This window comes from Ranitomeya variabilis, chromosome 1, assembly GCF_051348905.1.
Source record: "Ranitomeya variabilis isolate aRanVar5 chromosome 1, aRanVar5.hap1, whole genome shotgun sequence".
Classification (NCBI taxonomy): domain Eukaryota; kingdom Metazoa; phylum Chordata; class Amphibia; order Anura; family Dendrobatidae; genus Ranitomeya; species Ranitomeya variabilis.
In genome coordinates this window covers 318,341,335-318,629,692 of record NC_135232.1, presented here as the reverse complement: position 1 = coordinate 318,629,692, position 288,358 = coordinate 318,341,335, and the positions used below count along the sequence as shown (strand labels likewise).

The 288,358-nt window shown below is 44.6% G+C and overlaps 2 protein-coding genes across 6 annotated transcripts; both read left to right on the top strand.

The window, feature by feature from the left end:
- The first annotated feature begins 42,899 nt into the window (after positions 1–42,899).
- LOC143794718 (olfactory receptor 6N1-like) lies at positions 42,900–44,042 on the top strand. The gene has a single exon (XM_077280970.1). It carries the CDS (start codon positions 42,900–42,902, stop codon positions 44,040–44,042), a length of 1,143 nt encoding a protein of 380 aa, XP_077137085.1.
- Positions 44,043–101,891: 57,849 nt separating this feature from the next.
- PLA2G4C (phospholipase A2 group IVC) lies at positions 101,892–279,671 on the top strand. 5 transcript variants are annotated; one of them, XM_077297860.1, is made up of 16 exons: positions 101,892–101,975; positions 149,396–149,611; positions 151,404–151,480; positions 152,509–152,549; positions 199,061–199,175; positions 218,834–218,979; positions 220,795–220,993; positions 223,601–223,709; positions 224,998–225,138; positions 228,665–228,718; positions 231,483–231,521; positions 232,423–232,539; positions 236,017–236,112; positions 246,667–246,818; positions 255,742–255,916; positions 278,919–279,671. In XM_077297860.1, the coding sequence occupies exons 3-16, from the start codon at positions 151,466–151,468 to the stop codon at positions 279,080–279,082; spliced, it is 1,563 nt and encodes a 520-aa protein (XP_077153975.1). In that variant the 5' UTR covers positions 101,892–101,975; positions 149,396–149,611; positions 151,404–151,465; the 3' UTR covers positions 279,083–279,671. The 5 variants fall into 5 exon arrangements, with proteins under 5 accessions (XP_077153975.1, XP_077153965.1, XP_077153984.1 ...); XM_077297850.1 differs by lacking the exon at positions 149,396–149,611; XM_077297869.1 differs by lacking the exons at positions 101,892–101,975; positions 149,396–149,611 and adding an exon at positions 130,002–130,132.
- Positions 279,672–288,358: the final 8,687 nt, after the last annotated feature.

Genomic DNA, 288,358 nt, shown 5'->3' with positions numbered 1-288,358 from the left:
CAAACAGTTCCAGTTTGGTTTCATCAGACCATAGGACATTCTCCCCAAACTCCTCTGGATCATCCAAATGCTCTCTAGCAAACTTCAGACGGGCCCGGACATGTACTGGCTTAAGTAGTGGGACACGTCTGGCACTGCAGGATCTGAGTCCATGGTGGCGTAGTGTGTTACTTATGGTAGGCCTTGTTACATTGGTCCCAGCTCTCTGCAGTTCATTCACTAGGTCCCCCCGCGTGGTTCTGGGATTTTTGCTCACCGTTCTTGCGATCATTCTGACCCCACGGGGTGCGATTTTGCGTGGAGCCCCACATCGAGGGAGATTATCAGTGGTCTTGAATGTCTTCCATTTTCTAATTATTGCTCCCACTGTTGATTTCTTCACTCCAAGCTGGTTGGCTATTGCAGATTCAGTCTTCCCAGCCTGGTGCAGGGCTACAATTTTGTTTCTGGTGTCCTTTGACAGCTCTTTGGTCTTCACCATAGTGGAGTTTGGAGTCAGACTGTTTGAGGGTGTGCACAGGTGTCTTTTTATACTGATAACAAGTTTAAACAGGTGCCATTACTACAGGTAATGAGTGGAGGAAAGAGGAGACTCTTAAAGAAGAAGTTACAGGTCTGTGAGAGCCAGAAATCTTGATGGTTTGTTTCTGACCAAATACTTATTTTCCACCATAATATGCAAATAAAATGATAAAAAAACAGACAATGTGATTTTCTGGATTTTTGTTTCTCAGTTTGTCTCCCATAGTTGAGGTCTACCTATGATGTAAATTACAGACGCCTCTCATCTTTTTAAGTGGTGGAACTTGCACTATTGCTGACTGACTAAATACTTTTTTGCCCCACTGTATGTGAACAGTGACCAGGGGAGAGGAGGCACGTGAGGGTCCCTGCCACCTCCTTACACTCCTCCCTCCTAGAATATGGTCGTTCTCAACCATAGTGGCACCTGTCAATGTAAAGCAGTTAGAAATTGTTTTTTTTAAAAAAACATATATACAATTTAAAACAGTTTTTATTCGATACTTGTGGTGGGACAACCGTGACCCTGGCTCCACTTGGATGGAGCCCCAGAACAAAAGAGTTCAAGTTCTCTTAGTGTGGGTCTGACTGACCCTGGTCCCTTGGCTCCTAGGACCCGTACACCTACGATGTCAAACAACAACAGACTAGGCCCATGGGCCAGTCCTTTCCTGGTCCAGGTAGCCAAACACAGGAAGTCACTTTCAGCACATGGCCCAGTGGCCAACTCAGCATCAGTCCCTTTAGTCCTAACCAGACTCGGGAAGACCTAACTGTTGGACTGGCAACTTCCATCATGTTGGTGTTATGGGGAACGGTTGCCCGCCTCCTATCTGCGGCCACCACACTGCTTCTTCCTGCCTGTTGGGGTGCTACGCCTCCCTCCCCCTGTGTGCTGCTGTCCTCGCTCTGCATGTCCTCCTGCCAGGTTTGGTCAGTTACTATATCATCCACCACCTCATCTTCTACTTCCGCACTCTGGTCCTCCCCCTGACTTTCTGGGAACTGTGTTTCATCATCGTCCACCTCTTGTGACACTTTCTCCCCATCACCTTCATATGACCGTGGTTGCACAAATATTTGGGCATCGCTACATGCGATCTCGTCTTACCCTGCTTAAAGTGGACCGGGCGAGACAGCTGAATCTATAAATGGGAAAATGAACAGCTTCTCGGAGTGTCCAAGTGTGGGATCAGTTGTTTCCGGGCACTCGGCGAAGTCAGAGGAAGGAGGAAAAGGGTGAGAAATATACGGTCCAGAATCACGGCTACTGAGACTTGACTGTGTGGAAGACAGGGTTGTTGTGGTGGCAAAGTGACTAGAAGCATTATCAGCTATCCAACCAACAACCTCTTGACACTGCTCTGGGTTCAATAGTGGTGTGCTGCAGTCCCCTAGTAATTGGGAAAGGAAGGTCGGGCAAGAAGATGTGGGTGTTTGTTGAGGCACAATTTCAGCTTGCCCACGGCCTCGGCCACTGTATGCACCATCACATCACCATCACGTTCAGTTCCCCATCTCTTGCCATAGGCCTTGTCTATTTTAAATGGAGGACAATATTTTCCACTTTCACTACAAATGGCTGAAATTTTTAACACACTTACATGTGATCCATGTGACGGACAAACCACAGTTTTAAATAGCTGGCCTGTAGGTAACTAATTTTAACAGCAAACTGGTGTCAATAACTTCGCTAACATACTGCAAAAAAATTTAAATGGAGGCCAGAAATGGCAGAATTTTGAGCGTACTTATATGTGATCCGTGTGACGGACAAACCACAGTTTTAAATAGCTGGCCTGTAGGTAACTATTTTTAACAGTAAACTGGTGTCAAATAACTTCCCTAAGCAAATAATCAAGATTAAGACCCCCAAAAAATTATTCCTGGCCCTTGATACGTGGGGCTATGTCTAGAAATATCTGTAATAGCAGCAGCTCAAAAAGCTACCCACAAATTGCTGAATTTAAGGTACCCTTCATGCCCTGTTTTAGATGGGCCAAAAACCTTAAGGATAGATTGGTCAAAGCAGATGTGGGTTCGGGCACGATTCTTCCAAGGCAGTCCTTTCTGCAGACCCAAAGACGGGATACTTTCCCCTGCCTCAATTGCCTCCAATGTAGTAATGTGCAAAAGGGCCCCTCAGTATTCCATCCTCACACAGGCAGGGCTGTACCTATTAAAGGCTTCTACACATGCGAGTCCTCATTCGTAGTGTACTTGATTAAATGCCCGTGTGGTCTGGCCTATGTGGATGAGACCACACAAACAATCCGGGACAGGGTGTCCCAACATAAGTCAACCATCCGTTGTAAGAAGACCCACCTCCCCCTCCCATTTCATTTTTCTGAAAAAAATCACAATATTTCCCAACTTAGGTTTCAGGTCTTAGAACAAATAGACCCCCTGAGGAGAGGCCAGAACCGCATCAAAATGCTTAAAAGAAGGGAGGCATTCTGGATTTTTACACTGCAGACCTTGGAACCCAAGGGATTAAACAGAGACTATGATGTCTCAGCTTTTCTATAATAATACCAGTTATGTTTATTGGAGCTCCTATGTGATTTACTGTTTTACTGTATTTATTTTGTAGATCATGCATTTATACCTAATGCTGTTCCCTTTTATTGTCTTTTAGAATCGCTAATGTCACGTCACACACTGGGCACTGGTGGCACCACATATGGTAGTGTATATATGTGCTATATTCTTTTGATTCAGGTGTAATCACACACACACTAAGTGGCCACCTTCTAGATGTTTAGTTGGTCTCTCTGGCATTTAACATCTTAAGCCATGTATGCCCTTTAATAGATCCCATGCTGTCAGCAATACTACAAGCGCCTTCTATCTGCTATATAGCGCTCACCCTTAGTATTCCGCTCCCTATGTCAATTCACGCATTCGCAGTCCCTGTAATACAGCGCTTAGTCCCGGCCTTTAGCATTCAACTAAACTCTGCGCAAGCGCAGTCCTTATGACCGCAATCACGTGTTCCATGACGAGGCGGGTCACATGACCCGCTCTCAGGGCGCATTTATACCCGGAAGTACCGCTGTCTCACAGCTGCTTCTGGCAACACCGGCCCCCCAGCACCTCGGCATCCCGTATCTGGACTTATTGGGTAAATATACTGGGCTCACTCACCGGAGCCTGCCATGCTTTGCACAATACTAAGGGATATTTTTCCCACTGTGCATTTGTCTTTTAGCGCAATTTCCTATAGCGAGTTCTCGCCCTCCCGGTGCGCCCTACCTTCTACCTCTTATACACCCTCCAGGACCCCCGAGGTAACTAGCAGCATATGGTATACAACCACAAGTAGAATGCATTATTTGTTTGCCCTGATTCGCTTGGATGGTAATTTTGTTCTTATCATACTCCTCAGGTGTTTTTGCCCGGTTTCTTGCATGTGTGCGCGGGCCCTTTAAGGCCTATGCGTTGCACTGTCTTGCCTCCAGGTACTATATACAGATTGTTTGGCTGGGGATTTTAGTGAATATTGCTATTATTACATTACTGGCATCCCAGTCCGGGATACCATACCCTTATTGGTTTTGTTCCATATACATGGTGGTTTCTGTAGACAGGGTGGGCGGATATATATTGCCTAAATCTCTTCACAGCAGTTCACCTGGGATCTACCCTGCCAATTCACGATGTCACATTTTCATTTTAGGTGGTCACTCTGCGCTCTTGGTCCTAGTGCCACAACCAGACACCCTGCAGTACTACTTACTCTGTATCCTTCGGGGCATTTTAGCTCAATATGTTTTTCTTCAATCTCAGTATTAAGGTTACATAATGCTTGTTATCCTTATCCACGCTCACAGCTTTTTATAGCCTAACCTGAGAATTCTACGACTCATGGAGCACCAGTCTGGATTAGTCCTGACCGTCACGGTTGTCACTGTTTATTTATTTATCATGTGATGTATTTTTTCTGCACAATATTCACTGTAATCTGATTTGTTCTCCTTCTGTGTATGTACTTGTTCTCTTTTGTGAAATCCAATTGTATATCATATGTTTTTTACAATCATGTAATTGTCGTTTGCATATTTTGCAGTTTCATGAGAGATGTTTCTGATGAAGGTCTTGTGACAGAAAACGTTTAACCCCTTAACGACCGCCGATACGCCTTTTAACGGCGGCCGCTAAGGGTACTTAAACCACAGCGCCGTTAATTAACGGCGCTGTGGAAAAAGTGTATAGCGCCCCCCACAGTCCGATTTTCTCCGGGGTCTCGGCTGCCGGGGGTAGCCGAGACCCCAGAGAACATGATTTGGGTCGGTTTTTACCGACCCCGCTTTTGCGATCGCCGGTAATTAACCGTTTACCGGCGATCGCAAAAAAAAATAAAAAATCCGGACTTGCGTTTTCTTTCTCTCCCCTCTAATGTGATCGCACATTAGAGGGGAGAGAAATAGGGTCCCCCGAGCCCCCCACGGTACCTTATGTACCGAAAAAGGTCCCCCCCCGGTCCCCGACCTTCCTCCTGCTTCCTAGTGCTCCAAGATGGCGGGCGCATGAGCAGATGCGCCCGCCACAACATAGCTCCGGCCGCCAGAATCCAGCCTCCCCGCAGTGTATTGGGGTTGGTTTTTACCGACCCCTGGAGCGATCGCAATCCCGGGGGTCTCTACAGACCCCCGGGGTTGCGATCGCTGCATATAGTTTGTAAAAAAAAAAAAAAAGTTTGCTTTTCATTTCTCTCCCCTCTGATGTGATCGTACATCAGAAGGGAGAGAAATAGAGTCCCCAGAGCCCCCCACCATACCTCCGGTGTGTCCCCCTGCCCCGGTCCCAGGTCCCCGGTCCAAGGTTCCCAGCCCACAGCTCCCGGCCCCCCTTCTTCTTCAATGCTGGAAGAAAATGGCGGGCGCATGCGCAGTGTGCCTGCCATGATCTGCCAGCAGAGACCCAGCAACCTGTGAGAATTTTTTCATAGGCTGCTGGGTTTTGATTACTGTGATATGTCCTATCACAGTGATCAAAACCCCAAATGTTTTATAAACATGGCAGCACTTGGGATGTACCTCTCTCTTCTCTCCTTGTAGTTGTTCTGGGAGAGAAGAGAGAGAGACTACATATCAAGCGCTGCCCTGTCAGTAATAAAAAAAGCCATTTCTATATCCGCCAGCATCGAATTTACCCACCCCCGTTCTCCGTAATCCCTGCATCATAAGCAGGGGATTATAAAAAAAAATATATATATATATATATAATTTTTTTAAATTTTTTTTGTTAGGGTTAGGGTTAGGGTTAGGGTTAGGGTTAGGGTTGGTTGGGGTTGGAAATAAATAAAATGGCCCGCAGAACGTTCAGCGCGGAGCAAGCTTACAGCCTGCTTTGCTCCGGCAGCTCCGGCAGTGAAACAGAATCTGCCTCTGAAGCTGAGCAGCTTTCAGACAGTGATGACGACTCTTCCTCCACGGGATCCCCCGGCCCGATGGTAGCGGAGTCGGTCGTCACTGCTGAAGCTTCAGAGGCAGGACCAAGTACCGCAGTCCCCCCACCGCTGTGGTATAATGACACCTCATTTTCCCCTCAAATTCCCCCTTTTTCTGCAGTCCCTGGAATAAAAGTAAATGTCGCCAATTTTACCCCCATTGATTTTTTTGAAATTTTCATTAGCCCCGAAGTCCTGCAATTAATCGTCCACCAAACCAACCTATATGCCCGCCAGTATATTTCCCAAAAACCCAATGCCTTTCATTCCCGTTCCTGGATCCCCACAAATGTCCCCGAAATAAAAAAATTCTTAGGCCTCACCCTGAATATGGGTATAGTCAAAAAACCCACTCTCCGCTCTTACTGGGCAACAAAAGCTGTCCACTGCACCCCTGTATTTGCAGCCGTCATGTCCCGAGTCCGTTACGAAGCCCTGATGAGATTCCTCCACTTTAGTGACAATTCCCAAGCCCTCCCAAGAACTGACCCCAACTACGATCGGCTAAATAAATTAAGACCCCTAATTTCCCTCCTAAAAACTTCCTTTCTAAATTCCTATACCCCAGAGCAAAATGTGGCAGTCGACGAGTCCTTGATGAGCTACAAGGGCCGTCTGTCATTCCGCCAATTTATTCCCTCCAAGAGAGCCAAATATGGCGTAAAATTATATAAAGCATGCGAGAGCTCATCAGGGTACACGTCCACCTTTTTAATTTATGAAGGTAGGGACCGCCAAATAAACCCCCCAAACTGCCCCCAGACAATTGGTATCCCAGGCAAAATTGTCTGGGAGCTAATGACGCCCTTTCTCAATCAAGGGTACCACGTGTATACGGACAACTATTACACGAGCATCCCCCTATACAAATCCCTCCATGCTGCAAATACAGGGGCCTGTGGGACAGTGAGGAAAAATAGAGTGGGGCTTCCGTCACAGTTGGTGTCCAGACGCTTGGAGAGGGGGGCGTCATTCTCACTTGCAAGCGACCAACTTCTTGCAGTGAAGTGGAAAGACAGGAAGGACGTCTACATGCTTTCCACACTGCATACGGACACCACTGTGACGGTCAGAGAGAGGGGTGCCACCAGGGACAAAGAAAAACCTGTCTGCGTCACTGACTACAACAAACACATGGGTGGCGTAGACTTGTCAGACCAGGTTCTGCAACCATACCTGGTCAAGAGGAAGACCAGGGCATGGTATAAAAAGGTGGCAATCTATCTAATCCAAACTGCCACTTATAACAGTTTTGTCCTATATAAAAAATCACAAGGACCACTTACGTTCCTGCACTTTCAGGAAAAAATTATAGAGAGCCTCATATTTGAGTCCATGGCACCGGGGGAAGCCTTCGACTCTGAGGATTCCCGGAGACTTTCAGAACGCCATTTTCCTCACCCTGTCCCTGTCACTCCCACCCAAAGGTATCCTCAAAAAAGGTGCAGAGTTTGCAGAAAGCATGGCAGATGGAGTGATTCCCGATTCTATTGCCCCACATGCCCATCCCAACCAGGCCTTTGTATCTCCCCCTGTTTTGAGACCTACCACACCACCTACAATTATTAGTTTCTTTTTTTTTTCAATAATTTTTATTTTCTGCTTAGTGGCCCAAGTAGTACAATTTGGAACAATTGATAAATATTATTTTAATTAGTAGATCCCATTTTACCCCATTTCATAATTAATTCCAGAACTTGATCAATCCCATACCAAACTACTATCCCAACAAATTCTCATCCACGTACCCACGTCTGTACGCTCTAGAGTGTGGACCCCACAAATGTTCTTGCAAAGTCAGGTCATCTGAAAATTCTAGAACTTGATCAATCCCATGCCAAACTACTATTCCAACAAATTCTCATCCACGTACCCATGTCAATAAGCGTTAGAATGTGGACCCCAGAAATGATCTTGAAAAGTGAGATCATCTGAAAATGAATTCTAGGACTTGATTACTCACAAACATTTTTGACCATTTATCTATTTTTGACCATTTTTTATGACTGTCTTGCTACACAAAACTTTGGCTTCCATTTATATTACTTATATTTATGCTGATGATACGGGCATGATCATTTTATTGTAGGATTTCTAAAAAAATTAGGAAGTTCCGTACTTATACACTATGGGCTTTACTTTATGGTTCTTGCCGAACCTCTGGTACCAGACAATACTTTCTATAGAGAACTGGTTGTTTTGTGCATATAGCGGTTCTGACCTTGGCGGGTGGGAGCTTGCTATGGTGTACCACGTCTATTGGCACATTTGTCCCCATATAGGGATTGATGGAGCTAAAAGGACGTTGTACGACCAGTCTCTGAAAGTGTCTGCCATTCTAGCCCTGATGGTGTTCTTTCATCTTTGGAACAAACTCCGCTTTGCCACATAGTTGGCTGCATTTTCCTACACATTTTGCCCTTCATTCCAGTACAGTTTATTCTTCCTGCTACAATATACGCAAATGCGGGACAACTGTTTTGTTAGCAAGACCAATTTTATAGTCAGCCAATGTGTTTTAGGAGCATGCATCCCTCTGTGAGTAATAATTCCTGGAAGGATTTTCTTTTTTGCTCAATGTCTCTAGAAGCTTTGAATGGGTCCTGGATCTTCAATTTCAAATAAAGCCAAATTTGTCACATTGTGCCCCTTTCTGTCCAAGCCCTGCCATTTGTCCAAACAGAACTTTTTGACTACATATGGGATATCGCTGCACTCATAATAAAGTGGGTAACGAATTGTGGGGTCCACTTTTTGATGTTATTTCTGAAAAAGTGAGACATTCAGGTCTAAAACAAGATTCTCGTGGAAAAAAATGAATTTTTTCAGTATGCCGACCTAATGTTATCAAACTCTGTGTCGTACATGTGGGTTCAAATTGCTCAATATACCCCTGATTAAATTCTTTGAGGGGTGTAGTTTCCAAAACAGGGTCAGTTGTGGGGGGTTTCTGCTGTTAGGCACATCTACAAACCCAAAATGGCGTCCGCTCTCACAATTAAGAGATTAAAAAGTCAAACGGCGCTCCTTCCCTTCCAAGCTCCGCAGTGCGCCCAAACAGAGGTTTACCCCCACATACGGGGTAACGACATACTCAGAACAAATTGCACAACAACTTTTGGGAACCAATTTCTCTTGCTACCCTTGGGAAAATAAAAAATTGGGAGTGAAAAGATCATTCTTGTGAAAAAAAAATGATTTTTATTTTTTTCGTCTCTACGTTATAAACTTGTGTGAAGCACTTGGGGGTTCAAAGTGTTGACCACATGCCTAGATAAGTTCCTTAGGGGGTCTAGTTTCCAAAATGGGGTCACTTGTGGGGGGTTTCCACTGTTTAGGCACATCAGCGCCTCTCCAAATGCAACATGGTGTCCGATCTCAATTCCAGGGAATTCTATGTTGAAAAAGCCAAATGGCGCTCCTTCCCTTCTGAGCTCTACTGTGCACCCAAACAGAAGTTTACCCCCACATACGGGGTATCGACATACTCAGGACAAATTGCACAACAACTTTTGGGAACCAATTTCTCTTGCTACCCTTGGGAAAATAAAAAATTGGGGGTGAAAAGATCATTCTTGTGAAAAAAAAATGATTTTTATTTTTTTCGTCTCTACGTTATAAACTTGTGTGAAGCACTTGGGGGTTCAAAGTGTTGACCACATGCCTAGATAAGTTCCTTAGGGGGTCTAGTTTCCAAAATGGGGTCACTTGTGGGGGGTTTCCACTGTTTAGGCACATCAGCGCCTCTCCAAACGCAACATGGTGTCCGATCTCAATTCCAGGGAATTCTATGTTGAAAAAGCCAAATGGCGCTCCTTCCCTTCTGAGCTCTACTGTGCACCCAAACAGAAGTTTACCCCCACATACGGGGTATCGACATACTCAGGACAAATTGCACAACAACTTTTGGGAACCAATTTCTCTTGCTACCCTTGGGAAAATAAAAAATTGGGGGTGAAAAGATCATTCTTCTGAAAAAAAAAATATTTTTATTTTTTTCGTCTCTACGTTATAAACTTGTGTGAAGCACTTGGGGGTTCAAAGTGTTGACCACATGCCTAGATAAGTTCCTTAGGGGGTCTAGTTTCCAAAATGGGGTCACTTGTGGGGGGTTTCCACTGTTTAGGCACATCAGCGCCTCTCCAAACGCAACATGGTGTCCGATCTCAATTCCAGGGAATTCTATGTTGAAAAAGCCAAATGGCGCTCCTTCCCTTCTGAGCTCTACTGTGCACCCAAACAGAAGTTTACCCCCACATACAGGGTATCGACATACTCAGGACAAATTGCACAACAACTTTTGGGAACCAATTTCTCTTGCTACCCTTGGGAAAATAAAAAATTGGGGGTGAAAAGATCATTCTTGTGAAAAAAAAATGATTTTTATTTTTTTCGTCTCTACGTTATAAACTTGTGTGAAGCACTTGGGGGTTCAAAGTGTTGACCACATGCCTAGATAAGTTCCTTAGGGGGTCTAGTTTCCAAAATGGGGTCACTTGTGGGGGGTTTCCACTGTTTAGGCACATCAGCGCCTCTCCAAACGCAACATGGTGTCCGATCTCAATTCCAGGGAATTCTATGTTGAAAAAGCCAAATGGCGCTCCTTCCCTTCTGAGCTCTACTGTGCACCCAAACAGATGGTTACCCCCACATACGGGGTATCGACATACTCAGGACAAATTGCACAACAAATTATGTGGTTCATTTTCTTTTTTTACACTTATGAAAATAAAAAAAATTGGTTCTGAAGTAAAATGTTTGTGAAAAAAAGTAAAATGTTCATTTTTTCCTTCCACATTGCTTTAGCTCTCGTGAAGCACCTGAAGGGTTAATAAACTTCTTGAATGTGGTTTTGCGCACCTTGAGGGGTGCAGTTTTTAGAATGGTGTCACTTTTGGGTATTTTCAGCCATATAGACCCCTCAAACTGACTTCAAATGTGAGGTGGTCCCTAAAAAAAATGGTTTAGTAAATTTTGCTGTAAAAATAAGAAATTGCTGGTCAAATTTTAACCCTTATAACTCCCTAATATTTATTTATTTTTTTCCAAAATTGTGCTGATGTAAAGTAGACATATGGGAAATGTTATTTATTGACCATTTTGTGTGACATATCTCTCTGATGTAAGGGAATAAAAATTCAAATTTTGAAAATTGCAAAATTTTCAAAATTTTCGCCATATTTCCATTTTTTTAATAAATAAACGCAAGTAATATCGAAGAAATGTTACCACTAACATGAAGTACAATATGTCACGAAAAAACAATCTCAGAATCAGCAGGGTCCGTTAAAGCGTTCCAGAGTTATAACCTCATAAAGTGACAGTGGTCAGAATTGTAAAAATTGGCTCGGTCATTAAGTACCAAATTGGCTCTGTCACTAAGGGGTTAAACACTCTTGAACTGGTCGCACAAATAAACAAAACTTTCACGTTTATCTTGCAAATGAATCTCTGAGTGCCAAGTGCTTCATTATTTACTGACGGGTTGGATACCTTACTTGTGCACCACCAAGGAACCTTGAGTGCCGTGTGCTACTTGTATATGTAATAGCAGCAGCAGCAGCAGCAGACAGAACTGGAGTGGACCCTCTTGCTATATGCATTGCAGTCTGCCACATACACTGCCTGCCTAGCACTGATATCTATGCAGCTGGATTAGTCCTCAGAAGGACTGTGAGTAGTGTTGAGCATTCCGATACTGCAAGTATCGGGTATCGGCCGATACTTGCTGTATCGGAATTCCGATACCGAGATCCGATATTTTTGTGATATCGGGTATCGGTATCGAAACAACATTAATGTAAAAATGTGTAAAAGAGAGAATTAAAATAAAAAATATTGCTATACTCACCTCTCCGACGCAGCCTGCACCTTACCGAGGGAAGCGGCAGCGTTCTTTGTTTAAAATTCGCGCTTTTCTTTCCTTTACGTGAGTCCCGGCTTGTGATTGGTTGCGTGCCGCCCATGTGACCGGGACGCAACCAATCACAGCAAGCCGTGACGTAATTTCAGGTCCTTCAGGATTTTAAAATTACGTTCTGGCGTTGTGATTGGTTGCGTCGCAGTCACATGGGCGACGCAACCAATCACAGCAAGCCGTGACGTAATTTCAGGTCCTTAAGGATTTTAAAATTACGTCCCGGCTTTGTGATTGGTTGCGTCGCAGTCACATGGGAGACGCAACCAATCACAAGCCGTGACGTCACGGGAGGCTGGACACGCGCGCATTTTATAATGGGCGCGTGTCCAGCCTCCCGTGACGTCCCGGCTTGTGATTGGTTGCGCCGCGATCAACCAATCACAAGCCGGGAGGCTGGACACGCGCCCATTTTAAAATTTTAAAATGCGCGCGTGTCCAGCCTCCCGGCTTGTGATTGGTTGACCGCGGCGCAACCAATCACAAGCCGGGACGTCACGGGAGGCTGGACACGCGCCCATTTTAAAAAGCGCGCGTGTCCAGCCTCCCGTGACGTCACGGCTTGTGATTGGTTAATGGCGGCCATGTTGCCGGGACGCGGACCAATCACAGCAAGCCGTGACGTAATTTCGTCACGGCTTGCTGTGATTGGTCCGCGTCCCGGCAACATGGCGCCGTGACCAATCATAAGCCGGGACGTCACTGGAGGCTGGACACGCGCGCTTTTTAAAATGGGCGCGTGTCCAGCCTCCCGTGACGTCCCGGCTTGTGATTGGTTAATGGCGGCCATGTTGCCGGGACGCGGACCAATCACAGCAAGCCGTGACGTAATTTCGTCACGGCTTGCTGTGATTGGTCCGCGTCCCGGCAACATGGCCGCCCTGACCAATCACAAGCCGGGACTTCACGTAACCAAGTAAAAGCGCGAATTTTAAACAAACAACGCTGCCGGTTCCCTCGCTGAGGTCCAGGCTGCGTCGGAGGGTGAGTATAGTGATATTTTTTATTTTAATTCTTTCTTTTACACATTTATATGGATCCCAGGGCCTGAAGGAGAGTTTCCTCTCCTTCAGACCCTGGGAACCATCAGGAATACCGTCCGATACTTGAGTCCCATTGACTTGTATTGGTATCGGGTATCGGTATCGGATTGGATCCGATACTTTGCCGGTATCGGCCGATACTTTCCGATACCGATACTTTCAAGTATCGGACGGTATCGCTCAACACTAACTGTGAGTTGAGATGGATATGTGCATAATATATAGTGGTATAGTTACACTAACTAAGAAACAAGCAAATCTCTCCCTAGCTCAGCAGCACCTCTCCCTACATTGCCTGATTCCGGAGCAAACTTTGACGAGCATGGCGGCGACAGGTCTGATATAGACCTGATGACGCTGTGTGGCCAGCCAATCACTGTAATGCCACAACCAACATGGCTGCAGCATTACAGTGTGTGGTAGACAATCCCTGCATGTTCATTGGCTCTCTAAAGAGCACCAAGCATGAAGGGAGGGGAATCAAGCTCTCGCTGAGCAACCCCAGAAATACTCGGCAAGCTCTGAACATCTCGGGCAGTGAGATGCTCGGGCGAGTACCGAGTAGTGGCAAGCATGCTCACTCATCACTACTCTCCTGCTTTAACACCTTAGTTATGGAGCTAATTTTGACCTTAATGATCAGGCCAAATTTTTTAAATCATTTGACCAGTCTCCAACTATGTATTTTTTACATATTGTTCCTCATTTTAGGGGTACTTTTTGGTCAACATGATTTGCATTTATTTATAAAAATATCGAAAATTTGACAAAAAATGTGAAAATGTCACAATTTTCAAACTTAACATTTTTATGCCTTCAAATCATATAGTTATACTGCACAAAATAAATAATAAATAATATTTAATATATGTCTACTTTACATCTGCATACATTTTTAAACATAAGGTTTTTTTATTAGGGTGTTAGAGGGGTTAAAAGTTTAGCAACAATTTCTCATTATTTAAAAAAAAAACAAAAAAACATGATTCTTTAGTAGAGATGAGCGGTGTTCGAACTGTTCGCCAATTTCAAATTCGAGCTGTTTTGGGCGGTGTTCGAGTCGTTCGACAAACCCGAACAATTTGCTTAAAATTCGGCTGTTCGAGTTTCTGTTCGATAACTGTTCGTTCATCAAAAGCCTAGCTTGATTTTCACATTAAAACTGTTTATCATTGTTAATAGACTGTTTCAGTGTATAGTGGGCGGGGGATAGATCTGTGCTGAAATAACACCGATCTCCTTTTTTTTTTTCTTTCCCGCATTTACAGAGGGGCGGTGCAGTCTCTCAGCCTATCAGCAGTGCACACACACACAGCAATGTGCATGTGATGCACACAAGCAAAGGCATGTGTCATTGGCTGTGTATGTCACATGTCCTTGCCCTATAAGAACCAGCCATTTGCCCCGTCGCCACCATTTCCTCACTGCTGCAGCTTAGTGTTAGACGGCACCGCTGCTGCTGTGGGCGCTATACAGCCTAAGGCCGGCCTCACACTTGGCGTAAGACAATACGCCACGTATTATACGTCCGTACTACGGCCGTAATACAGAGAAATGTTCCCAAAATATTGATCCGTAGTCAGGGTGTGTCAGCGTATTTTGCGCATGGCATCCTCCGTATGTAATCCGTATGGCATCCGTACTGCGAGATTTTCGCGCAGGCTTGCAAAACCGACATCTAATGGATTTATGTGCTCAAATGTTCGGGAAAACATATATACAGTATATATATATATATATATATATATATATATATATATGTCATTGAGACACATATATATATCTTCTGTATTTATATTTCATTCAGCGCGATATCTGTGAACAGCCGGTAATTCAATTGCCGGCTTTTCATTTCTCCTGCACAAACCCGACAGGATATGAGACATGATTACATACAGTAAACCATCTCATATCCCCCTTTTTTTTGCATATTCCACACTACTAATGTTAGTAGTGTGTATGTGCAAAATTTCAGCGCTGTAGCTGCTGAAATAAAGGGTTAAATGGCGGAAAAAAGTGGCGTGGGCTCCCGCGCAATTTTCTCCGCCAGAATGGTAAAGCCAGTGACTGGGGGCAGATATTAATAGCCAGGAGAGGGTCCATGGTTATTGGCCCCCCCGTGGCTAAAAACATCTGCCCCCAGCCACCCCAGAAAAGGCACATCTGGAAGATGCGCCTATTCTGGCACTTGGCCACTCTCTTCCCACTCCCTGTAGCGGTGGGATATGGGGTAATGAAGGGTTAATGCCACCTTGCTAATGTAAGGTGACATTAAGCCAGATTAATAATGGAGAGGCGTCAATTATGTCACCTATCCATTATTAATCCAATTGTTGGAAAGGGTTAAAAAACACACACACACATGATTTAAAAGTATTTTAATGAAATAAACACACAGGTTGTTGTAATAATTTATTGTTCTCTCAATCCATCAGGAACACCCTCGCTTGGAAAAATAATAAACGCACAAGATACATACCTTCTGGTGAACCGTCTCGTCCCACGAAGTAATCCATCTGAAGGGGTTAACTAATATTACAGGCACGAGCCCTGCTAAATGCAGCTGTGCTCCGTGCCTGTAATCCCCGGCGAATGAATGAAATGTAGGTCATTGACCTACATTTCCTTCAGTCGCGGTGATGCGCCCCCTGGTGGATGTCCTCATATGACCTGGAGCGTGGGAAAAAGTTCCCAGGCTGCAGTTCATGAGAACATCCACCAGAGGGCGCCTCACCGCGACTGAAGGAAATGTAGGTCAATGACCTACATTTCATTCATTCGCCGGGGATTACAGGCACGGAGCACAGCTGCATTTAGCAGGGCTCGTGCCTGTAATATTAGTTAACCCCTTCAGATGGATTACTTCGTGGGACGAGACGGTTCACCAGAAGGTATGTATCTTGTGCGTTTATTATTTTTCCAAGCGAGGGTGTTCCTGATGGATTGAGAGAACAATAAATTATTACAACAACCGCTGTGTTTATTGCATTAAAATACTTTTTAATCATGTGTGTGTGTGTTTTTTAACCCTTTCCAACAATTGGATTAATATTGGATAGGTGACATAATTGACGCCTCTCCATTATTAATCTGGCTTAATGTCACCTTCCAATAGCAAGGTGGCATTAACCCTTCATTACCCCATATCCCACCGCTACAGGGAGTGGGAAGAGAGTGGCCAAGTGCCAGAATAGGCGCATCTTCCAGATGTGCCTTTTCTGGGGTGGCTGGGGGCAGATGTTTTTAGCCACGGGGGGGCCAATAACCATGGACCCTCTCCTGGCTATTAATATCTGCCCTCAGTCACTGGCTTTACCACTCTGGCGGAGAAAATTGCGCGGGAGCCCACGCCAATTTTTTCCGCCATTTAACCCTTTATTTTAGCAGCTACAGCGCTGAAATTTTGCACATACACACTACTAACATTAGTAGTGTGGAATATGCAAAAAAAAAGGGGGATATGAGATGGTTTACTGTATGTAATCATGTCTCATATCCTGTCGGGTTTGTGCAGGAGAAATGAAAAGCCGGCAATTGAATTACCGACTATTCACTAACACTGCTGCGTATTTCTCGCAAGTCACACTGCTGGTCAGTGTGGAATCCATATTTTTCTCGCCCCCATAGACTTTCATTAGCGATTTTTTTGCGCAATACGCTGACAATCGCAGCATGCTGCGATTTTGTACGGCCGTAGAAAGCCGTATAATACTGAACCGTAATATACGGCTAATAGGAGCAGCCCCATTGAGAATAATTGTGCCGTATGTAATGCGAGTTTTACGGACGTAATTTCTGCGCTCTTACGTCCGTAAAACTCGCTAGTGTGAGGCTGGCCTAAGAGTGGTTTTTTGGAGCGAATTGTCAGAGAGATAGGTTTAGGGCGTCGGGAGGAGTCGAGACTAGTTGTAATATCAGCCCTTTTCAGGGTAGGTTACAGCAGTTCATAGCACTGTTTGCCAGGCAGGTCTGAGCCAGTGCTGTGCAAGTGTTGGTCACAGCATTTGGTGTAATCTAGCTCAGCCAATCCTTTTGGGCTAGTAGCATTGTCTGATAGTCATCTGAGTAGCCCGCCTGTGAAGCTAGCTACACCGCCTGTGTATCTCAATTTTTACTGCATCTAACCCAGTAAATCGTTTTGGGGTTTTGGGCTTAGTAGCAGTGTTTGCACGTCAGCAGAGTAGCCCGCCTGTGAAACTAACTACACCACCTGTGTATCTCTATTTTCACTGCATCTAATCCAGTTAATAGTTTTGGGCCTAGGAGCAGTGTCTACACGTCAGCAGAGTAGCCTGCCTGTGAAACAAACTACAACACCTGTGTATCTCAATTTTTACTGCATCTAATCCATTTAGTAGTTTTGGGCCTAGGAGCAGTGTCTGCACGTCAGCAGAGTAGCCTGCCTGTGAAACTAACTATACCTCCTGTGTATCTCTATTTTTACTGCATCTAATCCAGTTAATAGTTTCGGGCCTAGGAGCAGTGTCTGTTGTGAATTCTGCTCTTGGGCTCCCTCCGGTGGTTGTAAGTGGTACTGCTGCTGATCTCAGCAGTCATCAGGTGCTTTCACTTGCTACCAATTTTGACTGGGCTACTTATTCTGGCTAGATCCTTTAGTCAGTGCCAGTTGTCCATTGTTTTCTGGAGGATTCACATCTCTGCTTGGTTTCTCCTGCTGGATTGTCCAAATCATCAAAGATAAGTCCTGGCTTTGTTTTTGCAGTCCACATGGAGCGCCCCCACACCGCCGCAGGACCTAGGGGTACCCGGCACCGGGCCTCTGGGTCTCAGTCCTGGGGTTGTCACGGTGGCTAGACCCGGTCCGTGGCCCTGTCTGTCAGTGGGGGACGTCCGGTAGAATAAGTGGTGGTGTAGCGGTGCAGTTGTGGGGTGCAGGTCGCGGTAAATAACGAGGACACCAGGTTGCAGTCTCTTTACCTCTTTACTGGAGATCTCTGAGTCCTCAGTCCAGAATATGGTTCACCAGGCTGCGTAAGTCCGGCCGGTCCAATGGCACTTCCAAAGTTCACTTCACAGGTGGAAATCAGTGCCTTCCTTCTTAGCGCTATGTGTTGTAGTCCTTCCCTGCTGCGCTTACGGAAAGTACCCCACAACTGTTGTGTCTGTTTCTTAAGTTCCCTCACAACAACTCGATTAACTGATCTTCTGCTAATCCTCCGTCCCTCCCTGTTGTTACGGTTAGGACGGCACCCATTTGACGGGTAGGCTCGGAGCTCTTCCGGGACCCTAGAGACGCCCCTCTCCACAAGTTGCCCCCCAAGACTTCATAGGTGATTAAGGTGAGACAGCCCGCCTGTGACTGACTGTCCTGCCGCTGTTTAGAGTATTGCTTGAAGCTGTCTATTGAAATACTCCCTCGGCGTTCCGGCCACCGGTAATGCGCCTCAGTAGGATGTTGCCCCCTTCTCACAGCATCACCCCTACTGGTATTCTCCTTTTGCTTCGATCTCGTTTCTCACTCAGCACAACACATCTCTCTTCTAGTCCTTCCTTAGGGCACCGCCGCTTCTCAGTGCAGGCACGGTCCCGTTACTTTCTTTCCTGTAGCCAGGTCTCCATCAGGGTCCCAAACCTGCCAGAGGCCCTACCGAATGCTCCCCTGCAACACCCTCTGCCACAAGGTGTTGCCTGGTTCCTATCCAGTCAGCTTTCTCTCTAACTTCCTGCCTGACCCCCAGTTTTACCAGTATGTGAGGAGTGGCCTAATGAATAGAACCCTTAGCTCCCCCTGGAGGCCCGACTGTGAAATGTATTGGTGTCTGTGATACCTGGTCAGATGAACTCCTTCAGTGTCATCGGACGTACCATAGCTCCCCTTAGCGGCTGAGCCATAGTACTGCAACGACCAGGACTCTGGGGCGCTGCACTCCCCCCTGGTTAAACACAGTACTCCGGGACTGGGAAGAAAACAACAATACAGGTTAGCAAGAAGACATACAATTTTTGTTGAGTGCAAATAACAATAAGTATACTTGAACAGAGCTTCCCTTTATGGGAGGTGAGGACACTTGAACGTTACAAAACATGGTTAAATAACATAGCTACATGCTATAAATAACTTTTCTTACCCAACCGGGTATTCTACTGAGTACAAATTCTGGAACAATAATTTAACTCTGCCTTTAAGGATGCACACTCTAAATCCATTAAAGACCTTCTTATACACAATTATAAGGCTTAAGCAACTGTGCTACATTCTCCTTCTTTAAATCTGCAGGACCGCTTGTCCTAACGGCGCCAGACCTACTGCCTCTCCTTTCTTACAGGACCGCTCCTTTCAGCCCGAGCCTTCTGTCTTTTCCTCAACTATACACAGTATAGAACATAACATTCTTTCAGTTTTTGAAGCACTGAGCCATCTACATATGGCTCCTAAGAGGACTCACTACCTAACCCCTACGGGTTCACTTTCTGTCCTCTACAACACATTATCAACTCTCTTTTACAATGAACTGGTTTTCTACGGAGGACTCAGGGTTTACCTTCTTATCCCCATTTTCTATCAACATTATCAACTGTTTCCGTTAGAACATTAACTTCTTTCTTAACTTTCTTGCTACCGACTATGCAGGACTCTGCGCCTACCCCTACGGGCCTACTGCATCTTCCTTCTAACTCCCATTCTTTCTTCTAAAGGACATCATCAACATTTCTTTGCCTTACATCCAACTAGTTCAATACTAATAACTTCAACATACAAGCATTATCATTTTCTTCTAAGCATTATCATTACATTACTGTTCTGAAACAGTATCACTCATAAATACACAGTTGAGCATCCCCTTTAAGAGAGGATCAAGTCTTTCTGAGGTAGTACGTCTTCTCAGACTACCAGTCCATACTCAGCAAAGGCTCCGGTGCGGTATCTTCGCAAAGAGTCTCTTTTCAAGTAAAACCAGTAGGAAACACCCTTAAGAAGGTGTAAACTATATACAAGGAGTTTGTATCATGCACTGTTCATGATTGCGGCAGTTATTATAACATCGTAGAAAAATAGCAAAAAACAAACAAACAAAAACAGTAGGGATCCCGGGTCAACAAAGGGATCCGTTGAAGAATTAACCCTGGACGGGTTTAGCAGCAAACAGTCACCAAACAGTTAAACAAAGGGAGAACTATTTACATTTTCAGGTTTCCGAGGTTTATTCTTACTCAGGTGGCCTTGGCCCCTGGCCCCCGACTACTGTGGCACGGATACCAGCGGCAGGCCCCGCAGAGACCACCAGGTCACCCGGTGTCTGAATTTGAAGACTGACCCTGCTGGCAAGTTCGGGAGCTACTACAAAGCGTACAGTGGTGACAGTAACGAGATCTGGCAAACCTGGATCAACCATGATTTGGGCCACAGGTGACACTCCCTCAGGCTCGCATCGCTGAACATTCCGGGCACGCCATCCTTGTGCGTTCCGGCGACGGGTGTATGTCACCGGATCCCCCTCCCGTAATGGTTCGCCATCCCGATCACAGCAGGGAGTTTCCACGTCGTAACTAGCAACAAAGACGTCAGTCGATAGACCCGGTTCCTGTATAGAGCCCCATCCTTTCCTTGGGTGGAAGGCCGACACAGTTCCCCGCCTTACCACGTCCTTCCCACCATGTACAAACTTCGTGCGTTGCGTCTGCCGTTGTTCAACTTCACCTCGCTGTTTCCAGTGCTGGAGCACGCATTGATTGTACTGGTCCCAGGTAAGTATTGCGATGGTAAGACCATCCACCGGAACCCCATCCTGCTCAACCCAGGGGGTGTCCCACCAGAACATCACTCCGTCCGGGCCCACATCTATGGGCTCCCCCCACTTGGTTGGTAGTGGCGGTAACAACTTCCCCATCACACTGGGGGCGAGGGCCACCTGTTCGATTGTGAACGAAGGATTACTGTTGCGGGGAGGATCGGTCGCGGGAGCGGGATCGGGCGTGGAGGCAGGGGTGTCTTCCGTACCTGCACCTGACGTGATTCCACCGATGTCGATCCGGTCCGCCGACGAGGATGCTAGAGTCGGCTGCAGCTCGGACCGCGGCTCCTCCTCCTCTGGCTCCGAGGTCGGGATTGGTGGACGCAGCTCCGCTATCTGTTCCAGGGGCTTCGGATCCTCCGGCTGCAGGGGACACGGGTCTGCCTCCGATAAACGAGGGCAAACCGGGACTGCTCCTTCCCCGTTCCGGCACTCGCTGTTCTTCATCATGATCTGCTGATCGGTGGCAATGCATGCATCGGACTCCGCCATTTCTCCTGGGCCGAGCTTCTCCATCTCCTGCTTCCCGCCGTTGCAAATCAGGGGGTGGTCTTGTACTCCGAGGCAGGTCATCGCTTTGCAGCCAGTAACGCAGGGGGCGGTATCCATTTCTCGCGCCACTCTGATAGTCTCCTCCCATAGCACGCCCTCCTTCTTCTCTGGCGTAGCAATGGCGGCGGCTTTTGGCGGGAACTTCTCTTGGTCAATGGCAATACACAGTCTCTCAATAAAGTACAGTCTATGCACAACAAATCACAGTTCCAAGGCACACATGACCCGATTCTTCAGGCTTAAGTAGATCCTGTTCGTGACGCCAAGTTGGAGCGCCCCCACACCGCCGCAGGGCCTAGGGGTACCCGGCACCGGGCCTCTGGGTCTCAGTCCTGGGGTTGTCACGGTGGCTAGACCCGGTCCATGGCCCTGTCTGTCAGTGGGGGACGTCCGGTAGAATAAGTGGTGGTGTAGCGGTGCAGTTGTGGGGTGCAGGTCGCGGTAAATAACTAGGACACCAGGTTGCAGTCTCTTTACCTCTTTACTGGAGATCTCTGAGTCCTCAGTCCAGAATATGGTTCACCAGGCTGCGTAAGTCCGGCCGGTCCAATGGCACTTCCAAAGTTCACTTCACAGGTTGAAATCAGTGCCTTCCTTCTTAGCGCTATGTGTTGTAGTCCTTCCCTGCTGCGCTTACGGAAAGTACCCCACAACTGTTGTGTCTGTTTCTTAAGTTCCCTCACAACAACTCGATTAACTGATCTTCTGCTAATCCTCCGTCCCTCCCTGTTGTTACGGTTAGGACGGTGTTGTGAATTTGGATTCTGGGCTCCCCCGGTGGCTACTGGTGGAATTGAACTGGTGTCTTCATCTTCTCTGTTCACCTGTTCCCATCAAGATGTGGGAGTCGCTATATAACCTTGCTGCTCTGTTAGTTGCTTGCCGGTCAACAATGTTATCAGAAGCCTCTCTGTGCTTGTTCCTGCTCCTAGACAACTACTAGATAAGTTGGACTCTTGTCCATGTTTGTTTTTGCATTTTTGTTCCAGTTCACAGCTGTAGTTTCGTTACTGTGTCTGGAAAGCTCTTGTGAACAGGAATTGCCACTCTGGTGTTATGAGTTAATGCCAGAGTTTTAAAGTAATTTCTGGATGGTGTTTTTGATAGGGTATTCAGCTGACCATGAAAGTGTCCTTTCTGTCTTCTGCTATGTAGTAAGTGGACCTCAAATTTGCTAAACCTATTTTCATACTACGTTTGTTATTTCATCTCAACTCACCGCCAATACATGTGGGGGGCCTCTGTCTCCTTTCGGGGTATTTCTCTAGAGGTGAGCTAGGACTAATATTTTTCCTCTGCTAGCTTTATTTAGTCCTCCGGCTGGTGCTGGGCATCTAGAATCAACGTAGGCATGCTACCCGGCCACTGCTAGTTGTGCGTTAGGTTTAGTTCATGGTCAGCTCAGTTCCCATCTTCCAAGAGCTAGTTCCTATATATGCTTATGCTATGTTCTCTTGCCATTGAGATCATGACAGTTTGACCGGCCCTCAAAGTGTTAATTGTTTGGGCTGAAGCAGGAGAAAAAGTGTTGAAGGGAAATTTTTTTTTTTTTTTTTTCCCCTCAGAATTTTGCTGCCTAGCCCTTAATTGCTGTCTAGCTGCTTCTTACCTCCTCTTAACCCTTGAATGGCTCTGTGTCCACCTGTTTGTAATGGATCTTCAGAGTGTAACTGCAGGTTTGAATAATCTCGCCACGAAGGTACAAAATTTGCAAGATTTTGTTTGTCATGCACCTGTATCTGAGCCGAGAATTCCTTTGCCGGAATTTTTCTCGGGGAATAGATCCGGGTTTCAGAATTTTCGAAATAATTGCAAATTATTTTTGTCCCTGAAATCTCGCTCTGCCGGAGACCCTGCACAGCAGGTCAGGATTGTGATTTCCTTGCTCCGGGGCGACCCTCAAGACTGGGCTTTTTCATTGACACCAGGGGATCCTGCGTTGCTCAATGTGGATGCGTTTTTTCTGGCCTTGGGGTTGCTTTATGACGAACCTCATTTGGAGCTTCAGGCAGAAAAAACTTTGATGTCCCTATCTCAGGGGCAAGATGAAGCGGAAATTTACTGCCAAAGATTTCGTAAATGGTCTGTGCTTACTCAGTGGAATGAGTGCGCCCTGGCGGCGACTTTCAGAGAGGGTCTCTCTGATGCCATTAAGGATGTTATGGTGGGGTTCCCTGTGCCTGCGGGTCTGAATGAGTCCATGACAATGGCTATTCAGATCGATAGGCGTTTGCGGGAGCACAAACCAGTGCACCATCTGGCGGTGTCCACTGAGAAGTCGCCAGAGGGTATGCAGTGTGATAGAATTCTGTCCCGAAGCGAGCGGCAGAATTTTAGACGGAAAAATGGGTTGTGTTTCTATTGTGGTGATTCTACTCATGTTATATCAGCATGCTCTAAGCGCACTAAAAAGCTTGGTAAATCTGTTTCCATTTGCACCTTACCGTCTAAATTTATTCTATCTGTGACCCTGATTTGCTCTTTGTCATCTATTACCACGGACGCCTATGTCGACTCTGGCGCCGCTTTGAGTCTTATGGATTGGTCCTTTGCCAAACGCTGTGGGTATGATTTAGAGCCTTTGGAGACTCTTATTCCTCTGAAGGGGATTGACTCCACCCCATTGGCTAATAATAAACCACAATACTGGACACAAGTAACTATGCGTATTAATCCGGATCACCAGGAGATTATTCGCTTTCTGGTGCTGTATAATCTACATGATGATTTGGTGCTAGGATTGCCTTGGCTGCAATCTCACAACCCAGTCCTCGACTGGAGAGCTATGTCTGTGTTGAGCTGGGGATGTAAGGGGGATCATGGGGATGTACCTGTGGTTTCCATTTCATCATCCATTCCCTCTGAAATTCCTGAGTTCCTGTCTGACTATCGTGACGTCTTTGAAGAATCCAAGCTTGGTTCGTTACCTCCGCACCGAGAGTGCGATTGTGCCATAGATTTAATCCCGGGTAGTAAATACCCAAAGGGTCGTTTATTTAATCTGTCTGTGCCTGAACATGCTGCTATGCGAGAATATATAAAGGAGTCCTTGGAAAAGGGACATATTCGTCCATCGTCATCTCCCTTAGGAGCCGGTTTTTTCTTTGTGTCAAAAAAAGACGGCTCTTTGAGACCATGTATTGATTATCGGCTTTTGAATAAAATCACTGTTAAATATCAATACCCATTGCCGTTGCTGACTGATTTGTTTGCTCGCATAAAGGGGGCCAAGTGGTTCTCTAAGATTGACCTTCGTGGGGCGTATAATTTGGTGCGAATCAGGCAGGGGGATGAGTGGAAAACCGCATTTAATACGCCCGAGGGCCACTTTGAGTATTTAGTGATGCCTTTTGGTCTTTCTAATGCTCCGTCAGTTTTCCAGTCCTTTATGCATGATATTTTTCGCGATTATTTGGATAAATTTATGATTGTGTATCTGGATGATATTCTGATTTTTTCGGATGACTGGGACTCTCATGTCCAGCAAGTCAGGAGGGTTTTTCAGGTTTTGCGGTCTAATTCTTTGTGTGTGAAGGGTTCTAAGTGTGTTTTTGGGGTACAGAGGATTTCCTTTTTGGGATATATTTTTTCCCCCTCTTCCATTGAAATGGATCCTGTCAAGGTTCAAGCTATTTGTGATTGGACGCAGCCCTCTTCTCTTAAGAGTCTTCAGAAATTTTTGGGCTTTGCTAACTTTTATCGTCGATTTATTGCTGGTTTTTCGGATATTGCTAAGCCATTGACCGATTTGACTAAGAAGGGTGCTGATGTTGCTGATTGGTCCCCTGATGCTGTGGAGGCCTTTCGGGAGCTTAAGCGCCGTTTTTCCTCTGCCCCTGTGTTGCGTCAGCCTGATGTTGCTCTACCTTTTCAGGTTGAGGTCGACGCTTCTGAGATCGGAGCTGGGGCAGTGTTGTCGCAGAAAAGTTCTGACTGCTCCGTGATGAGGCCTTGTGCCTTCTTTTCCCGTAAATTTTCGCCCGCTGAGCGGAATTATGATGTTGGGAATCGGGAGCTTTTGGCCATGAAGTGGGCTTTTGAGGAGTGGCGCCATTGGCTTGAGGGGGCCAGACATCAGGTGGTGGTATTGACTGACCACAAAAATTTGATTTATCTTGAGACCGCCAGGCGCCTGAATCCTAGACAGGCGCGCTGGTCATTATTTTTCTCTCGGTTTAATTTTGTGGTGTCATACCTACCGGGTTCTAAGAATGTTAAGGCGGATGCCCTTTCTAGGAGTTTTGAGCCTGACTCGCCTGGTAACTCTGAGCCCACAGGTATCCTTAAGGATGGAGTGGTATTGTCAGCCGTTTCTCCAGACCTGCGGCGGGCCTTGCAGGAGTTTCAGGCGGATAGACCTGATCGTTGCCCACCTGATAAACTGTTTGTTCCTGATGATTGGACCAGTAGAGTCATCTCTGAGGTTCATTCTTCTGCGTTGGCAGGTCATCCTGGCATTTTTGGTACCAGGGATTTGGTGGCAAGGTCCTTCTGGTGGCCTTCCCTGTCACGAGATGTGCGAGGCTTTGTGCAGTCTTGTGACGTTTGTGCTCGGGCCAAGCCTTGTTGTTCTCGGGCTAGTGGATTATTGTTGCCCTTGCCTATTCCTAAGAGGCCTTGGACGCACATCTCGATGGATTTTATTTCAGATCTGCCTGTTTCTCAGAAGATGTCTGTCATCTGGGTGGTGTGTGACCGTTTTTCTAAGATGGTCCATTTGGTTCCTCTGCCCAAGTTACCTTCTTCTTCCGAGTTGGTTCCTCTGTTTTTTCAAAATGTTGTTCGTTTGCATGGTATTCCTGAGAATATCGTTTCTGACAGAGGGACCCAATTCGTGTCTAGATTTTGGCGGGCATTCTGTGCTAGGATGGGCATAGATTTATCTTTTTCGTCCGCTTTCCATCCTCAGACGAATGGCCAGACCGAGCGGATTAATCAGACCCTGGAGACATATCTGAGGTGTTTTGTGTCTGCTGACCAGGATGATTGGGTTGCTTTTTTGCCATTGGCGGAGTTTGCTCTCAATAATCGGGCCAGCTCTGCCACTTTGGTGTCCCCGTTTTTCTGTAATTCGGGGTTTCATCCTCGATTTTCCTCTGGTCAGGTGGAATCTTCGGATTGTCCTGGAGTGGATGCTGTGGTGGAGAGATTGCATCAGATCTGGGGGCAGGTGGTGGACAATTTGAGGTTGTCCCAGGAGAAGACTCAGCTTTTTGCCAACCGCCACCGTCGTGTTGGTCCTCGGCTTTCTGTTGGGGATTTGGTGTGGTTGTCTTCTCGTTTTGTCCCTATGAGGGTCTCTTCTCCTAAGTTTAAGCCTCGGTTTATCGGCCCGTATAAGATATTGGAGATTCTTAACCCTGTTTCCTTCCGTTTGGACCTCCCTGCATCCTTTTCTATTCATAACGTTTTTCATCGGTCATTATTGCGCAGGTATGAGGTACCGGTTGTGCCTTCCGTTGAGCCTCCTGCTCCGGTGTTGGTTGAGGGTGAGTTGGAGTACGTTGTGGAGAAAATCTTAGACTCTCGTGTTTCCAGACGGAGACTCCAGTATCTGGTCAAGTGGAAGGGATACGGCCAGGAGGATAATTCTTGGGTGAATGCATCTGATGTTCATGCCTCCGATCTGGTTCGTGCCTTTCATAGGGCCCATCCTGATCGCCCTGGTGGTTCTGGTGAGGGTTCGGTGCCCCCTCCTTGAGGGGGGGGTACTGTTGTGAATTTGGATTCTGGGCTCCCCCGGTGGCTACTGGTGGAATTGAACTGGTGTCTTCATCTTCTCTGTTCACCTGTTCCCATCAAGATGTGGGAGTCGCTATATAACCTTGCTGCTCTGTTAGTTGCTTGCCGGTCAACAATGTTATCAGAAGCCTCTCTGTGCTTGTTCCTGCTCCTAGACAACTACTAGATAAGTTGGACTCTTGTCCATGTTTGTTTTTGCATTTTTGTTCCAGTTCACAGCTGTAGTTTCGTTACTGTGTCTGGAAAGCTCTTGTGAACAGGAATTGCCACTCTGGTGTTATGAGTTAATGCCAGAGTTTTAAAGTAATTTCTGGATGGTGTTTTTGATAGGGTATTCAGCTGACCATGAAAGTGTCCTTTCTGTCTTCTGCTATGTAGTAAGTGGACCTCAAATTTGCTAAACCTATTTTCATACTACGTTTGTTATTTCATCTCAACTCACCGCCAATACATGTGGGGGGCCTCTGTCTCCTTTCGGGGTATTTCTCTAGAGGTGAGCTAGGACTAATATTTTTCCTCTGCTAGCTTTATTTAGTCCTCCGGCTGGTGCTGGGCATCTAGAATCAACGTAGGCATGCTACCCGGCCACTGCTAGTTGTGCGTTAGGTTTAGTTCATGGTCAGCTCAGTTCCCATCTTCCAAGAGCTAGTTCCTATATATGCTTATGCTATGTTCTCTTGCCATTGAGATCATGACAGGACGGCACCCGTTTGACGGGTAGGCTCGGAGCTCTTCCGGGACCCTAGAGACGCCCCTCTCCACAAGTTGCCCCCCAAGACTTCATAGGTGATTAAGGTGAGACAGCCCGCCTGTGACTGACTGTCCTGCCGCTGTTTAGAGTATTGCTTGAAGCTGTCTATTGAAATACTCCCTCGGCGTTCCGGCCACCGGTAATGCGCCTCAGTAGGATGTTGCCCGCTTCTCACAGCATCACCCCTACTGGTATTCTCCTTTTGCTTCGATCTCGTTTCTCACTCAGCACAACACATCTCTCTTCTAGTCCTTCCTTAGGGCACCGCCGCTTCTCAGTGCAGGCACGGTCCCGTTACTTTCTTTCCTGTAGCCAGGTCTCCATCAGGGTCCCAAACCTGCCAGAGGCCCTACCGAATGCTCCCCTGCAACACCCTCTGCCACAAGGTGTTGCCTGGTTCCTATCCAGTCAGCTTTCTCTCTAACTTCCTGCCTGACCCCCAGTTTTACCAGTATGTGAGGAGTGGCCTAATGAATAGAACCCTTAGCTCCCCCTGGAGGCCCGACTGTGAAATGTATTGGTGTCTGTGATACCTGGTCAGATGAACTCCTTCAGTGCCATCGGACGTACCATAGCTCCCCTTAGCGGCTGAGCCATAGTACTGCAACGACCAGGACTCTGGGGCGCTGCACACATGCGGTGGACTTTATAGCTCAGTGAATTGCTATGTTCTTTCTTGTCCAGCTTTGTCTGTGTAAGGATTTATTCAGCCAAGCTGGAAGCTCTGGAGTTGCAGAGTTACCCTCCATACCTTTAGTTAGGTGTGGAGATTTTTGTATTCTCTGTGGTGGATTTTTGTAGTATTTTAATACTGACCGCACAGTACTCTGTCCTGTCTTTTCTTTCTAGCTAAACGTGGCCTCCTTTGCTAAATTCTGTTTTCAGTCTGCGTATGTAATTTCCCTCTCCTCTCACAGTCAATATTTGTGGGGGGCTGTCTTTCCTTTGGGGATTTTCTCTGAGGCAAGATAGTTTTCCTATTTCTTTCTTTAGGGGTAATTAGTCCTCCGGCTGTGACGAGGTGTCTAGGGAGTGACAGGAACATCCCACGGCTACTTCTAGTTGCGGTGTTAAGTTCAGGGTCTGCGGTCAGTATAGAGGCCACCTTCTCCAGAGCTCGTCCATGCTGCTCCTAGGCCACCAGATCATAACAAGTGTCTGCAAGTCAGCAGAGTAGCCCGCCTGTGAAACTAACTATACCACCTGTGTATCTCTATTTTTACTGCATCTAATCCAGTTAATAGTTTCGGGCCTAGGAGCAGAGTCTGCATGTCAGCAGAGTAGCCCACCTGTGAAACAAACTATACCGCCTGTGTATCTCTATTTTTTACTGCATCTAATCCAGTTAATAGTTTCGGGCCTAGGAGCAGTGTCTGCACTGTCCGACGAACCCTGGTGCAATACGTTATGATGTATAGCCTGGGCTAACAAGCTCAAGAGGTGGGGAAAATCACGCTGCAGGAGTGGTCTCAGATCAGGGACCTATGCACCCTTCTGCACAGTTTTGAAATAGCAACGAAGATGTTTAGTGCTGATGATGCCATTATCAGCATGACCATTCCGGTGATTTACATGCTGGAGCACAACTTACACAGTATTTGGAGTCAGGTGGTAGAACAAGAGGAGGAGGAGGAACAGGAGGAGTCGTATGCGGAAGGGATCATATCTCCAAGGTCAAGAAGGTTGACAGCACCAAGGCAGCTGGCATTGGAGGCTGGGGAGAGTGATTACCGAGGGAGCATGGTAGCAGCCAAACTGTTGAGGAAGGTGCAGGAGGCGAGGAAAAAGTGGAGGACGAACTGGCACTGGGCATGGAAGACTCATCAGATGAGGGAGACATTGATCAAATTTCTGTTGTGCGAGGTTGGCGGGAGAGGGCAGATGAAGGAAGCATGATTCTCACCTCGCCACCACCAAGACAACAAGCACTTGGTCCTCCTGGATGCGCAAGACACATGAGTGCCTTCTTGCTGCACTACCTGCAACATGACCCTCGGATTGTCAGAATCCGAAGTAATGCCGACTACTGGATTGCCACACTCTTAGATCCCTGGTACAAAAGCAAATTTGGTGAAATAATTCCTGCCATAGAAAGGGATTCATGCATGCAGGAGTATCAGCAGAGACTGTTACAGAATCTAACAACTGCTTTTCCACAAAACACCAGTGGTGCACGTAGTCAATCTCTGAGTTCTAACTTGCCAACCGTGGGACTATCGAGTCATCACTCTAACTGTAACAGTAACATCGTATCTGGTGGTAACAGCAATTTTTTCCAATCGTTTCAAGATTTTTTTAGACCATCCTTTGCAAGGCCACAGGAGACAAGAAGTCTGACGCACAGCCAACGCCTAGAGAGGATGGTACAAGAGTATCTCCAAGTTAACATCAATGCCATGACTGTGGAACTGGACCCTTGCTCATTTTTCGGCTTCCAATCTTGAAAAATGGCCTGAGTTTGCCACTCACGCCTTGGAGATCTTGTCGTGCCCTGCAGCCAGCATTCTCTCTGATCGTGTGTTCAGCGCTGCTGGTGGTGTGCTGACAGATAAGCGCAAGCGGCTGTCCAGTGACAATGTAGACAGACTAATGTTCATCAAGATGAACAAATCCTGGATCCGCAAGGACTTTTCTACCCCTGTGTCATCTTGGGAAGACTAAAAGCTTGATGATTTTTTAAAATCACCTCACCAACCATTTTAAAAAACTCTGGCGAAATTGATGCCATTTAAATGGTGTCTGTGGCCGAATTTTTTGAAAAAATTGAGACTTTTATTTAGTCCCCTTGCTGAGTTTTACATGACGTTGCCATCATCAATTTTAGGTGGGTGGGGTCGTCTGCAGAGTTGTTTACTCATACTATGGCCTGGGATTCAGAGGTCTGCTCCAAAGCTTCAGTGTTTGCTAGTCAGCAGAGTAGCCCAGCCACCCACCGCCTGTTTACCTAAGTACTATTTTTAACGGCATCTAGTCCAGGAAATCCTTTTGAGCCTAGTAGAATTTGGTGCTACTCAGCAGCGTACCCCACCCATGAAGCAAGCTACACCGCCTTCTTTCTTTCTCAATCTAACCTCTCGGCTCTGGGGTGTCCACTCTCCCTCCAGCTCTCTCCTTCTCACAGGTGGACTACCGCGTGTTTTCACACTGTGGCGAATCTTTTGGGCCCAGGCATAAGAAGTCGTCGAGGTAATGGATAATATGTGCCGTCTTACAAACGTCCATGACGACACATTCGAGGAAGCAACTAAACGCCTCAAATAGTGATCAGGATATGGAGCACCCCATGGGCAAACAGCGATCTATGTAGTTTGCTCCTTCACAGAAGCAGGCACAGGTAGTAACCGGAACGCCCCCTCAATGTCTGTTTTGGCCATTAGGGTGCCCCTTCCCAACTTCTTGACCCGCCTGATTGCCTCGTCAAAGGAGGTACAGTACATAGTACTGTACTTGGTTCCGCGTCGATGTTGTCGTTTACTGACTTGCCCCTTGGATATGACAAATGGTGGATTAGTCTGAATGTATTGGGTTCATTTTTTGGCACAACTCCCAAGGAAATTGTTCTGAATGGACCCGCCGCCATTCTACCTAAAGATGTTTCTTTTTTATTTTTTTTTTTGTCAAGACGTCTGGGTGTTGGTAGAGGGAGTTTAGATTTTTACTCCAGCTTTTCTTGATTTTAGAAGGGCATGACATGCCTATATCTGTGTCTCCTCGTCCTTTTAGTCCTTCACCTCTTTTCTTTTCGCATGATTATATGTAGTTGTGACTTTTCCATGTGTTTGTTGTGTCTTCTGAGCAGTTTGTCAGCTTTTGGACACCTTTTGGACACCTGTTTTCTATGTGTTTTCCATGTGTTTGTATGTGTTTGTGTTTGCCTGCCATTGCTTTCAATGGGGTTCGACGGTGTTCATCGAATGTTCGATGAACAGTTCGTCAAACATGTCCCTGTGATTTTTTTTTTCAATATACAGGTGCTTCTCACAAAATTATCATCAAAAAGTTAATTTATTTCAGTTCTTCAATACAAAAAGTGAAACTCATATATTATGTAGAGTCATTACAAACAGAGTGATCTATTTCAAGTGTTTATTTCTGTTAATGTTGATGATTATGGCTTACAGAAAATGAAAAAGTCATTATCTCAGTAAATTAGAATAATTAACAAACACCTGCAATGGCTTCATAAGTCTTTAAAAAGGTCCCTTAATCTGTTTCAGTAGGCTCCACACTCATGGGGAAGACTGCTGACTTGACATATGTCCAGAAAGCAATCATTGACACACTCCACAAGGAGGGTAAGCCACAAAAGGTCATTGCAAAAGAAGCTGGCTGCTCACAGAGTGCTGTATCCAAGCATATTAATGGAAGTGGAAGGAAAAAGTGTGGTAGAAAAAGTTTCACAAACAACCTGAATAACTGCAGCATTGAAAGGTTTTTTAAGAAAAGGCCATTCAAAAATTTAGGGGAGATTCACAAGGAGTGGACTGATGTTGGAGTCATTGCTACAAGAGCCACCACACACAGACGTATCCAGGACATGGGCTACAAGGGTCGCATTCCTTGTGTCAAGGCACTCTTGACCAATAGACAATGCCATAAGCATCATACCTGGGCCAAGGAGAAAAAGAACTGAACTGTTGCTCAGTGGTCCAAGGTGCTATTTTCAGATGAAAATAAATTTTGCATTTCATTTGGAAATCAAGGTCCCAGAGTCTGAAGGAAGAGTGGAGATGCACATAATCCAAGCTGCTTGAGGTCTAGTGTGAAGTTTCCACATTCAGTGATGGTTTGGGGAGCTATGTCTTCTGCTGGTGTAGGTCCACTATGTTTTATCAAGACCAAAGTCAGCCCAGCCGTCTACCAGGAAATTTTAAAATTTTAGAGCACTTTATGCTTCTCTCTGCTGACTTTTTTGGAGATGGAAATTTCATTCTCCAGCAGGACTTGGCACCTGTCCACACTGCCAAAAGTACCAATACCTGGTTAAAAAACAACAGAATCACTGTGCTTGATTTGCCAGCAAACTCACCTGACCTAAACTCCATAGAGAATCTATGGGGTATTGTCAAGAGGAATATGAGAGGCACCAGACCCAACAATGCAGACGAGCTGAAGGCTGCTATCAAAGCAACCTGGGCTTCTATAACTCCACACCAGTGCCACAGGCTGGTCGCCTCCATGCCACGCCACATTGACACAGTAATTGATGTAAAAGGAGCCCCGACTGTTAGGGTTGGCAAATTATACTAAATAAATGTAATAGAAAAGTGCAATCGCAACCCAGGGTCAACCGTGCAGAGATGTTAAACTGCAGTTAGTGTGAACAATGATGGAACACACAGCGAGCGATTGCTAACATGCACTGAGTTGAACGTCACTCAATGAACTTCACACAAAGCTGTGTCACTCGCACACAGAAATGGAATAGATGCTCTGCAATAGAGCTGTGTCACTCTCACACAGTAACGGAATAGATGCTCTGCTATAGAGCTGTATCACTCGCACACAGTAATGGAATAGAAATTATGCTAGATACGATCCCTATTAACCTCACAGGGGATCGAAACCACCACATGGGGAAAATAGTAAACAGTGGTCCCACAGCCAGCAAAAACACTCAGCCAATTCCTCTCCGGAGGTGCTGGATGTCACGATATGGTATGAAATATCATAAGTTAGTTTTCTTGCTAGCATGCGGGGGCTAAACCCCCCCTCTCACTGGTTCTCTTTGCTTCCCTGTGAGTTTCTGAATCTAAGGCAGAAGGGGGTTTTATGGCCATGCCATAAATTCCCGGCTCTGAAGAAAGTTACTCGCCCCCTCCCAACTGCTCTAGCTGGAATTGTTAGAGAAGATTCTAGAACACATGGAAGTCCTTTGTTCCATTTTTGTAAGATATTAGGCAGACGATGTAAGATAGGAAAATGGTAGATATATCTTCTTATTCTCCCTCGGTGGATCTACGCATCACTCTAAACACGGGCGTCTAACTCCATCGGGTGAAGAAGTAGGGATTGCTCTGTAAATAATAGGACATATTTGATCTCATTAGAAAGCCCACGGTAATCTGAGATGAATGCTGGGTTTGCCAGGACTATGATATGTTCAGTAGCGGAATTACAAGTCTTAGAAAGATTTAGCTTATACTTAGTCAGAATGTAGAGAGAGGAGGGTCTGGGATAGCCAGCCTTTTTGGTGATGTCACCAAGCTAAGCTATAACTGTTTTGGCCGGACTCCAGCAGTCAGTCTGTTGCTGGAAGAACATGGGAGTCTGATCTGAAGAGGTGTACCTCATGCATTGGGATTTTTGGGAGCTCCGCCCAACAGCATGGTGTTTGCCTGAACTGATATGAACTAAGAATATGTGAGTGTTATCTTTTCTTCATTTAATCCTTTTATTTTCATAATTACCTTGTACATATTTGCAATTGTCTCATTTGTAACATCTTTGTATAATATTTTGATAAAGCACTGCCTAACCTTTCTGGAGTATAATATTTAATACTAGTTCGTTCTTTATGCTCTAAAAACATACCCTGTCTCTTGAAGGGAAATTACGCTACTGTTTTGGGTTTGCTTCGGACCCGTTTAATCGGAGCTGGTGGCAGCGACCGTGTGCAGGCTTTTGGGTGTTGTTTCAGCGACTGCGGCTTGATAATTATTGTTCCTGCCTGTGTGGGAGTAGTTATCGCATCGCTGCAGCGTGCCCAATAGCCAGTACATAGCAGGCAGCCTTTCTGGCGACTAATTACCCTAGGTGCAGTACCTAATCTGACCTGAGAGTAAGGGGGCGCCAGAGAGCTGCAAGTGTTCAGTGGAACTGTAAGCGGGATATACACAAATCCCTGCAGTTCATGATATATTGAAGAGCAGTGGGATACCTAAAATAAGCCCCTGCTGTAAACTAAGAGGTCAATAGCCTCGTGTGTGTTTTTTCATCACCTTGTGGCAGTGGAGGGATAACTAGGATAAGCCCCCTGCACAGCACATGTGATAGCCATCTGTTGGTCTAAAGTCACCCCAATCCGTGACATATTGGTGGCAGTGGTCAGGAATCCCTGTGGATTTCCATGACAAACTGCTGGCCACACCTAAGGGATCGTGACAATTGGTGACAGTCACGGTGTTAATCGTGACAATTGGTGGCAGCGGTGGGATGGGGAGGTAGAGCCCATAGCAGCGTCGGCTGATGGGTCTGTAGAAACCCCCGGGGAGACAGCCTACGTAGCTGCTGTCACCCGCAGTCAGAGTGCCCGGAACGCAGATAACTGTCTCCCTCCCGGACCCTCCTCAGTCATCATTATGACTGAACCAGAGGTGGACCCAGAGCAGGTCCCAGAGGGCTCCCGAGGGGAAGGGACCCTGACATCGCTTCTGGCTTCCCCTAGCCAGGAGTTTCAGGCCGCTCTGCACACAGATGCGAGCCTAGAGAGTTTGAGACAACTTGCCGGGACGTCATTCTCTGAGACTGATAAGGAGAAGGTGTTCTGTGAAGGAGGAAGGTTGTACCGGGAGACAGTGCCCGGAGAATCACAAAAGGAGTGGTTGAGGGAAAGACAGCTGGTCATCCCGCAGCAATTCCGGGGTGAGTTGTTGCGGATTGCCCATGAGATCCCGCTAGCTGGACACTTGGGGATCAGCAAAACTAAGGCCCGGCTGTCTCAACACTTCTATTGGCCTAAGATGGGGACAGATGTGTCAAACTACTGCTGCTCCTGTCTCACCTGTCAAAGAGTGGGGAAGGCGGGGCCTGCTCTTAAGGCTCCCCTGATCCCTTTGCCAGTGATAGAGGAGCCTTTCCAGAGGATTGCGGTGGACATTGTGGGCCCGCTGGCCGTCTCCAGCAGCTCTGGAAAGCGATATATTCTTACTGTGGTAGACTACGCTACCCGGTACCCAGAGGCAGTAGCTCTGTCGTCAACTAGGGCAGATAAGGTGGCGGATGCCCTGTTGGCCATCTTTTCACGTGTAGGATTTCCCAGGGAAATGCTTATGTCTCACCTAATGGAGGCTCTCTGTAAGAAAATGCAGGTGAAGCACCTGGTATCGAGTCCGTATTACCCACAGACCAATGGCTTGTATGAACGCTTCAATGGTACCCTCAAACAGATGCTACGCATGCTGGTTGAGACACAAGGGCGCGACTGGGAGCGGTACCTCCCAAACCTGCTATTCGCTTACCGAGAGGTTCCGCAGGCCTCGACGGGGTTCTCCCCCTTCGAGCTCCTGTACGGCAGGCGAGTCCGGGGACCCCTTGGGTTGGTAAGAGAATCCTGGGAAGAGGAGCCGAACCCTTCTGAAGTGTCCATAGTGGAGTATGTCATGCGCTTTCGTGACAAGATGCAGACCTTGACGCAGTTGGTGCATGACAACATGACGCAGGCTCAGGCTGACCAGAAGCACTGGTACGACCAGAACGCCCGGGAGCAGACCTACCACGTGGGTCAAAAGGTGTGGGTGCTGGTCCCCGTACCAACGGATAAGCTTCAGGCAGCCTGGGAGGGCCCGTACATCGTCCACCAACAGCTCAACCCGGTCACCTACGTGGTCACACTTGACCACACTCGGGGTAGGCGAAAGGCCTTTCACGTCAACATGATGAAGGCTCATCACGAACGTGAACCTTTCGTCCTACCGGTCTGCAGCGCACCCAAAGAAGGGGAGGAAGACACCCTCCTGGACATGCTGGCCCAAGCCAAGGCCCGTGGGTCCATTGAGGACGTGGAGGTAAGCGCCTCGCTAGATGAACCACAGCGGTTGCAGTTGCAAACCACACTGGAACCCTTCCGGGTCGTGTTCTCCAACCGGCCTGGAAGGACTGAATTAGCCGTCCACGAGGTGGACACCGGGAATCACGCCCCACTACGGCGAACACCCTATCGAATCTCTGACCAGGTGCAGCAGATTATGCGCCAGGAGATCGATGAGATGTTACAGCTGGGGGTGATTCGACGGTCAAAGAGCGCGTGGGCCTCACCTGTAGTTCTCGTGCCAAAGAAGGACCGGACCACCCGGTTCTGCATGGACTACAGGGGGCTCAACGCCATTACAGCCTCTGACGCGCACCCAATGCCGCACATCGAGGAGCTGCTTGAGAAGTTAGCTGGCGCAAAATACCTGACAATAATGGATCTGAGTTGCGGATACTGGCAGATTCCCCTGAGCCCCGAGGCGCAGGAGAAGTCCGCCTTTATCACACCCTTTGGACTGTACGAGTCCACGGTCATGCCCTTCGGCATGAAGAATGCCCCTGACACTTTCCAGCGGATGGTCAATCTCCTGGTTCAGGGACTGGAGAAGTACACCGTGGCGTACTTAGATGACATTGCCATCTTCAGTCCCTCCTGGGATGAACGCCTGCAGCATCTCGAGGAGGTGCTCAGGCGAATTCACCGAGCAGGACTGACTATCAAGCCGGGAAAGTGCCAGATGGGCATGAGGGAGGTCCACTACCTGGGGCACCGGGTAGGCGGAGGCACCCTGAAACCGGAGCCCGAGAAAGTGGGTGCGATCGTGAACTGGCCCACTCCTGGGACCAAGAAACAGGTGATGTCCTTCCTGGGCACTGCAGGGTACTATAGGCGCTTTGTGCAGAACTATAGTAGCCTGGCAAAACCTTTGACGGACCTCACCAGGAATAAGCTACCCCACATCGTCAACTGGACAGATGGCTGTGAGGGGGCCTTCCAGGCGTTGAAAACAGCACTGTGCAACGCCCCTGTGTTGAAAGCAGTCGACAGCAGTCGACCGTTCTTGGTACAGACCGACGCCAGCGAGTTTGGCCTTGGTGCTGTGCTCAGCCAGGTTGACTCGGAGGACCAAGAGCACCCCGTGTTGTACCTGAGCCAGAAACTTTTGCCGAGGGAAGTGGCCTACTCCACCATTGAGAAGGAGTGCCTGGCCATAGTCTGAGCCCTGCAGCGCTTGCAGCCCTACTTGTACGGTCGAACCTTCACTGTGGTGACCGACCACGACCCTCTGCGCTGGCTAAGCACCATGTGAGGAACCAATGGCAGGTTGCTACGCTGGAGCCTTGCCCTTCAGCAATTTGACTTGACCATTAAACACAAAGAGGGCAAAGAGCATAGGAATGCAGATGGACTCTCCCGCCAGGGTGAACCCACTGAGGTGTGCATTGAGGCATACCGAGAGGTTCTGCCGCCGTAGCGCACGCCAAAAGGGGGAGGTGTCACGATATGGTATGAAATATCATAAGTTAGTTTTCTTGCTAGCATGCGGGGACTAAACCCCCCCTCTCACTGGTTCTCTTTGCTTCCCTGTGAGTTTCTGAATCTAAGGCAGAAGAGGGTTTTATGGCCATGCCATAAATTCCCGGCTCTGAAGAAAATTACTCGCCCCCTCCCAACTGCTCTAGCTGGAATTGTTAGAGAAGATTCTAGAACACATGGAAGTCCTTTGTTCCATTTTTGTAAGATATTAGGCAGACGATGTAAGATAGGAAAATGGTAGATATATCTTCTTATTCTCCCTCGGTGGATCTACGCATCACTCTAAACACGGGCGTCTGTTGTGAACTATACTTCTTGGCTCCCTCTTGTGGTCACTAGTGGTATGGCACTGGGATTGTCTTTCCCCAGCTTGGTACCCACCTGGTTCGTTAGGCCAGGGGTGTTGCTATTTAAACTTCCTGGATTCTCAGTCTGGTGCCTGGCATCGTTGTAATCAGTTCATTTCTGTTTGCTCCTGTCTGCTGGTCCTGGTTCTTTGCAAGATAAGCTAAGTCCTGCTTCCTAATTTTTGGTTATTTGCATTGTTCTTATTTTTGTCCAGCTTGTACAAAATGTGATTCCTGATATTGCTGGAAGCTCTAGGGGGCTGATGTTCTCCCCCCACACTGTTAGTCGGTTTGGGGGTTCTTGAATATTCAGCGTGGATATTTTGATAGGGTTTTTTGCTGACCGTATAAGTCATCTTCCTATATTCTGCTATTAGTCAGTGGGCCTCTCTTTGCTAAAACCTAGTTCATTCTTACGTTTGTCTTTTCTTCTTACCTCACCGTTATTATTTGTTGGGGGCTTGTATCCAACTTTGGGGTCTTTTCTCTGGAGGCAAGAAAGGTCTTATTTTCCCTTATAGGGTTAGTTAGTTCTCCGGCTGGCGCAAGACGTCTAGAATCAACGTAGGTACATTCCCCGGCTACTGCTAGTTGTTGTGCAAGGATCAGGTATACAGTCAGCCTAGTTACCACTTCCCTATGAGCTGGTTTTTTGTGTTTGCAGACTTTGTTGTAACCTCTGAGATCCTCTGCCATTGGGGTCATAACAGGCATCTAACTCCATCGGGTGAAGAAGTAGGGATTGCTCTGTAAATAATAGGACATATTTGATCTCATTAAAAAGCCCACGTAATCTGAGATGAATGCTGGGTTTGTCAGGACTATGATATGTTCAGTAGCGGAATTACAAGTCTTAGAAAGATTTAGCTTATACTTAGTCAGAATGTAAAGAGAGGAGGGTCTGGGATAGCCAGCCTTTTTGGTGATGTCACCAAGCTAAGCTATAACTGTTTTGGCCAGACTCCAGCAGTCAGTCTGTTGCTGGAAGAACATGGGAGTCTGATCTGAAGAGGTGTACCTCATGCATTGGGATTTTTGGGAGCTCCGCCCACCAGCATGGTGTTTGCCTGAACTGATATGAACTAAGAATATGTGAGTGTTATCTTTTCTTCATTTCATCCTTTTATTTTCAGAATTACCTTGTACATATTTGCAATTGTCTCATTTGTAACATCTTTGTATAATATTTTGATAAAGCACTGCCTAACCTTTCTGGAGTATAATATTTAATACTAGTTCGTTCTTTATGCTCTAAAAACATACCCTGTCTCTTGAAGGGAAATTACGCTACTGTTTTGGGTTTGCTTCGGACCCGTTTAATCGGAGCTGGTGGCAGCGACCGTGTGCAGGCTTTTGGGTGTTGTTTCAGCGACTGCGGCTTGATAATTATTGTTCCTGCCTGCGTGGGAGTAGTTATCGCGTCGCTGCAGCGCGCCCAATAGCCAGTACATAGCAGGCAGCCTTTCTGGCGACTAATTACCCTAGGTGCAGTACCTAATCTGACCTGAGAGTAAGGGGGGCGCCAGAGAGCTGCAAGTGTTCAGTGGAACTGTAAGCGAGATATACACAAATCCCTGCAGTTCATGGTATATTGAAGAGCAGTGGGATACCTAAAATAAGCCCCTGCTGTAAACTAAGAGGTCAATAGCCTCGTGTGTGTTTTTTCATCACCTTGTGGCAGTGGAGGGATAACTAGGATAAGCCCCCTGCACATGTGATAGCCGTCTGTTGGTCTAAAGTCACCCCAATCTGTGACATATTGGTGGCAGTGGTCAGGAATCCCTGTGGATTTCCATGACTAACTGCTGGCCACGGCTAAGGGATCGTGACAATTGGTGACAGTCACGGTGTGAATCGTGACACCGGAATTCTAATGGCTAAACGCCCGCCCTGAATTCACTCAGTCAAACTCCTATCAGGAGGTGCCGGAATTCAAATGGCTTACAGCTGAAAAACTCATGCTGACACAGACCACACAGTAGCAATGTCTCATACACACATGTAAAATGGTTGATACTAGAGCACGCCGTGCGCCTCTGTGAGCCTTTTATATGTAAAGCTCAAGTCCAGTCAGACAGGACCTTGCCCATGGACCAATCCGGAGCTGCCACATCACCAGAGCAGCTGATGACCGACTGATGACCACCAAAAAGATGTCGCCACATCACGAGTGTGCTCAGTAGGGTGATTTCTGGACTTAATCTCCAGAGCATTTGCTTGTTGCTGCCTACCGCTTGTTACCATAAGCTTGGCTGAAGAGCCAGCAGTAACCAGACGAATAGAATGAACCTCGGCAAGATGCTGGGAACGACATCTATGCTCAGTTGCACCCACAGAGGCCAAAGCTGGATGGGAGACTGCAGATGCAGGCTAGGCTTGGGATCCACCCTGTGCAGCGGGAGAATCCTGGCACCTAACACCGACCAAGTATTGAGTGCATTTACTGAACATACATTTCAGTAAGCCAACATTTTGGATTTTAAAATTAATTTTTCAAGCTGGTGTTATAAAGTATTTTAATTTACTGAGATAATGACTTTTGAGTTTTCATTGTCTGTAAGCCATAATCAACATTAACAGAAATAAACACTTGAAATAGATCACTCTGTTTGCAATGACTCTATATAATATAATAGATTCACATTTTGTATTGAAGAACTGAAATAAATTAGCTTTTTGATGATATTCTAATTTTGTGATAAGCACCTGTATATAATATTAATTATGTAAAATATGGGGCAAGTCACTGATGGATCAGTGACCTGTTAGAAGCCATACAGATGAATATGTAAGCAGAGCACCACATGAAGACACCCCCCACAGGCCCGCCCTGGTGCACGGGAATATCATTAACTCACAACTGAAAATAAAGATTAAACAACAACCACAAGTTGGATTTCATCAACAAAGATATCATTTTAATAAGTATAACAGCGCCAACCTGACACTGTCTGTAGGTTACTCATCACATTCCTGCTGATATGTTTCCTTTAAGCACAAGTGCTCGCTACTCTAGTTTGCATCAGGTGCTTGGGTATGCACCAAGAATCGCATTTGATTGAGTGACATGCTCAAGTCCTCTCCCCACATGTTTATCGGCTGTTAGAAAACAAAAACATGCCTGCCATACATGGGCAATCCCCACTTTTTTGTGGTGTCTAATAGCAACGAATCATGTAGGGGTTGCTACTTGAGTAAGTCACTTGAGCACCCGCGATACTGTGCATAACCAAGCACCCCTGATGCAAACTCAAGCATTGAGCCCTTGCACTCAGCACTAGTTGTTATATCATAATTTTTAACTGTTGAAAAAACCCCAACACTAAGGCTAAGCCCAACCCTAACCCTAAGCCTAACCTGAAGCATAACAGAAAAAAATGAAAGAAATAAAAGTTATAAAATAAAAAAATAAATAATAGTAATGAGCGAGTATACTCGTTGCTCGGGTTTTCCAGAGCACGCTCGGGTGGTCTCCGAGTATTTGTTAGAGCTCGGAGACTTAGTTTTCCTCGCTGAAGCTGCATTATTTACGGCTGCTAGACAGCCTGATTACATGAGGGGATTCCCTAGCAACCAGGCAACTCTCACATATACTCTGGCTGGCTAGCAGGCATAAATCATGCAGCTGCGTCAACAAAAACTAAATCTCCAAGCAGTCACAAATTCTCAGAGACCACTGAGGGTGCTCGGGAAAACCCGAGCAACGAGTATACTCGCTCATCACTTATAAATAATTTAAGGGGATGACACAGGGGAATGATTTAGCAATTACTGTCTTTTGATTACAGCGATAGGTCCACAGAGATCAAAAGGCTGCAATAGGAAAAATCCCTGCTGTTGCCGGTTACCAACCGGGAGATCTCAGGGCCAGTGAGTTCGTATGTGCCCACCATTTTTTTTTCAAGCAGAGGTGGCGAAGGACCAGGGATGGCAGAAGTGCCAGGAGTGCTTGGAGATATCTTTTCTCTCTCCTCTGACATGTATATCATATTAGAAGACAGAGAAACTGGGAAATGATTTTAATAGTGGACACACTTTTTTTAACTTCATCGCCGTTATTAATTTATTCCGATTGTGGACCGGAAAATCCAGCCCTGATCATGTCCTCCAGGATCTCAGCAACTCTTGAATGCTGAGACCCCAGAGATTTTTGAACTCTGGTGGGCGCTATACCCTTATTCCTGATCGCCATTATAAAACAGCATTGAGGGAATAATGCCCGTTAGTGGCCACCGTTTTAATGCATATCAGCAGTCGTTAAAAGGTTAACCGATGATGATATATAATTAATTTTATGACACAATGCAGGACTAGGAGTACTTAATTCCCTGTACCACAATTAACGTGATGAAAATCAACTGAGGTCACAAAGAAAAAGATAAATAACAGCTTGTCAAAATTGGTGCTTATAAACCTAGGTTGTGCAGTGTCCAAATCACAGCATTTTATTGCATTTATTTTATTATTTATATGTATACACACCTAGATATAGATGTGATTTAATTAACAATCTAACCAAATATTATATTTTGGTAAGAAAGCTAAATTGGTCAGTTTGAATGTATTCTTACAATACTCTCTTCTTTTTGATATGAGATCATATAAGGCAGATCAGAATATAGAAAGTCCTCTAGACAACCATTCTTCTATCCATGAGTTCCACTTCCAAGGATTTCTTATTTCCACTTACCAGCAAATATTCCTGTTCTTGGCCATTTTTCTCATCTACATCTTCATTCTCTTTGGAAATGCATTAATTGCAATATTGGTTTGCATAAGCCATCAATTACAAAATCCCATGTACATACTCCTTGGCAACTTCTCTTTCACCGAGATATGCTACACAACAGTTATCATTCCTCAGACTCTTGTACATATTTTATCTGCAAATAAAACAATATCTCACACTAAGTGTCTGCTGCAGCTCTACTTTTGCAGTTCGTTTGGTAGCACGGAATGTCTACTTCTCTCTATTATGGCATATGATCGATATTTAGCCATATGTCATCCTCTGCACTACTCTATTGTCATGAGAAGCTCTGTGTGTACCTGTCTCTCACTGCTATGCTGGTTGACTGGCCTTTTTGGCTCATTATTGCCTTTACTGATGGTCTCCAAGTTAGTATTTTGTGGACCCAGTGAAATCAACCATTTTTTCTGTGAGTCCTTGAAGCTTTTCGAACTTTCTTGCACAGACACCTCGACCAGTAGACTATTATTGTTTTTCTTCGCCTCAGCTATAGTGCTGGGTTCTTCTGCCATGATTATGTTATCCTACACTGCTATTATAGGTACAATTCTGAGATTTTCTTCTACAATCGCCAAACAAAAAGCATTTTCCACGTGTGCCGCCCATCTTCTGGTTGTGTCACTTTTCTATGGAACATTGATTTTCATGTATATTGCCCCACCAGCCATTGAAAGCAATGAAATATATAAAGGTTTATCTCTCTTATATACTGTTTTTACACCTATGCTAAACCCTATTATATACAGTTTAAGAAATAGTGACATTCACAGAATATTGGGTCTAAAAATGGATAGAGTAAAATTGTCCTTACCTGGCAAATTATTCAGCAGAAAACAGTTAACGAATATTACTCAAAAGGGAAGTGGCCCATGCACCATTTCAATGAGGGAAGTAAAACAAGAAGCCATCTTGACCAGTGACTTGAGGTTTAAAGAGATGGAATTATCCACATTCTTAATTGTAAAAAAAGAAACTATTGAGTAACTGAAATAAAGCTCATCCCTGTAGATGCACAAAGACACAATGATTATTGATCCAGATTGTTTTACGATTAATAACAATAGTTATTACACATTTGATGCAAAACGTAATTGATCCTGAATCTGCTTTATCACTTGGGACATTTATTAAGTGGTTAATAATACATTTCTAGGATTCTTTTACTATTTTTGGATTCTTTTACTATTGCTTAGAAAAGATTTCACACTGTCCCAGTAAGGCTTGTTTCACATTTGCGTTGCAACCTCAAACGCACGAAAAACCGCATGCAAACGCGTACAAATGCAGCGGTTTTTAGACGCATAAGGTAACACATGTGGTTAAAAAACGCGGGGTTTACACACTTTTTCATGCGTTTTGCAAGTGTTCGCATTTTCTGTGCGCATGGTGGAAAATTTAACAGGAGAAAAATCTAGATAAACAGACACCGCCAATGGGACTACATTGGGCGTGTATTATGGGATATCTATATACTGTATATATACCCTTGGACTGCTGAAATCTTAACAGTTTGCTACTGTATCCTGTGTCATGATGGATCTTCGCATGGAGAGCTTTTATTTCAACCTGGATTTAAGCATCAAGCTGTTTCTTGCCTGTGTGTTTGCTTGGGAGCAACAAGGAAATAGAGAACTATAGAATGACAGAGAAGGACATGGCGTCAGCGTTTTTGGAGACACCCCATTATTGAACTCCGAGAGAGCCGTGGAGCCTATCACACGCTATATGGCGAGCTTAATGCCAACTGTTGTGAATTTGGATTCTGGGCTCCCCCGGTGGCTACTGGTGGAATTGAACTGGTGTCTTCATCTTCTCTGTTCACCTGTTCCCATCAAGTTGTGGGAGTCGCTATATAACCTTGCTTCTCTGTTAGTTGCTTGCCGGTCAACAATGTTATCAGAAGCCTCTCTGTGCTTGTTCCTGCTCCTAGACAACTACTAGATAAGTTGGACTCTTGTCCATGTTTGTTTTTGCATTTTTGTTCCAGTTCACAGCTGTAGTTTCGTTACTGTGTCTGGAAAGCTCTTGTGAACAGGAATTGCCACTCTGGTGTTATGAGTTAATGCCAGAGTTTTAAAGTAATTTCTGGATGGTGTTTTGATAGGGTTTTCAGCTGACCATGAAAGTGTCCTTTCTGTCTTCTGCTATGTAGTAAGTGGACCTCAAATTTGCTAAACCTATTTTCATACTACGTTTGTTATTTCATCTTAACTCACCGCCAATACATGTGGGGGGCCTCTGTCTCCTTTCGGGGTATTTCTCTAGAGGTGAGCTAGGACTAATATTTTCCTCTGCTAGCTTTATTAGTCCTCCGGCTGGTGCTGGGCATCTAGAATCAACGTAGGCATGCTACCCGGCCACTGCTAGTTGTGCGTTAGGTTTAGTTCATGGTCAGCTCAGTTTCCATCTTCCAAGAGCTAGTTCCTATATATGCTGATGCTATGTTCTCTTGCCATTGAGATCATGACAGTTTGACCGGCCAACAAAGTGTTAATTGTTTGGGCTGAAGCAGGAGATAGAGAAGTGTTTAAGGGAAATTTTTTTTTTTTTTTTTTTTTTCCCTTCAGAGTTTTGCTGCCTAGCCCTTAATTGCTGTCTAGCTGCTTCTTACCTCCTCTTAACCCTTGAATGGCTCTGTGTCCACCTGTTTGTAATGGATCTTCAGAGTGTAACTGCAGGTTTGAATAATCTCGCCACGAAAGTACAAAATTTGCAAGATTTTGTTTGTCATGCACCTGTATCTGAGCCGAGAATTCCTTTGCCGGAATTTTTCTCGGGGAATAGATCCGGGTTTCAGAATTTTCGAAATAATTGCAAATTATTTTTGTCCCTGAAATCTCGCTCTGCTGGAGACCCTGCACAGCAGGTCAGGATTGTGATTTCCTTGCTCCGGGGCGACCCTCAAGACTGGGCTTTTTCATTGACACCAGGGGATCCTGCGTTGCTCAATGTGGATGCGTTTTTTCTGGCCTTGGGGTTGCTTTATGACGAACCTCATTTGGAGCTTCAGGCAGAAAAAACTTTGATGTCCCTATCTCAGGGGCAAGATGAAGCGGAAATTTACTGCCAAAGATTCCGTAAATGGTCTGTGCTTACTCAGTGGAATGAGTGCGCCCTGGCGGCGACTTTCAGAGAGGGTCTCTCTGATGCCATTAAGGATGTTATGGTGGGGTTCCCTGTGCCTGCGGGTCTGAATGAGTCCATGACAATGGCTATTCAGATCGATAGGCGTCTGCGGGAGCGCAAACCAGTGCACCATCTGGCGGTTTCCACTGAGAGGTCGCCAGAGAGTATGCAGTGTGATAGAATTCTGTCCCGAAGCGAGCGGCAGAATTTTAGACGGAAAAATGGGTTGTGTTTCTATTGTGGTGATTCTACTCATGTTATATCAGCATGCTCTAAGCGCACTAAAAAGCTTGGTAAATCTGTTTCCATTTGCACCTTACCGTCTAAGTTTATTCTATCTGTGACCCTGATTTGCTCTTTGTCATCTATTACCACGGACGCCTATGTCGACTCTGGCGCCGCTTTGAGTCTTATGGATTGGTCCTTTGCCAAACGCTGTGGGTATGATTTAGAGCCTTTGGAGACTCCTATTCCTCTGAAGGGGATTGACTCCACCCCATTGGCTAATAATAAACCACAATACTGGACACAAGTAACTATGCGTATTAATCCGGATCACCAGGAGATTATTCGCTTTCTGGTGCTGTATAATCTACATGATGATTTGGTGTTAGGATTGCCTTGGCTGCAATCTCACAACCCAGTCCTCGACTGGAGAGCTATGTCTGTGTTGAGCTGGGGATGTAAGGGGGCTCATGGGGATGTACCTGTGGTTTCCATTTCATCATCTATTCCCTCTGAAATTCCTGAGTTCCTGTCTGACTATCGTGACGTCTTTGAAGAATCCAAGCTTGGTTCGTTACCTCCGCACCGAGAGTGCGATTGTGCCATAGATTTAATCCCGGGTAGTAAATACCCAAAGGGTCGTTTATTTAATCTGTCTGTGCCTGAACATGCTGCTATGCGAGAATATATAAAGGAGTCCTTGGAAAAGGGACATATTCGTCCATCGTCATCTCCCTTAGGAGCCGGTTTTTTCTTTGTGTCAAAAAAAGACGGCTCTTTGAGACCATGTATTGATTATCGGCTTTTGAATAAAATCACTGTTAAATATCAATACCCATTGCCGTTGCTGACGGATTTGTTTGCTCGCATAAAGGGGGCCAAGTGGTTCTCTAAGATTGACCTTCGGGGGGCGTATAATTTGGTGCGAATCAGGCAGGGGGATGAGTGGAAAACCGCATTTAATACGCCCGAGGGCCACTTTGAGTATTTAGTGATGCCTTTTGGTCTTTCAAATGCTCCGTCAGTTTTCCAGTCCTTTATGCATGATATTTTTCGCGATTATTTGGATAAATTTATGATTGTGTATCTGGATGATATTCTGATTTTTTCGGATGACTGGGACTCTCATGTCCAGCAAGTCAGGAGGGTTTTTCAGGTTTTGCGGTCTAATTCTTTGTGTGTGAAGGGTTCTAAGTGTGTTTTTGGGGTACAGAGGATTTCCTTTTTGGGATATATTTTTTCCCCCTCTTCCATTGAAATGGATCCTGTCAAGGTTCAAGCCATTTGTGATTGGACGCAGCCCTCTTCTCTTAAGAGTCTTCAGAAATTTTTGGGCTTTGCTAACTTTTATCGTCGATTTATTGCTGGTTTTTTGGATATTGCTAAGCCATTGACCGATTTGACTAAGAAGGGTGCTGATGTTGCTGATTGGTCCCCTGATGCTGTGGAGGCCTTTCGGGAGCTTAAGCGCCGTTTTTCCTCTGCCCCTGTGTTGCGTCAGCCTGATGTTGCTCTACCTTTTCAGGTTGAGGTCGACGCTTCTGAGATCGGAGCTGGGGCAGTGTTGTCGCAGAAAAGTTCTGACTGCTCCGTGATGAGGCCTTGTGCCTTCTTTTCCCGTAAATTTTCGCCCGCTGAGCGGAATTATGATGTTGGGAATCGGGAGCTTTTGGCCATGAAGTGGGCTTTTGAGGAGTGGCGCCATTGGCTTGAGGGGGCCAGACATCAGGTGGTGGTATTGACTGACCACAAAAATTTGATTTATCTTGAGACCGCCAGGCGCCTGAATCCTAGACAGGCGCGCTGGTCATTATTTTTCTCTCGGTTTAATTTTGTGGTGTCATACCTACCGGGTTCTAAGAATGTTAAGGCGGATGCCCTTTCTAGGAGTTTTGAGCCTGACTCGCCTGGTAACTCTGAGCCCACAGGTATCCTTAAGGATGGAGTGGTATTGTCAGCCGTTTCTCCAGACCTGCGGCGGGCCTTGCAGGAGTTTCAGGCGGATAGACCTGATCGTTGCCCACCTGATAAACTGTTTGTTCCTGATGATTGGACCAGTAGAGTCATCTCTGAGGTTCATTCTTCTGCGTTGGCAGGTCATCCTGGCATTTTTGGTACCAGGGATTTGGTGGCAAGGTCCTTCTGGTGGCCTTCCCTGTCACGAGATGTGCGAGGCTTTGTGCAGTCTTGTGACGTTTGTGCTCGGGCCAAGCCTTGTTGTTCTCGGGCTAGTGGATTATTGTTGCCCTTGCCTATTCCTAAGAGGCCTTGGACGCACATCTCGATGGATTTTATTTCAGATCTGCCGGTTTCTCAGAAGATGTCTGTCATCTGGGTGGTGTGTGACCGTTTTTCTAAGATGGTCCATTTGGTTCCTCTGCCCAAGTTGCCTTCTTCTTCCGAGTTGGTTCCTCTGTTTTTTCAAAATGTTGTTCGTTTGCATGGTATTCCTGAGAATATCATTTCTGACAGAGGGACCCAATTCGTGTCTAGATTTTGGCGGGCATTCTGTGCTAGGATGGGCATAGATTTATCTTTTTCGTCCGCTTTCCATCCTCAGACGAATGGCCAGACCGAGCGGACTAATCAGACCCTGGAGACATATCTGAGGTGTTTTGTGTCTGCTGACCAGGATGATTGGGTTGCTTTTTTGCCATTGGCGGAGTTCGCTCTCAATAATCGGGCCAGCTCTGCCACTTTGGTGTCCCCGTTTTTCTGTAATTCGGGGTTTCATCCTCGATTTTCCTCTGGTCAGGTGGAATCTTCGGATTGTCCTGGAGTGGATGCTGTGGTGGAGAGATTGCATCAGATCTGGGGGCAGGTGGTGGACAATTTGAGGTTGTCCCAGGAGAAGACTCAGCTTTTTGCCAACCGCCACCGTCGTGTTGGTCCTCGGCTTTGTGTTGGGGATTTGGTGTGGTTGTCTTCTCGTTTTGTCCCTATGAGGGTCTCTTCTCCTAAGTTTAAGCCTCGGTTCATCGGCCCGTATAAGATATTGGAGATCCTTAACCCTGTTTCCTTCCGTTTGGACCTCCCTGCATCCTTTTCTATTCATAACGTTTTTCATCGGTCATTATTGCGCAGGTATGAGGTACCGGTTGTGCCTTCCGTTGAGCCTCCTGCTCCGGTGTTGGTTGAGGGTGAGTTGGAGTACGTTGTGGAGAAAATCTTAGACTCCCGTGTTTCCAGACGGAGACTCCAGTATCTGGTCAAGTGGAAGGGATACGGCCAGGAGGATAATTCTTGGGTGAATGCATCTGATGTTCATGCCTCTGATCTGGTTCGTGCCTTTCATAGGGCCCATCCTGATCGCCCTGGTGGTTCTGGTGAGGGTTCGGTGCCCCCTCCTTGAGGGGGGGGTACTGTTGTGAATTTGGATTCTGGGCTCCCCCGGTGGCTACTGGTGGAATTGAACTGGTGTCTTCATCTTCTCTGTTCACCTGTTCCCATCAAGTTGTGGGAGTCGCTATATAACCTTGCTTCTCTGTTAGTTGCTTGCCGGTCAACAATGTTATCAGAAGCCTCTCTGTGCTTGTTCCTGCTCCTAGACAACTACTAGATAAGTTGGACTCTTGTCCATGTTTGTTTTTGCATTTTTGTTCCAGTTCACAGCTGTAGTTTCGTTACTGTGTCTGGAAAGCTCTTGTGAACAGGAATTGCCACTCTGGTGTTATGAGTTAATGCCAGAGTTTTAAAGTAATTTCTGGATGGTGTTTTGATAGGGTTTTCAGCTGACCATGAAAGTGTCCTTTCTGTCTTCTGCTATGTAGTAAGTGGACCTCAAATTTGCTAAACCTATTTTCATACTACGTTTGTTATTTCATCTTAACTCACCGCCAATACATGTGGGGGGCCTCTGTCTCCTTTCGGGGTATTTCTCTAGAGGTGAGCTAGGACTAATATTTTCCTCTGCTAGCTTTATTTAGTCCTCCGGCTGGTGCTGGGCATCTAGAATCAACGTAGGCATGCTACCCGGCCACTGCTAGTTGTGCGTTAGGTTTAGTTCATGGTCAGCTCAGTTTCCATCTTCCAAGAGCTAGTTCCTATATATGCTGATGCTATGTTCTCTTGCCATTGAGATCATGACAGCCAACCCGGACAAATTCCAGGAATATACCAGGATGTCTCAAGACTCTTTCCGGGAATTGCTTGGTCATGTCCAAGGAGCCATCCGGAGACAGGACACCCAGCTCCGTAGAGTGATTCCAGCAGAGGAACGTCTCCTGGTTACATTAAGGTACGTAATAATTCTAAACAAATGCCAGTCATAATTATTGTTGGTCTGCCATGTATTCTTTTATTTTCCTTTATGTCTTTAGCTAAACACCACCATAAGTGGAATTAATGGTAATTTTATTTTTTTATTTTATTTCAGATTTCAGGCAACCGGAGAGAGCTTATCATCCCTCCACTTTCAGTACCGGCTTTGAATTTCCACCCTGTCTGGAATAGTTGTGGACACCAGGCGGGCTTTGTGGAACGTTACCCGGGATGAATTTATACCCCTACCCATGGAGGACATGTGGATGGAAATTGCAGAAAAATTCTGGAGTGTGTGTGATTTCCTTAATTGTTTGGGAGAAGTCGATGGAAAGCACATACGCATTATCAAACCCGCCAGAACTGGATTGGAGTACTTCAACTACAAAAAATATTTTTCTGTTGTGCTCATGGCAATAGCAGATGCGGACTGTCGCTTCATCACTGTGGACATTGGAGCCTTTGGCCGTGGCAATGACTCACAGACTTTCAAGAACTCTGATATGGGCCGACGTGTGTATGGCAAAAATTTTAATTTTCCACTGTCACGACCTCTCCTCAACACTCAAGGCCCACCGATGCCATTTGTTATGGTTGGGGATGAGGCCTTTCAGATGTGTGAAAACCTACTGAAGCCATATTCCAGTTGGGACTTGAACCACACCAAAAGGATTTATAACTAGAGACTGACCAGGGCCCGAAGAACAGTAGAGTGTACCTTTGGGATTTTAGTTTCAAAATGGTGCATTCTTGAGACAGCATTAATCGTAAAATGGAGACAGTCGATGAGGTGGTCAAAGCCTGTGTGGTTCTCCACAATTACATAATGGCTAAGGAGCAACCCAACATTGAACTGGATGAACCAGTTGCAAACCCATTGCCAGATTACCAGCATCACCCACTGCGGTCAACTGTTGAAGTTGGCCACATGCGGGACCAATTTGCTGCCTATTTTGATTCTGATATTGGACGTGTGGCATGGCAAGACAATATTGTGTAAAATGTTCTGTTGGGTTTGGGTCTGTACCAGTTATGTTTTAAATGTTACTAATATTTTTTGTTAATAAACTTTGTGTTTCGATATCTTGACTGAGTCTCCTATGTATTTCTTCTAAAAACCACTTAGGTTGTTAGTGGTAAGGTAGTTGACATCATTACGTCCTGATTCTGTTCTGCAGTATCTATTGGACGCAGACTGAAGAGACGATGGAGGTATAATACAAAGCAGATCTACACTCATCAAGTCAGGTGTCGTAAATAATGAATTCATGATGCACAAATAAGCCTCATGAATTCACTATTTCTGACATATGTTCAGGTGAGTATAGATATGTCTTGTATGACCTCCATCATCTCTTCGGTTTGTGTGAAATAGATTACGTACTCTGAAGAAATAAATGGAGGTTATACAAGGCAGTTCTCTACTCACCAGGTCAGGTGTCATAAATAATGAGTTCAAGATGCAGAGTTTTGTGCATCATGAACTTACTATTAATGACACAAGACCTGTTGAGTATAGTTCTGCTTTGTATTACCGCCATTTTCTCTTCAGTCTGCGACACAGATTAATCAGACTGAAGAGATTATGGAGAAAATACAAGTTATATTTCTTTTTTGCCACCTCATAGCTCTATACCAAACACACAAAGCTGCAGTCTTGTACTTAATAACTACTGGAGCTATGAGTTGGCAAAAACATATAGTGTGCGGCGCAGTGTTTTATTAGGCGCATGGTGTGTGTTGTCGGCGGCGAAATACACAAATGACCAAACATTATTGGGGGCAAAAAACATTATTATTTATTTTTTAATCAAAAAAAAATTTAACTGGGCCTGCTTGGGGTAGAGTGACGGAACTGGGGGGTGTGTAGCTGTGAGGCCTGGCTAAGTGTGGATGACGCAGGGGTGGCAGGAGAAGGGGCAATCAAAGTAGTGGGATCTGGGAGTTTGGGGATGGGGCTTGATGCATGAGAGGGCTGAGACACACTGGAAGGGTGAGACAAACCTGACATTACAGACACTTTGGGAGGTGAGGGTGGAGGAATACAGATAGTCAGCTGCTTTTTATTTTTTTCCCTTTTTGGGATCTACGTGTAAGTCTGGGTTGCCTCGGTGGGCTCATTTGTTGCAGCCTGGTCGTGGTGGGTGACCTGTCAGGGTAGGGCTGCTGCATTGTGCTCATAGAGCGGACAGCCATGCCAGAGTCCTGCTGCTGCATGGTAGTGGGGAAGGCCATGCCTGAGTCCTGCTGCATCGTGGTGGTGGTGGAGCGGAAGGCCATGCCAGGGTCCTGCTGCTGCATGGTGGTGGTGGGGAAGGCCATGCCTGGGTCCTGCTGCATCGTGGTGGTGGTGGAGTGGAAGGCCATGTCAGGGTCCTGCTGCACCATGGTGGTGGTGGAGTGGAAGGCCATGCCAGGGCCCTGCTGCATCATGGTGGTGGTGAAGCGGAAGCCCATGCCTGGGTCCTGCTGCTGCATGGTGGAGGCAGTGGAGGAGGTCCAAGCAGGAGCAGCAGTTGTCATGGTGGTGGTGGTGGTGGGCTGTCCAACATCACTCGGCATGGTGGTGGTGCTGTAGTGATGTCCGGCAGTGCTTGTAATGGAGGTGCCCATGCAATGGTATGCAGCAGAGCTCAGCATTGAGGTCAAGCATGACAGTGTTGGCACAGGTGGATATGCCGCCACTGTCTGCTGAAAATATCGACTCTGCTGCATAGCCTGCATGTAAGCAGCCTGTAACACTTATACTGGGGAACTCAGGAGTCTCTTTGTGTGGAACAAGACAATACTGAACGCAGTTTGTAGGTGAAAAGTCTATATTGAATACACACGGTGCTTCAAACAAGTGCAGAGAAAACTCAAGTCCATAACACTTTAACAACTTAACAAGTCTGTAGGAAAACTCAGAGAGAAATGCAATCAGCAGACAGTCTGTAAAGCACAGTCTATACTTGAGAACGCTGGAAACTAATAAGTCCGTGTCTAGTCCATGCACGGATAAGCAAGTTCAAACAAGGGGTTAAATTATCCGGGAAGACCTGGGTGAAAGTCTTAGATTAACCCCTTCCTGACATCTGACGTACTATCCCGTCGAGGTGGGGTGGGCCCGTATGACCACCGACGGGATAGTACGTCATACGCGGCCGGGTGTCAGCTGCATATCGCAGCTGACATCCGGCACTATGTGCCAGGAGCGGTCACGGACCGCCCCCGGCACATTAACCCCCGGCACACCGCGATCAAACATGATCGCGATGTGCCGGCGGTGCAGGGAAGCATCGCGCAGGGAGGGGGCTCCCTGCGGGCTTCCCTGAGCCCCCCGCAGCAACGCGATGTGATCGCGTTGCTGCGAGGGTCTTACCTCCCTCCCTGCCTGCTCCAGACCCGGATCCAAGATGGCCGCGGATCCGGGTCCTGCAGGGAGGGAGGTGGCTTCACAGAAGCCTGCTCAGAGCAGGCACTGTGAAGCAGCGTGCACTCCTCTCAGATCGGTGATCTGTCAGAGTGCTATGCAAACTGTTAGATCACCGATCTGTATTGTCCCCCCCTGGGGCAAAGTAAAAAAGTTAAAAAAAAATTTTCCAAATGTGTAAAAAAAAATAAAAATATTCCAAAATAATGAAAAGAAAAATATTATTCCCATAAATACAATTCTTTATCTAAATAATAATAAAAAAACAATAAAAGTACACATATTTAGTATCGCCACGTCCGTAACGACCCGACCTATAAAACTGGCCCACTAGTTAACCCCTTCAGTAAACACCGTAAGAAAAAAAAAAAAAAACGAGGCAAAAAACAACGCTTTATTATCATACTGCCAAACAAAAAGTGGAATAACACGTGATCAAAAAGACTGATATAAATAACCATGGTACCGCTGAAAACGTCATCTTGTCGCGCAAAAAACGAGCCACCATACAGCATCATCAGCAAAAAAATAAAAAAGTTATAGTCCTGAGAATAAAGCGATACCAAAATAATTACTTTTTCTATAAAAGAGTTTTTATCGTATAAAAGCGCCAAAACATAAAAAAATGATATAAATGAGATATCGCTGTAATCGTACTGACCCGACGAATAAAACTGCTTTATCAATTTTACTAAACGCGGAACGGTATAAACGCCTCCCCAAAAAGAAATTCATGAATAGCTGGTTTTTGATCACTCTGCCTCACAAAAATCGGAATAAAAAGCGATCAAAAAATGTCACGTGTCCGAAAATGTTACCAATAAAAACGTCAACGCGTCCCGCAAAAAACAAGATCTCACATAACTCTGTGGACTCAAATATGGAAAAATTACAGCTCTCAAAATGTGGTAACGCAAAAAATATTTTTTGCAATGAAAAGTGTCTTTCAGTGTGTGACGGCTGCCAATCATAAAAATCCGCTAAAAAACCCGCTATAAAAGTAAATCAAACCCCCCTTCATCACCCCCTTAGTTAGGGAAAAATAAAAAAATTAAAAAATGTATTTATTTCCATTTTCCCATTAGGGTTAGGGTTAGGGCTAGAGTTGGGACTAGAGTTAGGGCTAGGGTTAGGGTTAGGGCAAGGGTTAGGGTTAGGGTTAGGGCTAGGGTTGGGGCTAGGGTTGGGGCTAGGGTTAGGGCTAGGGTTAGGGCTAGGGTTAGGGTTGGGGTTAGGGTTAGGGTTAGGGCTAGGGTTGGGGCTAGGTTTAGGGCTAGGTTTAGGGCTAGGGTTAGGGCTAGGGTCAGGGCTAGTGTTATGGCTAGTGTTACGGCTAGTGTTACGGCTAGTGTTACGGCTAGTGTTAGGGCTAGTGATAGGGCTAGGGTTATTGCTAGGGTTAGGGCTAGGGTTGGGGCTAGGGTTGGGGCTACAGTTAGGGTTGGGGCTAAAGATAGGGTTAGGGTTTGGATTAAATTTACGGTTGGGAATAGGGTTGGGTGTGTCTGGGTTAGAGGAGTGGTTAGGGTTACTGTTGGGATTAGGGTAAGGGGTGTGTTTGGATTAGGGTTTCAGTTATAATTGGGGGGTTTCCACTGTTCAGGCACATCAGGGGCTTTCCAAACGGGATATGGCATCCGATCTGAATTCCAGCCAATTCTGCGTTAAAAAAGGAAAACAGTGCTCCTTCCCTTCCGAGCTCTCCCGTGTGCCCAAACAGGGGTTTATCCCAACATATGGGGTATCAGCGTACTCAGGACAAATTGGACATCATCTTTTGGGGTCCAATTTCTCCTGCTACCCTTGGGAAAATACAAAACTGGGGGCCAAAAAATAAGTTTTGTGGGAAAAAAAAGATTTTTTATTTTCACGGCTCTGCGTTGTAAACTGTAGTGAAACACTTGGGGGTTCAAAGTTCTCACAACACATCTAGATAAGTTCCTTGGGGGGTCTAGTTTCCAATATGGGGTCACTTGTGGGGGGTTTGTACTGTTTGGGTACATCAGGGGCTCTGCAAATGCAACGTGACGCCTGCAGACCAATCCATTTAAGTCTGCATTCCAAATGGCGCTCCTTCCCTTCCGAGCTCTGTCATGCGCCCAAACAGTGGTTCCCCCCCACATATGGGGTATCAGCATACTCAGGACAAATTGGACAACAAATTTTGGGGTCCAATTTATCCTGATACCCTTGTGAAATACAAAACTGGGGCTAAAAAATCATTTTTGTGAAAAAAAAAAAGAGAATTTTTATTTTCACGGCTCTGCATTATAAACTGTAGTGAAACACTTGGGGGTTCAAAGTTCTCACAACACATCTAGATAAGTTCCTTGGGGGGTCTAGTTTCCAATATGGGGTCACTTGTGGGGGGTTTGTACTGTTTGGGTACATCAGGGGCTCTGCAAATGCAACGTGACGCCTGCAGACCAATCCATTTAAGTCTGCATTCCAAATGGCGCTCCTTCCCTTCTGAGCTCTGTCATGTGCCCAAACAGTGGTTCCCCCCCACATATGGGGTATCAGCATACTCAGGACAAATTGGACAACAACTTTTGAGGTCCAATTTATCCTGATACCCTTGTGAAAATACAAAACTGGGGGCTAAAAAATCATTTTTGTGAAAAAAAAAAAGAATTTTTATTTTCACGGCTCTGCGTTATAAATTGTAGTGAAACACTTGGGGGTTCAAAGCTCTCAAAACACATCTAGATAAGTTCCTTAGGGCGTCTACTTTCCAAAATGGTGTCACTTGTGGGGGTTTTTAATGTTTAGGCACATCAGGGGCTCTGCAAACGCAACATGGCATCCCATCTTAATTCCAGTCAATTTTGCATTGAAAAGTAAAATAGCGCTCCTTCCCTTCCGAGCTCTGCTATGCGCCCAAACAGTGGTTTACCCCCACATATGGGGTATCGTCGTACTCAGGACAAATTGCACAACAACTTTTGTGGTCTAATTTCTTCTCTTACCCTTGGGGAAATAAAAAATGGGGGCGAAAAGATCATTTTTGTGAAAAAATATGATTTTTTATTTTTACGGCTCTGCATTATAAACTTCTGTGAAGCACTTGGTGGGTCAAAGTGCTCACCACACATCTAGATAAGTTCCTTAGGGGGTCTACTTTCCAAAATGGTGTCACTTGTGGGGGGTTTCAATGTTTAGGCACATTAGGGGCTCTCCAAACGCAACATGACGTCCCATCTCAATTCCAGTCAATTTTGCATTGAAAAGTCAAATGGCGCTCCTTCCCTTCCGAGCTCTGCCCTGCGCCAAAACAATGGTTTACACCCACATATGGGGTATCAGCGTACTCAGGACAAATTGCACAACAATTTTTGAGGTCCAATTTCTTCTCTTACCCTTGGTAAAATAAAAAATTGGGGGCGAAAAGATCATTTTTGTGAAAAAATATGATTTTTTATTTTTACCGCTCTGCATTATAAACTTCTGTGAAGCACTTGTTGGGTCAAAGTGCTCACCACACATCTAGATAAGTTCCTTAGGGGGTCTACTTTCCAAAATGGTGTCACTTGTGGGGGGTTTCAATGTTTAGGCACATCAGGGGCTCTCCAAATGCAACATGGCGTCCCATCTCAATTCCAGTCAATTTTGCATTGAAAAGTCAAATGGCGCTCCTTCCCTTCCGAGCTCTGCCCTGTGCCCAAACAATGATTTACACCCACATATGGGGTATCAGCGTACTCAGGACAAATTGCACAACATTTTTTGAGGTCCAATTTCTTCTCTTACCCTTGGGAAAATAAAAAATTGGGGGCGAAAAGATCATTTTTGTGAAAAAATATGATTTTTTATTTTTACCGCTCTGCATTATAAACTTCTGTGAAGCACTTGTTGGGTCAAAGTGCTCACCACACATCTAGATAAGTTCCTTAGGGGGTCTACTTTCCAAAATGGTGTCACTTGTGGGGGGTTTCAATGTTTAGGCACATCAGGGGCTCTCCAAATGCAACATGGCGTCCCATCTCAATTCCAGTCAATTTTGCATTGAAAAGTCAAATGGCGCTCCTTTCCTTCCGAGCTCTGCCATGCGCCCAAACAGTGGATTACCCCCACATATGAGGTATCAGCGTACTCAGGACAAATTGTACAACAAATTTTGGGGTCTATTTTCTCCTGTTACCCTTGGTAAAATAAAACAAATTGGATCTAAAATAAATTTTGTGTGAAAAAAAGTTAAATGTTCATTTTTATTTAAACATTCCAAAAATTCCTGTGAAACACCTGAAGGGTTAATAAACTTCTTGAAAGTGGTTTTGAGTACCTTGAGGGGTGCAGTTTTTAGAATGGTGTCACACTTGGGTATTTTCTATCATATAGACCCCTCAAAATGACTTCAAATGAGATGTGGTCCCTAAAAAAAAATGGTGTTGTAAAAATGAGAAATTGCTGGTCAACTTTTAACCCTTATAACTCCGTCACAAAAAAAAATTTTGGTTCCAAAATTGTGCTGATGTAAAGTAGACATGTGGGAAATGTTACTTATTAAGTATTTTGCGTGACATATGTCTGTGATTTAAGGGCATAAAAATTAAAAGTTGGAAAATTGCGAAATTTTCAAAATTTTCGCCAAATATTTGTTTTTTTCACAAATAAACGCAAGTTATATCGAAGAAATTTTACAACTATCATGAAGTACAATATGTCACGAGCAAACAATGTCAGAATCGCCAAGATCCGTTGAAGCGTTCCAGAGTTATAACCTCATAAAGGGACAGTGGTCAGAATTGTAAAAATTTGCCCGGTCATTAACGTGCAAACCACCCTTGGGGGTGAAGGGGTTAAGCAGCACAGTCCAGAGCTTTGCAGCTAATTAAATGAGGCAGAACCAGAGCAGCAACCAGCTTACATGTTTAGCAATTGCAGGTGTAGGTACAGCAGCATAGAGGAAACAACACGAGCAGTCAGGAGCAGTAGGTACACTGGAACAGATATTTGCAGCAGGATCTCAGAGAGCGAGGCTTGGAATATTCACACAGGTTTGCAGGAGCAGCCAGGAAGTCCCAGGAGCAAGACACATCAGCAGAATACTCTAGCACAGACTATAGTATGGGGTGGAGTTATAAGGCAGGGAGCTAAGGGCACATAATACAAAAGACGCAATCTTGGAAAAGGGCAGGCATGCCCAGAAGGTAACAAAAAACATTCAGAGTCCTGACACAGCATTGCAGGCCTGCATGAAACTAAGCTGGAGATCAGAAGTAAGGTGTTCCGACATACCCTGTTCAATTTGATTAAAAAAATGATGTGCTGGCCTCTGGAGGTCGGCTTTTACTTGGTCAAGGCTTTTGGTGACCTCCTGGATACGTGTATTCATATGGTTTATGGCACTATCCAGTCTGACACCCATCGCCTTGAGTCCATCATGAAAGACCGAGCTCAAGTGCAAAAACTCGGGCATGAGTGACCTGTCCGAGGCCCTCTGCCGCTGCCGGGAAGAGCCCAAAAAAAAGAGGCAGAGGCAGAGGACTGGGACAGGGGGACACCTGATGGACCAGCTTCCTGGTCTCCAGTCTGTGTGGCAGGCCCACTTGCTGCAGCGCTGCTGGAAGGCTGGGACGGGTCCGTGGCTGTTTGATGAAGGACCGCTCCAGAACCAGGGTCAAGAGTGCTGCTCCATGTGCTGTGAAAGAAGAAGAAAAAAGCACATTAATACCAAACATTTACAATAGTAGAGCGCCAACTCCTGTGGAATAGAATACAGATTAGGCAATCCAACACAACCCATTACACCACAAAAAATACTTACGTTCTCTGGGCAAGGACCGTTCTCAAAAATGCAAGGATGCGGTGATACTTGCATTTGCGGATCCTTGCTCCAGAACCACTAGGAACCCGGCTCTCTTGATGAAGGTCCTTGTTGAAGCGATCCTTCATCGAACGCCAAAGTGTTTTGACTTTGAGCACTGTTGAAAAATATAAATAATGGTTAGACAATGCACTTTTGACCGTCATCACACAACTGTGTGTGATGAGAGAAACTCCTAAGAGTTGTCCGAGTGCTGCGGAACCCGGGTGTCCCACAACGGGACTCGCTCATGGACCAGGGAGATGAGGAGATCATTTTCAATGAGGTCCTCATCCCGTTCTGGAAAAAATAAAGACATTAATGTTGGAGAGATTAACATCAGGAAAAGAAAGAAGACAGAGACAGAAAACTGGCATGAATATTGAAAGTCAAGAAAAAAAAAGGAGTCAAGAAGAAAAAGGTAAAGAAAGAGGAAAGTAAAGAAATGAACATTCAAAAATAATAAAGTCAGGATAAAATAAACAGTCAGTCAGGTATACTTACACACTGCCACCTTGCCACCCGAGCGTCTCTACGCTGCTCCTGCTCAGCCTCTGCCACAGTGGAAAAACTGCTCTAAAAAAAAGAAAAAAAAAATTTGACACATGTAGATGTGACAGTGAATACTTACCAATCTGAAGAGGTGAGTACTCACTTCACTGACATTTTCCCCTTGTGCAGGCCCAGGCCTTTGCTCCTCCTCAGAAGAAGATGACATTCTGATGCATGCAGAAAGAAAAAATGGCAGAAATTAGGACATATAGAGACAGAAAATAGAAAATAAAGGCATTGGCTTTGATATACTCACATTGTTCAGAGTCTTGTTTGCTGTTCTGGTCTGCTTCCCAGTCTGCTGTATAGTGACCTGCCAATGCCCACTCCTTCCTTTTATCAGTTTGTATGTGGGGGTGGCTTATCAGTGTCTAGACATGTCTTCTTGTGGTGCAACGCATGCGTTCACAAACACAAGCAAGCACATGTGCTTGCGAACGCATGCGTTCACATAGACCGTAATGCGTTTTTTGTCCGCATTACGCTAACAACCGCATACGTTTCTAGGCAGCAAATTGACACCTCTAAAATTACTATATGTCGCGTTTACCGCGCCAAACCGCAGACAACGAAACGACGCATGCATCGTCAAACGCGGCAAAACGCAATCAATCGCAGACACCTGCGTCCCTAATGTTAAAGATAGGAATACACGACGCATGCGGAACATTGTGGCACAAACGCAAATGTGAAACCAGCCTAAGTCATCAAATATAAAAATATCTGTATGCTTACAATGATTATTTATTAAAGGGAATGTTTCACCAGAAAATGACTTCTTGTTTAAAGGTATCCTGTCCCCAGGTTTTAACTATATAAACTAAATCCACAACCCAAAAGTCTTTAGATGTGACATCACCTAGTGTGATAAATGGATCCTATGTTATCAGCTGTTTATAGAGGTTTCTTAATAGTCATAGTACCATTGCCTCTGATAATAATGAGTCTGCTGAAAAATCTTCCTTAAAAAGACAGAGTGGTAGAATCAATGGCCAGTCTGAAAATTGCAAGATTACCAATTTTGTTTTTTGATATAGATCATGAAATTGAAAAAATCTTTGACAAAACTTTTGACCAAAAAGTTAAACTGAGAGTAGGACAATGTTCTTCAGAAAGAGCTGCTTATGAAAGTACATAGATACAGTGGGTACGGAAAGTATTCAGACCCCTTTAATTTTTTCACTCTTTGTTTCATTGCAGCCATTTGGTAAATACAAAAAAGTTCATTTTTTCTCATTAATGTACACTCTGCCCCCCATCTTGACTGAAAAAAACAGAAATGCAGTAAATTTTTCTAATTTATTAAAAAAGAAAAACTGAAATATCACATAGTCATAAGTATTCAGACCCTTTGCTCAGTATTGAGTATAAGCACCCTTTTGAGCTAGTACAGCCATGAGTCTTCTTGGGAATGATGCAACAAGTTTTTCACACCTGGATTTGGGGATCCTCTGTCATTCTTCCTTGCAGATCCTCTTCAGTTCCGTCAGGTTGGATGGTGAACATTGGTGAACAGCCATTTTCAGGGCTTTCCAGAGATGCTCGATTTGGTTTAGGTCAGGGCTCTAGCTGGGTTAGACAAGAATGGTCACAGAGTTGTTCTGAAGCCACTGCTTTGTTATTTTAGCTATGTGCTTAGGGTCATTGTCTTGTTGGAAGTTGAACTTTTAGCCAAGTTTGAGGTCCTGAGCATTCTGGAAGAGGTTTTCATCCAGGATGTCTCTGTACTTGACCGCATTCATGTTTCCTTCAATGACAACCAGTTGTCCTGTCCCTGAAGCTGAAAAACACCCCATAGCATGATGCTGCCACCACCATGTTTCACTGTTGGATTATATTGGGCAGGTGATGAGCAGTGCATGGTTTTCTCCATACATACCACTTAGAATTATCACCACAAAGATATATCTTCATCTCATCAGACCAGAGAATCTTATTTTTCATAGTCTGGGAGTCCTTCATGGGTTTTTTAGCAAACTCTATGCCGGCTTTCATATGTCTTGCACTGAGGAGATATTTGAAAAAACTGACCGTCACATCCATACATAGACTAAGTGTGAACAGGTGCTGAACCTAGAGTAACCAACTCATATACAGTCAAGTAAAAAAGGCAGCACACTGCAGCGCTAAGACATGCAAACATGAAACATGAAAACTGAACTGCAATACTGCACTAGAAATATGAAAAATGAGAGCGTTTAGCGCATAAAAATGGCCAATTTTATGTGTACCTGATAGCCCCTTTACGGCATCTCTCTTATATCAGGTCCTACGCTTGCCTACCTCGCTGAGAATAAACGTCTCCATGTGAATGGGTACCTGTGAAAAACCTCTTCCTAGACTCATATTCTCTCTCTCTGTGGAGGGGTACTGGACCTGCTGTAATTAAAACACCTGAGGCTAGGAGGCGGAGTGCTCAGTCAGAAGGCTAAATAATATATTTGAAAAAACTGACCGTCACATCCATACATAGACTAAGTGTGAACAGGTGCTGAACCTAGAGTAACCAACTCATATACAGTCAAGTAAAAAAGGCAGCACACTGCAGCGCTAAGACATGCAAACATGAAACATGAAAACTGAACTGCAATACTGCACTAGAAATATGAAAAATGAGAGCGTTTAGCGCATAAAAATGGCCAATTTTATGTGTACCTGATAGCCCCTTTACGGCATCTCTCTTATATCAGGTCCTACGCTTGCCTACCTCGCTGAGAATAAACGTCTCCATGTGAATGGGTACCTGTGAAAAACCTCTTCCTAGACTCATATTCTCTCTCTCTGTGGAGGGGTACTGGACCTGCTGTAATTAAAACACCTGAGGCTAGGAGGCGGAGTGCTCAGTCAGAAGGCTAAATAATATATTTGAAAAAACTGACCGTCACATCCATACATAGACTAAGTGTGAACAGGTGCTGAACCTAGAGTAACCAACTCATATACAGTCAAGTAAAAAAGGCAGCACACTGCAGCGCTAAGACATGCAAACATGAAACATGAAAACTGAACTGCAATACTGCACTAGAAATATGAAAAATGAGAGCGTTTAGCGCATAAAAATGGCCAATTTTATGTGTACCTGATAGCCCCTTTACGGCATCTCTCTTATATCAGGTCCTACGCTTGCCTACCTCGCTGAGAATAAACGTCTCCATGTGAATGGGTACCTGTGAAAAACCTCTTCCTAGACTCATATTCTCTCTCTCTGTGGAGGGGTACTGGACCTGCTGTAATTAAAACACCTGAGGCTAGGAGGCGGAGTGCTCAGTCAGAAGGCTAAATAATATATTTGAAAAAACTGACCGTCACATCCATACATAGACTAAGTGTGAACAGGTGCTGAACCTAGAGTAACCAACTCATATACAGTCAAGTAAAAAAGGCAGCACACTGCAGCGCTAAGACATGCAAACATGAAACATGAAAACTGAACTGCAATACTGCACTAGAAATATGAAAAATGAGAGCGTTTAGCGCATAAAAATGGCCAATTTTATGTGTACCTGATAGCCCCTTTACGGCATCTCTCTTATATCAGGTCCTACGCTTGCCTACCTCGCTGAGAATAAACGTCTCCATGTGAATGGGTACCTGTGAAAAACCTCTTCCTAGACTCATATTCTCTCTCTCTGTGGAGGGGTACTGGACCTGCTGTAATTAAAACACCTGAGGCTAGGAGGCGGAGTGCTCAGTCAGAAGGCTAAATAATATATTTGAAAAAACTGACCGTCACATCCATACATAGACTAAGTGTGAACAGGTGCTGAACCTAGAGTAACCAACTCATATACAGTCAAGTAAAAAAGGCAGCACACTGCAGCGCTAAGACATGCAAACATGAAACATGAAAACTGAACTGCAATACTGCACTAGAAATATGAAAAATGAGAGCGTTTAGCGCATAAAAATGGCCAATTTTATGTGTACCTGATAGCCCCTTTACGGCATCTCTCTTATATCAGGTCCTACGCTTGCCTACCTCGCTGAGAATAAACGTCTCCATGTGAATGGGTACCTGTGAAAAACCTCTTCCTAGACTCATATTCTCTCTCTCTGTGGAGGGGTACTGGACCTGCTGTAATTACAACACCTGAGGCTAGGAGGCGGAGTGCTCAGTCAGAAGGCTAAATAATATATTTGAAAAAACTGACCGTCACATCCATACATAGACTAAGTGTGAACAGGTGCTGAACCTAGAGTAACCAACTCATATACAGTCAAGTAAAAAAGGCAGCACACTGCAGCGCTAAGACATGCAAACATGAAACATGAAAACTGAACTGCAATACTGCACTAGAAATATGAAAAATGAGAGCGTTTAGCGCATAAAAATGGCCAATTTTATGTGTACCTGATAGCCCCTTTACGGCATCTCTCTTATATCAGGTCCTACGCTTGCCTACCTCGCTGAGAATAAACGTCTCCATGTGAATGGGTACCTGTGAAAAACCTCTTCCTAGACTCATATTCTCTCTCTCTGTGGAGGGGTACTGGACCTGCTGTAATTAAAACACCTGAGGCTAGGAGGCGGAGTGCTCAGTCAGAAGGCTAAATAATATATTTGAAAAAACTGACCGTCACATCCATACATAGACTAAGTGTGAACAGGTGCTGAACCTAGAGTAACCAACTCATATACAGTCAAGTAAAAAAGGCAGCACACTGCAGCGCTAAGACATGCAAACATGAAACATGAAAACTGAACTGCAATACTGCACTAGAAATATGAAAAATGAGAGCGTTTAGCGCATAAAAATGGCCAATTTTATGTGTACCTGATAGCCCCTTTACGGCATCTCTCTTATATCAGGTCCTACGCTTGCCTACCTCGCTGAGAATAAACGTCTCCATGTGAATGGGTACCTGTGAAAAACCTCTTCCTAGACTCATATTCTCTCTCTCTGTGGAGGGGTACTGGACCTGCTGTAATTAAAACACCTGAGGCTAGGAGGCGGAGTGCTCAGTCAGAAGGCTAAATAATATATTTGAAAAAACTGACCGTCACATCCATACATAGACTAAGTGTGAACAGGTGCTGAACCTAGAGTAACCAACTCATATACAGTCAAGTAAAAAAGGCAGCACACTGCAGCGCTAAGACATGCAAACATGAAACATGAAAACTGAACTGCAATACTGCACTAGAAATATGAAAAATGAGAGCGTTTAGCGCATAAAAATGGCCAATTTTATGTGTACCTGATAGCCCCTTTACGGCATCTCTCTTATATCAGGTCCTACGCTTGCCTACCTCGCTGAGAATAAACGTCTCCATGTGAATGGGTACCTGTGAAAAACCTCTTCCTAGACTCATATTCTCTCTCTCTGTGGAGGGGTACTGGACCTGCTGTAATTAAAACACCTGAGGCTAGGAGGCGGAGTGCTCAGTCAGAAGGCTAAATAATATATTTGAAAAAACTGACCGTCACATCCATACATAGACTAAGTGTGAACAGGTGCTGAACCTAGAGTAACCAACTCATATACAGTCAAGTAAAAAAGGCAGCACACTGCAGCGCTAAGACATGCAAACATGAAACATGAAAACTGAACTGCAATACTGCACTAGAAATATGAAAAATGAGAGCGTTTAGCGCATAAAAATGGCCAATTTTATGTGTACCTGATAGCCCCTTTACGGCATCTCTCTTATATCAGGTCCTACGCTTGCCTACCTCGCTGAGAATAAACGTCTCCATGTGAATGGGTACCTGTGAAAAACCTCTTCCTAGACTCATATTCTCTCTCTCTGTGGAGGGGTACTGGACCTGCTGTAATTAAAACACCTGAGGCTAGGAGGCGGAGTGCTCAGTCAGAAGGCTAAATAATATATTTGAAAAAACTGACCGTCACATCCATACATAGACTAAGTGTGAACAGGTGCTGAACCTAGAGTAACCAACTCATATACAGTCAAGTAAAAAAGGCAGCACACTGCAGCGCTAAGACATGCAAACATGAAACATGAAAACTGAACTGCAATACTGCACTAGAAATATGAAAAATGAGAGCGTTTAGCGCATAAAATGGCCAATTTTATGTGTACCTGATAGCCCCTTTACGGCATCTCTCTTATATCAGGTCCTACGCTTGCCTACCTCGCTGAGAATAAACGTCTCCATGTGAATGGGTACCTGTGAAAAACCTCTTCCTAGACTCATATTCTCTCTCTCTGTGGAGGGGTACTGGACCTGCTGTAATTAAAACACCTGAGGCTAGGAGGCGGAGTGCTCAGTCAGAAGGCTAAATAATATATTTGAAAAAACTGACCGTCACATCCATACATAGACTAAGTGTGAACAGGTGCTGAACCTAGAGTAACCAACTCATATACAGTCAAGTAAAAAAGGCAGCACACTGCAGCGCTAAGACATGCAAACATGAAACATGAAAACTGAACTGCAATACTGCACTAGAAATATGAAAAATGAGAGCGTTTAGCGCATAAAATGGCCAATTTTATGTGTACCTGATAGCCCCTTTACGGCATCTCTCTTATATCAGGTCCTACGCTTGCCTACCTCGCTGAGAATAAACGTCTCCATGTGAATGGGTACCTGTGAAAAACCTCTTCCTAGACTCATATTCTCTCTCTCTGTGGAGGGGTACTGGACCTGCTGTAATTAAAACACCTGAGGCTAGGAGGCGGAGTGCTCAGTCAGAAGGCTAAATAATATATTTGAAAAAACTGACCGTCACATCCATACATAGACTAAGTGTGAACAGGTGCTGAACCTAGAGTAACCAACTCATATACAGTCAAGTAAAAAAGGCAGCACACTGCAGCGCTAAGACATGCAAACATGAAACATGAAAACTGAACTGCAATACTGCACTAGAAATATGAAAAATGAGAGCGTTTAGCGCATAAAAATGGCCAATTTTATGTGTACCTGATAGCCCCTTTACGGCATCTCTCTTATATCAGGTCCTACGCTTGCCTACCTCGCTGAGAATAAACGTCTCCATGTGAATGGGTACCTGTGAAAAACCTCTTCCTAGACTCATATTCTCTCTCTCTGTGGAGGGGTACTGGACCTGCTGTAATTAAAACACCTGAGGCTAGGAGGCGGAGTGCTCAGTCAGAAGGCTAAATAATATATTTGAAAAAACTGACCGTCACATCCATACATAGACTAAGTGTGAACAGGTGCTGAACCTAGAGTAACCAACTCATATACAGTCAAGTAAAAAAGGCAGCACACTGCAGCGCTAAGACATGCAAACATGAAACATGAAAACTGAACTGCAATACTGCACTAGAAATATGAAAAATGAGAGCGTTTAGCGCATAAAAATGGCCAATTTTATGTGTACCTGATAGCCCCTTTACGGCATCTCTCTTATATCAGGTCCTACGCTTGCCTACCTCGCTGAGAATAAACGTCTCCATGTGAATGGGTACCTGTGAAAAACCTCTTCCTAGACTCATATTCTCTCTCTCTGTGGAGGGGTACTGGACCTGCTGTAATTAAAACACCTGAGGCTAGGAGGCGGAGTGCTCAGTCAGAAGGCTAAATAATATATTTGAAAAAACTGACCGTCACATCCATACATAGACTAAGTGTGAACAGGTGCTGAACCTAGAGTAACCAACTCATATACAGTCAAGTAAAAAAGGCAGCACACTGCAGCGCTAAGACATGCAAACATGAAACATGAAAACTGAACTGCAATACTGCACTAGAAATATGAAAAATGAGAGCGTTTAGCGCATAAAAATGGCCAATTTTATGTGTACCTGATAGCCCCTTTACGGCCCCTTTTTCACAGGTACCCATTCACATGGAGACGTTTATTCTCAGCGAGGTAGGCAAGCGTAGGACCTGATATAAGAGAGATGCCGTAAAGGGGCTATCAGGTACACATAAAATTGGCCATTTTTATGCGCTAAACGCTCTCATTTTTCATATTTCTAGTGCAGTATTGCAGTTCAGTTTTCATGTTTCATGTTTGCATGTCTTAGCGCTGCAGTGTGCTGCCTTTTTTACTTGCACTGAGGAGAGGCTTCCGTTGTGCCACTCTGGCATGAAGGCCCGACTGGTGGAGAGCTGCAGTGATAGTTGACTTTGTGGAACTTTCCTCCATCTCCCTATCTCATCTCTGGAGCTCAGTCACAGTGATCTTGAGGTTCTTCTTTACCTCTCCCACCAAGTCTCTTCTCCCATGATTGCTCAGTTTGGCTGGACGGCCAGGTCTAAGAAGACTTCTGGTGGTCCAAAACTTCTTCCATTTAAGGATTATGAAGGCCAGTGTAATCTTAGGAACCTTGAGTACTGCAGAAATTATTTTGTATGCTTATTTCTTGGTCAGCCAAGCGGATACACCAAGTATCCTTCTTTTCTATGCATATGGGGCAGCAGAGCTCATAATAGTCCATGAGCCAAGAACCAAATTTGACGATATCGGTACCAAGCGGAGTGACTAATTCTCTTTGGTATTTTTAGGTAGATGCATGTCTGTAGTTTATTTTTTGATATGATAGCCCTTACATATACGTAGCTTATTAACCCCTTCAGCCCTAGGCCTATTTGTACCCAAGTGCCTAAGCCAATCTGACCTGTGCCACTTCATGGGCTAATAACTTTGGAACGCTTTCACCTATCCAAGCCATTCTGAGATTGTTTTCTCGTGACATATTGTACTTCACGTCAGTGCTAAATGGGAGTCAATATATTTTACCTTTCTATATAAAAAAATGCTAAATATTCGGAAATTTTGGAAAAATCGGCAATTTTTTAACTTTGAAATTCTCTGCTTTTTACAAAAATACTGATACCCCCCATAATAGTTATTAATTTACACTCCCCACATGTTTACTTCATATTGGCATCATTTTGAAAATGAAACCTTATTGTTTTACGACGTAATAGGGCTTATAGTTTTATGCGCAATTTTTCACATTTACAGCAAAACCCACTTTTCAAAGGACCAAGTCACTTCTGAAGTCACTTTAAGGGGCTTACATAACAGAAACCACCCATAAATTACCCCATTTTGCAAACTACACCCCTCAAGCTGTTCAAAACTCATTTTTAAAAACTGTTAACCCTTTAGGTGTTCCACAGGAATTTTAGCATGAGCCAAGAACCAAATATGACGATATCGGTACCACCCGGAGTGACTAGATGTAGTATTTGTAACAAAATTTAATCCAAGTTATGTAAATACACACTGAACATGTCATGTGCATATATATATATATATATATATATATATATATATATATATATATATATATATATGTTACTCCATAATATCTTCAACATCGGACTCTGAATCTGACTGTTGTTCTACTGGCTCGTCTTCAGTACCCTTGTTCTGGCATGTCTGTAATCTGCACATGTCTGTGCACTTCAGGCCATTGCTGAGGCAAGTACACTGAGGAAGTTCACATGACCGCACACACTTGCAGGACAGTAGCTGTATAATAGCTTCTGGTGCTGGTGCCCCTTGCATCCACTTGACAACAAGCTTTCCGTCGTTATCTATCATCCAACCGCAGTCTGTTGGGTTTGCAACCCATGGCTGGCTCTGCAGACTTCTCCTCCAGATCGCAGCCTGGTAGTTTGCACGCAGTGCATGCATGAAAAGGCAGTCCTGGCAAGGAGGGAGTTGACTTGACTCTACCACTCCACGTCTGGCACAGAACAGCTGATAACGGAGCCTGTTTACCTCAGTTGTTTGGGTAGTTGGCAGGTACATGTGGCAGGTGATTTCCTGTAACTTCTCAAAAAGTTCGGTAGACACTTCCCATGAACGACCAACTTCCTGAAAGGCATCCTGGTATGTCTTGTTCATCTTCAACTGCTTGAGTGTCGTCATCTTCCCACGGCCAGCGAATGCACTGACGGTGTCACAGCCTGTAAATGCATGCATACCAATCAATGAATCACATACGCTGCCTCCCAATGTTCGGCTCAGAGTGGTGATATCCAGGAATCTTGTCCGGTTCTGTGTACCGCATTTCTGGAACAGGTGGGATGGGATTTTGTGGCACATGCCCAGACACAGGACCATGACATCAGTATCCTCCGAAGTGATGATGACCGACTTGTAACCAGATTCTGCTGCATGAAGAGCATGGAGAAGGAGGCGTGTGTCTGCTTCTTCTTGATTTGACTTAAGGTCAGCAGCCTCTTCCCACTGTTCTTTGGTGATCTTAAAGCAGAGCTGCTCACATGTGACATACAGCTCCTTCTCCTCAAGCTTCTCCCTGTGGTGTTTCGCCTTCCATTCTTCTACCAGAAACTTTATGAGACTTGCCTTGTTGGAGGAACTACTTAGAAGCTTTTTCCACTGCTGGATGTTGTGCCCATGTTGAATGTTCTTGAAATGGATCCCTGTGCCTTCATATCTGTTGACTCTTTCTGTATCTTTGATGGATGTCTCCTTGTAGACGTCAAAGACAATATCAATGCGCTTGCTCTTAGCACCCTCATGGATAGCGCGACTCATTGCTGTGCCTGCTAGCTGGCCAAATGTTGCATTGTTTCCCTTCAGTTTCTGAACCAGGCTCATCCCATCAATGATGGTTGCAGAGGGCTCGGGGATCACTTCTGCAGGACGAGCATTCCTCTCCAACTCCCTTGCGAGGGCAGCCTTGTTGGTCTTGCGGATAGACCCATCACCATTGGCAAGTGCCCATGGCAATGGACCCAGGGGATGAGTCAAGACATCACTCATTTGTAGCTTTCTGTTCTCAGCTACAAGTATCATCTGGCCAAATAGGTTTCTGTCAGCCTTCAAAATTACCTCCTTGCCAAGACCTTGTCTGCGTGTCTTCATTTGGATGTTAGAGAACGTTTTAAGTTTGTTCTTCGTCATCTTGTCATGAAACAATGTAGTTGGCTTATCGGTACCCAAACGCTCATCCTTGAATGTTTGATATGCATCCTCTCCTATACTGTATGCCCCTTGAAGGTCTTTGGCTACATCTGGTGGTGCTACAGTCGCTGTTGACAAACTGATAAGTTCACCATTATGCTCTTTGTTGAAGGGGTTCACCCAACCTGTCTCCAGCAGTTGAACGAAAGATTGGACATCGGCTTCATCTCTTCTAATCCTAGACACCTGTAGGTCTGAATGGCTGAAGTCAGTATATTGTTGGCCTACCAGGGCCCTCAGCTGCCTCAAGTACATACTGCGGTACTCTGATGTCAGGTAGAACCTGGAAACAGCTCCAACTTTGAGGCTGAAGCCTTTTGTGCCCCCTGGTGTCTGGGTGTCTTTGTTGATTGTCTCTTCAATGGTCTGGTCCACAGGAATTCGTCCAAAAGGATTCTTGCTACCGATCTGGACCGAAAAGCCACCTTGCATGAAGTATTCATGGACCTCTGGGTGTTCTATGGGCAGCCGAGACATTGTGGCATAGTAATAGGTTAGGTATCGGGCATAGTTGACCTTGTCATAGGCAAAACACCATGGTATCATCTGTCGGATTGCTCCTAGGTGAAGCATCCAGTTGCCTTCTCTTGAAGCTCGAACCAGGGCCAGCATGGTCTCTACAGAGGGAGATAGGAGCTCTGCAGAGAAGACCGGAGAGTCCTGTTCAGCACAGAACGTGTATGTGTCAGTGTGTGTGCGTGTGTTGGGGCACCTCAGGGTGTCTTCAAATGTGACATAGCCCCCTAGATTTCTTCCAGTAAAATTTGCACTCCAAAAGTCATTTGGCGCTCCTTCCCTTCCGAGGCCTGCCGTTCCCCAATACTGCAGTGTACGACAACATATCGGGTGTTGTTGTGTTCGGGAGAGATTGGTGAACAAATAGTGGGGTGCATTTTTTGCTGGTACACCTCTTAAAAATAAAAAAATGAGCCTAAAATGACACCTTCATGTAAAAAATGCACTTTTTCCATTTTCTCAACCAAGTGTTTCCAACTACTGTGAAACACTGGTTGGGTCAAAGTGGTCACTATACCCCCTAAAAGATTCCTTGGGGGTGTAGTTTCCAAAATAGGGTCACTTTTTGGGGTTTCCACTGTGGGGGTACCTCAGGCAGCCTTCAAATGTGACATGGCCCCCTAGATTTCTTCCAGTGAATCCGCCACCCAAAAACCACATAGCGCTCCTTCCGTGTTGAGCTGTGCTGTGTGCCCATACTTTAGTTTACGAGTACATGTGGGGTGTTTCTATAAACTGCAGAATTAGGGTAACCAAGTTTGGGTTTGCCGTTAACCCTTGCTAGGTTGCAGGTAAAATTGGATTACAATGTAATATCTGGAAAAAAAATGAAATTTTGAAATTTCGCCTTCATTCTGCTAAAATTCCTGTGGAACACCTAAAGGGTTAACAGTTTTTAAAAATGAGTTTTGAACAGCTTGAGGGGTGTAGTTTGCAAAATGGGGTAATTTATGGGTGGTTTCTGTTATGTAAGCCCCTTAAAGTGACTTCAGAAGTGACTTGGTCCTTTGAAAAGTGGGTTTTGCTGTAAATGTGAAAAATTGCGCATAAAACTATAAGCCCTATTACGTCGTAAAACAATAAGGTTTCATTTTCAAAATGATGCCAATATGAAGTAAACATGTGGGGAGTGTAAATTAATAACTATTATGGGGGGTATCAGTATTTTTGTAAAAAGCAGAGAATTTCAAAGTTAAAAAATTGCCGATTTTTCCAAAATTTCCGAATATTTAGCATTTTTTTATATAGAAAGGTAAAATATATTGACTCCCATTTAGCACTGACGTGAAGTACAATATGTCACGAGAAAACAATCTCAGAATGGCTTGGATAGGTGAAAGCGTTCCAAAGTTATTAGCCCATGAAGTGGCACAGGTCAGATTGGCTTAGGCACTTGGGTACAAATAGGCCTAGGGCTGAAGGGGTTAATAAGCTACGTATATGTAAGGGCTATCATATCAAAAAATAAACTACAGACATGCATCTACCTAAAAATACCAAAGAAAATTAGTCACTCCGGGTGGTACCGATATCTGGCCCGGCTCATGGACTATAATAATCATTGGGTGGAGAGGAATTGGCCTCCAAGATCTGACCTCAAAACTTGTGATCCGTTTCTACTTGAACTACTTGTTGAGAGAAAGAACATTACAGGTGCTTCTCACAAAATTAGAATATCATCAAAAAGTTAATTTATTTGAGTTCTTCAAAAACAAAAGTGGATCTCATATATTATATAGAGTCATTACAGAGTGATCTATTTCAACTGTTTATTTCTATTAATAAAAAAATTAAAATGTATTCTGTAAATTTGTGTCAATTAAGCTTTTTTGTATATTTGGCATTAGCTTCCCTTTCTGTGTAGGTTTAAGGATATGTTGGGGAATTGGGAGCCAATGAAGGGATGTGCAAGAGATGAGGAGAGAGGTGGATTAGTCAGGTAGCGGAGTTAAGGACAGACTGGAGAGGTGCATGAGTGTTAGTAGCGAGGCAAGAGAGGAGGATATTGCAGCAATCAAGAAGGGAGATGATGATTGCATGCACTAACAGTTTAATACATTGATGTCTTTTATTGTGATAGATACAGTGGTTTGCAAAAGTATTCACACCTTGACATTTTTTGCGTTTTGCTACCTCACAATCTGGAATTTAACAGTTTTTTTTCAGAGGGTTTGCATCACCTCATGTAAAGAACATGCCTAGAACTATAAACATTTGATTTTTATTTTCTTGTGTAGCAAACAACAGATAGGACAAAATAGCTGAAAACGTCAGTGTGCAAAACTACTCACCCCCATAAAGTCACTACTTTGCAGAGCAGCCTTTTGTGGCAATTACAGCTGCAGGTCACTTTGGATAAGTTTCTATGAGCTTTCCACATCTTGCCACTGGGATTTTTGCCCATTCCTCAAGGCAAAACTGTTCCAGCTCCTTCAAGTTAGATGGCTTCCTCTGGTGAACAGCAATCTTCAAGTCTGACCACAGATTCTCAATTGGATTAAGGTCTGGGCTTTGACTAGGCTACTCCAAAACATTTACACGTTTCCCCTTAAACTACTCAAGTGGTGCTTTAGCAATATTCTTTGGGTCATTGGCTTGATGGAAGGTGAACCTCCATTCCAGTCTGAAACCACTGACAGACTGTAACAGGTTTGGCGCAAGAATATCCCTGTATTTTGCATCATCCATCTTTCCCTCAACTCGGATCATTTTCCATATCCCTGCTGCCAAAAATCATCCCCACAGCATGATGCTGCCACCACCATGCTTCACTTTGGGGATGGTTTTCTTGGGGTGATGAGCTGTGTCGGTTTGATGCCAGATACAGTGTTTACCATTGTAGCCAAAAGGTTCACTTTTGGTCTCATCTGACCACAGCATCTTCCTTCATACATCGGTATCGGATAGTATCGGCCAATACCCGAAAAGTATCGGATATCGCCGATACCGATACCCAATACCAATACAAGTCAATGGGACACCAAGTATCGGAAGGTATCCTGATGGTTCCCAGGGTCTGAAGGAGAGGAAACTCTCCTTCAGGCCCTGGGATCCATATTAATGTGTAAAATAAAGAATTAAAATAAAAAATATTGATATACTCACCCGTCCGGAGGCCCCTGCACCTTACCGCTGTTAACCGGCAGCCTGCTTTGCTTAAAATGAGCGCGTTCAGGACCTTCCATGACGTCACGGCTTCTGATTGGTCGAGTGCCGCTCATGTCACCGCCACGCGACCAATCACAAGCCGCGACGTCATTCTCAGGTCCTAAATTCCTAGAATGAGGAGTTTAGGGCCTGAGAATGACGTCGCGGCTTGTGATTGGTCGCGTGGCAGTCACATGAGCGGCACGCGACCAATCAGAAGCTGTGACGTCATGGAAGGTCCTAAACGCGCTCATTTTAAGCAAAGCAGGCTGCCGGTTAACAGCGGTAAGGTGCAGGGGCCGCCGGAGAGGTTAGTATATCCATATTTTTTATTTTAATTCTTTATTTTACACATTATTATCGATCCCGATACCGATTCCCGATATCACAAAAGTATCGGAACTCAGTATCGGAATTCCGATACCGCAAATATCCGCCAATACCCGATACTTGCGGTATCGGAATGCTCAACACTATTGCTAATGCATCACACACAAATCAGATTACAAAAATATTTAAACACAGGTTGTAATGTAACAAAATAGGTAAAAAGCCAAGGGGAGAATACAAACCACTGTAGATTAGGTAGGGGACTTAGGTGAGATGGAGGAAACAGGATAAGTTCAGTTTTGTCAACAGTTTTAGGAAGAGAGAGGAGGAGTATATTGCTTGAAAAGTGAATGGAAACCAATTAAAATAATTTCCATGGCAAAATGTCAACCCCTTGCTCAATATTGACACATGTGTATCTGTTAATATTTTTTTAGAAATATTTGCCATTAGTTTTGTTCTCTCTTCCTTATAGTGATTTGACTCTGTGTTTGCGGTTTGTTTTTCAGTCGTCTCTTTTTTGTTGCCGATGGTGATGTCGACACCCTCTCCTTTTCCGCTGTCATATTCCACAGTGGTATGTCCATATCTGGAAGGAATATGGTTAACAGTCAATTGGAAAAATAACCCAATGTTTTAGTTTTTCAGTCTCACATTGTTTTAGGAAGCGAGAGCAAAAGAAGGAGGATATGGCTGATACATACTCTTGGGTTCTGAAGAGCAGAGTTTACGTCTGGGCCAGAGAGGTAGATCTGAGTGCCATTAGCATATAGGTGGGATTTTATGAGATGCCCCATGCCAAAGGTATAGATAGAGAAGAGTAGAGGTCCCAGAACAGAGCTTTGAGGGACACTGACAGAGAGAGGGTGGCATGTAATGAGAGAGGGGTTCTTGTAATGCCATTTCTGTGGCTCTCTATGTACCGTTACTCACAAGGTGATTTCATGAGATAGTTTTACTACAGAGGCAAGTATGAAGATTCCAGAAGAAGGAGGTAGGTAAAAATAACTTATTCTGAACCAGAGACGCAGATGTCTGCTTCTTAAAATGGCTGACTTACAAAATGAGCAAGAAGGGAGGAGTTACCTACATCAGAGCTACATCGGAACTACTGGGAAAGTGGAAAAACAAACTTCTAAAAGTGGCAATCAATTCTTGTTGCATAGCAACACAATGATAAAACAATACTTTCTGTTTTATTCCTAAATCATGGGACATGACAGTAACGTTAAGGGAACATATAAGCATGATGAAAGGGTAAGTGTGGGAAAATAAAGAGGAAAGCACAGTTAATACACAGTGGTAGCTCTTACATTCTCCTCACTTCTGGCACATTTCTGGTATATTTCTGTTGTGCAGTTAACCCCTTTCAGATCTAGCCTGTTTTCAAGTTTCTGACCCGGCCAATTTTTACAATTCTGACCACTGTAATTTTATGAGGTTATAACTCTAGAACGCTTCACCGGATCCCAGTAATTCTGAGACTGTGTTCTTGGGACATGTTGTACTTTATGATAGCATTAAAAATTCTTTGATATGACTTGTGTTTATTTGTGAAAAAAAATGGAAATATGGCAAAACTTTTGAAAATTTCACAATTTTCAAACTTTTTATTTTTATACCCTTAAGTAAGAGAGGTATATCACACAAAATAGTTAATAAATAACATTTCCCATATGTCTACTTTACATCAGCACAATTTTGGAAACATAATTTTTTTTGTTAGGAAGTTATAAGGGTTAAAATTTGACCAGCAATTTATCATTTTTACAGCAAAACTTGCAAAACCATTTTTTTACGGACTACCTTACTTTTGAAATGACTTTGAGGTGCCTATATGACAGAAAATACCCAAAAATGACACCATTCTAAAAACTGCACTCCACTAGGTACTCAATACAACATTCAAGAAATGTATTAACCTTTCAGGTGCTTTACAGGAATTTTTGGAATGTGGAAGGAAAACATAAACATTTACTTTTCTTTCACAAAAATTTTCCTTTAGACCTAATTTTTTTACTTGCGCAAGGGTAACAGGAGAAAATGGACCATACATTTTGTTGTGCAATTTTTTCTGAGTATGACAATACTCCATATGTGGCGGAAAACCACTGTTTGGGAGCACGACAGTGCTTGGAAGGGAAGGAGCGTCATTTGACTTTTTGAATACAAAATTTGATGGAATAATTAGTGAAAGCCATGTACCATTTGAAAAGCCTCTGATGTGTCTAAACGTTGGAAACACCCCACAAGTGATACCATTTTGGAAACTAGACCCCTTTGGGAACCTATCTAGATGTGTATTGCTGTGTAGATGTGAAGGTGCTTCACAGAAGTTTATAATGTTAAGCTGTGAAAATAAAATAAAATAAAAAATAAAATCACATTTTTCAAATTATATATTTTCACAAGGGCAAAAGGAGAAAATGGACCCCAAAGTTTGTTGTGCAATTTATCCTGAGTTCACTGATACCCCATATGTGGTCAAAAACTACTTTTGAGGCACAGTGCAAATCTCAGAAAGGAAGTAGCGCCATATTACAGTGCAGATTTAGCTGCACTTGTTTGAGGGTGCCATGTTACATTGGCAGGGCCCCTGAGGTGCCAGAACAGTAGAACCCTCATCAGAGACCTCATTTTACCAATTAAACCTCTCAGTGAATTAATCTAGGGATGCAGTGATTATATTGACACCACAGGTGTGTTACAAACTTTTATACCATTGGGAAGTGAAGAAAAAATAATTTACATTTTTACTACCAAAATTGTGAGTTAGCCGCAAGTTTTCCATTTTCACACTGGGAAATGGGTAAAAATGGCACCAGAATTTGTCCCACAATTTCTGCTGAATGTAGAAATATGTGGTTGGACAGTACTACTTTGCCATACGGAGTGACTCGAGAAGGACAGAGGGCTATTTGGGTGTTTTCCAGAAACAGGCAGCAGTGGATGTTGCTAAGTGTAAATTGCAAACTGCCGTTGTAGTGACCAGTGCGCAGTACTGACCAGTACACTGTAGTGATCAGTACATTATGCTAAGCTTATGCTTCTGGAGACATGTACCTGTAAATTAGGTGGGCTTTCATCACTACAGAAATGGAAAACATGTGGGCGCTAAAGGTTGTTTAGGCACACTGGTGCTCAGAAGGGAGGGGGGCATTTGGATTTGGGAGCAGACAATTTGCTGAATTTCTTTAGGCCGGTGAGGAGCCATTTCACTTTTCCAGAGCCTCTTTACTACCAGTAGTGTGGAAGCCCCCTATATTTCAGTTAAGAGATGACAGATCTGAGTGGGGACTTGCTTTTTTTGTGGATTGAGTGGAAGCTTTAATTGGGAACATTTTACATAACGTTTGGGATCACAGTTATCTGGCACTCTACGCTGAGCACTTTGCGGTTTCCATCTAAATCTCTGAGTGACGTGATTCAGATGAAACCCTCGATAGATCCTTTCACCATAGTAAGGCAGCAGAGTTACCCTGGACTCCATCTGGCCTCGATTTCATTTTTTGCAGAAGTGCACAAAACTGTGGCCGACGGCACTTTTATGCAATCCTAAAAAGTTGGACACCGTCGGATCACAAGTCTTATGGCATCCACAGTGCCTGTGGAGCGCCCCCACACCGCCGCAGGGCCGAGGGGTACCCGGAGCTGGGCCTCTGAGTCTCAGTTCTGGGGTTGTCACGGTGGCTAGACCCGGTCCGTGGCCCTGTCTGTCAGTGGGGGAACGTCCAGTGCAATAAATGATGATAATGGTGGTGCAGTTGTGAGGTGCAGGTCGCGGTAAATAACAAGGACACCAGGTTGCAGTCTCTTTACCTCTTTACTGAAGGTTTTTGGAGACCTCAGTCCAGAGCGCTGTTAACTGGGTTGTCAGAGACCAGCCGGTCCAAAGGCACATCAGGAGTTCTCTTTACAGGTGGGAATCAGTGTCTACCTGCTAGCGCTGGGTGTTGTAGTTTTTCCCTGCTGAGCTCCCGGGATAGTCCTCACAACTGTTTCTGTCTGTCTCTATTGTTCGTTCTCTTCGTCCTCCAGGTGATATGGTAGGACGCACCCGTATGACGGGGTAGGCCTGGAGTTCTTCCGGGACCCTAGAGTTGCCCCTCTCCCACAGCTGCCTCCGTTGTCTGCTTAGGTGTTAAGTGAGACAGCCAACCTGTAATTAGCTGTCCGGCCGTGGTTTGCAGTGTACTTAAAGTCTCTTACTTGCTCGGCGTTCCGGCCACCGACTGTTTGCGCCTCAGAAGGATGTTGCCTCGGTCTAACAGCACGACTCCTTCTGGTCCCAATACTTCTTTACTGTATTCCCGTTGTGCACTGGTTAGTTCTGCTCTGAGGAGTCTGCCAGGATCCCATCCCTGACAGGTCCTCTCACTAGCTCTTCCCAGCTACTTCTCCCTGTCTTCCTGTCCAACCCCCAGTTTTACCATAGTGTGAGGAGTGGCCTACTAGATAGGACCACCCCCCCTGGTGGCCGGAGTGTGAAGTGTAGTGAGGTGTTACCTGGTCAGAGAAACTCCTTTAGTGCAATCAGACGTACCTGTTATGACCCCAATGGCGAGGGTCTCAGAGGAGCGTGGAAGTCTGCAGAATACAAAAATCCAGCTCATAGGGCAGTGGTAACTGGGTTGACCATATATCTACTCCTAACGCCAACACTAGCAGTAGCCGGGGATCATTCCTACGTTGATTCTAGATGACACGCGCCAGCCGGAGAATCTAGCTACCCCTAGTAGAGGAAAACAAAGACCTTTCTTGCCTCCAGAGAAGGGGACCCCAAAGCTGGATAGAAGCCCCCCACAAATAATAACGGTGAGGTAAGAGGAAATGACAAACACAGAAATGAACCAGGTTTAGCACAGAGAGGCCCGCTTACTGATAGCAGAATAAAGAAAGGTAACTTATATGGTCAACAAAAACCCTATCAAAATCCACACTGGAAATTCAAGAACCCCCGAACCGTCTAACGGTCCGGGGGGAGAACACCAGCCCCCTAGAGCTTCCAGCAAAGGTCAGGACACAGATTTGGAACAAGCTGGACAAAAATACAAAACCAAAACAAATAGCAAAAAGCAAAAGGCAGACTTAGCTGATATAACTGGAACCAGGATCAGTAGACAAGAGCACAGCAGACTAGCTCTGATAACTACGTTGCCAGGCATAGAACTGAAGGTCCAGGGAGCTTATATAGCAACACCCCTAACTAACGACCCAGGTGCGGATAAAAGGAATGACAGAAAAACCAGAGTCAAAAAACTAGTAACCACTAGAGGGAGCAAAAAGCAAATTCACAACAGTACCATAGCTCCCCATAGTGGCGGAGCCACAGTACTGCAACAACCAGGACTCTGGGGTGCTGCACTCCCCCCCGGTTAAATCCAGTACTCCGGGACTGGGAAAACAAGAACAATAATACATGTTAACAGAAAACACATAACATTCTGAAATAGTATAACAATTAAACATAACAGAGCTTCCCTTTATGGGAGGTGAGAATTCTTGAACGTTGCGAAAGTTAGGTCATGCACAGTTTATGACTCTCAGTTCAGTGGTTAAAACAGCAGGGACCCCGGGTAAACAAAGGGGCCCCCTTTTTGAAGGTTTTTGAGCAATTCACCGTCCATTACTCTATTGTCCATTTAAAACCTGTAACAAAAAGATATATATACAAACATTTTCAATTAAATAGCAGCCCTTATTAATACCTCCAAGTTTTGTAGCGGAGGGGAGTTTGGTTTTGAGTGCTGCGTGTGGACCTTCGCAGCGCAGGGGTTGCTATTGGCCTAACAGGGCCCGCTATGCTTGCTACCGCTGGTGTAGTGCACTGTCTTCTAGCTACACTTCTAGTGAGTCGGGGTAGCACTGGCAGGTTAGGGCTCCCAGAGCTGCTGCTATCAACAGTGGGTACAGCAGATTCACTGATAGCAGAGGGAGGATTTGCTGGTTCAGCGGTCGGCATGGCATCATCAGGTGAGGCTTGTTGAGGTAGCGGGGCCGGCTGATCTGATACCACCATTGTTTCTGGTGGGTCCGGCCGTTGGAACATTAGAACAGGCACCGCGATGGCTTGGTTTATCTGAGTCCAGGATTGGGGAAAGTCACCAAGGACGGTATGGAACATCTTCTCCTTTTCCACCGGCGGGGAGATTTCTGGGGCCGTGCCCCTCTCTTTCAACTTATCGGGGCAGACCTTAAGGTGATCCCTGGATACCGCTGTCGAGGTCTCCCCTCTGTCCTTGCTGATGAGACAGACCTTTGTGTTGTCGAAGTCGGATGGCAGGATGGTATACGGTTCCGCTTCCCATTGGTCATCGAGCTTATGTAATCTCCTCTTTCGTTTAAGTACTTGCTCACCAGGTGACAGGGGGATCGCAGGAGCATGTTGGTTGTAGTCCCTTTCTTGCTTCTGCCTAGCCTGGGCGAGACTTCTCTCTACACACTCCTGTACTTCGCGGTACCTTCGCTGCCTTTCTGCATCCCAATCTGCATCCGGCGAGGTATCTTCGGGTACTAGGACCCCCATGTCCAGATCAACAGGTAACCGACTAGATCTTCCTCGCATCAGGTACGCTGGAGTACAGTTGGTGGAACTTACTGGGATGTGATTGTACATATCCACCAAGTCAGGCAACTTTGTCGGCCACAGGTTCCGTTCCTCCACGGGTAAGGTCTTCAATAAATCAATTACCACTTGGTTCATCTTCTCGCACATCCCGTTGGTTTGAGGATGGTACGGTGTGGTCCTGATCTTCTTACACCCGTACAGTTGGCAGAATTCTTGGAACACTTCCGCTTCGAATGCAGGTCCCTGATCGGTCAGTACCTTCTCTGGGTAGCCATGGGGCCTACAAAAGTGTTGCTGGAAGGCCCTGGCGGCAGTCCTGGCCGTTAGATCCTTGACAGGCACAACCACCAAAAACCTGGAGTAGTGGTCCACGATGGTAAGGGCGTAGATATAGCCCAACCGGCTAGGTGTCAGCTTCACATGATCCAGCGCGACCAGTTCGAGCGGCCTTTTGGTGATGATAGGCCGCAGGGGAGCCCGCTGACTGTCACGGTCCTTCCTGCGCAGACTACATGGACCACACTCCCGACACCACTTCTCAATGGTTCTCGTCATGCCAATCCAATAGAACCTCCCTCGGAGCAGCTTCTCTAGCTTCCTCTATCCGAAGTGTCCGGCTCCATCATGGTAGGCTCCCAGAACCATGGGCGCATCTCGCCTGGGCACCACTATCTGCCACACCAATTCATGAGTACGTGGGTCAATGCTCCTCCTGCACAGCTTGCCATCATGGATAAACAGCTTGCTTCTCCCCTTCCACAGCTGTTGGGTTTCTTGTGGGTCGTCTGGGCCAGGGTGCAACCCAGCCTGCGTCAAGAGCTCCTTCACCTGACGGACCGCGGGGTCACTATCCTGGGTTTCTGCCCATCCGTGGTGGGGCAGGGGATTCAGCGTGGCATCCGGTTGGTTCTTGTGCCTGTTCTTCACATGGTGAGAGTTCTGAGTGGCTTTGGGGCGATGGAAGGCAGGCAGCTCCACCTCTTCAAGTGCCTCCGGGTCTTCTCCCACTTCTGGTAAATTGGGCATTCGGGACAGAGCATCGGCATTGGCATTCTGGTGTCCTGCCCGATATTTGATGGTGAAATCATAGTTGGACAGCCGGGCCATCCACCGCTGTTCCAAAGCCCCGAGTTTGGCAGTACCCAGATGCGTTAGCGGATTGTTGTCCGTGAAGACGGTGAATTTCGCGGAGGCCAGGTAGTGCTTAAACCTCTCTGTCACTGCCCAGACAAGGGCAAGGAATTCCAGTTTGAAGGAACTGTAGTTGTCAGGGTTCCTTTCCGTGGGACGGAGTTTCCTGCTGGCGTAAGCGATCACTCTTTCCTTGCCTTTCTGGACTTGAGACAGCACGGCTCCTAGTCCCACATTACTGGCATCTGTGTACAGCACAAATGGTTGGTCGTATTCGGGGTAAGCCAGTACCTCTTCTCCCGTCAGTGCCGACTTCAAACAGGTGAAGGATTCCTCCAGCTCTTCGTTCCAATCAAAGGGGGTGTTCCTCCCCTTGGTCTTCTTTGGTTGGCCCACCAACAGGTTTTGCAAGGGTGCGGCCTTCTTGGTGAAGTCCTTAATGAACCTCCGGTAATAGCCTACCAGCCCGAGGAACTGCCGGACTTCGTGGAGGTCACTGGGCTTTGGCCAGTCCTTAATCACTGTGACCTTGTCAGGGTCTGGGGCCACTCCTTCAGCGCTCACCACATGGCCCAGGTACTGCACTTTAGGTTTCAGCAGATGACACTTGGACGGTTTCACCTTTAAGCCAAAGTTGGATAGGGCTTCAAACACCTCGGCCAGGTGCTTCAGGTGGTCTTCGTAGGTCTTAGAGAAGACAATGACATCATCCAAATATAGCAGCACGGTTTCAAAGTTCAGGTGTCCCAGGCAGCACTCCATCATCCTCTGGAACGTTCCGGGAGCATTGCACAATCCGAAGGGCATGTAGTTGAACTCACAGAGACCCATTGGCGTCGTGAAGGCCGTCTTCTCTTTGTCCGCCTCCGCTACAGGAACCTGCCAGTACCCACTGGTGAGATCTAAGGTAGAGAAGTAGTTAGCAGATTTTAAGGCAGCCAGAGACTCCTCTATCCTAGGCAGTGGGTATGCGTCCTTATGTGTAATGCGATTCAACTGCCTGTAATCAACACACATCCTCATTGTACCATCTTTCTTTTTAACAAGGACTAACGGAGCTGCCCAGGGGCTACAGCTGTCTCTCACCACCCCAGCCTCCTTCATTTCCCGCAACATGTCCTTGGCACACTGGTAATGAGCTGGGGGTACAGGGCGATATCTCTCTTTTATGGGTCGGTGATCTCCCGTGGGGATGTGATGTTTGATCCCTTTCACCTGCCCAAAATCTGAGGGGTGTTTGCTGAATATCTGCTCGTACTCGTGTACCACTCTGTAGGCCCCCTGTTTTTGATGGGATGGGGTAGAGTCAGTGCCCACATGCAATTCCCGACACCAGTCCTTCGAGGGCTCTGCAGAACCTTTGCTCTCCGCCAAGTTTGACGGGACCAAGGGTTCAGGTGTCTGTATCACATTATTATTGACAGTGAACAATTTGGCGAGCGTGGTATACTTGGTGAGGTGAACCTCTTCCTCCCCACAATTGAGGACACGTACGGGCACTCTCCCCTGATGGACGTCGACCACCCCCCGGGCTGTCAGAACAGTAGGCCTATGGTCTGAATATACGGGTTCTACCAAGGCCTGGTAGTCCCTACCCCTGAGGCCTATGACTGCTCGACACCATATTAACATTTCACTCTTGGGGGGTATCGCGATGGGGTTTGAATCACTCACAGTGACACGACCAATCTCACCACCAGTCAGCTCTACCTGCTGTCTCTGCATCAGAGCTCTGATTTCCTTCTGCAGGGCACGTTGCTCACTGTGGCCAGCGGTTTCTGCCACCTGTTGCAACAAAACAATCACTTCTGCAAGACAATTTTCTATAACATTAGTACCAAGAGTCATCATGGGATTACATTCTCGACGATCAATATCAACAATCACAATCCCTTGGGCTTTCAATTCCACCCGCCCCACTTTGATGGTGACCTCCTTATACCCCACTTGTGGCAACGGCTGACCATTACTGGCGATTATGGTGAAATCATCGTCAGGGCCACGAGTAATATCAGTGTCCTCCCAATACCGTTTGTAGAGCACGTAAGGTATAGTCGTCACCTGAGAACCGGTGTCCAGCAAAGCATTCAAGGGGATTCCATCAATCACTACAGGGAGAACTGGTCGTCCTCCAATATACTTGGTTCTCCAATGCTGCGGGCCTGACCGTCCTACTCCTGGGGGTTGGCCCTTTGCCCCAGGGGTTGCTCGTTTAAAGGACAGTACCTTGCAAGATGGCCCACCTGGTGACAGCGGCGGCAGATGGGTCGTCCATCCTGGTGGAAGCGATCGTCGGGCCGGCTCCTGGTCGGCGGAGTCCTCCTCTGTCGCATCCAAGGGACATCCTCCGGGCTGGAAGCCAACTGGATCTTCTCTTTGGGGGCCTCCTGTAGGGACTGCACCGTCCGGGCCAGGGCAGCAACGCTCTTGGTTAGCTCTTGCATCTGGAGACGGAGTCCTGCAGGGGAGTCGTCCTCGAAGCTCTGGGCGTCGGCCTCCGCGGCAACTGGGGTATCCGATGCCACCTCCTGGTGGTATATGAGAGCGGGGCGCCTGGGTGGTACTGCGCGGCTGGGCTGTCGCTCCTGCAATGCCTGGATAGCTTTATCTTTAAACTGCGCAAAAGTCAAGTCTGGATTTTGCATGGCCAGGAAGTGCAATTGGCCCCGCTGGTGACTGCACAGGAGCCCCTCAATGAACCGCTCCTTCAGGATTTTATCCTCATCCTGCATGCTGCCGGGGTCACTCTGCTTAATGGCCCGCATCGCTTCCTGGAGATTAAGGGCATAGTCCCGTAAGCTATCCTGTGGCCTTTGTTTGCATCCATAAAAAGTCAGTTTAATTTCTGTAGCAGTGCGAGTATCAAAGGTGGCTTTAAGCTTGGCAAAAATCTGTTGTGCAGTTTCTTTATCCTCAGCGGGCCAGGATTTCAATTCTCTCAGGGCCGCCCCAAAGAGTTGGCCGGCTATCATATGGACCTTCTGAGGCTCGGTTAGGGGATAGAACTCGAGCAGGCTGCAGAGCCCCTCTTTAAAGTCAGTGAACGTATGCGACTCCCCAGAGTATCGCGGAAGCCAAGCCGCTCCGGGCAGGTACGGCATAGAGAAGGGCATTATGGCTTTTGTGTTAGCGGCAGCGTCCGGCTGGTTGGGAGGAACAGCGGGTTCTGCGGCTACCGGTGGTGGTATTAGGGCCGCGGCTCCGTCCGCTGCGGGGACCGGAGCTGCCCCTGCGTCCGCGGCTGCGACCGCCACCTCCTCTCCTCCCGACTCAGACATGGCTGTCCCTTCCTCCCACGAACCTGCTGGAGGTCGGAGTTCCTCTTCCGGGATTGGCGCCTTACCGCGCTTTCCGTTCCGCGCTTCTTTTGGCTGATTCCGCCCACGCAGCTAAGGCTCCTCCCTCCGTGCGCGGCAATGGCGAATTTTGGCGGTAAATGGCAATACACAGTCTTTTCAATAAAGTACAATTCAAGCGCAATAAATCACAGTTCCAAGGCACACATGACCTGATTCTTCAGGCTTAAGTAGATCCTGTTCGTGACGCCAAGTTGGAGTGCCCCCACACCGCCGCAGGGCCGAGGGGTACCCAGAGCCGGGCCTCTGAGTCTCAGTTCTGGGGTTGTCACGGTGGCTAGACCCGGTCCGTGGCCCTGTCTGTCAGTGGGGGAACGTCCAGTGCAATAAATGATGATAATGGTGGTGCAGTTGTGAGGTGCAGGTCGCGGTAAATAACAAGGACACCAGGTTGCAGTCTCTTTACCTCTTTACTGAAGGTTTTTGGAGACCTCAGTCCAGAGCGCTGTTAACTGGGTTGTCAGAGACCGGCCGGTCCAAAGGCACATCAGGAGTTCTCTTTACAGGTGGGAATCAGTGTCTACCTGCTAGCGCTGGGTGTTGTAGTTCTTCCCTGCTGAGCTCCCGGGATAGTCCTCACAACTGTTTCTGTCTGTCTCTATTGTTCGTTCTCTTCGTCCTCCAGGTGATATGGTAGGACGCACCCGTATGACGGGGTAGGCCTGGAGTTCTTCCGGGACCCTAGAGTCGCCCCTCTCCCACAGCTGCCTCCATTGTCTGCTTAGGTGTTAAGTGAGACAGCCAACCTGTAATTAGCTGTCCGGCCGTGGTTTGCAGTGTACTTAAAGTCTCTTACTTGCTCGGCGTTCCGGCCACCGACTGTTTGCGCCTCAGAAGGATGTTGCCTCGGTCTAACAGCACGACTCCTTCTGGTCCCAATACTTCTTTACTGTATTCCCGTTGTGCACTGGTTAGTTCTGCTCTGAGGAGTCTGCCAGGATCCCATCCCTGACAGGTCCTCTCACTAGCTCTTCCCAGCTACTTCTCCCTGTCTTCCTGTCCAACCCCCAGTTTTACCATAGTGTGAGGAGTGGCCTACTAGATAGGACCACCCCCCCTGGTGGCCGGAGTGTGAAGTGTAGTGAGGTGTTACCTGGTCAGAGAAACTCCTTTAGTGCAATCAGACGTACCATAGCTCCCCATAGTGGCGGAGCCACAGTACTGCAACAACCAGGACTCTGGGGTGCTGCACCTGCATCTGCCTCATTATAGGGAATTTTCCACCGGGGATCTGTCTGAATCACACATTTCAGAGATTTGCATGGACATCCTGATGTAAGCGCTGACTGCAAAGCGCAGGGTAAATGTGCGCCGAGCCTTATTACGATCTTTGGGAGACAGAATAAAACAATTTACAGCATGTGAAGAATTGGTTTTATTTATTTTTTTATGCCATTCCTCATGCGGTATAAGTGATTAGGCGACTGTATTCTTCGGGCCGGTGCAAATACAGCGATAGCGATACCAGATTTATATCGGGTTTTTAAGTTTGACAGCTGTCACACACTAAAAGACACTATTTATTGCAAAAACTAGTTTTTGCATCACCATATTTTGAGAGCTATAATTTTTTCATATTTTGGCCAACAGAGTCATGTGAGGGCTTGTTTTTTGTGCGACAAGCTGACATTTTTATTGCTACCATTTTCGGGACATGACATTCTATGATCGCTTTCTATTCTGATTTTTGGCAGACAGAATTAACAAAAACCAGCAATTCAGGAATTGCTTTTTTATTTTTTTATACCATTCCGCAAGTGGTAAAATTGGTAAGACAGCTTTATTCTTCCGGTCAGTACAATTACAGCGATACCTCATTTTTATCTTTTTTATGTTTTGGCGCTTTTACACAATAAACAATTTTATAGAAAACATAATAATTTTTGCATCTCTTTAGTCTGAGAGCCGTCTTTTTGATTGCATGTTATTGAACTTTTTGCTCGGCAGTATGATGATAAAGCATTGTTTTTGGCTCGTTTTTGTTTTTTTGTTTTGTGTGCAGCTGGTGCGGGCTTCAAGCTGCGGCTGCTGCTCCGTGTATGCCTGGCTGGAGGGTGAATCATGCAGGGTCTACACTGCACCATCAAACTGAGCTGCTACACCACCCGCAGCAGAGAGCACCACCTGCTCATGCTGAGGAAATGCTACGCGTGCCCACAGGAAGGGCTCTGTGTGCCCCCTCTTGCACTCGTGCCATAGGTTCACCACCACTGCTATGTAAAGTCAGATCGCTGATCTGACACTTAGCACTGCTGAGTATCATCTCAGTAATCTGACAGCCAGGAAAGGAGGCATACCAATGCCTGCTCTCAGCAGTTGCTCACAAGCCACCTCCCTGCAAGACCTGGAAGGACCCCGTGGCAATATTGGTGGTGGGGTCTCGTCGTGGGCCAGCTGAATGGCCACCAAGCTCTCCCAATCTGATTCCATTAGACTTTTATCTTTGGGGTCATCTGAAGGCAATTGTCTATGCTGTGAATATACGAAATGTGCAGCATCTGAAACGATACTGGAAGCCTGTGCTAGCATTTCTTCTGCGGTGTTGCTATCAGTGTGTCAAGAGGGGGAGAAGAGGGTTGCATTGACAATCCAACACAATGGGCAGCACTTTGAACACATTTTATAAGTGGTCATAAACTTGTAAATAACTCACGAAAGAATAAAGTTACATTAAAACCAAGCACACCATTGTTTTTCTTGTGAAATTCTCAAAAACTTTAATGTGTCACCTGACCATCTTCCCATTGAAAAAAATAAAGTGGGATCCAAAATGGCCGACTTCAAAATGGCCACCATGGTCACCACCAACCTTGAAAAGTTTCTCCCCTCCCATATACTAATGTGTCACTAACAGGAAGTTAATATCACCAACCATTCCCATTTTATTTAGGTGTCTCCATAGGGACGTACTAAAAAGAATGAAGAAAAGGAATAAAAAAAAAGAATGAACATAATAAATTATAGGTCCAAAGAGATGAAGAGGTATTATAGATTTCTTATGCATCTTGGTTATGAAATTAACATGATTTATATGCAGAGAATTAGGAAATCAACACAGATCCCATATAATTAGGTGTATATTATATTCCCTGAGCTTTATAGGTGGGGAATTAACATGAAATATATATAGATAATAGAGCAATGAACACATATCCCATATTAACAGGTGTAAATTATATTCCCTGTGCTTTATAGATGGGGAATGAACATGAAATATATGTAGATAATAGAGCAATGAACACATATCCCATATTAACAGGTGTAAATTATATTCCCTGTGCTTTATAGATGGGGAATGAGCATGAAATATATGTAAGTAACAGAGGAGTGAACACATATCCCATATAAACAGGTGTATATTACATTCCTTGAGATTTATAGGTGGGGAATGGACATAAAATATGCGTAGATAATAGGAGAATAAACACACATCCCATATAAACGGGTGTATATTACATTCCCTGAGCTTGGTAGGTGGGGGAATGAACATGAAATGCAGATAATAGAAGAATGAACACATATTACATATAAACAGGTGTATATTACATTCCCTGAGCTTTATAGGTGGGGGATGAACATGAAATATACAGGGTGGGCCATTTATATGGATACACCTAAATAAAATGGGAATGGTTGGTGATATCAATTTCCTGTTTGTGGCACATTAGTATATGTGAGGGGGAAAACTTTTCAAGATTGGTGGTGACCATGGTGGCCATTTTGAAGTTGGCCATTTTGGATCCAACTTTATTTTTTTCTATGGGAAGAGGGTCATGTGACACATCAAACGTATTGAGAATTTCACAAGAAAAGCAATGATGTGCTTGGTTTTAATATAACTTTATTCTTTCATGAGTTACAGTATTTACAAGTTTATGGCCTCATATAAAATCTGTTCAAAGTGCTGCCCATTGTGTTGGATTGTCAATGCAACCCTCTTCTCCTACTTTTGACACACTTACAGCAACACTGCAGAAGAAATGCTAGCACAGGCTTCCAGTATCCATTGTTTCAGATGTTGCACATATCGTATCTTCACAGCATAGGCAATTGCCTTTAGATGACCCCAAAGATCATGGGGTCAGATCGAGGGACCTTGGTGGCCATTCAGCTGGCCCACAACGACCAATCCACTTTCCAGGAAACTGTTCATCTAGGAATGTTCGGACCTCACACCCATAATGTGGTGGTGCACCATCTTACTGGAAAAACTCAGGGATTGTGCCATCTTCAGTGCATAACTGAACAGTTTTCTGGAAAGTGGATTGGTCATCGTGGGCCAGATGAATGGCCACCAAGGTCTCTCGATCTGATTCCATTAGGCTTTTATCTTTGGGGTCATCTGAAGGCAATTGTCACATACAGCTAACACCCACATGCGATCGCTGCGGCGCTCAGCGTGAGGCCGCGGTGATTGTGGCCCCATACTAGTACTGTTCTGGTTAGAATTGCACTTCCCACAGAGCAGTACTAGTACGGCGAAGGTCGTGAAGGCTGCACTTTACAACTTTATGATGCTGCACACATTTCGCAGAACTAGTGTCAGTAACATAGCTACTGGTGGGGATGTCAGAGGATGCGTTGGCCTCTGGCCCCACACTCTGAGGGGTCCACCTAGAGCTAAGATTCTGTTAACTTTATCGGCGTGCGCAGTGTGCATATACAGTTAAGCTCTGAGAGAAGTCATATATGTCTTTGTTGTAATCTCTGCAGTCCTGGCTGGAAGAAGTTGTCATGTTGGTCTGGACAAGATGGTAAAGATGGGAAAAGTTAATAACTCCACCAGAAAGATCATCAGCTGTAAGTTACTATATATAACTGTACTGTAATCTCTTACATGTTCTGTAGGACTGGTACCTACCACTGACCATATGACAGTAATATCAGTATTGGTCTTTGAATAGAGATTTTTTTAGTAGCAGTGCAGTCATCTGCTGATATTCTCCTACATCCACTATTATGGTGCGCCACCATAGTTGTAATCAGGGTTACCTGGTTAGGGGCCCACTCAAAAGTTTCTGCCCCCTGAACCAAAACCCTAGTGTGGCGCCCCTAGGGGTATTCGCCACAAAAATAGTTATTGACACAAAATACAAATGTTAAAATAGCAAGACTGCACTACCATCTCCGGCCAGAAGGGGGAGCTCCAGAGACTCCCCTTGATCTATTCTGGTTTGAGAAAAAGATTGGCAGTTGGGTTGAGGAGCTGAAAGTGTGAGGTCGTATAACTGAGCTCCTAACAGCCCTATGACGGATTATAGGACCGTAATACCCATAGTAGGAAAAGAGGAATAGAGAAAAAGGACATTGTGAGAACCGGGTAGCAATAACCTCTACCCAGAATAGGCGCAGAGACGGATACTGGATCCGTGGCTATATTCATTATATATAATACAGCAACCGGAAAGGAGGTGATATCAGCTTCACCAGGGTAAGACGCAGCAACAGACACAGAGTTCAGCAGTACTCCCAGAGGGGGTAAGCCGACAAAAAGGGACTCGGGTTGCCCGTCGAACCAGAGCACAGAAGAGACAGATTGGGTCGGCAGCCAGTTCACAAACAGCAGCAGGACCATACAGAAATTGCGCATAATAAGAGGTGGAAATCCTGACAGGGTCAAAGTAATTCAGGGTTCTTATACAGACTCCGGTGACAGTATTGGTGGCAAATCCCTTTATGTTGAAGTAAATTGGTTAAACGTTTCAACGCCTCAGTCTTTCATTTGGACAATAACCATCAGTCCAGGATTGGGGCCATCATAGCTGAGAAGACCTGCTGCTGACCAAGTAAGTGTCTGTTCCTTCATGATATCCCTTACACTGTGCATCGCCTGAGGCCACAGCACCGGGTCAAGCCACTAGTGACATCCCCCTTAAGAGACAGACCCCATTGATCTGGTGCTGGGTACCTCGGTCTCACGGGCGTCACTACTGGCGTCACGAACAGGATAGAGCCAGCCCGTACACCGGGTATTGTGTGCCGTAATTGGAGTCTGAAACTGTGAAAATTTGGATGAAAAATCTTGGAAATTGACTTTGTTAAAGAAAATCCCGTTCCCCATTGAAAACTATTGAAAGTGACTTTTCTCCATTGGTTATAATGGGGTAAAAATGGCTGCCATCCCCTGAAGTAATCATCTCATAACTGTCAGGCACAAAACTGTTAATCGAGTTACGTCATTACCCAAGCCCCAGTCTAACTGAAAAACTTCAAAATCCACCATCACAGAGCGTGCGGCAGTTAGAGGCAGCAGGGGGCGTGTCATTGTCATCCTGCTGCACAGAGGAACGAATCTACATTAACTAGACGGAAGCTGGGACCGGAGGGGTCTGGATTAACTAAGGGGGTACAGTATGTCGCAGCACGGAGACGCCGCAGCACCCGGCGACGCTAATGCAGCTGAAAGACAGAGTGTCGATAGAGAGCCTGGCAGCGCAGCAGTGCAAGGAGTGGCGCCCATCATGCCGGTGTTGATGCCATATACCCCGGGTGGCCCGTGGCTTCCAATGTATGAAGGTGAACCTAATACCCTTGACGGTTTCAGGGAAAAGATGCTGGCTCATTTTGATATGTTCCCCGTGGGTGAAGCTCAGCGTGTTAGTCTCCTGATGATGCAGTTAAGTGGCCATGCTAAGCGAGAAGTCACGGCATGGGCAACTGATCTAAAAGGTACTGTTGAACGCATATTTGCTGGATTAAAAGCTACATTTGAAACCACTGCCAGCAGCAAAGCTAAAGTATGATTCTTTAATTGCAAACAAAAAGCTAATGAGGGTGTGAAAGATTTTGCCTTAAACCTGCAGGAAGCCCTTAAATCACTTACACTGGCTGAACCCATTTTTAACACAGGAGCCGATAAACTGCTAAGAGATCAATTTATTGAGGGACTCTACACCCCTTCTCACCGGGGGCATGTGAGTATGCTTGTTTTTAAGAACCCTGAATTGACATTTGCCCAATTAAAGGAGAGTGTTATACGTCTCCAGCTGGCAGAGGCACCTCGGGATCAGGATCTCACACAACCCATGGCAGATGCACTTCAGCAACGGGGAATGCCAGTGACATCAGCTACGTCCGGTGTCAGTGCTAAGTCCCTGGGGCCCATTACTAATGAGGCTCTTCAGCAAAAGCTTGACTCTTTAACTGATCTTGTTGCTTCAATGGCTAAAACCATGCAGGAGATGAGAGAACCCAAGATGGACTTGGAAAACCGTAGAGAGGATGTTCCATGGATGAGGTCCCGGAGATACCCGACATGGAGAGGACGACCCCGTGACCGCTACCAACCGGATGGACAGCCCATTTGCCGCCGTTGCCAGCAGCCAGGCCACTTCGCACGAAATTGTGATTTAAACGGGAATCCCCTGGGAATGCGGGCCGCTTCGCAGGAATGAATTTTCAAGGCCCAACACCCTGGCACGACAGGTACATCGGAGGACGACCTATCATCCCTATCGTGCTGGACGGAATTCCCCTCAACGCTTTGCTGGATACAGGTTCCCAGATTTCATCTATACCATATATCCTTTATAAGAGGTACTGGGCTGAGGTAGATATTGATAAACGACCCTCTGATGTTGAACTAAATATATGGGTCAGTAATGGTAAGTTGGTACCAAAACTAGGATTCAGGGAGATGACCATAAAGATTGGTAAAGCAGAATTGAAGAAACAGGGTATAATTGTCGTTGATGTTGACCGGCAGAACTGTGAACCAACTGTATTGATAGGAATGAATGTGTTAGAGAACTGCTTTTCCGAAGTTATTTCTGTCTTACAACAAATTGCTGAAACCACCCGATCCTGCCAGCAGAGAGTTCTCCGGAGGGAAATAAAAGTATTAATGTTAAGGCAACAGATAGAAAACACACCAAAAACAGGCAGAGATGCTTACCTGTCTGAATAGGCCTCAATACAAATGCACAAGCAGGGTGCAGCGGACCCAAATAAAATAGCAAATGCACAGGTGCAATACCTAATGAAACAGTCAGCCTTCAATCAGGGATTGGCCGTGTGGTACACCAATGCACTAAGATAAAAACTGTATGTGGCGTGTTCACACAGGGAATGCAAGCATCTGGCTCCAGCCTATTAATGACGCCCTATGGCGGGCTGCCCAGTGCTAAAATGCATCCTGTGCGAACAGAGGCCACAGTGTACAGAACCATTTGCACTGGGCAGCCCGCCATAGGGCGTCATTAATAGGCTGGAGCCAGATGCTTGCATTCCCTGTGTGAACACGCCACATACAGTTTTTATCTTAGTGCATTGGTGTACCACACGGCCAATCCCTGATTGAAGGCTGGCTGTTTCATTAGGTATTGCACCTGTGCATTTGCTATTTTATTTGGGTCCGCTGCACCCTGCTTGTGCATTTGTATTGAGGCCTATTCAGACAGGTAAGCATCTCTGCCTGTTTTTGGTGTGTTTTCTTGAATTTTTCCTTTTTTGGTGTTTTTCATGTTAGTGTAGGACTGGCAAAAAGTAAGGACCCTTGACGTGGGTTGCCAGCTTCCATATTATGGCCAGAATATCAACCAATACCTTACATATATTTATATGTTTTGTTTTGCACGTATATATTTTTTTGCAGGGTGCAGTTGGGCCCAAATGGTTCTTTACACTGTGGCCTCTGTTCGCACAGGATGCATTTTAGCACTGGGCAGCCCGCCATAGGGCGTCATTAATAGGCTGGAGCCAGATGCTTGCATTCCCTGTGTGAACACGCCACATACAGTTTTTATCTTAGTGCATTGGTGTACCACACGGCCAATCCCTGATTGAAGGCTGGCTGTTTCATTAGGTATTGCACCTGTGCATTTGCTATTTTATTTGGGTCCGCTGCACCCTGCTTGTGCATTTGTATTGAGGCCTATTCAGACAGGTAAGCATCTCTGCCTGTTTTTGGTGTGTTTTCTTGAATTTTTCCTTTTTTGGTGTTTTGCAACAGATAGAAGTTGCAGGTGGAGAAATCGGCAGTGTGAGGGTGAGTGATCCAACGTCTATTGTAATCCCACCAAAAACAGAAATGCTGGTATGGTGTAGAGCGGCCATTGGTACTAAAGGACGAGACTATCAAGCCTTAATAGAACCATCATACACTGACAGCAGACCCACTATACTCACGGCACGAGGGGTGGTCGAGGTACACCGGGGACGGGTGCCGGTACGACTTTTGAACTGTGGAGAGGAAGAGGTCACTTTGCCAAGGTACGCTACAGTGGCAAAGTTATATACTGTTGACAACAATGCCATCACAACCGTTGAGCCTTTAGAATCGACCTGTCAGGTGGAAAATAACGGCTCAGATGGAGAATCGGAGGATTGGTGCCAACAGCCAGACGTGGGTGTAGATTCAACACCTACCCATCAAAGACAAGGGGTATATAGATTAGTGACGGAATATGAACAGGTCTTCAGTAAACACCCATTGGACTTCGGACGGATAGAAGGGGTGGAACATACAATCCCCACCGGTGACCATCCCCCGATAAAAGAAAGATATAGGCCCATACCGCCCGCTCACTATCAATGCGCGAAGGACATGGTGAGAGAGATGAAACAGGCCGGGGTAATAAGAGATAGTTGTAGCCCTTGGGCGGCCCCTCTGGTGATTGTCAAAAAAAAGGACGGAACCATGAGAATGTGCGTAGACTACCGGCGGATTAATAACATCACCCATAAAGACGCCTATCCCTTGCCTAGGATAGAAGAGTCCTTGACTGCTTTGAAATCTGCTAATTATTTTTCCACCTTAGACTTAACAAGCGGGTATTGGCAAGTCCCTGTGGCTGAGAGAGATAAAGTAAAAACGGCATTCACCACACCAATGGGTTTAAGCGAATTTAATCGCATGCCATTCAGACTCTGCAACGCATCCGGTACTTTCCAGCGACTGATGGAATGTTGCCTCGGACACAAGAACTTCGAGACCGTCCTCCTATACCTAGATGATGTGATCGTCTACTCAAAGACTTACGAACAGCACTTACCAGACCTGGCAGAGGTGTTCGAAGCCTTATCCAAGTATGGTATGAAAATCAAACCATCCAAATGTCACCTTCTCAAGCCAAAGGTACAATACTTAGGGCACATCGTGAGTTCGGAGGGAGTAGCACCGGATCCCGAGAAAATAACTGCCATAAGGGATTGGCCAAGACCTACCAACACAAAAGAAGTGAGGCAATTCTTGGGATTAGTGGGTTACTATCGTAGATTTATAAAAGGATTTACCAAATTGGCAGCGCCCTTGCAAGATACTTTGATAGGGCAGACGAAGAAACCTTCAAACCGAAACCCTCCTTTTCAGTGGAACGACGAAAGAGAAGACTCCTTTGAACAACTAAAGAAGGCACTAACCGGAGAAGAAGTTCTGGCGTACCCGGATTACCATCAACCTTTCATCCTCTACACCGATGCCAGTAATGTGGGATTGGGAGCGGTGCTGTCACAAAAGCAAGAAGGTGGGGAGAAAGTCATCGCCTTTGCAAGTAGAAAACTCCGGCCTACTGAAAGAAATTCTGAAAATTATAGCTCCTTCAAATTGGAGCTACTGGCAGTAGTTTGGGCTGTGACTGAACGTTTCAAACACTATTTGACCGGTGCAGAATTTATTGTCTATACTGACAACAATCCATTGACCCACCTAGACACGGCTAAATTAGGTGCGTTAGAACAGCGATGGATAGCCCGGTTATCTAATTACAACTTCGTGATCAAGTATCGAGCAGGTCGCAAGAATGGAAATGCCGATGCCCTATCCCGGATGCCACACTTGAGAGATGTAGAAGAAGAAACAGGGGAGCTTGAAGAAATTGAACTACCAGCCTTTCATCAGCCCAAGGCAAAACATCGTCAGCCAAATACCTATCAGAAACAACAAGAAGTGAATTTTAATCCGTTAGCACACCATAGATGGGCTGACACCCAAGATAGCAATCCGGCTGTGAAGATAGTGAAGGAACTATTGATTGAGCAAAGTGCATATCCCGATGAGGATGCCCCAGAAGAGACGCATCAACTCTGGAAAGAGAGAGGCAAAATGTTCCTGTATCAAGGGAAACTCTGTAGAAGATACACCAATCCGAAGACACATGAATTGGTCTGGCAGATTATAGTGCCTAAACAAGATGTGAGGATGGTCCTCGAGGCTTACCACAATGGTGCTGGTCACTTTGGTTGGAAAAAGCTAGAAGTACTTCTGAGAGAGAGATTTTATTGGGTCGGGATGAGAAAATCAATCGAACAGTGGTGTAGAAACTGTGGCCCGTGCAACCTCAGAAGGAACGATCAAAAGAGCCAAAGAGCACCACTGCAGCCCATAATCACCAAACAACCACTCGAACTGGTAGCCATGGACCACGTGAAGTTGACACCGAGCCGGTCCGGTTACGTCTATGCCTTGACCATCGTGGACCATTATTCGCGCTTCTTGGTAGTAGTACCTGTAAAAGATCTGACTGCAAAAACAGCAGCCAAAGCGTTCCAAACGTACTTTTGTAGACCCCATGGATATCCGGAACAGGTTCTCACTGACCAGGGTACAGCCTTTGAATCAGAGATCTTCAGAGAATTCTGTAATATGTATGGTTGCAAAAAGATCCAGACGACGGCCTATCATCCGCAAACAAACGGCTTATGTGAGAAGATGAACCATATTGTGATAGACCTACTAAAGACTTTACCTGAAACGAAAAGGAATCAATGGCCAGAGAAATTGCCTGACTTGGTGGATCTGTATAATCATGTCCCGGTGAGCTCTACCAACTGCACCCCAGCTTATCTTATGCGTGCAAGACCCGGCCAATTACCAATCGATCTAGAAATGGGAATACTGAAACCAGACGCAGAAGTTCAAGACTCCAATTGGGATGTCGTACGGCAAAAGCAGTATCGCCAAGTGCAAGAGAGTGTGGAAAGAAGCCTCAAGCAAACCAGAGAAAGACAAGAGCGAACTTTCAATCAGAATGCTCTAGCAACTCCATTAAGACCGGGTGACCAAGTACTCAAGAGGAATTGTCGAACCAATAAACTGGATAATCAATGGGAAGCCGTACCCTACACAGTTTTACCAACAAGAATGGATAATCCTAAAATGTGTCTCATTAGCAAAAACGGAGGTTTAACATCTGTACTAGTGTCAAGAGACAATCTTAAATTATGTCCGGAAACGTTGAAAGAGCCAGAAGTTGTCCAGCCAGAATCAGGAGTTATTCAACCTATACAGGTTCAACCAGTAAAGGAAAAAGAGGAGGAAATGTATCACACCTGTATAGGAGACTTTCCTAAAACCTTACTAACATACCATGGTGCAGTAGTGGTTCCCATGGTGGCCTTTTATCCAACACCGAATCCAATATTAGAAGTCCCAAGACAGGAAGAGGCTGACCCCGTACTACAAGAGGTTCCAGGTCAGGAAGAACAGATTCCTGATCAGAGTGATCCCATTCATGGTGGACTTGCCAACCCCATAGTGGGGGAATTATCTTTAGCAGAGAGGGCAGATACTATATCCGCAGTAGACAGTAGTACACCACATAAAGAGACACCGCTATTACGTAGATCCCAGCGTAGTACCCGGGGTCAATTACCGGCCAGGTATGCGGATTACCAACTATAAGACTATAGTCATTGTTATTGTTCTGTAACGTTTAAGCCCAGTACCTACAGAGACTTACCTGTATGAACTTCTTGCATATTCTTGAACTTTTTATCAGCCCAGAAACACTAAATCAAAGCTCCGGAAAGACTGCTTTGTGAACTTTGCTTCCTAGTGCCTTCAAGGATAGAACTGTATTAATGGACGCTATTTGAAGTGACTTTTTACAGAATTCCATTTTTTTTTTGTTTCTTTGAGTGGTTTTTGTAACTTTTCATTTTTAAGACTCTGTATATATCAATTGTTATTTCAAAATGTTATCGTCCCACAGTCCCGGAGTACTGTTCTTAACTAAGGGGGAATGTGGCGCCCCTAGGGGTATTCGCCACAAAAATAGTTATTGACACAAAATACAAATGTTAAAATAGCAAGACTGCAGTACCATCTCCGGCCAGAAGGGGGAGCTCCAGAGACTCCCCTTGATCTATTCTGGTTTGAGAAAAAGATTGGCAGTTGGGTTGAGGAGCTGAAAGTGTGAGGTCGTATAACTGAGCTCCTAACAGCCCTATGACGGATTATAGGACCGTAATACCGATAGTAGGAAAAGAGGAATAGAGAAAAAGGACATTGTGAGAACCGGGTAGTAATAACCTCTACCCAGAATAGGCGCAGAGACGGATACTGGATCCGTGGCTATATTCATTATATATAATACAGCAACCGGAAAGGAGGTGATATCAGCTTCACCAGGGTAAGACGCAGCAACAGACACAGAGTTCAGCAGTACTCCCAGAGGGGGTAAGCCGACAAAAAGGGACTCGGGTTGCCTGTCGAACCAGAGCACAGAAGAGACAGATTGGGTCGGCAGCCAGTTCACAAACAGCAGCAGGACCATACAGAAATTGCACATAATAAGAGGTGGAAATCCTGACAGGGTCAAAGTAATTCAGGGTTCTTATACAGACTCCGGTGACAATATTGGTGGCAAATCCCTTTATGTTGAAGTAAATTGGTTAAACGTTTCAACGCCTCAGTCTTTCATTTGGACAATAACCATCAGTCCAGGATTGGGGCCATCATAGCTGAGAAGACCTGCTGCTGACCAAGTAAGTGTCTGTTCCTTCATGATATCCCTTACACTGTGCATCGCCTGAGGCCACAGCACCGGGTCAAGCCACTAGTGACATCCCCCTTAAGAGACAGACCCCATTGATCTGGTGCTGGGTACCTCGGTCTCACGGGCGTCACTCTAGCTACGCCTGTACATAGTGCTCTACAATTTATACACCATTAATTACACATGAAATATACCAGGTATGAGCAGGAGGGGGGATTCACAAAGTGACTGACCACACAATCAAAGTAGTGGGTAAATTAACAGACAGTTAATTAACAGTGAGTTAGTAAGAAAAGTTTGCTAGTTGCACAGCAGGAGATGGAAACAAGAGACATATCAAAAATAGACAAATATACAGGTGCGAATTGTAATCAATGGATGTGATATTCTATAGAATCATCTATTTCTCTGTTGCAGATTTAGCAGAACTTAGAATGTTGAACCCTGTATAACCATGCCCACACCACAGATTAGCAGCTTTCTGTGTACACTGTACTGTATAGTGACAAAAATGCTCTTCAGTGCTGGGGGCCTGGTTGGACTAGGAGGCACAATGTCAGTTGTCCAGTAATCATAACCTCCAGATGATAAAACACTGATTGTATTGAAATAGCAAAACAATGCCCAGTAAGTGACAAATTGCTGAAATCAGAATATCTTCCCCTACATCATGTTGCTCTCAGATTACATAACAATAACCTGCTGACACATTCCAGATAAATCTCTAAACCTATCTTTTCACAAATTACAAATCCTTGCAAAAAAAAAACTTGGCCGCATACCCCTACACTCAAGACCGGCGTCAACACCCGGCGCACCTGGGCAAGGGCCGGGACCTTGAACAGGCGGGGGGCCCAATTGCCGTTGGAGACACCAGCGTGCTATGGGAGCCCGGTGCTATGGGATCCCCCCACTTGCTGAAGGCCATGGTCCTTGGAATACTTACCTGTCCCCGTTCCTCTGCTGTGGCGTCTTCCTCGTCTTCTGACTCTGACGTTTCAGGTCAGAAGTCGTGATGACGTCATGTCTGTGTGCCCTCTGCCTGAACTGTCAGTGCAGAGAAACAAAAGACTGCGACGCTGAGAAGTCTGGAGCAGGGCAGCTGCCAGGGAGGAGAGGTGTTTCATTTTTTTATGTTTGAAGTATTATATGGGATCTATCATATACTGGAGTATCATATGTGGCCCATCATATATTATATGGGGCTCATTATGTATGGAACATTATGTGGGGCTCATGTATGTAACAATATGTGGGGCCCATTATTCTGTATGGAGCATTATATGGGGCCCATTATGTATGGAGCAATATATGGGGTGCATTAAGTATGGAGCAATATATGGAATCCATTATTCTGTATGAAGCATTACATGGGGCCCATTATGTATGGCGTAATATATGGGGCTCATTATTCTGTATGGAGCATTATATGGGGCCATTATACTGTAAGGAGTATTACGTGGTGCCCATAATACTGTATGGAGGACTATACTATCTGGTTTCTGAGCTATAGATATCACTCATGTAATGTAAGAAATGAAATCTTTGGCATTGTTCTATATCTATATTTCTCTACTGGATCTGTGCATCATGAATTGTGGTATGTCTTAAAAGGGCCCGCTGAGACTCAGGAAAACCTGAAGCCGGCCCTGCCTACACTATAACCTGAACTTTCCTGCAGGCTGCAATGTGCTGATCTCATCAGACTTCCCTATCTCTCCTCAGGCTGAGCTGGTTGGCAGAGATGATGCTGGCATTGATCTATGACTCTGCTCTTTCTTTCCCTCCTCCCCTCTGTCTTTGCAGCACTGAGAGGAGAGGTTTTGCAGCCATATTGCTTTTGCTCCAGGAAGAAATAGTTGCTTTGGCCCTTTTTCTGCAGCATGGTAAGTAGGAATCCCCAATAAATCAATTAAGTGTAGTTAAGAGCAGTTTTCTAAGCTGTTGGTTACTGGAATGAATTACAGGTTACAGAGCTAAGGGGCTATGCAATCAGCTTAACATCCGGCCACACCTCTGTAAAAAGATTATGTCAATCAATTACATAACAAGCAAATCCTTAAAAAAAAACGTGTCTCCTCCAAAATGTAATTTACCTGATAATGGTAATCAATGATCAAAAGAAAAATAGCATTTAAATCTTGTCTGGCAGGCTTATGGAAGTTATGTTCTCCCTGCAGCCTTTCGCTTCCAGTGATCGGGGTGGTGCAGGAAGCTGTGACAGTAATTGCTCGCCACACAAAGAGTGAGCTGTAATCACTCCCCTGCACTTTGATTGACATCCAGCTCTGCAGCTTGTGTGTGTTTAGCCTGTGTTTGCAGAGCAAGCTGCCAATCAATATACAAAGAAGTGATTACGGCCGGAGTCACACTAAAAATGAAAAATCAGTCCTAGTCTCTCTGCCGAGAGTCGCACGAGTGTAATGCGAGTACAATACGATTTTTCACAACTAGCATCTGATTTATATATGAGTGCAGTGCGATTGCTATCTGACTGCAATGCAATTTTAACATGAGCTTTTACATACAGCAATTCTCTGCCATTTACACATCGTTTTCAAAGGAAATATTCATCAAAACACATATAGATAGATAGATAGATAGATAGATAGATAGATAGATTAAAAGCTGGCAATTCAGGTGCTGCGTACAGTAAAATCACACTGACAGGTTAGAATAGAATAGAGAGAATGGATATATACCCATAGAATACATAGATATATAAAAGCCAGTGACACACCCATATATATACACTGTGTTCCAAACTATTATGCACATAGAGTTTAGGAGTGATAAGGTTAGAATTTTTTTGTTTGTCATTTAAACTCATTGATGGTGATGTGTGTCAGGGCTCTTTATATCACTGAAAGCGATTGCAGATACCTGTGCAAATTAGTTTGGCAGGTGTGTCCAAATAAAGGCAAGACTACTTAAGAAGGCTGTTCCACATTATTAAGCAGCCTACATTTTTTGCCAAAATGGGAAAGAAAAAGGATGTGTCGGCTGCTGAGAAGCAACAAATTGTGGAGTATTTAGGTCAAGGCATGACTACGATCAACATTGCCAAGACACTTCATCGTGTTCATCGCACAATCAAGAAGTATGTAGCTGATTCCCAGCACACACGTGTGCGTGCTGATAAGGAAAAATTGAGGACTCTTTCCAACAGGCAATTGCGTAAGGTTAAAAGAGCAGCTGCAAAAATGCCTTGTCATAGCAGCAGACAAGTTTCTGAAGCTGCTGGTGCCTCCAACGTCCCCAGAACAACAAGATGCAGGGTCCTTCAGAGGTTTGCAGCTGTGCATAAGCCATCCTGTCGACCACCTCTATCCACTGCACACAAGCAGAAATGGCTCCAGTGGGCCAAATGATACATGAAGACTGACTTCCAAACTGTTTTGGTCACTGATGAGTGCCATGCAATGCTCGATGGTCCAGATGGATGGAGTGGAGGATGGCTGGTTGATGGACACCCCATGAAAACACGACTAAGGCGCCAGCAAGGAGGAGGTGGAGTAATGGTTTGGGCTGGAATCATGGGGAGAGAGTTTGTCGGCCCCTTTATGATCCCTGAAGGGGTAAAGATGAACTCCATAATCTATGTGGAGTTTCTAAAACAACACTTCCTGCCATGGTTCAAGAGGAAGAACCGTGCTTTCCGCAGCAAGATCATTTTCATGCATGATAATGCACCGTCTCATGCTGCAAAAAACACATCTGTATCTCTGGCTGCTATGGGCATAAAAGAGGACAAACTTATGGTGTGGCCACCATCTTCCCCTGACCTCAACCCCATTGAGAACCTCTGGAGCATCATCAAAAGGAGTGTCTATGATGGCGGGAGGCAGTTCACATCTAAGCAACAGCTCTGGGAGGGTATTCTGTCCACATGCAAAACAATTGAAGCAGAAACCATCCAAAAACTGACAAATTCAATGGACGACAGAGTTCAGAAGCTTCTTTCGAACAAGGGGTCCTATGTGCAAATGTAACATCACCTAGAATAAAGTTTTCACTTTAAAACGTTTTGATTTCATTTTGTAATAAGCTGATAATGCTTATAACTTCACAATTGACCATTTTTTTTGTTCAAAATTAAAAAAAAGGTTGAAAACTCTGCTGTGCATAATAATTTGGAACATGCATTTTGAGTGTTTTTTTTTTTTTTTTAAAGATACTGTTTTCATAGGCAGTTTTTTCCAAAACATTGCAATTATACTAAAATAGTAGATGACTGGAAAATAACAATGACTGCAATTCAGATAGGTAATTTAGAGAAAATATGAGGAAATATTATTTGCATAATAATTTGGAACACAGTGTATATATATATATATATATATATATATATATATATATATATATATATATATATATATATATATATATATATATATTACACAGATAGAAGAAAATCACTGTAGGAGCCGACAGGATAGAAGAGATGGATTACATGCAGTAAATACAAATATAATAGGTCAAGATATAGACGTCAGGGACAAATACAATTACTACAGTGTGTGTGCAAGTTACTGTACATGTATATAATTAATAAAAGATTATTTTCCGGGAAAAAAATGGAGCGGAATTCTGCGCAATTTTCGTAACCAGCAGAGGGAAAGCTGAAGGATGGGGGCAGATGTTCATAGCCTGGGAAGGGGGCAATACCCATGGAGCTTCCCAGGCTATTCATATCAGCTCAAAGCTGTATAATTAGCCTTTACTGGCTATTAACCGCTTAACCCCTGGAGCTTTTTTCAGTTTTGCTTTTTCGTTTTTCGCTCCCCTTTTTCCCAGAACCATAACTTTTTTATTTTTCTGTCAATATGGCCATGTGAGGGCTTGTTTTTTGCAGGACGAGTTGTGCTTTTGGACGACATCATTAGTTTTATCATATTGTGTACTATAAAACGGGAAAAAAATTCAAAGTGTGGTAAAATTGCAAAAAAAGTGCAATCCTGCACTGGTTTTTTGTTTGGCCTTTTTGCTAGGTTCAATAAATGCTTAAACTGACCTGCCATTATGATTATGAGTTCATAGACACCAAACATGTCTAGGTTCTTTTTTATTTAAGTAATGAAAATAAATTCCAAACTTTGTTTTAAAAAAAAAAAATTGCGCCATTTTCCGATATCTGTAGCATCTCCATATTTCGTGATCTCGGGTCGCGTGAGGGCTTATTTTTTGTGTGCCGAGCTGACATTTTTAATGATACCATTTTGGTGCATATACAATCTTTCAATCGCCCGTTATTGCATTTTAATTTGGGCATTTTTACTTTTTTTCTTGCTACGCCGTTTAACGATCAGGATCAGGTTAATCCTTTTTTTATATTGATAGATTGGGCGATTATGAATACGGAGATACCAAATATCTGTATGTTTGATTTAATTTTTATTGTTTTATTTTCAATGGGGCGAAAGGGGGTGATTTTAACTTTTATATTTTTTTATTTGTTTAATATTTTTTAAAACTTTTCTTTTACTTTTGGCATGCTTCAATAGTCTCCATAGGAGACAAGAAGCTGCCACAACCCAATCGGCTCTGCTACATAGCTAGGCAATTTTCAAATTGCCTCTATATAGCAGAATTGCTCACTTGCTATGTCATGTCCCACGACTTGGGAAATCATTCACTGTTTGCATTGCTTGTGTTCTATCCTTCTTTCTAGGCAGAAGTTTGCTTTTCCCTGTATTTTGTCCCAACTCTCTCACTGTAGTCCTGTGATGTATGTTTGTTCACGCCCTTATTCTCCATTTTGTCATCATCCCCATATCTGTATGCATCCTATTACATGTCCTCTGTTGAATATTCCTTTTTACCTGCTACTTTCATCATAATACAAGAATTTCGGTTAAAGCAATCCTCTTTTCCTGGAGTCTTCTTACATGAGAACGTGGCTGAGTTAAGCTATCTGATAAATCGGTATGAACGTGAGTACAGGTCAATACGGAAGCGCCCAAAAGAATAGGTCTATCCAGGCACCACTGCGTTCTACATACCCATGAGTCAGAATAGTAAAAAGGAATATCCTGCCTTCAGAGACAGTAACTCAAGGTCTGTGCTGAACCTCAGTGGAAAAGGACATTTCCCAGATACACAGTAACCCAGTTCCCAGCCAGACCCCAGCATGCATAGAAGCACACACTGCAGATAAACAGTGAGAAGTATAACCCTCATCATCCACTCTTCCTGCCTGCAAACAAATCATGTCTGAAGCGAGGTATACAATGTCCCTACCAGACTTACAAACACAGGAAAGATACCCAGATCCCCATCCACCAGCTAGTGAAAGGGGAAAACGTACAGTCAAACCTACATGGAAAGTCATGGAGAATTTAGAGACTGAAAAATGTGTTGTATATAGTGATGTGTCTTCACTATGGGAGAAAGTGCTGAGTCACATAGACACTGTATCAAGGCCTGCTTCTCACGAGTTACCACTTGAGGGAGCCCTAGAACAATTATGCACAGCATACCAAAGGTATATGGAGAAGACTGACCAATACATTATTCTCCTGAAGAAACTGAATCTGCCAGAGACTTTAAAAGAATTGCAAAGTTTCCAGCAGCTTAATTCTGAAAGAGACTACACCGTACGCGACATTAAGACAAAGATAGAGACTAAAATTGCACGGACACCAGATGCATCATCTCGCTCATCCAAATCGTCTAAGCACTCAAAACGCTCATCTAGGTCAAGTTCATCAAAATATTCCACTCTCAGCCAGCAGCTTATAAGGGCACGTGCTAAGGCAGAAACGTCTAAGATACAAGCAGCCTTTGCGCAAAGGAGAGCAGAAATGGACGCAGCCACAGCACAAAAGAGAGCAGAAATGGCAGAAATGGATGCAGCCACAGCACAAAAGAGAGCAGAAATGGATGCGGATGCAGCACGCAAGGAAGCTCTGGAGAAGGAATGTGAGCACGCAACAGCCATGGCGGAGTTAAGGATCCTGGAGCGAGCTATCAGTGGGAGTCAAAGAGACAGCATCAGTTTGTGTGAAGTGGAGGCAGAGGACCCTATTGAACGCACAAGAGACTACGTGCTAAGCCAAAATGGCGAACCGCAGATCATCACTAACACTCCTGATGGCGTTCATGCTTCTCCAGGGCACCAGGATGCCGATCCACTTACAGAACCCTACACTCAAGGTCAGTACAATGCTCCCAAACTTGAACTTCCTTCGTATTCCGGTATGCGCCAAGACCCTGCATCTCATCAAACTCCACAGGCTATTATCTGCACGCAACCCGATATACCGGCAGGTCATTATACTCTCGACAACCGCATAGTGCCAGCTCCGCATGTAGCAGAGACTATACCCACCAAACCGGTTGCTGGACTAAATGCATATGCCACTCCATACTTACCCACGTTTCAAGGCCAAGACATCTCCACCCCTATGTACAGCACCGCTCAGCCCACATTCGTGCATCCTAAGTCAGAAAGAACAGACATGTCCGACTTCGCAAGGTACATGATTCGCCGCGAACTTACTAAAACCGGTCTCACAAGGTTTGACGACCAACCTGAAAATTACAGAGGTTGGAAAAATGCCTTTAGAACCGTAACTAGTGACCTCGGCATCACTGCTGCCGAAGAGCTGGACCTGCTAATCAGATGGCTAGGACCACAATCTACAGAGCGTGTCAAGAGACTCAGGTCTGTACATACCAGTAATCCAATGGCTGGTCTCATGGCTGCATGGGAAAGACTAGAGAAAAACTTTGGCAGTCCAGAAGCCATAGAGGATGCACTGTTCAAGCGTCTACAGAGTTTTCCAAAGATATCAAGCAAGGACAGTTCAAAGTTCCTAGAGCTCAGTGACTTGCTGTTAGAGCTCCAGCTGGCCAAGGCAGACACCCACCTACCTGGCCTCAGCTACCTGGACACTGCTCGTGGAGTAAATCCCATTATCTCCAAGCTACCGTACAACGTGCAAGAAAGGTGGACTACACTAGGGTCAAAATACAAGAAAGACCATCAAGTGTCATTTCCTCCATTCTCCTACTTCTGTGAGTTTATAAAAGACGTGGCAGAGCGCAAGAACGACCCAAGCTTTTCTTACCAAGAATCCAGTGGCCCAGCTTCACCTCCTTCTAAATACGTCAGCGCACGCTCGAACGACAGAAACCGCAGAGGTCCAGTGTCAGTGAAGAAGACGGATATTCTTCCCTTACCAACACCAGCCCCAGACAAGAGTAACAAAGGTGAAAAGATAGAGAACCCAAATCGTGAATGTCCCATCCACAAGAAGCCACATCCCTTAAAAAAGTGCATCGGCTTCAGGAAGAAACCGCTCCAGGAACGCAAGGAGCTTCTAAAGAGGTTCGGGGTATGCTACAGATGTTGTGCTTCTACTGAACACCTTGCTAAAGACTGTAAAACTACAATTAAGTGCATGGAGTGTGACAGTGAGGACCACGTACAAGCACTCCACCCATTCCGTCCTGACTCTACACTTACTCCTTCCCCCACCACGAGCCATGGCGGGGAGGACGCAGCTCAAACTGCAAGCCATACCACAATATCTTCTTCATGCACAGAAGTCTGCGGAGAAGACCTCTGGGACAAGTCCTGTGCGAAGATTTGCCTGGTGAACGTATATCCCAACGGTCACCCAGAGAAAGCCGTGAAGGTGTACGTCCTTCTGGATGATCAGAGCAACCGATCACTTGCAAGGTCAGAACTCTTTGATATGTTTAACTTAAAGGGAAATGCCTACCCTTACACCTTAGGTACCTGCAGTGGTGTTACAGAGGTTTATGGGAGAAGGGCCAGTGGTCTTACAGCGACATCTCTCGAGAACACCGTCGAGATACCGTTACCTACACTGGTCGAGTGCAACCAGATTCCATCCAATCGAGAAGAGATCCCAACGCCAGAGGCTGCTCTTCATCACCAACATCTCAAGGGGATAGCAAACAAGATACCAGCCCTCAACAACAGTGCAGATATCCTGATTCTGCTAGGCAGAGACATCCTCCGGCTGCACAAGGTGCGTCAGCAAATTAATGGACCACACGATGCACCATTTGCCCAACGCTTAGATCTAGGCTGGGTAATCATAGGCAATGTTTGCATACACAAGATGAAGAGACCTAACAACATCTCCTCTTACAAGACACACATTTTGTCAAATGGTCGCAGCACCCATTTCCAACCATGCCCACATCACTACTGGGTGAAAGAGAAAGTGAGCAACACCAAGTGGCAACAGGAATCCTTCAACAACATGAACACACTCCAGTCCTGGGAAGAAAACCTCGGGTCATCAGTGTTCGATTCCACAAGTAATGACAACAAGTTGGCACCCACAAGGGAAGATAAAGAATTTATAAAGGTTATGGATAAAGAATTTGTTCAAGACGACTCCAACAGTTGGGTAGCTCCTTTACCCTTTCGTTTCCCAAGAGTGAGGTTGCCGAACAACCTGCAGCAAGCAACTGCAAGGTTCTCATCCTTAAAGCGTACCCTAAAGAGGAAACCAGAGATGGAGAAGCATTTCATTGACTTTATGCAGAACATCTTTGACAGAAATCATGCTGAACCTGCGCCACCACTGAGGGAGGGAGAAGAATGTTGGTATCTTCCATCCTTTGGTGTCTATCACCCTCGCAAGCCTAATCAGATCAGAGTGGTGTTTGACTCCAGTGCTCAGTTTGAAGGCCTCTCTCTCAATAACCTGTTCCTAACTGGGCCCAACCTGAACAACAGCCTCCTTGGAGTATTGATCCGCTTCAGACAAGAACCTGTTGCCATAATGGCCGACATTCAGCAGATGTTTCATTGCTTCATTGTGAAAGAAGACAACAGAAACTATCTTAGGTTCCTATGGCACAAGGACAACAACGTCAACAATCAGGTCATAGACTACCGGATGAAGGTCCATGTCTTCGGCAACAGTCCCTCACCTGCTGTGGCGATCTATGGACTGAGACGGACAGCCCAGGAAGGTGAGAGAGAGTACGGTTCCGATGCTCGGCAATTTGTAGAGAAGAACTTCTACGTGGACGATGGGCTCAAGTCCTTGCCCACAAGCGAAGATGCAATTGACCTACTCTCCAGAACACAGGAAATGCTATCCACATCAAACCTCAGACTCCACAAGATTATCTCTAACAGTCAAGAGGTAATGAACGCGTTTCCATCTGAGGACCATGCCACAAACCTAAAGGACCTCAACTTGGGTTCCGATGTTCCTCCAACACAGCGCAGCCTTGGTCTACTGTGGGATATCAAACGGGACACCTTCACTTTCCAAGTGTCACCCTATGACAAACCCTTTACCAAACGAGGAGTCCTATCTGTCATAAATAGCATCTATGATCCTCTCGGGTTTGTAGCACCCATCACTATTCAAGGCAAGATACTGTTAAGACAGCTTACGGCCGAGAACACGGATTGGGACACCCCGCTCCCAACTCAGAAACAGCAAAGGTGGGAGGCGTGGAAGAAGTCTCTGAAGTTCTTAGAGCAACTCCAAGTCCCACGTTGTTATTCTCCAAGATCACCTTCGACTGCAATCAGAAGAGAAGTCCATATTTTCTCTGACGCATCTACAGAAGCCATAGCCGCAGTAGCTTATCTGATGACCTTAGGAGCTAACAAGGTACACTGTGGTTTCATCCTGGGTAAAGCCAAATTAACTCCAAAGCCTGCACACTCTGTACCCAGACTCGAGCTTTGTGCTGCGGTATTGGCAGTAGAAATTGCTGAAGTTGTACAAGACGAAATGGACATTACAATTGATTCCTTTACTTTCTACACTGACAGCAGGGTGGTACTCGGGTACATTCACAACCAAACAAAGCAGTTCTATACATATGTGAGCAACAGAGTTGAGCGCATCAGAAGTTTTTCTACCCCTGAGCAGTGGCATCACATCTCCACCGATTTAAACCCAGCCGACCGAGGTACAAGACTCGCAGCTGCTTCTAAGCTTGGTGACAACATGTGGTTGACGCCTCCCAGTCTCCTGTACGAAGATTTCTGTGCGAACAACACCAAAAATGCTTATGAGCTGGTGGAACCAGAATCTGACAAGGAGATAAGACAAACTATCTCTGCTCACTATACTTCAATGACATCTAGGCAAGGTTTGAAGTCTCATCGTTTTGAACGCTTTTCAAGCTGGTCCTCCGTTGTACGAACTGTAGCTCGTCTCATTCACATTGCTCGCTGTTTTACAAAGGACAAGCCCTCAGGGTGCCATGGTTGGCACGTGTGTAAGAGTCGTCTTACTGCCGACGACATAGACCATGCTGAACAAGTTATCATCAGGTGTGTGCAACAAGAAGAATATTCACATGAGATTGGCAGTATTACCAAGGGAGTCAGCGTGTCCAAAAACAGCACTCTACTCGACTTGAATCCAGTAGTCGATCATCTCAAGTTTCTAAGAGTGGGAGGACGTTTAAGTAAATCAGACCTATACGATAAGGAGCAGAACCCTATCATCATTCCAGGTCGACATCACGTCACTACTCTGTTGATTCGGCACTATCACGAACGAGTACAGCACCAAGGCAGACATCTTACTGAAGGTGCCATCAGGTCTGCTGGCTTGTGGATCATGGGAATGAAGAGGTGCGTCTCTTCAGTTCTCCATAGATGTGTCAAGTGCCGAAGGTTACGAGGAAAACACCAACAACAACAAATGGCGAACCTCCCAGCAGATCGACTGAGCATGGACCAACCGTTTTCATATGTTGGTGTAGACGTCTTCGGGCCATGGTCGGTTGTTACCAGGAAAACCCGTGGAGGAGCCGCGAACAGTAAGCGATGGGCTGTCCTATTCACCTGTCTCAGTATCCGTGCAGTTCACATCGAGGTTATTGAATCCATGGATACCTCCAGCTTCATCAATGCCCTAAGAAGATTCTTTTCCATCCGGGGACCTGCCAAACAACTCCGGTCCGACTGCGGCACAAACTTTGTAGGAGCCTGCAAGGAACTGCAGTTTGACAACTTCTTGTCCGACAATGGATGCACTTGGGTATTCAACCCTCCACACTCTTCACACATGGGTGGATCTTGGGAACGCATGATTGGTGTTGCACGAAGGATCCTCGACTCCATGTTGCTGGACCATAAACTTCCCCTTACTCATGAAGTTCTGGTCACCTTCCTCGCAGAAGTGTCAGCCATAATAAATGCTAGACCTTTGGTTCCAGTATCATCCGACCCCGATGCTCCAACGATACTTACTCCAGCTACACTCCTTACACAGAAGATTGGAGCCGCTACAGTCCCACCTGGGAATTTCGATAACAAGGACATTTACAAACGTCAGTGGAGACAAGTTCAACACCTGGCTAATGTGTTTTGGCATCGCTGGAAGACCGAATATTTACACTTGCTTCAAAACCGTCACAAATGGCAGACGCCCAGTCCCAATCTCCAAGAAGGAGACCTTGTTCTCTTAAAGGACAAAGAGGCTCATCGTAATGACTGGCCAATGGGACTTATCACCAAAGTCCTACCCGGTGAGGACGGAAAGACTCGTAAGGTAGAAGTTAAGGTGACAAAAGGGGGCTCTACCCGAACCTTCTTCCGCCCGGTCACTGAACTCGTGCTGCTTCTACGAAAGGAGGACATCACATGAACTGAACATGCTCCTGGACGTTGTTCACGGCGGGGAGCATTCCTCCTCATTCCCCAGTTTATTGAATGTTGACATTTTCCATTGGATTGAACCCTTAACATTCCCATTGGATTCTGGGTTGGTGGAAGAGTTTGCATGTTTGCGGCTTCCCCAATCTGAAGATGGGTTTTATATACTTGAACTTATCTTTCGGTGTGATCTACGGGTCAACAACAACGAGTTGGACTTAAAAATCTTTTATGTTTATTATTGCATGCATGTTTTCTTCCTCTTGTTTTTTCAGGTTCGAACGACTTCGAAAAATTACGGACATCGTGAAATCCAAGGATTTCAGACGGGGAGTGTCATGTCCCACGACTTGGGAAATCATTCACTGTTTGCATTGCTTGTGTTCTATCCTTCTTTCTAGGCAGAAGTTTGCTTTTCCCTGTATTTTGTCCCAACTCTCTCACTGTAGTCCTGTGATGTATGTTTGTTCACGCCCTTATTCTCCATTTTGTCATCATCCCCATATCTGTATGCATCCTATTACATGTCCTCTGTTGAATATTCCTTTTTACCTGCTACTTTCATCATAATACAAGAATTTCGGTTAAAGCAATCCTCTTTTCCTGGAGTCTTCTTACATGAGAACGTGGCTGAGTTAAGCTATCTGATAAATCGGTATGAACGTGAGTACAGGTCAATACGGAAGCGCCCAAAAGAATAGGTCTATCCAGGCACCACTGCGTTCTACATACCCATGAGTCAGAATATGCTATGAGCGTCGACCACTGGGTGGTGCTCACAGCAATCTGGCATTGAGAACCATAGAGGTCTCCAGGAGACCTCAAGTTGTCATGCCAAGACATACGTGACCCGCGATCATGAAACGGGGGTCACCGCTGTGCATATTTCCAGGCCGATGGCCGGAAATGCAATTTAAATGCCGCTGTCAGAGTCTGACAGCGGCATTTAACTGGTTAATAGCCATGGGTGGATCGCGATTCCACCAGCGGTTATTGCTGTTCAAAACAACTGACATGTCCCTGGAAAGATGTGGGCTCACTGCCGGAGCCCATATCAAAGGGAGGAACCCTGACATCGGCGTACATGTACGCCTGATGTCGGTAAGGGGTTAAAATGGGGGCCCCCCAATAAATGACACAGGGTCCCCCTATAATTAATAACCAGCAAAGGCTATGCAGACAGCTGTGTGCTGATATTAATAGCCTAGGAAGGGGCCATGGATATGGGCCCCCCAGGCTAAAAACATGCGCTCTCAGCCGCCCCAGAAAAGGTGCATCTCTAAGATGCGCCAATTCTGGTACTTAGCCTCGCTCTTCCCACTTGCCCTGTAGCAATGGCAATTGGGGTGGTAGTTAAGGGGGTTGATGTCACCCTTCTATTGTCAGGTGACATCAAGCCCAGAGGTTAGTAATAGAGAGGCGTTAATAAGATGTCCCCATTACTAACCCCATAGTCACGTTGTAAGAAAACACAGAGACCCAGTAAAAAGTCATTTGATTGAAAGAACGACACAGACTCCGTTAACTTTCTTAATTAAACCATACTTACGACTTTGCCCATTCCCCCGATGTCATCTGCAAAAGAGGTAAAAAAAACAAACTAGAGAATTCCTCACCTTTCCGCAGAGATGCTTTTAATCCATTTGTCCCACTACGGGTCCAGCTCTGTTACATCTAGATGTCAGGCTGCATGGATGAATGATGCGACCACACAGCCTGTCATCCAGTCGAGACTGAGCACCGTGTGCTCAGTGTCTCCCTGTGAAATGCTGTTCCCTGTCTGAGGGCACCGCGAGCATGAGAAAGTTCTCCTGCTCGCGAGTGCCGTCTGACAGGTCCTGCGAGTTCACGGCCAATGAACTTACTTCACCTATGTGACGTCGGCGTGAGCGCCATGGGAAATTTTCCCATGGTGCTTGCACTGACGTCAGAAAGGTGAAGTGAGTTCACTGGCTGTGAACTCCCGGGACCAGTCTGACAGCACTGCAGACAGGTCCCGGGACCTGTATATGTGTGTGTCACTGACATCTATATATGCATATGTATTCAAAGTGTATATATCTATTCTATCGATTCTATTCTAACCTGTCAGTGTGATTTTACTATATGCGACACATGAATTGCCGGCTTTTCAAAGGACACGGGTGCGTAAAAACTCGCATGGTCTTGAGTGCTGTGCGATTTTTTTTCTCGCACTAATAGGCTTTCATTGGAAAGTCTCGACCAATTCTCGATGCCAATCGCAGCATGCTGCGATTTTACTCACACTCTGAATACGGCTGGGAAAATAAAGGCTGATGTGAGCTGCCCCACAGATTAACACTGGTCCGATTGCTGTGAGATATTTTCTCACATATCACTCTCCCATATTATACGGTATTGTGACTCCGGCCTACAGCACACTCTCTGTATAGTGAAAGGTGGTTGTAAGGCTACGTTCCCTAGGATGTGCGTTTTTCTGTGGCAAAAAGGCAGCATCTTACAGTTCCAGCAAATGGGGTATGTAAACTTTTGATCAGGGTCATTTGGATGTTTTGGGTTGTCATCATAATTTTAAAAGAGAAAACACAGTAGTTTGACAATAAATGGCTTCACCCAACCACTAACCAGGAGTGGAGAAAAAGTTTTGGTGTTATCATTTTCATATTCTCTGAAAAAAGGCCAAGAAAGCAAAAATTCTACCAGGGTATGTAAACTTTGAGCACAACTGTAGGTGCAGAAATGATGCAGATATTCGTCAGAGTCAAAAAATCACCAAAAGCTCATCATGCAAATGTAGCCTCACACTGGCTGTACGGCCCAAATGACTCAGTGTCTGCAGAGAAAAAAATAATAATTTTCTCCTTATAGCAGCTGCTCTAGTAAACCTTACAGACATGATTTAAATACTATTTAAATACAGATTACAACTATATCTGCAGGTAAATAGTGGTTTTGAAGGTGGCATGTTCCATTTAATATAGTCTTCTTAATATTTAAACATTGTTTGTTTCTGCGAATAGACCTGCAAGCCTGAGCAGCATTTTATTTTCACCTTCATGACCCTGAAGTAACTTGTACTTGAATCAATTATAGTCACAATTTACAATGTGTCAAAGATACACAGCCAGAGAGGTCACACAGATCACACCGCCGCCACTGATTGTCGAAGTTACACAACCAGGAAAGTCACACAGGTCACACTGCCGCCACCAATTGTCAAAGATACACAACCAGGGAGGTCACACAGATCACACCACTGCCACCAATTGTCGAAGTTACACATCCAAGGTGGGTCACACAGATCACACTGCCGCCACTGATTGTCGAAGTTACACAACCAGGAAAGTCACACAGGTCACACTGCCGCCACCAATTGTCAAAGATACACAACCAGGGAGGTCACACAGATCACACCACTGCCACCAATTGTCAAAGTTACACAGCCGGGAGGGGTCATAAAGATCCCACTGCTGCCACCAATTGTCAAAATACACAGCTGGAGGGGGGTCATGCAGATCCCACCACTGCCACCAATTGTCAAAGATACACAGCCAGGGAGATCACACCACTGCCACCAATTGTCAAAGTTACACAGGCAGGAGGGGTCACACAGATCCCACTGCTGCCACCAATTGTCAAAATACACAGCTGGAGGGAGGGTCACGCAGATCCCACCGCTGCCACTAAATGTCAAAGATACACAGCCAGGGCAGTCACATAGATTGCACCACTGCCACCAATTGTCAAAGATACAAAGCCAGGGGATCACACAGATCATACCGCTGCCACCAACTGTCAAAGATACACAGCTGGGAGGGGAGAGGTCACGCAGATCCCACAGCTGCCACTAATTCTCAAAATATTCAGCCGGGGGAGGGGGGTCACGCAGATCCCACCGCTGCCACCAATTGTCAAAGTTACACAACTGGTAAGGGTCATGCAGATCACACTGATGCCACGAATTGTCAAAATACACAGCTGGGAGTGGGTCACGCAGATCCCACCGCTGCCACTAATTGTCAAAGATACACAGTCTTTGATTGGGGGTCACGCAGATCCCACCGCTGCCAATAATTGTCAAAGATACACAGCCAGGGCAGTCACACAGATCGCACCGCTGCCACCAATTGTCAAAGTTACACAGCCGGGAGGGGAGAGGTCACACAGATCCCACAGCTGCCACTAATTGTCATAATATACAGCCAGGGGGAGGGGGGTCATGCAGATCCCACCGCTGGCACCAATTGTCAAAGCTACACAGCTAGGGAGGTCACACAGATCCCACCGCTGCCACCAATTGTCAAAGATGCACAGCCAGGGGGGTCAAACAGATCACACTGCTGCCACCAATTGTCAAAGTTACACAGCTGGGAGGGGTCACGCAGATCACACTGATGCCACGAATTGTCAAAATACACAGGTGGGGGTGGGTAATACAGATCCCATCGCTGCCACTAATTGTCAAATATACACAGCCAGAGAAGTTGCGCAGATCCCACCGCTGCCACTAATTGTCATAATATACAGCCAGGGGGAGGGGGTCATGCAGATCCCACCGCTGGCACCAATTGTCAAAGCTACACAGCTAGGGAGGTCAGACAGATCACACCGCTGCCACCAATTTTCAAAGATACACAGCTGGGAGGGGTCACGCAGATCACACTGATGCCACGAATTGTCAAAATACACAGGTGGGGGTGGGTAATACAGATCCCATCGCTGCCACTAATTGTCAAATATACACAGCCAGAGAAGTTGCGCAGATCCCACCGCTGCCACTAATTGTCAAAGATACACAGTCTTTGATTGGGGGTCATGCAGATCCCACAGCTGCCACTAATTGTCATAATACACAGCCAGGAGGAGGGTGGTCATGCAAATCCCACCTCTGCCACCAATTGTCAAAGTTACACAGCCGGGAGGGGGGAGGTCACGCAGATTCCACAGCTGACACTAATTGTCAAAGATACACAGTCTTTGACTGGGGGTCACGCAGATCCCACCGCTGCCACCAATTGTCAAAGCTACACAGCTAGGGAGGTCACACAGATCCCACCGCTGCCACCAATTGTCAAAGATGCACAGCCAGGGGGGTCACACAGATCACACCGCTGCCACCAATTTTCAAAGATACACAACAGGGGGGTCAAACAGATCACACTGCTGCCACCAATTGTCAAAGTTACACAGCTGGGAGGGGTCACACAGATCACACTGATGCCATGAATTGTCAAAATACACAGGTGGAGGTGGGTAACACAGATCCCATCGCTGCCACTAATTGTCAAATATACACAGCCAGGTAAGTCACGCAGATCCCACTGCTGCCACTAATTGTCAAAGATACACAGTCTTTGATTGGGGGTCATGCAGATCCCACCACTGCCACTAATTGTCAAAGATGCGCAGCCGGGAAGGGGGGTCACAAAGATCCCACCACTACCACTAATTGTCAAAGATGCACAGCCATGAGGGGGGTCACAAAGATCCCACCGCTACCACCAATTGACAAAGATGCACAGTCATGGGGGTCACAAAGATCCCACCACTGCCCCTAATTGTCAAAGATGCACAGCCGGGGAAGCACACAGATCTTGTCGCTGCCACCAATTGTCAAAATACACAGCCGGGGGGGTCAGGTCTGGTCAGTCAGATCCCATCATTGCCATAAACTGTCAAAGATGCACAGCCGGGGGGGTCTAGTAGATCCCACCGCTGCCACCAATTGTCAAGTACACACAGACAAGGATCCACCATTGCCCTTTTGTCAGGGAACGCAACTCTGCTGCCTCCAATCATCAGGACAATTATGAAATTGTCTGACTAGTGATGGAGCGGTCACTGACAACTCTGCAATAACCAAGGAAACTACTCAATGCCACTACTAATCATTTATACAGTCCGATTGGACACCAGATACAATTAGCATACGGCTTCAGGGGTGCGGTTTACAGGGCAATGGAAACAGCTATTAGATTTTATGTTTAATCCAGAATTATAGGCAGTGTTTATAAAACATACAAAAGATTTTACAAAAGGGACAAAACAATGCAGCATATACAACTACATAAAATAAAAAGGAAACATGAAAGAAAGTCACTAAACCTGATCTCATGAAAATGGCTCAGATTTATGAAGGGAAGCACCCTGGTTAAAGTATCCAGTGAAAACATGTGTCAATCCTGCACAGCAATGTATCTTACAGCCCAGTATTGAACAAAGATCATAACTGTAAATCATTCAGCTGCGGCAATGAAAACTTAATTTCCGAACACTAACAAATACTCGGAGATCACCCGAGTGTACTCGGGAAAACCCAAGCAACGAGTACACTCGCTCATCACTAGAAACCATGCTTTGCGTTCATCATTTCATCCCGCTTCCAAATATATGACATACCTATCTATTATATCAATACAGTTCATAAAAACCTCACTTCATAATTTCTATAAAGAAGACAAAGAGATTTTATGTTTTCTCTCCAGCTTATCTCTACCAATTGTAAATCTGTCCTTCTCCACATTCCTGTGCATCCAAGTTGAGGTTGTACATCTGCTAGCCAGGATGGGGTCAGCTTCATAGGGAGTCATGTGAAAGCAACTTGCTAGATTGCAAGCTCTGGTTTAATTACGAGACTTATTATAGATTTGCAATCATATCTATAACACAATGTAATATGACTTCATTCATTCTTTTAAAGGGAAGCTGGCAGCAAGATTGTGCACAGTAACCTATGGACAGTGTCAGGTCGGCGCCGTAATACTGATTAAAATGATACCTTGGTTGATGAAATCCGTCTTGTGGTTGTTGTTTAATCTTTATTTTCAGTTTTGAGTTAATTATATGCTTGTGCATGCAGGACGGCCTGTGGGGGGGTCTTAATGTGGAGCTCTGATTAGGTATTCAGAATGCAGACTGCTGACAGGTCACAGATCCCTCACTGACCTGCCCCTAGTTTGCATAATAAATACAGTGGGGCAAAAAAGTATTTAGTCAGTCAGCAATAGTGCAAGTTCCACCACTTAAAAAGATGAGAGGCGTCTGTAATTTACATCATAGGTAGACCTCAACTATGGGAGACAAACTGAGACAAAAAAATCCAGAAAATCACATTGTCTGTTTTTTTATCATTTTATTTGCATATTATGGTGGAAAATAAGTATTTGGTCAGAAACAAAATTTCATCTCAATACTTTGTAAAATATCCTTTGTTGGCAATGACAGAGGTCAAACGTTTTCTGTAAGTCTTCACAAGGTTGCCACACACTGTTGGTGGTATGTTGGCCCATTCCTCCATGCAGATCTCCTCTAGAGCAGTGATGTTTTTGGCTTTTCGCTTGGCAACACGGACTTTCAACTCCCTCCAAATGTTTTCTATAGGGTTGAGATCTGGAGACTGGCTAGGCCACTCCAGGACCTTGAAATGCTTCTTACGAGCCACTCCTTCATTGCCCTGGCGGTGTGCTTTGGATCATTGTCATGTTGAAAGACCCAGCCACGTTTCATCTTCAATGCCCTTGCTGATGGAAGGAGGTTTGCACTCAAAATCTCACGATACATGGCCCCATTCATTCTTTCATGTACCCGGATCAGTCGTCCTGGCCCCTTTGCAGAGAAACAGCCCCAAAGCATGATGTTTCCACCACCATGCTTTACAGTAGGTATGGTGTTTGATGGATGCAACTCAGTATTCTTTTTCCTCCAAACACGACAAGTTGTGTTTCTACCAAACAGTTCCAGTTTGGTTTCATCAGACCATAGGACATTCTCCCAAAACTCCTCTGGATCATCCAAATGCTCTCTAGCAAACTTCAGACGGGCCCGGACATGTACTGGCTTAAGCAGTGGGACACGTCTGGCACTGCAGGATCTGAGTCCATGGTGGCGTAGTGTGTTACTTATGGTAGGCCTTGTTACATTGGTCCCAGCTCTCTGCAGTTCATTCACTAGGTCCCCCCGCGTGGTTCTGGGATTTTTGCTCACCATTCTTGTGATCATTCTGGCCCCACGGGGTGGGATTTTGTGTGGAGCCCCAGATCGAGGGAGATTATCAGTGGTCTTGAATGTCTTCCATTTTCTAATTATTGCTCCCACTGTTGATTTCTTCACTCCAAGCTGGTTGGCTATTGCAGATTCAGTCTTCCCAGCCTGGTGCAGGGCTACAATTTTGTTTCTGGTGTCCTTTGACAGCTCTTTGGTCTTCACCATAGTGGAGTTTGGAGTCAGACTGTTTGAGGGTGTGCACAGGTGTCTTTTTATACTGATAACAAGTTTAAACAGGTGCCATTACTACAGGTAATGAGTGGAGGAAAGAGGAGACTCTTAAAGAAGAAGTTACAGGTCTGTGAGAGCCAGAAATCTTGATTGTTTGTTTCTGACCAAATACTTATTTTCCACCATAATATGCAAATAAAATGATAAAAAAACAGACAATGTGATTTTCTGGATTTTTTTGTCTCAGTTTGTCTCCCATAGTTGAGGTCTACCTATGATGTAAATTACAGACGCCTCTCATCTTTTTAAGTGCTGGAACTTGCACTATTGCTGACTGACTAAATACTTTTTTGCCCCACTGTATCTGTACATACTTAGAAAAAAACAAAAAACCTTCTGCAGGCAGGTCCAGCCGTGGCACCTGCTCTGCAGCATAATCGCATTGTTTTATGTGCCAATACATTTTCTTCATGTTATTCAGCTAGGAAAAAATTAATAAATCAATTTGAAAATGGCGCCCACCGTGCCTGCGCAGTAGCATCTATCGGTGTCTGTGGCTGGGATCCGATAGCTGCTACTGCGCATGCGCCTGCGGTGAAAAAAAATTCCTCCTCCAAGATAGCGCTGCCTGCGCAGGAGCTATCGGTGTCTATAGCTGTGATCCGATAGATGCTACTATCATACTGGAGAAAAAAAATTCCTCCTCCAAGATGGTGCCACTCGCACCTGCACCATCTTAACTATCTCCGAGCTGCTACTGCACAGTCGCGGGCGGTGCCATCTTGGAGGAGGAATTTTTTTTTTCTATATCCGGGGAACACCTCTCAGCTGGCTAGTCTGCAACAGGAACTGGCTCAGCAGCGAGACACACGGGATCATATTCTTAGCTATATGGCGTCTGTGGACAGCCGGTTGCTCTCCTTGCAGCCGGCTGCTTCTACTCCCACTCCAGCCTTGACTCCTCACCCCCCTCCCTGTTTGGCTAAACCACCTCGGTGTAATGTAGATCCCAAACTGAGTCGGGGTTTCCTAAATCAATGTCGCCTCCATTTTGAACTCTTGCCTCTGCAATACCCTACTGATCGGACCAAGGTGGCCTTCATGATTTCCCACCTGGAAGGGAATGCTTTGGCATGGGTTAATCCCTGTGGTCTCTCAGCTATCAAGTTTTCTGGAGACCTTTCATCGAGTATTCGACGAGCCGGGTCGCTTGACCTCTACTACAGAGTCTTTGTTTAATCTTCTCCAGTTGGTGTGGGCTTCTTCTTCGTAAAGACAAAGGATGGCTCCCTTCGTCCTTGTATTGATTACAGAGGCTTAAACAACATTACAGTGAAGAACAAATACCCGTTGCCTCTTATCCCTGAGCTCTTTGAGCGTCTGAGGGGAGCGAGAATATTTACCAAGCTTGACCTTCGAGGAGCCTATAACCTGGTCCGAATTCGCGCAGGAGATGAGTGGAAGACTGCATTCAACACACGTGATGGTCACTATGAGTATTTAGTCATGCCATTTGGCCTCTGCAATGCTCCAGCGGTATTCCAAGAATTTGTAAATTATATTTTCGGAGATCTCCTCTACTCCAGTGTCATGGTCTACCTAGACGACATTCTCGTCTTTTCCCCAAATCTATCCACCCACCAGCATGATGTTTGTCAAGTTTTACAACGTCTAAGGGAGAATCATCTTTTTGCTAAGATAGAGAAGTGTGTCTTCGAGCAGTCCTCTGTACCCTTCCTTGGATATATTGTTTCGAATTCCGGCCTAAAGATTGATCCCGAGAAAGTATCTGCCATCCTCAACTGGCCACATCCCCTTGGAGTAAAGGCAATCCAGCGTTTTCTTGGCTTTGCCAATTACTATAGGCAATTTATCCCTCATTTCTCCTCCTTGACCAGACCAATTTTTGCCCTTGTTCGAAAAGGGGTTAATCCCAATCACTGTTCCTCAGGGGCAGAGGACGCCTTCCAAACTCTGAAACAAGAATTTGCTATGGCTCCTGTGCTCCACTGTCTGGACACCAATAGGCCATTTATCATCAAGGTTGACGCATCTTCTGTTGGAGCTGGGGCAGTTCTTTTGCAAAAGTCCACCTCTGGTCACTTAGTCACTTGTAGCTTCTTCTCTAAAGCTTTCTCCTCCCCTGAGCATAATTATTCCATTGAGGACAAGGAACTACTGGTCATTAAACTGGCTTTAGAGGACTGGCGTTATCTTCTTGAAGGGGCCGTTAATCCCTTCATCATATTCACGGATCACAAGAATTTGGCCTACATTCAGTCCGCCCAAAGGCTCAACCCTCGGCAAGCCAGGTGGTCCTTGTTCTTCGGACGTTTTGACTTCGAACTCCACTTTCGACCTGGTAATAAGAACATCAAAGATGATGCCCTATCAAGGTCCTTCCAGCCCCTGGACGTAGAGGAGAGCCCAGCACATATCATCAATCCAGCTAGGATCATCACCGTGGCTCCTTTAAATGTGATCACCCCACCACGTGGCAAAACCTTGGTGTCGGATCGTGACAAGGTGAGAGTCTTGCGTTGGGGTCATTCCTCAAAGTTTGCTGGGCATGCCGGAGTCAAGAAGACTCTCTCTCTTATCTCCCACCATTATTCGTGGCGTCGCTTCGCCAGGATGTCTTGGAGTTCACCGCTTCCTGCTCATCTTGTGCCAAAAACAAAGTCCCCAGGTAGCTACCTTCTGGACTCCTGCATCCACTCCCTGTGCCTTCAGTTCCTTGGAGCCATATTGCTATGGACTTTGTCACTGATTTACCTTGTTCCTCGAATTGTACCGCTATCTTGGTGGTCGTGGATCAGTTTTCCAAGATGACCCACTTCGTTTCTTTGCCTGGACTGCCTTCTGCCCCTGAGTTGGCGAAGATTTTCTTGCACCATGTCTTCCGACTTCACAGCTTCCCACTTCATATTATATCCGACCGAATGGTCCAATTCACCTCTCATTTCTGGAGGGCCCTTTGCGGTTTAATGAGAGTAACCCTGGATTTCTCCTCCGCCTATCATCCTCAGTCCAATGGTCAAGTGAAGCAAGTCAATCAAGCCCTAACATCCTACCTTTGGCACTTCTCCAATGCACACCAGAATGATTGGGTCTCTCTCCTTCCATGGGCTGAGTTCGCCTACAACAATCACTCCAGTGAATCCTCTTCTAAGTCTCCCTTCTTTGTGGTCTTTGGGCAACATCCCGGCATCCCACTTTCCATTTCCCCCACCTCGGGTGTACCAGCTGCGGACTCCCAGTCCTTGGAATTCTCTAAAATTTGGGAGGAGACTAAAAAGGCTCTTGAAAAAGCTAGTAGCAGGATTAAGAGGAACGCCGACAAGAAACGCCTGGGCGCTCCCCCATATCTTCCAGTTGATAAAGTCTGGCTTTCTTCACGCTATGCCAGACTTAAGATTCCTTCTCATAAACTAGGACCAGGCTACATTTGTCCCTTTGAAATTTTAAGTTGTATTAATGACGTGGCCTACAAGTTGAAATTGCCTGCCTCTCAACGAATTCCCAATGCTTTCCATGTGTCGCTCCTCAAACCCGCAGTGTTTAATCGCTTTCACTCTTCTCCATCTCGCTCTCCTCAACCCAGCACTTCTGATGGTGTCTTTGATGTATTAGATATTCTAGCCAAAAAGACTGTTAGAGGGAGGACTTTTTTCTGATTGATTGGAAAGGATTTGGTCCTGAGGAGAGATCGTGGGAACCCCGGGAGAACATCAATGCTCTGCATATCATGAGGAGGTTCCTCTCCAGCATTAAAAAGAGGGGGAGTAAGGGAGGGGGTACTGTTACGGCCTTGGGTCCTTACCCATCTGTCTCTTTCCAGCACCTCCCCAACCATGTCCCTCACCACTCTCTTCCCGACTTCTCAGGGTCGCGGCGCGTCGGCGGTTCGTGCATGCGCGGTCGCGCTTCTCCCGCCACTATGTTCCATGGGAGGTCGTGACCCGGTGGCTCCGCCACATCATGGTGTCACCCACCGAGTATTTCTGCTCAGCATCTTTTGAGGTAAGATGCCTGTTTATTGTACGTTGTGGAGCCTGCATCTCTGCTGGCGTCCTTCCTCGTCCTTTGCTGTTTTCTCTGGTCCTGTCCATTTGCCTTCCCTTCTCCTCTGCCTAGTGGGCTTTCCGACATTTCCTCCTTCCTTGTCTGTGGTTCCTGTGTCCCTACTGTGTTTGTTGTGTCTCTGCCTGCCAGCTCTGTGTTTACAGTAACCTCTCAGTCTCTGTGTTCCCTGGGTCTCTGTGTTCTCCTTGCCCGGTCTCCTTTCATTTCTCTCATAATAATAATCTTTATTTTTATATAGCGCTAACATATTCTGCAGCGCTTTACAGGTTGCACACATTATCATGGCTGTCCCCGTTGGGGCTCACAATCTAAATTCCATATCAGTATGTCTTTGGAATGTGGGAGGAAACCGGAGTACCCGGAGGAAACCCATGCAAACACGGAGAGAACAAACAAACTCTTGGCAGATATTGTCCTTGCGCCACCGTGCTGCCTGTAATTATGCTCTCATTATCGTTTGCTTTTTCCTCTCTTTCAGTTTCAAGTCGCCATTGGTCTCTACTTGTCCCAGTTCCGCTTGCCTCCCACATTTCCTCTGTACCCAATTTTTCCCTCTTCCTGCATTGCCCTTGGTCGCCCCTTTGCTTCCAGCAGTTGTGGTTACATCCCCCTTGGGCCCGTACCTAACACTCCCTTTATAGGGGGTGGTTCCACCTGGTCAGCTCGTTCTCAGGGCTCTGGAGCCGTGACCCAGAGGATCAACTTTCGGGTTACTTCTTAGAACCCTAACATTCGCCCCTACTGCTGCAGAACCTCTTGCTGCAGCTCCTCTCTGCATACCTTGCGGTTCCACTCTGCTTCGCTGCTGCTGTTGCAGAACCTCTTGCTGCAGCTCCTCTCCACATACCTTGCGGTTCCGCTTTGCTCCTGCTGCAGAACCTCTTGCTGCTCTACAGCCCTTCTCCGCAGCCTTGCGGTTCTCCTCCTGTGTGAACAGGTCCTAACCTGTTTCGTCATACTTCACTCCTTCCCGTCAGTACCCGTACTTGCACCTCCTGTGTGAACAGGTCCAAACCTGTTCCATCATACTCCACTCCCTCCTGTCTGTTCCAGTACTAGCATCCGCTGTGTGAACAGGTCTCTACCTGTTCCTTCATACAACACAACAGCCTGCTCTGTGTCTCAGCCGTGCCTGCCTGACCTGTGTCTCAGCCGTGCCTGCCAGCCCTGTGTCTCAGCCGTGCCTGCCTGCTCGTGTCTCTGTCGTGACCACCTGCCAGAGTAATTGCCGGGTTCACCAGCCTCTCTGCTACTCGTACCTGTCCTAGTGTGCCGTCTCCCCAAGTGGGATCAGCAGCCACAGCCAGACACCACCCTGGAGTGGCACCTGGTAGCTGCCTGCCACACAAGCCTGACCTCACCATCAGAGGCTCCAGTGGAAACCAAGGCAGCTGTCCTAGCCACGCCCCTTCCAGGGTTGTCTGGTTTGTGGCACAATGGGTCCACAACCCCCGTACTCATGCCCTTCAGTCAGGGCGTGAGCGTGACAGATATGCACCATTAATATATAATTACTTATTATGCAACCCATCATACCAATTATAATCTGCCACTAAAGGTACCTTCACACTAAGCAACGCTGCAGCGATACAGACAATGATGCCGATCGCTGCAGCGTCGCTGTTTAGTCATTGTGTGGTCGCTGGAGAGCTGTCACACAGGCGGCTCTCCAGCGACCAACCATGCCGAAGTCCCCTGGTAACCAGGGTAAACATCGGGTTACTAAGCGCAGGGCCGCGCTTAGTAACCCGATGTTTGCCCTGGTTACCATTGTAAAAGTTAAAAAAAAACACATACTCACATTCCGGTGCCCGGCATCCGCTTCCCTGCACTCCTCCTGCATCCTGTGTCTGCGCTGAACATCTCCGGCATCTCCCACAGAGCAGAGCGGTGACGTCACCGCTCTGCTTTACGGCCGGCACATACACAGGATGCAGGAGGAGTGCAGGGAAGCAGACGCCGGGCACCGGAATGTGAGTATGTGGGGTTTTTTTTTACCTTTACAATGGTAACCAGGGTAAACATCGGGTTACTAAGCGCGGCCCTGCACTTAGTAACCCGATGTTTACCCTGGTTACCAGTGAAGACATCGCTGGATCGGTGTCACACACACCGATTCAGCGATGTCAGCGGGAGATCCAGCGACGAAATAAAGTTCTGGACTTTCAGCAACGACCAGCGATCTCATAGCGGGATCCTGATCGCTGCTGCGTGTCAAACACAACGATATCGCTATCCAGGACGCTGCAACGTCACGGATCGCTATCGTTATCGTTGTAAAGTCGCTTAGTGTGAAGGTACCTTAACTATAAATAGCAAATTTCTCCATTTAAAATATAAATTAATTAGCACCTGTACTCTTTCCCCAATTCATTGCCAGTCTCTTCATCCTCAACGCCCCCCCACTATGTACCTCCTGCACTAACCCTAACCCCAATTCATTATATTTACATGCCCCTCCCGCCCCAATTCATTGTCATGTCTTTCTCTCCCACCCTCTATTTATTATCAACTGCTCTTCTCTGCATTCAATACATCATTTACTCCCCCACCCTCAAAATTCATTACTTAATAATAATTAATTCATCATTTGCTCTAATCAACCCCCACCTTCAATTAAATTGCTGTCCCCCGTCCCTCACACTGAATTCATCATTTACAGTCCCCATCCTCTCCCCCACTTCATCATTTGCTGTCCCCCCACTTTAATTTGAAGTCACCTTACTTCATCCATTGTAATCCCCTATCACCCCTTCACTTCATTTGCAGTGCCCCTTCATCATTTGCAGCCCCTTATCACCCTATCATTTCATCATGTGCAGTCCCCTTTCCCCACTTCATCATGTGCAGTTCCATACAATGCTGCACATCCAAAACACTGAGGAGTGGAACAGGAGCCTCCACAGGAACATCTCTGATCTCACCCCACACTCTCCACGAGGCTGAAGTTGGTTTCTTATTCGTCAGTGTCTTATTCAGCAATTTTTTCTTTTCTGTTTTGTATAGGTTTAACAACAAAAAATAATCATCACAATAATAACATACAATACAGTGAGGAGCCCTGACGTGAATACACTTAAAAACAGCTACAAAAACTATAAAACTGCCACAAGAATGGGCATCAAAGTGGGCACCAAAGGGTGTTAATGAAAGGGTTAAATGACTTTGGGCCACTGATCTCACTCTTAAAATACCCAGATATTGATCCCCTGCATCAAACCCAGGTTCCTCCAGCCTGGCCCAAAGGAATTCTGGGAATCAGAATTGGTATCAAAGTGGGCAAACAGCCAATTTTTACATATTTGAATAAGTAACTGATGTTTTTAAGGGGTTAAATTACTTTGGGCCACTGATCTCACACTAAGAATACACATCTGTGAAAATCGGCTGTTTGCCCACTTTGATGCCAGTTCTGATGCCCAGAACTCATTTAGGCAAGGCTAGCGGTTCCTTGGTTTGATGTGAAGCATCAATATGCAGTAATAGATATGTGAAATCAGTGGCCCAAAGTCATTTAACCCCCTTGAAAACATCAGTTACTTATTCAAATGACCAAAATCGACTGCCCACTTTGATGCTAGTTCTGATGCCCAGAACCCATTTGTGCCAGGCTGGAGGGACCTGGGTTTGATGTGGGGCTCCCTGTCCTATATGTCTGCAGTGTGAGATCAGTGGCCCAAAGTCATTTGACCCTTTCATTAACGCCCTTCGGTGCCCACTTTGATGCCCATTTTTGTGCCAGTTTCATAATTTTTTAGCTGTTTTTATGTGTATTCACATCAGGGCACCTCGCTGCATTGTATGTTATTATTGTGATGATTATTTTTTGTTGTTAAACATACAAAAATCAGAAAAGAAAAAATTGCTGAATAAGAAACCAACTTCAGCCTCGCACACTCTCCTCTCACAGATTTACCACAAGCATCAAAACTCCATCAAACTGTTATGTAATCTCACCGGAATGGCGGAAACCGGAAATGTGCTCCTGGCTGATACCAGAGAACAGGAGCCGCACAGCTCACAACCAGGAAGGAGAAGTTGCAGGGAGAGCTAAAGAACCTGTGGTGACGTCAAAGTCATGTGATCAGGGGCGGACTGAAGGTGCCCGCAGCAGCAGCAAGACTGAGGTGAGTGGGCAGGCCGACCCTCAGGCTAAAAAAAAAACCAAAACACCCAAAAAAAACTTGCTCAGGTGCCGCCACCCCCCGCATCCTCTTGCCCTCCGCACGTGCCCTCAAGTGCCTAGTGGCAAATACGGCCCTGGTCACCAGTAGTTTATTTTATTTCATTTATTAATTCATCCACCACACAGGGGTTTACGGAGACGTACAGATCCCCTTGCCTATAGATACTGTTGGAGAAATAGCACAAAGTAGGGTCTTATCCGGGATTCAGATTGCTAGACACAATAGGATTGTACTCATCAGATGGAGCCAAATTATGGCTTATAACAGTATTCGCTGCAGCAGATCCACAGGTCCAATGATGACCAACCGAAGGAAGAAAAATGAGTAAACGTGGATTCACTCTGCGCTGCTGAATAAGTAAAAGACCGGACGTATATCATATAGAATGTTGCTTTATTCAACGCGTTTCAAAGTTCTCAAACTCCTTCATCAGGAAAATACCCCAAATGTACCAAGGTATTTTCCTAATGAAGAAGTCTGAGAACTTTGAAACGCGTTGAATAAAGCCACATTCTATATGATATACGTCAGGACTTTTACTTATTCAGCAGCGCAGAGTGAATCCACGTTCACCCATTTTTTTCCCATGCCTGGCATCTCTCACACATACGTCTATTTAAAACAACACAGGCTGGTGTACTGAGGTTTATGTAGCAACACTACATAGCTGGCATATTTGACCTGTCAGTTGTTAGGGACTGACACTTTCCAGACATACCCTCTCCTACACATTACTCTCTTGGGCTCGGCGTTCTACACTTGCTCATCCATATAGCCTTCAGACCCAAGCCCACCACTTTGCTAGCTACGAGACCAAAGCTGACAGACGGGTAAGATTATTACCTCCCGACACATGCTATTCAACGCCAGCGAAGCACCGACCTACCCAGCCTTTCAAAAACAAGTCTGCAGCTCAGACCGCTCATCTAATGAGGGAACACTGTCAGCAACAAAGGTAACTTTGTCTACTTATCATACGGTTACATATGCTCAATACATCTGTGGATCATTGCTGAGACCCTTGACGGTCTCCAATAATTGAGGTCTTTAGGAAAAGGTTTTTAGTGGGTGATTTTATTTACATTTCATTTCTGGTTTTGCATATTCTCTGCTATTTCCACTTAAGTGTATTATATATACCCTCTAAAACAGAAATTTTAGAATTCCGGATTTCTGTTGAGATACGCAACCTAGTGCCACTATTTCAACCAGATTTCTAGGAGACACACTTTACTAACCACTTTGTGTCTCCGGTGACACTAATAGTTATTCCTCACATTGGGCTCTAAGCGTATGTGCACACGTTGCAGATTTTTCCGCACGGATTCTGCAGAATCCGCAGGTAAAATTGCCTGCGTTTTACCTGCGAATTTTGTGTGGATTTCGCCTGCGTTTTGACACCTGCAGATTGCTGTCATGGAATAGGTGTAAAACGCTGCGGAATCCACACAAAGAATTGACATCTGCAAATAATCCGCAGCGTTTCTGAGCGGAATTTTCCACAGCATGTGCACTGCGGATTTGGTTTTCCATAGGTTAACATGGTACTGTACACCGCATAGAAAACTGCTGGGGATCCGCAAGGCCAAATCCGCTGCAGATTCGCAGCCAAATCTGCAACGTGTGCACATACCCTAAGAGCAACATCATCTGTATGTTTGCCCTTAACCCTTTTCTGGGTGAGGACAGATTGGTACATATTCTTTGACTGTTTGAGCGCCATTTGAAATTTTTTAGTATAAAAGTCAAAAATAAGAGAAGGGGCATGGAGGATCCTAATTATGAGGAAATATTTGAAAAAATACCATATTTTATGGACTAAGATGCACCGGACCACAAAATGCACCCCAAATTTTGAGAAGGAAACTAAGAAAAAAATGTTAATTTGTCAATCGTAGGTCCATCTTATAGTCCAAATTTAGCCTACCGAGTGGGTTGGGGGCCGTGTTGGAGGGGGGTCACAAGAGGCAGGGTCCCAGCTGCAGGAGATTTCAATCTGCACATGTGCCTTATTCAGAGTCCATTTTCCTGAAGCCTACCGCTGGGAGAGCCTACATTTTCATGAAGCCCACTGCCAGGTCACACCCTCCTCCTAGCCCAGGGCCTGCAGCTTCGTGCCACTCTTGTCACTGCTGAATTCCTGCAGTGGAGACCCTGCCTTCTATGACACCGCTCCGTTGCCACCACTGCCTCACCCCTGTAAGCTACATTTGGACTATAAGACTCATCCCCATTTTCCTTTAAAATTTGGGAGGAAAAAGTGCATCTTATAGTCAGCAAAATATGGTATATTTATTTAGTCTTGTTAAGAGACTTCTAAAGGAGGGCATGATTGATTTGTACAAGTAAATAAATGGAGAAATAAATTTTCAATATCCATAGGAGACTGGCTGTTTTTGCTGGGAGAACTATTAATCAAAACAGGAAACAATGATGCTTTTCAAAAAAGATTTAGATGCTTTTTTTAATAGAAAATAATATAAATACTTATGTAGATGCAATCCAAGATGTAACTTTTCTCCTTCTGGAGAGTGACATGTCAAGCCTGGCATGCCAAGGTGAGGAAACTTTTAAGCCTTGCAATGTTCCTCTGGGAAATTAAAGGAACCTGTCACCCCCAAAATCGAAGGTGAGCTAAGCCCATCGTCATCAGGGGCTTATCTACAGCATTCTGGAATGCTGTAGATAAGCCCCCGATGTATCCTGATGCCGGTGGGCTTAGCTCATCTTCGATTTTGGGGATGACAGGTTCCCTTTAAATATGGGGATAGAAAAGTCAGATTGCTCTGCAGGCCTTGGTAACATGAACTAATTCTGTACCAGGGTCACTGGTCTCTGCTTTTCCTGCACGCCCAGATATTCTTCTTCCAATACGCTCTCTTGGTGGCTTTTATGTCTGCTTAAAGATTATTTATACTGAGAATTCAGGAAGACATTCTTAGGAAAGCAAGTAAGGATCTAGCATGTTTGTTATATTTCAATGATTAATATAACTGCAGTTTTTAATATCCTTGTGGAGCTTGCAAACATTACTGAGTGTATTAACTACAGGTCACGCTACATCACAGAAATGTCCTACACCAAAAGATAAAAATAGCAGCTCAGATTTTCCAACCTTTATACATTGATTGTGTCTCCTGAAAATCTCTACGGATCTCCAACATAGTTTATTTAACTGTTTTAAAGATATAACATCTTATTGAATAGAATATCTATACCTTTTTTTCATTTTATTTACATTTGATATAGATTCTGATTAAGTACATCATCCTCTTAAGGACTGATCAAGTTTTTGATTTTGCCCTTTCATTTTTCCCTCCTTTTCTTCCAAGAGCTGTGTAACTTTTTTATTTACCTGCTGACAAAGCAATATGAGTGTTTGTAATTTGTGAGACTAGTTGTACTTTAGAATGACACCTACCATTTTATTTCATGGTTAACTGAAAAAAAAAGTAGAAAAAAATCCAACTCGGAATCTACCCATGTACAAAAATTTGTGTCAGACACTAACAAAGTGGCATCAATTTTACCACAGTAGAAATAGTATAATAGGGACCAACAGGTCTTCCACTACACCCAACTCAGCTGATAGACACGTAAGCAGGACTGTTCACATTTCCACAAATTATTGTAAATATCTCCAGCAGCAGCAGCAACAGCAGGAGTCTACACATTTACAAAAATTAGTGGCAGACACCAACAAAGTGGTATCAATTGCAATAGAGCAGAACTAGTATAGCGGGGACTGACACCTCTTTCACTAGAGCCAACCCAGCAGATGGAGATTGTAACGGGAAAGGTGTTGTAATCTCTGCTCCATATCCCTCTGAAAGCCTGAAAGGGGCGTAACTAGGTGGCCTACCAAATCCTTATTCGGACATGTGACAGCAGACGAAAACTGCGACCCAAGGTGGGGCAAAGAGGTGGCACCAGGTGCTTCTCCATGACTGACCTACAGAAGGTGGCAGCTGACCTCCTACAGGCAGGCACTGTAGGGACTCTGGAACAACAGATGCAGATGGGACCGGCTGAGGAACAGAAAAGCACTGTCAGGTGCAGGTTAGACTGGGTGTTAGACAGATGGCAACTAGCAAGCATGCAAGTCAAACTAACAACATAGCTCAGGCACCTCCATATTAAATGAGAAGCCTTAAATAGAAGGTGTCAACCAGCTATAGGCTGGGAATACCTTAGGTTGATGCCAGCAGTCCCTTTAAGAGGGAGGGAATGCACACGTGCACCCTTTAAGCATAGTTAGTTTCTGGTCCTACAACTGAACCTTGGTGGACACCGACACAAGGGGGGCGAGATGAGGAAGTGGTGTGTGAGTGGGAGATACTGAATGTCCTGTCTGTTAGGTACGAGGAGATGCTACAAAGGGCCAAGTCTGTAATGTCAACAGATCAGAAAGTCTGTAGTAAGAGGGAATGGTCCACTGTGTCAAAGACAGATGCCAGGTCCAGGAGGAGGAGGACAAACTTGCATTGCTTTCGTTCAGTGGTTAGTAGGTTGTTGGTGACTTTAGTCAGAGCAGTTTCAGTGGAGTGATGTGGTCTGAAGCCAGATTGTAAACGGTCAAATAGGAAGCAGGAAGAGAGGTGGGAGGTCAGTTCAAAATGGACGTGTTGTTCCAATAGTTTGGAGGCATAGGGGAGAAATGACATGGGGCAATAGGTAGACACAGAGGATGGGTCAAGGGTGGGCTTTTTGAGGATTGGTGTGATCAAGGTATGTTTCAATCAGGATGGAATACACCAGTTGTTGACAGGTTGAAGAGATGGGTTATGCCTGTGATAAAGACTATGGTAAAGTTTGGAATGAGGTGGGATGTTATTATGTCAAATTCATAGGTGGTGAGGCAAAGCATTCAGCTGAGATGAGAGGAGAGGGAGGGGGAACTGGTGGACGCAGGGAAGAATTGAAAGTAGTGAATAGCTGTTTAGGGTTGAGACAGGTATGATATGAGGAATGAGAAGCAGGTTTGTTTTGCTGCAGTCAGAATTTGCACAGCATTTTTACAACTTCTGTTACTGGATGGGCAACTCTGCATCCTTTCCTTGGCAGCCGTACAACGGTACGCTTTGTAGATGAGACCCAGAAAGAACATGTGCTCCAGTAGATGGCAAGCGCTGCATCAAATGGCCTCTGATCCTCTTCCTCCACCTTAACATCACACACAGTACAGTCCTCAGTGTTGGCACCCCAATTAACCTTTTTTTCCCCCACATCACAACTCTCCAAGTGCCCAACTGACTGTTGGGAAACACAGATGTCTGCAGATGTGTCTGCAGATGTCTGCAGATCTTTTCACATATTGTATGCCATTAGTGATGAGCGAATGTACTCGTTGCTCGGGTTTTCCCAGTATTTGTTATTGCTCGGAGATATAGCTTTCATCGCCTCAGTTGCATGATTTACGGCTTCCAGATAGGCTGAATACATGTGGGAATTCCCTAACAAACAGGCATTCCTCACATGTATTCAGAGTATCTGGAAGCCGTAAATCATGCAACTGAGGAGATGAAAACTATATCTCCGAGCAATAACAAATACTCGGAGGTCACCTGAGCATGCTCGGGAAAACCCGAGCAACGAGAACACTCAATCATCACTATATGCCATGTGTACTCTAAAGATTCATAGAGTCAAGAGGAGGAAATCATCTGCACCGATGCCTAAATTTTTTTTTCAATTTGATCCATGGCCAGATCAAGTTTTGTCCAAGCATGAACCAAACCCTCATCAAGAGACGTTAACCCCATTGGGTGAAAGTGATTCATTTGTGACAAAACTCTAATATTTGAGGCGCCTGCAGGCTATAATATGCTGTCAAGGCAGGAAGAGGAAGAGGGTAACTCTCAGGATGAGTAGTGGGAGTACAGAGAGGATGACGATGAGGTAGTAGATCACACTTGGTGTAAACCCAGAGGCATGCAGCTGAGTAGCTCAGTAGAGGAAGAGGAAGATGAGGAGGCTATATATGCTGCTGAGGCCTAGCTCTGGCAGTGGACAGCATCAATTGAGGTTCTGCAGTTGGCTATCTTGGGTCATTTTTCAGCCCATCAAAAATCGAAAAAATCATGTTAGCCGTAAAAATTTTTTTAATAATTTCAGTACTACATGCATGAACTGGCTCATGCACAATCAACATGCATTAATCTGGGAATATCATTGTGCTAAAATGCAGAATAGCAGGTCTAGCCAACCATCGTTCACCCCATCAACCGCATCTTCTGATTCTTCTTCCTTCCTCACCGTGGCAAGTGTTGTCACATAGGCCAAAGAACCTCCACTTGTTTACCCTGTACAGTTGGGGTGCTTGTAAGCCTGTCCGCTAATACGGAATTAGACAAGCCTGCTGTTTTTGACTGATCTTACATACCAAGCACACCCCATCTTTCTCAATCCATCACTGTCTACACCTCTTTCATAGTCCAGCAGCTTGTCATGTTCACCCTACTCCACCCTGTGTTGGCACAGCAGCATGTGACATGCACCATGCGACATGCACCATGCGACATGTGACATGCACCATGCAACATCCACCATGCGACATGCACCATGCAACATGGGACATCCACCATGCGACATGATGACATGATTTCTGCCTCCTAGAGTCCCAGCAACCCTTACCTCCTCAACCATTTCCTCCCAGGTAGCAGATCCCCTTGTTTTCCGCTCTTCCTTTTGGAAGATAAAGTTGTCAGCAAGAGAATATAAGAATTTGCTGGAAGTGTTATTTGTGCCTGAAAGAGATTCCCAACAAATGTCTGCATAGCTGAAATCCCCCATTTTCACTAAGTCATATTTTTATGTTCAGCTATCCCTGGTGGCCTGTAGTAAACTCCTACAATGGTGTCCTTTCTGTTGTTCTCTCCTTATATTCTTACCCATTTTCCAAAGAACTACTAGTCTCTAAAGCTTCAATCTCTGTGGAGATACAGTATATGGTTTCTAACATACAATGCGACAGCTCCTCCCCGTTTATTAAGTTTGCTTCTTGAAAATAAGTTGCATCCTTCTAGCCTTGTATTCCAATCGTGTATCATCGCACCAAGTTTCAGTGATGCCAATGACATCATATTTCTTTTCCTGCGTTAATAGTTCCAATTCTCCTTGTTAGTTTCCCATCCTCTGTGCATATGTATAGAAACAGCTTAGCTTGTGATCGGTTGCTCTTTCTCCAATATTTTTATTATTCTTGTCTATTTGTCCTTGTTTGTCCTTTCCACTTCTAATAGCAGAGTTCTCAATAGTATTTGTTCACTGTATGGCTTTCCCTGGCCTTTTGCTTTTCTTCCCACAATGTTTTAGTTTAAAGCTCTCCTGATGTCCTGATGAGTGTAGCAAGGTGACTTCCAAATGTGTGTTTTCCAGTCTTGATAAGGTGGAGCTCATCTCTAGTAAGTAGTCCATCGTACAGGTAATTCACTCTGTCATCCAGAAATCCAAATCCTCGCTGATGGCACCATCAACATAGCCAGTTGCTTACCTGTAGAATGTTGTTCCACCTCTTTGTTCCATGGCCATCTACTGGAGGAGGGATGAGAAGACTACCTGCGCTTCCAGTTCTTTCACTTTCTTGCCTAAGTTTTCAAAGTCACTGCAGATGGTTTCCAACTCATTTCTTTCATTTGTCCCCACATGTATTAGTAAGAATGGGTAGTCATCTGTAGGTCTGAAAAGTCCTGATATCCTGTCAGACATATCTTTGATTTTTGCTTCTAGAAGACAGCACATTTGTCTTGAGGTTATATGGTTTCAGATGGTGGCCTCTGTTCCTCTCAACAGGGAATCCTCCATGACCACCATTCTGTTTCTTCTTCACATTTCTCTTTCTCCATCCAAGATGACTTTAAGTGCTTACAAGGTTGTTTTTTGTGGGAAAAGTCTTATCTTGATGTATTTAATCCTCATTCTACTGCGTGACAACCTGGTACTGGTTCCTGAGCAGTATGGGTGCTGACTGCTTCCCGATCCTCCTGCTTCTCTGGGTCACATGCTTCCATTCCTCTGTTTCTTCAGGTACACTACAAATTTCTTCTCTTTCGTTATGCTAAAGAGATACTTCTCTGTCTAAGAACTCCTCACCTTCCTTAATCATTTTCAATGTAGCTATTATCTCTTCTAGACTTTATAGATAAAAACTAGGGAAAAAAAAGTGGACTTATTCTGCGCTGCTGAATAACTGAAGATCCAGGAATATTACTTAAAATGTGGTTTTATTCAACTCGTTTCAAAGTACTGGGACTTCTTCATCAGGAAATACCACAAATGTATAGATACAGACACTTCAAAGCTTCAAATAGACACAGGATTCAAATATCAGCCCCAATACGATCACCTGACAGACAATGTCAGAGTTTCCCAATTTTTATCTATATGGTGGCCATTACTGGACCTGTGGATCTGCTGCAGCGAATATTTCCTGCAAGCTCAATTTAAAGCTCTATCTGGTGAGTATAATTTGATTGTATTAAAGCACTTGTGTCTTGGATAAGACCCTTTTTGTGCTATTTTCTCCAGCAGGATCTCCTTGCTCTTCTAGAATTTGCAACTTTTCCTCCAACAGGGACAAAAGCTTGAATTTCTGGTAGGTTATGTTTGGCTTTTCAGCATATAGCATGCAATGCAGCTCACCAAATGGCTGCTGGCCTCTTCCATGTTCTTAATGTTTATATGACGTCAAGGCGATGAAGATCATGCCAAAATTTGCGCGGTTTTCTGATGTCCTCCTTTACGCTGCTATCGCCAATATCCAGTGTTTCTTGAGTTTGCAGAAAATGTTCACTTATCCCAGAATGCACTGTGAATATACAAATGTGTAGCACCTGCATCTCTGCCTGCAGTCCCTCTCTCCCTGCAGAGACACCAGCATACTCATCGCCAAGGCTCCCATCCTGCCTCTTCGGGGTCTACTGCTGCCCGGGATACACGCACTCCTAGCAGGTCTCTAGGCACTGTGCTTAGAGAGCACCCTTCCTCTTTCTTAAAGGGGCCGCACGCATTCCTCTAAAGTGTCCCCAGCCAATAGCTGGAGGTCTCTTTTTATTTAAACCGCCTCCTCCAACATGGAGGTGCCTGTGCAATGTAGTGAGTTTGTTCCTAACACGCTTGTCAGTTTTTCAGGTCCCTTTACTTGCTTCCGAGTCTGCTGCACCCGACAGTGCTTCCCTCAATGGAAGCAGAGCCAGCTGCACCTGCCAATGCTCACCTTTACAGCAGCAGAGCCAGCTGCACCCACCAGTGCTCACCTCCACGGCAGCAGAGCTAGATAAACCCGCCAGTGCTCACCTCCATGGCAGCAGAGCCATCTGCACCCACCAGTGCTCATCTCTCCGTCAGACTGTCCTGTCTGCACCTGCAGTTCCTGTCACCTTATCCACCTGCCTGCATCTGTCAGACATTCCCCCAGGCTATTCTAGCTATCCGCTCCTAGGGGTCAGCCAACATCTACCCAAGGTCAGTCCTCGAGTAGCACCTGGATCACCTCCCTTGTCTCTACACGGACTGAGGTGTCATTAGCTGCTGCGTGTCCGTGGTCGGATTGGGTGAGGCTCCTAGTCACGCCCCTCCGGGTCTTCCTTGGGCATTGGCACAGTGGTTCCACCACTCAGCCTGTTACAAAATGATCTTTGCAAGACTTGTCCCCAGGGGACTCCTCCCTGGTCCTCCTCTGGTTATTAATAAGGGGTGACCACAAGAAAAATGATGTGGGTTCCCTCCTATTTTTAATAACCAGCAAAGGCTATGCAGACAGCAGCTGATATTAATACCTAAAGCGCTGCGGAATATGTTGGCGCTTGTTATGATCCTTAGTGGTTGAGGATCATGAATTACTCCAGCTAAGTAACAAACATAGGACAAGCTCTAGGGAGGTGGCAAACTGGACTGACCGCAAATCTGAACCTATCCAAACACACTAGAAGTAGCCGGTGAACGTGCCTAAAAATCCTAGACATCTCGAGCCAGCCTGAGGAACTAACTACCCCTAGAGAGAAAGAAAGACCTCTCTTGCCTCCAGAGAAATAATCCCCAAAGATATAGAAGCCCCCAACAGATAATAACGGTGAGGTAAGAGGAAGGCACATACACAGGGGTGAAAACAGATTCAGCAAATGAGGCCCACTAATACTAGATAGCAGAAAATAGTAAAGGGGTCTGTGCGGTCAGTAAAAAATCCTTACAAAATATCCACACTGAGATTTCAAGAACCCCCGCACCAACTAACGGTGTGGGGGGAGAAACTCAGTCCCCTAGAGCAACCAGCAAGCGAGGAGATCACATATTAGCAAGCTGGACAAGAAACATGATGAATGCTGATAATCAGAAAATGAACGGACAAAAACTTAGCTTGTCTTGGAGAGGCTGGGAGCAAGGTAATCACAAGGAATCTGAAGAGCACTGAATACATTGATAGCAGGCAAGGAACTGTGTATCCAGGTGAGCTAAATAGGAAACCAACCAAGGATAACGAACCAGCTGACGCAGCCAACCTGCAGAAAGACAACACTACACAGTACCGCTTGTGACCACCAGAGGGAGCCCAAAAATAGAGTTCACAACAGTACCCCCTCTTGAGGAGGGGTCACTGAACCCTCATCAAGACCCCCAGGGCGATCAGGATGAGCTGCGTGGAAGGCACGAACCAAATCAGAGGCGACAACCCAGGAATTATCCTCCTGACCATAGCCCTTCCACTTCACCAAATACTGAAGCCTCCGTCTAGAGATACGAGAATCCAAAATCTTCTCCACCACGTACTCCAATTCTCCCTCGACCAGCACCGGAGCAGGAGGCTCAACAGAAGGAACCACAGGTACCACATACCTCCGCAACAAAGACCTATGGAACACATTATGAATGGCAAACGATGCTGGGAGATCCAAACGAAAAGACACCGGGTTAAGGATTTCCAAGATCTTATAAGGACCGATGAAGCGAGGCTTGAATTTAGGAGAGGAGACCTTCATAGGAACATACCGAGAAGACAGCCACACCAAATCCCCAACACGAAGTCGGGGACCCACACCGCGGCGGCGGTTGGCAAAGCGCTGAGCCTTCTCCTGTGACAACCTCAAATTGTCCACCACATAGTTCCAAATCTGCTGCAACCTATCCACCACAGAATCCACCCCAGGACAGTCAGAAGACTCAACCTGACCCGAGGAAAAACGAGGATGGAAACCAGAATTGCAGAAAAAAGGCGAAACCAAAGTAGCCGAACTAGCCCGATTATTAAGGGCAAACTCGGCCAATGGCAAAAAAGTCACCCAATCATCCTGATCAGCAGAAACAAAACATCTCAAATAAGTTTCCAACGTCTGATTAGTTAGCTCGGTTTGGCCATTAGTCTGAGGATGGAAGGCCGACGAAAAAGACAAATCAATGCCCATCTTAGCACAAAAAGTCCGCCAAAACCTGGACACAAACTGGGATCCTCTATCAGACACAATATTTTCAGGAATGCCGTGCAAGCAAACCACATTCTGAAAAAATAGAGGAACCAAATCGGAGGAGGAAGGCAACTTAGGCAAGGGCACCAAATGGACCATCTTGGAAAAACGATCACACACCACCCAGATGACAGACATTTTCTGAGATACTGGAAGATCCGAAATAAAATCCATGGAAATGTGCGTCCAAGGCCTTTTTGGGACAGGCAAAGGCAAAAGCAAACCGCTGGCACGAGAACAGCAAGGCTTAGCCCGAGCACAAATCCCACAAGACTGCACAAAGGAACGCACATCCCGCGACAAGGAAGGCCACCAGAAGGACCTAGCCACCAAATCTCTGGTACCAATAATCCCAGGATGACCCGCCAACACCGAAGAATGAACCTCGGAAATAACTCCGCCGGTCCATCTATCCGGGACAAACAGTCTCTCTGGTGGACAACGGTCAGGTCTATCCACCTGGAATTTCTGCAGCACTCGTCGCAAATCTGGGGAAATGGCAGACAAAATCACTCCCTCTCTGAGAATACCAGCCGGCTCAGAAACTCCCGGAGAGTCAGGCACAAAACTCCTAGAAAGTGCATCAGCCTTCATGTTCTTTGAACCAGGCAGGTATGAGACCACGAAGTTGAAACGGGAGAAAAACAGCGACCAACGAGCCTGTCTAGGATTCAGGTGCTTGGCAGATTCGAGGTAAATCAGGTTTTTGTGATCAGTCAAGACCACCACACGATGTTTAGCTCCTTCGAGCCAATGTCGCCACTCCTCAAATGCCCACTTCATAGCCAACAACTCCCGATTATCAACATCATAATTCCGCTTGGCAGGCGAAAACTTTCTTGAAAAGAAAGCACATGGCTTCATCACAGAGCCATCAGAGCTTCTCTGCGACAAAACAGCCCCTGTTCCAATCTCAGAAGCATCAACCTCGACCTGGAAGGGAAGAGAGACATCTGGTTGACATAAGACTGGAGCTGAAGAAAACCGGTGCTTCAGTTCCCGAAAGGCCTCCACGGCCGCAGGAGACCAATTAGTCACATCAGAACCCTTCTTGGTCAAATCCGTCAAAGGTTTAACCACGCTAGAAAAATTAGCGATGAAACGACGGTAAAAATTAGCAAAATCCAAGAACTTCTGAAGACTCTTAACAGACGTAGGCTGAGTCCAGTCATGAATAGCCTGGACCTTGACTGGGTCCATCTCCACAGTAGAAGGAGAAAAAATAAAACCCAAAAAGGAGACCTTCTGTACTCCGAAGAGGCATTTTGAGCCCTTCACAAATAAAGCATTAGCACGCAGGACCTGAAACACCATCCTGACCTGCTTCACGTGGGACTCCCAATCATCAGAAAAGACCAAAATGTCATCCAGATAAACAATCATAAATTTATCCAGATATTCTCGGAAGATGTCATGCATGAAGGACTGAAACACAGAAGGAGCATTAGAGAGTCCAAAAGGCATCACTAAGTACTCAAAATGGCCTTTTGGGCGTATTAAATGCTGTTTTCCATTCATCTCCCTGCTTAATGCGCACAAGGTTATACGCACCACGGAGATCTATCTTAGTGAACCAACTGGCCCCCTTAATCCGAGCAAACAAATCAGACAATAGTGGCAAAGGATACTGAAATTTGACTGTGATTTTATTCAGAAGACGATAATCTATACAAGGTCTCAAAGAACCGTCCTTCTTGGCCACAAAAAAATATCCTGCACCAAGAGGGGAAGAGGATGGGCGAATATGTCCCTTCTCCAAAGACTCCTTTATATAACTCCGCATTGCGGCATGCTCTGGTATAGACAAATTAAAAAGTCGTCCCTTAGGGAATTTACTACCAGGAATTAAATTTATAGCACAGTCACAATCCCTATGAGGGGGCAGGGCACTGGACCTGGGCTCATCAAATACATCCTGGTAGTCAGACAAAAACTCAGGGACCTCAGAAGGAGTGGAAGAAGCAATAGACACCAACGGAGTATCGCCATGAATTCCCTGACAACCCCAACTTGACACAGACATAGCTTTCCAATCTAAAACTGGATTATGAACCTGCAGCCATGACAGACCCAAAACGACAACATCATGCAAATTATGCAGAACGAGAAAGCGAATCACCTCCTGATGTACGGGAGTCATGCACATGGTCATTTGCGTCCAATACTGAGGCTTATTCTGAGCCAATGGCGTAGCATCAATTCCCCTCAGAGGAATAGGAAATTCCAAAGGCTCCAGGACAAAACCACAGCGCCTGGCAAACGACAAATCCATCAGATTCAGGGCAGCACCCGAATCCACAAAAGGCATAACCGGGTAGGACGACAAAGAACAAATCAAAGTAACAGACAAAATAAATTTAGGCTGTATCGTACCAATGGTGACAGGTTTAGCGATTTTTTTTTAAACGTTTAGAGCATGCTGAGATAACATGAGTAGAATCACCACAGTAAAAGCACAACCCATTTTGACGTCTATGACTTTGTCGCTCAATTCTGGTCAGAGTTCGGTCACATTGCATAGACTCAGGTCTCTGTTCAGAAAATACCGCCAAAGGATGAGCAGATTTGCGCTCCCGCAAACGCCGATCGACCTGAATGGCTAAAGCCATAGAATCACTCAGACTTGTAGGGGTGGGAAACCCCACCGTAACATTCTTAACGGCCTCAGAAAGACCTTCTCTGAAATTTGCAGCCAGGGCACACTCATTCCATTGAGTAAGCACCGACCATTTCCGAAATTTTTGACAATACACCTCTGCTTCATCCTGACCTTGAGAGATAGCCAGCAACGCTTTTTCTGCCTGATTCTCAAGATTAGGCTCCTCATAAAGCAGTCCAAGAGCCAGAAAAAATGCATCAACATTAAGCAATGCAGGATCTCCTGGCGCCAGAGAGAAAGCCCAATCTTGAGGGTCGCCACGCAACAAGGAGATAACAATTTTAACTTGCTGAGCGGAATCACCAGAGGAACGAGGTTTCAGAGACAGAAATAACTTACAATTATTCTTAAAATTCTGAAACCTAGATCTATCTCCAGAAAACAACTCAGGAATGGGTATCTTTGGCTCCGACATAGGACTATGAATAACAAAATCCTGAATACTTTGCACCCGTGCAGTAAGATGATCCACACTAGAAATCAGAGTCTGAACATTCATGTCTGCAGCTGAGCTCAAAACCACCCAGAGTTCAAGGGGATGAAAGAAGCTAAACAGACTGCAGCAAAGGAAAAGCGGGAGGAAAAAAAAAAATTGTACTCAGGTCTTCTTTTTATCCCACTTCTGCGATGCATTAAACACTTTTTTGGCCTGCTATACTGTTATGATCCTTAGTGGTTGAGGATCACGAATTACTCCAGCTAAGTAACAAACATAGGACAAGCTCTAGGGAGGTGGCAAACTGGACTGACCGCAAATCTGAACCTATCCAAACACACTAGAAGTAGCCGGTGAACGTGCCTAAAAATCCTAGACGTCTCGAGCCAGCCTAACTAACTACCCCTAGAGAGAAAGAAAGACCTCTCTTGCCTCCAGAGAAATAATCCCCAAAGATATAGAAGCCCCCAACAGATAATAACGGTGAGGTAAGAGGAAGGCACATACACAGGGGTGAAAACAGATTCAGCAAATGAGGCCCACTAATACTAGATAGCAGAAAATAGTAAAGGGGTCTGTGCGGTCAGTAAAAAATCCTTACAAAATATCCACACTGAGATTTCAAGAACCCCCGCACCAACTAACGGTGTGGGGGGAGAAACTCAGTCCCCTAGAGCAACCAGCAAGCGAGGAGATCACATATTAGCAAGCTGGACAAGAAACATGATGAATGCTGATAATCAAAAAATGAACGGACAAAAACTTAGCTTGTCTTGGAGAGGCTGGGAGCAAGGTAATGACAAGGAATCTGAAGAGCACTGAATACATTGATAGCAGGCAAGGAACTGAGTATCCAGGTGAGCTAAATAGGAAACCAACCAAGGATAACGAACCAGCTGACGCAGCCAACCTGCAGAAAGACAACACTACACAGTACCGCTTGTGACCACCAGAGGGAGCCCAAAAATAGAGTTCACAACAGGCGCTATATAAATAAAGATTATTATTATTATTATTAAATAAATTAACTGGGGTTAAAACTGGTATGCATGCAGCATGTAAGCGCACGTTCACACTAGCCACTGAAGAAAAAAAAGACAAAATCAGAAACATAATAGGTAAATATTCTGCTGTAAATAAACAGAAATAGTGCATGAAAATAATATTCGGTACTTAATTAGCCCCTTCCCGACCTGTGACGCCACGTAGGCATCATGAAAGTTGATGCCAATCCGACCAGTGACGCCTATATGGCATCATGGCGGGATCGCGTTTCTCCTGGTTGGGTGAAAGGGTTAACTGAAATTTCACCCGATCTGCAGGAACAGGGGGACTTGTACTTTAGCTCAGGAGGGGTGGCTTTGCCCCCCCTTGGCTATGATCACCCTGGTGACCAGTTTGTCACCACCCCCAGATCTGATTGGAGCTAGCGTCCATGTGACGCTCCCTCCCCCTGCCCCGGTGATCACCCCCCGCTGATGCTGCTGCTGCTGGCTCCATGTCCTCCATCTGCGGATCATCTTGCCCCCCCGTGCCTGACAGCCCCCTCCTGCCTTGGTGATCACCCCTGCCCATGATCGCCCCCTGCCCCAGTTTTCCCATTAGGGGAAGGGTTAGGGATAGGGTTAGGATTAGGGTTAGGGGTAGGGATAGGGTTAGGATTAGGGGTAGCGTTAAGGGTAGGGATAGGATTAGGGGTAGGGGTAGGGGAAGGGTCTCGGGATAGGGTTAGGATTAGGGATAGGGGTATAGATAGGGTTAGCATTAGGTTTAGGGGTAGGGATATGGTTAGGATTAGGGGTAGAGTTAGGATTAGGGGTAGGGTTAGGGATAGGGGTAGGATTAGGGTTAGGATTAGGGGTAGGGATAGGGTTAGGATTAGGGGTAGGGTTAGGGGTAGAGTTAGGGATAGGGTTAGGATTAGGGGACGGGTCTCGGGATAAGGTTAGGATTAGGGTTAGGGTTATGGATAGGGTTAGCATTAGGTTTAGGGGTAGGGATAGGGTTAGGATTGGGGTAGTTAGGGGTAGAGTTAGGATTAGGGGTAGGGTTAGGGATAGGGGTAGGATTAGGGTTAGGATTAGGGGTAAGGATAGGGTTAGGGTAGGGTTAGGGGTAGAGTTAGGGGTAGGGATAGGATTAGGGGTAGGGTTAAGGATAGGAGTAGGATAAGGGGTAGGGTTGGGATTAGGGTTAGGGTTGGGATTAGGGGTAGGGTTAGGGTTGGGATTAGGGTTAGGGTTGGGATTAGGGGTAGGGTTGGGATTAGGGTTCGGGTTAGGGTTGGGATTAGGGTAGGGGTGTGTTGGGGTTAGGGTTGGAGTTAGAATTGGGGGTTTCTACTGTTTAGACACATCGCGGGCTCTCCAAATGCAACATGACGCCCGAAGACCATTCCATCAAAGTCTGCATTCCAAAACATCACTCCTTCCCTTCTGAGCCCCAACGTGTGCCCAAACAGTGGTTCACCCCCACATATGGGGTATCAGCATACTCAGGACAAACTGGACAACAACATTAGGGGTCCAATTTCTCCTGTTACCCTTGAGAAAATAAAAAATTGCGGGCTAAAAAATAATATTTGAGGAAATAAAAATGATTTTTTATGTTCACGGCTTTGTGTTATAAACTTCTGTGAAGCACTTGGGGGTGCTCACTACACATCTAGATAAGTTCCTTGGGAGGTCTAGTTTCCAAAATGGGGTCACTTGTGGGGGAGCTCCAATGTTTAGGTACACATGATGTCCGCTAACAATTGGAGCTAATTTTCCATTCAAAAAGTCAAATGGCGCTTCTTCCCTTCTGAGCCCTGCCGTGCGCCCAAACAGTGGTTTACCCCCATATGTGAGGCATCGATGTACTCAGGAGAAATTGCCCAACAAATTTTACGATCAATTTTATCCTGTTGCCCATGTAAAAATGAAAAAAGGCTATAAGAAAATTTTTGTGAAAAAAAAGTATTTTTTTTTTTATGGATAAATTTGTGAAGTACCTGGGGGTTTAATGTGCTCACCATGCATCTAGATAAGTTCCTTGGGGAGTCTAGTTTCCAAAATGGGGTCACTTGTGGGGGAGCTCCAATGTTTAGGCACACAGGAGCTCTGCAAATGCGACATGGTATCCGCTAACGATTGGAGCTAATTTTCCAGTTAAATGGCGCTCCTTCCCTTCCGAGCCCTGCCGTGCGCCCAAACAGTGGTTTACCCCCACATATGAGGTTTCAGAGTACTCAGGACAAATTGGACAACTTTCGGGGTCCACTTTCTCCTTTTACCCTTGGGAAAATAAAAAATGTGTTGCTAAAAGATCATTTTTGTGACTAAAAAGTTAAATGTTCATTTTTTCCTTCCATGTTGCTTCTGCTGCTGTGAAACACTTGAAGGGTTAATAAACTTCTTGAATGTGGTTTTGAGTACCTTAAGGGGTGTAGTTTATAGAATGGTGTCACTTTTGGTTATTTTCAGCCTTATAGACCCCTCAAACTGACTTCAAATGCGAGGTGGTCCCTAAAAAAAATGGTTTTGTTGTAAAAATGAGAAATCGCTGGTCAACTTTTAACCCTTATAAGTTCCTAACAAAAAAAATGTGTTTCCAAAATTGTGCTGCTGTAAAGTAGACATGTGGGAAATGTTATTTATTAACTATTTTGTGTCACATAACTCTCTGGTTTAACAGAATAAAAACTCAAAATTAGAAAATTGCTACATTTTCAAAATTTTCGACAAATTTCCAATTTTTTCACAAATAAATGCAAAAATTATCGACCTAAATTTACCACTATCATGAAGCCCAATATGTCATGAAAAAATATTCGCAGAATCGCTAGGATCCGTTGAAGCATTCCTGAGTTACTACCTCATAAAGGGACACTGGTCAGAATTGCAAAAAATGGCCAGGTCATTAAGGTCAATATAGGCTGGGTCATGAAGGGGTTAACATAAATTTGATCAAAAAAATGCAAAAGCCATCCCACCACTTCACTGTGACCCTAATTTGGATGGTACTAACTCTAATATTAAAAACCTTACCGTTTGTCAAGTGGCATACATGTGGATAAGGGCTGAGAAGGAATGAGCTCAGTTAGTAGACACACAACCATGGGAAACCACATCAATATAATGTCCATCTCTAAGAAAAACCATGTGCATATAAAGGTGTGGCCAGTTTTTTCTTTGAGCTGGACATATTGATGTGGTTTCAAAAGGCTGTGTGTCTACTAGCTGGGCAGGGTATTTACCTATTATGTTTCTGTTTTTGTTTTTTAGTCTGATATTAATAGCCTCCTCCTGGACTAAGAACATCAGCCCTCAGTTGCCCCAGAAATTGAGCATCCATAAGATGCGCCTTTTCTGTTGCTTACACTTGGCTTTTCCTTCTTGACCTGATGTGGTGGCACGTGGGGTAATAGTACTGAGGTTGATGTTTTATGACTGTTTTATGGAATTTATCAGGCAGCAAGCGGTGACATCATTAAGGTGACCGTAGTTCATCAGCTATGAACTCCAGCCACCTTACTAACATCCGTGCTGGGCACTGAAGCTGGGTTCTCACACTAAGCTCAGTGTCTCCTGGATCCCAGGCTGATTGGTTGCATTTTATGTTGCCGCTTAGCATCCAAATGTAGATGAGTTTGGGCTCGTTGTGGATCATACAGATTATCTGCGGACAGGTGAGGATTTCATTTTTTTAAATTTTTGTTTAGATATTAATAAACAGGTAAAAGATAGTCTGGAAGTTTTTATTTCAAACTAGATTGTGGCCCGATTCTAACGCATCGGGTATTCTAGAATATGCATGTCCCCGTAGTATATGGACAATGATGATTCCAGAATTCGCGGCAGACTGTGCCCGTCACTGATTGGTCGAGGCAACCTTTATAACATCATCGTCGCCATGGCAACCGTTAGGACATCTACGTCGATACTGTGCCCGTCGCTGATTGGTCGAGGCCTGGCGGACTTTACTCTGTGTTTGTCTTTATTACATTTTACTATGGGGATGTCTTAAAGATGCTTCTCCATTACTAACTGCTGCTTCTTGATGTCAGCTGCACCAGGGCAAGTGGAAAGAGTGCCAGAATTGGGGCATCTAATAGATGCGCCATTTATGAGGTGGCTGAGGACTGTTGTTCTTAGTCTGGGAGGGGGACAATATGCATGGCCCCTTCCTAGGCTATTAATATCAACCTGCAGCTGTCTGCCTAGCCTTTGCTGGATATTACAAATTGTGGGGATGACACATCATTTTTTTGGGGTGGGTCAACCCTTGTTAGTAGTGAGTAAAGGCTAAGTAGACAATTCTGAGCTGATATTAAGTGTCAGCATAGCTCCATGTTTATAATCCCCTTTCCAGACTATAAACAGCCCCAAGCTGTCAGCTTTCCCTCAGCTGGTTAAAAATAGTAAGGGTAACTCCACACCATTTTTTTTCTTTTATTCTATCTGCTAGCTGAAGAGTCCGGTGTTGCCCGGACATAGTAACTATCTGTAGTTAGTTATAACAAATTATAATGATTATATTACACATAAAAACATTTCACATCATATATTCAACACTACAGATTTGCAACACAAATTAACTAAATGATTACCCAAGTATTGATAGTATTTTATTTTCAACACATTCAAGAACCTTTTGATAAACAACATTTTTGGTTTTTCCTTCCAGTGCAAAGATGAACAGATTTTTGGCAGTTCCAACTCTTGAACAGGCCATGTAAAGTTGGTCATGAGAAAAGCATGGAGATTGCAAATCGATCCCTACTACTTTCAAGGACTGTCCCTGAGCCTTGTTAATGGACATTGCAAATGCCAGTAGAACTGGAAACAAGAAGCGTTTAAAATCTAAAGGCAAATCAGATGGAATGAGTGGAATTCTTGGAATGTAAATGTCCTCTCCTTTGGCACATCCTGTCAAAATGGTTGCTTTAATTACATGTGTAAACAGATTCTTAATCAAGAGTCTTGTTCCATTACACAGCTTTGGTGGATCTAAATTTCTCAACAGCAGATTAGGTGCTCCAAGTTTTAGAAAGAGTTTATGTGGAGGAAGTCCTTGTGTGGTTCCAAGGAGTTGAGGAACTCTATTGGATAGAATAATGCTTGATCAGGGTCTGTTACTGTATCCACTGACTTGTAGGTCGTGGACAAACCTGGAAGGAGACTTAAAATTTGAAGATTGATCTTGTTGACACTATCATTTTTCGAAGCTAGAATAACCCTTTCACACAGCCAGCCAGACTTGTGAATGGGGCCTTATACACAGCCTCCGCCTGCAGCACCTCATTCTTCTCTAGACATAACCTCATACTGCAGCACCTCACTTCCCTAATTTGCCCCTCGCACGCACGTTCCACTATTTGCCACTTGCACACAGACTCCACTATTTGCCCCTCGCACACACGCTCCACTATGTGCCCCTCACACGCTCCACTATTTGCCCCTCGCACACACGCTGCACTATTTTCCCCTCACACACGCTCCACTATTTGCCCCTCACACACACGCTCCACTATTTGCCCCTCGCACACAGGTTCCACTATTTTCCCATCGTACACATGCTCCACTATTTGGCACACACGCTCCACTATTTGTCACAGAAGCTCCACTATTTGGCACACACGCTCCACTATTTGGCACACACTCTCCACTATTTGGCACACACACTCCACTATTTGCCACACACACTCCACTATTTGCCACACACGCTCCACTATTTGCCACACACGCTCCGCTATTTGGCACACACGCTCCACTATTTGGCACACACGCTCCACTATTTGGCACACATGCTCCACTATTTGCCACATACGCTCCACTATTTGGCACACACGCTCCACTATTTGGCACACATGCTCCACTATTTGCCACATACGCTCCACTATTTGGCACACACGCTCCACTATTTGGCACACATGCTCCACTATTTGCCACATACGCTCCACTATTTGCCACACACGCTCCACTATTTGCCAACTATTTGCCACACACGCTCCACTATTTTCCACACTCATTCCACTAGGTACACAGCAACTTCCTGTTATGAGCACAGCGGTCTAATCCATGAGGCTCCACCCTTTTCCTTGATGTCATGCCTCACAGAAGCAACTCCATTCTAGACACGACGGAGCAAGATGTGGCCTGTGCCTGCCGTGCACTGATACTGATGCTGCAAATTTTTCCTCACCCCAATTCCATGTGAGGAAAAACTTGCAGATGAGCACTGTCTAATTGACTAACATTGTTTTCTCTCATTGCACTTGCCGAGTTTAAAAACCCTTACAATGTAATACACTCAGCAGTATTACACATCTTCATCTCTTTACAAGTTGAGGTGTGGCTGCTTTTCACTTTTCCATCCTTTTAAAAATTTCTAAAGAAGAATTTTAATCACATCCTTTGGACTGAAGCAACACGCTCATAAAGTTAGAGCCAAAATAGGGAGGGGGAAGAGTGATTCCTCAGAACTGGATTGTAAAATGAATGCCTTATGACTTCAGTTATTCTAGTGACAAATGCACACAGTTCACTTATATTGACCTGATCTTGTGGCATTCATTCAGTTGTATGGTAAATCTCTGCCATGTTCTTGTATATTAAGAACATTTAGCCTAAAAATAATCAACCTTTTTTGTTTTAAATAATTTGTTCTACTTTTCTGTTTTTTTTTGCCTTAGTTCTTCTATGATCATCTAGATTTTTAACTGTTAAGTCATAACTGCCTTCAATCAACACTGCAATGGACAACAATGAGGTAGGTAGCGGTATTATTTATTTAAACGATGGCATTGAGACTTCTCTAACAATTTTGTATGCAGATTACAGAGATTTAAACTCTTTAAACTATGTAGTGTGCGTTTCTGTAACATAGAACAGCTTATTGGTAGAGATAAGTGAACCGGTGGACAAACATAAAATAAAAAGTTCGGTTCAGGACCAAACTTGATCTCAAACTTTACCCCAGACAATGCTCTCTTTTGCCGGCTCGTTATTTCTCATTAGATCCGGCAAGGGATCACACTGTCATTGTGAATTGTAGAGCAGGGGCTAGCCTAGATCCTGAAACTGATGCCACTAATGACTCTTCATGTCTGTGTGGGGACTGAAGCTGCGCAATGATTGCAGCTTCTTCCTCTTGATGACATCCTGTTTGATAATCACCAGTGCATGAGTGGATACTCAAACGAAACATTATCCAAATGGAGGTAGGTAAAAAATAAAAGTAATAAAGAAAGTAGAGAGGGAATAGATGGGACTTTGATTAAAAAGTATATTAGAAAATAGATTAGATTATTACAATAAATAGGCATTTCAGATTAAAATCAATGTTGGTTTCGGACCACCCCTTTAACATCTTAGCTTCTCTACATACAGTAGTATATGGTGAAAATAATGATATTAGATTGACAAAGAAGCACACACACACTTTAAGACACATACAGATGGATAAAGATAATGGAACTATTAAGGTATATACTGTTCTCTGTTTTTCTAGTAAACTTGACTCACACATACAGTTTTTTTAAAAACCAGTAGCAGGATTAGATGCAGAACAATATATATATTTATATTTTTGTATATAGTTTCATCTTTGCCTTAAGAAAAAAAGTTGTAGCACAGTCCACAGTCATTGATTGAAAACATGACAAACTCACCCGCAGGGTTGGTTATCTAATGTAGTACACTTTTGGCACTGGAAAATGTATGTAATTAATGTAATTATATAAAATATGTCATAATTGCAGATACTATAAAAAATTAAATCACTTATTTTTTCCGTAGAAAAAATCTGACATTGTCTACCATAAATGCAGCCTTTCAGTGTAAGTATTTTGGGTAACACCATAATCTCTGGAATTTTTTTTCTTTCTGTGCGTGTGGTGAACTGTTGGTTTTACTGATACAATTTTGGATAACATAAAACACTTTTTTTTTCTTGTTTCTTTTTTTTTTTTTACCATGCAATAATCATGTTATTGAAATATGTTTCCTTCTATCCATTAAGTCAACGTCCTACCTATCATAGATATTCTCCCTTGAGGAGTATTGAACAAAACTTATCGGGAGCATTTTGATGACACTCTAGGGTGACAATAGCTGAGGCAAAGAAGGGGTCAAACTAATAGGGTGAACAAGGATGAGTTATTAAGACACGACCATTGAGGAATTGGGGTCCTGCCCCTGTATGCTGTTCTTGGGGCTCCCCTTGATGAATCCCTCTTTTGGTTGAAGGATTTTTCGGAGATCAAACAGCTTTATTTCCTTAGTGCAGTGATTGAGCGCTCATTAAATCTATATTACTTATGATTGATAATTTGTGACCTGAGCTAGCCATCAGTACGGTTTATAGGTTTTTTTTACTTTGATGTCTATAGTATGACACCCGAATGATGGTTTTGACTTTTGTATAGTTTTGCCTAATATTCATTTTATGACTTTTCCATTTATAAGTGTGTTTTTATAGATAAACGTTAAGTTCTACATTACCCCACTGGATCTACATTATTTTTTTTTTTGTCTCCTTATGGGAGTTGAACGTGTTCTATATTCCTCAACACTATAGTACCTCATGGTATAGTGAAAATTACATCCTTCTGTGAAGCCCATCCAATTGTTAGTCTTCACAGGAGGACAACGATGGCAGCAACTGGGCTCTTCAGCAGCACCCCCCAAGGCATAGGCTGAATGTGGGTCAGGGAGGATCCTAAGGATGTGGATTCCGCTGAAATCATGACATGAGTGGGGAAGGGCCTAATGACAAGCAGCACTGCCCCCTCCCAACTCATTGGCCTTAATGGCCATTTGATCTCCTGTTATGGACAGTATGATCCTGTTGACACTCTTTGATTGCAGGGAGGATAAAGAGAGCTATGTGAGCAACTTGGACAATGACATGCCAGTTTGTGGTCAGAACTTGCTCTGGTCACTTTACAGGCATCTGCTAGCTGTCAAACAGAGATGGCATTTGCTGGGTATCAGGTAGAATCAGCCTCTGAGCCAGATTCATACACATGGACACAATGTGGGATGTACTAAGACAGCCTACGTTGGGAAGGGGATTGCAAATCTCCTATTTTGTGTTTACAGCTCCTCTGCAGACCTTTGTCTAAGGGTAGGTTCACACAAGCCTGTAAAAAGTGGTTTCATCCAAAATAAGTGAGACTTTTTTATTGTCCTTATACAATCCATTTTTTACTCAGAAGCTATTAGTCATTTCCAGACCATTTACAGTTTTTTGTCTTACAGAACTGCATTGTATCCGGTTGCTATTCATATGGCATGCAATGATTTTCTTTTTTTACACACACATATTCCGTCAGTGCAAAAAAATTTCTCATCTGCACTGCCGTGTTGAATAACATAGTTTTTTTCCATGGACAGCACTTGAACCGAAAATGCGATGGTGTGAACGAACCCTAATACCCCCATTTTAGCTCCTGATAATGAATCTAAAATTAATATGTGTCTTAAGTCACGTTCACACATTCAGTATTTAGTCAGTTATTTTACATCAGTATATAAGCCAAAATCATAAGAGGAACAGTTAGGCTATGTGCACACGATGATTTTTGGTGCATTTTCATTGCGTTTTTTCAGCGCAGAAATGGGCTATGGAATCCTTATGCCAGCTAATTCAATGAGAATCCCGAAGTGCTGTGCACATGATAAGTATTTTCCTTGAGTATTTGCAGTGCATTTTTTTCTGCAGCATGTCAATTCTTTGTGCGGATTTTTAGCATTTTTCACCCATTGACTTTAATTGATTCAGTCAAATCCACAGCAGAAACACAGAAATAAAAATGTTTGCGGATTTGCTGAGTCTTTATTTGCATTGTTACGGGCTTCCTATTGTGTTTTCCATGCTGTCATTTGTGTGACAGCATGGGAAACACTGGCACAGTGGTTATCAGTGATAACGTTACTGCCGGTAAAGGCCCCGTCTCACTAAGCGATTTACCAACGATCACGACCAGCGATATGACCTGGCCGTGATCGTTGGTAAGTCGCTGTGTGGTCGCTGGGGAGCTGTCACACAGACAGCTCTCCCCAGCGACCAACGATCAGGGGAACGACTTCGGCATCGTTGAAACTGTCTTCAACGATGCCGAAGTCCCCCTGCAGCACCCGGGTAACCAGGGTAAACATCGGGTTACTAAGCGCAGGGCCGCGCTTAGTAACCCGATGTTTACCCTGGTTACCAAAAAAAACAAACACTACATACTCGCCTTTCGGTGTCCAGGTCCCTTGCCGTCTGCTTCCTGCTCTGACTGAGATCCGGCCGTACACTGAGAGCAGAGCGCAGCGGTGACGTCACTGCTGTGCTCTCACTTCTCACTGTACGGCCGGGAGTCAGTGAGAGCAGGAAGCAGACGGCAAGGGACCTGACGGACATCAGAAGGCGAGTATGTACTGTTTGTTTTTTTTTACATTTACGCTGGTAACCAGGGTAAACATCGGGTTACTAAGCGCGGCCCTGCGCTTAGTAACCCGATGTTTACCCTGGTTACCAGTGAAGACATCGCTGGATCGGTGTCACACACACCGATTCAGCAATGTCAGCGGGGCCTCAACGACCAAAAAAAGGTCCAGGCCATTCCGACACGACCAGCGATCTCGCAGCAGGGGCCTGATCGCTGGTACGTGTCACACATAGCGAGATCGCTATGGAGGTCGCTGTTGCGTCACAAAACTTGTGACTCAGCAGCGATCTCGCTAGCGATCTCGCTATGTGAGACGGGGCCTTAAGACCGTCGGTCAGAGTGCTGCGGGTCATGCTGTCAGATGTTAGCGTGACCCTGCAGAGATACTGTGACCCATGGTAAAATGCTTACCACAGGTCAGCAGGCATGGGCTGATGAGAGACTACTCCTATCAGGCTACATCTGCTGTCACTGATAGCAGTGATAACAGGAGCCGCTGATGGGAGAAGTAGTCTCTTGTCAGCCAGCGCCTGTGCTCCCACTAAAAAGAAAAAAAACACAACATGTAAAATAATTAAATACATATTAGAAACACATTATACTCATCTAACACAGAAACCCCTAAACCCTTGTCTCCTATAACAAATGTAAAATAAAAAAATAACATATACTCACCTTAACGCCTAATCCGCAATGCCCATGTCTCCTATAAAAAATTAAAAATAATAAACTACCATATACTCGCCTGTCCGCCATAGTCCACTTAATCCAGGGTGTCCCACTGTGATCTCACGTGTAGAACAGTCAAAGTGCCGGTGCTCTCACTTACGGCCCCACTGCTGTGTGAGAACTTTCTCACACAGCGATGGAGCCATAAAGGAGATCACGGGAGCTGATCTGCTGATGAATTCCGGTGATCTCCCTCACCGCAGGTCAGTGCTATACACTGCAGGAGTGATTACCTCCTGTGACAATGTGTAGCCAGCTGTCTTTGAGAGCAGTCGCATCATTGACTGCTCTCAAAGTCATCAAGATCATCGCAGGACATTATGGATTATCTTCTCTGTGGACAGGTGAGGAATATTGTGGTTTATTATTTTATTTTTGTTGCAGGAGACATTAGCTTCAGTGGATTAGGTGTTTGGTAAGTATGGTTTAATTTAGATTCAATTAAAGAGTCTGTCATTATTTCATAAAAAGGACTTTATTATGGTAAAAAAAATAAAGGACTTATTCTTATAGACGCCTCTCAATTTCTAACCTGTGGGCATGATGTCACCTTACAATACAAAGGTGACATCAACACCCACAACCATTACCCGACTTGCCACCACTACAGGGCAAAGCACCAGATTTGGCACATCTTATAGATGCACCTTTTCTGGGGCGGCTGAGAGCTGATGTTTTTAGTCTGGGTGGGGGCCAATATCCATGGCCCCTTCCTAAGCTATTAGTATCAGCCCGCAGCTGTTTTCTTAGGCTTTGCTGGTTAGATTTTATAGGGGACCCTATGTCAATTTTTTTCTGGGATCTCCCTGTAACTTAGCCAGTAAAGGCTAAGCAAACAGCTGTGAGCTGATATTAACCCCTTAATCCCATATGACGTACTATCCCATCGAGGTGACCTGGGACTTAATTCCCAGTGACCGAATAGTACGTCATATGCAATCGGCCGATCGCGGCCGGGTGTCAGCTGACTATCACAGCTGACATCTGGCACAATGTTCCAGGAGTGGTCAGAGACCACCCCGGCACAATAACCCCCGGCACACTGCGATCAAACATGATCGCAGCGTTCCGGGGGCATAGGGAAGCATTGCACAGGGAGGGGCTCCCTGAGGGCTTCCCTGAGACCCTCGGTACAAGGCGATGTGCTCACCTTGTACCGAGTGTCTCCTCCCTGCAGGCCCCAGATCCAAAATGGCCACTGGGCTACTCCCGGGTCCTGCAGGGAGGTGGATTACAAGCGCCTGCTCAGAGCAGGCACCTGTAAGCCTGGAGCAGTGCACGTCAGAGATCAGTGCTCTGCAAAGAGTCAGATCAGCGATCTGTCACTATATAGTGATGTCCCCCCCGGGACAATGTAATAATGTAAAAAAAAAAATTTAGATATGTAAAAAAAAAAAAATAATAATAATAATTCCTAAATAAAGAAAAAAATATATATTGTTCCCATAAATACATTTCTTTATCTAAATCTAATATATAAAGCTGAATGTGTGTATGTGTGTATGTCCGGGATTGGCATCTGAACCGTCGCAGCTACAGCCACAAAATTTTGCACAGTCACACGTCTGGACCCCGAGAGCGTCATAGGCTATGTTGTGAGGTGAAATTTTAACCCCGCGCTTTCCAATTCACCAAACAATTTTGCCCCTATCTACATAATGGGGAAAAAGTGAAAGGAAAAGTGTTGGAGGCGTCGCAGCTACAGGCACAAAATTTTGCAAAGTCACACGTCTGGACCCCGAGAGCGTCAAAGCTATGTTGTGAGGTGAAATTTTAACCCCGCGCTTTCCAATTCACCAAACAATTTTGCCCCTATCTACATAATGGGGAAAAAATGAAAGGAAAAGTGTTGGAGGCAAATTAACAGCTGCCAGATGTGAACAAGGGGGACTTAAAGAATGAGAGCGATGGTGCCAAAGAGTATATACTGTACAGTTGCTAAGGTGGGGCCCCGACATGGGATAATCACCACACCACCACGGGGATATGAACACATACACAAAATGCGCCACACACTACCACGTGCTTGAACACATATACCACCCTCAGCGCACATTTCACCACACATACACCAACCTCGCCACATAAAAGTCGAAACACAAAAGTCGCCGCTCAAAACTCGCCACGCGCAAAACTCTCCACATGCAAAACTCGCCACACGTGCAAAACTCACCTCATGGAAAACTCGCCACACGCAAAACTTGCACATGCGGAAAAATTGCCACATGCACAAAAGTTGTAACACATGCAAAAGTTGCCTCACACAAAACTTGCACATACTCAAAAGGCACCACACATAAAACTCGCCACGCGCAAAACTCGCCATGCGCAAAACTTGCTGCACACAACTTGCTACACTAACCTGTCACATGCAACTCGACACACAAAAAGTTGCTACACGCATGTCGCCACACAAAACTCATTTCACAAAAGTCGCTACATGCATGTCGCCACACGCAACTCAACACACACAACTTGACACACGAAACTCTCCCTAAAACACACACAAGTCTGGTATTATCCTTCAAAAATAAAAATCTGATTAATAAGCAGACAAACTACAAGAGCAACAACTGTACCATATAGGAATCCGGCAGCTGTCAGTCACATGACCAGTCTATTATGTGTATGTGTGAGCTAATATATACTGCCAGGGGGTGGGCTTACTGTTGGCTGGGGATTTATCAGGCTGCCAATTTAGCTTACAAATACTGAGGTAAAAATACTGACCAAATAACGTGTGAACGAGGTCTAATACAGGAGGAGATGACATACAGATATATACTATATACAGGAGGAGATGACACACAGGTATATACTATGTACAGGGGAGATGACACACAGGTATATACTATATACAGGAGGAGATGACACACAGATATATACTATATACAGGAGAGATGACACACAGGTATATACTATATAGAGGAGGAGATGACATACAGGTACATACTACATACAGGAGGAGATGACATACAGGTATATACTATATACAGGAGGAGATGACACACAGGTATATACTATATACAGGAGCAGATTACCTACAGGTATATAGTATATACAGGAGGAGATGACATACAGGTATATGCTATGTATAGGAGGAGATGACATACAGGTATATACTATATACAGGAGGAGATGACACACAGATATATACTATATATAGGTGAGATGACACACAGGTATATACTATATACAGGAGGAGATTACATACAGGTATATACTATACATAGGAGGAGATGACATACAGGTATATACTATATACAGGGGAGATGACACACAGCAGGTATATACTATATACAGGGGAGATGACATACAGGTATATACTATATACAGGAGATGACATACAGGTGTATACTATATATAAGAGAGATGACAAACATGTATATACTGAGGTGAAAATGAGAGGTGTGATGTGAAAATGAAAAGGTGTGAGTGCAACATGAGAGGAATGAGGGAAAAAAGTGGAGTGATCGGAAAATGACAGATGTGAGGTCGAAATGACAAGTGTTAGGGGGGAATGAGAGAAGTGAGGGGGAAAATGAGAGGTGTGAGGGAGAAAATGAGATATGTGAGGGGGAAAATGAAAGATGTGATGGGGAAAATGAGAGGCGTGATGGGAAAATAAGAGAAGTGAGGTGCTATAACTAACCACAGATATTTACTATGCCCAGGCAAAGCCGGGCTCTTCAGCTAGTAAAAAATAAAAACAATAAAAGTACACATATTTAGTATCGCCGCATCCGTAACGACCTGACCTATAAAACTGTCCCACTAGTTAACCCCTTCAGTGAACACCGTAACAAAAAATAAATGAGGCAAAAAACGTTTTATTATCATACCGCCGAACAAAAATTGAAATAACACGTGATCAAAAAGACGGATATAAATAACCATAATACTGCTGAAAACGTCATCTTGTCCCTCAAAAAATGAGCTGCCATACAGCATCATCAGCGAAAAAATAAATAAGTTATAGTCCTCAGAATAAAGCGATGCAAAAATAATTATTTTTTCTATAAAATAGTTTTTATCGTATAAAAGCGCCAAAACATAAAAAAATGATATAAATGAGGTATCGCTGTAATCGTACTGACCCAAAGAATAAAACTGCTTTATCAATTTTACCAAACATGGAACGGTATAAACGCCCCCCACAAACGAAATTCATGAATAGCTGGTTTTTGGTCATTCTGCCTCACAAAAATCAAAATAAAAAGCGATCAAAAAATGTCATGTGCCCGAAAATGTTACCAATAAAAACGTCAACTCGTCCTGCAAAAAACAAGACCTTACATGACTCTGTGGACCAAAATATGGAAAAATTATAACTCTCAGAATGTGGAGACGCAAAAACTATTTTTTGCAATAAAAAGCGTCTTTTAGTGTGTGACAGCTGTCAATCATAAAAATCCACTATAAAACCCACTGTAAAAGTAAATCAAACCCCCCTTCATCAAACCCCCCTTCATCACCCTCTTAGTTAGGGAAAAATAATAAAATTTAAAAAATGTATTTATTTCCATTTTCCCATTAGGGTTAAGGCTAGGGTTAGGGCTAGGGTTAGGGTTAGGGCTAGAGTTAGGGCTAGGATTAGGGCTAGGATTAAGGCGTGGGTTAGGGCTATGGTTAGGGCTATGGTTAGGGCTATGGTTAGGGCTGTTATGATCCTCAGTGGCTTAGGATCACAAATCTAACCAGCTAAGTAGAAAAAAATAGGACGAGCTCTGGGGACGTGGTAACTGGACTAACCGCAAACCTGATCCTAACCGCACACACTATAGGTAGCCGTGGAACGTTTCCTGAAATCCTAGACGTCTCTTCACGGCCTGAGAAACTGACTACCCCTAAAGAGAAAGTAAAGACCTCACTTGCCTCAGAGAAATAACCCCAGAGATATAGAAGCCCCCCACAAATAATAACGGTGAGTTAAGAGGAAAAGACAAACACAGAGATGAAACAGGTTAAGCAAATGAGGCCCGCTAACGCTAGATAGCAGAAAATAGCAAGGGATCTGTGCGGTCAGTAAAAAACCCTATGCAAAAATATCCACGCAGAGAATGCAAGAACCCCCACACCAACTAACGATGTGGGGGGAGCAACTCAGCACCCCAGAGCACCAGCAAGCAGGGAAATCACATATTAGCAAGCTGGACAAAACTCATCATATACTAGGAAACATCTTGAACACAGATGAGCAAAAATAAGCAAACAAAACTTAGCTTCTCTTGGAGAGACTGATAACGGATGTAGACAGGAGCAATCAGAATAGCACTGAATACAACGACAACAGGCAAGGAATGAAGGACCAGGTGGATTAAATAGGAAACCTAACTAGCAGATGACGAGACAGCTGATCCCAGCCAGAAACCTGCAAAATAACAAAAAGAGCCACCAGGGGAGCCCAAAGAGAGAACTCACACAGTACCACTCACGACCACAGGAAGGAGCCCGGAAACAGAGTTCACAACAGTACCCCCCCCCTTGAGGAGGGGTCACCGAACCCTCACCAGAACCCCCAGGGCAATCAGGGTGAGCCACATGGAAGGCACGAACCAAATCGGCCGCATGAACATCAGAGGCGACAACCCAGGAATTATCCTCCTGACCATAGCCCTTCCACTTAACCAAATACTGAAGCCTCCGTCTTGAAATACGAGAATCCAAGATCTTCTCCACCACGTATTCCAATTCTCCCTCAACCAGCACCGGAGCAGGAGGCTCAACAGAAGGAACCACAGGCACCACATACTTCCGCAACAAAGACTTATGGAACACATTATGGATAGTAAACGATGTCGGGAGGTCCAAACGAAATGACACAGGGTTGAGGATTTCCAAAATTTTGTAAGGACCGATAAAACGAGGTTTAAACTTAGGAGAAGAAACCTTCATAGGAACATAATGAGAAGACAACCACACCAAATCCCCCACACGAAGTCGGGGACCCACACAGCGACGACGGTTAGCAAAGCGCTGAGCCTTCTCTTGTGACCACGTCAAATTGTCCACCACATGGTTCCAAATCTGCTGCAACCTATCCACCACAGAATCCACCCCAGGACAGTCAGAAGACTCAACCTGACCCGAGGAAAAACGAGGATGAAAACCAGAATTACAAAAAAAAGGCGAAACCAAAGTAGCCGAACTAGCCCGATTATTAAGGGCAAACTCAGCCAATGGCAAAAAAGTCACCCAATCATCCTGGTCAGCAGAAACAAAACATCTCAAATAAGTTTCCAAGGTCTGGTTAGTTCGCTCGGTTTGGCCATTCGTCTGAGGATGGAAGGCCGACGAAAAAGACAAATCAATGCCCATCCTAGCACAAAAGGACTGCCAAAATCTGGACACAAACTGGGATCCTCTGTCAGACACAATATTTTCAGGGATGCCGTGCAGGCGAACCACATTCTGAAAAAATAACGGAACCAAATCGGAGGAAGAAGGCAACTTAGGCAAGGGCACCAAATGGACCATTTTAGAAAAACGATCACAAACCACCCAGATGACAGACATTCTCTGAGAGACCGGAAGATCCGAAATAAAATCCATGGAAATATGCGTCCAAGGCCTCTTAGGAACCGGCAAAGGCAAAAGCAAACCACTGGCACGAGAACAGCAAGGCTTAGCCCGAGCACAAATCCCACAGGACTGCACAAAGGAACGCACATCCCGCGACAAGGAAGGCCACCAGAAGGATCTAGCCACCAAATCTCTGGTGCCAAAAATCCCAGGATGACCCGCCAACACTGAAGAATGGACCTCGGAAATAACTCTGCTGGTCCATCTATCTGGGACAAACAGTCTCTCTGATGGACAACGGTCAGGTCTATCCGCCTGAAATTCCTGTAACACCCGTCGCAAATCTGGGGAAATGGCATACAAAATTACCCCCTCTTTGAGGATACCAACTGGCTCAGAAACTCCAGGGGAGTCAGGCACAAAACTCCTAGAAAGAGCATCAGCCTTCACGTTCTTCGAACCAGGAAGGTACGAGACCACGAAATCGAAACGTGAGAAAAACAACGACCAACGAGCCTGTCTAGGATTCAACCGCTTGGCCGACTCAAGATAAATCAAATTTTTATGATCAGTCAAGACCACCACACGATGCTTAGCTCCCTCTAGCCAGTGTCGCCACTCCTCAAATGCCCACTTCATTGCCAACAACTCCCGATTACCAACATCATAATTTCGCTCAGCCGGTGAAAATTTTCTTGAAAAGAAGGCACATGGCTTCATCACAGAGCAATCAGAGCTTCTCTGTGACAAAACAGCCCCTGCTCCAATTTCAGAAGCATCAACCTCGACCTGGAAGGGAAGAGAGACATCTGGCTGACATAAAACTGGAGCCGAAGAAAACCGACGCTTCAGCTCCTGAAAGGCCTCAACGGCCGCAGGAGACCAGTTAGGGTACTGTCACACAGTCACACTTTGATCGCTACGACCGTACGATCCGTGACATTCCAGCGATATCCATACGATATCGCTGTGTCTGACACGCAGCAGCGATCAGGGATCCTGCTGAGAATCGTACGTCGTAGCAGATCGTATGGAACTTTCTTTCGTCGCTGGATCTCCTGCTGACATCGCTGGATCGTTGTGTGTGACAGCGATCCAGCGATGTGTTCGCTTGTAACCAGGGTAAACATCGGGTAACTAAGCGCAGGGCCGCGCTTAGTAACCCGATGTTTACCGTGGTTACCAGCGTAAAAGTAAAAAAAAAAAAACAGTACATACTCACATTCCGGTGTCTGTCCTCCGGCGTCTCAGCTTCTCTGCACTGTGAGCGCCTGCCAGCCGGAAAGCGAGCACAGCGGTGACGTCTGATGTCACCGCTGTGCTTTCCGGCTCTGCTGCTTACACAGTGGAGAGAAGCAGAACGCCGGGGGACAGACACCGGAATGTGAGTATGTACTGTTTGTTTTTTTTACGTTTACGCTGGTAACCAGGGTAAACATCGGGTTACTAAGCGCGGCCCTGCGCTTAGTAACCCGATGTTTACCCTGGTTACCCGGGGACTTCGGCATCGCTCCAGCGCCGTGATTGCAACGTGTGACCGCAGTCTACGACGCTGGAGCGATAATCATATGACGCTGCGACGTCACGGATCATGCCGTCGTAGCGTCCAAAGTGTGACTGTGTGACAGTACCCTAAGTCACATCAGAACCCTTCTTGGTCAAATCCGTCAAAGGTTTAACCACACCAGAAAAATTAGCTATGAAGCGACGGTAAAAATTAGCAAAACCCAAGAACTTCTGAAGACTCTTAACCGATGTAGGTTGAGTCCAATCATGAATAGCCGGGACCTTGACTGGGTCCATCTCAATAGAAGAAGGAGAAAAAATAAAGCCCAAAAAGGAAACTTTCTGGATTTCGAAGAGACATTTGGAATCCTTCACAAATAAGGCATTGGCACGCAGGACCTGAAATACCATCCTGACCTGCTTCACATGGGATTCCCAATCATCTGAAAAGACCAAAATATCATCCAGATACACAATCATAAATTTATCCAGATATTCTCGGAAGATATCGTGCATGAAGGACTGAAACACAGAAGGGGCATTAGAAAGTCCAAAAGGCATCACCAAGTACTCAAAATGGCCTTCGGGCGTATTAAATTCTGTTTTCCATTCATCGCCCTGTTTTATACGCACAAGATTATACGCACCGCGAAGATCTATCTTGGTGAACCAACTAGACCCCCTAATCCGAGCAAACAGATCAGACAACAATGGCAAGGGATACTGGAATTTGACCGTGATTTTATTTAGAAGGCGATAATCTATACAGGGTCTCAACGAACCATCCTTCTTGGCCAAAAAAAAGAATCCCGCACCAAGAGGGGACGAGGAGGGGCGAATATGTCCCTTCTCCAAAGACTCTTTTACATAGCTCCGCATAGCGGCATGCTCTGGTACAGACAAATTAAACAGTCGTCCCTTAGGGAACTTACTACCAGGAATCAAATTTATAGCACAATCACAATCCCTATGAGGAGGTAGGGCACTGGATTTGGGCTCATCAAATACATCCTGGTAGTCCGACAAAAACTCAGGGACTTCAGAAGGAGTAGAGGAAGCAATTGATACCAAGGGAGCATCGCCATGAATTCCCTGGCAACCCCAACTCAACACAGACATAGCTTTCCAATCCAGGACTGGATTATGAGCCTGCAACCATGGCAGACCCAACACGACAACGTCATGCAAATTATATAACACAAGAAAACGAATCACCTCCTGATGTGCAGGAGTCATACACATGGTCACTTGAGTCCAGTATTGAGGTTTATTCTTGGCCAATGGTGTAGCATCAATTCCCTTCAATGGAATAGGGAACTGTAGTGGCTCAAGGATAAAACCACAGCGCTTGGCATATGACAAATCCATCAGATTCAGGGCGGCACCTGAATCTACAAAAGCCATAACTGAGTAGGATGACAGAGAGCAAATCAAAGTAACAGACAAAATGAATTTAGGCTGTACAGTACCAATGGTGACAGATCTAGCGAAGTTTTTTTGTGCGCTTAGAGCATGCTGAGATAACATGAGCTGAATCACCACAGTAAAAGCACAACCCATTCTGACGTCTATGATTTTGCCATTCAATTCTGGTCAGAATCCTATCACATTGCATAGACTCAGGTTTCTGTTCAGAAAACACCGCCAGATGGTGCGCAGGTTTGCGCTCCCGCAAACGCCGATCAATCTGAATGGCCAAAGCCATTGACTCATTCAGACTCACAGGCGTGGGGAACCCCACCATAACATTCTTAATGGCTTCAGAAAGATCTTCTCTGAAATTTGCAGCCAGGGCACACTCATTCCATTGAGTAAGCACCGACCATTTCCGAAATTTTTGACAATACACCTCAGCTTCATCCTGACCCTGAGAGAGAGCCAGCAAGGCCTTTTCTGCCTGGTTCTCAAGATTAGGTTCCTCATAAAGCAATCCAAGCGCCAGAAAAAATGCATCCACATTCAGCAATGCAGGATCTCCTGGCGCCAGGGAGAAAGCCCAATCTTGAGGGTCGCCACGTAACAGGGAGATAACAATTCTAACTTGCTGAGCGGAATCACCAGAGGAACGAGGTCTTAAAGAAAGAAATAATTTACAATTATTCTTAAAATTCAGAAACCTAGATCTATCTCCAGAAAAAAACTCAGGAATAGGTACTTTTGGCTCAGACATAGGACTGTGAACAACAAAATCCTGAATGCTTTGCACCCTTGCAGCAAGATGATCCACACTAGAAGTCAGACTCTGAATATCCATGTCTGCAGCTGAACTCAAAGCCACCCGGAGATTAAGGGGAGGAGAGAAGCAGGACACACTGCAGAGCAGAAAAAAAAAAAATTGAACTCAGGATTTCTCTTATCCCACTTTTGCGATGCATTTAACACTTTTGGCCTGTTGTACTGTTATGATCCTCAGTGGCTTAGGATCACAAATCTAACCAGCTAAGTAGAAAAAAATAGGACGAGCTCTGGGGATGTGGTAACTGGACTAACCGCAAACCTGATCCTAACCGCACACACTATAGGTAGCCGTGGAACGTTTCCTGAAATCCTAGACGTCTCTTCACGGCCTGAGAAACTGACTACCCCTAAAGAGAAAGTAAAGACCTCACTTGCCTCAGAGAAATAACCCCAGAGATATAGAAGCCCCCCACAAATAATAACGGTGAGTTAAGAGGAAAAGACAAACGCAGAGATGAAACAGGTTAAGCAAATGAGGCCCGCTAACGCTAGATAGCAGAAAATAGCAAGGGATCTGTGCGGTCAGTAAAAAACCCTATGCAAAAATATCCACGTAGAGAATGCAAGAACCCCCACACCAACTAACGATGTGGGGGGAGCAACTCAGCACCCCAGAGCACCAGCAAGCAGGGAAATCACATATTAGCAAGCTGGACAAAACTCATCATATACTAGGAAACATCTTGAACACAGATGAGCAAAAATAAGCAAACAAAACTTAGCTTCTCTTGGAGAGACTGATAACGGATGTAGACAGGAGCAATCAGAATAGCACTGAATACAACGACAACAGGCAAGGAATGAAGGACCAGGTGGATTAAATAGGAAACCTAACTAGCAGATGACGAGACAGCTGATCCCAGCCAGAAACCTGCAAAATAACAAAAAGAGCCACCAGGGGAGCCCAAAGAGAGAACTCACACAGTACCACTCACGACCACAGGAGGGAGCCCGGAAACAGAGTTCACAACATAGGGCTAGGGTTAGGGCTAGGGTTAGGGTTAGGGTTGGAGCTAGGGTTAGGGTGGGGCTAGGGTTAAGGTTGGAGCTAGGGTTAGGACTACAGTTAGGGTTGGGGCTAAAGTTAGGGTTAGGGCTGGGGCTGAAGTTAGGGTTAGGGTTGGGGGTGTGTTGGAGTTAGGGATGTGGTTAGGGTTGGGATTAGGGTTAGGGGTGTGTTGGGGTTAGGGGTGTGGTTGGGATTATGGTTAGGGGTGTGTTTGGGTTAGGGTTTCAGTTGCAATTGGGGGTTTCCACTGTTTAGGCACATCAGGGCTCTCCAAACGCAACATGGCGTCCGATCTCCAGCCAATTCTGTGTTGAAAAAGTAAAACAGTGCTCCTTCCCTTCCAAGCTCTCCTGTGCACCCAAACAGGGGTTTACCCCAACATATGGGGCATCGGCTGTTGTGAATTTACCTTTTGGCTCCCTCTAGTGGCTACTAGTGATTTGACTCTGGGTATGTCATTCATCCCTTGTATGCTCACCTGGGTCGTTAGGTCAGGGGTGTTGCTATATAAGCTCCCTGGACCTTCAGTTCAATGCCTGGCAACGTTGATATCAGAGCTAATCTGTAGTGCTCTTGCCTACTGATCCTGGTTCCTGCTTGATTAAGCTAAGTCTGCTTTCTTGCTTTTTGCTATTTGTTTTTGTTTGCATTTTTGTCCAGCTTGCATATTATTTGTTTCCTGACCTTGCTGGAAGCTCTAGGGTGGCTGGTGTTCTCCCCCCGGGCCGTTAGACGGTTCGGGGGTTCTTGAATCTCCAGCGTGGATTTTGATAGGGTTTTTGTTGACCATATAAGTTATCTTACTACATTCTGCTATTAGTAAAGTGGGCCTCTCTTTGCTAAATCTAGTTCATCTCTGTGTTTGTCATTTCCTCTTACCTCACCGTTATTATTTGTGGGGGGCTACTATCCTACTTTTGGGGTCTATTCTCTGGAGGCAAGAGAGGTCTTTGTTTTCCTCTTCTAGGGGTAGTTAGTCCTCCGGCTGGCGCGAGACATCTAGCGACCAACGTAGGCATGTTCCCCGGCTACTGCTAGTGTTGGCGTTAGGAGTAGATATATGGTCAACCCAGTTACCACTGCCCTATGAGCTGGATTTTTGTACGTCGCAGACTTACTTGTTTCTCTGAGACCCTCGCCATTGGGGTCATAACAGTTTGCCAGGCCAGTATTAAATGTTAAATGCATTGCAGAAGCGGGATTATAAGAAAGAAAGTTCTGAGTTTTTTTTTCTCTTTCTCATTTTTTTTTCTTTTCCCCTTTACCTCTGAGTGGCTTGTGTTTGCTGCAGACATGAATGTCCAGACCTTGATTACAAGTGTGGACCAGCTTGCTGCTCGTGTGCAGGGCATACAAGATTATGTTATCAGAAGTCCTATGTCAGAACCTAAGATACCGATTCCTGAACCGTTTTCCGGAGACCGATTTAAATTTAGAAATTTCAGGAATAATTGTAAATTGTTTTTGTCCCTGAAACCCTGTTCATCTGGAGACTCCGCTCAGCAAGTAAAAATTGTTATTTCTTTTTTACGGGGCGACCCTCAGGATTGGGCCTTCTCGCTGGCGCCAGGAGATCCGGCATTGGCTGACATTGATGCGTTTTTTCTGGCGCTCGGTTTGCTTTATGAGGAACCTAATCTTGAGATTCAGGCAGAAAAAGCCTTGCTGGCTATGTCTCAGGGCCAGGACGAGGCTGAAGTGTATTGCCAAAAATTTCGGAAATGGTCCGTGCTGACCCAGTGGAACGAGTGTGCATTGGCTGCTAATTTTAGAAATGGCCTTTCTGAAGCCATTAAGAATGTGATGGTGGGTTTTCCCATTCCCACAGGTCTGAATGATTCTATGGCCCTGGCTATTCAAATCGACCGGCGGTTGCGGGAGCGCAAAACTGCTAATTCCCTCATGGTGTTGTCTGAACAGACACCTGATTTAATGCAATGTGATAGAATCCTGACTAGAAATGAGCAGAAAATTCATAGACGCCAGAATGGCTTGTGTTACTACTGTGGTGATTCTACACATGTTATCTCAGCATGCTCTAAACGTCTTACTAAGGTTGTTAGTCCGGTCGCCATTGGTAATTTGCAACCTAAATTTATTCTATCTGTAACTTTGATTTGCTCACTGTCATCGTATCCTGTCATGGCGTTTGTGGACTCGGGTGCTGCCCTGAGCCTTATGGATCTGTCATTTGCCAAGCGCTGCGGATTTGTTCTTGAGCCATTGGAAAATCCTATCCCTCTTAGGGGTATTGATTCTACGCCATTGGCAAAAAATAAACCGCAGTTTTGGACACAGGTTACCATGTGCATGACTCCCGAACATCGGGAGGTAATACGTTTTCTTGTTCTGCATAAAATGCATGATTTGGTTGTTTTGGGGTTGCCATGGTTACAGACCCATAATCCAGTCTTGGACTGGAAGGCTATGTCAGTGTCAAGTTGGGGCTGCCATGGAATTCATGGAGATTCCCTGCCCTTGTCTATTGCTTCTTCTACGCCTTCGGAAGTTCCGGCGTATTTGTCTGATTATCAGGATGTCTTCAGCGAGTCTAAGTCCAGTGCACTGCCTCCTCATAGGGAATGTGACTGTGCAATAGATTTGATTCCTGGCAGTAAGTTTCCTAAGGGGAGACTGTTTAATCTGTCGGTACCTGAACATACCGCGATGCGTTCATATATCAAGGAGTCTCTTGAGAAGGGGCATATCCGTCCTTCTTCTTCCCCTCTTGGTGCGGGATTCTTTTTTGTGGCCAAAAAGGACGGATCTTTGAGGCCTTGTATTGACTATCGGCTTTTAAATAAGATCACTGTCAAATTTCAGTATCCTTTGCCGCTGTTGTCAGATTTGTTTGCCCGGATTAAAGGTGCCAAGTGGTTCACCAAGATAGACCTTCGTGGTGCATACAACCTTGTGCGCATTAGGCAGGGCGATGAATGGAAAACCGCATTCAATACGCCCGAAGGTCATTTTGAGTACTTGGTGATGCCATTCGGTCTCTCTAATGCACCTTCAGTTTTTCAGTCCTTCATGCATGACATTTTCCGGAAGTATCTGGATAAATTTTTGATTGTTTATCTGGATGATATTCTGGTTTTTTCTGATGATTGGGACTCGCATGTGGAGCAGGTCAGGATGGTTTTTGAGATTCTGCGTGAAAATTCTTTGTTTGTAAAAGGCTCAAAGTGTCTCTTTGGTGTACAGAAGGTTCCCTTTTTGGGGTTCATTTTTTCCCCTTCTGCTGTGGAGATGGATCCAGTCAAGGTCCGAGCTATTCATGATTGGACTCAACCCTCGTCAGTTAAGAGTCTTCAGAAGTTCTTGGGTTTTGCTAACTTCTACCGTCGTTTTATCGCAAATTTCTCTAGTGTTGTTAAACCGCTGACGGATATGACCAAGAAAGGCTCTGATGTAGCTAACTGGGCTCCTGCTGCCGTGGAGGCTTTCCAGGAGTTGAAGCGCCGGTTTACTTCAGCGCCTGTTTTGTGCCAGCCTGATGTCTCACTTCCCTTTCAGGTTGAAGTGGATGCTTCGGAGATTGGGGCAGGGGCCGTTTTGTCACAGAGAGGCCCTGGTTGTTCTACTATGAGACCTTGTGCCTTTTTCTCTAGGAAGTTTTCGCCGGCAGAGCGAAATTATGATGTGGGCAATCGGGAGTTATTGGCCATGAAGTGGGCATTTGAGGAGTGGCGTCATTGGCTCGAGGGTGCTAAGCATCGTGTGGTGGTCTTGACTGATCACAAAAATCTGATGTATCTCGAGTCTGCTAAACGCCTGAATCCTAGACAGGCCCGCTGGTCATTGTTTTTCTCCCGTTTTGACTTTGTGGTCTCGTATTTGCCAGGGTCTAAGAATGTGAAGGCCGACGCTCTGTCTAGGAGCTTTGTGCCTGATGCTCCTGGTGTCGCTGAACCTGTGGGTATTCTTAAGGAAGGAGTTATCGTGTCTGCTATTTCTCCAGATCTGCAACGTGTGTTGCAGAGATTTCAGGCTGGTAGGCCTGACTCTTGTCCACCTGACAGATTGTTTGTGCCTGCTAGATGGACCAGCAGAGTCATTTCCGAGGTTCATTCCTCGGTGTTGGCAGGGCACCCGGGAATTTTTGGCACCAGAGATCTGGTGGCCAGGTCCTTTTGGTGGCCTTCCTTGTCAAGGGATGTGCGGTTATTTGTGCAGTCCTGTGGTACTTGTGCTCGAGCTAAGCCTTGCTGCTCTCGTGCCAGCGGGTTGCTCCTGCCCTTGCCTGTCCCGAAGAGACCTTGGACACACATCTCTATGGATTTCATTTCTGATCTTCCGGTGTCTCAGGGCATGTCTGTCATCTGGGTGATATGTGATCGTTTCTCCAAGATGGTCCATTTGGTTCCTTTGCCTAAGCTGCCCTCTTCTTCTGATCTGGTTCCTGTGTTCTTCCAGAACGTGGTTCGTTTGCACGGCATTCCTGAGAATATTGTGTCGGACAGAGGATCCCAGTTTGTTTCCAGGTTCTGGCGATCCTTTTGTGGTAGGATGGGCATTGAGTTGTCGTTTTCATCCGCTTTCCATCCCCAGACTAACGGACAAACGGAGCGAACTAATCAGACTCTGGAGGCTTATTTGAGGTGGAGGCTTATTTGAGGTGTTTTGTCTCTTCTGATCAGGATGATTGGGTGACCTTCTTGCCGTTGGCTGAATTTGCCCTTAATAATCGGGCTAGTTCCGCCACCTTGGTTTCGCCATTTTTCTGCAACTCTGGTTTCCATCCTCGTTTTTCCTCGGGACATGTGGAGCCTTCTGACTGTCCTGGGGTGGATTCCGTGGTGGATAGGTTGCAGCGGATCTGGGGGCATGTGGTGGACAACTTGAAGTTGTCACAGGAGAAGGCTCAGCGTTTTGCCAACCGCCGCCGCGGTGTGGGTCCCCGACTTCGCGTTGGGGATTTGGTATGGCTGTCTTCTCGATTTGTTCCTATGAAGGTCTCCTCTCCCAAATTTAAGCCTCACTTCATTGGTCCTTACAAGATATTGGAAATCATTAATCCTGTATCCTTTCGCTTGGATCTTCCGGTGTCGTTTGCCATCCACAACGTATTTCATAGGTCCTTGTTGCGGCGGTACGTTGTGCCTGTGGTTCCTTCTGCTGAGCCTCCTGCTCCGGTGTTGGTTGAGGGCGAGTTGGAGTACGTGGTGGAGAAGATCTTAGATTCTCGTCTCTCCAGGTGGAGGCTTCAGTACCTGGTCAAGTGGAAGGGATATGGTCAGGAGGATAATTCCTGGGTGGTCGCCTCTGATGTGCATGCGGCCGATTTAGTTCGTGCCTTTCACGCCGCTCATCCTGATCGCCCTGGTGGTCTTGGTGAGGGTTCGGTGACCCCTCACTAAGGGGGGGTACTGTTGTGAATTTACCTTTTGGCTCCCTCTAGTGGCTACTAGTGATTTGACTCTGGGTATGTCATTCATCCCTTGTATGCTCACCTGGGTCGTTAGGTCAGGGGTGTTGCTATATAAGCTCCCTGGACCTTCAGTTCAATGCCTGGCAACGTTGATATCAGAGCTAATCTGTAGTGCTCTTGCCTACTGATCCTGGTTCCTGCTTGATTAAGCTAAGTCTGCTTTCTTGCTTTTTGCTATTTGTTTTTGTTTGCATTTTTGTCCAGCTTGCATATTATTTGTTTCCTGACCTTGCTGGAAGCTCTAGGGTGGCTGGTGTTCTCCCCCCGGGCCGTTAGACGGTTCGGGGGTTCTTGAATCTCCAGCGTGGATTTTGATAGGGTTTTTGTTGACCATATAAGTTATCTTACTACATTCTGCTATTAGTAAAGTGGGCCTCTCTTTGCTAAATCTAGTTCATCTCTGTGTTTGTCAATTCCTCTTACCTCACCGTTATTATTTGTGGGGGGCTACTATCCTACTTTTGGGGTCTATTCTCTGGAGGCAAGAGAGGTCTTTGTTTTCCTCTTCTAGGGGTAGTTAGTCCTCCGGCTGGCGCGAGACATCTAGCGACCAACGTAGGCATGTTCCCCGGCTACTGCTAGTGTTGGCGTTAGGAGTAGATATATGGTCAACCCAGTTACCACTGCCCTATGAGCTGGATTTTTGTACGTCGCAGACTTACTTGTTTCTCTGAGACCCTCGCGATTGGGGTCATAACAATCGGCGTACTCAAGACTAATTGGACAACAGTACAACAACTTTTGGGGTCCAATTTCTCCTGTTACCCTTGGAAAAATACAAAACTGGGGGCTAAAAAATAATTTTTGTGGAAAAAATGATTTTTTATTTTCACGGGTCTGCATTATAAACTGTAGTGAAACACTTGGGTGTTCAAAGTTCTCACAACACATCTAGATAAGTTCTTTGGGGTCTAGTTTCCAATATGGGGTCACTTGTGGGGGGTTTCTACAGTTTAGGTACATCAGGGGCCCTGCAAATGCAATGTGATACCTGCAGACCAATCCATCTAAGTCTGCATTCCAAATGGCGCTCCTTCACTTTCGAGCTCTGCCATGCGCCCAAGCGGTGGTTCCCTCCCACATATGGGGTATCAGCGTACTCAGGACAAATTGGACAACAACTTTTGGGGTCCAATTTCTCTTGTTGCCCTTGGAAAAATACAAAACTGGGGGCTAAAAAATAATTTTTGTGGAAATGAAATGATTTTTTATTTTCATGGCTCTGCTTTATAAAGTGTAGTGAAGCACTTGGGGCTTCAAAGCTCTCACAGCACATCTAGATGAGTTCCTTAGGGGGTCTACTTTCCAAAATGGTATTACTTGTGGGGGGTTCAATGTTTAGGCACATCAGGGGCTCTCCAAATGCAACATGGCGTCCCATCTCAATTCCAGCCAATTTTGCATTGAAAAGTCAAATGGCGCTCCTTCCCTTCCAAGCTCTGCCATGCACCCAAACAGTGGTTTACCCCCACATATGGGGTATCAGTGTACTCAGGACAAATTGAACAACAACTTTTGGGGTCCAATTTCTTCTCCTACCCTTGGGAAAATAAAAAATTGGAGGCAAAAAGATCATTTTTGTGAAAAAATATTATTTTTTATTTTTACGGCTCTGCATTATAAACTTCTGTGAAGCACTTGGTGGGTCAAAGTGCTCACCACACATCTAGATGAGTTCCTTAGGGGGTCTACTTTCCAAAATGGTATCACTTGGGGGGGTTTCAATGTTTAGGCACATCAGTGGCTCTCCAAACGCAACCTGGCATCCCATCTCAATTCCTGTCCATTTTGCATTGAAAAGTCAAACGGCATTCCTTCCCTTCCAAGCTCTGCCATGCGCACAAACAGTGGTTTACCCCCACATATGGGGTATCAGCATACTCAAGCAAATTGCACAACAACTTTTGGGGTCCAATTTCTTCTCTTACCCTTGGGAAAATAAAAAATTGGGGGCGAAAAGATCATTTTTGTGAAAAAATATTATTTTTTATTTTTACGGCTCTGCATTATAAACTTCTGTGAAGCACTTGGTTGGTCAAAGTGCTCACCACACATCTAGATAAGTTCCTTAGGGGGTCTACTTTCCAAAATGGTGTCACTTATGGGGGGTTTCAATGTTTAGGCACATCAGGGGCTCTCCAAACGCAACATGGCCTCCCATCTCAATTCCAGTCAATTTTGCATTGAAAAGTCAAATAGCGCTCCTTCCCTTCCGAGCTCTGCTATGCGCCCAAACAGTGGTTTACCCCCACATATGGGGTATCGGCGTACTGAGGACAAGTTGTACAACAACTTTTGGGGTCTATTTTCTCCTGTTACCCTTGGTAAAATAAAACAAATTGGAGCTGAAGTAAATTTTTTGTGAAAAAAAGTTAAATGTTCATTGTTCATTTTTTTTTAACATTCCAAAAATTCCTGTGAAACACTTGAGGGGTTAATAAACTTCTTGAATGTGTCTTGAATCATATAGACCCCTCAAAATGACGTCAAATGTGATGTGGTCCCTAAAAAAAGTGGTGTTGTAAAAATGAGAAATTTCTGTACAACTTTTAACCCTTATAACTCCCTAGCAAAAAAAAAATTTGGTTCCAAAATCATGCTGATGTAAAGTAGACATGTGGGAAATGTTACTTATTAAGTATTTTGTGTGACATATCTCTGTGATTTAAGGGCATAAAAATTCAAAGTTGGAATATTGTGAAATTTTCAAAATTTCCATTTTTTCACAAATAAACACAGGTAATAGCAAAGAAGTTTTAACACTATCATGAAGCCCAATATGTCATGAGAAAACAGTGTCAGAATCACCAAGATCAGTTGAAGCATTCCAGAGTTATAAACTCATAAAGGGACAGTGGTCAGAACTGTAAAAATTGGCCCGGTCATTAACGTGCACACCACCCTTGGGGCTTAAGGGGTTAATAGCCTGGGAACCTTTATGGCTATTGGCTCCATCCCAGAATATTAACATCAGCCCTCAGTCTTCGGCTTTTCCTCTGCTGGTTATTAACCCCTTTACCCCCAAGGGTAGTTTTCACGTTAATGACCAGGCCAATTTTTACAATTCTGACCACTGTCCCTTTATGAGGTTATAATTCTGGAACTCTTCAATGGATCCCTATGGTTCTGACAATGTTTTCTTGTGACGTGTTGTACTTCATGATAGTGGTAAAATGTATGTGATGTTACTTGCATTTATTTGTGAAAAAAATGAAATTTGGCCAACATTTTGAAATTTTCACATTTTTCCAACTTTGAATTTTCATGCCCTTAAATCACACAGATATTTTATAGAAAATGCTTAATAAGTAACATTTCCCACATGTCTACATTACATCAGCACAATTTTGGAACCAAATTTTTTTGTTAGGGAGTTATAAGGGTTTGACCAGCGATTTCTCATTTTTACTACACCATTTCTTTTTAAGGACCACATCACATTTAAAGTCTCTTTGAGGGGTCTATATGACAGAAAATATCAAAACGTGACACCATTCTAAAAACTGAACCCCTAGGGGTGCTCAAAGCCACATTTAAGAAGTTTATTAACCCTTCAGGTGCTTTACAGGAATTTTTGGAATGTTTAAAAAAAATTAACATTTAACTTTTTTTCACAAAAAAATTAATTCAGATCCAATTTGTTTTATTTTACCAAGGGTAACAGGAGAAATTAGACCGCAAAACTTGTTGTACAATTTATTCTGAGTACGTCGATACCCCATATGTGAGGGTAAACCACTGTTTGGGCTCATGGCAGAGATTGGAAGGGAAGGAGCGCCTTATGACTTTTCACTGCAAAATTGGCTGGAATTGAGATTGGACGCCATGTCGCGTTTGGAGAGCCCTTGATGTGTCTAAACAGTGGAAACCCCCAATTTGAACTCCAACCCTAACCCAACACAACCCTAATCCCAACCCTAACCACACCCCTTACCTCAACACACTCCTAACCCTAATCCCAACCCTAACGATAACCCTAACCACACCCCTAAACCCAACACACCCCTAACCCTAATCCCAACCCTAACCATAAGCCTAACCACACCCCTAACCCTGGCACACCCCTAACTCAACCGTAAACGTTATCCAAACCCTAACCCCAACTCTAGCCCCAACTCTAACCCTAACTTTAGACCCAACCCTAACCCTAACTTTAGCCCCAACCCTAACCCTAACTTTAGCCCAACTCTAACTTTAGCCCCAACCCTAACCCTAACTCTAACCCTAATGGGAAATAAACACATTTTTTATTTTATTATTTTTCCCTCACTAAGTGGGTGAGAGAGGGGAGTTTGATTTACTATTTATAGCAGGCTTTTATAGCAGATTTTTGTTTGGCAGCTGTCACACACTAAAAGATGCTTTTTATCGCAAAAAATAGTTTTTGCGTCACCACATTTTGAGAGCTATAATTTTTCCATATTTTGGTCCACAGAGTCATGTGAGGTCTTGTTTTTTTGCAGGACAAGTTGATGTTTTTATTGGTACCATTTTCGGGCACATGACATTTTTTGATCGCTTTTTATTCCGATTTTTGTTAGGCAGAATGAACAAAAAACAGCAATTCATGAATTTCTTTTGGGGGGGGCGTTTATACCATTCCGCGTTTGGTAAAATTGATAAAGCAGTTTTATTCTTCGGGTCGGTACGATTACAGCGATACCTCATTTATATCATGTTTTTATGTTTTGGAGCTTTTATACCGTAAAAACTATTTTATGTAAAAAATAATTGTTTTTGCATCGCTTTATTCTGAGAGCCATAACTTTTAAATTTTTCCGCTGATGGCACTTTATGGAGGCTCGTTTTTTGCAGAACAAGATGATGTTTTCAGCGGTGTCATGCTTATTTATATGTGTTTTTGATCGCGTGTTATTCCAGTTTTTGTTCGGCGGTATGATGATAAAGCATTGTTTTTTTGCCTTGCTTTTTTTTTACGGTGTTCACAGAAGGGGTTAACTAGTGGGATAGTTTTATAGGTAGGGTAGTTCCGTACACGGCGATACTAAATATGTGTACTTTTATTGTTTGTTTTTTTATTTACATAAAGAAATGTATTTATTGGAACAATACTTTTTTTCTTTATTTAGGAATTTTTTAAAAATTATTTTTACACAGTGTAATTTTTTTTTTACTTTTTTACTTTGCCCCAGTGTGGGACATCACTAAATAGTGTCAGATCGCTGATCTGACATTTTGCACAGCACTGTATTAGATCAGCGATCTGACAGGCAGTGCAGGGAGTGGCCGGCAAGCCACCTCCCTGCAGGGAAGAAGATGGAGGAGACTGTCATGGTTCCCAATGGCAAGGGAACGTCAGAGAACATTAATAACAGAACAGCTCTTGGGTGATGGAATCTCGAGCTGACCGTGAGCTAAACCTACCACACAACTAACAGTGGCCGGGTGGCGTACCTACGTTTTATCCCTAGACGCCTAGCGCCAGCCGGAGGACTAACTAACCCTAATAGAGGAAAAGACAGACCTGGCTTACCTCTAGGGAAATTCCCCCAAAAAGGAGACAGAAGCCCCCCACATATATTGACGGTGAGTTCAGAGGAAAAGACATACGCAGTATGAAGGTAGGTTCAGCAAAGCGAGGTCCGCTTACTAGATAGCAAGAAGATACAATAGGGAACTTCACGGTCAGCTGAAAACCCTATTAAAATACCATCCCGAAATTACTTTAAGACTCATGTGTCAACTCATGACACCGGAGTGGCAATTTCGGCCCACAAGAGCTTCCAGCTACAGTAAAATAACATAACTGTGAACTGGAACAAAAATGCAAAACAAACTTAGGACTAAGAGTCCAACTTAGCTGATAGTAGTCTAGAAGCAGGAACATGCAACAGAAAGGCTCTGGTTACATTGATGGCCGGCACTAGAATAACTGAGCAGCAAGGCTAAATAGGATACACCCATACCCTGATGGAAACAGGTGAACAGAGAAAGTGAAGCACACAAGTCCAGTACCACCAGTGACCACCGGGGGAGCCCAAAAACCAAACTCACAACAGTACCCCCCCTCAAGGAGGGGGCACCGAACCCTCACAAGAACCACCAGGGCGATCAGGACGAGCCCTATGAAAGGCACGGACCAAATCAGAGGCATGAACATCAGAGGCTGTCACCCAAGAATTATCCTCTTGACCGTAGCCCTTCCACTTGACCAGATACTGAAGTTTCCGTCTGGAAACACGGGAGTCCAAGATCTTCTCCACAACGTACTCCAATTCACCCTCAACCAACACCGGAGCGGGAGGCTCAACGGAAGGCACAACCGGTACCTCATACCTGCGCAATAATGACCGATGGAAGACATTATGGATAGAAAAAGATGCTGGGAGGTCCAATCGAAAGGACACGGGGTTAAGAATCTCCAAAATCTTATACGGGCCAATGAACCGAGGCTTAAACTTAGGAGAAGAAACCCTCATAGGGACAAAACGAGAAGACAACCACACCAAGTCCCCAACACGAAGACGAGGACCAACACGACGACGGCGGTTAGCAAAATGCCGAGTCTTCTCCTGGGACAACTCCAAATTGTCCACCACCTGTCCCCAAATCCGATGCAACCTATCCACCACAGTATCCACTCCAGGACAATCCGAAGACTCTTCCTGACCGGAAGAAAAACGAGGATGAAACCCCGAATTGCAAAAGAAAGGAGAAACCAAAGTGGCAGAACTAGCCCGATTATTGAGGGCAAACTCCGCCAACGGCAAAAAGGCAACCCAGTCATCCTGATCCGCAGACACAAAACACCTCAAATAAGTCTCCAAGGTCTGATTAGTTCGCTCAGTCTGGCCATTAGTCTGAGGATGGAACGCAGACGAAAAAGACAAATCAATGCCCATCCTAGCACAGAACGCCCGCCAAAATCTAGACACGAACTGGGTCCCCCTATCAGAAACGATATTCTCCGGAATACCATGCAAGCGAACCACATTTTGAAAAAACAGAGGAACCAACTCGGATGAGGAAGGCAACTTAGGCAAGGGCACCAAATGAACCATCTTAGAAAAACGGTCACACACCACCCAGATGACAGACATTTTCTGAGAAACAGGGAGATCAGAAATAAAATCCATAGAGATGTGAGTCCAAGGCCTCTTCGGAATAGGCAAAGACAACAACAATCCGCTAGCCCGAGAACAACAAGGTTTGGCCCGAGCACAAACATCACAAGACTGCACAAAAACTCGTACATCTCGAGACAGGGAAGGCCACCAGAAGGACCTAGCCACCAAATCCCTGGTACCAAAGATCCCGGGATGACCTGCCAACACAGAAGAATGAACCTCCGAGATGACTCTACTGGTCCAATCATCAGGAACAAACAGTCTACCAGGCGGGCAACGATCAGGTCTATCCGCCTGAAACTCCTGCAAAGCCCGTCGCAGGTCTGGGGAAACAGCAGATAATATCACCCCATCCTTAAGGATACCTGTAGGTTCAGAATCACCAGGGGAATCAGGCTCAAAACTCCTAGAAAGAGCATCCGCCTTCACATTTTTAGAACCTGGTAAGTATGAGACCACAAAATTAAACCGAGAGAAAAACAACGACCAGCGCGCCTGTCTAGGATTCAGGCGCCTGGCAGACTCAAGATCAATCAAATTTTTGTGATCGGTCAATACCACCACCTGATGTCTAGCCCCCTCAAGCCAATGACGCCACTCCTCAAAAGCCCACTTCATAGCCAAAAGCTCCCGATTACCAATATCATAATTTCGCTCGGCGGGCGAAAATTTTCGAGAAAAGAACGCACAAGGTCTCATCACGGAGCAGTCGGAACTTTTCTGCGACAAGACCGCCCCAGCTCCGATCTCGGAAGCATCGACCTCAACCTGAAAAGGAAGAGTAACATCAGGCTGACACAACACAGGGGCGGAAGAAAAGCGGCGCTTAAGCTCCCGAAAGGCCTCCACAGCAGCAGGGGACCAATCAGCAACATCAGCACCCTTTTTGGTCAAATCAGTCAAAGGTTTAGCAACATCATAAAAACCAGTTATAAATCGACGATAAAAATTAGCAAAGCCCAAAAATTTCTGAAGGCTCTTAAGAGAAGAAGGCTGCGTCCAATCACAAATAGCCCGAACCTTGACAGGATCCATCTCAATGGAAGAGGGGGAAAAAATATACCCCAAAAAAGAAATCTTTTGAACCCCAAAAATACACTTAGAACCCTTCACACACAAGGAATTAGCCCGCAAAACCTGAAAAACCCTCCTGACCTGTTGGACATGAGAATCCCAGTCATCCGAAAAAATCAAAATATCATCCAGATACACGATCATAAATTTATCCAAATATTCACGGAAAATGTCATGCATAAAGGACTGAAAGACTGAAGGGGCATTTGAAAGACCAAAAGGCATTACTAAATACTCAAAATGGCCCTCGGGCGTATTAAATGCGGTTTTCCACTCATCCCCCTGCTTAATTCGCACCAAATTATACGCCCCACGGAGATCAATCTTAGAGAACCACTTAGCCCCTTTTATTCGAGCAAACAAATCAGTCAGCAGTGGCAGAGGATACTGATATTTGACTGTAATTTTATTCAAGAGTCGATAATCAATACACGGCCTCAAAGAGCCATCTTTTTTAGATACAAAGAAAAAACCGGCTCCTAAGGGAGATGAAGAAGGACGAATATGTCCCTTTTCCAGGGACTCCTTAATATATTCTCGCATAGCAGCATGTTCAGGTACAGATAGATTAAATAAACGACCCTTTGGAAATTTACTGCCCGGAATCAGATCTATGGTACAATCGCAATCTCTGTGAGGAGGTAGTGAACCAAGCTTAGGCTCCTCAAAAACATCACGATAATCAGATAAAAATTCCGGAATCTCAGAGGGAATAGATGACGAAATGGAAACCAAAGGTACGTCCCCATGAGCCCCCTGACATCCCCAGCTTAACACAGACATAGCTTTCCAGTCAAGGACTGGGTTATGAGATTGTAACCATGGTAATCTGAGCACCAAAACGTCATGTAGATTGTACAACACAAGGAAGCGAATCATCTCCTGATGGTCTGGATTCATACGCATAGTCACTTGTGTCCAGTATTGTGGTTTATTACTAGCCAATGGTGTAGAGTCAATACCCTTCAGAGGTATAGGAACTTCCAGAGGCTCTAGATCAAACCCACAGCGCCTGGCAAAGGACCAATCTATTAGACTCAAAGCGGCGCCAGAGTCGACATAGGCATCCGCGGAAATTGACGATAATGAACAAATCAAGGTCACAGACAGAATAAACTTAGACTGTAAAGTGCAAATTGAAATAGACTTATCAACCTTTTTTGTACGTTTAGAGCATGCTGATATAACATGAGTTGAATCACCACAATAGAAGCACAACCCATTTTTTCGCCTAAAATTCTGCCGTTCGCTTCTGGACAGAATTCTATCACAATGCATATTTTCTGGAGCCTTCTCAGAAGACACCGCCAAATGGTGCACAGGTTTGCGCTCCCGCAAACGCCGATCAATCTGAATAGCCATTGTCATGGACTCATTCAGACCTGTAGATGCAGGGAACCCCACCATAACATCTTTAATGGCATCAGAGAGACCCTCTCTGAAATTCGCCGCCAGGGCGCACTCATTCCACTGAGTAAGCACAGACCATTTACGAAATTTTTGGCAGTATATTTCAGCTTCATCTTGCCCTTGAGATAGGGCCATCAAGGCTTTTTCAGCCTGAATCTCTAAGTTAGGTTCCTCATAAAGCAACCCCAAAGCCAGAAAAAACGCATCCACATTGAGCAACGCAGGATCCCTGGGTGCCAATGCAAATGCCCAGTCTTGAGGGTCACCCCGCAGCAAGGAAATTACTATCCTAACCTGCTGTGCGGGATCTCCAGCGGAGCGAGATCTCAGGGAAAGAAATAATTTACAATTATTTTTGAAATTCAGGAAACGAGATCTATCCCCGGAGAAAAATTCTGGTATAGGAATTCTAGGTTCAGATATAGGAACATGAATAACAAAATCCTGTAAATTTTGAACCTTCGTAGCAAGATTATTCAAACCTGTAGCCAAACTCTGAGGATCCATTTTAATCAGGTGAGATCAGAGCCATTCAAGGATTAGAAGGAGAGAGAGAGACAAAGGCTGCAATTAGAGCAGAAATGCAACTAAGTCAACTATAGAGCAAGCTCAGAGGAAAAAAAAAAAATCTGCAGACTTCTTTTTCTCTCCTTTCTTCTGCCAACGGTTTTAACACTGGGCCGGCCATACTGTCATGGTTCCCAATGGCAAGGGAACGTCAGAGAACATTAATAACAGAACAGCTCTTGGGTGATGGAATCTCGAGCTGACCGTGAGCTAAACCTACCACACAACTAACAGTGGCCGGGTGGCGTACCTACGTTTTATCCCTAGACGCCTAGCGCCAGCCGGAGGACTAACTAACCCTAATAGAGGAAAAGACAGACCTGGCTTACCTCTAGGGAAATTCCCCCAAAAAGGAGACAGAAGCCCCCCACATATATTGACGGTGAGTCCAGAGGAAAAGACATACGCAGTATGAAGGTAGGTTCAGCAAAGCGAGGTCCGCTTACTAGATAGCAAGAAGATACAATAGGGAACTTCACAGTCAGCTGAAAACCCTATTAAAATACCATCCCGAAATTACTTTAACCCCTTCACCCCCGGAGCTTTTTCCGTTTTTCCGTTTTCGTTTTTCGCTCCCCTCCTTCCCAGAGCCATAACTTTTTTATTTTTCCATCAATTTGGCCATGTGAGGGCTTATTTTTTGCGGGACGAGTTGTACTTTTGAACGACATCATTGGTTTTAGCATGTCGTGTACTAGAAAACAGGAAAACAATTCCAAGTGCAGTGAAATTGCAAAAAAAGTGCAATCCCACACTTGTTTTTTGCTTGCCTATTTTGCTAGGTTCACTAAATGCTAAAACTGACCTGCAATTATGATTCTCCAGGTCACTACGAGTTCATAGACACCTAACATGACTAGGTTATTTTTCACCTAAGTGGTGAAAAAAAATTCCAAACTTTGCAAAAAACAAAACAAAACAAAATTGCGCCATTTTCCGATACTCGTAGCGTCTCCATTTTTCGTGATCTGGGGTCAGGTGAGGGCTTATTTTTTGCGTGCCGAGCTGGCATTTTTAATGATAGCATTTTGGTGTAGATACGATCTTTTGATCGCCCGTTATTGCATTTTAATGCAATGTCGTGGCGACCAAAAAAACGTAAATCTGGCGTTTCGAATTTTTTTCTCATTACGCCATTTAGCGATCAGGTTAATGCTTTTTTTTTATTGATAGATTGGGCGATTCTGAACGCGGCGATACCAAATATGTGTAGGTTGGGGGTTTTTTTTATTGATTTATTTTGATTGGGGCGAAAGGGGGGTGATTTAAACTTTTATATTTTTTTTATTTTTTTCACATTTTTAAAAACTTTTTTTTTTTACTTTTGCCATGCTTCTATAGCCTCCATGGGAGGCTAGAAGCAGGCACAGCCCGATCGGCTCTGCTACATAACAGCGATCATCAGATCGCTGTTATGTAGCTAAAATGCAGGTGTGCTGTGAGCGCCGACCACAGGGGGGCGCTCACAGCCACCGGCAATCAGTAACCATAGAGGTCTCAAGGACCTCTATGGTTACAATGGAGGAGCATCGCCGACCCCCGATCATGTGACGGGGGTCGGCGATGCGCTCATATCCGGCCGCACGGCCGGATGCGGTAGTTAAATGCCGCTGTCTGCGTTTGACAGCGGCATTTAACTAGTTAATAGCGGCGGGTGATCGCGATTTCACCCGCCGCTATTGCGCGCACATGTCAGCTGTAAAAAACAGCTGACATGTCGCGACTTTGATGTGCGCTCACCGCTGGAGCGCACATCAAAGCGGGGGTCCCGACATGTGACGTACTATTCCGTCACATGTCGGGAAGGGGTTAAGACTCATGTGTCAACTCATGACACCGGAGTGGCAATTTCGGCCCACAAGAGCTTCCAGCTACAGTAAAATAACATAACTGTGAACTGGAACAAAAATGCAAAACAAACTTAGGACTAAGAGTCCAACTTAGCTGATAGTAGTCTAGAAGCAGGAACATGCAACAGAAAGGCTCTGGTTACATTGATGGCCGGCACTAGAATAACTGAGCAGCAAGGCTAAATAGGATACACCCATACCCTGATGGAAACAGGTGAACAGAGAAAGTGAAACACACAAGTCCAGTACCACCAGTGACCACCGGGGGAGCCCAAAAACCAAACTCACAACAGGAGACCCTCTGAACAACGCGATCACACCGTGTTGTTTTGAGGGTCTCAGGGAGGCATGTTTGATCGCAGTGTTCCAGGGGTTAATGTGCCGGGAGTGGTCCGTGACTGCTCCTGGCAAATAGTGCCAGATGTCAGCTGTGATATTCAGCTGACACCGGGCCGCGATTGGCCGCAGTCCCCCCGTGAGCGCGACTGATCGCATATGACGTACTATCCCATCCATGGTCATATGGGCCCAGGTCACCTCGACAGGATAGTATGTCTAATGTCAGAAAGGGGTTTAAATTATGCGGGAGCCCACGCAATTTTCTTTTCATTTTGTTTTTTAAACTAGCAGTTGCTGTTTGGTTACAGGCTATGTAGGTTCATTCTGTTAATGCTCCTACATAGGCTGGTTACAATGTGTGTGTGTGTTTGTGTTTAGTTACCGACTGAGCAATGAGGGTGTCTGCTTGACACCTTTTCATTACTAAACCAAGGGCTTGGTGTCAATGACAGCTGCTGACACCAAGCCATAATCCCATTACCCTAATGCCACACTGCATCAGAATGAAAAAGGTGGTGTTGAGCCAAGAAATTACATAACAAAACTTTTTTTTTTTAATATCTTTGTTTAGCTCAAAACAGCCTTCATTGGTATACAAACATGCATGCAAAAAATACATACAATACCGTGGCAAAAACGCACCTAAAAACATGTCAAAACTAGCAATTTTGCCACGGCATTTTTGCTGCCAAGAGATGCAGAAACCTTACAGAAATTTATGCAAGCAAATACTCAACGTGCGCACATACCCTTAGAGGAAAAGTATAATAGAAACACGTCATCACGTCTGCATTTTTCACCCATTCCTGGATTTGGCTTGCAAACACTCATATAAAACATAGATGGAATACTGAATGTGTAAAGGTGGTCTTATGGTTTGAAGGTACTTTTTTTTTAACAAAATTATGGACTCCCATTCATCAAGACGGGCTTTTTTCAAGTTTTGAAAAAGGGGCTGGATGGAGTGTGAGGCGCCTGGTTCCATTAGGTGGCGCATGCCTTTTAAAAAGTCATGTGATGCTCCAAGTTTACACCTCCATGTGCACCTCGCCACAAATCTTACTCCAGTCTGAGAGCCCCACTGATGGGATGAAATTAATTCTATTCTTCCCAGCAGTCTCGAGCTTTCAGACTTAGAGGCGCTTTCGGCACAACTTCTGTCACCACTCAATAAACAGAAAGCAGCCGTTGTAACTGTGTTCCCGACACTGACTGAAAATTAGCGCTAATGCTCAGCTGGCTGTCAGTTAGTGACGGGGGCATAGCTATGTAGAGACCGCAGGTAAAGAAGGATGCAGGGACAAATAGGAGCCAGAAAGCAAATAGCGTTTTTAACTTTCTTTTTAACTTCCAACCAAAAAGATAACAAACGTTTTCCACGCAGGGAACTTATATACAAGAACACAATCTCGCAGTAAATCCCAATTATTATATGGCCGCCCTGAACTACACCCGTAGAACGCGGCAGCGCCTCACTAGTGACTCCCTACTAAGATAAAGTCAACAACGGTCACTTATCAGTGCTGGTTCAGCGATGTAGTCCTGACGGGGAGGCTCCGACAACGCCGTAGTCCTGATGGCGGAGGAAGGAGGTGTCTTCTGGCGACGGGCCCAGGCGTAGAGTCGAGTCCAGAATGTCTTTTGCGGTGCTGCGTTCCCTCCTGCAGGCGGACGTTGATCCGAGGTAACAGCCTCCCAGTCCAGAGAAGAGTCTTTTTGAGGAGGATTAGGAGAATAATCAGTATCAGTCACAGCTGAGACGAAACCATGCGAGTCTGTAGCACTCTCTGGCAAGGTGTTCTCAGGGAGCGCGGTAATACTGTCCCTGAGCTGGTCAGCACTACCCCTCTGCCTGGGGGGTCGCTGACGACGAATGCGTCTCTTTTTGGGGGCTCCAGTAATTGCCCGCACTGTCTGTTGCACGTTTTCCCCCTGCTTCCTGCAAGTCTCACTGCGGCCTGCACACTCACAGCAACTGCGCTGCAGTTTCCTCTCCTCAGAGATTTCCCGCGCTTCTCTGCCCCTGCTTTCGCGCGTTTTGCTTTTTATCCTCTCCTCTCCCTGCGTCACTCTGCCTCCTGTCACATGAGCCTGGCTTCCCATGCACCCCTCAAATCCGTCCCCCGGAACCCCGACTCCCGGCAACAATGGTTCCACCCGTCTGCACAGCTCACCAGGTCCCTGTCCCCTACATTCCCCCACCCTGTATGCTCGCCAGTCCCTGGGCGAGGCCTTCGCACTGACAGGTCGCCCACCTGACGGATTGTTCCACACTTGGGTCTGTCTAGTGTGTAAGTCAGGACTGTAGCGAGTTGGGGGTCTACCGGCAGTAGAACGTCCAGAATGTCGTGGCTCGGGTCCTTGTGTAGGGGGTGTTGGGGGAATGTCGTCAGCGGAAGGGTGACTGGTCAGGGGTAGTGTAGTAGTCGAGATAGGGGGAGTATTTTGACGCCGTTCTTCTTCATCATCTTCTTCATCCCACCAATGGTTGTTGGGGGACTCAGTCGTAGGTGGCTCTTCCCTGATTGCGGATTCCGGGGTGTCCGAGTCAACAGAGCGACACAACCGGAGCATGTTGCGATGAAGAATGCGAGTACCTGTACTTCCGAGGGCCTCAGACTGCACTTCATATACAGGTCCATGCGGGTCTATACGGCGAAGCACCCGATAGGGTGTTTTTTCCCAACGATGGTCTAACTTGTTTTGCGGTCTTTGCTCTCGAACGAGTACTCGATCACCTGGCCGGAACTCTGGGGGTTTTGCTGTGGGGGTGCTCCGATGCTCCACTTCCCGAATTCGAGTGTGTACCAGTCGGTGTAAGGTCTGCAGCCGATGCCGATGATCACGCACCCACGAAGCCATCCCTGTTCGGGGGCCTTCTTCCTCCGAAGACAGTTCCAGATCTGTCATGCCTTTTCCTGGGCGCCCAAAGACCACTTCATACGGGGTGCGTCCTGTGACTTGATGAACTCTATTGTTGTAGACCCACACTAGGTCAGACACGTACTCCGGCCAGCGGGCCTTCTGATCTTGTTCTAGCGCACGCAGCATTTGAAGCAAAGTCCGGTTAAACCGCTCACAAGCCCCATTTCCCTGGGGATGATACGGTGTGGTGCGTGACTTATCAATGCCGTAGAGGCGATGCAGCTCTTCCATGACCTTGCCCAAGAAACAGGCGCCTTGATCCGAATGTATTCGCCTCGGACAGCCGTAAACTTGAATAAAGTTCTTACAGATAGCGCTCGACGCCGACTCAGCTGTCTGATCACGGGTAGGGATGACTACCGCGAATTTTGAAAAATGATCTACCATAACGAGGCAGTGTTCGTAGCCTTGATGCGCTGCTCCAATGGTAATGTAGTCTATCATTAATACTTCAAAAGGGGCAGACGTCGTGATGCTCTGCACAGGCGCCCTTTCCTCCGGTGACTTGGTTAGCTCACATTGTCGACATTGTCTACAGGCAGTTTGTACTTCCGCAAGCAGCCGAGGATGATAGAACCGAGTTTGCAGCCACTTAAACGTCCTCTTCACTCCGAAGTGTGCCCCGGACTCATGAGCTTCTTTAGCAACTGCGGCCACCACAGGCCCTGGTAAGACCATCTGCCAGGTCGGCTCAGAATCTGCCAGAGCCATGGTTAAGTGGCATAAGAGCCCGTCCTGAAGAGTTAGGCGCTCCCACTGCCGCAGAAGAAGGTTCAGATCTGACGGGAGAATTTGTCCAGGGGTTCTCACGGGCAATAGACCATTCGTTATCCACTGTCGCAATGGAGCTAGTTCCTGGTCTTCCTGTTGTAGCCGTATCCATTCGTCCCGACTCTGAACCAACAGTCCTGCAGCCGTTCCGTTCCCGGTCTGTTCCCGGCTCACAGCCGTCTGAGCAGCGCCCCCGATGGCGTAGGGGATTTCTTCTCCCTCCAGCTCCTCATCTCGGTTAGTTCTTGGGGGATTTTTCCGCAGACGAGATAATGCGTCAGCATGAACATTCTCCGCTCCTCGCTTGTAAAGGATACGGTATCTGTACTTGGCCATCCGGGCTACCCAGCGCTGTTCTAGGGCACCCAATTTCGCATTTTCCAGATGTGCCAATGGGTTGTTATCCGTGCGTATCAGCACCTCGGAACCGGCCAGGTACTCAGCGAACCGCTCCGTCATAGCCCACACCACGGCCAGCAGCTCCACCTTGAAAGAACTGTAATTGTCTGGGTTCAACTCAGAGTCATGAAGAGACCGACTCGCATAGGCGATCACTCTCTCCCGCCCATCCTGAACCTGAGACAACACAGCCCCCAATCCCTGAGAGCTGCCGTCGGTGTGTAGGATGAACGGTTGCGAAAAGTCCGCATAAGCCAACACCGGCGGCTCCATGAGAGCTGTCTTCAAGTCCCGGAACGCTGCTTCTTGTGGCTCCTGCCATTGTATCTTCTTTCCCCGTTCCTTGGGGGAGCTTCCTTTCAGCAGGACTTGTAGATTGTGAGAACGGCGAGCAAAATTCTTCACGAAGCGCCGGTAGTACCCAGCGAGGCCCAAGAACGCCCGTACATCTTTAGCGGTCTCCGGTGTGGGCCACTCCTGGATTGCAGCAATCTTCTCCTGCGACGGCCGGACTCCTTCGGCGGACACCACATGCCCCAGGTACTCGATCTGTTCCCGGAACAAGTGACACTTCTGGGGCTTCACCTTAAGCCCGTATTTCAGCAACCGGTCTAGTACCTGTTCCAGTCGGCACAGATGTTCCTCGAATGTTGGGGCGTAGATGATGATGTCATCCAGATAAATGAGAGTGGCCTCGAAGTTCAAATCCCCCAGACACCGCTCCATTAATCGTTGGAAGGTGCCTGGAGCGTTGGCCAGCCCAAACGGCATTCGATTGAACTCAAATAGTCCCATGGGAAGGATGAACGCTGTCTTAGGACGATCTGCTTCTGTCATCGGGACCTGCCAGTATCCGCTGGCTAGGTCTAAGGTGGAAAAATATTTGGCCCGACCCAGCACGGAGAGAGACTCCTCGATACGGGGAAGTGGATAAGAGTCTCGGACGGTGCATGCATTTAGCTTACGATAGTCCACACAGAACCGGAGCGTGCCGTCCTTTTTCCGCACCAGCACGATCGGGGCAGCCCACGGGCTCTGACTCTCGCGGATCACTCCCTTTTGTAGCATCTGGCCTAACAACGTCTTTACTTCCTGGTACATCTGCGGGGGAATCTGTCTGTACCGCTCCCTGATGGGCACTGTATCTCCGGTCGGAATTCCATGTTCGATGGCCGTGGTACAGCCAAAATCATCTTCATGTTGCGCAAACACTTCAGCATAGTGTCCAAGGAGCCGCTGCACTCGCGAGACTTGTGATGGATCCAGACCCGGTAATTCTGCTCGCATATGTTCCAGAATAGTTTGACCTTTTCGTAACGCTATCAGCTCAGGATCCTGTGTAGACCGGACACTGACCATCCAGGGATCAGGGGAATCCACCTTTAACTGTAAAGTATCTGGAGGAGGCATCACTTCTAACGGTCGTAACACTTTGGCCATCTCACTTCGGACCCGTAGCACGACATCGTGTTCGTCCACATTCACACATCGCACTGGTACGGCCCCATTTTTAACAGTAGCCAGAGATCGGGCCACCAGCAGTCCTGTGGGCAAAGGGGACGTAAAGGTGGGCTCAACCTGCACTTGCACTCCTTCCAGAGGGATGCGAGCTCGGATGGGCAGGGATATAACAGTCTGTCCTGGGGGAAACGTCACTTCTGCTGTCGGGGAGGTGATTACTTTCCCTAGTATGTCTCCCTCCTGAAAGGTCTCCTGCACACGGACTTCCCTCACTAACTGTCTGAACACGGAGCCTTGAGTGTTGTGAATTTGGATTCTGGGCTCCCCCGGTGGCCGCTTGTGGAATTGGACTTGTCATCCTCTTTCCTGTTTCACCTGATTCCATCAGTAGTGGGTGTCGCTATTTAAGCTCATTTCTCTGGTGGTTTCTTGCCGGTCAACAATGTTATCTGATGCCTCTCAGTGCTTGTTCCTGCTTCTAGACTACTACTAGATAAGTTGGACTTTTGTCCATGTTTTGTTTTGCCTATTTGTTCCAGTTCACAGCTGAAGTTTTGTTACTGTGTCTGGAAAGCTCTCGTTGATCAGGGATTGCTACTCTGGCGTTATGAGTTAATGCCAGAGTTTAAGGTAATCTCTGGATGGTGTTTTGTTAGTGTTTTTCTGCTGACCATGAAAGTATACTATCTGTCTTCTGCTATCTAGTAAGCGGACCTCAAATTTGCTAAGACTATTTTCCTGCTGCGTTTGTTGTTTCATCTGAACTCACCGTCATTATATGTGGGGGGCTACTGTCTTCTTTGGAATATTTCTCTAGAGGTGAGCCAGGTCTTATATTTCCCTCTGCTAGCTATTTAGGTCTTAGGCCAGAGCTGGGCATCTAGCGATAAATAGGAAATGCTACCTGGCTATTTCTAGTTGCGCGGCAGGCTTAGTTCATGGTCAGTATAGTTCCATCTTCCGAGAGCTTGTCCCTCTATAGGCTTGCTATGATCTCTGCCTGCAGAGATCATGACAGTTTGACCGGCCAATAAAGTGTTAAAGACCCAGGTTGAGAAAGGAGAGTTATAAGAAGTCTGCTGAAATTTTTTTTTTTTTTTTTTTTTTTTCCTCCAGTCTGCCTTGCTGCAGTCTTTTCTCTCTCTCTCCTCCTAATCTCTGTATGCTCTGTGTGCACCTGACAATAATGGATCTCCAGAGTGTAACTGCGGGTTTGAATAATCTCATCACGAAAGTACAAAATTTACAAGATTTTGTGGTACATGCTCCGGTATCTGAGCCGAGAATTCCTTTGCCGGAGTTCTTCACAGGGAATAGAGCTAGCTTCCAGAATTTCCGAAATAATTGTAAGCTTTATTTGTCCCTGAAGTCTCGTTCAGCTGGAGACCCTGCTCAGCAGGTTAGGATTGTGATTTCCTTGCTCAGGGGTGACCCTCAAGATTGGGCCTTCTCATTGCCAGCAGGGGATCCTGCGTTACGCGATGTGGATGCGTTTTTTCTGGCCTTGGGCTTGCTTTATGAGGAACCTCATTTGGAACTTCAGGCAGAAAAAACTTTGATGGCACTATCTCAGGGGCAAGACGAAGCTGAAGTTTTCTGCCAAAAATTCCGTAAATGGTCTGTGCTTACTCAGTGGAATGAGTGCGCCTTGGCGGCAACTTTCAGAGAAGGTCTCTCTGATGCCGTTAAGGATGTTATGGTGGGGTTCCCTTTGCCTGCAGGTCTGAATGAGTCCATGACAATGGCTATTCAGATTGATAGGCGTCTGCGGGAGTGCAAACCGGTGCACCATCTGGCGGTGTCTATGGAAAAGACGCCAGAAAGTATGCAGTGTGATAGAATTCTGTCCAGGAGCGAGAGACAGAATTTTAGACGGAAGAATGGATTGTGTTTCTATTGTGGGGATTCTACTCATGTTATATCGGCATGCTCTAGGCGTACAAAGAAGCTTGATAAGTCTGTTTCCATTAGCACCATTCAGTCTAAGTTTATTTTGTCTGTAACCCTGATTTGCTCTTTGTCATCCATTGCCACGGACGCCTATGTTGACTCTGGCGCCGCTCTGAGTCTTATGGATTGGTCCTTTGCCAATCGTTGTGGTTTTGATTTAGAGCCTTTGGAGACTCTTATTCCTCTGAAGGGGATTGACTCCACCCCATTGGCTAATAATAAACCACAATACTGGACACAAGTAACCATGCGTATCAATCCGGATCACCAGGAGATTATTCGTTTCCTGGTGCTGTATAATTTACATGACGATTTGGTACTGGGATTGCCATGGTTGCAGTCTCACAACCCAGTCTTGGACTGGAGAGCAATGTCTGTGTTGAGCTGGGGATGTAAGGGTATTCATGGGGACGTACCTTTGGTTTCTATTTCGTCGTCCATTCCCTCTGAAGTCCCTGAGTTCCTCTCTGATTATCAAGACGTCTTTGACGAACCCAAGCTTGGGTCGTTACCTCCGCACCGTGAGTGCGATTGTGCCATAGATTTGATACCGGGTTGTAAATATCCAAAGGGTCGTTTGTTTAATTTGTCTGTGCCGGAACATGCTGCTATGCGGGAATATATAAAGGAGTCTTTGGAAAAGGGACATATTCGTCCATCTTCTTCTCCCTTGGGAGCTGGGTTTTTCTTTGTCTCAAAAAAAGACGGCTCTTTGAGACCATGTATTGATTATCGGCTTCTGAATAAGATCACTGTTAAGTATCAATACCCATTGCCATTGCTTACTGATTTGTTTGCTCGTATAGAGGGTGCTAAGTGGTTCTCTAAAATTGATCTTCGTGGGGCGTATAATTTGGTGCGGATCAGGCAGGGGGATGAGTGGAAGACCGCATTTAATACGCCCGAGGGCCACTTTGAGTATTTGGTCATGCCTTTTGGTCTTTCTAATGCCCCTTCAGTTTTCCAGTCTTTTATGCATGATATTTTCCGCGATTTTCTGGATAAATTTATGATAATATATCTGGATGATATTCTGATTTTTTCTGATGACTGGGACTCTCATGTCCAGCAGGTCAGGAGGGTTTTTCAGGTTCTGCGGTCTAATTCTTTATGTGTGAAGGGGTCTAAGTGCGTTTTTGGGGTCCAGAAAATTTCCTTTTTGGGGTATATTTTTTCTCCCTCTTCCATTGAGATGGATCCCGTCAAGGTGCAAGCTATTTGTGACTGGACTCAGCCCTCCTCTCTTAAGGGTCTTCAGAGATTTTTGGGCTTTGCCAACTTTTACCGCCGATTTATTGCTGGTTTTTCGGATGTCGTTAAACCACTGACTGATTTGACCAGACAAGGCGCTGATGTTGCTAATTGGTCCCCTCATGCTGTAGAGGCCTTTCAGGAGCTTAAGCGCCGTTTTGCCTCTGCCCCTGTGTTGCGTCAGCCTGATGTGAATCTGCCTTTTCAGGTTGAGGTTGACGCTTCGGAGATCGGAGCTGGGGCAGTGTTGTCGCAGAAAGGTTCCGACTGCTCCGTCATTAGGCCTTGTGCCTTCTTTTCTCGCAAATTTTCGCCCGCAGAGCGGAATTATGATGTTGGGAATCGGGAGCTTTTGGCCATGAAGTGGGCGTTTGAGGAGTGGCGCCATTGGCTCGAGGGGGCTAGACATCAGGTGGTGGTATTGACTGACCACAAAAATTTGATTTATCTTGAGACTGCCAGACGCCTGAATCCTAGACAGGCGCGCTGGTCTTTATTTTTTTTCTCGCTTTAATTTTGTGGTGTCATACCTACCGGGTTCTAAGAATGTTAAGGCAGATGCCCTTTCTAGGAGTTTTGACCCGGACTCTCCTGGTAATTCTGAACCCACAGGTATCCTTAGGGAGGGAGTAATTTTGTCGGCCGTTTCTCCTGATCTGCGGCGGTCCTTGCAAGAGTTTCAGGCGGATAGACCGGATCGTTGTCCGCCTGATAGACTGTTTGTTCCGGATGATTGGACCAGCAGAGTCATCTCTGAGGTACATTCTTCTGCATTGGCAGGTCATCCCGGAATTTTTGGTACCAGGGATTTGGTGGCAAGATCCTTCTGGTGGCCTTCTCTGTCACGAGATGTGCGAGTCTTTGTGCAGTCATGTGACGTTTGTGCTCGGGCCAAGTCTTGTAGTTCTCGGGCTAGCGGACTGCTGTTGCCCTTGCCTATTCCTAAGAGGCCTTGGACACACATCTCGATGGATTTTATTTCAGATCTGCCTGTTTCCCAGAAGATGTCTGTCATCTGGGTGGTCTGTGACCGTTTCTCTAAAATGGTCCATTTGGTTCCTCTGCCCAAGTTGCCTTCTTCTTCTGAGTTGGTTCCTCTGTTTTTTCAGAATGTTGTCCGATTGCACGGTATTCCTGAGAATATTGTTTCTGACAGAGGTACCCAATTTGTGTCTAGATTTTGGCGGGCATTCTGTGCTAGGATGGGCATAGATTTGTCTTTTTCGTCTGCTTTTCACCCTCAGACTAATGGCCAGACCGAGCGGACTAATCAGACCCTTGAGACATATCTGAGGTGTTTTGTCTCTGCTGACCAGGATGATTGGGTTGCTTTTTTGCCATTGGCAGAGTTCGCCCTCAATAATCGGGCCAGTTCTTCCACCTTGGTGTCCCCGTTTTTCTGTAATTCGGGGTTTCACCCTCGATTTTCCTCCGGTCAGGTGGAATCCTCGGATTGTCCTGGAGTGGATGCGGTGGTAGAGAGATTGCATCACATTTGGGGGCAGGTTATGGACAATTTGAAGTTGTCCCAGGAGAAGACTCAGCGTTTTGCCAACCGTCATCGTCGTGTTGGTTCTCGGCTTTGTGTTGGAGATTTAGTGTGGTTGTCTTCTCGTTTTGTCCCTATGAGGGTCTCTTCTCCTAAGTTTAAACCTCGGTTCATCGGCCCTTATAGAATATTGGAGATTCTTAATCCTGTTTCTTTCCGTTTGGACCTCCCTGCGTCCTTTTCCATTCATAACGTTTTTCATCGGTCGTTATTGCGTAGGTATGAGGTACCTGTTGTACCTTCAGTTGAGCCTCCTGCTCCGGTGTTGGTTGAGGGTGAGTTGGAGTACGTTGTGGAGAAAATTTTGGACTCTCGTGTTTCCAGACGGAAACTCCAGTATCTGGTCAACTGGAAGGGTTACGGCCAGGAGGATAATTCTTGGGTCAATGCATCTGATGTTCATGCTTCTGATCTTGTTCGTGCCTTCCATAGGGCTCATCCTGGTCGCCCTGGTGGATCTGGTGAGGGTTCGGTGCCCCCTCCTTGAGGGGGGGGTACTGTTGTGAATTTGGATTCTGGGCTCCCCCGGTGGCCGCTTGTGGAATTGGACTTGTCATCCTCTTTCCTGTTTCACCTGATTCCATCAGTAGTGGGTGTCGCTATTTAAGCTCATTTCTCTGGTGGTTTCTTGCCGGTCAACAATGTTATCTGATGCCTCTCAGTGCTTGTTCCTGCTTCTAGACTACTACTAGATAAGTTGGACTTTTGTCCATGTTTTGTTTTGCCTATTTGTTCCAGTTCACAGCTGAAGTTTTGTTACTGTGTCTGGAAAGCTCTCGTTGATCAGGGATTGCTACTCTGGCGTTATGAGTTAATGCCAGAGTTTAAGGTAATCTCTGGATGGTGTTTTGTTAGTGTTTTTCTGCTGACCATGAAAGTATACTATCTGTCTTCTGCTATCTAGTAAGCGGACCTCAAATTTGCTAAGACTATTTTCCTGCTGCGTTTGTTGTTTCATCTGAACTCACCGTCATTATATGTGGGGGGCTACTGTCTTCTTTGGAATATTTCTCTAGAGGTGAGCCAGGTCTTATATTTCCCTCTGCTAGCTATTTAGGTCTTAGGCCAGAGCTGGGCATCTAGCGATAAATAGGAAATGCTACCTGGCTATTTCTAGTTGCGCGGCAGGCTTAGTTCATGGTCAGTATAGTTCCATCTTCCGAGAGCTTGTCCCTCTATAGGCTTGCTATGATCTCTGCCTGCAGAGATCATGACACTTGAGGTGTACTGGTCCCCCACTGATTGAGTGTCTCTTGTGTGGTCTCCCCTAACAGCAAACTGCCAAAGTCCTTCAATACATTCATCCCCAAAGTCACGATATGTTGTGGGCTGGGATCCCCCCGTGTCAACACAACCCCCCGGCGGCCCAGGTCTTTCCCACATAAAGATATTTGCATCCAGGTGACCCCTTCCACTGGGATGGGCAGCTGATTGGCGGCCTGCAACCGGATTACGGGGCCCCATTGGGGTCTGACTGACACAGGGAAGTGTTTTCTAAAATAGGCCTCGGGCATAGTCGTGACTTGAGATCCGGTGTCCACCAGACAACGTACAGCCCGCCCTTCAAACTCTGCCCAAACCAGGGGGCAGCTGGCAACCAAATTTTCGGGACTTTCACCACCCATCCGCGGGGATTCTGACTCCGAGCGTCGTCCCCTTAGCTCGGAGTCCTCTAGTTTAACGCCCGCCGTGACGAGGCCCTCCCTCTCCGGGGGCACTCCCGTGCGAAATGTCCTGCCTCCCCGCAACCATAGCAAGCACCGGAGACCGGATAATATCCTGAACGAACGCCACGAGCTGGACTCCCAGACCCTTGCCCCCGGGGTAGCTCCCTTGGGCTTCGCGCATTTTTTTTTACTTCGGCCAGTTCGTCTCGGATTTGTTTGAGCTCCTGCCGCATCTCTTGAACCCACGACGGCTCACCCCCTCCTGGTGCAGCGGTCTGGATAACCCGAGCCTCTCCTGTCAGGACCGTCACCCCCCTCTCTTGCTCCCGGGTGCGGGCCTCATTGCCTATGTCGGAGAAAGTCAGGCGCGGGTCGACCCGCACTCGTTCACGTAGAGCCTGTTTGGTCAACTCATCCCGCAGTCCCGTCACCAGTTGGTCGCGCAGGGTCACGTCGACATGTCCCATCCCCATACCATCTTTCCGCACGATTGCAATGTTTAGCTCTTGCAGAGCATTCATGTACTGAGTGACAGTCTCGCCCTCTTTTTGTCGCCGTCCAAACAACCGGGCCCGCAGCTCTCCCACGTCGGTGGGATCCCCGTGCGTCCCCTCTAACACATGTAACACCCCGGTAAAAGTATTCCGCTCTGTGGGGGGTCTCAACATCACTGAATCTCGGGCCTCTCCGTCTAATGCCATAATGGCTACCTCAGCTTCCAGGGCCGGGGTCATAGGATGCATTCTCAACAGCCCCCTCATCCTCTCAGTCCAGCTCCACAACAACATGTTGCTCCCATTAAACTTGGGCAAATTGTTTAACATGGCCCCCAATGAGAGAGAAGCTCTAGGCCCAGCCCCATCCTCCGTATCTTCTGGCTCCTTCTTTGGATCCTGCATCCTGCCGACTACGCCAAATGTAGAGACCGCAGGTAAAGAAGGATGCAGGGACAAATAGGAGCCAGAAAGCAAATAGCGTTTTTAACTTTCTTTTTAACTTCCAACCAAAAAGATAACAAACGTTTTCCACGCAGGGAACTTATATACAAGAACACAATCTCGCAGTAAATCCCAATTATTATATGGCCGCCCTGAACTACACCCGTAGAACGCGGCAGCGCCTCACTAGTGACTCCCTACTAAGATAAAGTCAACAACGGTCACTTATCAGTGCTGGTTCAGCGATGTAGTCCTGACGGGGAGGCTCCGACAACGCCGTAGTCCTGATGGCGGAGGAAGGAGGTGTCTTCTGGCGACGGGCCCAGGCGTAGAGTCGAGTCCAGAATGTCTTTTGCGGTGCTGCGTTCCCTCCTGCAGGCGGACGTTGATCCGAGGTAACAGCCTCCCAGTCCAGAGAAGAGTCTTTTTGAGGAGGATTAGGAGAATAATCAGTATCAGTCACAGCTGAGACGAAACCATGCGAGTCTGTAGCACTCTCTGGCAAGGTGTTCTCAGGGAGCGCGGTAATACTGTCCCTGAGCTGGTCAGCACTACCCCTCTGCCTGGGGGGTCGCTGACGACGAATGCGTCTCTTTTTGGGGGCTCCAGTAATTGCCCGCACTGTCTGTTGCACGTTTTCCCCCTGCTTCCTGCAAGTCTCACTGCGGCCTGCACACTCACAGCAACTGCGCTGCAGTTTCCTCTCCTCAGAGATTTCCCGCGCTTCTCTGCCCCTGCTTTCGCGCGTTTTGCTTTTTATCCTCTCCTCTCCCTGCGTCACTCTGCCTCCTGTCACATGAGCCTGGCTTCCCATGCACCCCTCAAATCCGTCCCCCGGAACCCCGACTCCCGGCAACAATGGTTCCACCCGTCTGCACAGCTCACCAGGTCCCTGTCCCCTACAGCTACAGCCACTACTTACTATGTACTGAGCGGTGACTGAGGCCACGCAGGCACAACCCTATGACTGAAAGCCCAAGCCTGCAGGAAGGTATAACGTTAATTTGCTCTGGGCAGAAGGGCTCAGTGCTGACACCGGGTATCTTCAGGATGCTATTAACCTGCAGATTAGTCCCCTATCTGCAGGATAATAGCATTTTTTACATGACAGTCTCCCTTTAAGTTTGATAAATTAAAAGTAAAATGATTATTGATATATGTTATGTGATAAAATTGAATAAGGCAATGCTGAAGTCTCCATTAGTTAGAAACTTATATTTTCTTTATTCTTATTGTTAGCATGACACAAGGTCCTGATGCTCTTTTACGGTCAGATGGGGAAGCAGCATCTCTTAAAGCTAGGCAGAAAAAAGTGTGGGAAGCCCTTCAAAAGCTAAATGTAAATGTCCAAAAGGTAAATATGCCCAATTGAACATGAATAACTTCTATTATGAAAAATGACCCTTTCATTTATATCAAGAATCAGCAATTAATATCATAAACCAGTATATCACTGCACTGTGTATATATACAGTGGCTTGTGAAATTATTCACACCCTTGACTTTTATCCTATTTTGATACTTAACAACTTGTGTTTAAATATTTTTGTAATTCGATTTGTGTGTTATGCATCTGCTCTAAATATGCCACTTAAAAAGAAAACGATGAAATAACGGTCCAACAAGTAATATTCCAAAAAATGAATATACTTTATTAGGTGATTAACATGACCAAAATGTAAGGAGGGAAAATGACACCGCAGGAAAAACGTTGGAAAAAGAGCAGGAGGCGCGTGCCCAGGATAATGTCCAAACCAGATAGATAATAATAAAAAATTAGCAAAATGCGAACTAAACTATAAAAACTAAATAAACATAACGAAAAAACCTGGATTAGACATGGTAAAGGTGCGGAACATATATTATCGTAGTAATCTATAGTGATCAATAGTCAGCCATTTTAGCTAGTGTACAGAAGCTGCTGCAAGTAGCACATAGTAAAGATGGTACATATTAGCAATATGGGAACAATATGCCCGCTCCTGCAGACATCATCACAATATGGTGGCTGGCAGTCACTTACCGCACTAAGGACAGTTATACCTGGGACCGCGCCTCCGCCCCTACGCGCGTTTCGGCAGAAACACCTTCGTCAGGGGGCAGAGATATGGAGTGCACAACGAGTTTAAAAAGCACCCGCACCGGAAGTGAGTTTTGCCGGTGACCGGAAGTGACGATGCGGTACCATGGAGAACACGGCGACGGCCGTTACCGAGTGCAGCCGAAGGACTCCGAGTTCACAGGGGCCCCATGTGACCCGGAGCACCAACAAGCTACACCACGGCACGCAGGCGCACACGGGCCCCACGTGTCATGATCTCCATGGCCAGAGAACTAGCATAAGCCTCAATAGGAACAAGCTCTTGGAAGATGTAACTATACTGACCATGAACTAAACCTACCGCATCATCTAGAAGTAGCCAGGTAGCATGTCCTACTTTTTATCCCTATATGCCCAGCGCCGGCCGGAGAACTAAATAATGCTAGCAGAGGGAAATATAAGACCTGACTCACCTCTAGAGAAATGCCCAAAAAGGAGACAGAGGCCCCCCACATATATTGGCGGTGATATGAGATGAAACAACAAACGCAGCAGGAAAATAGTTTTAGCAAATTTGAGGTCCGCTTTCTAGATAGCAGAAGACAGAAAGCATACTTTCATGGTCAGTAGAAAACCCTAACAAAACACATCCAGAAATTACTTTAGGACTCTGGCATTAACTCATAATACCAGAGTGGCAATTCCTGATCAACAAGAGCTTTCCAGACACAGTAACGAAACTGCAGCTGTGAACTGGAACCAAAATACAAAAACAAAACATGGACGAATGTCCAACTTATCTAGTAGATGTCTGGGAGCAGGAACAAGCACAGAGAGGCTTCTGATAACATTGTTGACCGGCAAGCATCTAACAGAGAAGCCAGGTTATATAGCGACACCCAGATCTAATCAGAACAGGTGAACAGGGAAGATGATGTCACAAGTTCAATTCCACCAGTAGCCACCGGGGGAGCCCAGAATCCAAATTCACAACAGTACCCCCCCCTCAAGGAGGGGGCACCGAACCCTCACCAGAACCACCAGGGCGATCAGGATGGGCCCTATGAAAGGCACGAACCAGATCAGAGGCATGAACATCAGATGCAGTGACCCAAGAATTATCCTCCTGGCCGTATCCCTTCCACTTGACCAGATACTGGAGTCTCCGTCTGGAAACACGGGAGTCTAGGATTTTTTCCACAACGTACTCCAACTCACCCTCAACCAACACCGGAGCAGGAGGCTCAACGGAAGGCACAACCGGTGCCTCATACCTGCGCAATAACGACCGATGAAAAACGTTATGAATAGAAAAGGATGCAGGGAGGTCCAAACGGAAGGAAACAGGGTTAAGAATCTCCAATATTTTATACGGACCGATGAACCGAGGCTTAAACTTAGGAGATGAGACCCTCATAGGGACAAAACGAGAAGACAACCACACCAAATCTCCAACACAAAGCCGAGGACCAACACGACGGTGACGGTTGGCAAAAAGCTGAGTCTTCTCCTGGGACAACTTTAAATTGTCCATCACCTGCCCCCAGATATGATGCAATCTCTCCACCACCGCATCCACTCCAGGACAATCCGAGGATTCCATCTGACCGGAGGAAAATCGAGGGTGGAACCCCGAATTACAGAAAAACGGGGACACCAAAGTGGCAGAGCTGGCCCGATTATTGAGGGCGAACTCCGCCAATGGCAAAAAAGCAACCCAATCATCCTGGTCAGCAGACACAAAACACCTCAGATATGTCTCCAGGGTCTGATTAGTCCGCTCGGTCTGGCCATTAGTCTGAGGGTGAAAAGCAGACGAAAAAGACAAATCTATGCCCATCCTAGCACAGAATGCCCGCCAAAATCTAGACACAAATTGGGTTCCTCTGTCAGAAACGATATTCTCAGGAATACCATGCAAACGAACAACATTTTGAAAAAACAGGGGCACCAACTCGGAAGAAGAAGGCAATTTGGGCAGGGGAACCAAATGGACCATCTTAGAAAAACGGTCACACACCACCCAGATGACAGACATCTTCTGAGAAACAGGCAGATCTGAAATAAAATCCATCGAGATGTGTGTCCAAGGCCTCTTAGGAATAGGCAAGGGCAACAATAATCCACTAGCCCGAGAACAACAAGGCTTGGCCCGAGCACAAACGTCACAAGACTGCACAAAGCCTCGCACATCTCGTGACAGGGAAGGCCACCAGAAGGATCTTGCCACCAAATCCCTGGTACCAAAAATTCCAGGATGACCTGCCAATGCAGAAGAATGTACCTCAGAGATGACTCTACTGGTCCAATCATCAGGAACAAACAACCTATCAGGCGGACAACGATCCGGTCTATCCGCCTGAAACTCCTGCAAGGCCCGCCGCAGGTCTGGAGAAACGGCTGACAAGATAACTCCCTCCTTAAGAATACCTGTGGGGTCAGAGTTGCCGGGTGAATCAGGCTCAAAACTCCTAGAAAGGGCATCCGCCTTAACATTCTTAGAACCCGGTAGGTACGATACCACAAAATTAAACCGAGAGAAAAATAATGACCAGCGCGCCTGTCTAGGATTCAGGCGCCTGGCGGTCTCAAGATAGATCAAATTTTTGTGGTCAGTCAATACCACCACCTGATGTCTGGCCCCCTCGAGCCAATGGCGCCACTCCTCAAACGCCCACTTCATGGCCAAAAGCTCCCGATTCCCAACATCATAATTCCGCTCAGCGGGCGAAAATTTACGGGAAAAGAAGGCACAAGGCCTCATCACGGCGCAGTCAGAACTTTTCTGCGACAACACTGCCCCAGCCCCGATCTCAGAAGCGTCGACCTCAACCTGAAAAGGAAGAGTCACATCAGGCTGACGCAACACAGGGGCAGAAGAAAAACGGCGCTTAAGCTCCTGAAAGGCCTCCACAGCATCAGGGGACCAATTAGCAACATCAGCACCCTGTCTAGTCAAATCGGTCAATGGCTTAACGACATCCGAAAAACCAGAAATAAATCGACGATAAAAGTTGGCAAAGCCCAAAAATTTCTGAAGACTTTTAAGAGAAGAGGGCTGCGTCCAATCACAAATAGCTTGAACCTTGACAGGATCCATCTCAATGGAAGAGGGAGAAAAAATATATCCCAAAAAGGAAATTCTCTGAACCCCAAAAACGCACTTAGAACCCTTGACACACAGAGAATTAGACCGCAAAACCTGAAAAACCCTCCTGACTTGCTGGACATGAGAGTCCCAATCATCCGAAAAAATCAGAATATCATCCAGATACACTATCATAAATTTATCCAAAAAATCGCGGAAAATATCATGCATAAAGGACTGGAAGACTGAAGGGGCATTAGAAAGACCAAAAGGCATCACCAAATACTCAAAGTGGCCCTCGGGCGTATTAAATGCGGTTTTCCACTCATCCCCCTGCCTGATCCGCACCAAATTATACGCCCCACGGAGATCAATCTTAGAGAACCACTTGGCCCCCTTTATGCGAGCAAACAAATCAGTCAGCAACGGCAACGGATATTGATATTTAACCGTGATTTTATTCAAAAGCCGATAATCAATACATGGTCTCAAAGAGCCGTCTTTTTTTGACACAAAGAAAAAACCGGCTCCTAAGGGAGATGACGATGGACGAATATGTCCCTTTTCCAAGGACTCCTTTATATATTCTCGCATAGCAGTATGTTCAGGCACAGACAGATTAAATAAACGACCCTTTGGGTATTTACTACCCGGAATTAAATCTATAGCACAATCGCACTCACGGTGCGGAGGTAGTGAACCCAGCTTGGGTTCTTCAAAGACGTCACGATAATCAGACAGGAACTCAGGGATTTCAGAGGGAATAGATGATGAAATGGACACCAAAGGTACGTCCCCATGAGTCCCCTTACATCCCCAGCTCAACACAGACATAGCTCTCCAGTCAAGGACTGGGTTGTGAGACTGCAGCCATGGCAATCCCAGCACCAAATCATCATGTAGATTATACAGCACCAGAAAACGAATAGTCTCCTGGTGATCCGGATTAATACACATAGTCACTTGTGTCCAGTATTGTGGTTTATTATTAGCCAATGGGGTGGAGTCAATCCCCTTCAGAGGAATAAGAGTCTCCAAAGGCTCTAAATCATACCCACAACGATTGGCAAAGGACCAATCCATAAGACTCAAAGCGGCGCCAGAGTCGATATAGGCGTCCGTAGCAATAGATGACAAAGAGCAAATCAGGGTCACAGACAAAATAAATTTAGACTGTAAAGTGCCAATGGGAACGGATTTATCAAGCTTTTTAATACGCTTAAAGCATGCTGATATAACATGAGTAGAATCCCCACAATAGAAACACAACCCATTTTTCCGTCTAAAATTCTGCCGCTCGCTTCTGGACAGAATTCTATCACACTGCATGTTTTCTGGCGTCTTCTCAGTGGACACCGCCAGATGGTGCACTGGTTTGCGCTCCCGCAGACGCCTATCGATCTGAATGGCCATTGTCATGGACTCATTCAGACTTGCAGGCACAGGGAACCCCACCATAACATCCTTAATGGCATCAGAAAGACCCTCTCTGAAAGTAGCCGCCAAGGCACACTCATTCCACTGAGTAAGCACAGACCATTTACGGAATTTTTGGCAGTAAATTTCAGCTTCATCTTGCCCCTGCGATAGGGACATCAAAGTTTTTTCTGCCTGAAGTTCCAAATGAGGTTCCTCATACAGCAAGCCCAAGGCCAGAAAAAACGCATCCACATTGCGCAACGCAGGATCCCCTGGTGCCAATGCAAAAGCCCAATCTTGAGGGTCGCCGCGGAGCAAGGAAATCACAATCCCAACCTGCTGTGCAGGGTCTCCAGCAGAACGAGATTTCAGGGACAAAAATAACTTACAATTATTTCTAAAATTCTGAAAGCCAGATCTATTCCCTGAGAAGAATTCCGGCAAAGGAATTCTCGGCTCTGATACCGGAGCATGAACAACAAAATCTTGCAAACTTTGTACTTTCGTGGCGAGATTATTCAAACCTGCAGTTACACTCTGTAGATCCATTATAGACAGGTGAACATAGAGCCATTCAAAGATTAGAAGGAGAGAGAAAAAAAAGAAAGACTGCAGCATAGACAGACTGGCAAGTGATCCAATTAAGAGCACAGAGGAAAAAAAAAAAAAAAAAAAAAAAACTCAGCAGACTTCTTATTTCTCTCCTTTCTCAGCCAAGGATTTTAACCCTTTAGTGGGCCGGTCAAACTGTCATGATCTCCATGGCCAGAGAACTAGCATAAGCCTCAATAGGAACAAGCTCTTGGAAGATGTAACTATACTGACCATGAACTAAACCTACCGCATCATCTAGAAGTAGCCAGGTAGCATGTCCTACTTTTTATCCCTATATGCCCAGCGCCGGCCGGAGAACTAAATAATGCTAGCAGAGGGAAATATAAGACCTGACTCACCTCTAGAGAAATGCCCAAAAAGGAGACAGAGGCCCCCCACATATATTGGCGGTGATATGAGATGAAACAACAAACGCAGCAGGAAAATAGTTTTAGCAAATTTGAGGTCCGCTTTCTAGATAGCAGAAGACAGAAAGCATACTTTCATGGTCAGTAGAAAACCCTAACAAAACACATCCAGAAATTACTTTAGGACTCTGGCATTAACTCATAATACCAGAGTGGCAATTCCTGATCAACAAGAGCTTTCCAGACACAGTAACGAAACTGCAGCTGTGAACTGGAACCAAAATACAAAAACAAAACATGGACGAATGTCCAACTTATCTAGTAGATGTCTGGGAGCAGGAACAAGCACAGAGAGGCTTCTGATAACATTGTTGACCGGCAAGCATCTAACAGAGAAGCCAGGTTATATAGCGACACCCAGATCTAATCAGAACAGGTGAACAGGGAAGATGATGTCACAAGTTCAATTCCACCAGTAGCCACCGGGGGAGCCCAGAATCCAAATTCACAACACCCACGGCAATCGCACCAACACAAGGACCGGCAAAGATTATTATGGATGTATGCTACATACACATGACATAACCTATATAAGCACAGACTGTACCCATTCGGACAATTAACCGATGACTTTGCATCTTATAGCGGGCATCATACAGCATATATATAGTAATAAGAAAAATATATAAGAATAACCCACCATGTATATCAAAATTCAACTGCAAGGTATTATCCGCTAAACAGTATTATACACATAATAGTAAAATAAACAATCCCAGTATTACAGCAAAATAGTAGTAACACATACTAATGACTAATACTCATGGTGGAACACCATATATAGCAATTAAGGTTAGAAAAAGGTCCAATATGATGCCAAACAGAAAATACAAAAATAGATAGATGTATATAATTAAGCCAGGCACTTAATCTTCAATAGTCCATCCCACAGTGTACTTCGTTTCACAGATATTCATATAGGCAGACTAGTCTTCTGTGCACATCATCCTATTGGCCATACGGTTCAGTCATGTTGTAGGGAAAAAAGTAGCAGTGGACAACCATAGACATCATTCCGGTGACGTGCAGTGCTAAGACAAAACAATATTAAAAGGTTGTTAAAAACAATACCCAACATCGTTCCGACAGAGTCGCTGTCGGACCAACGACCAATGTATGTAGGACGGACGAGAACTGGAAAAGGATAATAATTAGATACAATAACAACTATATGGTCAGAGGAACGGGGCAAAGCTAATATTTTCATTTAATCCCGCAGGCTGGACCGTGCCCAGTGTCCAAATCCACTTGGATTCGACACGGGCCAGCCGCTGGAATGTGCCCCCTCCACGGATCCCAACCTCCAAAAGATCTATACCCCTAGCTCTAAGAAGACTGGCATTGCAACCATGAAACATCTTAAAATGGCGTGGGATCGTTTTCAGGGTGGAGATGTCATCCACTGCCACCGCCGCCTCGATGCCCAAAACATGTTCGCGAATACGTGTTTTCAAAAAACGAGTCGTCATGCCCACATACATTTTGGTACATGGGCATGTGACCACATAAATTACGTTCTTACTTAGACAAGTTATCCTTTTCTTGATTTTAAATTCTCGTGATCTGTCAAAATTATGGAATACGCAAATTCTTTCCATGTTGGGGCAAGCGACGCAGCGGCCACAGGGGACGCACCCCACCCTGACCGCCATAGAATCGAGGAACGTGGGAACCCGCCCTCCCGTATAGTGACTATGGACTAACAAGTCTCTAAGGTTTCTAGACCTTCTGGCCGCAATGCCAGCCCTCTCCGGTAAATACCGTGCAATAACTGGATCAGCTCGTAATACGTGCCAGGATTTTTGTAGTATTTCTTTCATCTTTGGGAATTGGGAATGGTATTTGGTGGTGAATCGGACTATCTCGTGATTAGATCTATCGTTACTTTTATACAACAGAGTATCCCTTGAAGAATGTTTGGCCCTATTAAATGCCTTTTTGATACTTCGTTTGCTATGGCCTCTCATTAGCAATCTATTTTTCAAATCCTCGGCCTGACTAACAAAGTCCGCCTCTGTTGAACACAATCGCCGCAGGCGAAGGAATTGGCCAGTTGGTATAGCCCGAATGATATGATCAGGATGCGAGGAGGAGGCGTGCAATAAAAGATTGGTGGAAGTCGGTTTCCTATATAGAGTGGTCTGAACATCTCCACATGAATCACGTTTCAGCATGACATCTAAGAATTCGATTGAATTGCCATCAAACTTATATGTCAATGTTATATTACTATCATTATTATTCAGAGATGTCATAAATGTCCTCAAACCATCAACTGAACCCTGCCAGACAATCATAATGTCGTCAATGTACCGCGTCCAAAGAAGGACGCGGCACATTGACTCCGGATGGTCAGGCAGGGGGAGGTCCCTCTCCCACAGCCCCAAGAACAGGTTGGCGTACGCCGGGGCGAAGGGAGCCCCCATCGCTGTTCCTTGGAGCTGTAGGAAGAAGGACCCCTTAAAAATGAAAAAATTATGCGTTAACGAGAATTCTAACAACTGACAAATAAAATCCTTCATTTCCTTAGAAAGGTTAGACATGTTAAGGAAGAATTGGACTGCTCTAAGACCATCTTGATGTCGGATGCTGGTGTACAGAGACTCTACATCAGCTGTCACCAGCAATTCATCCTTGTCTAAATGTATACCGTCCATCAATCTCAAAAATTCACCGGTATCTTTCAAGTAAGATGGTAAACTAACCACCAACGGTTGCAATTTTGAATCCAACCACTGATTAACCTTCTCCAGATAGTTCCCTCTACCTGATATAATCGGACGACCAGGGGGCGTCCTCATGTCCTTGTGGACCTTGGGAAGAAGGTAAAAGGTAGGGACTGTGGGTTCACTTACCACCAGCGCAGAGGCCAATTCACCTGTAATAACCCCCATATCCCTAGCCCCCTTAATAATGTCAGTAAGCTGTTTAGAGAAGGCGGACAAGGGGTTAAACGTCAGTTTCTTATAGCATACATGGTTGTTCAGCTGGCGAAAGGCCTCCCTTTCATACATAGTATTAGGCCAGACAACAACGTTACCCCCCTTGTCCGCCGGTTTAAAAACGACATCCCCAAGGTCCTGAAGGACACGAAGGCGCCCCCTTTCCTCCTTTGACAAATTATCCCTATATATATGTCTAGGGATCTCACAAAATTCTTTGGTTACTAATTGAACAAATAAATCCACATTGGGACATGAAGCAAGGGGGGGAAACTTCTTAGATTTAGAACGAATGGAGGCCGGGATCATACCTCCCTCCGGGGTGTCATGTTCCACCGCCAATTCTTCCAATGTACGGAGAGCTATCTGTTCTTCTTCTGTGGGAAAAAGGGCAGCTAGATTATCATTAAAAAAATATTTCTTGAAGATCAAGGACCTGGCAAAAAGGTGGAGGTCCTTGACTGCTTCAAAAACATCAAATGATGCTGCCGGCGAGAAGGATAAGCCTCTTTCTAACAACTGAAGATCTATGGTAGTAAATTCATGTGAGCTGAGATTGATTACCTTGTTGTTGTATTTCCGAAATTCAGAGGAAATATCATCACGTCTGTATGGATGGTACGTGTAATCTTTCTGATTACGTGTAGTCATTCTAGACCCAGTTGACATGGAGGATGCTGATCGTTCAGAAATATCACTAGCAGATGAGATTGAAATCTGAGATGGAATCCGTTTCATAGTGCCATCCGACGGTCTGCCTTTCCTCCATAAATACACCTTCCTACTTTCATAGTCATGACGATCCCTATTAATCTTGGAAGATTGTGTCTCTTGAATTTTTTTAACAGTGCCATCAATGGCCTTCTCAATCTGCTTGTGACATGAATCAAGTTGTTCCACAGTCCCTTGTGATTCTAACTCATCCTCCGTTATTTTGATAGACTTATCTAGCTGTTCAATGACATTTTTATTATAATCACTCAACAATTTCATAAGCTGCATAGAGCAATTATTGCACGCCTCCTCCCAACCAGTCACTAAGGCGGCATCATCAACAGGGAAGGTAGGGATGACTCTAACCCTCAGACCACGTGGAATCATTTTCCTAGTTTGGTAACCTTCCAGAAAAGTACAGTTCCACCATAGTTTTGTCCGTTTCACAATCATATTTTGTAATTCCATAACTCGATCGTCCCATCCACGGTCGCTGGTCGACAGAGGGATGGAAATATCCCCTCCAAACGCTTGGTCAATATGTGAGCGCCAGGCAGTCTCTCTGGCTTTCAGATCCATGCCTATAAGAAAATCTGTGCAAAACACAGCAAAGAGTAAATAGCCACTTATAGAACTAGTCACCATGGTAGAACATAATAAGACAACAATCTATACCACTAGTGACCAAGACCCACAGGGCCTATCATCAGTTACATAAACCACTTAAAAAGAAAACGATGAAATAACGGTCCAACAAGTAATATTCCAAAAAATGAATATACTTTATTAGGTGATTAACATGACCAAAATGTAAGGAGGGAAAATGACACCGCAGGAAAAACGTTGGAAAAAGAGCAGGAGGCGCGTGCCCAGGATAATGTCCAAACCAGATAGATAATAATAAAAAATTAGCAAAATGCGAACTAAACTATAAAAACTAAATAAACATAACGAAAAAACCTGGATTAGACATGGTAAAGGTGCGGAACATATATTATCGTAGTAATCTATAGTGATCAATAGTCAGCCATTTTAGCTAGTGTACAGAAGCTGCTGCAAGTAGCACATAGTAAAGATGGTACATATTAGCAATATGGGAACAATATGCCCGCTCCTGCAGACATCATCACAATATGGTGGCTGGCAGTCACTTACCGCACTAAGGACAGTTATACCTGGGACCGCGCCTCCGCCCCTACGCGCGTTTCGGCAGAAACACCTTCGTCAGGGGGCAGAGATATGGAGTGCACAACGAGTTTAAAAAGCACCCGCACCGGAAGTGAGTTTTGCCGGTGACCGGAAGTGACGATGCGGTACCATGGAGAACACGGCGACGGCCGTTACCGAGTGCAGCCGAAGGACTCCGAGTTCACAGGGGCCCCATGTGACCCGGAGCACCAACCAGCTACACCACGGCACGCAGGCGCACACGGGCCCCACGGCAATCGCACCAACACAAGGACCGGCAAAGATTATTATGGATGTATGCTACATACACATGACATAACCTATATAAGCACAGACTGTACCCATTCGGACAATTAACCGATGACTTTGCATCTTATAGCGGGCATCATACAAGGTACCTTGCAGTTGTATTTTGATATACATGGTGGGTTATTCTTATATATTTTTCTTATTACTATATATATGCTGTATGATGCCCGCTATAAGATGCAAAGTCATCGGTTAATTGTCCGAATGGGTACAGTCTGTGCTTATATAGGTTATGTCATGTGTATGTAGCATACATCCATAATAATCTTTGCCAGTCCTTGTGTTGGTGCGATTGCCGTGGGGCCCGTGTGCGCCTGCGTGCCGTGGTGTAGCTGGTTGGTGCTCCGGGTCACATGGGGCCCCTGTGAACTCGGAGTCCTTCGGCTGCACTCGGTAACGGCCGTCGCCGTGTTCTCCATGGTACCGCATCGTCACTTCCGGTCACCGGCAAAACTCACTTCCGGTGCGGGTGCTTTTTAAACTCGTTGTGCACTCCATATCTCTGCCCCCTGACGAAGGTGTTTCTGCCGAAACGCGCGTAGGGGCGGAGGCGCGGTCCCAGGTATAACTGTCCTTAGTGCGGTAAGTGACTGCCAGCCACCATATTGGGATGATGTCTGCAGGAGCGGGCATATTGTTCCCATATTGCTAATATGTACCATCTTTACTATGTGCTACTTGCAGCAGCTTCTGTACACTAGCTAAAATGGCTGACTATTGATCACTATAGATTACTACGATAATATATGTTCCGCACCTTTACCATGTCTAATCCAGGTTTTTTCGTTATGTTTATTTAGTTTTTATAGTTTAGTTCGCATTTTGCTAATTTTTTATTATTATCTATCTGGTTTAGACATTATCCTGGGCACGCGCCTCCTGCTCTTTTTCCAACGTTTTTCCTGCGGTGTCATTTTCCCTCCTTACATTTTGGTCATGTTAATCACCTAATAAAGTATATTCATTTTTTGGAATATTACTTGTTGGACCGTTATTTCATCGTTTTCTTTTTAAGTGGTTTATGTAACTGATGATAGGCCCTGTGGGTCTTGGTCACTAGTGGTATAGATTGTTGTCTTATTATGTTCTACCATGGTGACTAGTTCTATAAGTGGCTATTTACTCTTTGCTGTGTTTTGCACAGATTTTCTTATAGGCATGGATCTGAAAGCCAGAGAGACTGCCTGGCGCTCACATATTGACCAAGCGTTTGGAGGGGATATTTCCATCCCTCTGTCGACCAGCGACCGTGGATGGGACGATCGAGTTATGGAATTACAAAATATGATTGTGAAACGGACAAAACTATGGTGGAACTGTACTTTTCTGGAAGGTTACCAAACTAGGAAAATGATTCCACGTGGTCTGAGGGTTAGAGTCATCCCTACCTTCCCTGTTGATGATGCCGCCTTAGTGACTGGTTGGGAGGAGGCGTGCAATAATTGCTCTATGCAGCTTATGAAATTGTTGAGTGATTATAATAAAAATGTCATTGAACAGCTAGATAAGTCTATCAAAATAACGGAGGATGAGTTAGAATCACAAGGGACTGTGGAACAACTTGATTCATGTCACAAGCAGATTGAGAAGGCCATTGATGGCACTGTTAAAAAAATTCAAGAGACACAATCTTCCAAGATTAATAGGGATCGTCATGACTATGAAAGTAGGAAGGTGTATTTATGGAGGAAAGGCAGACCGTCGGATGGCACTATGAAACGGATTCCATCTCAGATTTCAATCTCATCTGCTAGTGATATTTCTGAACGATCAGCATCCTCCATGTCAACTGGGTCTAGAATGACTACACGTAATCAGAAAGATTACACGTACCATCCATACAGACGTGATGATATTTCCTCTGAATTTCGGAAATACAACAACAAGGTAATCAATCTCAGCTCACATGAATTTACTACCATAGATCTTCAGTTGTTAGAAAGAGGCTTATCCTTCTCGCCGGCAGCATCATTTGATGTTTTTGAAGCAGTCAAGGACCTCCACCTTTTTGCCAGGTCCTTGATCTTCAAGAAATATTTTTTTAATGATAATCTAGCTGCCCTTTTTCCCACAGAAGAAGAACAGATAGCTCTCCGTACATTGGAAGAATTGGCGGTGGAACATGACACCCCGGAGGGAGGTATGATCCCGGCCTCCATTCGTTCTAAATCTAAGAAGTTTCCCCCCCTTGCTTCATGTCCCAATGTGGATTTATTTGTTCAATTAGTAACCAAAGAATTTTGTGAGATCCCTAGACATATATATAGGGATAATTTGTCAAAGGAGGAAAGGGGGCGCCTTCGTGTCCTTCAGGACCTTGGGGATGTCGTTTTTAAACCGGCGGACAAGGGGGGTAACGTTGTTGTCTGGCCTAATACTATGTATGAAAGGGAGGCCTTTCGCCAGCTGAACAACCATGTATGCTATAAGAAACTGACGTTTAACCCCTTGTCCGCCTTCTCTAAACAGCTTACTGACATTATTAAGGGGGCTAGGGATATGGGGGTTATTACAGGTGAATTGGCCTCTGCGCTGGTGGTAAGTGAACCCACAGTCCCTACCTTTTACCTTCTTCCCAAGGTCCACAAGGACATGAGGACGCCCCCTGGTCGTCCGATTATATCAGGTAGAGGGAACTATCTGGAGAAGGTTAATCAGTGGTTGGATTCAAAATTGCAACCGTTGGTGGTTAGTTTACCATCTTACTTGAAAGATACCGGTGAATTTTTGAGATTGATGGACGGTATACATTTAGACAAGGATGAATTGCTGGTGACAGCTGATGTAGAGTCTCTGTACACCAGCATCCGACATCAAGATGGTCTTAGAGCAGTCCAATTCTTCCTTAACATGTCTAACCTTTCTAAGGAAATGAAGGATTTTATTTGTCAGTTGTTAGAATTCTCGTTAACGCATAATTTTTTCATTTTTAAGGGGTCCTTCTTCCTACAGCTCCAAGGAACAGCGATGGGGGCTCCCTTCGCCCCGGCGTACGCCAACCTGTTCTTGGGGCTGTGGGAGAGGGACCTCCCCCTGCCTGACCATCCGGAGTCAATGTGCCGCGTCCTTCTTTGGACGCGGTACATTGACGACATTATGATTGTCTGGCAGGGTTCAGTTGATGGTTTGAGGACATTTATGACATCTCTGAATAATAATGATAGTAATATAACATTGACATATAAGTTTGATGGCAATTCAATCGAATTCTTAGATGTCATGCTGAAACGTGATTCATGTGGAGATGTTCAGACCACTCTATATAGGAAACCGACTTCCACCAATCTTTTATTGCACGCCTCCTCCTCGCATCCTGATCATATCATTCGGGCTATACCAACTGGCCAATTCCTTCGCCTGCGGCGATTGTGTTCAACAGAGGCGGACTTTGTTAGTCAGGCCGAGGATTTGAAAAATAGATTGCTAATGAGAGGCCATAGCAAACGAAGTATCAAAAAGGCATTTAATAGGGCCAAACATTCTTCAAGGGATACTCTGTTGTATAAAAGTAACGATAGATCTAATCACGAGATAGTCCGATTCACCACCAAATACCATTCCCAATTCCCAAAGATGAAAGAAATACTACAAAAATCCTGGCACGTATTACGAGCTGATCCAGTTATTGCACGGTATTTACCGGAGAGGGCTGGCATTGCGGCCAGAAGGTCTAGAAACCTTAGAGACTTGTTAGTCCATAGTCACTATACGGGAGGGCGGGTTCCCACGTTCCTCGATTCTATGGCGGTCAGGGTGGGGTGCGTCCCCTGTGGCCGCTGCGTCGCTTGCCCCAACATGGAAAGAATTTGCGTATTCCATAATTTTGACAGATCACGAGAATTTAAAATCAAGAAAAGGATAACTTGTCTAAGTAAGAACGTAATTTATGTGGTCACATGCCCATGTACCAAAATGTATGTGGGCATGACGACTCGTTTTTTGAAAACACGTATTCGCGAACATGTTTTGGGCATCGAGGCGGCGGTGGCAGTGGATGACATCTCCACCCTGAAAACTATCCCACGCCATTTTAAGATGTTTCATGGTTGCAATGCCAGTCTTCTTAGAGCTAGGGGTATAGATCTTTTGGAGGTTGGGATCCGTGGAGGGGGCACATTCCAGCGGCTGGCCCGTGTCGAATCCAAGTGGATTTGGACACTGGGCACGGTCCAGCCTGCGGGATTAAATGAAAATATTAGCTTTGCCCCGTTCCTCTGACCATATAGTTGTTATTGTATCTAATTATTATCCTTTTCCAGTTCTCGTCCGTCCTACATACATTGGTCGTTGGTCCGACAGCGACTCTGTCGGAACGATGTTGGGTATTGTTTTTAACAACCTTTTAATATTGTTTTGTCTTAGCACTGCACGTCACCGGAATGATGTCTATGGTTGTCCACTGCTACTTTTTTCCCTACAACATGACTGAACCGTATGGCCAATAGGATGATGTGCACAGAAGACTAGTCTGCCTATATGAATATCTGTGAAACGAAGTACACTGTGGGATGGACTATTGAAGATTAAGTGCCTGGCTTAATTATATACATCTATCTATTTTTGTATTTTCTGTTTGGCATCATATTGGACCTTTTTCTAACCTTAATTGCTATATATGGTGTTCCACCATGAGTATTAGTCATTAGTATGTGTTACTACTATTTTGCTGTAATACTGGGATTGTTTATTTTACTATTATGTGTATAATACTGTTTAGCGGATAATACCTTGCAGTTGAATTTTGATATACATGGTGGGTTATTCTTATATATTTTTCTTATTACTATATATATGCTGTATGATGCCCGCTATAAGATGCAAAGTCATCGGTTAATTGTCCGAATGGGTACAGTCTGTGCTTATATAGGTTATGTCATGTGTATGTAGCATACATCCATAATAATCTTTGCCGGTCCTTGTGTTGGTGCGATTGCCGTGGGGCCCGTGTGCGCCTGCGTGCCGTGGTGTAGCTGGTTGGTGCTCCGGGTCACATGGGGCCCCTGTGAACTCGGAGTCCTTCGGCTGCACTCGGTAATGGCCGTCGCCGTGTTCTCCATGGTACCGCATCGTCACTTCCGGTCACCGGCAAAACTCACTTCCGGTGCGGGTGCTTTTTAAACTCGTTGTGCACTCCATATCTCTGCCCCCTGACGAAGGTGTTTCTGCCGAAACGCGCGTAGGGGCGGAGGCGCGGTCCCAGGTATAACTGTCCTTAGTGCGGTAAGTGACTGCCAGCCACCATATTGTGATGATGTCTGCAGGAGCGGGCATATTGTTCCCATATTGCTAATATGTACCATCTTTACTATGTGCTACTTGCAGCAGCTTCTGTACACTAGCTAAAATGGCTGACTATTGATCACTATAGATTACTACGATAATATATGTTCCGCACCTTTACCATGTCTAATCCAGGTTTTTTCGTTATGTTTATTTAGTTTTTATAGTTTAGTTCGCATTTTGCTAATTTTTTATTATTATCTATCTGGTTTGGACATTATCCTGGGCACGCGCCTCCTGCTCTTTTTCCAACGTTTTTCCTGCGGTGTCATTTTCCCTCCTTACATTTTGGTCATGTTAATCACCTAATAAAGTATATTCATTTTTTGGAATATTACTTGTTGGACCGTTATTTCATCGTTTTCTTTTTAAGTGGTTTATGTAACTGATGATAGGCCCTGTGGGTCTTGGTCACTAGTGGTATAGATTGTTGTCTTATTATGTTCTACCATGGTGACTAGTTCTATAAGTGGCTATCTGCTCTAAATATGGTAGTCTAAGTTGGTGAAGTGAGAAAAATATAGGCATAAATTAAATTTATGGAATCAAAAAACTAAAAATTGGCATATGTATTCACCCCTTTTGTTATGAAGCCTCTAAGAATTTCTGGTGCAAGCAATTACCTTCATAAGTCACATGCTTAGCGACCACAAGCTCACCTGTGTGCAATGTAGGTGTCACATGATTTGTCAGTATATACACAGCAGAGGCTGCAACACTTTTAAGCAAGACGCACCACTAATCAAACAGCATCATGAAGACCAAGGAGATCTCTAAACAAGTCAGGGACAAAGTTGTTGAGAAGTACAAGTCAGGGTTGGGTTATAAAATAATATCCCAATTTCTGATGATCTCCGGGAGCACCATTAAATCCATTATCATCAAATGGAAAGAACATGGTACCACAACAAACCTGCCAAGAGAGGGCCGCCCACCAAAACTCTCAGCTCCAGCAAGTAGGGCATTACTCAGAGAGGCAGCCCAAAGACCAAAGGTAACCCTGAAGGAGCTGTAGGGTTCCCAAGCAAAGACTGGTGTATTTGTCCATATAACCACAATAAGCCGTTCACGCCATAGAAGTGGCCTTTATGGAAGAGTGGGCAGAAAAAAGTCGTTACTTGCACACAAACATTATAAGGCTCAATTTGAGTTTGCAAAAGACATGTGGGAGAGAGCCAAAATGTACGGAGGAAGGTGCTATGGTCAGATGAGTGCAAAATTTAATGTTCTGGCCACCAAGGTAAATGCTATGACTGTAGCCAAACTAACACCCCAAGAACAGCATCCCCACAGTAAAACATGGTGGTGGCCACATCATGCTGTGGGGATGTTTTTCAGCAGCAGGGATAGGGAAAATGGTCTGAGTCAAGGAAAAGATGGATAGTGCAGAATACAGGGATATTCTTGAGCAAAAACTGTTTCAGTCTGTCAGTGATTTGAGACTGGGATGTAGGTTCACCTTTCAGCAAGCCAATGACCAAAAAAATTCTGCTAAAGCACTTGAGTAGTTTAAGGAGTAAGCATTTAAATGTTTTGGAGTGGCCTAGTCAAAGCCCAGACCTTAATCCAATTGAGAATCTGTAGTTAGACTTGAAAAGTGCTGTTCACCAGAGTAAACCATCTAACTTGAAGGGGCTGGAGCAGATTTACCTTGAGGAATGGGCAAAACTCCCAGTGACAAGATGTTGAAATCTTACAGACACTTATCCAAAGTGACTTGCAGCTGTAAGGGTATGTGCACATGTTGCGGATTTCTTGCAGAAATTTCCTGAAGAAAACCGGAAATTTTCTGCAAGAAATCCGCATTTTTTTTTTTTGCGTTTTTTTTCCGTTTTTTTCGCGTTTTTTTAGCATTCTGCAAGCGTAATTAGCTTGCAGAATGCTAAAGTTTTCCAAGCGATCTGTAGCATCGCTTGGAAAACTGACTGACAGGTTGGTCACACTTGTCAAACATAGCGTTTGACAAGTGTGACCAACTTTTTACTATAGATGCAGCTTATGCAGCATCTATAGTAAAAGATAGAATGTTTAAAAATAATAAAAAAAATAAAAAAATGCTTATACTCACCCAGACATCTCCTCACCGGCGTCCGTTCCTCTTCCTATAGCTGGTCTGTGCGCACAGGACCTTCCGTGACGTCACGGTCACGTGAGCAGTCACATGACCGCTCACGACCAATCACAGGACAGTGACGTCATCGGCAGGTCTTTCACCGCACACCAGCTACAGGAACCGAAGCGACAGCGTGCAGTGGAGGCGGGAAGACCATCGAGGGTGAGTATAGGACTATTTTTTATTTTAATTCTTATTTTTTGACCACTTATATGGTGCCCAGTCCGTGGAGGAGAGTCTCCTCTCCTCCACCCTGGGTACCAACCGCACATAATCTGCTTACTTCCCGCATCGTGGGCACAGCCCCGTGCGGGAAGTAAGCAGATCAATGGACCCCTAGGTGTGCGGAATCCCCTGCAATTCCGCATTTTAATGAACATGTTGCTTTTTTTTCCGCGATGCGATTTTTTCGCGGAAAAAAAGGCTATATTTGCACAAAAAATGCGGAATACACTTAAAATAATAGGAGGCATATGTAAGCGTTTTTTTCGCGTTTTTATCACGTTTTTATAGCAAAAAAACGCGAAAAAAACGCGAAAAATACTTAACGTGTGCACATGGCCTAATTGTAACAAAATAAGGCTGTACAAAGTACTGACTTTATAGAGGGATGAATAGTTATACGCACTTAAGTCTTTAGTTGTTTTGTCCTATTTGTTTTGTTTTGTTCTTCACAATAACAAGAAAACCAAATGTTCACAGTTGGAGGCATGTTCTTTACATGAACTGATGCAAACAATAAAAAAAAAACCTGTGAAATTCCAGATTGAGAGGTAACAAAACACCAAAAATGCCAAGAGGGTGAATACTTTTGCAAGCCACTGTATATGCATTATATTTTTTATCTTTTCTGTTTTTTGTGACATTGTTGTAAAAACAATTTTATTTTTACTAAGAGTGAAGAGCCTCCTGTAATTGCCATTTTGGCATCTGGTGGTGGACTTCGTGCTATGGTTGCACTTCTTGGTGTTCTTGCTGAATTGGCCAAAGAAGATATTCTAGATGCTGTTACATATATTTGCGGCACTTCTGGATCGACCTGGTAAATATGTTTTCCATCGAACGATACTAATTGTTCTTCTGTAAAAATTAAAAAATGTTAGGGGTCCTTCACACACTTTTTGTCTGTGTATTGACATGCATTTTTCATAGTGTTTTTAATATGCTATGTGTGTGTTGTTTAGTATCAATTTGTGCATGCAATTTTTCCCGTTATTTTTTAACATTCTATAGAGCAGCCCAGAGAAATAGAAACCAGAAATTAATCCATGCCTAACCTTTTTAATCCGCTATGAAGATCAGGCTCCTTATGCTTTTTAGCACCTATTTTACAGATATGAATTAAGGCCAGAAAACCTCAGAGTATATTAAACCAAAATAATTATTATATAATACATTAAAAATAATGGACAAATCTGAGTGCATCTAAGGCGTCCCAATACCAGTCAAAATCAAAGTATTTTTTATGTAATACCACACTAAAAATGATTTACCTTAGGTAACAACTTCCTGTATTATACATATGATCAAACCATTCCTATCCACTATAAATCATTAGTGGTCTAATACTGCCATATGCCATATAGGGAAGCAATCCACCTGCGCATGCGCCACTATGGTACCAGGCTCTTTATTAGATAAACAATAAACACATGTCGGTGCCAGCTAACCCTCCTAAATGGATGACAGAATATACATATACTTACCCTCCCTGTCACATAGAAACACCCCCTGATGAAGTAAGGGTGAAACGAGCGTTGGTGCGGCAGTGCAGGCACCTTACCAGCGTTCACTTTACGTACCCGTATACCTTGTATCCCATTCTCTCTGTATATAGTCATGGTTTGACTTTATATATACAATCACTGCCAGACTTTGACTGCATGACATACAAGATAGCAATACATCAGTAATATACATTGCCAGTTTAACTACCTGTAGACATTGCCTGCATAATATATGGTAGTATTAGACCAATAATGATTTACAGTGGATAGGACTGCTTTGGTCATATTATGTGTAATACATGAAGTTGTTGCCTAAGGTAAATTATTTTTTGTATAATACTACGTGAAAACTACTTTGATATTGCTATTGGGACGCCTATATACCCCTGCATTTCTTAGAGGCACTCTGATTTGTTCATTGTTTTTAATGTACGATGTAATAAAGATTATTTTGGTTTAATATACTCTGAGGTTTTCTGGGTTTAATTCATGACTGTGAAATAGGTGTTGTATTGCTATATTACAGGGGGTTTTTTTACCATGTTATTCATAGGATTGCATATGGGAATATTTTGTATTTAATATCCTTATACTTTTGCCTTTTTCTTGACTGGACTGTATTACTAAATTTTGGGTTGTCACTATCTGTGTAGTGTCATGGGGTTTTACATGTAATAGTGATGTGCGCCTTATGCAATATATTATGGTAATGTACTGCATATGAGTCATGTAAAATGTATAGTATGCGTAATGTATAGTGTAGGATATGGATAGAATCAGCTTAGGTTAGCATAAATACGGTTTATATAGTAAGTGGTTTAGCAAAAGTATAGGACATAGGCTAGGAACAATAGGTTTAGTATAATAGATAGGAAATAGTTAATCATAGAACTAGTGGGTGCAAACAAGTGTTAATAAGGGGGGCAATTTTTTCAGAAACAGCAGTTGTAGAGTTTGTTCAGTAGAAAATGCTATTGTCCGGTCATCCTGATGCACACTGTAAGACATTTTCTACAATTGCTGCTTGGACTTGAGTTTAGACATCCAATTCTTCTTCTTTTTATGAAATATACAAAATAAATACAATATACTGTTACATTAATTTCATCTGCCCCATATTTTACATCCAGGTGTATGTCGTCCCTCTATAATAATGATCAGTGGTCATCATGCATGGAAGAGATGGAGCGTCAGATAACTCATCGTCTCTTACACCCCTTGTGGAACTGGGAAAAAGCATGGGAGAAACTAAAACTTTCGTTTTCTGAAGAGATATATTCACTGACCAATTTTTGGGCTTATGTGTTTGTTCATACAGTCATTAATGAGGTAAGTAATATTCATAGTGTGCAATATATTGTACTGTATTATTGTGTTATCCCATTCATTGTATGCATAGAATGTGTATATTTCATTAGGGCAGACAAAAATTTATATAAGAAAGAACGTTAAAATGTATTTTTTAGTAAAAACTTAAAGGGAGTCAGCAGGTTTTTTCTATGTAATTTGATTTAAGGGCTGAGAGCCTGATTCCAGCAATGTATCACGTACAAGGCTGTGTTTGCTGTTTCAATAAAATCAGTGTTTTATCAACAGGAGATATCAATACAGGACTAGCTGCCATGTGCCTCCTAGTCATCTGCTCTGGGTAAGCATGCCCCCACCAGCAGCTCTCTGTCAATCAGTGGTGTGGGCAGGGTTATCCAGGGCTCAATATTCTGAGCACAGCTAGATCTACAGCAGAGAAAACTGTGTTTGTGTCAAAATGACAGTAAGTAGCCCGGCAAGTGACACATCACTGGAATCAAGGTCTAGCCACTACATCATGTTGCTTTCCTTTTTACAGTGAATCAATACCAATATATGTATGGTATGATAATTTCTGAAAAGGCACACATCCCCACTAGTATCCCAGTTCTTCTTTAACAGGCCCAGATAATCATTATACGCAGGCTCGGACTGTCCATCAGGGGAACAGGTGAATCCTTTGGTGGGCCCCTGCGTAGGAGTAGGCCACTTACAGCAACAGTGCGGGGCACAGTACTCCGAATGCACTATATGCATCCAAAGGGAGCAGACGGATTCTCTTATTTAGCAAAGTACCCATTTCTATATTTTGTGGAAGCCTAGGATGAAATTACATAAGAGCAGCAACAAACCACATAAAATCCTGCAATAATATGCGCATGTAGCTGGAAAGTGGGCTCCCAGAATCAGTGTTACTGATGGTCCCTGGGTACCCGAGTCTGAAAGTGATTACTAATATCATCTATGATAGCAATATTAAATGGTTTTAGATATTTAAATGTTTTGAATATAGGATTGCTGTGTGCAAAAATAACAAACTTAAACCCTGTAATTCCGGAACTCCTCACTGCTGACCAGTTTTTGTTTTTGTATGGTGGCAGCAGCACTGGAATCACGACTACAGCATGCGATGACTGCAGCCAGTCACTGGGCATAGCGGTCTTGTGCCGTCTATCTCGGTCTCGCCGCTGAGGCCTGTCATTTGCTGCAGCAGTTACGTGCTGTAGTCATGAAATCGCCGCCACTGCTGCTGCCATGTCAATAAAGGCCAGAGGCAGCAGTAGCGAGGCAGCGGTGGAGAGCTAAAGGAGTAAGAAAGGTTCATATTGTTGGACTGACACTTATTAATGACCTACTATTTTGTATTGTTATATTAATGTATTGAAAAAGAAGAAATGAAATGGTTCCAGCTCCAGGAATAAAATGTAGAAACTTTATTAGTACATATTAAAACGCTGCTGAGACATGACCGAATGCGATCCGCATTTTTTTAAATCTATTTCCCAAATTGTCACACGTAATTTAAACATACTCAGAGATGACCACATCATGGATTCCATTCTGAAAGATGGCATTAGAATCGTATCAAGACGAGCTCCCACTCTGGGAAATGTTTTATCACCTAGTTTTTTGCATTCTAAAAAGACTAAAAATCATTCAGACTGGTTATCTACCACAGGTTGTTTCAAATGCGGATCGCATTCGTGTCAGACTTGTACTTATATGAAAAAAAACGCATATTTTAATTGTTCACAAAATTTAACCACTTTTCCCACAAAAAAATTTTCTTAATTGTAATTCTGATTATGTGGTTTACATTGTCGAATGTACTGAATGTAAATTGTCCTATGTTGGATCTACCATCAGGAAGTTCAAAGAAAGATTCAGAGAACATCTTTATGATATAGTACCTCATACACTTCGACACGTATCCAATGTATCCAATCATTTTATAAAAAATCATAACAGGCACACCACGTATCTTAGAACATTTGAAATTGAACAGATACATAAAGATATATGAGGTGGTGATAGGGAAAAGAAGCTGCGTGATAGAGAGGCTTTCTGGATCTTCAGGCTTAATACCGGAGCCCCTTCAGGGTTAAACCTTAGGAGAGAGATTATGCTCCATTATTAATCAGTCTTGCGGTTTTTCTTAGATCTCTTTAGTTCCTTCTAAACTTGCATGTTCCTTATAATTATTCCTGTTAATCGAATTGTTACACAGCTTTATTTGTTCACTTTGTTGTGTTTATTTATGATTTAGTCACATCCTATACTTGTTTTAATTGTATTCACCTGCTGTGAACCTTTTTTTATTGCAACCTGTGTTCCCATCAGCACACTGAGGGCTAAGAGCACGCTCGTGCTCGAAACGCGTCCAGTCAGGTGTTGGTTACTCTCCCCTACCGACCATGCCGGTCATGTCTCAGCAGCTTTTTAATATGTACTAATAAAGTTTCTACATTTTATTCCTGGAGCTGGAACCATTTCTTCTTTCTCAATACGTTGATCAGTGTTGTGGCAGCAACACTTTGTCTCCGTGCTCGGACTAACATTTACCACATTGGATGGAAGAATAAGGGTGAGCTGAAATATATATTTTTTTCTATTGTTGTATTAATGCAGATTAATGAAAAAACATTGTCCAATCACCGGACATGTTGTGAGAGTGGAGAAAACCCTTATCCAGTTTACTCTGCTGTAGAAGGGGGCTTCCTAAATACAAAGCATGCAGGTAAGGCCCACTACATTGTTGGTTAAAAAAAGAAAAATGAGCACCTAATTGAGATGGTTTGGGATAAGTTGGGCTGCAGCGTGCAGGCAAAACAGCCACAATCGCTCAGCACTAGTGATGAGCGAACACGCTGGGATAAGGTGTTATCTGAGCATGCTCATGTGATAAGAGTGACCGGTGTGCTCGAAAAATATGTTCTCGTGGCTGCATGTTTCACGGCTGTTTGATAGCCACAACACATGCAGGGTTTGCCTGTTTGTTAAGCAATCCCCTCACCTACTGTATTCTCACCCATCCCTTGTAGATTGTGAGCCTTCGCGGGCAGGGTCCTCTCTCCTACTGTACCAGTTATGACTTGTATTGTTCAAGATTATTGTACTTGTTTTTATTATGTATACCCCTCCTCACTTGTAAAGCGCCATGGAATAAATGGCGCTATAACAATAAATAATAATAATAATAATAATATATTGTGCCTGGCTGAAAGCTAAAAATTATTCAAGTACGCCGAAGACACTCTATTAGTACACGAGCGTGCTCAGATAATACCTTCTCCAAGAGCTTTCGCTCATCACTACTCAGCACCTCTGGGAACTTCTCCAAGACTGTTGGAAAGCCATTCCATACTGATTGGACAAGAATGTGTCGATAAACTTTTGGCCACTACCGTACTATTTTTTTCCCCTTCACTTTGTGTACATTTTTGTTCCGCATGACATGCCTGCCTCTTTTTGCCACTAATCATCGTGCTCATGGTGCCTCTTACTCTACTTTTATATATTTGTTACATATTAAATGGAATTCTTTTTCTTTATTAGTAAAGCTTTGGTGTTATCCTTTTCCGAGTAGGTTTTTCCTGCTTATTCAGTTGGTGTCCATGTACGTGACAGCTAGAACAAGCTCAATGGAATTACAAAAAGAGCAAATCACTGAATGTAATATGTTGTTTTCATCTAATCATTGGCATCTGATTTCCAAAAAGCTCCTATTAATAAACAAATGAAGGTACACTTACCTGGCATCTCAGCAGCCGCAAAATGTAATTCCTAATCCTTACAGCTCTCAATATTACTTATTATAACCACCACCACCGATTGTGGTGGACACTTTGGTTCATCTTTGCTGGCAAAAAGGTTCTATGATCTTAAAATGTTATCACAAAAATATGTCGGATTCCCGTATGTGTTTTGTAGAAGCTGTTATATAATGGCAGGATATTGTGAAGCTCATACGTGCTCGAAGCCATTGCTTTTGGTCACTTGTGTGGTAATTGTAAATTTTATCACAGGGGCCTGGTTTGAGTTCACACCACACCAGGTTGGATTTCCAGCATACAAAACATTTGTCAATACTGAACTCTTGGGCAGTCAATTCAGAGAAGGGAAATTGGTAAAACACCATCCTGAGAGAGACCTCTGTTATCTCCAAGGTAAGCTAGAAAAAGAAAGAAACTAAGCCATACCAGCCATGAAGAGATAGTAGCAATGTAGCGCACCCCAGTCCTAATGAAGCGCTCGCTGGAGTACACTGACCCGATTATGCTGGTACCATTACGGCTGAGACATAAGACTGCCATTATTCTATGTGGTCATGAAACAGACACATTATATGTTTCTTTTGCCCTATTTCCTGACATAATTATAGGGGATATATTTGACTAGTAATTTTGGGGTACAATAGTCAAAATCCCTTTTGATTAACAGTACATCTCCTACATTGATTCATGTGTTGGAATTAGTGGGTCATTACCATCTTCACATGTATGGATAATTATTTTAAGAATTTTTAGACATTGGAATAAAGGTTAAATTTTAGTTACACATTTCTTCTTTTTTTCTATATTGTATTCACTAACCCGATTATGCTGGTACCCAGCCGGTGCCTGGCGTAAATTTGTGTAGTAAGTTATGCCAATTTAGTGGAGTAACTTATGGTGAGCTGGGTGGATGTGACCGCTTCCCACGCATGTCTCGCCATGCCCATATTGGCATAGCTGGCCAGGACTGGAGCGTAGATATTTTTGCAAAACTTATTAAGGTGTTACAGCAGATTTCTAGCATAAGCACCTTACCAAATCTCCCCCCATTGGGTTTCATTAACAAGCTCAAATATGGATGTCTTGATCATTACTAGCAGAATACGAAAACTATCTGTAAAAACCCACCAAACAAATCACAGAAAATGGCTGTGGATCTCCGCCAGTCCCATAGATACAAGGGGTGTAGCATTAGTGTCCGTGTCCTGATTGGGAGGGCAAAAAGGCCCCTCTAGCACATAAGATTCCTATATTATACATATGAAAGTGTTTGAGATTTTACATTAGAGCCCAGGAGCTTTAAGTTACACCTCTAATGAAATATAGTTACATACTTACAGTGTTTTTTAATCAAAGTGAAGTGATAGCGTTGCTTTGTTTAACCAATTGGGGCATCCTGAGCCATTAATGCTCCCAGGCGGCATTTTATAGTGTGACTCTTCTGTCACAAGCAGCTCATACTTTATTACCATAATTACCTGATGAGTATATTTACTGTAGCTCAGATCTAGTTGAATTTGTATTTGTTAAGCACAAACAATCACATTACTGGATCCTTCCTAACTCCATTCTGTATTAACCCCTTCATCCCCGGAGCTTTTTTTGTTTTTTCATTTTCGTTTTTCGCTCCCCTTATTTCCAGAGCCATAAGTTTTTTATTTTTCCGCCAATATGGCCGTGTGAGGGCTTATTTTTTGTGGGACGAGTTGTATTTTTGAACAACACCATTGGTTTTACCATGTCGTGTAAGAGAAAACGGGAAAAAAATTCCAAGTGCAATGAAATTGCAAAAAAAAGTGCAAGCCCACACTTGTTTTTTGTTTGGCTTTTTTGCTAGGTTCACTAAATGCTAAAACTGACCTGCTATTATGATTCTCCAGGTCATTACGAGTTCATAGACACCAAACATGTCTAGGTTCTTTTTTATCTAAGTGGTAAAACAAAATTCCAAAATTTGCTAATAAAAAAAAATTGCGCAATTTTCCGATAGCGGTAGCGTCTCCAATTTTCGTGATCTGGGGTCAGGTGAGGGCTTATTTTTTGCGTGCCGAGCTAACGATTTTAATGATCCATTTTGGTGCAGATCCGTTCCTTTGATCGCCCGTTATTGCATTTTAATGCAATGTTGCGGCGACCAAAAAGCCGTAATTTTGGCGTTTTGATTTTTTTCTCACTACGCCATATAGCGATCAGGTTAATCCTTTGTTTTTATTGATAGATACCAAATATGTGTAGGTTTGATTTTTTTTTTATTGTTTTATTTTGATTGGGGCGAAAGGGGGGTGATTTAAACTGTTATATATTTTTCATTTTTTTATATCTTTAAACACTTTTTTTTAAATTTTGGCATGCTTCAATAGCCTCCATAGGAGGCTAGAAGCATGCACAACTCAATCGCCTCTGCTACATAGAGGTGAAGCACAGATCACCTCTATGTAGCAGACATGCAGGGTTGCTTTGAACGCCAACCACAGGGTGGCGCTCAAAGCAATCGGCCATCAACAACCATAGAGGTCTCAAGGAGACCTCTGGTTGTTATGGCAATGCACCGATGACCCCCGATTATGTGACGGGGTCAGCAGACCGAGCGCGGCCGGGAGCGCTAGTTTAATGCCGCTGTCAGCGTTTGATGGCGGCATTTAACTAGTTAATGGGCGCAGGCGGATCGCGATTCCACTCGCGCTCATTGCGCGCACATGTCAGCTGTACAAAACAGCTGACATGTCATGGCTTTGAGGTGGGCTCACCGCCGGAGCCCACCTCAAAGCGGGGGATCTGCCAGCTGACGCACTATTCCGTCAGCTGGCAGAAAGGGGTTAAATGCTATGCCAGCTGGGGTGAGGAGGATGCGAGATATTGACTTCATGTGTAGTACTAATGGAATAGCCACATAAAATGATAGAATTTTTCTATTATTATTATTACTCAGTACTACAATCCCTGTGCTAAAAAAAATCTACATCCAAATCTTGGGTGACAAAAGACATGGCAGGATCCAAGTACTGAGAGGTTACATGTACTATTAGCTTATCAGTACCTGGTATCAATGGAGCAGTAAAAATCTATTGTAGAGTCAGTGTTATAATTAGATTTAAGTACCTGGTGTTTCGAAGAAGTCTCATTTGCCTGATGTGAGTTGTCCACTGACCTACTCTTTATCCCTTAGTTCTTGCTGGCTTGATCATCATCCTTCGCAGCCAGTATCCTGCTCTCATGTAGTGTAGCCTACAAGTAGTAGTCAACATAACATGTGGCATTTCGTGGTGAAGACTGCCTTTGTTAGATCCTTATTGCAACTAGCTTCATCATTAGAACACTAAGAGACCGTGAAAAGCCAAGGCTACATTACTTCAGCTTTAACCTCCATAGTAGTGGTGGTAATTAGTGATGAGAGAGTGTACTCCTTGCTCGGGTGGTCTCCGAGTAATTATGACCGCTCGGAGATTTAGTTTTCATCCTGGCAGCTGAATGATTTACAGCTACTAGCCTGCTTGATTACACTTGATTACATGTGGAGATTCCCTAGCAACAAGGCAACCCCCACATGTACTCAGCCTGGCTACTAGCTGTAAATCATGCTGCTGAGGCTATGAAAACTTAGTCTTTGAGCACTAAAAAATACTCGAATGGTCACCCGAGCGTGCTCAGGAAAACCCGAGCAACAAGTGGTAATCCCTTCGATTTAAAAGCTAGAATATTGTGCACTTCAGTTAGACAAACACCAATTGTTGAGATATTTGGAAGGCAGATGAGTTTTAAGTGTCCACTTTTTTGACCTTTCATTTGTATTTCAAGCACCGAGCAAATAAGGAAAATGTAATAGAACCATGTACTTTATATATTGATAGAAATTAGTTGATTTGTGTTAATTCAGCTTATTATTTCTATGTAACTGAACTCATTTTCCTTATATCTCTAGGACTGTGGGGTAGTGCACCTGCAAGCAATACTATTATTAAAAATCTCATCAAAGGCAAGTTTTATCGCAGTGAATAAAGTGTTAGATGTGAAATATTTTATAACCGACACCTATCAAGTACAAATTTCTGCCGTAGTTAGAGGGGTGTAGAAGTCACACTTGGCTAAATGGTACCTGGTAGTTAGGGTCTCTGACGTCCATTACCAACTTAAAGATGCAACCATTGTCCATTGGCATAGTCATATCTGGGCTTGTTTTTTTTTGTTTTTTTTTGTTTTTTTTTGTGAGCCAAGTTGTAATTTTCAATGACTCATTGATTTCCCCCTGCTCATTGACTCATTGACTATAAAATGTGAAGAAAAAAAATCCAAGTGAGGTGAAATAGTGAAGGGAAAAAAAAACAATTATGTCATTGTGTTTGGAGTTTTGGTTTTACAGCATTAATTGTGTAATAGAAGTGACCAGGCAGCATGATTCTCCAGGTCAGTACGATTATGATGATACCAGATGTATGTTTGCATAATTAATATATTAGTTCTCTGTATAAATAAGTACACCACAACAGATTTGTCAGAAAATGATTGGTTTCCTTTCATATAGGATGCCAAATTACAAAACACTGCCACAAATTTGGGCCATTGATTGCAGAAAAAAAGCTATTATTTTCCACTCCCCAAAAAAGTAATTTTTCTAACACATTCATTCAAGACCATGTTGCAAAATGAGTACAGTCAAATGAAAGTCTTAGAAGGAAACCTAAAGTTTGGACTACAAAAATTCTAATTAGCAAGAATTCAACCACAAGTAAGTCTAATTACTTATGAAACAGGTGTCCAACAGACAAATGATTATTAAAAGGCATTAGTTAGCACGAAATAGGGGAATTCATTTTCTTTGTTGTCAGCAATGGTGGCACCACATGGAAGAGAAATGTCACAGACCTGAAAAAGAAAATAATTTCTTTACACAAGAAAGATGAAGGCTACAAGATGATCCGTAAATCTTTACTTATCAGTCAAAATACTGTATCAAAAGTGATACAAATATGGTACTTTAACCATCTTGCAGACACATCCAGAGTGACCATGGAAGTTAACACCTAAACAGGTCTTTCTTCTGATGAGAAGGGTTGAAGAAAATCAACATGCAAGTTCACTGCACTTGGCTAAAGAAGAAAGCCAAACCTAAAGCCCATGCACAAAAAAGTCTGTCTACAATTTTCTGGGGCCCATTCTGAAAAATATGAAGACTACTGGGACTCTATACTCTGGAGTGATAAGACCAAGGTACCGTATTTTCCGGCGTATAAGACGACTGGGCGTATAAGACGACCCCCCAACTTTACCAGTTAAAATATAAAATCTTCTTAAAAGTCGGGGGTCTTCTTATACACCCTATGTCGTCTTATAGGGCCGGTGAATATGTGCCTTTTCGGGGGGGGGGGGGAGTGATCCTGATGCCGAGGGGGCGTCTCACAGGAAAGTGAGTATCCCCCATTACCTTATCGTAGCGGTGCAGCGTGGGGGTCTCAGTGCTGGGAGTGGCGGCGGCGGCTGCTGTGCTCTGGTGCGGCGGCTGCTGTGCTCTGGTGCGGCGGCTCCTCTTCTGTGTGGGGCCTCTGTGCTGTGAGGTGGCGGTGGCGGCGGCATATCTTTATCCAGTTGGGGCTCCTCCGGCATCTCCTTAGCCCTGGAGGCCCCGCCGCAACTCCATCGGTGCAATGCAGCGGCCATTTTCCCGGAGGCAGCTCAATAGGTGCGATGCGGTGGCCTCCGGGAAAATGGCCGCTGCTCAGATTCAGATCTCGTCCCGAAATCTCGGGACACGAGATCTGAATCTGAGCAGCGGCCATTTTCCCGGAGGCCACCACATTGCACCGATGGAGTTGCGGCGGGGCCTCCAGGGCTAAGGAGATGCCGGAGGAGCCCCAACTGGATAAAGATACGCCGCCGCCGCCGCCGCCGCCACCTCACAGCACAGAGGCCCCACACAGAAGAGGAGCCGCCGCACCAGAACACAGCAGCTGCCGCCGCTCCCAGCACTGACACCCCCACGCTGCACCGCTAGGATAAGGTAATGGGGATTACTCACTTTCCTGTGAGACGCCCCCTCGTCATCAGGATCACTCCCCCTCCCCACCCACCATATACACCGGCGTACACGACGATTCCCGGCGTATAAGACGACCCCCGACTTTTAAGAAGATTTTCGGGGGTTAAAAAGTCGTCTTATACGCCGGAAAATACGGTAAATGTTTTTGGAACTGATGGATTCAAAGCTGTATGGCATCACAAAGGTGAGGAGTACAAAGAAAAATGCATGGTGCTTACAGTGAAACTCTATGATGATAGTGTCCTTATGAAGTGCTGCTGGTGTCGGGGAGCTACATTTCATTGATAGTATCATAAATTCACAGATGTCATGATCTATATTGAAAGAGAAGGTGCTTCTATCAATCTGTACCCTTGGTAAATTTTCACTTTTCCAACATAACAATGATCCAAAATGTATAATTTAGGCCATTAATCACTACTGTTTTATAGGCAGATTCTGGCTGTATAAACCAGCTGGCAAGTTCCCTGCGTGCAGCAGACTCTGCTCCTGAGCCAGCTCCACACACCTTACCTATTGTGTGATGTATTCATCCATCATGGAGCATGAAGGGGTTAAACCCACTCTTTACTACTAGACAATACAAATGTGTGATTGTTTTCCGATTCATGTAGTTTATTTGCAGAGTTGCACTGATAAGTCATCATTGAAAATTCTATATAAAATTTTTAATGTATTAAGCAGATGTTTTGTTTTGTTTTTTCAGAAAAATTTGAAAAACTTTTTCCGAACATTACAAATGAAGGTAAGAAACCTTAAAACTATTAACCAAAACTTATGTTATCCTAAATCTTTGCTTTTTTTAAAGCCACTAGCCTGGACAATGAGATATTTTAGCATATATTTAAACATTGTCCTGATTGGAAAGAGGGGTCTGAGAATTTTAGATCCTAAAGAGATCAGTTACCCTCCAAACTCTTTGGGCACATCTTATTCCCTGTGATTAACATTCATATTTTTACTGTAAATGTGGCTGTAAAATTATGTGCTTCCTACATGCGATATGTCCATATACTGTTTGTCAGGGATCCTACAATGAGAAGGTTTCTCCTCTACCAAGTACTGACGGATCCTTGGGGTTTATTCAAAATTCCCAAACGAGTCAGTAATTTTGTAAGAATTACTAGTGACATTAGGGAACAATTTGGTCAAATCAACCATGATTTCATGGATTTTGTAGGCAACTTTTACTCTCCTTACAGTAACAGCCTAAACCTGATCCAGAAACCCCCATGTTCCGGCTTTCTTTCTATTATTGTAAGATTTAACAGTTTCCAGTGTCCCTCTGCACTAGCTAATAAGGAATTAGGTTCCCAATGGAACATTTTGGTCTTTTTTTTTCGTATGTGAAAGGGGAGAGGCGTGGGAAATGGACCAGATTAGATTTTTATCAAGGTGTCCATTTTTGTGCTATGCTAATTTTTTGGGATAATGGGTTAAACTCATAAACCCTGCCATGTTATCATAATGGGAGCAATGAGGGAATGGATAATCCGATTCTAGTTAGTCAGTGACCAGTGTTTTGTGGGTACGTATCTCATTGACCATGGACCTAATTTATACAGAACTTATAAGAACAGACTTCTGTGCATGTAATTCCATGTAAACAGGTTTTGTTTTTTTGTTTTTCTCTGCTTACATTAAAGAAAGCCTCTGCTCATGTGAAGGATGCCAAAAAGTGGGAGTCTTCCTCTCAAGCCATGATCTCGTTATGCTGACTGACGAAGAACGTGAATTGCTGTCTGGCGACAATGAAAACATTGGTAACTTTTTTTCTTTTATATTTTCCATGATAACATGGTAAAAAGGTAGAATATTTGTACATTAATTTATTTTTTTTTGGTTACTTTATGCTTTACTGATGATGATCTTCAATATGTGTTGCATTTGTTTTACATTTTTTTTACATTTTCTGTGTGAGTTATATTAATTATTCTGAAAGTAAATTGTGAATTACCGTATATACTCGGGTATAAGCCGACCCGAGTATAAGCCGACCCCCTAATTTTGCCACAAAAAACTGGGAAAACTTAATGACTCGAGTATAAGCCTAGGGTGGAAAATGCAGCAGCTACCGGTAAATTTCAAAAATAAAAATAGATGCTTATAAAAGTAAAATTAATTGAGACATCAGTAGGTTAAGTGTTTTTGAATATCCATATTGAATCAGGAGCCCCAAATAATGCTCCATACAGTTCCTGATAGGCCCCATAAGATGCTCCATATTAAAATAAGCCCCATATAATGCTGCACAAAGGTTAATAATGGCCCCATAAGATGCTCCATAGACACATTTGCCCCATACAGTACTGCATAAAGGTTAATAAGGGCCCCATAAGATGCTCTATAGAGACATGTGCCCTATATAATGCTGCACAAAGGTTGATTATGGCCCCATAAGATGCTCCATACAGACATTTGCCCCATACAATACTGCACAAATGCTGATTATGGCCCCAAAGGTGCTCTATAGAGACATTTGCCCCATATAATGCTGCACAAATGGTGATTATGGCCCCATAAGATGCTCCATAAAGATATTTGCCCCATATAGTGCTCCAAAAATGGTGATTATGGCCCTATAAGATGCTCCATAGACACATTTGCCCCATATGCTGTTGCTGCGATTAAATTAAAAAAATGACATACTCACCTCTTGTCGCTCAGGCCCCCAGCACTTGCTATACTCACCTGTCCTCGTTCCAGGTGCCACTCCGTCTTCCGCGTCCTCTGCACTAACGTTCAGGCAGAGGGCGCGGACTAACCACGTTGTCGTGCCCTCTGACCTTAGCGTCACTGAAGAGGACGCAGAAGACGGAGGACAGGTGAATATCGTGCAGTGCTCCCCCTCCCCACATTATACTGTCCTGCTCCTGGCGCGGTCCCTGCACATCCCTGGTTCTCTAGGAGCTGACAGCTTCTTCCAGCGCTGAGCGGTCACCGTTACCGCTCATTACAGTAATGAATATGCGGCTCCACTCCTATGGGAGTGGAGTCAGGTCCATATTCATTACTGTAATGAGCAGTACCACGTGACTGCTCAATGCTGGAAGAAGCTGTCAGCGCCCGGAGACCAGAGATGCAGGGACCTCACCAGGAGCAGGTGAGTATGTCACAGCCGCCGCTCCCCCTCCCCCGCCAAACCCCTGGGACAATGACTCGAGTATAAGCCGAGAGGGGCACTTTCAGCCTAAAAAAATGGGCTGAAAATCTTGGCTTATACTCGAGTATATACGGTATTTCTGCTTTATGGTCAGTTCTAAACATGTGCTTAAAAATAATTGTCCATACGCATCATGTGACTATTACTTGAACCCACCAATTTCGGCAAAATGTGTAGTTCGTATGCACTAGACTTTAGCCCAATTACAGACTTTAGGGGAAACAATTCAATATGTTGCCGAATATAACCAAAGGGGTCTGGCAGTCACTTATTCCCTTCAAACGCTTTTGTGTGAGTGGAGTCCTCAGAGAGAGCAGGGTTTACACAGGCAACACAGAGATCAAGTGAGATCCAGCAGCTTTCCAACTGCTAGTTTGATGAGAGAGGGAAGCAAATCATACAATAACTCTTTCATGGATCTCCAGAAATCCCTCACTGATCTCTCTCTTCATGATGATGAGCTGAGGACTGGAGTAACTGGTGTGGTCCCTTCAATGTAATTTATTGGACAGTGGGGAACCTATTAACATGCTGGTAAAGTGCCGTACATGTGGCCTCTTGTTTGTGGGCCTTTTTATATGTGCAAGCTATACGGTCGTACAGGTTGTTTTTTTTCTTTTAGTTTTTTTTTCATCCCTAGAGGATTAGACACTTTTGGTCATTTGATCGCATGTACTATATACTGCAATACTTCATTATTGCAGAATGTACTGTAGAACAAGTAGCAAGCAGCCTACAGCAGGGATGCCAATTAGAATTTTTTTTTTTTCTGGACAGTTTATCAAAAATCACACACAGAATATATTTTTTACCGACACATGGGAAAACCGTAATAAATCATTATGATTTCAAGTGATCCATAACTACAGATGATAATTCTGGTGTCTAGACATCAGCTGCATTCACTGTGAACTGTAAAACGGTGATAATCACAGTCATAATAATCTAGCCTATATACAAGGCCAATATCCACATACACAAATAGAATATAAATGTGGAACCAAAGTATGGATAGGATTCAGTGCAGCAAACGATAGAACTCCAACCCAAAATTACGCCCCACCAGAAACCAAGAATTAAAAGTATACAATTTTATTACAATTAAATACATATACGCGCATTTCGGCGCTCAAGCCTTCTTCCGGGGGAGTCCCGGAAGAAGGCTTGAGCGCCGAAACGCGCGTATATGTATTTAATTGTAATAAAATTGCATACTTTTAATTCTTGGTTTCTGGTGGTGCGTAATTTTTGGTTGGAGTTCAGTCATAATAATCTGTAGATGTTTCTTAAAAGAAAAAAAATCACGTACGCCTTCAATTTTTTTGGATGGACAGGAAAAAAAGTGCCTTATTTTTGCAGACTGTCCTGGAATTTGTGGATGGTTGGCAAACCTGGCCTGCAGCTGGGCTTCACAGAAGCACCAAGATGATAGCGAGAGTGGCCTTCGAAAGGCCCCCAGATGCTATAGCAATCCATAATCACTACACATCGCACCACTTAAATGTTACTGTTCAAAATTGCCAGTGGCATTTAAGGGGTTATAGCACAACAATCATAGAAGGAGCGCCAAACATTGCACTTACAGGCAGGTGCCAGCTGGTTATACTATTACCCACAGTTTGTCCAGATATTGCACGAGCCGCTGAGCTCAGTATATGACAACAGCACAGTGTAAGTGACGCTGCAGCCAATCAACAGGCTAAAACAAAAGCAAAGAGACAGAGTAAGGCTGCCGTCACACTAGCAGTATTTGGTCAGTGTTTTCCATCAGTATTTGTAAGCCAAAACCAGGAGTGGGTGATAAATGCAGAAGTGGTGCATATGTTTCTATTATACTTTTCCTTTATTTGTCCCACTCCTGGTTTTGGCTTCCAAATACTGTTGTAAAATACTGACCAAATCCTGATAGTGTGACGGCAGCCTAAGACCCAGGGAGTGAAGCTCAGTTCATTATATAAGTCACTGAGCCTATGGGCTAAACATATTTCAAACAAGATAACCCCTTTAACAAAAAAAAGTTAACTCATTGTCACTTTCCTTCCCTCATTCTCCAGTTTTAACTTCTTTTTTTTTCTAGGTTTTTGTGAAAAGGCGATTCTGATACTAAAAGTACTGAAATCTTTTATCCATTGGCAATGGGGAACTACTAATAACTTTCTCTATGAATTTGGAAGTGAGTATTTTTTGTTTTGTTTTTTTGTTGTTGTTTTTTTTCACATATTTACTGTCATAACTCATAATTGCATTTGGATAACCAGGTCAGAATGGCTGTCACATTCACATATTTATCTTATATTGGCTACCTATTATTAACTGTTAGCTGCCCCGGCTAAAAAACATGGGCCCATTGACAGAGCTACTGTATCCCAAGATGCGGAGAAAGTTGACATGTTGCTAAATGTCAGTCTTTACCATAAACGCCCTGGTGACTTATAGTAATGTCTGCCCATGACTTTCCAAGGCTCAGGCATTTTCTTTATATGAAACATGTTCGCAAAAGTAGAAATACAGCTAAGGCTTCTTTCACACTTCAGTTGTTTGGTGTCAATCTGCTCCGTCACAATTGTTGAGAAAACGGTTCTAACGGATCCATTTTTTTGACGGATCAGTTACTTGGGGGTTGTCTGGGAAAAGTATCTACTTTTTGGAGCATGCGCAATTGAAAAAGCGGATTGGGGCGACGGATCCGCCGAAATGACGGTCGCGACGGATCCGTCGCCCATAGGTGGCCATTCTATGAATGGCGGACGCGACGGATCCGTCGCGAACCGCCATTTTGGCGCAGACAATAACGTTATGTCCGTCAATGTCCAGACAACGTCCGCCAAATCTCGATGGATCCGTCGCATGGCGGATGGAAGGGACGACCATCTGCCACAATCCGTCGCTAATGCATGTCTATGGGGAAATGGCGGATCCGCCAAAAAAAAAATGGCGGATCCGCTATTTGAGGAAAATGGCGGTTTCAGACTGACGCCAAAAGACTGAAGTGTGAAAGAAGCCTAAGTTTGTAAGGCATTTGTCAACCTCAAATGTATACAGCAAATATAAACTGTTTAGACACATCTTGACTCATACATACACGTCTATGGGCGGCCCGAAAAGTACCAATTAGGCATTTATTTGCCTATTTTATGTATGAATGTTATTGGTTATCTACAATTAAAAAGGTATACTTTGAAGAATATGTATTAACCCCTTGAGATTTTCCATTTTTGTGCTTTCCTTTCTTCCTCCAATTATTCCAAGAGCCATAACTTTTTTATTTTCTGTCCCCATAGCCATATGAGGGATTGGGTTTTGCAGGACAAGTTGTAGTTTTGAATTACACCATTTATTTTATCATATGAAGCACTGAAAGCATTGAAAAATTTCAAGAGCATTGAAATTGCAAAAACAAATTTTTTAGGGGGGTGGCTTATTTGCTATGTTCACTATATGTTAAAACTGACCCAGCAATAGTATTCTCTAGGTCAGTATGATTACACAGATACCAAACATGTATAGTTTTTTTATTTAAATGTTGAAACATTTTTCGAAAATGTGTAAGAAAATTATTTTTTTGCTCATGTCTCCATTTCCTGATACTTGTAATGTTTTAATTTTTTGGGATCTGGGGCTGATTGATGGCTTATTTTTTTGCACCTTGAACTGAAATTTTTATTGTTACTATTTTAGGATAGACACAATGTTTTGATCTCCTTTTATTGCATTTTATTGCAATGTTGCAGTAGTAAAAAAAAACGTAATTCTGGTGTTTTGATTTTTTTCTTGTTACGCTGTTTACCTATCGGCTTAATTCATTTTATATTTTGATAGATCAGACTTTTACAAATGAAGCAATACCAAATTTGTGCATTTTTTTGTAATTGTTTTATTTTTAATGGGGCAAAAGGGGTGATTTAAACTTTTGTGTTGGGGGGGTTTCATATTTTTACTTTTTACTGTATTGAAAAGTCTTTTTAGGGGACTTGAACTTGTGATCATCCGATCGCTTGTGATATACATAGCAGTGGATCAGCACAATCTCCTATGAACGCCGGCCACAGGAGGATTGTAATAGCAGGCACAGAGGTTATCAGCAGACCCCTGAATGTCATTACAACCCATCGGTGCCTCGCAAACACGTGACTGGGTCACCGATGGGCAGGATGAATGACACGCTTCTGGCCAGCTGGCACTGATTGACCAGCTCCACCTGCAGCTGTTAAAGACACATGAAGGCTGAATTATACCCCAAAATGATGCCATTGAAAACTGTAACTTATCCCGCAAAAATAATAAAATAAAACCCTAAAAAAAAACACTTTTGGGCAGAAACCAAAAAATAATTGGTGCACTCAGTAAAACATATCATCATTGACCATCACTAAGGTCAATGTGCAGATGGCTGAAGAGAGAGGGGTTCACTCCTTGAAGTACTATTACAAAGCCATACATGTGTCCATTGGTTATTCTTTTTAATTTCAATAAAGTTTTATTTAAACAGTTTAAACTTAATACATTGTTTTCATAAAAGGAAAAGGAAGATATATTATTCCTTCGCAGGGGATCTTCAATGAGTTATAACAATAGTAATAATGTTATTAACATAGGGGGGAACCAGATAGAGACGGGGGAAGGATAGAACACTGGGAAAGAGACAAATGAAAATTCCACAGTATATAAAGTAGCATTAACTTATCCTTGAAGAGTATATCAATCTAAATGTACCATATTATAGAAAGAATTATGGAGAGAGGCGGAATATTTGGATATTTGGCTCCAGATCCATCCAAGGACTCCAAAGTTTGAAAAAGAGATCCCAAGTATCACCTCTGGTTGCTTCAATACGATCAGATAGCATAATATTGCTCATTCTTTCCTTAACAACTGATATGGACAGCGAAGGTGATTTCCATTTTGCAGCTATATGAATCTTGGTAGCTATAAAGAGAAAGTTTACTAATTTGTGCATACCCTTATAGAGTAAGGGGTGTCTTGCCCCAAGTAGGAAAACAGCTGGATCCAAACAAATTCTTTTGCCAATCAATTGATCTACTAGGAGTTTAACTTTTTGCCAGAGGTCTTATACCATGGGACATGTCCACCATATATGCATCATATCCCCTCGTTGGTTAAATCCTCGGAAACACAGAGCAGATACATGTGGATATATGCTATGTAGTTTAGATGGAACAAGATATGTCCTATGAAGAACCTTTAATGAGGTCTCCACCGGAGATGATTGATGACTACCTTTAGATAATGTATCACAGCAATATCTCCAGTCTTCTGTAGATAATTCAAAACCCAGGTCCTTCTCCCAGTTTATCATGTAATTCAATTTTTTCTCATCATGAGGAGGACTTATAATTGAGTATATAAAAGATATTGCACCTCTTCCCATAGGATCATTGATACATTTTTGTTCAAAACTGGAAATGGTAAGAGGGTTTTTATTTGGTATAAGTCTCTTAGCAGAATGGAATATTTGGTTCATTCGTAAGAATTCTCTAACCAGAGGTTCATATTTCTGAATAAACTCTTGTCTATCCAATAATATATTAAATGGTGAACACAAATGTTTTAATGTAAAAAATCCCTTTAAGATCCACCAAAAAAAGGTGTGGGTTTAGACCAGGGGTTAACATTGGATTAAAAAAAAGATTAGTCATAGAGGAGGGAACTGACTGTAGTCCAAATTTAAATCTAAGAGAATCAAATCACTGCACTCATCATAGTTCAAGTCAAATTTTGCTGAAGTGAATATTTTTATTGAAGGTGAAAACGAAGAAATAAGGCAACAAAAAATTAACGTTTCGGCCACTCGGTGGCCTTGATCACAAATGATGCTGTAACAAAAATAGAAAAACAGTGTATGAACATATAATATATACAGTGCTCAAATGTACAAAATATACAAAATATACAGGGGACTATCCATACAAGTATGGATATAATGGAACACATGTCAACAAATGTCCTTAAAAAGACAAAATAAATTTATCCCAATCAGAAGACCTATGTTGAATACAAGGACTTTAAAACCAAGAGAGGGTTACTTGAAGATAGTATGTATCTATAGGGAAAGAGATGGTGCAGTAGGTAAAGATGGAATAACGTACCCTTAGTAGGTAATTCGTATAACGTCTTATGATAATAGAGTAGAAAATTAAAAATTAAAGGTGGCCCAGATTTCTCCTGTTCAGAAACAATAGAAAACCATGATATGATATAGATATATAGACTAATGATAGTATAGATAACCCAAAGGTTATCTCATAGAGATGTATGTGACCCGTGGGATTATAACACTAGATTGTATATGGGAGTACATGGCACATAGAGAGGTATTTACCCAGATAGTGACAGAAGGGGCTTTAAATTCAATAGAGACTGTCCAGGACAGAGTATCAATGATCTTGAGACATCTGTCGTATGTGGGATTGTCTGCAATATAAATGCATATACAGGCTGAACATGGCATTAGAGTTGTGCAGATAAGCAATATGTTATGTACGTCCATGGTAGTTATACCTTAGTAGTCTTAAGCCCATGTGGAAGTAAAGTTCTCCACACTAGATTTAAACCCACAGTGTAGGGTGGATCTGCCTATTAAAGACTAAGGATAGGGACATATTAAAAGAGGAGTTAATCGCTTGGAGTACTTATCTGCTGTGAGGCCGTAGTCTCACATGGATTGGTGGCGCAGTGTGTGCGCTGTCCGGGGCCGAGGAGACCGTTTGGCTGGTCCTGTGGGAAGCGCCGACACAGCACGTGTCTTGGCGGTGGAGGCGGCAATGTCATGTACGAAAAGCGCTGTTATATATATACAATCGATCGGTCCTGTGACCGTAAGTGAGTGCGGACGCCCGCACCTGCGCAGTACCAACAGGTCGCTTGTAAGTTTGGCGCCTGTGCACTGTGGAGAAAAATCGGCGCATGCGCTGTATCCAAAAGGAGAGAGCAGAGCCGGCACAGTGTAATGTAGTGGCAAGCGTGTTTGGCAGTAGCGTGAGAGGAACTCTGTTGGCATTGGCGATATAGAGGTTATATAGGGCTCTCTATGTATAGACATCAGGTCCTGATGTAGCACAATGTGGAGGATAATCAGTAAAGTATCAGTAAAGTGGTCTGATTGGAAGCACCGAATGATGGGCAATAGACAGATGTAAACGTAACGTAAATAAACTTACTATATATGAATATATAAATATATACATTAATAACAAAATGTAACTAATACCCAGCGTTAAAGGGGTAGTGCCCATAATATCTATAGCCAGATATGGTAGGAGTCCAAACTATAGTTGATTATTCACAGTACTGGAGGCACCTTGAGTTGAATGGGTCAAAAACTAAATATGCAAAAGTAAATGAGACTAATGAAAATAATACTATAGGATTAATAAGATGACAAAATGAGCCAAAAGAACTGAATGAAAAAATGAAAAGAAAACAATGGGGATGAAAAAATTGACATAATGAATGAAAGGAATGAAAATTATGAAAATAATGAAAATTAATGAAAAAAATGATGAAAATAATGAATGAAAGAAATTAATAAAAAAATGAATGAAATAAATGAAATGAATGAATGAAAAAAATGAAATCCAAACAGTGAAACAATGGAAACAAAACAGAAAAATAAAAAATAAAAATAAAAAATAAAAAATAAAAATAAAAAAATAAAAATAAAAAATGAAAAATAAAAATAAAAAAATAAAAATAAAAAATGAAAAAATGCAAAAATGCAAAAAAGGAAACTTGACCAGCACCTAAAAGGTATACATCTTACCATCCTGCGAGGGTGCGAAACGATTTACACCAGGGCGGTGGATTAATTCGCCTATGGGAGAATAAAAAACTGGTTAAATTAGCCAATCGATTTCCCTGTTCAAACCTCTAGGGTGGAGCGTACCTAACTTGTAAATCCAAAAGGTTTCCCTTTGTTTAAGCAGCTGAATATGGTTACCCCCCCTCCTAGGTCGATTAACTTTTTCAATAACCTGAAACCGTAGTTGAGCGACTGTATGTTGAGCTTCTTTGAAATGCAGAGGTAGTGGCAGCCAGGTCTTGCCACATCTTATAGTGGATTTGTGACTAGAGATTCTATTCCTGATTGCCTGGGTGGTCTCACCCACATAGAGTAATCCACAAGGGCACTTGATATATATCACAAAATTAGATTCGCACGTGTGATACTCATTAATGGGAAAGGCCTTACCAGTGCGGGGATGTAGGACTTCACTGCCTTTTATGATGTTTGAGCAACACATGCAATTTAGGCAAGGGAATGTGCCAGTTCTTCTCTGGCCTGTAAGTGTCCTAAGTGGTGGTGTTCTAGATGTGCCCAGATCGGCTCACACTACCTTGTCTCTTACGTTACGGGGGCGTCTCATGCTCATAAGGGGAGGATCTTTGAAGATCGGAATCTGTGGATACGCCTTTGTCAAGAGTGGCCAATGGCTACGGATGAGATTATGGATTCTGTACATGGTGGGGTGGTGATTGTGGACGAACGGGAGTCTAGGGTTTTTGAACGTCGGTAGGACAGTATCCTCAGTGTCACAAAGGGCTTTGGAAGATTCCAACTCAAGTCTTGTTGGGTAATTACGTGCTTTGAATTTATCAGCCATTTCATGAATCCTGGTATTTCTGGTCTCAGAGTTAGACACAATCCTGGCTACCCTCTTGAATTGGGACCTGGGGAGGCTGTCACGGGTAGATTTGGGGTGGCAACTGTGGTAAAGCAATAAGCTATTGCAATCAGTAGGTTTTACATATAAATCAGTGCTCAAATTACCGGAATTGTCTTTTAGGATTTTGGTGTCCAAGAATGCGATTTCCTCATGGTGTTGTACCAGTGTAAATGATAATTCGGGTCTGACCTCATTAATTGTGTTAAAGAATTCTTGTAGACTGGTTTGGTCCCCTTTCCAAATGCAGAAGATGTCGTCTATGTATCTATGCCATGTTAGGGCATTCTGCTGGAAACCAGGATTAGGGTATACATGTGTATGTTCAAAGTGATCCATGTATAGATTAGCGTAGGCCAGGGCCACATTGGACCCCATGGCGGTACCACATGTTTGCAAAAAGAAATCATCCTCAAACATAAAGAAGTTCTCCCTAAGAACAAGATTCAGTAAGTCAATACATAAATTTAGTGAACCCGTATCAACATTAGCCTCACGAAGGGTAAGTGTTACTGCTTCAATGCCCCTGTCATGTTGAATAGAGGTGTAAAGACTGTTTACATCTAGAGTACATAAGATACTATCAGGTGGAACGTTTTTGATGTTGCGAATTTTGTTCAAGAAGTCCCCTGTGTCTAGAATGTAGGACTTTGTGGAGCGAGCATGAGGTGTGAGGATTTTCTCAAGGAAAATGGACAACGGATTAAGTATAGAGTTAGTAGATGCCACTATCGGGTGGCCGGGAGGGTTATGGAGATTTTTGTGTATTTTGGGCAGGATATAGAGTACTGGGGTAACCGGATGGTGGTTTATGAGGTATGTCCTAGTCTTGGTATCAATTGTTTTGAGCTGTACGTGTTTATCCAGAACCGTACTGATTTTCTGGCGTATACCATACGTGGGGTCAGTATGTAATTTTCTGTAGGTAATGGGATCAGATAGTTGACGTCTAATTTCCGCCGTGTATTGGCTCCTGTTCATAACAACCGTAGCTCCCCCCTTATCCGCCGGTTTTATGGTGATATTTTTGTTCCTGCTCAGTGAATCCAGAGCCTGTTTCTCGGGGTTACTCAGATTATGTTGGACAGGGAGAAGCCCCAGGCGTTGATCATGGATGGTGCTCTTGATATCCCTATCCAGTAAACTGATAAATGTTTCCACCGCATGGTGGGATTTAGGTGGCATAAAAGTACTCGGGTTCCTGAGTCCCAGGGAATCAATAGTAATTTTTGGTGAATCGTGATCGGGTATTATTTCTAAGGTGTTGCCCCTGTCAGTGGTGTTGGTATCAAAGTGTACCTTCAACCTAATGCTCCTGTAAAAACATTGAAGGTCTTTCTCTAACTGAAATGCGTCCCATCTAGGTGTAGGACAAAAAGATAAACCCATGTTAAGTACTTTCAACTCAAGGGGAGACAGAGAATAATCAGATATGTTGACTACCGAGTTTGGACTCCTACCTGGGACCTCAAGGTCATGTGACGGTCTGGTGCTTTTCCTCCTCGATCTCCTGGTAGGTGTCCGTTTGGTCCTAAAAAACGAGGGCCCGGTGAAGTAATCTCGCTGCCGGATCCTGCTGACGAACCCTCTGCTGGTGAGGAACCCCCTGAGCGATAGTTTCCTCCCTGTGTCCGACGAAAACGCTGGCGTGTTTGGCGGGGAAATGGGTCCTCCCATTTGTATACTTTGTTTGTGAGATAGTCCTCAGTGTCCCTCTGAAACTTCGATCTCTTTCTCTCTTCCAAAGTTTTTTGATGGGTGGATAATATGGAGTCTACTTTACCTTTCAGAGTAGAGAACTCGGCACTGCTCAGAGTTGCAGTCAATTGGGTCTCAATAGATGTAATCTTTTCCTCGGTAGTCTTTATGGCCTCCTGGAGGTACTCGATAGTTAACAGGATGATATTGAAGGAACACTTATTCAGGATTTTCTGAAATGTGGTACAATATTTGTCATTGTCGGCATTGTTATAATCCCACGGGTCACATACATCTCTATGAGATAACCTTTGGGTTATCTATACTATCATTAGTCTATATATCTATATCATATCATGGTTTTCTATTGTTTCTGAACAGGAGAAATCTGGGCCACCTTTAATTTTGAATTTTCTACTCTATTATCATAAGACGTTATACGAATTACCTACTAAGGGTACGTTATTCCATCTTTACCTACTGCACCATCTCTTTCCCTATAGATACATACTATCTTCAAGTAACCCTCTCTTGGTTTTAAAGTCCTTGTATTCAACATAGGTCTTCTGACTGGGATAAATTTATTTTGTCTTTTTAAGGACATTTGTTGACATGTGTTCCATTATATCCATACTTGTATGGATAGTCCCCTGTATATTTTGTATATTTTGTACATTTGAGCACTGTATATATTATATGTTCATACACTGTTTTTCTATTTTTGTTACAGCATCATTTGTGATCAAGGCCACCGAGTGGCCGAAACGTTAATTTTTTGTTGCCTTATTTCTTCGTTTTCACCTTCAATAAAAATATTCACTTCAGCAAAATTTGACTTGAACTATGATGAGTGCAGTAATTTGATTCTCTTGGAGCTCTTGGGGTCTTTCACTTGCACCGCCAACTTCCATCTACAGTCGAGTGCTAGCTCTTTGTTCATTCCACAAATTTAAATCTAGCTTTTCTCCAGAGGAGCTAGGTTATTCTTTTTTAACCCATTCACATAATCCATTATTTGTTTCAGATCTTAAAAAAAAAATTACATGAGAGAGAGACAATCTGAGTTATTTATTGGAGATTTCTTGTATCTTTCTAAAGAAACTATATTCAAGTGGAATTGAATTGTGCTTTAATTTTGCAAAAATCTGCACTCTGCAAATCCATAGATGTGACTGATTAGCAGTCACTGGAAGGGAGTGTGTGTTTTATTTCTGAATTTATTTTTAAAGGAGTTGGCCACTACGTTACAAGTCCCTTCATGTGAACTAACTACCATAGATAAGCTCTCTTGTCAATGTCTTGCTTTCCTAAATCCTTCTGTAACGGGAGCTGCTCTATTGGCCACATGATCTCTGGCTGAGAATCTTCTGACTTCCTGTGATTTCACATCAATTTCTTCTCAACTTCCTGGCTATGGAAAGTGATGTGAAATCACTTTCATGCTCTGTGGGTGGACGGGGCTCTATTCTGCAGAGCTCACTCACTGCTGCCGCTCTCCCATCTCGCTGCTCATTTCTTTCTCCAGAGCTCTCCCTTGTACCTGTAGACACTGTATACAGCAGAGTGTATATATACATGTAAACATATGAGGTTCATTAGAGGCATTATCCTTTTGGCCTTCATGGCGAAATCAGTTACTGAGGGTAGTGAACAACTTCTTTAATCAATCCATGCCATTAAAAGAAAAATATAACATTTTTATGATCGTAAACAAGCCTGGCCACTAAGGACAAAAGACTGATGTGCAAATACTAAAAAAAATCTGTAATTACAGTACTAATTTTATTCTTCCTTTCACATCAATCAAAACATTGGCTTTTCATCAAGATATTCTTACTAGGTGACTAGAATACTCATTGTACCAACAAACCAACATAAAGTAACACACCTTTGGTTTACCCTTATCTTCACTACTTGACTCAATTGCTTTTCTTCTCATTAGTCCTTCGCCACCCTTCTTCGTCCACTATGGGCTGACAATCACCCACAAAGCCAGTGATTTTTTTTCAACCAGGTTCACCTTTGCATTACCCTAAAGATTCAATAACGTAAACGCAAACTTTACTTTTCACCACATGACCAACTTCCAACCTCTAAATACAATATATCTCTTCAAGTGTTCATCTTCAAGTGGATTTCTATCCTCAGATATTGCCAATAATTGACTTTTAGACACATCTCTCTCCGAACACAATGTAAAATTTTACCACTTCAGACATGTATATATTCTGAAATGCTCGTTTGTTCCACACAAGTCTAACACTGCCACCTCTATTATCTAACTAGAATTATACTGTCACTACTACTAAGCTAACAACACTAAATAATATTATATTAATATGTTTCAGGTGATATCCCTGATGACCTCAGCAAAAAAAAGTTCTTATCTCTAGTTGATGCCGGACTGGAAATAAATACTGCGTTCCCATTAATGCTACCACCCAATCGCAAAGTGGATCTTATTTTGTCTTTTGACTTCAGCGAAGGAGATCCTTTCTTGGTAAATGGTTTCTCAACTAGAATTTGTTACAAATGTGATGTACCAAAGATGAACGAATCTGAGCTTTCCCAAAAAATTGATTTGCAGCAAATCGATTTGCTGAAATTCAGATATCTACAATTTGCTGCAAATCACAAGTACTGTTAAGCTTTTAATTGCTCAAAAATATGTGCACCTGTCTGAACTCAAAAGGGGTTCAAAATAATCCCATCAGACCTCAAACACAGACTCTTTAAACATATCTGGCTATATGTAAAGAGATGGGAAAGTAGTGGTAACTGTCTGTTTTAGCTTTTCAAATTGTAAAAATGTTCAAAAAATTTACTCCCTTTTTTGGGATGTGGCAGTTGTCCGTCTTGCTTTATCACAAGGGATGCTGAAAAAATTATACCTGTTTGGAGAGTAGCAAGAGGTTTATGGACTGAATGAAGCAGCTATAGCCTTTTCATACACCGTCCAAAACATTATTCCTAATTTTGGATCAACAGATTTGCTGTTTACAAAATAAAGGTGGCTTTTTATCTCATCTCGGCAAATTTCCAATTATTTTCCATTTAGTTTTTTCCTCCCCTTCAGAGCCATCATTTTTTTTTATTTTTCTGTCCACATTACAATATGAGGGCTTACTTTGTGCATTATAAGTTGTACCTTTCAATGACACTGTTCATTTTATCATGTGATGCACTGGTAAGTGAGAAAACTATTCCAAGTGCGTTGAAATTGCAAAAAAAGTGCAATTCCACAATTGTTTTGGAGTTTTTTTTATTTACTAGGCTCACTATATAGTGAAACTGGCCTGACAATATTATTCTCCAGGTCAGTAGGATTGCACAGATGCCAAATATGTATAGATTTTTTTTATTTAAGTGCTGCAAAAAAAATGTGGAAATTTGAGAAAACTAAACATTTTTGCTTGGGTCACCATTTTCCAATGATCATAACATTTTCAGTTTTTAGGATATGTGGCTGTGTAAGGTTTTTTTTACTGATATCATTTTGGGGTAGATACCAAGATTTGATCGACTCTTATTGCATTTTATTGCAATGTTGTGACGACAAAAAAAATGAATGAAGAAATAATTCCTGCTTTGAGATTCTTTTTCTCGTTAGGTCGTTTAGGCAGGCAAGATGTCTGGCTGCATGTGGCCAGCTCCGGCAGCCCTGGCAGTACAGTATAGATGACATAATAGCCCAGTTGGGGGTGGGGCATTGGCAGCAGAACAGTGTAGAAGTTTGCTGAAGTGTGTGAAGTTGGTGCAATGGCAGATATGCATCTCGCACACATCATATATACTGTAATTACTACTGCCTCAGCTATTTGTTGTAGCCCTAGTGCTGGCACATAAAAGAGCAATGGGTATGCGCATGTCTGACCCGGAGACCGCTGTCCACTCACTGGTTGGCAAGTGTGAGCTTGGCGACATTTTTGCTATTATACTGATTGTCTAATGGCATGGCTATTCAATACTCATCGCTTTGCTTGATGCTAATGACACTTGTCATCCCAAAAGGAAGTATACAGCTTGCCATAGTCTACAGCACAACCAAGGACCCCATTGGTTCACTTTACGCACCCTCCCTTCCCCACGACTGATGGATGTCATGACCAGAGGAGTCATTATCAATTTCACTGGCAGCCTCATCCCCTATTTGTGCCCAAGAAAACTCAATATTCCACTCCACATGCAACTGCTTCTCATCCTATTCCTCTCCTCCCTCTCCACATCCTATTTCATGGAACATTGATTTTGAGAGTCCCCAACAGATGCAGGGCAGTAATGAACATGAAGAAATTGATTTTCTCTCTCCATCCCCTTTTGCATGCTTGTGCTTTCTCCTAGATACAGTGCCTTACGAAAGTATTCGGCCCCCTGGAACTTTTCAACCTTTTTCCACATATCATGCTTCAAGCATAAAGATACCAAATGTAAATTTTTGGTGATGAATCAACAACAAGTGGAACACAATTGTGAAGTTGAACAAAATTTATTGGTTATTTTAAATTTTTGTGGAAAATCAAAAACTGAAAAGTGGGGCGTGAAATATTATTCGACCCCTTTACTTTCAGTGCAGCAAACTCACTCCAGAGGTTCATTGTGGATCTCTGAATGATCCAATGTTGTCCTAAATGCCTAATGATAAGAAATATAATCCACCTGTGTGTAATCAAGTCTCCATATAAATGCACCTGCTCTGTGATAGTCTCGGGGTTCTGTTTGAAGCACAGAGCGCATCATGAAGACCAAGGAACACAACAGGCAGGTCCGTGATACCGTTGTGGAGTAGTTTAAAGCCAGATTTGGATACAAAATGATTTCCAAAACTTTAAACATCCCAAGGAGCACTGTGCAAGCGATCACATTGAAACGGAAGGAGTATCATACCACTGCAAATCTACCAAGACCCGGACGTCCCTTTAAACTTTCATCTCAAACAAGGAGAAGAGATGCAGCCAAGAGGCCTATGATCACTATGGATGAACTGCAGAGATCTACAGCTGAGGTGGGACAGTCTGTCCATAGGACAACAATCAGTCGTATACTGCACAAATCTGGTCTTTATGGAAGAGTGGCAAGAAGAAAGCCATTTCTCAAAGATGTCCATAAAAAGTGTTGTTTAAAGTTTGCAACAAGCCACCTGGGAGACATACCAAACATGTGGAAGAAGGTGCTCTGGTCAGATGAAACCAAAATCGAACTTATTGGCAACAATGCCAAACGATATGTTTGGCGAAAAGGCAACACAGCTCATCACCCTGAACACACCATCCCCTCTGTCAAACATGGTGGTGGCAACATCATGATTTGGGCCTGCTTTTCTTCAGCAGGGTCAGGGAAGATGGTAAAAATTGATGGGAAGATGGATGGAGCCAAATACAGGACCATTCTTGAAGAAAACCTGTTGGAGTCTGCAAAAGACCAGTGACCTGAGATTTGTCTCATCACCCTGAACACACCATCCCCTCTGTCAAACATGGTGGTGGCAACATCATGATTTGGGCCTGCTTTTCTTCAGCAGGGTCAGGGAAGATGGTAAAAATTGATGGGAAGATGGATGGAGCCAAATACAGGACCATTCTTGAAGAAAACCTGTTGGAGTCTGCAAAAGACCAGTGACCTGAGATTTGTCGTCCAACTAGACAATGACCCCAAACATAAAGCAAAATCTACAATGGAATGGTTCACAAATAAACATATCCAGGTGTTAGAAAGGCCAAGTCAAAGTCCAGACCTCAATCCAATCGAGAATCTGTGGAAAGCGCTTAAAACTAATGTTCACAAACGATCTCCATCAAACCTCACTGAGCTCGAGCTGTTTGCCAAGGAAGAATGGGCAAGAATTTCAGTCTCTCAATGTACAAAACTGATAGAGAGATACCCCAAGCAACTTGCAGCTGTAATCGCAGCAAAAGGTGGCGCAACAAAGTATTAAGTTAAAGGGGCCAAATAATATTGCACGCCCCACTTTTCAGTTTTTGAATTTCCACAAAAATTTAAAATAACCAATAAATTTCGTTCAACTTCACAATTGTGTTCCACTTGTTGTTGATTCTTTACCAAAAATTGACATTTGGTATCTTTATGCTTGAAGCATGATATGTGGGAAAAGGTTGAAAAGTTCCAGGGGGCCAAATACTTTCGCAAGGCACGGTAAATATGAAGGAAATTCACTTGCCACAGTTCTCTCTAATGAAAAATTCAGTAGCCTCTTTGGATCCTGGGTTACTTTAGCTTTATCAGTTGCCAATGGCAGATTTCATTCAATTTGCCTGCTGCATGACATGATTTATCACCTATTTACATTGCTAATATAAATGCTCTAACATATAAAACATTGAATTGCAGCAGGTTGCAACAAAGTAAATTGGTTGTCACTTGTCAGCATTCAAAACATTCACACAGTGAGACTTGAAAGATTAGTATTCTCCGTGTCCAGAATTGCTGCTACAGGAGTAGGAGTGGAGTACACTTTAGAGCTCAAAACATGAAGTCTGCTATCTTTTGAGCTCTAAAGAGCACAAAGTGTGAGCAGAAACTGCACAGCCAGCCACATGTCAAGATAGGAATTGAGTTAGCTTACAAGCAGATGACTGGTAACATAAGCCTGTTTCCTCAACGCATTATCATGGACAGAAATCCAGCGGTGTGGCTGAAGAGTAGTCTAACCCTGTTTCCTCAACGCATTATCATGGACAGAAATCCAAAGGTTTGGCTGAAGAGTAGTCTGAGTACCATAAGCAGTAGTTATGTATGACTATGATGATGACACCTGTTAGGCACCTATCTTGGCCCAAGGACAGGGCTCTGCTCTATTCTCCTATGGCAACTGCAACTGGCAACTACCATCCTTATCAATAATGAATTCATCCCAGCACAAGTAATCACATGAAGGCGGTGCTAACTACAGGGCTAGTTAGGCAGGCAATTTAATAATTTAATCATACATAGGGGATTGCTGCTGGATTGGGGGCATGGGAGACCTGACAAGCTGCCTTTAAACCATAACTTTGTGGGATGTGAATGGTTCGCTTTATATTTCATGTTACTGCTCCAATGCTTTATTTGGTCCAGAAAATGTTGTAAAACAATTATGTAAACTTTAAGCCATGTAAGCACACCTTTGACCATCCTTTTGTGAATTTTTATGTTAGAGACGGGATTTCTAACCTACTCAGGTGTTCTGTCTCTTAGGTACCCAAGGAATGAAGCAATAATCAGAGAGACACACTGCTCGTTGTCTGTCCAAATAGTCTCTGGTCTTTATTTTCAGGGCCTGGCCTTTTTAAAGCCCAAAGATCAAAAGGAAATATAGAGTTACATAATAAATTGGCAAGAATATAGATTATACAAAGGATTGTCAAACACATCCTGGGATACAAGATAGATTACATGAGAAGAATGTGGGGGTGCATTGCACATGTCTGCGTTTTATGAGATTTTGGCTGAATATTCAGGATTAGGGTTGAGCGACTTTTCCTTTTTTGAGGTCGAGTCGGGTTTCACGAAACCCGACGTTCTCAAAAGTCGAGTCGAGTGAAATCGGCCGATCTTCTTGAAAAGTCGGGGTCGGGGATCGGCCGAAACACGAAACCCAATGCAAGGTAATGGAAAATCTATATATTTTTATATTTACTTCAGCGCGATATATGTGAAAAGCCGGTAATTCAATTGCCGGCTTTTCATTTCTCCTGCCTAAACCCGACATGATATGAGACATGGTTTACATACAGTAAACCATGTCATATCCCCCTTTTTGTTGCATATTCCACACTACTAATGTTAGTAGTGTGTATGTGCAAAATTTCGGCGCTGTAGCTATTAAATTTAAGGGTTAAATCGCTGAAAAAATTGGCGTGGGCTCCCGCGCAATTTTCTCTGCCAGAGTGGTAAAGCCAGTGACTGAGGGCAGATGTTAATAGCCTAGAGAGGGTCCATGGTTATTGGCCCCCCCTGGCTAAAAACATCTGCCCCAGCCACCCCAGAAAAGGCACATCTGGAAGATGCGCCTATTCTGGCACTTGGCCACTCTCTTCCCACTCCCGTGTAGCGGTGGGATATGGGGTAATGAAGGGTTAATGCCACCTTGCTATTGTAAGGTGACATTAAGCCAGATTAATAATGGACAGGCGTCAATTATGACACCTATCAATTATTAATCCAATTGTATGAAATGGTTAAAAAAAACACACACACATTATTAAAAAGTATTTTAATGAAATTAAACACACAGGTTGTTTTAATATTTTATTGCTCTCTCAATCCACATGAAGACCCTCGCTTTGCAAAATAATAAACCAACAATATACATACCCTCCGATGATCTGTAACATCCCACGAGGTAAATCCATCTGAAGGGGTTAAAATATTTTACAGGCAGGAGCTCTGCTAATGCAGCTGTGCTCGTGCCTGTAAACCCCGGGGAATGAAGGAAATGTAGGTCAATGACCTATAGTTACCTTCAGTCGCGGTGATGCGCCCTCTGCTGGATGTCCTCATATGACGTCGAGCGTGGGAAAAAGTTCCCAGGCTGCAGTTCATGAGGACATCCAGCAGAGGGCGCATCACCGCGTTTTTTAGCCCTTTCATACAATTGGATTAATAATGGATAGGTGTCATAATTGACACCTCTCCATTATTAATCTGGCTTAATGTCACCTTACAATAGCAAGGTGGCATTAACCCTTCATTACCCCATATCCCACCGCTACACGGGAGTGGGAAGAGAGAGGCCAAGTGCCAGAATTGGCGTATCTTCCAGATGTGCCTTTTCTGGGGTGGCTGGGGGCAGATGTTTGTAGCCAGGGGGGGCCAATAACCATGGACCCTCTCTAGGCTATTAATATCTGCCCTCAGTCACTGGCTTTACCACTCTGGCGGAGAAAATTGCGCGGGAGCCCACGCCAATTTTTTCCGCTATTTAACCCTTAAATTTAATAGCTACAGCGCCGAAATTTTGCACATACACACTACTAACATTAGTAGTGTGGAATTTGCAAAAAAAAGGGGGATATGACATGGTTTACTGTATGTAAACCATGTCTCATATCATGTCGGGTTTAGGCAGGAGAAATGAAAAGCCCGCAATTGAATTACCGGCTTTTCACATATATCGCGCTGACGTAAATATAAATATAAATATATATATATATATATATGTGTCTCAATGACATATATATATATATATATATATATATATATATATATATATATATATATGGTATATATATATATAACGAAACCCGACTTTGGAGCGAATATCGCCGACCGCCGACCCGATCCCACAGTGAGATCGGGTCGGGTTTCACGAAACCCGACTTTCCCAAAAGTCGGCGACTTTTGAAATTGGCCGATCTGTTTCGCTCAACCCTATTCAGGATTTTTAGGTGGATACAGACAAAAACAGAAACATATTGTTAATCTAGTGAAAAACAACTAATGTCCTTGACGATTCCAGGAATTGCTGACCACTACTATGTGGAATGTACGGGAAATCGTGCTAAAGGAGACCCAGATTATAACATCTTGCACAATACTTATTTTTCTGTTATTCTGTTATTTGAAAATGAAGATTAACCATTTCTTTTAACAATGTAGAATGAATTAACATAAGAAGTAAATTTGTTAATATATTATGTACATTTCCTGAATTGCAATCTTTATTCAAATATGTATATAATTAATCATAGTAATTTAATTATTCTATTCAAAGGTCTGTGTCCATTTGGATATAAACACATATTTATACAGGTCCTTCTCAAAAAATTAGCATATAGTGTTAAATTTCATTATTTACCATAATGTAATGATTACAATTAAACTTTCATATATTATAGATTCATTATCCACCAACTGAAATTTGTCAGGTCTTTTATTGTTTTAATACTGATGATTTTGGCCTACAACTCCTGATAACCCAAAAAACCTGTCTCAATAAATTAGCATATTTCAACCGTCCAATCAAATAAAAGTGTTTTTTAATAACAAACAAAAAAACCATCAAATAATAATGTTCAGTTATGTACTCAATACTTGGTCGGGAATCCTTTGGCAGAAATGACTGCTTCAATGCGGCGTGGCATGGAGGCAATCAGCCTGTGACACTGCTGAGATGTTATGGAGGCCCAGGATGCTTCAATAGCGGCCTTAAGCTCATCCAGAGTGTTGGGTCTTGCGTCTCTCAACTTTCTCTTCACAATATCCCACAGATTCTCTATGGGGTTCAGGTCAGGAGAGTTGGCAGGCCAATTGAGCACAGTAATACCATGGTCAGTAAACCATTTACCAGTGGTTTTGGCACTCTGAGCAGGTGCCAGGAAGCATGAAGTGCTCCAAAATCTCCTGATAGCTAGCTGCATTGACCCTGCCCTTGATGAAACACAGTGGACCAACACCAGCAGCTGACATGGCACCCCACACCATCACTGACTGGGTACTTGACACTGGACTTCAGGCATTTTGGCATTTCCTTCTCCCCAGTCTTCCTCCAGACTCTGGCACCTTGATTTCCGAATGACATGCAAAATTTGCTTTCATCAGAAAAAAGTACTTGGGACCACTTAGCAACAGTCCAGTGCTGCTTCTCTGTAGCCCAGGTCAGGCGCTTCTGCCGCTGTTTATGGTTCAAAAGTGGCTTTACCTGGGGAATGCGGCACCTGTAGCCCATTTCCTGCACACGCCTGTGCACGGTGGCTCTGGATGTTTCCACACCAGACTCAGTCCACTGCTTCCTCAGGTTCCCCAAGGTCTGGAATCGGTCCTTCTCCACAATCTTCCTCAGGGTCCGGTCACCTCTTTTCGTTGTACAGCGTTTTCTGCCACATTGTTTCCTTCCAACAGACTTACCATTGAGGTGCCTTGATACAGCACTCTGGGAACAGCCTATTTGTTGAGAAATTTCTTTCTGGGTCTTACCCTCTTGCTTGAGGGTGTCAATGATGGCCTTCTTGACATCTGTCAGGTCGCTAGTCTTACCCATGATGGGGGTTTTGAGTAATGAACCAGGCAGGGAGTTTTTAAAAGCCTCAGGTATCTTTTGCATGTGTTTAGAGTTAATTAGTTGATTCAGAAGATTAGGGTAATAGGTCGTTTAGAGAACCTTTTCTTGATATGCTAATTTATTGAGACAGGTTTTTTGGGTTATCAGGAGTTGTAGGCCAAAATCATCAGTATTAAAACAATAAAAGACCTGACAAATTTCAGTTGGTGGATAATGAATCTATAATATATGAAAGTTTAATTGTAATCATTACATTATGGTAAATAATGAAATTTAACACTATATGCTAATTTTTTGAGAAGGACCTGTATATTTATAGGGAATGTGAAATCAATACTGACCAGAGATTTGCTATACATGTATTCATGTAATATTCATGAATGTGGCGTAATTTTTTTTTCCTGACCTATTTTGTTCTTACTTTCAGACACTCAAAGCCACAGAAGAATATTGCAAAATAAATGAAATCCCCTTTGCTAACATAGACATAGAAGATAGAGAATCTGAAGTGCCATCTCAAAGTTGCTATGTGTTTGAAGGAGATGGCAAGGGGACTCCTGATGTGATGCATTTTCCTCTTTTTAACAACCAAAGCAATGAAGGTTGGTTTCGCCACTATTAACCCCTTTAACCCCGAGGGTGGTTTGCATGGTAATGACCAAACCAATTTTTACAATTCTGACCACTGTCCCTTTATGAGGTAATAACTCTGGAACGATTCAATGGATCCAAGTGATTCTGACACTGTTATTTTGTGACATATTGTGCTTCATGATAGGGGTAAAATTTCTTTAATAAGACTTGCGATTATTTGTGAAAAAAAACGAAATTTGGCGAAAATTTTGAAAATTTTGCAATTTTCTAAATTTGAATTTTCATGCCCTTAAATCACACAGATATGTCACACAATATACTTAATAAGTAACATTTCCCACATGTCTACTTTACATCAGCACAATTTTGGAACCAAATTTTTCTTTCTTAGGAAGTTATAAGGGTTAAAAGTTAAACAGCGATTTCTGATTTTTACAACACCATTTTTTTTAGGGACCACCTCACATTTGAAGTCACTTTGAGGAATCTATATGATAGAAAATACCCAAATACGACACCATTTTAAAAACTGCACCCCTCAAGGTGCTCAAAACCACATTCAAGATGTTTATTAACTCTTCAGGTGCTTCACAGGATTTATTGGAATGTTTAAAAGAAAATGAACATTTACCGTATTTTTTCTGACCATAAGACGCACTTTTTCCCCTCCAAATTTGGGAGGAAAGTGTGGGTGCATCTTATGGTAGGGATGTAGCATGTGGGGAGGGGGGCAGCAGCGAGTGGGATCGCACTGTTATCCCACTTCAGGAGGCAGAAAAATGTCCCCACTGCTGGGAATCAGCTGCTGGGGAAAGCATGTGGTCCTGATGATTAAGTGCAGTGAATATTCATTAGCTACTCCCCGCCCACCTATCAGCTGAGCAGTGAGCCGGGAGCAGCAAATGAATACTGCACTTAAGCAGCGACACACATGGATTCCCCAGCGCTGATTCCTGCAGCAGCTGGGGAGATCCGTGTGTCCGGGGGAGGAAGAGGCAGCAGCAGGGTCCGGGGGAGAGGAGATCGCTGCGTATCTTCCTGGGCTGGAGCTGAGTGATGTGCAGTGTGCACAAGGAGGACATGTGTGATGTCAGAAGTGGGCGGGCTGGAGCATCACATGGCAGCACAGAGCCCTCCCTCTTCTTGACATCATCACAGGTTCTTCAGACTCCAACACTAGAATCTGCATGCTTCCATTACCTGTGCTGGTGAAAGGCAACAAGAGGGAGGGCTCTGTGTGTGCAGCCATGGGATGCTTTTACCTCACCACAGCTGGCTGGCTGCCACAATTAAGAGGTTAGTCTTTCCAAAACACAATAAAGCACTCTGCCACTCCTTTAGTGAACTATAACTCCCAGCATGTCATAGGATCTGCAAGACATGATGGGAGTTATAGTTCTCCCATGGGATTTTAAAGCAGCACTCCAGTGTTATTTTGCAGTGCTGGAGTGGTGCTTTCTTAAGCCCTGTGCCCCCATTCTTATACTCACCCTCCAGCATCTTCATATAGTACTTCACAGACACCACACTGGTCCCGCAGCTTCCAACATAATAACATACTATTATATATAATAACACCACATATAATAGTATGTTATTAAATATTTTACCACTTTTTTTGCTTCAAATATTTTTTTCCCTATTTTCCACCTCTAAAACCTGGGTGCGCCTTATAGTCCGGTGCGTCTTATAGTCCGAAAAATACGGTAGCTTTTTTTTCACAAAAAATTTGATTCAGACCAAAATTTTTTTATTTTCCCAAGGGTAACAGGAGAAATTGGACCCCAAAAGTTGTTGTGCAATTTATCCTGAGTATACTGATACCCAATATATATGAGGGTAAACCACTGTTTGGGCGCATGGCAGAGCTCGGAATGGAAGGAGCGCCGTTTTACTTTTTTAACGCAAAATTGGCTGGAATTAAGATCGAATGCCATGTCGCGTTTGGATAACCCCTGATGTGACTAAACAGTGTAAACCCCCCCACAAGTGACACCATTTTGTAAACTAGACCCCCTAAGGAACTTATCTAGATGTGTGGTGAGCACTTTGAACCCACAAGTGCATCACAGAAGTTTATAATGTAGAATAATAATAATAATAATATAATGTATAAAATTAAAAAATCATATTTTTTTTCACAAAAATGATCTTTTTGCCCCCATTTTTTTATTTTCCCAAGTATAACAGAAGAAATTGGATCCTAAAAGTTATTGTTCCATTTATCCTGAATACGCTGATACCCCATATGTGAGGGTAAACCACTGTTTGGGCCCATGGCAGAGATCAGAAGTGAAGGAGTGGCAGATTTTACTGTTATGGTTTGCAGGTGCCATGACCCACTGGGAGAGCCCATGAGGTGCCAGATTTTATGAACTGCACCTCTCAATGAATTCGTCTAGGGGTGCAGTGATCATATTGACACCATTTATGTGTCACAGAATTGTATAACATTGGGCAGTGAGGACAAAATAACTACATTTTTTACCACCAAAATTTTGTTTTAGCCAAACATTTTACATTTTCACACAAGAAGTGGGTAACAATGGCAACAAAATTTGTCCCACAATTTCTACTGAATGTAGCAATATCCAATATGTGGCTGTACACTGCTACTTAGCCATGCGGAGCGACTTGGTAGGAATGGATCACTATTTGCCTATTCAAGTGAATGGGCTGTGCACATGTCAGTGTGTTTCCACGGACCATGTGTATGTAGGCAAAACACGCTGACATGTCCATTTTTTAATGTCAGCACGGGCCGTAAAATGTCCCGCACACCTGCATAAACAGAACAGACATGGATGTCATCTATGTGACACACATCGGCGCCGGGTAAGAAGCGTTACAATAAGCGCTGTTCCCCGGCGCCGGGTGCTGAACACGGCTCTCCTCATTCTTTCCTGCTCTGCCGGCGATCGGCACGAGCAGGGGAGAATGATGAGAGTTACATTTAAGTAATAAAAGAGACAACAGGCGGTGGCTGATGGGACTGTTACTCCTATCAGCCTACCCCTGCTGCTGCTAATAACAGTGACAGCAGGAGCAGGAGATGGGAGTATTCATCTGTCACTCCTGCGCTGTAAATATTCCGTCCATGGTCAAATTGGCCCGGGTCATATGGCCGGAACACACTGCCTCGGGAGAGTAATTGCTCCTACAGTGTCTAGCAGCTGAGATGCTGTGAGAAAGTTCACTGAAGTTCTAACTGGATGAACCCCTGTGACCTCACTTACGGCAATGGTCTCTGTGTGAGTCACTGATGTGACTGCTCTCCAAATCATTAGAATCATTGTGGGACAGTATGAATTATCTTCACATGAGACAGGTTAGGGATATGTTTGACGCTAGTTACTTCTCACAGCCAAGCCATGAGTCAAAATGTTCAAGGAGTCCAAAGTCAGAAGCCAGGAGGGTATGTCTTAAACAGAACCAGATTGGATGGCCGAGCTGTCAGTAACTGCATCCCAGACACTCTGAGGGGTGGAACCATGACAGTAACCCCTATTCTGGGGGGGCACTGGACAGGAAATTTTAAATAGAAGGCCATAACTAACGGATCAGCCTTCACATCTCGAAAAGGGAACCAGGATCTTTCCTCTGGTCTGTATCACCTCCAGTGGATGAGGTACTGGAGAGAATAACGGACCCTCCGAGAATCCACAACTCTTTGAACCTCATACTCCAGACCACCGTCTACTGAAAGCAGAAGAGGCGGGATGAGGGAGACAATGTAGAAGGGACATGCTCTTTTAATAGGGATTTATGTAATAATTTAGGGATGCGAAGGGATGGAGGAAGCTTGATCTAAATGCCACAGAATTGACTACCTCTAGGATCTCATATGGATCAATAAACTTTGGACTCAACTTCGCCAATGGCACTTTAAGTTTAATGGTCCTAGAAGACAACAAAACCTTATCCCCAATCTTAAAAACAGGACCCATCGAATGTCTTCTATCGACCTTTCCATTTTTGATAATCTGGGCAGTCCCAATATTCTTTAGAACCTCCTTCCATTCTTTTGAACATCCCCAAGTCTCTGTACGGTGATCTCCACCCCAGGGCATTCAGAACTAATCCTAGAAAATTCAACAAAATGGGGATGAAAACCTTAATTACAGAAGAACGGTGAAGTTCCGGTAGATTGATTTACTCAACTGTTAAAAACAAACTCAGCAAGAGGTAAAAATTAAGACCAGTTCACCTGTCGAGCTGTCACACAGCACCTTAAAATTTGTTAAAAGATGGATTTATCCTCTAAGTCTGACCATTGATTTCAGGGTGATAAGCAGATGAAAATGAGAAGTCAATCCCTAGTTTACTGTAAAAATCTCTCCAAAATTTAGAGACAAATTGTACGCCCCTATCAGACACAATGTTCAGAGGAATCCCATGTAACCTTACAATATGAGAAATAAACAACCTGGAGAGTGTCTCTGCATAAGGTAACCCTGACAAAGGAACAAAATGAGCTTGTTTGCTGAATCGATCAACAACCACCTAGATAGCAATCTACGCATGAGACAAGACGCAAATCTGTAATGAAATCCAGGGACAAATGAGTCCATGGTCTTTCTGGAATAGGCAATGGAGCCAATTTCCCAGCCGGCCAGCCATGACTGACTTTCACAAGCAGATGCAAAATCTTTAATATCATTATGCATGGACGGCCACCAAAAAAGGCTAGCAACGGCTTTCCATGTAGCAGTATCCCCAAGGTAACCATTTAAAACGGAATCATGAAATTCCTGTAACACCCGCAATCTTATGTACACAAGCACAAATAATTTGGACCCTGTGGACGTAGAAAGAGTCAGCGACTGGACTTTATGAATTTCTTTTTCCAATTCTGAAGTTGCCATAGAAACCACAATACCCTGAGGAATAATGAAGGATGGAGTTTCTGGACTAGAAATGGAATCTAGACTACAAAATAATGCATCCGCTTTCACATTCTTAAACCCTGGCCTGAATATAATAGAAAAATTAAACTGAGAGAAAAACAAGGACCATCTGGCCTGTCTAGCAGTTAACTTTTTAGCCGATTCAATGTAAGCTAAATTCTTGTGATCAGTGATCACCGTAACTGGATGAACTGCCCCCTCCAAAAAATGCTTCCATTCCTCAAAGGCCAATTTGACAGCAAGTAGCTTCCGATTCCCAGCATCATAATTTCTCTCGGTGAAAATATTTTAGAAAAAAAAGCACATGGACTCAGATTAGTCAGAGTTTTGGGCCCCTGCGATAAGACTGCTCCCACCCCTATCTCTGAAGCGTCCAACTCCACAATAAACGTTTTTTGAAGATCAGGTTTGATCAGAATGGGTGCAGATATAATACACTCTTTTAATCTTTTGAAGGCCTGATTGCACCCAGCAACCAAACCAATAAAGAGATTTCCTGAACAGAAAAGAAGCAAATTTATATAATTTAACATACTTAGAGTTCTCCCTCAATCTCTGTAACACAAAACAGACATGTTCCTGGTGAGTGTCCATATCTGGTGAGAAAATTAGAATGTCATGAAGGTAAATCACAACATATCTTCCAACGCAATCAGAAAATATATGTTTCATAAAACTTTGAAGCACAGCAGGTGCATTAGATAATCCAAAAGGCATGACAAGGTATTCAGAAAGACCCTCAGACATTAAAAACACAGTTTTCCGCTCATCACCCTTCCAGATGCGTATCAAATTGAAAACCCCTCTAAGATCAAGTTTAGAAACCACCTTAGCCCACACACAAAAACAGCAATTCTAAATATCTATTTGGAATAATCCAACAAAATCCCACCAATATTATAGGAACAAAGCTGTAGTAGGAATTAAAACATAACCTTTATTATTAAAGGAGATAAAACACCAAAAACAAACAAAAAAACAAAAAAATCACCTCAAAAAGGTACCAAATGATACAGCCTGTATGGTAATGTATCAATAGATGGTATTAATAAATTGTGATTGGAACAGTAGTTGTACATGTAAGATGCACTGTCCCAAAAATTAAGATACCTAAAGTCAATAATAAAGGCACCTCAAGGTGCAAAATTATTATGTCAGGTAATCTTATTGTAAAAGTATCAACAGGTATCAAAGAATTGATACTAGGCAGGTGGGATGAAAGCAAAATAAGATGAAAATCATAAAGATTAAAACAGGAATGATCTCACCAAATGCCATAGACCAGGTAGGTGAAGCCCACGATTCGCTGGAGCGGAAAGTTCCATGGATCAGCGATGTCGGGAGACAATACCCTGTCAGTCCCTGAAGGGCTATCAATAAACCTGCGTCCCAAGCTCCCGCCCTTACAAGGGCAGTCCACAGCTACCCCTAAGCAAATTAATGCCCTGCACTCTCCCTATTGAAGTGTGGGACACTTCAATAGGGAGAGTGCAGGGCATTAATTTGCTTAGGGGTAGCTGTGGACTGCCCTTGTAAGGGCGGGAGCTTGGGACGCAGGTTTATTGATAGCCCTTCAGGGACTGACAGGGTATTGTCTCCCGACATCGCTGATCCATGGAACTTTCCGCTCCAGCGAATCGTGGGCTTCACCTACCTGGTCTATGGCATTTGGTGAGATCATTCCTGTTTTAATCTTTATGATTTTCATCTTATTTTGCTTTCATCCCGCCTGCCTAGTATCAATTCTTTGATACCTGTTGATACTTTTACAATAAGATTACCTGACAAAACCACCTTAGCCCCCAGAAGCTGATTATATAGGTCAGAAAAGAGTGGAGGTGGGTAAGTGTTTTTAACCATGATCTTGTTTAATTCTCAAAAAAAAAGGCATGGACTGAGACCCCCATCTTTTTTTTACCAAAGAAAAATCCAGCAGCTATAGGGGAGGAGGAAGGATGGATACGTAAACTTTCGTTAACATATTCTTTCATGGCAGTCTGTTCAGGCCCTGACAAATTGTTAAGGTGAGATTTTGGTAATTTGGCACTAGGAATAAGATCAATAGCACAATCATAGGGAGGATGAAGAGGTAGTATCTCCACCTCTTTTTCCAAGAACACATCTCTGAAGTCCTTTAGGTACCCCGGAAGACCCTCAAGACTCGCAGAGCAGATTTGTATATTTTTTAGACATTTCTTGTAGCAATTGGGGCTCCATTTCACAATCTCCTTCTGACACAAATCAATAACAGAATTGTGAATCTGCAACCATGGAAACCCCAGTACCAATCCAGCAGGTAAATTATCCGACACAAAGCAGGAGAAATCCACCATTGCTCTCTTGACCAAATTGTGAGCTAACGGTGTGTTTTCAAGGGCGATGACTTGAATGGGTTTTCTAAACTAACTGTCTCTATCCATAACTTCAGAACCATGACCATTATTAAGGCCTTGTCACAGGCTGAAACATGTTGTTTCTACGGTAGATGTCCACTGGCTGATTTGACTGCATGTAACTGTGCTCTTCTATATTTTTTAACTATTCTTCAATAAAATGGAAGTTTTATAATACAAGACCTCTGAAGGTGCAGCGGATTCTTCATCGCTGGGTCATACACATTTTTCTTAAGTTCAGAACTAGTCCTGAATTAATAAAGTTAACAGCAGACCCACAGTCAATGAATGCCAATGATAACACCTGATTCTCAAAGAAAATCATCGTATATATCAGTACTTTATCAGAGGAAGAAAAAGGAACTCCTCGGCCATCACCAGGATTCAGATGTTCTCCTGATGGATTGATAGCTTGAGGACAAGTTGGGCAACTCTTAAGAAAATGTCCATAGGGACCACAGTATAGACAGAGTCCGAGATCTTGTCTCCGTCTTCTCTCCGCAACATGTAGACTTGCAACTCTAACCTCAGGTAAATGGACTTCTCCAGGAAAGTATAACATGCAGCCTGCTGTTTACCATGTCTCTCAAGGATTCTGCAGTCTATTCGTATGGCCTGAGTCATGGCCTTCAACAGAGAACATGGGGCATCATGAAGGACCAGAGCATCCTTTATGGTTTCGGAAGGGCCTCTTTGGAACTGGCACCTGAGAGCAGCATTGTTCCATAGAACTTCGGTGAATCACTGCCGGAACACAGTACCGTAGTCCTCAGCTGTGCGACCCCCCTCTGCCAGGTTCATAATCTTAGCCTCAGTGACCTGGATTCTGTAGGATTCGTCATATATTAGACCTAAACTTTCAAAAAAGGCATTAAAAGAAAACCGTTCTGAGGCTTGTGGGGACAAAAAAAATGCCCAGGTCTGATGACCCCCTCGCAGTAGGGACATGATTATCCCCACCCGCTGAAACTTCTGACAACCAGGGGCATGAGTAAAAAAATAACCTACAGCTCTCCCTGAATGCCCCAAACTGGTCATTCTCCCAAACATTTATCAGGGAGGGATGGGTTATTACAGGTTCGGGAGACACCAACTGTACATCAGAGGTTACTGATGTCACAGCCACTGCCGGCATTAGGGGCTATAGGGGGTCTTCATCAAGTTATTTATCTGACCCTGCAACTGATATTGCCATGACTCCAGACTCTGGCAATCCTTCACCAGATCCTGAGTCATCTGCATCAAATTCTCCACCTGGTCACTAAGCCTGTGAACAGGATCCATACTGGCTTAAAAGAAAAATGTAACTGCCAGACGTAATGTGACGCTAGTCACTTCTCATGGTCAAGCTGTGAGTCAGAATGATCAAGAAGTCCAAGATTAGAAGCCAGGAAGGTATGTCATAAACAGAAGGAAGATAAAAGCGTGGTCAGGTAACGTTCCGAGGTCAGAGTACCAGGAGGATAACGGATTAGAGCTGAAGGGGTTAAACAGACGGATGGTCAGAATGAAGTCCAAGGTCAGGCAACAACAGATCAAGCATGTAGAACTCAAGGCACAGGGGCACAAGCCTCACAAGCTGAATTTATGTCTGGCAGAGAGACACAGCCCAATTAAGAAGCATGGCAATCACCTGGAATAATGAACATTGGAGACAGCCGACACCTCCCAGTCTCAGATTGGATAGTTGAGCTGTCAAACAACACACTGACAGCTGTACCAGACAGCTTCAGCACACCCCTATACCAGACTGGATGGCTGATCTGTCAGTAACTGCATCCCAGACACTCTGAGGGGTACAACCGTGACAATATGGTTGTTTATTATTTTTCTTTTTTACCAGAGGACATGGGTATCGGTGAATTAGACGCAAGGTGAGTATCATGGTTGTTTAATATTTTCTGTTATTTACAGGGGATATAGGCTTCAATAGATTAGGTGTAAACATAAGTATAGCTGTGATTTTTTATTTCAAATAAAGGCATCTTTGTCATTATCTTAATTAAATGATTTTATTCTGACAGTTTTTTTTACAATCTAAATATGGGGTTAGTAATGGGAGCGTCTTATAGACACCTCTCCATTACTAACCTGTGGGCTTGATGTCAGCAGCCATAAAACAGCTGACATCAACCTCACAACTGTCACCCCACTTGAATTGGCACATCTAAAAGATGCATCTTTTCTGGGGCGGCTGCGAGCTGCTATTTTTCAGACTGAGGAAGGCCAATATCCATGGTCCCTGTTGTGAGTTTGGTTTTTGGGCTCCCCCGGTGGTCACTGGTGGTACTGGACTTGTGTGCTTCACTTTCTCTGTTCACCTGTTTCCATCAGGATATGGGTGTATCCTATTTAGCCTTGCTGCTCAGTTATTCTAGTGCCGGTCACCAATGTAACCAGAGCCTTTCTGTTGCATGTTCCTGCTTCTAGACTACTATCAGCTAAGTTGGACTCTTAGTCCTAAGTTTGTTTTGCATTTTTGTTCCAGTTCACAGTTATGTTATTTTTCTGTAGCTGGAAGCTCTTGTGGGCCGAAATTGCCACTCCGGTGTCATGAGTTGACACATGAGTCTTAAAGTAATTTCGGGATGGTATTTTAATAGGGTTTTCAGCTGACCGTGAAGTTCCCTATTGTATCTTCTTGCTATCTAGTAAGCGGACCTCGCTTTGCTGAACCTACCTTCATACTGCGTATGTCTTTTCCTCTGAACTCACCGTCAATATATGTGGGGGGCTTCTGTCTCCTTTTTGGGGGAATTTCCCTAGAGGTAAGCCAGGTCTGTCTTTTCCTCTATTAGGGTTAGTTAGTCCTCCGGCTGGCGCTAGGCGTCTAGGGATAAAACGTAGGTACGCCACCCGGCCACTGTTAGTTGTGTGGTAGGTTTAGCTCACGATTAGCTCGAGATTCCATCACCCAAGAGCTGTTCTGTTATTTATGTTCTCTGACGTTCCCTTGCCATTGGGAACCATGACAGTATGGCCGTCCCAGTGTTAAAACCGTTGGCAGAAGAAAGGAGAGAAAAAGAAGTCTGCAGATTTTTATTTTTTTTTTTCCTCTGAGCTTGCTCTATTGTTGACTTAGTTGCATTTCTGCTCTAATTGCAGCCTTTGTCTCTCTCTCTCCTTCTAATCCTTGAATGGCTCTGATCTCACCTGATTAAAATGGATCCTCAGAGTTTGGCTACAGGTTTGAATAATCTTGCTACGAAGGTTCAAAATTTACAGGATTTTGTTATTCATGCTCCTATATCTGAACCTAGAATTCCTATACCAGAATTTTTCTCCGGGGATAGATCTCGTTTCTTGAATTTCAAAAATAATTGTAAATTATTTCTTTCCCTGAGATCTCGCTCCGCTGGAGATCCCGCACAGCAGGTTAGGATAGTAATTTCCTTGCTGCGGGGTGACCCTCAAGACTGGGCATTTGCATTGGCACCCGGGGATCCTGCGTTGCTCAATGTGGATGCGTTTTTTCTGGCTTTGGGGTTGCTTTATGAGGAACCTAACTTAGAGATTCAGGCTGAAAAAGCCTTGATGGCCCTATCTCAAGGGCAAGATGAAACTGAAATATACTGCCAAAAATTTCGTAAATGGTCTGTGCTTACTCAGTGGAATGAGTGCGCCCTGGCGGCGAATTTCAGAGAGGGTCTCTCTGATGCCATTAAAGATGTTATGGTGGGTGTTATGGTTCTCAATGGCAAGAGAACATAGCCCAGCAAACATTAGAACTAGCTCTTGGAAGGATGGAACTAAACTGACCATGAACTAAACCTGCCGCACAACTAACAGTAGCCGGGTAGCGTAGCCTGCGTTTTATCCCTAGACGCCCAGCGCCGGCCGGAGGACTAACTAATCCTGGCAGAGGAAAATATAGTCCTGGCTCACCTCTAGAGAAATTTCCCCGAAAGGCAGACAGAGGCCCCCACAAATATTGGCGGTGATTTTAGATGAAATGACAAACGTAGTATGAAAATAGGTTTAGCAAAATTGAGGTCCGCTTACTAGATAGCAGGAAGACAGAAAGGGCACTTTCATGGTCAGCTGAAAACCCTATCAAAACACATCCTGAAATTACTTTAAGACTCTAGTATTAACTCATAACATCAGAGTGGCAATTTCAGATCACAAGAGCTTTCCAGACACAGAAACGAAACTACAGCTGTGAACTGGAACAAAATGCAAAAACAAACAAGGACTAAAGTCCAACTTAGCTGGGAGTTGTCTAGCAGCAGGAACATGCACAGAAAGGCTTCTGATTACAATGTTGACCGGCATGGAAGTGACAGAGGAGCAAGGCTAAATAGCGACTCCCACATCCTGATGGAAACAGGTGAACAGAGAGGATGATGCACACCAGTTCAATTCCACCAGTGGCCACCGGGGGAGCCCAAAATCCAATTTCACAACAGTACCCCCCCCTCAAGGAGGGGGCACCGAACCCTCACCAGAACCACCAGGGCGATCAGGATGAGCCCTATGAAAGGCACGGACCAAATCGGAGGCATGAACATCAGAGGCAGTCACCCAAGAATTATCCTCCTGACCGTATCCCTTCCATTTGACCAGATACTGGAGTTTCCGTCTGGAAACACGGGAGTCCAAGATTTTTTCCACAACATACTCCAACTCGCCCTCAACCAACACCGGAGCAGGAGGCTCAACGGAAGGCACAACCGGTACCTCATACCTGCGCAATAATGACCGATGAAAAACATTATGAATAGAAAAAGATGCAGGGAGGTCCAAACGGAAGGACACAGGGTTAAGAATCTCCAATATCTTGTACGGGCCGATGAACCGAGGCTTAAACTTGGGAGAAGAAACCCTCATAGGGACAAAACGAGAAGACAACCACACCAAGTCCCCAACACAAAGCCGAGGACCAACCCGACGCCGGCGGTTGGCAAAAAGCTGAGTCTTCTCCTGGGACAACTTCAAATTGTCCACTACCTGCCCCCAAATCTGATGCAACCTCTCCACCACAGCATCCACTCCAGGACAATCCGAAGATTCCACCTGACCAGAAGAAAATCGAGGATGAAACCCCGAATTACAGAAAAAGGGAGACACCAAGGTGGCAGAGCTGGCCCGATTATTGAGGGCAAACTCCGCTAAAGGCAAAAAAGCAACCCAATCATCCTGATCTGCAGACACAAAACACCTCAAATATGTCTCCAAGGTCTGATTCGTCCGCTCGGTCTGGCCATTAGTCTGAGGATGGAAAGCAGACGAGAAAGACAAATCTATGCCCATCCTAGCACAGAATGCTCGCCAAAATCTAGACACGAATTGGGTACCTCTGTCAGAAACGATATTCTCCGGAATACCATGCAAACGGACCACATTTTGAAAAAACAGAGGAACCAACTCGGAAGAAGAAGGCAACTTAGGCAGGGGAACCAAATGGACCATCTTAGAGAAACGATCACACACCACCCAGATGACAGACATCTTCTGAGAAACAGGAAGATCCGAAATAAAATCCATCGAGATGTGCGTCCAGGGCCTCTTCGGGATAGGCAAGGGCAACAACAATCCACTAGCCCGAGAACAACAAGGCTTGGCCCGAGCACAAACGTCACAAGACTGCACGAAGCCTCGCACATCTCGAGACAGGGAAGGCCACCAGAAGGACCTTGCCACCAAATCCCTGGTACCAAAGATTCCAGGATGACCTGCCAACGCAGAAGAATGAACCTCAGAAATGACTTTACTGGTCCAATCATCAGGAACAAACAGTCTACCAGGTGGGCAACGATCAGGTCTATCCACCTGAAACTCCTGCAAGGCCCGCCGCAGGTCTGGAGAAACGGCAGACAATATCACTCCATCCTTAAGGATACCTGTAGGTTCAGAATTACCAGGGGAGTCAGGCTCAAAACTCCTAGAAAGGGCATCCGCCTTAACATTCTTAGAACCCGGCAGGTAGGACACCACAAAATTAAACCGAGAGAAAAACAACGACCAGCGCGCCTGTCTAGGATTCAGGCGTCTGGCGGACTCAAGATAAATTAGATTTTTGTGATCAGTCAATACCACCACCTGATGTCTAGCCCCCTCAAGCCAATGACGCCACTCCTCAAAAGCCCACTTCATGGCCAAAAGCTCCCGATTCCCAACATCATAATTCCGCTCGGCGGGCGAAAATTTACGCGAGAAAAAAGCACAAGGTCTCATCACGGAGCAATCGGAACTTCTCTGCGACAAAACCGCCCCAGCTCCGATTTCAGAAGCGTCGACCTCAACCTGAAAAGGAAGAGCAACATCAGGCTGACGCAACACAGGGGCGGAAGAAAAGCGGCGCTTAAGCTCCCGAAAGGCCTCCACAGCAGCAGGGGACCAATCAGCAACATCAGCACCCTTCTTAGTCAAATCAGTCAATGGTTTAACAACATCAGAAAAACCAGCAATAAATCGACGATAAAAGTTAGCAAAGCCCAAAAATTTCTGAAGACTCTTAAGAGAAGAGGGTTGCGTCCAATCACAAATAGCCTGAACCTTGACAGGATCCATCTCGATGGAAGAGGGGGAAAAAATATATCCCAAAAAGGAAATCTTTTGAACCCCAAAAACGAACTTAGAACCCTTCACACACAAGGAATTACCCCGCAAAACCTGAAAAACCCTCCTGACCTGCTGGACATGAGAGTCCCAGTCATCCGAAAAAATCAAAATATCATCCAGATACACAATCATAAATTTATCCAAATAATCACGGAAAATGTCATGCATAAAGGACTGAAAGACTGAAGGGGCATTTGAAAGACCAAAAGGCATCACCAAATACTCAAAGTGGCCCTCGGGCGTATTAAATGCGGTTTTCCACTCATCCCCCTGCTTAATTCGCACCAAATTATACGCCCCACGGAGATCTATCTTAGAGAACCACTTGGCCCCCTTTATGCGAGCAAACAAATCAGTCAGCAGTGGCAACGGATATTGATATTTAACCGTGATTTTATTCAAAAGCCGATAATCAATGCACGGCCTCAAAGAGCCATCTTTCTTAGCCACAAAGAAAAAACCGGCTCCTAAGGGAGATGACGAAGGACGAATATGTCCCTTTTCCAAGGACTCCTTTATATATTCTCGCATAGCAGCATGTTCAGGCACAGACAGATTAAATAAACGACCCTTAGGGTATTTACTACCCGGAATCAAATCTATGGCACAATCGCACTCCCGGTGCGGAGGTAATGAACCAAGCTTAGGTTCTTCAAAAACGTCACGATATTCAGTCAAGAATTCAGGAATCTCAGAGGGAATAGATGATGAAATGGAAACCACAGGTACGTCCCCATGCGTCCCCTTACATCCCCAGCTTAACACAGACATAGATTTCCAGTCAAGGACTGGGTTATGAGATTGCAGCCATGGCAATCCAAGCACCAACACATCATGTAGGTTATACAGCACAAGAAAGCGAATAATCTCCTGGTGATCCGGATTAATCCGCATAGTTACTTGTGTCCAGTATTGTGGTTTATTGCTAGCCAATGGGGTGGAGTCAATCCCCTTCAGGGGTATAGGAGTTTCAAGAGGCTCCAAATCATACCCACAGCGTTTGGCAAAGGACCAATCCATAAGACTCAAAGCGGCGCCAGAGTCGACATAGGCATCCGCGGTAATAGATGATAAAGAACAAATCAGGGTCACAGATAGAATAAACTTAGACTGTAAAGTGCCAATTGAAACAGACTTATCAAGCTTCTTAGTACGCTTAGAGCATGCTGATATAACATGAGTTGAATCACCGCAATAGAAGCACAACCCATTTTTTCGTCTAAAATTCTGCCGTTCACTTCTGGACAGAATTCTATCACATTGCATATTCTCTGGCGTCTTCTCAGCAGACACCGCCAAATGGTGCACAGGTTTGCGATCCCGCAGACGCCTATCGATCTGGATAGCCATTGTCATGGACTCATTCAGACCCGCAGGCACAGGGAACCCCACCATAACATCCTTAATGGCATCAGAGAGACCCTCTCTGAAATTCGCCGCCAGGGCGCACTCATTCCACTGAGTAAGCACAGCCCATTTACGGAATTTCTGGCAGTATATTTCAGCTTCGTCTTGCCCCTGAGATAGGGACATCAAGGCCTTTTCCGCCTGAAGTTCTAACTGAGGTTCCTCATAAAGCAACCCCAAGGCCAGAAAAAACGCATCCACATTGAGCAACGCAGGATCCCCTGGAGCCCATGCAAAAGCCCAATCCTGAGGGTCGCCCCGGAGCAAGGAAATCACAATCCTGACCTGCTGAGCAGGATCTCCAGCAGAGCGAGATTTCAGGGACAAAAACAACTTGCAATTATTTTTGAAATTTTGAAAGCAAGATCTATTCCCCGAGAAAAATTCAGGCAAAGGAATTCTAGGTTCAGATATAGGAACATGAACAACAAAATCTTGTAAATTTTGAACTTTCGTGGTGAGATTATTCAAACCTGCAGCTAAACTCTGAATATCCATTTTAAACAGGTGAACACAGAGCCATTCCAGGATTAGAAGGAGAGAGAGAGAGAAAGGCTGCAATATAGGCAGACTAGCAAGAGATTCAATTACAAGCACACTCAGAACTGAAAAAAAAAAAAAAAAAAAAAAAAAAAAATCTTCTGCAGACTTCTCTTTTCTCTCCTTTCTCTGTCAATTAATTTAACCCTTTTTGGCCGGTCAAACTGTTATGGTTCTCAATGGCAAGAGAACATAGCCCAGCAAACATTAGAACTAGCTCTTGGAAGGATGGAACTAAACTGACCATGAACTAAACCTGCCGCACAACTAACAGTAGCCGGGTACGCGTAGCCTGCGTTTTATCCCTAGACGCCCAGCGCCGGCCGGAGGACTAACTAATCCTGGCAGAGGAAAATATAGTCCTGGCTCACCTCTAGAGAAATTTCCCCGAAAGGCAGACAGAGGCCCCCACAAATATTGGCGGTGATTTTAGATGAAATGACAAACGTAGTATGAAAATAGGTTTAGCAAAATTGAGGTCCGCTTACTAGATAGCAGGAAAACAGAAAGGGCACTTTCATGGTCAGCTGAAAACCCTATCAAAACACATCCTGAAATTACTTTAAGACTCTAGTATTAACTCATAACATCAGAGTGGCAATTTCAGATCACAAGAGCTTTCCAGACACAGAAACGAAACTACAGCTGTGAACTGGAACAAAATGCAAAAACAAACAAGGACTAAAGTCCAACTTAGCTGGGAGTTGTCTAGCAGCAGGAACATGCACAGAAAGGCTTCTGATTACAATGTTGACCGGCATGGAAGTGACAGAGGAGCAAGGCTAAATAGCGACTCCCACATCCTGATGGAAACAGGTGAACAGAGAGGATGATGCACACCAGTTCAATTCCACCAGTGGCCACCGGGGGAGCCCAAAATCCAATTTCACAACAGGTGGGGTTCCCTGCACCTACAGGTCTGAATGAGTCCATGACAATGGCTATTCAGATTGATCGGCGTTTGCGGGAGCGCAAACCTGTGCACCATTTGGCGGTGTCTTCTGAGAAGGCTCCAGAAAATATGCAATGTGATAGAATTCTGTCCAGAAGCGAACGGCAGAATTTTAGGCGAAAAAATGGGTTGTGCTTCTATTGTGGTGATTCAACTCATGTTATATCAGCATGCTCTAAACGTACAAAAAAGGTTGATAAGTCTATTTCAATTGGCACTTTACAGTCTAAGTTTATTCTGTCTGTGACCTTGATTTGTTCATTATCGTCAATTACCGCGGATGCCTATGTCGACTCTGGCGCCGCTTTGAGTCTAATGGATTGGTCCTTTGCCAGGCGCTGTGGGTTTGATCTAGAGCCTCTGGAAGTTCCTATACCTCTGAAGGGTATTGACTCTACACCATTGGCTAGTAATAAACCACAATACTGGACACAAGTGACTATGCGTATGAATCCAGACCATCAGGAGATGATTCGCTTCCTTGTGTTGTACAATCTACATGACGTTTTGGTGCTCGGATTACCATGGTTACAATCTCATAACCCAGTCCTTGACTGGAAAGCAATGTCTGTGTTAAGCTGGGGATGTCAGGGGGCTCATGGGGACGTACCTTTGGTTTCCATTTCGTCATCTATTCCCTCTGAGATTCCGGAATTTTTATCTGATTATCGTGATGTTTTTGAGGAGCCTAAGCTTGGTTCACTACCTCCTCACAGAGATTGCGATTGTACCATAGATCTGATTCCGGGCAGTAAATTTCCAAAGGGTCGTTTATTTAATCTATCTGTACCTGAACATGCTGCTATGCGAGAATATATTAAGGAGTCCCTGGAAAAGGGACATATTCGTTCTTCTTCATCTCCCTTAGGAGCCGTTTTTTTCTTTGTATCTAAAAAAGATGGCTCTTTGAGGCCGTGTATTGATTATCGACTCTTGAATAAAATTACAGTCAAATATCAGTATCCTCTGCCACTGCTGACTGATTTGTTTGCTCGAATAAAAGGGGCTAAGTGGTTCTCTAAGATTGATCTCCGTGGGGCGTATAATTTGGTGCGAATTAAGCAGGGGGATGAGTGGAAAACCGCATTTAATACGCCCGAGGGCCATTTTGAGTATGTAGTAATGCCTTTTGGTCTTTCAAATGCCCCTTCAGTCTTTCAGTCCTTTATGCATGACATTTTCCGTGAATATTTGGATAAATTTATGATCGTGTATCTGGATGATATTTTGATTTTTTCGGATGACTGGGATTCTCATGTCCAACAGGTCAGGAGGGTTTTTCAGGTTTTGCGGGCTAATTCCTTGTGTGTGAAGGGTTCTAAGTGTATTTTGGGGGTTCAAAAGATTTCTTTTTTGGGGTACATTTTTTCCCCCTCTTCCATTGAGATGGATCCTGTCAAGGTTCGGGCTATTTGTGATTGGACGCAACCTTCTTCTCTTAAGAGCCTTCAGAAATTTTTGGGCTTTGCTAATTTTTATCGTCGATTTATAACTGGTTTTTCTGATGTTGCTAAACCTTTGACTGATTTGACCAAAAAGGGTGCTGATGTTGCTGATTGGTCCCCTGCTGCTGTGGAGGCCTTTCGGGAGCTTAAGCGCCGCTTTTCTTCCGCCCCTGTGTTGCGTCAGCCTGATGTTACTCTTCCTTTTCAGGTTGAGGTCGATGCTTCCGAGATCGGAGCTGGGGCGGTCTTGTCGCAGAAAAGTTCCGACTGCTCCGTGATGAGACCTTGTGCGTTCTTTTCTCGAAAATTTTCGCCCGCCGAGCGAAATTATGATATTGGTAATCGGGAGCTTTTGGCTATGAAGTGGGCTTTTGAGGAGTGGCGTCATTGGCTTGAGGGGGCTAGACATCAGGTGGTGGTATTGACCGATCACAAGAATTTGATTTATCTTGAGTCTGCCAGGCGCCTGAATCCTAGACAGGCGCGCTGGTCGTTGTTTTTCTCTCGGCTTAATTTTGTGGTCTCGTACTTACCAGGTTCTAAAAATGTGAAGGCGGATGCCCTTTCTAGGAGTTTTGAGCCTGATTCCCCTGGTGATTCTGAACCTACAGGTATCCTTAAGGATGGGGTGATATTATCTGCTGTTTCCCCAGACCTGCGACGGGCTTTGCAGGAGTTTCAGGCGGATAGACCTGATCGTTGCCCGCCTGGTAGACTGTTTGTTCCTGATGATTGGACCAGTAGAGTCATCTCGGAGGTTCATTCTTCTGTGTTGGCAGGTCATCCCGGGATCTTTGGTACCAGGGATTTGGTGGCTAGGTCCTTCTGGTGGCCTTCCCTGTCTCGAGATGTACGAGTTTTTGTGCAGTCTTGTGATGTTTGTGCTCGGGCCAAACCTTGTTGTTGTTCTCGGGCTAGCGGATTGTTGTTATCTTTGCCTATTCCGAAGAGGCCTTGGACTCACATCTCTATGGATTTTATTTCTGATCTCCCTGTTTCTCAGAAAATGTCTGTCATCTGGGTGGTGTGTGACCGTTTTTCAAAGATGGTTCATTTGGTGCCCTTGCCTAAGTTGCCTTCCTCATCCGAGTTGGTTCCTCTGTTTTTTCAAAATGTGGTTCGCTTGCATGGTATTCCGGAGAATATTGTTTCTGACAGGGGGACCCAGTTCGTGTCTAGATTTTGGCGGGCGTTCTGTGCTAGGATGGGCATTGATTTGTCTTTTTCGTCTGCGTTCCATCCTCAGACTAATGGCCAGACTGAGCGAACTAATCAGACCTTGGAGACTTATTTGAGGTGTTTTGTGTCTGCGGATCAGGATGACTGGGTTGCCTTTTTGCCATTGGCGGAGTTTGCCCTCAATAATCGGGCTAGTTCTGCCATTTTGGTTTCTCCTTTCTTTTGCAATTCGGGGTTTCATCCTCGTTTTTCTTCCGGTCAGGTGGAGTCTTCGGATTGTCCTGGAGTGGATACTGTGGTGGATAGGTTGCATCGGATTTGGGGACAGGTGGTGGACAATTTGGAGTTGTCCCAGGAGAAGACTCGGCATTTTGCTAACCGCCGTCGTCGTGTTGGTCCTCGTCTTCGTGTTGGGGACTTGGTGTGGTTGTCTTCTCGTTTTGTCCCTATGAGGGTTTCTTCTCCTAAGTTTAAGCCTCGGTTCATCGGCCCGTATAAGATTTTGGAGATTCTTAACCCCGTGTCCTTTCGATTGGACCTCCCAGCATCTTTTTCTATCCATAATGTCTTCCATCGGTCATTATTGCGCAGGTATGAGGTACCGGTTGTGCCTTCCGTTGAGCCTCCCGCTCCGGTGTTGGTTGAGGGTGAATTGGAGTACGTTGTGGAGAAGATTTTGGACTCCCGTGTTTCCAGACGGAAACTTCAGTATCTGGTCAAGTGGAAGGGCTACGGTCAAGAGGATAATTCTTGGGTGACAGCCTCTGATGTTCATGCCTCTGATTTGGTCCGTGCCTTTCATAGGGCTCGTCCTGATCGCCCTGGTGGTTCTTGTGAGGGTTCGGTGCCCCCTCCTTGAGGGGGGGGTACTGTTGTGAGTTTGGTTTTTGGGCTCCCCCGGTGGTCACTGGTGGTACTGGACTTGTGTGCTTCACTTTCTCTGTTCACCTGTTTCCATCAGGATATGGGTGTATCCTATTTAGCCTTGCTGCTCAGTTATTCTAGTGCCGGTCACCAATGTAACCAGAGCCTTTCTGTTGCATGTTCCTGCTTCTAGACTACTATCAGCTAAGTTGGACTCTTAGTCCTAAGTTTGTTTTGCATTTTTGTTCCAGTTCACAGTTATGTTATTTTTCTGTAGCTGGAAGCTCTTGTGGGCCGAAATTGCCACTCCGGTGTCATGAGTTGACACATGAGTCTTAAAGTAATTTCGGGATGGTATTTTAATAGGGTTTTCAGCTGACCGTGAAGTTCCCTATTGTATCTTCTTGCTATCTAGTAAGCGGACCTCGCTTTGCTGAACCTACCTTCATACTGCGTATGTCTTTTCCTCTGAACTCACCGTCAATATATGTGGGGGGCTTCTGTCTCCTTTTTGGGGGAATTTCCCTAGAGGTAAGCCAGGTCTGTCTTTTCCTCTATTAGGGTTAGTTAGTCCTCCGGCTGGCGCTAGGCGTCTAGGGATAAAACGTAGGTACGCCACCCGGCCACTGTTAGTTGTGTGGTAGGTTTAGCTCACGGTCAGCTCGAGATTCCATCACCCAAGAGCTGTTCTGTTATTTATGTTCTCTGACGTTCCCTTGCCATTGGGAACCATGACAGGTCCCTTACCAGTCTGATAATACCATCCTCCAGCTGTTTGCTTTAGCTTGGCTGGTTGTCAAAAATAAGAGGACCCCATTTCATTTTTTTTAATTATTTAAATGCATTTTTTTAAATGGCGTGGGACCCCTCTATTCTTGATAACCAGCGATGATAAAGCTGACAGCTGAGGGTTTGAGAACACAGCTGTAAGTTTTGCCAGCACTGGTTATCAACAATAGAAGACTCCAAATTATTTTTTATTATTATTTATTTATAGCACGGGCGTTGGCTGATGAATACTACCATCAGTGGTGCCTGCTCTCGCTGTTATTAGAGACAGTAGGCTTAGGCTGATGGGAGTAGTACTCTTATCAGCCGATTCGTGTGACCGGAGGTAACCTTTTACAGATGCTCACAGCTGCTGGCTCACTCTGTTCAATTTACTGCAACATGACTGGATTGTGCAAGTACTTCAATTGCAGTAATCATGGCTATATCATAGCAGCATCTGTGTGTTGCATCTCATTAGCTTCTAACATCCAGCTCCCATGTATGTTATTTGCACAGCAGAGGTTTATAGATCTAAGGACTGGACAGCTGTGGATGGAGATACAGGACAATAAGTGTGTGCAGAGTTGTCCATGAAAATACTTGTCTCCAGCTCAATGAAAGTTAGTGTCTATTTAACAGAGTAGCAGAGGGGTAACGTTCTACACTGTAACCACAAGGTTAGTGGCAGAAGAACGTACAGTAGGATAAGCAAATTACCTCCTCAGAGAGGAAGAGAACCAGAACTGTAGTGTCACCTATAGGTATTGGAAGTAGCAATCCTAAAAGTTATTATCGCCCCTTTAATAAGCCTTAAAATCGATAAAAGCCAAACCATAACCTCTATTTGCAGATACAGTGTTTTGGGGTATTACCCCTCATTGGTGCAAAGTATGAGATCTGATTTGGCTGTATGATAGGCTTCTAACTGGGATATAAGGGGTAATGCTTCTCTTTGTGGAAAGTAACATGCCTGACATATGAGTGTGAGGAGGCTTCTAAGCCATGCAATGCTCCTCTGGGAAATTAAATATGCAAATTGCCTGTTCAGAGAAGAAGATTTCTAGAAGTCTAGTGCCACCTATTGGAAGTAGCAGTCCTAAAAGTCAATATCAACCCTTTATCAACCATGCATGTTACGCTTCACAAGGAGAAATATTACCCCTTAGATCCCAGTCAGTCAGTATGATACAGCCAAATCAGATCTCATACTTTGCACTCACGAAGGGCATCACCCTGAAAACCCCTGTCTGAAAACTGAGATTCCACTTTGGCTTTTAACCAAAGTCATACGTCAAGACTTGTTAAAGGGTCGATATTGACTTTTAGGATTGCTACTTTCAATAGGTGGCACTATAGTTGTAGTCCTCTTCCTCTCTGAAAAGGCAATTTGCATATTTATTTTGTTAGAGAAGCATTGCAAGGCTTTTAAGCCTCCACACATTGGCATGCCAGTCATGTTACTGTCTTCAAGGAAAAATGTTAGATCACAGTTCACCAGGATAAAACTGATACATGTCTCCTTCTAGTAGGCATATTGGCAAATAAGGCTGGTTTCACACTTGTGTACGGGAGGGCAGCGTACTTCCTCCCTTCTTTCTCCATAAAACCACTCCTACACTCTGCCTACGTCTCCTTGCATCCTGCGTTGCCCTGCATACCTATCTTTATCATTGGGTACGCAGGCCATGCGAACGTATGCGGATGCCTCCGCATGCACCATTTTGGCGCTGCGCAGACTGCAACAAAGTGCAACATGTTGTGTTCGGCGCAGCATCAAAACGGCGCACGCAGGGCAATGCAGGACGCAAGGAGAAGTAGGCAGAGCGTAGGCGGAGCTTAGGCGTGGTTTTATGGAGAAAGAAGGGAGGAAGTACGCTGCCATCCATAGCCCTCCCGTACGCAACTGTGAAACCAGCCTAACACAGCCATGTTACCCACAACAGCCATCCTCTAGAAAATGTTTAATTTACTTTAATTTTATTTTTCAGGGAAAGTGTATGCATTAAGGGAGAAATATGCTACCGCCAATATTTTCTATGGTGAATCGCAACTTCAAGAACTTGTGAAGATATCAAAATTAAATGTAGAGCTGAACAGAGATCATATAGTAGAAAAATTTCAGCAACTTCTGAAGTGTAAATCATCTGCCTGAAATCTGTCTACCCTTCAAGGGGTGTTCCGGGAAGACAAAAATGTTAATGGATTAATTAGTATTTGATTAGTCATCATAATGTGGAACTATTGTGATCTTTTCACCTTTAGCAGTTTTTAAATCGTATAGGTCCTGTTTTTACAGTGATATAATCTGTCTCTGCTAATCTGCCTTGAAATCATACTCCCTTCTGAGATGATACGTCACAGAACATGTGAAACAGAAACCTCGTTGGTCACATCAGTGGTCATTTAACTGCATATTCTGAGTCTATAAATGCAAATGATCTCTGGCTTCAACTTTAATTGTGGGTGCTGTTTACCATAACAGATTACCTGATGATGGGAGAACAGGCATGGAAGAAAGCAAGGATAGAAGCAGAGAGGGAGGCATTGGCAGCAGGGAATGACAGGAATTGTAGATTTGCCTACAACTTTGACAAACTTCAAACACCTACAATAGCCTTTTTCTTCTAACTTTGTGTGTGTTTTTTTCCTGGTCAGAAATCCTCTTTACTTTTGCTCTTTCAGCTTTTATAATAATGAGATTATAATATAGCATATAAAATAAATATATTGAAAGAAAATTTAAAGTAAAAAGTGTAATTGTCTTTAATTTTTGTGCTACTTTCATATGTAGTATTTATATTTGAATGGATAGATAATTAAGGATGAGCAATCAGCTGATTTCTGCCGGTAAAATTATTCTAAAGAATGTTTTATATGTTTAAAAAAATTTTATACTTGCCCTTTCTAAGTCATCACTTGACTCTTTATGCCGCTTCACTGATGCTCCACTCCGATCTCCATTTCTCCTGGAGGTCCATGCATATGCAGTGCCTTGAAAAGGTGTTCTTACCCCGTGAACTTTTGTACATTTTTTCACGTTACATCCACAAACTTATCGTATTTTTTGGACCATTAGACGTACTTTACCATAAGACGCAAACCAGGTTTAGACAGCAGAAAATAGGAAAAACATTTTTCCTATTAATTAAAACTTCCCTAGTGGTATAAAGTGGAGGGGTCATTCTCTCTCATTTTAATCTACTAGGGTAGAATAGGGAAGTAATTAAACTATTGTTAGTGTATCTCTGCAGTGTGTATTATACACACACAACTCTGATACATGTCCATAGACCTACACAGCTCTGTTACATGCCTATAGACATTCACAGCTTTGCTACATGCTCATAGACTTATGCAACACCCCAGGGAACCGGTTGTTGCAGTGATGTTGCCTTCCTTTCAGGAAGGGTGATATCACGCTTGGAGGCAAGGGAGATTCTATCAGGTAAGGCACTCGCATTCAACACATCTGAATCTAGGCCAGGAGGGGGAGCTCGGAACCCAGATTCAGGGGAGCTTCCTTACACTTTATGTATCCTGGTCTGGAAGAGGAGTCAGCCAGTCTGAGAGAGGGTAGGAGAGCAGAAGGACGTCTGGAGCAGACGTAGGGGCCGAGCAGCCACAAGGGAGCTGCTACCCCTGGAAAGAGTGAGAAGTAGAAGGAGAGTTGAATTGTGGAGGAGCTTAGAGGGAAGAAGCACAGAGGAGGAAGAGGCTCAGCAGGGGAACAGCGTAAGGACACCCTGGGAGCCAGAGCACAGGAACCGGGTACCGGGAGCCTGAGGCTATAGTGGGACTCTAGGACACTTAGCAGAAACGGAGGGCATAGGACTGTATGTCAATTGCCTGCATCAAGTCTGAGGTGAAGCAGTAACTTTAGAGACCGGGCCTTGATAGAATCAATAGAAAACAGGCTTGAACTGCCTATCGTACAGACATCTGTCTTAGGACAGGAGGCGACTTTGCAACTAAGCTGCAAGAGGCAGGGACCTCGCCAACTAAAGTAGCGCAAGTAGGAAAGGCTTATGGACCTCACCTGGGAGAGGGATCTCCTATTGCCTTCAAGCTGGCCGGACCATAGCTACCCTGCACTTGGTACCCTGGACTGAGGACTGCTGTCATCAGTAAACCAGGCAAAGACTGCAAACCTGTGTCCTCGTTCTTTGCCACACCATTGGTGCCTTACACTTGTGAAGCCCTGGGGACCCCGCTTCACCTGTGGGAAGCGTCACCATCTTGCTGCATACCATCTCCCCAGAGGATCCCTTTAAGCAGCGTCGGTCCCTACTGACCGACCGAAAACCACAGGTGGCATCACGAACATAGACATTACAAATCCCCTTAAAGACTTTTCCCTTTAATTGGGCACCCAGGGCCACAGACTGGGTCGCAGCCACCGTGACATCCCCTTTAAGTACCGGACCCGGTACCAAGTACCTCACGGCCCAGGCGGGGCGTTCCACATAGCTCTGCTGCATGCACATAGATATATATAGCTCTGCAAGTACATATAGACATACACAAAGCTTTGCTACATGCATATATACAACAGCCATTTGAAGAAACTGAAAGAGCAGCACTCACCAATCCTTTTTAAAAAATGGGAAGTCCTTTATTTTTCATTCCACCAGGATATCCATAGGGTACACAGGAGAATACAGGGTGCAGAAAGATTGTGGATTACAGCCGTTTTGCGCCTGTCTGGCACTTCAAAGGTCCAGGTGTCATGCATATATGCATACACACTCAGCTCTGCTATATACAGTTGTGGCCAAAAGTATTGACACCCCAGCAATTCTGTCAGATAATACTCAGTTTCTTCCTGAAAATGATTGCCATCACAAATTCTTTAGTATTATTATGCACAACCTTTAGCCAAAATAACTGCGACCAACCGCTTCCGGTAACCATCAATGAGTTTCTTACAATGCTCTGCTGGAATTTTAGACCATTCTTCTTTGGCAAACTGTTCCAGGTCCCTAATATTTGAAGGATGCCTTCTCCAAACTGCCATTTTTAGATCTCTCCACAGGTGTTCTATGAGATTCAGGTCTGGACTCATTGCTGGCCACCTTAGAAGTCTCCAGTGCTTTCTCTCAAACCATTTTCTAGTGCTTTTTGAAATGTGTTTTGGGTCATTGTACTGCTGGAAGAACCATGACCTCTGAGGGAGACCCAGTTTTCTCACACTGGGCCCTACATTATGCTGCAAAATTTGTTGGTAGTCTTCAGACTTCATAATGCCATGCACATGGTCAAGAAGTCCAGTGCCAGAGGCAGCAAAGCAACCCCAAAACATCAGGGAACCTCCGCCATGTTTGACTGTAGGGACCGTGTTCTTTTCTTTGAATGCCTCTTTTTCTCTCCTGTAAACTCTATGTTGATGCCTTTGCCCAAAAAGCTCTACTTTTGTCTCATCTGACCAGAGAACATTCTTCCAAAACGTTTTAGGCTTTTTCAGGTATGTTTTGGCAAACTCCAGCCTGGCTTTTTTATGTCTCGGGGTAAGAAGTGGGGTCTTCCTGGGTCTCCTACCATACAGTCACTTTTCATTCAGACGCCGACGGATAGTACGGGTTGACACTGTTGTACCCTCGGACTGCAGGGCAGCTTGAACTTGTTTGGATGTCAGTCGAGGTTGTTTATCCAACATCAGCACAATCTTGCTTTGAAATCTCTTGACAATTTTTCTTTTCCGTCCACATCTAGGGAGGTTAGCCACAGTGCCATGGGCTTTAAACTTCTTGATGACACTGCGCACGGTAGACACAGGAACATTCAGGTCTTTGGAGATGGACTTGTAGCCTTGAGATTGCTCATGCTTCCTCACAATTTGGTTTCTCAAGTCCTCAGACAGTTCTTTGGTCTTCTTTCTTTTCTCCATGCTCAATGTGGTACACACAAGGACACAGGACAGAGGTTGAGTCAACTTTAATCCATGTCAACTGGCTGCAAGTGTTATTTAGTTATTGCCAACACCTGTTAGGTGCCACAGGTAAGTTACAGGTGCTGTTAATTACACAAATTAGAGAAGCATCACATGATTTTTCTGTGAGTATTCTGCAAGAGAGAATGAAATGGTGGACCCTCTAGACCGCGACGACGATCCCCTCATGGACAAGCTGACCAGATGGACCGCCCCCTATACAGGGAGAGTTAGGGTCAGGCCCGTGAAGGACTATCGCCATGGAAGCTGGAGGATCAAGACAAACAAAGAGACAAAATGGAGGCGAGGAGACACCGGAGTGGGGAGAAGGGCTGAGACACAGAACCGCAGAGGTATTAGAACTGCGGAAACACTGCAAGGCTGAGACACAGAGCTGTAAGGATACTGAAACTGCGGAGCCGTGGGATGAGTAAGACACAGGACTGCAGAGGTACTGAGACTGCAGGGTAACGAGGAGACACGAAGGTGCAGAAGGACAGGAACTGACGCTGGAAGAAACCAAAGAGGAAGAAGCAAGGTTAGGCACAGGAGAACACCAAGGTTAACATGCGGCCAAGAGCATTCGAAGACACAAATGATCACCAGGCAAGGAAGAGAGGATGGAAACAGATTAATATACCAGCATAATGCAGCACTTCCGGGTGACAGTCCTACAGGGTGAAAGAGAGGAAGAAGAAAAGCGGCGACAGGTAAGTTAGTAGTGCGCACGTGCAGAGCTGAACCTGGCATGCGCGTGCACCCAACGGACAGAGAGGAAGAAGCAGGAGAGGAGGACACGCGCCGGGACGCTGAGGACTGGTAAGTATAACAGGGGAAGGAGTGCGGCAGCGACAGCAGCGTGACATTTTCGAACAGTGCCAATACTTTTGTCCACCCCCTTTTTTATGTTTGGTGTGGAATTATATCCAATTTGGCTTTAGGGCAATTTTTTTTGTGTTTTTTCATTTAAGACAAATTAAATGAAGATAATAATAACAAAGAATTTGTGTTTGCAATCATTTTCAGGAAGAAACTGAGTATTATCTGACAGAATTGCAGGGGTGTCAATACTTTTGGCCACAACTGTATGTACATATAGACATACACACAGTTTTGCTACATACACATATAGACATACACAGCTCTGCTACATGCATATATAGACATACACACACACTATACATTACTACATCTTGCAGTTCCTGATCAGGACCTTGGAGGCTGCAGGAGTTGAGCAGTTGCAGGACTTTACACTTGACTAACCCAAGCACCTTCAGTGGATGTAATCAGTCTCATGACCTGAAAGGTCCTGCAGCTTTAGCTTTGGTTGGTAATCTTCCTCTCCTGCTCTGCAATGTGCTCTGCGTGAGTCACTGATGTGACTGCTCTTCAAATCATCCTAATCATCATGGGACAGTATGAATTATCTTCACATGAGACAGGTGAGGGATATGGTTGTTTATAATTTTTCTTTTTTTTGCCAGTCGACATGGGCATCGGTGGATAAGAAGTAAGGTGAGTATCATGGTATCAGTACCAAAAGTCAACACATGAATACATGTTGAAGATATCATTACAAGCACCCCAATACACACAAATGACCCCAGTTTGTAAGCATTACAGTATGGAAGGAATAGAAGAAATTTGAAATAACAAAACGCTTTGCTATCTTCTTATAGCCTTCTCCTGCTTTGAGGATGTCCACCATTTTCATTTTCAGAGTGCTAGGCAGCTGCTTAGAAGAACCCATGGCTGCTGTTTTTGGCACAAGGTTAGATGAGGCTTTTTATAAAGCTGGAAAATTTGTGTTACCTGGCCTTTTCTAATGATGCTTGTAAATAAGCATAACCCTAACAGGCTAATTAAGGTCTGAAACCTTGTATCTAAGCACACAAATCTCCAGGGTTGGTGAAACTTTTGTATAGGCCCATTTTCCTTTTTGTAATTTTTAAAATGCAGCACGGCAAACACTACCTCTGATCTGCGGTAAAATCATTACCGCCGGTCAGACAGCTGCAGTTCCCATGCTGTCAATTACAGCGTGAGCCCGCAGCTCTGACCGGAGGTAGTAAAAAGTTTACCTCTGGTCATTGGTGTCGGCTGATGGGACTTCTGCTCCCAGGAGGCTACACCTTCTGCCGCTAATAACAGCTAGTTTACACACTTAAAGAAAAGCAGCCGCACTCCGACAATGTTATAATTTGCAAAGTAATTGTAGGTATTTATTACATATGTATGACAATACCACAGAAAGATGAGACACTGAATATTACGTTTCGACCCTTCCTGGGTCTTTGTCAAACCTTACTGAAAAGCAAGCACATAAAATTACAGTGTTGTACATAAATACATGTGACAATATAATACAGTTGTATTTAAAGTCCGTATATACAAACAAACAAACAAATCCCTTATGTAACAGAGTCACAAAAAATATTTTGGAAAACAGCATCAAGTTAACCAATCAAAAGGTCACTATAATATATCATTAGTAAGTATAAAGTAGCTTGGAGGAATGGAGAACATAGGATCCAATTACAGAAAAACAGAGCAAAAGTAATTGTAAACAGCGTGAACATGCTGGAAGAGGAAAAAGACAAAATACTGACCTTGTAATTAATTGTGACTAGTAAAGAGATACTGAAGGATAAAGTCCCCGGTGGGGCTGTGGGAAAGACATGTAGCTTGAGTAAAAAGTATTGAATCCAGCAGGAGGTAAGGGTTAAAGCCTAGTACTGACTTCTTGTGTCGGCATATATGAAGTGTGGCACAAGTGGTGCCTGCTGTGCTGTCTAGACTTACCATTGGTGATGGTGTGCTATAAATAGCTCCTGTAGCAGGGGTAGGGATAATGGGAAGGGGAGAGCGTGCGCAGCGAAATTGAGACTTGAAACACTGGAAACAGCCACCTCAGAGATGACAGGGTTGGGAAGCATGAGCAGTGTGAGCGCACAGAACGAGGCTTGGAACACAAGAGGACTAATAACAGCGAGAGCAGGCGACGGCTTATGAGAGTAGCTATCAGACGGCGTCTGCACGCTAAATAAATAATTTTAAAAAAACGGCTTGAATTCCCCTGTATTTTTGATAACCAGCCAGGCAAAACGGATAGCTGCAGGTTGGAACCCTCAGCTGTCAGTGTTAGCAAGGCTGGTTATCAAGAATAGAGAGGTCACCACCATTCTTGACAATCTGTCAAGCTAAAGCAGACAACTGGGGACTGGTATTCTCAGGCTGGTAAGGCCATGGATATTGTCCCCCCCAGTCTAAAAATAGCAGCCCACCAATTCTGGCACTTTGCCTGGATTTCCCCACTTGCCCTGTGGCGGTGGCAAGGGGGGTTCATATTTGTGGGGTCGATGTTACCTTTGTATTGTCTAGTTACATCAAGCCCATGGCTCAGTAATACAGAGGCATCTATAAGAAGCCATTACATTATTAGTCCTTTAGTTGTATTGTAAATAAACACACAGCAAGTGTAAAGTCTTTTATTTGAGATAAAAAAAACACACTTTCCATTTTTATTTAAAAATAACAAACATAGTTATACTCACCTAATGCCCATTGCATTGAAGCCATCGTCTCCTGTAATAGAACAAAAATAAAAAACAACAATTTCCCTCACCTGTCCATCGTTCTGTCCAACACCGTAATTCATGTCTTGGGATAAATAGTTTTCAGCCTGTACAGTACCAAAATGCGACTGTGCAGGCTGAGAACCAATGATGAATAAGCTGCTGCAAGAGGTTACCACCGGTCACTGAGGCTGCGTTTCCAGCCGGGCACCATAATTTGCGGTGAGATTACCGCTAGCACAGTGAGAAAAAGTTTCATGGTGTAGAGGTGAGTTCACCGCAGAAATTTCTCCCAGTGAACTGCGGTGAACTCACTTTCTTACAATACAATGCAACTGTGCTGCCCCAGCAGGGCCGCTGCAGTCACGTTACTGGTGCATGGCGGTTCCGAGTGCTGGTATGGTCTGGCTGGGAGCATGTGCAGCGCCCCAGGGTCCTGGTCATTGCAGTGGTATTGCTTTCCTCTCGGGGAGAGTGATGCTTTGTTTGGAGGCAAAGAAGGATAACTGCATCCAGGTATCACAAACATGCAACACATTTCACACTCCAGGCCACCAGGGGGAGCTTCTGCTCCTATTTATTAGGTCACTTCCCACATAGGTAAAACTGGTTGCCTGTAGGGAAAGTTAGTTAGTTGCTTGCTGAGCTTGGCTCAGTTAGTTGGTCCCTAACAGGGGTGGGATCCTGTCAGTGAATGAAGGAGAAAGGACATGGAGCTGTGCATGCCCTCTGAGCTGCAGCTCCCAGAAAGAGACACACAGAAGGCAGGACTGTATTGCAGCGAGCGTGAAGGAAGTTGTAGCAAAGGAGAGGATACCAAAAGGGGACCAGCCCTGCACAGGCTGCCTCCTTCTGAGATACAGAATCCCAGTAGCCAGAACACCGAGGGAGTAAGGACCTTTATGCTTTGCTCCAGAGACCAGCAGGACAGCTAATTGCAAGTTACCTGTCTGCCCTACACTCAGGAGGCACGGTGGCAACCCATGGAGGCCGGGGCGTGCTAGAGACCCTATAAACAGCCTCAAGCCACCAGTCATACGGGTATTGTCCTATCCTATATGGGGGACAGAGAGAGAGAAACACCACATCTGTGAGACCCTTATGTGAAGCCTTAGGCAGTAAGGAAATACAACACTGCAGCGCAAGGGAAGGCTACTAATTTCCACCTGGACAAGAGAACTCTGGACTTGCCTCCAAACCGGCCGGACTCTGCCTGCCCTGTGATCTGGTGCCCTGGACTGTGGATGCTGAAGTCTTCAGTAAAGGTAAAGAGACTGCTAGCTCGTGTTCTCGTTCTTCACTGCACCATTCACCATACCATCTACACACTGGGAAGCCCTGGGGATACACTTCACCTGTGGGAAGGTATACCATCTAGCTGCCGTAACATCACCCCAGCGGACCCCTTTAAGCAGCATCTGTCACCCTGACTGAATACCACAGGTGGCGTCATGAACATTCCCCTTAAAGACCTTTCCCTTTTACACGGACGTCCCAGGGCCACGGGCCGGGTCAGCCACCGCGACATTCCCCTGTGAACTGCAGGACCCAGTACCGAGTACCCCACGGCCCCATGGGGGCGCTCCACATGCGCCAGTCTTTGTCAATTGTGCGGGTTAATAATAAAATAATAAAAGTTTGTGACACCAGTTGGGATGTTCTGCCTAGTACGGCCGGGCACTGATGAGGGTCCCTGCGAATTAGGTGTTGTTGGACAGCACCAGATGATTTACTCTTTCCCAACTAGGGCTGGCTCCCAGGGGAGTTGGAGCAGGGACGGACTGGGGCTCAAATTCAGTCCTGGCATTTGAAATCACACAGGCCCTTGCTGTCCCCATCCCAAAGCACCAGGTGGGATATATTACTAAGATTACCCTGCGTGGAGGAAAGCAAGATTTACTACAAGGCCAATATTTCTAAAGATACC

Bases quoted from the DNA above. Each gene is read 5' to 3' on its own strand.
- PLA2G4C (XM_077297850.1), top strand. The intron at 236,113-246,666 runs GTGAGTATTTTT...AATATGTTTCAG, and splicing joins CTTTCTCTATGAATTTGGAA to GTGATATCCCTGATGACCTC. The intron at 255,917-278,918 runs GTTGGTTTCGCC...TTTATTTTTCAG, and splicing joins TAACAACCAAAGCAATGAAG to GGAAAGTGTATGCATTAAGG.
- LOC143794718 (XM_077280970.1), top strand. From the start codon at position 42,900: ATGAGATCATATAAGGCAGATCAGAATATAGAAAGTCCTCTAGACAAC.